General features: G+C 42.6%; 4 protein-coding genes and 1 long non-coding RNA gene across 6 annotated transcripts; 2 read left to right on the top strand and 3 right to left on the bottom strand.

Annotated features, from left to right (window-relative positions):
• The first annotated feature begins 7191 nt into the window (after positions 1–7191).
• CHAMP1 (chromosome alignment maintaining phosphoprotein 1) lies at positions 7192–18658 on the top strand. Its single transcript, XM_039549491.1, is given in 5 exon segments — positions 7192–7252; positions 14967–15705; positions 15707–15795; positions 15797–15887; positions 15889–18658. Coding segments are annotated over 4 exon segments (2838 nt in total). The 5' UTR covers positions 7192–7252; positions 14967–15027; the 3' UTR covers positions 17869–18658.
• A 39986-nt stretch (positions 18659–58644) lies between these two features.
• SOWAHC (sosondowah ankyrin repeat domain family member C) lies at positions 58645–63638 on the bottom strand. Its single transcript, XM_019282699.3, is given in 2 exon segments — positions 58645–63294; positions 63297–63638. Coding segments are annotated over 2 exon segments (1497 nt in total). The 5' UTR covers positions 63549–63638; the 3' UTR covers positions 58645–62049.
• Positions 63633–88492, top strand: SEPTIN10 (septin 10). Of its 2 annotated transcripts, XM_039549466.1 has the most exons (10): positions 63633–63919; positions 67591–67708; positions 68411–68606; positions 70049–70235; positions 73736–73897; positions 75320–75416; positions 75969–76131; positions 83708–83840; positions 86247–86435; positions 86664–88492. In XM_039549466.1, the coding sequence occupies exons 1-10, from the start codon at positions 63680–63682 to the stop codon at positions 86799–86801; spliced, it is 1623 nt and encodes a 540-aa protein (XP_039405400.1). In that variant the 5' UTR covers positions 63633–63679; the 3' UTR covers positions 86802–88492. The 2 variants fall into 2 exon arrangements, with proteins under 2 accessions (XP_039405400.1, XP_039405405.1); XM_039549471.1 differs by lacking the exons at positions 83708–83840; positions 86664–88492 and having other exon boundaries at positions 86247–86339.
• Positions 88493–115900: 27408 nt separating this feature from the next.
• On the bottom strand, positions 115901–235296 carry SH3RF3 (SH3 domain containing ring finger 3). The gene is made up of 10 exons (XM_039549452.1): positions 235193–235296; positions 207260–207535; positions 200115–200210; positions 177830–178198; positions 164269–164369; positions 160055–160225; positions 156575–156825; positions 152218–152519; positions 128945–129282; positions 115901–119147 (listed from the first exon to the last, which is right to left on the bottom strand). The coding sequence occupies exons 1-10, from the start codon at positions 235199–235201 to the stop codon at positions 118979–118981; spliced, it is 2082 nt and encodes a 693-aa protein (XP_039405386.1). The 5' UTR covers positions 235202–235296; the 3' UTR covers positions 115901–118978.
• Positions 196774–198849, bottom strand: LOC120409719. Its single transcript, XR_005601483.1, has 2 exons — positions 198686–198849; positions 196774–197051 (listed from the first exon to the last, which is right to left on the bottom strand). It is a non-coding gene; the product is annotated as an uncharacterized LOC120409719 (long non-coding RNA).
• Positions 235297–237003: the final 1707 nt, after the last annotated feature.

The raw sequence follows: 237003 nt of genomic DNA, 5'->3' as shown, positions 1-237003 counted from the left end.
CTCCTGCCAACGCCGTCGCTGAGCTTCCCCTGCCTGCGCTCATGGTCATCTTGGGCAGTGCCAGCAGGACAGCCTGTGCATGTGGAAACAGGGAGCAGGTTTGGGATGGGAGCTTGTGCAGTCATATCTGCAGGGAAGACTGCCCGTTGGAATTGAGCATGTATCTCGTGGGAATGCTGCAAAGCACAATGGCTAAAGCAGCAGAATACATCTCCAAGTCCATGCTCCAATGTCTCCTGCAAAGGAATTCAGCAGGGCCTGAGCTTGCTTCCCTTGCCGGGGCAGCCAGGCGGGAGGAGCTGCCACCTGCTCTGTGCTCACTTGTTCTTTTACGCTTCTCCCGATGACATCAAATAAATGCAGGCTTGCTGCCTGCCTTTGTGCAAACTCATCGAGAGCTTCATTGCCACAATAGTAACTTTGTTTTGCAAATTCAGCTTAGCTGAAAGTAGAGACAGCATCCCCACTGAATGGGAATTGTGTCTGGTTACATCACAGCTGACTTCAGTGCCATCTGTTTTCTTGCTTTTAAAATATAATGTTCTACATTTAATAAAAAACCCACTTGATAGCTTTACCAAATTTCTGTTGCCCTGTTTCTTATTGATTTCCAAGGTCATTGACATTTAGGAATATGGAAATCACTCTGTCAAATGGAGATTGGGCTCCATTGTGAGCTATTGTGTTACAGGAAACTGATGTGGAATGTAAATATTCAGTAAAAACCCCAGCATTTGTGCTTGTTGCAGCTTTAAAGAGAAGCTTATTTGTGGATACAAATATGCATCTAGCAAGAATTTCTCTTGCTTCTTTCCAGTCCCGTGAGATACTTTTCTCTCTCGCGGAAGATATTTGTGGAGTTCTATAAACGATGAACACCTGCGACCTTCCAAACCTGTGTTTATAGTACAGTAGAAAAATATTTTGACAATGGATGTTTTAGGATTTCTAGCCAATCACCCCAAGAGGTGGATGACCCTTTGACCAATTAGACTATGAAGAAAAAAGTCTATAAAAGAGTTGTAAAATAATTAAATAAATGAATCTTGCTGCACAGTTCCTGCCTGCTGGATCTCTCTTCTCCTCCCTACCACTGCGGGACACTGTGATACTTATTCAACTCCAAAACATTGTACTGACAACTTCACATTCAGTTTTTAAATACATTTTGTTGCTTCTTTTAATTTAAAACCAAATGGCTGAAAGTTGTTTTTGGAGAGTCTTTGGAGGTCCATCCATGGTTAAGCAAACACTCCTCTTCATGCTGACAGCAGTTTCTCTGCTAGCATTTATTTGCAGTATTAGTCCTGAACAGCCCAAACAAAAGCCTGAAATATGAACATTACAAAGCCCACTCACTGGGCACAAAATAATATTGAACATCAGAATAAAATATGCTTGAAAAGGAAAATGGAGTAGTACTTCCCTCCCCAAACCTGATGGAGTGTTGAAAATCAGTGGAAAATTACTTGTGAGTTGGTGGTGGTGCTGTTTGAGTCTTATACGATGAGAGGAGAGAGTTAAAATTCTCAGGTTACTTATTTATAACTGTTTCATTAGAGGGGAAAAAAAATCTGAAATAAATGGGAAACCAGAATCTTATCTGATAATTTCTAAGTGGTTTAAAGGCATTCACTCTGTCTTCTGTGCCTCCACTTGAGCTTTTCATGGAAGTTCTTGAAGACTGAAAATGTCATCTTCTTACCAAGTGCTGGTTTCTCTCTTAGCAGTTAAACCCTTTCCCAAACTTCTTCATTGCTACATAACTAAAAAACAAATATTTTCCAGATACATTTTGTGGTTTACATTGCACTAGCCCACACCTGGTCTCCTGAACATGCCTCATTTTCATACCCCATCTAGAATTAGGTGAATACTATCAGAGGCTCATTACTGTCACATAAATATTACAGTATTTTGTTTCAAATGGACACAAACATACAAGACATTGGACCACAGTGTTCTTTGCTCAATTCCAATTAACAGCCTTGATTAGAAAAAAACCCTATTCTCCAATGCTCTCCAAAGGTGTAATGATTAGCAAAAATGGCATATAGACTCATGGTCCATGCAAGGTCAATAAATGGCTCCCAGTATGTGCTGAAGGCAGGAGATACAAAAACATACAGAAATGGGAGATTCTTTTTTTCCCTTCTCTTTAAAAATGTTGATATATTCTGAAGCCAAATATAATACTCTGCGTAAAACTTGAAGGGGGAGGGGGGGGGGGGGCTGGATCTTTTGAGGTGTTGATGTTTTGGGTTTTTTTCTTCTGTCAGGCTCTCAGTTGCCAACTCTAGTGAATAGATTGAAAATTAATTCTGGAAGACTCCACCTGGCCAGACAGGGAGTTTGGCTTTAGGTTATCCACAGCATGGAGGGCTTGGCCTGTTACTACTGATCTGTGCCCAGGTGTGTGTGTGTTGTGCTGCTCCCTATCTCTGGCTATGCAGAAATGTGGATGGTTCTGCTGGATGAAACTGAAGGGAAACTCCACCTCACCTTGTTTCTTAACAGCGAACTTGAATATGGGCACTGATATCTGACATTACCTGTTGGAAGTTCTTGCATGGTTTTGACAGCTGTTGCAGGTCATCATTGTCCAGAAACAACAGTATGGGTACAATTATGTCCTCAGGCATTCAGACAAGAAAATCGGGATATCGAAGGAAAAAATGGAAACACTTGCACGGCGCTGAATAGGCTCAGTCTTGTTTCCTTAACTTTTAACAACATCCTGAAATACAAAGATAAAAGTTGGTTGTATATTGGAAACTTTTAAGTTCCTCAATTAAAGATCAAATAACAAGGAAGAAAACACTTGGGAAGATGTTACATAAGGTAAAAATGTATTCGGGGGTTATTTAGATGTGTCTCCAATGAATTGTGAGCTCTCCCTAGCTACGGTGTTAGGTAACAGATTCGTTGTTCTATTTCTTCCAGTTACTAACACACATAGTAAGAACTAAAAGGCCATTTCAGAAAGTAATTTAGAGGCCTAAGGGAATGAATTAAATGAAACAAGCTGTCTTGGATGATTAAACTCCATGCCTTCAAGAGCCTGATGTCATTTTCACTAAGAGACTTCACAGGTGAATATGGCAATTTTTTTACATTTTGCTTATGCAAAAAAAAAAAGATAGAACTGGAAGCTATAGTCAAGTGCCTTTCATAATAATATTAACTGAAAGGGGGAGACATGAAATTTTAGCATGATTTCATAAATTAAATAAAATCCCTAGATGTAAAGGAAAAAAAGTTCTTAACTAGTTAGAAAATAAAGTTTAACCATACAGTAAAAAAAAAGTCTATTAAAACCAAAAGTTATTCACTGGGGTTGAGATGTGTTCTTTATGTATTCTCTGTTTTCTAGTGCAATCCTTGGTCTCTAGTGGCTAATCCAGCAAAAAATCTGCGTGGGATTTCTTTATCTCCTTTGAGAAAACTTCTTGGCTAGGTTGAAAGGAAATCCTCCAAGTACTCTAAATCACCTATAGATAACAACAGCATGGAAAAATAAGAGAAGTTTACTTAGTCTGTCTAAGAAGAAATGTAATAAATAGGGTACACCTGGTTTATTTGGAATTTATTTAAGTGTTTGATTCCATGACCAATGGAAATTACTAGATTAACTACAGAAGCTGGAAATTAATTCAAAAAGTGTAAAATGGGGGAAAGCACTGGCAAACCAGAAAGAGATGAAAGCTCAGGATCAGGTGAGAATGACAGGTTATTAGCTGGCCTTGGGTTGAATTTACACACTATTTCCATGAATGAAAAAAGCAGGAGTCAGCATTTTGAGTAACAAAAACTAGATAAAATGCAAGTACAAGGTGGATGCGTAGCAAGAGCACTCTCGACTGAAGACTTGGATGGAAACAACCAGTTGGTTTTTAAGTAAGTCACGGGAAAAACACAATCCACAATGATGAATATATAACCTGTAGTCAAAGAGACATGAGCCTGAGACATGACTACACAGAGGACCAGGAGGGTATCGAGCCTGCAGTGCTAGATTTCTCCATGACACCGAGATGTGGAATAAAGAAAATAATTCCTCACCGGTCAGTAATTGTAGTTGATCACTACACTTCTGCTACACTTTCAGAGCATGTGTAGTTCTGATTTTCTCGAAAACTTAGATACAACTGGTGAAAAATACTGCTGCTATCCCAGCAGCCAGGGGATGCAACAGGTCACTGCTAAATGCTGCCTGACAGAGAAACCGCCCTCTTGGTAAGGAAATGCTGCCGAATGTCCAGCCCAAGCCTCCCCTGAAGGAGCTCTGAGCCATTCCCACATGTCCTCTCAGTGGGTACCAGGGAGAAAAGTTTAGCATCTCTCTCTCCACTTTCCCTCCTCAGAAAGCTGTAGAGAGTGGTGAGGACGTGTGAGAGACTGAACTATTAAGGGGACAATGACTCAAACATTCCCCCTTTTGTGGAGAGGCCAGGGCGCTTGGTTGAGATGGAGGAAGTGAACTTTTAGTTGTGTAATGGCTAAACCTCTGATCTGATAAGGCACAGGGTGAATGATGGGCTGTGAGTGAGACAGGAGATGGATCCTGTGGAGACAGGTTGTGCACCCTGTCATGTTAAGTTGTGCTTCCCTGCACAAACCACTGGGTTGTGGGGCTCCCCCTCCTCCCCACGGGAAGTACCGGGATATTCGCGTGTGACCTGAGCAAGTTCATCTCTGCTGCTGGGACATAATGGGGCACAACTGACTCAGCTGTGCTGGTGTGATGGGCAGCTGTGTCGTCTTAGAAGGTGTCGAGGACTCACGAAGCGTCCCATGATCTACATTCTGACATCAAGCTCCCTGCTCCTGAGGAGGTACCTGATTTATATTCACCTGAACCAGAGTGAATATAAACCCAAGAGATGATGTGTTCTGTCACTGTTGGGGCAGTCACAACACACACAGACAGTGCCTCTTTCAAGGGCCAAAAAGCCATTTATTGTTTATTAAACAAAGCAGCCTCTTTTATACACCTTTTGTATGTTATCATTCGTGTTACAGATTCATTGGTTGCTAAACTACTACAATAGACTCATTGGCTATTACTAAGTACAACATACTACCATTGGCTACCTATAGCCTAAGCATTCAAACATTCAGAAAAATAACAGGTGCAGATACGTTGCTGTTTTCTCCTTCTACTGTTTAACTTTCTTGCTTCTGTTGATACTACATTCTCATGGGTAAAAATGAATTGTTTTTCTTCTCACAGTCCTTCTCTAGCCAAAGTAACAGGCCTGAGCCATAATTTTACAAAGGCAACAAGGCTTTCATTTTATAAGGTTTTACTTAAATGCCACAGTGTTCCGCCAATTTCTCCTCACCACTTCTTCGGGACTTCCCTCACCGCTTCTCACCACCACTTCGACCGAGACTGTACAGCAATCAAGTGTTGTTGTGAGGCTTAGGGTGGTGAGATCCTCACACCTTTCCTTTCCTTTCCTTTCCTTTCCTTTCCTTTCCTTTCCTTTCCTTTCCTTTCCTTTCCTTTCCTTTCCTTTCCTTTCCTTTCCTTTCCTTTCCTTTCCTTTCCTTTCCTTTCCTTTCCTTTCCTTTCCTTTCCTTTCCTTTCCTTTCCTTTCCTTTCCTTTCCTTTCCTTTCCTTTCCTTTCCTTTCCTTTCCTTTCCTTTCCTTTCCTTTCCTTTCCTTTCCTTTCCTTTCCTTTCCTTTCCTTTCCTTTCCTTTCCTTTCCTTTCCTTTCCTTTCCTTTCCTTTCCTTTCCTTTCCTTTCCTTTCCTTTCCTTTCCTTTCCTTTCCTTTCCTTTCCTTTCCTTTCCTTTCCTTTCCTTTCCTTTCCTTTTCTTCTCTTGTCCTTTCTCTCTCTCTTTCTTTCCCCTTGTGTGTATCCTTTGATGATGTTGTTACACTTTCACATTGCAATGCTTTCATGTTTTATTACTATGGATAATAACCACCAAAATGGCTCCATACCTGTTTTCCTTTGCAATCAAATTGCAATAATAATAACAAAATATATAAAAATATATTTTAATAAATAAAAAATATATATTATTATTAAATAATAAAATATATAAAAATAATAAACCATACACTGTTTATTTACAAATACTGATCAGTCAGTGTCATTTCACACTAATCTGCCCCAAGGGACCTAGTAACAAGAATCTGGGTTACCCCCATGATCTGTCCTAACAAAATGCCCCTCGGACTCCAGAGAATCTTTCCTTAAACAACTCCAGGGAGTCACCGTCCCTGGAGATGTTTGAGGAAAAACTGGGCATGACACCTAGTGCTGTGGTCTGGTTGACATGGTGGTGTTCAGTAATAGGTTGAAGTTGATGATCTCAGAGGTCTTTTCCAACTTAATTGATCCTGTGATTCTGTGAGTCTGTCATTCTTTCCACACTGGACAAAAAGCACTGCAAAAACCAAAAGACAAAAAACAATTCCTGAATTGAGGGGTCCAGAACTGGACACAGTAGCTGAGGTGTGGCCTATTTGACACTGGTGAGGCCACACCTCGAATCCTGTGTCCATTTCTGGGCCCCTCAATTCAGGAAGGACATTAAAGGGCTGGAGCAGGTCCAGAGAAGAGCAGTAGAGCAGGTGTCCTATAATGGAGCATCTGAGCGAGCTGGGGTCTAGCCTGGAGAAGAGGAGGCTCAGGGGAGACCTTATCATTCTCTACAATCACCTGAAAGGAGGATGTAGCCTTATGGGGGTGAGGCTCTTCTCCCAGGCAACCAGTGCCAGGATGAGAGGACATAGTCTTAAACTGCATCAAGGGGTTTTTAGGTCAGACATTAGGAAGAATTTCTTCACTCAAAGGGTGATTGGTTATTGGAATGGGCTGCCCAGGGAGGTGGTGGAGTCAGTGTCCCTAGAGGTGTTTAAGGAAAGACTGGACATGACACCGAGGGCCATGGTCTTGTTGACATGGTGGTGTTCAGTCATAGTCGAGGATCTCAGAGGTCTTTTGCAGCCTAGTTTGCGACTTTGCGGCTCCGTGTTTCTGGGATTCTGGAATTCTCTCCGCACTGGACAAACCCTCTGTGGGTTCCCAGACAAGGCCGGGCCCCCCTGTGCGGCAGCGCCCCCTGCCGGCGGGCGCGGAGGGCGGGCGCGGTTCGGCCCCGCCCCCGTCCCCGCCGCCGCGGCCGCGGCACGTGACCCGGCCCCGCCTCCCGCCGCCGCCGCCGCCGCCATTGGCGGGGGGAGCCCGGCCCGGCCCCCCCGGCCCCGCGCCCGCCGTCCCGGAGGTGCCGAACGGTGAGTGCGGGCGCCGCGTCCCGCTCGCCCCCCGCTCCCGCCGGCCGGGCCCGGCGCGCTTCCCTCCCTCCCCCTGGCATCGGGCCTGGGCCTTCCCCTTGTCCAGCCCCCGCCGCGCGGGGGGCGGCGGCGGCTGCCGGTGCCGGCGCGGGGGGAACAAAACCGACGGGGCCGCGCACGGGAGGGAAGAGGGAGAGGGGAGGCGACGAGGGAGAGCGCCCGGAGGGGCGGGATGAATGGGCGGGCGGCGTGGCCCCCGGCCCGGGGGTGCGGCCCCGGGAGGGCCGGGCAGCGGCGAACCGGCGGCCCCGCGAAAGCCGAACCCGCAGGCACCCCCTCCCCGCAGGAAAGTTAAAGTGATGCCGGCGGAGCGAGGAGCAGGAGGAGCACGCCGCCGGTCTGCTGTCCTGGGATAGCGAGTTCGGCACGGGACGTGTCCCCGCCGGGACCGGGCCCTTCCCCGGTGACAGAAATAGCTGCCGGGAGCGGCTGCGTCGCACGTGGGAGCAGAGAAGCAGGTGCAGAACCACGGCTCACAGTAGTTCTGGAGAGCGTGTCCTGTGAGGAGCGGCTGAGGGAGCTAGGGTTGTTTAACCTGGAGAACAGGAGGCTCAGGGGGGACCTTGTGACTCTCCACAACCACCTGAAAGGGGATTGTAGCTGAGTGGGGGTCGGCCTCTTCTCCCAGTTAACAAGTGACAGGACGAGAGGACATAATCTTAAATTGCACCAAGGGACGTTTAGATTGGACATTAGGAAGAATTTCTTCGCTGTGGAGGTGATTAGACATTGGAATGGACTGCCCAGGATGGTGTTGGAGTCACTGTCCCTAGAGGTGTTTAAGGAAAGACTGGATGTGGCACTGAGTGCCATGGTCTATTTGACAAGGTGGTGTTCAGTCACAGGTTGGAGTCGATGGTCTCAGAGGTCTTTTCCAACCTCAATGATTCTATGAATTTTTTGCAAGTGAGGAACAGAGAAACTTTGGATTTCTTATTTCTCTTCCATAATCTTCCCTTGGACCCCATATTCTTTCAGAGTAGTGTAAATGGAATTCTTAGCCTGTTATCACCAAGTTTCACAACCTTAATTCACAGTTCTTGACTAGATTGTAATGTTCTAGTGAGTCTAGCGGCACTTCGTTAGCTCAGGTACAGCACTGCAGTAGTAAGGTTTTTGAGGCCATTTTTGGAAGCCAGCTAAGTGGAATTGTGAACTTGGAGTTAGAAAGCTGTGTCAGAAGTACATGGAATTAATTTTTTCCATCTTGAATCAGTCAAAGGTACATTGATTTTACTCTGCAATGTAGACTGTTGTTAGATCTTGTATTGAGAGCTAATGTTGTATAGACTTGTAATTCTCTTAACAAAGATTGAAATATTGCAAAATTGCTGCAGTTCTGGATGCTTTGTGTTTCTTAAGTCATGTGCATCAGGTATTGTCGCTTTGTAGATCTCCTGTGACTTGAACCTTTCCTGGAAATGTGGAACTTCATAATACAGCATTTCCTACCTGGATCTGGTGCCTCCCATGTTCTCAGCATATCTTAGTGTTTCAGTGGCTGGTTGGGTCCAAGTGTTTGTGCCTTGTGTAGTTGTGTAATTTTAAAGACCTGGTTCAGCAATTGTTGCTGATGGAACTTAGACTGGCTGGTAGCTGGGAGTTCAGATGTGAGGTTGTGGTCAGGTACCTGTGGACACTTCTGGGCTAGCAGAAGCATAGTTCTGCCTGTCTTGTTCGTGGTGCCTTGGAAGTGATGCCCTGACCTGCCTTCTGCATTGCGAAGTGTCTGCTCTGCCCCACTGTGGGATGTTTGTGTGCAGCTTCCTCTGGGAGCTAAACTTCTCTTTGTCAGTCACAACACAGGGATGTAGCTTCAAGAGAAGCATCATGCTGCCATCAGACTGCCATTTACTTTTTGGCACTGCAAGAACATGTAACTTTTCCTTTTGCTTAAACACAGCAATAGTCTGGATCTGTTCCTGCTAGCAGAGGCAATGATCCTGCTGCATCTAGCTTACCCAGCTTTCTTGTGCTGGGAACAAACCCAGCTTTCTTGTGCTGGAAACGTTGACCCTCTTCACTGACAGAGGTTATGACTGAACTGTTTGCCTGCAAGAAACTTCCAAGGCTGATGAGAATAAACAGTAATCCTTCCTGTGCAGGGAATCCTATGTGTGGTTGTAGGGCATTACAGAAAATCACAGGGCATTCTTCTGGAGCACTTTCCCAGCTGTGTTGGTGTCACTGAAGTATGTTGTGTGTCCTCTATCTGTTTGTGTCTCACCAGGATTGATTATCGAGAGGAAAATAGTTAGAGATTCTTCTGCCACTGACGGTCTGATTTTAAACAATGATATGGCCGACTACTTGTTGCTGTGCTCTGAATTCTTCATGTAATGTTAAAATTACATAAATTTTCTGTGCTCACAGACAGATCTTTAGCTTTGAGCCCTTTGTTGCTTCCCTCGGACAGTCACAGCTTATCTTCTGTAGAGGAAAAATGCAAGTATATATTAAATGTTGCAAAGCTAAGTGTAGAATGTGTTTATTAAAAATTACCAGTAATGATTGGAAGACTTGTAGCTATGAAATTGGAATGGAGTTGAGAAGTGGAGACATTTTGGTTTCTGCCAGAGTCATGTTGTGCCATCCCCTTCATGGATTCCTTCTTATATGTAGGTATCTCTTCTGCATTTTTCCACTCTTCTTCCACTGAGAGGTTTTTGAGAGGCTGTAGAAAGTATGGCTTAATCTTTAGTGGGATCCTCATGGAAGATGGGATGTGGAATCCGGGAACTGTCTCTGACATGCCTGGAAAGACATCAGGAGGTCTCTCCTCTCTTGTGCATTAGCTTAGGATGCTCCTATTGCTCAGTTTAACATGAGCTCAACAGAGATTTGTGATGCTGTTTGACTCCACTTTGTGGCTGCCTTGCAATACACATAACCAACTTTTGGTTGAATTTGTGGTTGTCTCGCTGCCTCTTACTTCCTGGATACTTCTTCTTTCTGCCAAATCATGACTTTAGTCTCTTGGGTGCTGAGAACCAAGCAAGAAAAGCAGTGGTGGTTGTTCATCTCTCAGTTAGATACATTCCCTCGTTACCAATCCTTTCCCCATGCTGTTTTTCTGTTCTTCCTGTGATAGAGGAGATTATGGCCAGAACTGCAATGTGGGGGACAGGAACTGGTGTAAGGATCTTCAGCATCTCTGTGGCGAGAGGAGAGAGCTGGTGGTAGGAACCTCTATATGTAGGTTCTAAACATGTGTGAAAGAAGAGGGGTTGGGAGAGGTGGCTGATAGAGCAGCAGTAGGGACTGGTGGTCCCAATGCTGAGATTTGTGTCTCTTCAGGCAGCTTTTAACCTAAGTGATGGACATTGATCTGTGTCACTTCAAGGCAGCTAAGACCTGAGTTGGTGCTGATGCTGTTACTGTGCTTGATACCTGAGGATACAGCGAGCTTTTAGACAGAAGCACTTACCTGTTCAGGTAGATTTCAGTGGGAAATGTCATGTCTTAGGAAGACTCTGAATGAGTCTTGGCTGCCTTAAGTTAAAATTTCGTATTGCAAGCTCCAGAATCTTAGTTGAATCACAGTACCTTGTCTTGAAGGCAGGATGTGGATGCAGGACAAGCATAAATGCTGGGCTTCAGGCTTCTGCTTCGGTTGTAATGTGTTCTCAGAACAGATAATTAGTTCGATTTGGCTGCATCTGTATTTGTTTTCTCAGTGTTGCAGCCATGGAAAGTGAGAAAAGTAGGAGGGAATGCAGAAAGAGCAATTAAGGAATGTGTTGTGCTTTGTAGTGTTACAGTGGTATGCAGCACAGCCTCAGTTATAGCCACTGCTGCACTGCACATCCTATTAACTGGGAGTTTGAATAGGGGCAATGCTCAAGTGTCCTTTTTACAAAACAGTTATGGCCAGGCAGAGTGTTCAACCAAACAAAGTGGCCTGGGGCCTGCACAGCAGTTATTTGTACTTGCAGAGGTGGCAGGTCCTTTGTTCTCCTAGGAGTATTCAAGAAGCCTTGAGAGATACTCTAGTGGCCATTTCCCCTCTGCTTTGTTTCATGGAGAAGCTGTTGCTCATGACAATTTGATCTTCACCCTGAAATTCATACTTTTCGTCAAAGAGCTTCAGAGGAATAGAATGATACTGGGATTTAGTACTTGATCCAGTTCTCTGCAGTGCACATGGAGCACCCTGACAGATTTATCACAGCAGTTCTTTTCCTGACCCTTTTCATGGGATTGAGTTGGAGCAGCACAGAGCTAGTTCCCTTTAATATCTGTAATAATGCATTTACACAGAGGGAGTGTGGTCTGTCTCTCTTAGTGTTGCCAAAAAGATGCTGCTGAGCACAGATTACATCACAGTTCATGCAGGACCCATCACAGTTCATGCAGGGCCGAGGCTGTGGAGACCTGGTTACTGGGCATATGGATTTTAGGCTGGCTGGGTCTGCTGGTGTGGGACTCTATAAGAAACAGTGACGTTGTTGCTTGCACTTTCACCCAACTAGGCAAGGCAGGATCCAGTGCAGAACAAGTTTTGATGTGGGAGATGATGGCAAAGAACAGTGTGATGCAGGTTTATCTGTGTGATAAACCTGAGTGTATAGGAGGGCAGCAACCAGAGCCATGTAGAGACAGTGGTATTGGAGCTCAATATGAGAAGGAATCTGGAGGGCTTGACAGGAAAATCTTTCAAACTAGCTGTTTAGATCTGTGTTAAGTGAACCAGCAACATCTCAGAGTTTATTCCTTCAGAAATGTCTCAACAAATTTAAATTGACAACATGACTGTTTTGTTACTGATCTCACAGTAGCTATTTTAAAACTAGGTTTACTATTCCATGGACTCAAGGTGCTGCACTAACAAAGAGTTGTCTTGCCTCAATTAAGTAGAGATTTCAGCAGAAGAGGCAGTTGCTTCAGTGACTGCCAGATACAGTGGGTTGAGTTACAAAACTAAAAATGGTGAGTGAAGGCAATGTGAGAGAAATAACAGCTCTTCAATGTTATTTCTTACGCTAAAGGCTTGAATATCCAGACTTTTGGATGTCTGGACTGTGCCTGTAACTTCTTTGGTTCCAAAATAATCTCATGGTCAACAAAGCTTAGCAGCAACTTGGACAATTTGTGGAAGGGAGGCACTGACTTTTTCTAACTGTTGTATTTGGAGAGAAAGTGGAAATTTTCATCATAAAGTAAGGTAGAACTGAATAAAAGAAGAGGATGGGAGGTGGGGTGAAGTGTAGTTCAGTGAATAACAAAAAACTGCAGCAAAGGCAACAGGGACATGGCAAGGGCAGGGAAATTCTGAAGAGGGTAGAAAAGGTTGTCTGGTAAACTTTGTTATAAACTGTGATAAATTCAAATTGGAAAAGCCTTTTTTGGTTTTCTAGTGAAAAGAATATGGATAATTCAGGATTACAACCAATTTTGGAATTGACAAATTCCCTTTCAAGTCTAAAAATGTGATTACTTGCAGTGTGTCTTTATTGTCCTAATTATGTTCTGCTGTGATATGACAAAAAACAACAAAGCCTTTTTATTTAGCTCATATCAGCAATTCAGAAATTTTTGCTTTCAAATTGAAATCTTCCCTTCCTCCCATTGTCCCGAGTCCTGCAAACAAAACATGCACTGTAATTCATAAAGATTTGAAGGTCTTTTGGAGTATTAAGACATGATGTACTATGGGTTTTTACAATTGGCAAGTTATTTGCTGTTGCAGAGATACAGACTGCTAAGCACTGCTGCCATCTTTCTGTTTTATTTTCATCTTTTACATGCATTAAACAATTGTTATGTTGGGAAGTGTTTTGTGGTCAAAACTGAATGTGGTGTGGACTACAATTTGGGGTGTCTTTTGTATGGATGCCAGCAGTGGTGGGAAACTGCAGCTTATACCCCAAAGGTCCTTCCACTTCAGTGTTTGTAGAGCAGAGAGTAATTACTTCTCATTTGTAGCTAGACTGTGGTTGGATGCTATTCATTTGCCTCATGGTTGTAAAGCAGGATCCTTCTTAAAGCTCCACCCGTGGTCCCACCACGCTTCCCAACTGGAAATCTACCTGTTCCTGTGACTTAATGTGAAGTGTGTATGCACAGTGCACGCAAAGGAGTTGTTCCATAAGCAGCTGAGCTAGTGAAACTCTATTAAGGATTTGTGCCCTCTTGCTCCTCAGCCAATCCTTCTTTCCTGGTTTTTTGTTGTATCCATCTCATCCTTTAGCAGCACTGCTAATTTGCTTTCATTCTGTCTCTGCCCCAAACCCAAAGCAGCTCACTGCTGTAGTATTTTTAATTCCTTCCCCTTTTCCTTAATTACAAGCTGAATCAGACACTGCTTGCTCTGAAAGTTTCAAGCCTATTTGTGTAGAGGCTAAACAGAAGCAGGCACTGCTAAGTGACGTATTCTGCCTCAGTGGAGGCATTGCTTGCATTCTCTGGTTCCTGATTTTCATGAAAGGTGTAGAAATGCAAAGTAAGGCTGGATTGCTTTGTCCGGTTTGATTGGCATTGACTGTAGGGCAATGTGTTTGTGTAAGCCTCATTTCCATAAGAAACCAGGGTAAAAATGCTTTAGGAATAAATTAAGAAAACTTGCTTTGAATGCATATTTTTAGACTTGTTAGTCTAATATATATTTAGACAGGTAAATTAATGTTAAAATGAAACAACAATTTTGAGTGTTTTGAAGCAGTGTGTTTTACAAGACCCCCAAAATTAGGTTGATAGCTTAGCATGATTAATCATGTAACAACTGTTTTAATTTCAACCTACAAGAAAAAAGTGTGTGCATTTCACTTGAATGTCCTTTTTGCCTTCCACTTTTATGACAATATAACTTGCAGAATATGACTAGACTTGGTTTTCTGCTTATTGTAGTAGCTAATCTGGGTAAATTCTGTTGGTAATAGTGGAATCCAGCCAAATAATTTAAAACTATTTGCATTTTGAGGGATTTTTGTTCAGTTTTTGGGGTACTTTTTTGTTTGTTTTTCTTAAATAGTATTGTTATTGTTATTGGGGCAGCACATGAAATAATGGAACAGGAAAAGTCCTTTTCATAATAGATAAAGCTTTTATGATCAGCATATTTTTTTTCCATGTAATTAGTGAAAGGATGTCAGTATTTGACAGATGAAAATAGGGCCTAGGTTTTAGGCTGCTGTTTTCTTGATTTTTTTTTTTTTGGTCTTTGTCAAAAACTGCTGATTTGTTTTGAAATTGAATGATGGAGATGCATTTTTGACATGGCTTTATCTCAGTGGCAGTGTTTCAAAGTACTTTTTGTTTTCAGTTTATGTGTATAATGTCAATAAAAGCACATCAAATATGGGAAGAGAAGACAATGGAGAAAGCAAGTCACATTTATCAAATGAAATTCAAACTTTGCTCTTCATCACCTGGGTTCTTTTTGTATCATTTGCTTCCAGTTTTTTTACATAGGTAGGAAGGCCTATTGTTAAATATAAACTTTGTTTTTTCAAGTTTTACTGATATAAAATGACTTTCAGAAGTTGGAGACACCTATGTTTGGATTTCTCTATGAAGGAGTTAGTACCTGTGCAAAAGTTACTCTTTCTAAAAAGGGGGTGGTGGGTGGGGAAAAGCCCATGCGGTTATTTAGGAATGACAGAGTTGAAATTAGCATGGACAGATAACTATACAGATTTTTTTTCCTTTATTGCAGGAACTGAAAATTAATCTTTAAAAGGTGCAGTGCTGTGAAAACTGTTACTGCCCATAGAAAAATGGACATGTTGCAGATACTACGTAAAACCACAGAGCGCTTGGAGTGTGACTACTGCAGCTTCAGAGGAACTGACTATGAAAACATACAAATTCATATGGGTACTGTTCACCCAGAGTATTGTGATGAAATGGATGCTGCTGGTTTGGGTAAACTTATATTTTATCAAAAAAGTGCAAAACTGTTTCACTGCCATAAATGTTTCTTTACCAGCAAGATGTATTGCAACGTTTATTACCACATCAAAGCACAGCATGCAGCACCTGAGAAGTGGAATGAAGAGCGGAAAGAGCAACAGGTTGAAGGAGATTCAGATTCATCCAAAAAAAGTGTCACATTGGAGCCACAGAAACCTACCCTTTCCCCTGAGTCACGCAAACCTGACCTTTCTCCTGAACTCCCCAAATCTGAACCTGTTGTTTCCCCCAAGCTTCAGAAATCTTCTGTGTCTCCAGAGCCCCAGAAGTCTGCTCAGGTGACTTCCTCAGAGCCAGAGAAGTCAGTCCAGACTGTGTCCCCAGATCCAGAAAAGTCAGCCCAGGCCATGTCTCCCGATCCAGAGAAGTTAGCCTCAGCTGTGTCCCCTGACCCACAGAAGCCATCTCCTGCCGTGTCCCCTGACCCACAGAAGCCATCTCCTGCCGTGTCCCCTGACCCACAGAAGCCGTCTCCTGCTGTGGTCCCCTGACCCACAGAAGCCAGCCCCAGCCGTGTCTCCAGAGCCCCGGCGGCACTCCCCAGCAACGTCTCCAGAGCCCCGGCGGCATTCCCCCTGCCGTATCACCAGAGCCCCGGCGCCATTCTCCCGCTGTGTCTCCAGAGCCCCGCAGATACTCCCCAGCTGTGTCACCAGAGCCAAAGAAAACCTGCTCCGGCAGTATCCCCCGAACCACGGAGGTATGCCCCAGCTGGGTCTCCTGAGCCACGAAGGCATCCCTCTCAAATGCGCAGGCCCGCTTCCGCTTCTTCTCCTGAAACCCGGCGGCCTGCTTCTGCAGTTTCGCCAGAGTCGTGGAGACCTGCTCCAACTGTTTCCCCTGAGCCCTGGAGGTCTTCACCTCACGAGGTGCAGAAGTCTTCTGCAGTTTCTCCCTGGGCTTCAAAGCCTGCCATGTCGGTGTCTGTAGAATCCCGGAGGTCTGCCCCTGAGTCCCGAAGGCCTGGTTCAGTTGTGTTGCCAGAACCTAGGAGGCTTGTTTCTGATTCGTGTAAGTCTACGTCCTTTTCTGAATCCCAGAAGTCTGCTCTTGTTTCTTCTGAGCCCTGGAAACCTATCTCATCTGTTTACCCTGAAGGCTGGAAACCTGTTCTGTCCCCTGACACATGGAAACATTCTCCCCCTGTTTCTCCTGAGCTTCGAAAGTCTAGTCACACTGTTTCCTCTGACTCTTGGAAGCCTTCTTTCTTTCCTGAGGTCCGTAAGCCTGGTGTTTCAGTATCTCCTGAATCTTGGAAACTCTCTGAGTCACGGAAATCTATGTATTTTTCTGAAACTCAGAAATCCACCTCTGCTGCTTCATCTGAGATTCAGAAACGGGCTCATTTCCCAGAACCTCGGAAAAGAGTGTTGTTCCCAGAGACTCGTAAATCTAATCCTACTGCTTCTACTGATGTCCAGAAACGTGCTGTCTTTTCTGAGCCCCAGAATCAGACGTCTACTTCTGCTGTTTCTACTGAAGGTCAAAAACAAGCCCTGTGTTCTGAAGCCCAGAAATCCGCTCTCGTTTCTTCTGAAGTCCAGAAGCATGCCCTATTTTCTGAAGCCCAAAAACTCACTTCCATTTCCTCTGAAGTTCAGGAGTCTGCTGCCTTTCTAGAGTCTCAGAAATCCACATCTCCTGAAGTTCAGAAACATGGCCTCTTTACTGAGTCTCAGAAACCTACTCCTGTTTCTCCTGAGACACTCAAGCAAGCTGTTTTCACAGACTGCCAGAAATCTGCTGTTTCCCCTGATGTTCAAAAGCATGCTGTATTTTCTGAGATGCAGAAGCCTGCTGCTACTCTATCCTCTGATGTCCAGAGACATGCTGAAACTACTTTACCTTCTGAAATCCAGAAGAACATCCTGTTTTCCGAGCCTCACAAGTCTGCATCGGGCTTTTTCTCCGAGCCCCAAACACCCAGTGAGTCTGGTGAGAGTGACTTTCTCTCTCACAATTTAGATGATCAGAAACCACTGGATGATTTATTCTCACAGGATGAACAATCAATATTAGCCAAAGAATCACCTGAACACATGTTATATTCATGCCCAAAAAAGAAGCCCAAGAAGGATAACCAGGAGAACTCAGATTCTGAACTAAATAGCAGTGAGTGTGGAAAAACAGAGGTGGACTCAATGGAGATAAAGGAGCAAGAATCCAACAGTGACCAAGAGCAGTATGATATGGAGTCATCTGATTACAGCAAAGAGAGCAAAATGGATGCAACTACTCCCACGCAGCCACAGTGTGTGCTTCAGTTTACTGAAGAGAAAGAGGCTTTCATCTCTGAGGAAGAAATAGCAAAATACATGAAGCGTGGCAAGGGAAAGTATTACTGCAAAATTTGTTGCTGTCGTGCAATGAAGAAAGGTGCTGTCTTGCACCATTTAGTTAACAAGCATAATGTTCAAAGCCCATACAAATGTAAAATATGTGGCAAAGCTTTTCTCTTGGAGTCTCTTCTTAAAAATCATGTTGCTGCTCATGGTCAAAGTTTGTTGAAGTGTCCCCGTTGTAATTTTGAATCAAATTTTCCCCGAGGCTTTAAGAAACATTTAACCCATTGCCAAAGCCGTCATAGTGATGATACACCTAAAAAACACTTAGACAGCCTTGAACCACTTGAAGAACAAATTTAATGTTTTTTTTTCCTTGTGCTAGAGAAGCTGAATTTACAAAGTGTTCAAAAGTGTTACTGTATGTTAACCGAGTAGTTTAGCTGATCTGACAAGTCAGAAGATGCATGGTTTATTGTACTATGTTTAACTTGTCTTATAGCTGTATTACTGAAAAGATTTACTTTTGAAAGTAATTTTAAATGCGTGTTCATGTCTTTGTATTACCCATCAGTAGAGTCATATTTTATTTTTCAGATGTACTATGTTTTTGAAACCAAAATGGATACAAATTAGTTTTGTAAAGATTTGTAAAACATATAGGCAATTAAGGACTGGAGTGGCAAGCAATCCATATTTTCCTGTGAAGACAACTTCTTTTTTCACATTTGTTAAATGTTGTATTTTTAAAAATGTTTTTATCAAGTTCTCAAATCAAAATTCTCACTAAATTGAATGTGAATGAGCCAGAATATGAGAAACTACCAATATTCCTGGAACAATTCTGCCCTGAGGTTGTAATTGAGTGTATAGACATTTGCTGGAAATTTATTGCACTCAGTTCTCTGACTTGTCTCAGATTTAGAAGCATCAAGGTACTTATTTTGTGATTCTGTATTTTGGCCATGTTTTAATCATGTACTAATATACATTAAATTGATAGATTAACGTCAGACTATGTATAGCTCAACACTTTCTCTTGATGATTCAGATGTTTGTAATGTCAAGACAACCCCTGAATTTCCTGTATTTGGTGAAATGTTATGCTTTAATGTTTTAACAATAAAAAGAACCCAACCTGGTGTTGGCCATATTTTTTTGTTGTTGTTCACATCAAGAATGGAACTTTTCATGTTCAACATAATGTCTTTTAAGTGTCTTTGGCAACAAGAGATACAAAATTACCCAGGAGGTCTGCTTTGAATGCTTCAACATCCCAATCATCAGCCTCAGTCATCACTAAGGAAGGTTAGTCTAAATTTCCTGTCTCTTTAAGAAAAGTATATGATGTAAATGTCAGATGTAAATGAAGGAAAACAGGAATTTATGCACTGTTATTTAGGATGCTGGCCTTTGTGTGATTTGAGTATTATATGTTAAAAACACGCAAGTACTTTATAATTCAGAAGGAATATAGATTTTAAGTGGAGGCAGGCCAAGGAAGGAGAAATTCCTCTCCAGCTGAATTATGCCTAGACAAGCTGTTTTAAATATGGGCTTAGGATATGAAGATGTTAGTGTTTAATAATAATAAAGTCTCCAAGTAAGCTCCAACCAAAGAGCTTCAGATTGGTTGGATTGAAGCCTGTACTTTTATCTCTTCTGTCTTCCAAGAGGATTTCTGGAAGGAAGGGCAAAGGTATTTAAAGCTCTACGCTCAGGTGACTTCTCAGTGCTGTTTATTAAGTGAAGGAGTTAACTTCCTACCATGTCTATATGAATAATTCAAATGCATTCTGTGACTTACTATGTATGTCCTATGGCTGCAGTTCGGTGTACAAAGAGTGGAGTTAACTAAAAGCCAGTAAAAGTGACTCATTCAGGACAGCACAGAATCATACAGTCATTCTTTACTTCCCAAGGGTTAGAAAATACTATTTCTTGCAATGGCAAATAATATGTATTAATGGAAGTCAGCATAGTGGAATAATGTCCCGACTTTGCAGCATGTCTTCAATATATACTTGGGTATAATACTCACAATATTCAACTTTCAGATTATCTAATTTTTAAAGGCTGTTACATTAATAGATCATACATATGATTGAGAAAATGCTTCTGTATGAGCTTCTGGCAGTTCCTTTTGTAAGATCCTTATCCTTGGAGAGGAATTTCTTCTGTGTACTCTTGGAAGGACACTGGTTTTAGTCCATTTTGTGAAGAATGCTTGAGGGAAAGTACAGAATGGAAACAATAGAGGAACACCAGAGGATATGTTATAGAGGGATGTTAGCTGTGGCCATATGTGCAATAGAAACTTACCTTCATCTTTTTATGGCAAAAAGTGGTTAGCTGTATGGAATGCCCAGTCATGTTTTTAAAGTACATTTTCGCCAGCATTCATTCAATCAAACTAAAAGTAGTCTTCTTAGAGAACTTGAAGGTGTTTTTCAGAAAAGGCCATTTTTGTCACAGGTTACAACTTCATTTCATTTGATATTTGGGGAGATATTCTTGCAAGAATTACCGGTTTCAGTAATTTTTGTTTTCAGCGTAGCTAAGAGTATCTAAGTAGCTGCCTTGGTATATCAGTATGTTACTTACCTCTAGATCAGAGAAATCGTATGGATTGTAACCATTAGAATATGAACACCTATAATGTTAATGGTAGTGATTGGTCTTACATTAATGAGTAAATTAATTGAAAAAAACCCCTGAAGACCATTTGGGATTCAGTGTTTATTAAAATAAGAATTGTGTGCTTCACAATTGTCAGAATAGAAAGATTTTGTAAAAGAAGTATTAAATGCTAGTTCATTTAGTAGAAGCCAAGTCAAATGAATTCTTGCTAATTTGTATTTTCTGACATACTTGGTATTTCTTCTGAGCTGTACAATCAAAAGAGCAGGTCTTTCCTTCTTTCCTTCTTCTTTCCTTCTTCTTTCCTTCCTGCCTTCCTTTCTTCCCCAAGAAATGTTACCATCTCCACTTCAGAAAGAACTGATCATGTCATTTCATGATCAGCTCAGGGCAGTATTAGCTGCAGCCTTTCTCTGGCTGGTCCTGTCCTCTCCCTTCCCTGGCAGTGTGTTCTGACCATTTTTCCTCTGCCCACTTGTTTTTCATAAAGCCTTGGGGTGACACAAATCAGGTTACAGATTCTGCTGGGAACTTGCTGGTTTTTCTTTGTGTTGTGGAGTTAGTCTATCACTCTGAATTGCCTTGCAGCTGCAAGTGCTGATGCAATGGAAATACGTCTGAGGGGGACACTTCTGAAGGTAGGGGGCCAAGGGCAAAAGGGACAGTGAGTTCAGATGGGCTTATGGTAACTCTGAAACTGCATCCTCAATCACAAATGTGCTGGTTAAGTTGCTCATCTATGATGTCCTGACAACTCAGTTGCATTATTTCCTCAGATCTGCCTCTTATCTGTCAGTTGTCTGCTGCTTTCACTGCTTCTTTTCACTGCCTCTCTACCTTTTTAGTCTGTCTTACTGAATGCTCAGGCAAGACTTTCCGTATACCTCATGAAAGAGTGCCAAAGCCGCAAGTGCTAACCCTCAACAAAATGGATAAACTATTTTTGTGCTTAGTGTTTCATTAGCTGAATTTAGCCTTGGTGTTGTAGTTGAGACTTGCTGTTCTGTCAAAGCTGCAGGGTAGCCCTCATTGTACCTAAACACTCCATGACTGCAACAGAGGTTTGTACAGGTATCAAAAACAGATGTTCTGATTCCCCGTCTCAAATGCTTATACTAATATTGACTCTTCAAAGTGTACAATCTTCTGAAACCCAAAACCTCAAACTCCAAAGTTGAAGTGAAACTCAGTGGAAAAGCAGGCATTTATTCCCAGAGGCTTCCTCCAGTGCTGCAAGAGAAAAAATTAAAAACAGTTGTTTTTGTACACTCAGCATTCAGTTTTATTCCTTATTCTCCCTCCATGCACAGCCTTAAAACTTGAAACATATTGAGGAAAAAAAACTCCTTTTAAGTTTCTCCCAAACCTGCATTTTAAAAGCAGAAAGAAAAATAAAAACTTTAAACCTAATGGGGAAAATTAAATGCTTACATTAAGAAAAAGGTATCTAACACAGGTACATGTCATCTTGACTTTGCATAAGACTAGAGGTTTTATCAGTTACATCAACCGTGCTATGCACTTCCAATTAGGAATAGTCAACTATTCACAGACACAAGAGGGTGAAGGTCCTGGCAGTTTCTCACAGAAGACTCCCCTCCCCATAGCCCCCCACTACCAAAGCCTGGCCATGCAAAGCCAATACTTACTGCTGCATTAGGGGGGAAAACCTAAGCAAAGAAAACATAGGACTGTAACTGGTTGGGGTGGGGTGGAGTGGATTGATGACACACAGAAGTCTGAGGTACCCAGTGCCACCTTTGTCATTCCCTCACCAGCAAGGTCTCCCAGGCTTCTCTGTTTAGTCAAAGGGTGGAAGTAGTGGAAGGGCTACTGTCAGAGAGGGTTGAGTCTGGAGTGACTCGAGAGAACTCAACTCATACACATTCGTGGGACCCTAGGGGTGGTGTCAGGGTGCTGAGAGAATTGGCTAGCATCCAAGGCTATTGTAAATCATCTTTGATGGAGTTTGGGAAAAGTTTCCTGTCATTGGAGAAGAACAAATGCTGCACCCCTGTTCATAAAAGCTCAGAAGGATGGTCCAGATTTCCCTGCTGACAAATACTTAATTTCTATAGTTCTGATAAAAAATGATAAAAACATGTTGAAGGTGAATACTTCAGTTATCAATGGCATTCTATAAATGTTAATACTTATGCTGACTCTAAAGACAGAATGTTTTTGAAAATTAAAGGAAAGCAGGCAGATGTGCATTAAAGAAATCTTAAAGCTACTTCTGTTCTCCCTCATTCTGCAGAGTTTCCAAATATGTAACATAAAGACTTGGCAATGCAGTTGCTGCAGTCCTGAATTGGATCATTGATACCCCGTGCTGTTTTATTTTAGAGAAGAGCAGAGCTGGTAATGACCAAATGAAGAGTTTGGAGAAAATCAACTCTGCAGTTGAAATGATGTCTCAGCATGTCATTAACACATATTGGTACTGCAACCTCACAGATGGGACAGAAGCTTTTTACATGAAGACCATATGTGCACTAAAGAGATAATGTAATGACCTTTCTGCTGTGGCTTTGGCTTAAGGGGTTACTGCTCTCAGCTGCCCGACTCCTTTTGTCTGTGCTCTGTTCCTTAGCCCCTGCTGGTTGAACTGTTCACCTGTGTGATTTCTAAAGCAGAAACTAGTCTCTTAAAATGTCTTAACTATAAATAATTTTTTCTCAAAACCAGAATGATTCCTAACTGACGACATTTATGGTTAAATGAAGCATCCCACTATGGTGCAAATGGGGTGTTAACATCTGAAAGGGGCAGAAAAAGTCACGTGGGAGTGAATGGTAGGTAGTAATTATATAGTTCTTAGAAAAAGAGCATGCACATAGTAGGAAAAATTTCTTCACCAAAAGGAGTGTCAAGCCAGACAGGCTAGAGCAGGCAGCTCAGGGAGTCACCATCCTGGAGGTATTTAAAAAACATGTAGATGTGGCACTTGGGGACATGGTTTAGTGGTGGACCTTGCAGTGCTACATTAACAGTTGGACTTGATGAACTTAGAGACCTTTCCAACCGAAACAGTTCTATGATTCTACATGTAACCTATGTGGACCAAAATATTCCTGTCTGAGTGAGTCCTTCGCTACGTGTTAGCTCAGGTTCCTTCCAAGACACTGCCACTGAGCACTCTGGGACTAGTATCAGCTGAGCCACAGACCTCCCTGTTAAATGAAATGCTTTCTACCTCACTGTGAGGCAAATCAATATGTATTAGAATGTTAAATGGTTTTCTTAAAGTATTTTGCTGCATAAATCAATTATTTATGTGGGAATTATACCCAATGAACTGTGAAATATTGTTTTCCTCTACTTTCCAAATGCTGTTCTGCTCTGTACCCAACCTATTGTGCATTAAGGCTCTTCCTCTGTACTCTGAAACCAGGGTCTTTTTTTCAAAGCATTAAAAGTAAGTGGCAGTATGGAATATTATCTTCTCCTAAAAAAAAAAATTGCTGTGGCTAAAGGCAGGTTGGAATTGACACAAACCCTTAGATAAACTAAATGTTCCTGGTATGCATATGAGAGAAATACGCATTGGACAGAAAGGGGTATGTGTGTGCAAATACAGCGTGGCTCTTGCTAGTATCACTTGTTCACCTGTAAGAGATTGTTTTGTTACAGCTTTCTCTCATATCTGACTGCCTGAAGATTTCACAACTAAAACAATTTTCAGAATTGGAAACTGAACAGACTTTACCCCCTTTGGACTATGCTGATCTCCAGAGTGTTCACAGTGACTACAGGAGTGCAAAATGTCAGAAAATACTAGCATGGAAATTCTCACTGCTGTGTTGTAAGATTTGATGTACATTTTAATCTGCACAAGAGGAATTGTGGCTTCTCATTGATTTGTAATATACAGACTTCCATAATTAATTTTTAATTAATTCATTATGGATGCTGTCATATTTTAAATGATCCTATGCTCTGACATTGCTCTTTGTGCATTGCTAGATCATGTCACTATTTTTTTAGTCTCCTTATTATAAGATTCTTTTAGTTTTCTCTGGGATCAGCAACATATTTCTTGATTAGGTAGTACCTCTGTTGTAGCTGCAAAGAAATCTGCCTGAGGATTGACTGTCTCAACCATTTTTTTATTTTTTGATCTCTTACCCAGAGAAGGCGTGGATGCCCCATCCCTGGGAGTGTTCAAGGCCAGTTGGATGGGGCTTTGAGCAACCGGGTCTAGTGGAAGGTGTCCCTGCCCACGGCAGAAAGGTTGGAACTAGAGGTTTTTTAAGGCCCCTTCCAACCCAAACCATTCAGTGATTGTATGATTTTGTGCTACATACATCAAGAACACAGAAATTGTATTGCTCTCTGCCTCCCGGAGCCCAGTTTTGGAAAAGTTGTCATTAGAGGGAGCTACAGAGCAATTTATGAGCAGATCAGCTTTAAGCGTGTTAAGTATACACACACAGTAATAATAATAATACACCAACGATTGGCTCAGAAATGGCTCCGGGCGTTTGTCCTTGCTCTGGTGAATTAATTTTGGCCCTCCTATGACTGGTTTCCTCGCCACTGTATCCCGAGTCTTTTGTTTTAAAGCACTTGTTTGTTTTCTTTGACACCCCTCCCTGCTGTGCAGTATTCCCATTCCCTTAGCACACACATCATTTACAAAGGTGCTCAAAGCATTTATGTAATCACCAAAAAATGACCTCTTTTGTTCTTTAGGCCACTACTCCTCTCATCTTGGTAAGAAAAAGCTCTAAGGGAGTTTCAGAGGGGGTCTGCCCTTCCCGTGGATGCATTGGAGCACCGGGCTGTACTCGAGGCCCCCCAGTGCCAGCCTGCTGTGCCGAGGACCCGCACTGGGCATGAGCTCTGGAAATGCAAAGAGGATTTCACCACAGTCCACAGCAGCTGGTGCACACAAGAGAGATACAGCCTGTGGTTGACAAGGGAGTTCAAAAATCTCAGACCTGTTGATTGCCAGAAGCTGAGGGGATGAAGCAGAGCCACGAGCACTCCCCTCCAGTCCTGCTCACAGCAGCTGAAGCTGGCTGAAGCTGGCTCCCACTTCCCGCTTTTGCGGAAGACTGCGGCAGAGTTTCTTACCCAAAGCTTACACTGAGAAGGACACACAGAAATCACACAGTGATTCACAGTCACACAGAAATGCACTGGAGGGAACTAGTGATTTGGAAAAGAGAAGAAATGTGAGAAACCACATTTAGATCCAGGTTAAACTCCCTGAGGTTTGTGCAGAGAGGGGACCGTCTCCAAATAAGAAATCTGAAAATATGAATCCAGGTGTAGCTGGTGCTGTCGTAGGATGTCTGCCTGCAAGGCAGTGGTAGCCCTGGCTGGGTTTAGTGTGTTTCCACTTCCAGCACTGACAGCACTTATTTGTTATTGATGCACAGCAAGACAGTGACTGTCTTGCTGTCACCGTCTTGGAGACATATTTATTTATTTTTTATATCTTATCTAATATTAAATTAGATATGAGGGAGAAGTTCTTTACTCTGAGGGTGGTGAGGCACTGGAACCTGTAGCCCAGAAAAGTTGTGGATGCCCCATCCCTGGATTTGTTCAAGGCCAGGTTGGATGGATCTTTGAGCAACCTGGTCTAGTGGAAGGGAAGGTGTCCAGGGCAGGGGGTTTGGCACTAGATCATCTTTGAGGTCCCTTCCAACTCAAACCATTCTGTGATTCTGTTACATCTTTGCTCTGAGACATTCCCTTCAGATGCAGCCTGCCCATCTGCACTCATATTTCCCCTTGAAATCCTAGGGAATTTTGACTGAGTGAGGCCGTGCACAACTTGACTTACAGAGGCAAAAGCAGTTTGCAGATACAAAATACAAGTGAGCCTTGAAATGTCTGTCCTTCATCATTTTGCATTGACTTGCTGTGGTCTGGGCCATCTCCAGCATTTTTTCTGTCTGCACTCAATACTCCAGGCAATAATGAAACTGAATAAGCCAAGTGACGAACTTGGCCTTGACACGGTCATAATGTTGTTGAAAATGGTGGAAAATACAAACATACTGCCTTGGCCATGGGAACCTTCCTGCTTCATTTACAGTTAAAAAAAATCAGAAATCCTTAATTCCCTCAATTCCATAGTCAGTTTCAGACTTCTCTGGCACAGATCCACTCTTAGGTATTGTAAAAAACGTCAGAGACCAAAAAGTCAGAAGACTTTCATAATTTGATCTTTCCATTCTGTCAGTGAGAAATTTTTTTTATTTTAACTTCCTATTAAAGCAACATGGGTAAAGTTGTAGGGATGTTTTATTTGTATTAAAATGATCACTAGGGATGGTCACATCACTTGGAAACAAATGCTCGTTTTGAGTGATGGTCTCCTGCTGCAAGATGAACCAACAAAATAAGATAAATGGTCTTAGGTAGGGTTGCTGGCATAGCCTTCATTGTGGTCTTGAAGCAGCAAGGAAAGATGTAAATACCTACGTGTCTACAACAGAATCAGAGTGATTTATCTAAACTGGTTTATGTCGGCACATTTATGTGTGAATAGCTGAAGCGAAGCTTCCAGGTTTGCTGATAAATAACAGAAAATTAACCCACCACTCCTGGCTTGCACAGCATAGTTCACATTGCTTTGCAGCAGCTGCAGCATGGGGTTTTTACATTTTGTGTAAACAAGCAGATTATGATCCCAGCACAGGGCAGGGCTCCTGCCAGGCTCCAGTGCAGCAGCTCCATGACCTCCTGGCCAAGAGAAAGCAGTCACTGAAGCCTTTGATGGCTATCCAGATTTCTTAAAACTGGCTATTTTATTGTTTGGCTACAAACTTGCTACTGATTAGTTGGAAGTGGGTTTGTTTAATTAAAAAAGAAAAAAAGAAAAAAAGAAAAAAAAAGGCCAGCTAATTGAGTTAAAACAATGTGGTTTATGGCAGAAAATGCCAAAGTTAATTATGGCTACCAAATGTTTGATCAAAATTCTTATTTGCTTTGGATACCTCTATTGTCAGGTCAGGGCTGGTTTTCATATCTTTCTCAAATTTATTCCAGTGAGGAGGTACTTTAAAATTAAATTACCTTACTCTCCATAACCCTGAGCAGAGTGGTGATGTCTGCAGTGACCTTATGGTGCTATTTCTTGTAAAGAAAATATTGCTGTGGCTTTAATCACTGCAAGCTTAGCTCTGCAAGTAGAGAGCTTGCATGGCTTTTTCCAGGGATTTATTAAAGGAAATCTGTGTGTTTCTGTATGAGGCATATTGCAAACTTGAATTGGCATTCTTTTCCCCAGTATCTCCTTTCCAGTACCTGACTATCATTTAATTTCTGATATATCAGTTCTCAAAAAATCCATGAAGAATTCACCTCTCCCCATGGTACTTCTGCACTCACCCTGTTGCTAAGGGCTATGTCACAATATATGAGTCAGCTACCTTGAGAGTCTTGCAATACACTTGTATGACAGAGTCTGGAGGAGCTGCGTGACTGGACATAGCATGAGCTTCTACCCCATGAACTTGATTGCAACATGAGGCCATTTATCACAGGCTCCTGCTGTACTGCTGGACTGCCTGCATTCCCTAGGGGATGCTAGCACTTACACCACATCTTGACTGGTTTCCAGGAGGCTTGTGAGGTATTTGAAATCAATGTTATGTATTAACTATCAGTAAATAGAAGAGGCCAGACTGTTGCTTAGGTGATAGAAGCAAGGCTGTGAAGCTGGCATCAGAAAAATGGCGAAGTACAATAACTTATTTTAACAGCACATCTCTTATTATATACACATTCACCAAAACATTCATTTCTCTGGCAAAGGTATCACTGACCAAATGTTTGTCATTTCCAAGACTCAAAGGAACACATGAACTCCTGTGTACTAAATCCTATGAATTCAAGGAAAATTCAATGGAGATTTGATCTGCTTCTGGAAGGAAAAAATCTTTACCCTGCTTCCTTCAAAGAGAAACAATAACATCCTTTATTATTCTTAGTGAGAGGACTGTGCTGCTGCTACCACTCAACATAGTGAAATGACAACTCCTTGAAAATCTTGCTGCTCTTACATCTTGAATAAATACTAACCTAATGGGAGTGATAGAGAATTAGGCAATAAGATTAGAAAGAGAGATTGTTCCTGAATCAGTCCATTAGGATTAACCAGGCTTTGTTCCATGGCAACTTAGCTAAGAATAATCATGACTGCAAATAGTGCTGTTCCAGTTTCTTGGGTGGAGCACAAAGTAAAATTGCCGGTCTCCAAACGCAATTGTTAATGTGTTTGCTGGTTCTTAAATGTCACTGTGGCTGTACTTCAGCAATTCAGTTAGAATTGGTTTTGCCATCACATGTGATGCATAAGGAATTCAAAGCCCTGCAGGCACGCTGAGTTCATAACGTCCTCGTATTTTCAGATTATTTCTGGTGGGACATGATTTCTGGCATTAGCAGTTGAGGCTGCCAGCATTGACTCTGCCACATGAGTCACTGGTTGTACACGAGGTATGAAAGGAGTGTGTGAGAGATGTGGGCTGGGGCAGTCCGGCTGGCACATTGGTGGGTCCTGATGATAAACCAGTTCTCAAGAATGTGGAGCTCAGGTGGAGGAGAAATTCAAAACACCTCTGTTCATTGATGCTGCAGGACATACATAGCCAAGCCCTGTTGTGGGAGCAGCTGAGCTGAACCCAAGGAAAGGCAGTGTCACCAGTGAACAGTTTGATTATGTTGATCATGTCCAGGAAGAATCTTGAGAATCTTTTAAGAATTGTACATCCTGTATTTCTTTATATTACTTGTTTTTATTATTATACTGTATATTCCCCTACCTCACATTGCAATATATTTTTATTTTAAATGCATCTGCCTGTCTCATTTGTGCTTGGAAACTATGGTGCTTTCTTAATACACCAATCTAAATTGGCATGAATCATTTCTACATGTTTGATTATGGTGTGACAATTATTTAAACAAAGATGATGAGAGTGAATTTAATCACTCCACTGCAGGCCATACCAAACTTACTCGGGGTTCAGGTAGCATTTATTTGTGTACTCAAAACCACTGCAAAATACTCTGGTAGGAAAAAACCTGCTGTATTTATTGGCTTATGGTTTAATATGTTTACAAACAATCACTTATTTTTCCTGAAACCAGCCAAGGCCCTAGAAGAAGGTGTGTGCAGGGACATCCCTGCTTCACAAGTGCCCCTGTTTAAGGGCACTCACTGGGGTAAATATGTGCCTTTGGGGCACTCTCCAGCCTCTCCTCCCCACAACCATTACCAGGTCTGTTGATCCAACAGTCTCAGCTCTTCTGGGCACCCCACAGCCTCTGTCTATGGGGAGTCTGGCTGATGCCAGGAGCAGATGACATCTCATTTAGCTTTAATTGTTTGGCTTGAGCCTGCTGCCCAGGTTCCTCCACCAGCTGGTGGCACGTGGTGAGTACCTCCAGGGAATGGCTCCGGGGCTCTTGTGGCAGCCTTGGGGATGGAGGAGCTGCCTCCTACCGCAGACTCTACCTCCCCTCTCCCGGCTGCAGACAGGGCACAGGGATCCAGTGAAGACCCAACCTAAATGTGTAAGAAAGGAAGGGAGATACTTGCCAGCCAAGTGATCCAAAGACAAATTCACTGAAATAGAACACTGTTTATTCATCTGAAGGGACGTGAAGAGCAGAAGAGGGGATAAAGAGAGTGAAGCCCGTGCATACATTTCCCCATTAACAGTAGGTTTTGTTTTGCCTGGTCTCACTCTTGAGTTCAAAGTCACCCTTTATTATGGGTGTTTCACCCAGGTGGTGTTGACAGTTCCCCTTACACACACAGAGATACACACACACAGATACACAAACCCTCCATCTGGCTTCTTTGGCAGATCAGCACCTTTCAGCTTTTGGTCTCCTCTTTTGTCCTAGCTCCAGATTTGGGTTCTCACCAGCCAGGCACTCACCAGGGTATTCCCCAGCTCACTGCTGTTTTGCAATGGGCTTGTGGTGTTGGCTGAACCCCGCCTTGCCTTGCCATCACTGCTTTTCCCAATTTTTTCCCCCTTCAATTACCTGCTCCTTATTTAACTCCTTACAACCAAGTGAATAATGGCAAACTCATAAAAATTACAGCATCTTTACAATATAATATTCATCCCAGTCACATTTACCACATGCTGCTCAAACTCTTCATCATAAAGTTTCATTGAAGGTAATTCTGGAGTCTGCTTACTTTTAAAATAGACAAAAGTATATATATGATTTATGCTTGTAGTTACGTACAGCCTTGTGTGCCTTTGGTAGAAAACACCTGCAAATCTTGTGGAGACATGACAGATAGCCTTGCTGGGGTATATAATTTGGAAACTCTTATGCAAGATTGCAGAAGATCCATCCCACTGATGGCAGTCTTCAGACTATAGGAGATTATCCACGCAATGCATTGGGCACAGACATAGTTTGCAACAAAGGACTCATCCCATCTGAGCCATTTCTTGGGCAGTGTGGTTTACTGGAAGAGTTGTGCATGTGTGGTCACGATACTGAAGTTCCCATCTGCCATCCAATTTTCTTGTCCTGGTAGAAGCCTTGTTGTGTGCCCTTTTTTTGCCATGAGGAGGAGTACACATTGCTTACCAGCTGTGTTTTGATTCCACTGGCTGCCCCTGCTCTGTGTCCTTGGGTATGTACACCTCTTAGGTTGTCTGTTAAATCATGCAGTTGAGGCTGAAATACTCTTCAAGATACTGGGTTAGGAAATATTTATGAAGGAACAACAAACAAGAGAATGTGGCCTCTGTGTTGTCCTTTGGCTTAGAGCTAAAATTAAGTTTGTCAGCAGGAGAGGGGAGCAGATGCTCTGCAGGCCAGTGCTGGTGCACAGGCTCCAGGGCCAGCTGAAGCCATGAGGAGAGGGCTGTGCCTTCAACACACAGCCCTGGGCAGCTCACACTCACAGCACTGGGGTAAAGCTGCAGTGTGTGTAACAAAGAACCCTCCATGCCCTTCATCTGCCCTGAGCAGGAGGTAGGACAGTCCTTGTGCCACTTACCAAGTGCATTTTTGATCTTTGATTCCATTTAAAAAGAGAAAAATTTAGTGAAAAATAACACACACCCCTCTTCTCTAAATTACAAGAATTTTTTCAGTGCTTCATGCTTTTCTGCCAAGTTCAGAAAGAACACCTCCTTTTTAATGCTTTGTAGGAAAACAGTGATATGTTTTCCAGAACTGATTTAATCTGTACAAAATGTTGTTTGATATCCTGTGGATGTTTGGCTAAATTCTAATAAAACAGTCAGAGTGCCCCACCATGGGAATAATATGAAAATCCTCCTGAGGAAAACAATATTCATCCCAAGGGATGTGTCATAGGTCAAAGAAAAGCTTTCATACCTCCTTATTTTGAAAGCACCCATCCTCTTAACTTTTATTTACAACCAATATAAAAAAGCTTTTTGTCAGCAATTTGTCTTTTTTTTATATGCTGGTGTGCTAACTAATTATTACAATTCCACACAGTGCTAATCTTGCCATAATGGTATTTCTAGTATGACAACTTTCATCTGCTGACTAAACAAGCACAGTCTTGCCTTTTCTCAGCATGGCCATGAGTCAAAAAGAAGTCACTGGGAATTAAGGATCTTAGGGCTCGCCTGTACATGGTTTTTGCATGAGTGCAGTTAGACAAGTTCAAGTCAAAGCAATGCATCCCCCAAGCATGGGTGAAACTGCATTCCTGTTAAAGTCAGCACAGCTTATCTGAATCAGCTCAGTGTAACAAGCAGTCCATGTTAAAACAACTGCTCTGGAGTTCATGGGCTGGCTGTCCTGCTCTGGCTGAGACAGTACCACAACATCCACCACCATGACAGTGTGTCCAGAGCATTTTTTTTCTGACAGTATAAGTGTGGGATTTTAGAAAGAGCTCTTAGGACAAGAAATTGGACATCATACTGTTCACCAAAAACGTGAGATTTTTTTTCCCTCTGCCTCCTTTCAGATCTGGGAATTGGGAGCCTGGACTCTGAGCCTACAATTGGTTACAGGGAACAACACAACACAGGGAACTTTTGTTAATCTCACACTAAATGACTGGGTGCAGGAAACACACCCTTTGCCACGCACCCTAGAGCAGCAAATGTTCTTCTGACGCAGGAGCTCATGCAAGGGGCTCACCATGCAGAAACCTCACCACGGGACCAGACTGAGGGTAGTTGTCCTTTACCACATGTTGTACTGTGCATGACACATCTTCTGTATCATGGGAGTTTTGTTTGCTCCTTTTTTTCTTTTTTTTCTTTTCTTTCTTTTTTAAAATCCTGACTACCATGTGCTGATGGTGCAGGTACACAGTGTGTTTTCTTTGGCAGTGAAAGCAGCTGAATAATTTCCCACTTCAACCCCCAGCCCAGCTGTTCACCCTGTTCCTCTTGGTTGTGCTGACTGTTTGCATATGGGTAGTACAAGCCAGGACAGAGAAATAACAATGTTAAAAAGTAACTTTCAACAAAAACCCCCAATATTCACAGTTGCAAGGAGGACATTGACTTGTGATTGGGACAGGAATGCACTGCAGAGTACATGCAATTTTTAAATACATCATTACAAAAGTAGTTCATACAGGACTCTGCAAAAGAAGTAAGAAGCAGCTTGTGTTAGGGAAAAGGATGTTAAAGCCACAAAACATGTGAAAAACAAGTGTTGAAATAAATAGACTAAACAACTAAGATGACATTTGGAATTACACAAATGTGTTGTCATCTACTGTGAGCATCATGTGTACTTCTTCAATCTGTCTAATCTAATATAAACACAGAGCAGCAGGTATATCTAAAAAAAGCCTCTTTGAAAACACCACAGATACCCATCTTGCCTTGGGGAGATGATACGGAAGACAGCAAACCAGGTATGAGAGCACCTGGAGGCATCATTTAATGCGTGGTTAGAAGGCATTCGAATTCCACTCTGATGAGAGCAGCAAAGAGGAGAGGAGAGGAGAGGGGAGAGGAGAGGGGAGGGAGAGGGGAGAGGAGAGGAGAGGAGAGGAGAGGAGAGGAGAGGAGAGGAGAGGAGAGGAGAGGAGAGGAGAGGAGAGGAGAGGAGAGGAGAGGAGAGGAGAGGAGAGGAGAGGAGAGGAGAGGAGAGGAGAGGAGAGGAGAGGAGAGGAGAGGAGAGGAGAGGAGAGGAGAGGAGAGGAGAGGAGAGGAGAGGAGAGGAGAGGAGAGGAGAGGAGAGGAGAGGAGAGGAGAGGAGGACTGTGCAAGTTCAGCATAAAAAAAAAGAGGTAGACTTAAATCTTTTGAATGCTAAATTTACTGGAGCAAATGGAATGGTTTTTATTGCCACTGACATATGTAAAAGCAAGTTTTCCTTCAATATTTTTTTTTCTTTTTTGTCTTATAGCAAGCTGTTATGATTAAAAAATCCCACCTGTTTCCAAACACACAGCATTAAGACAAAAGACTCTCTGCATGAATTCTGGCTTGAAGGAGTAACTTTGACTCAAAATGAATCTCTTTTGGGACATTCCTAGAGCTTGTGCTTTGTAGAACTTCAGGCTCACTAATTACAGAATTTTTCCTTGACTGGTAATTTATGAACCTACATTGGTTTGTTCTTCCACCCTAAAGTGTTACTGGCAAGCAAAGTGAGGTGTCAAGATTTGATGTGATTTACAGTGAGGATAGGAATGAAGCTGCCATTTGATTTTAATGGTAACTTTCTGTACCCTGGTTTGCCCACAGATAACCTTGCTCAAGAAAGAGGAGGGAGAACTTCAGGTTCTGCAGATGAGAAAACTGCCTTCTGAGAATAGAAACAACACTGCCTGATGTGTGACCCTTGAACGTCTTTTCCCTGTGACGTTAAATTAAGCTAACAGATACTTATTAAAACTTCTGCCATATTTTAAGTGCTGTTTGGATGTATGTACAGTAACAACATCCGAAATGCCTCTGCTCTAAACAGGAGAGGATTTAACATGCATTTTTATCTCATGCTAAGAAAAGATTTCTGAGCAGGATTAGTCAAGGAGACAGTGTTTGCATTTGAATTACTTTTCTGCCTTAAGTTTAAATTCTGCTACAATAACACTGTCTTTCTAAAAGCCTTTTTGGTGTGATTTTCCCTGACAATGCTGGCAATCCTGTGAAATCACCAGTGATCATATTTCATAGGTTTGTGGGTGAAATTTTGAAGGAGTTACTGAGATATTTTGGCTATGCATAGTCAGAAATCAGACAACCGTCCCTTCTTTCTTTGGTTTTGACGCAGAACTGCTCCTACCTTAGTGATACAGTTTTTGCTCCTGTCCATGGTGCTCTGGCAGGAACACCTGCACCAGCTGTTTCCTTCCCTTGCTGCTCTTCCCCCTCACTGCCACACTGCTCAGGTCCTCTTCCACCTGCAGAGCTGGGCTTTAATTACCCAACATGCTGTTCCCTTAAAAAGTTCTCACTTCAATCTATCTTGGCAACTTTTGTCTGTGGCCTGGAGGGAAATATTTTAAAACCCAGCAAAGAACAGATTTCAGCTGTTGACCTCAGCAGTTCTTGCAGCTACATCATTTCCCTGATACTTGTGATCTGGTAACCGGAGAGGGCGCAAGTTGGCTGGCTTTTGGCCAGGGAGCTGGTTGCTCTGCACGTTTCTGCAATCACTCCAGTCCATTGCCACAAGCACCACAGGAAGCTTAAAAAAAAAATACCCCAAAGATCTGTGCTTCAGTCTTTGCAGTTGTATATGAAAGAGAAGCTGACAGCCTGTCACTGCTTTGGGGACTTACAGTATTGGGATGTGAACGAGACCATCTTCTGATACTCATTTCTGCACAGGCACTGCTGAAAACAGTGCTAAAGTGGTGCTTTTTTCCTGAATTTCAGAACAACCCCCTATTCCTGGGAGGGCCCCATTCTTCCCCCATCAAGCACGTTGGCACTTACATGAACTGATGGTCACAGAGAATGAAAATTTAGGCAGAGTGAAATATCAGCTTACCCAGGCAGATGTGTGCTCCCCTGGCCATGTGAATGATGGGTATTTCTGTGGATCTTGTTCTCTTCCTCTTGTGTGTTTACTCACACGACAAACAATGTATTTACTCATATTTCAACCACATATATGCTGACAACTTTCTTTTACAATGTATCTCCCTGGTAGATCTAAGATAGATCTTTACATTGAATTTCAGCTATTGCAGCACAATTAGTACTAAACAGCTAGTCTTGCTGCTTTTGATGTTTTGGGGGTTAGTTTGGGTGGGTTTTCTCTGTTCTGTTCTGTTTTGGTTTTGTGTTAGGACAAGCACTTCTATCTCTTCACAAATAAATTCAGGCTCTTTCCACATTGCAGAGGTAGGCACTGGAATCATTGGGGATTTGTCACTGCTGTTCGGCAGGAGTATATCAAGGGTATGTTATCCCTGCAAGGTGCCTGATTCTCTTGCAGCCATCACTCCCAAGGGTCACCACTGGGACAGTCAGACCAGCTCCTGCTGCAGAGAAGGCCGAAACAGCTAAGGGAGCACACCTGGGCAGCGCTGTACGTGAGGCTGACACTTCCTAAGGCCATAACTTAAAACTACCAAAGCAAATGGTACTTAAACCCTTTGAAAAGTTTATCACCACTTCCTAGTCCAATATTTTGGATACTGGGCCAAAATCTGAGTTCTCTTGGATTTTTGGGGGGGCATTGTTCAGCACTTTTTCAAATCAAAAGCCAGTAACCCAAGGCAAGCCTGGTAGAAAGGGTTCATTCTCAAATTCTTCCTGGGACTGAATGCACAGAAGAGAAAGGCTTCCTAGTCTCAGCTCCTCTGTCTAGCCCCAGAACAGCCAGGACAGTAGAGGAACTGCATTTAACGAGAAGGGCATATGCAGCTCTAAACCTGACCATGTTTTCAGGAAATGTAAAAGTTGTTTACCATGTCTCTTCTGAGCATATGCAACACATATTTTTTCAGACAATTGTAAGCTGGACATAGGAAAAAACACATTTCATGCCAAACCGCAATTTTTTCCTCACGAGGATGGTGATATCGCAACCTTTACATGATTTTCTATGTGAAAAACCTCACTGGTGTTATTCTGCAGTGCCTTGTCTCCCACAGCTGACATGAAAAGAAACAAGCTTCCCCCTGCCCAAAGCCCTTGATTAAATCAAACTGAAGTCAGAGAATGGAAAATTTTAGACCATATGTTCAAAGTTATAAACACTTGAAACCAAGGTATTTTTCTAGCCAGAACTATCTAACCATATCTACAATGATTAATTCTAGTTATGTTTCTTTAAACAGAAAATCCTCTTCCTGAGAAGATGAACAGAAAGAAAATATAATTCAAGTCGGAAACAAGGGTACTGTTCACAGCAAAAAAAAAACACCAAAAAACCATAGCTGGATCTGCTTACAGAAATGGCTTACACTCAGAAGGCATGTGGGTTTGTTGCCACCCTTGGCAGCAAATGACTTTCATTCCCCATCCATAGCTTTTTGACATGACTGTCCATGGCTTTATCACAGTTTTCAATGAGTTAACTGCACACAGTCTCCAAACTTTCCTGAGAGGGGGAAAAAAAAGGTTGGATTTTTAATCCTTTGTGGTTTTTACATTTTTGACATATTTGTGGCTTTTGCTGCATAGCAGGTAACCTGCAGAGGAGTATGTACATTTAAATGTTTCTGTGGCCACCTACTCAGCAGCTTCACCCTCAGCAGTCAGCAAACCTCAAAACCCATTTCTATTTGAGAAAATCTGCCAGGGTGAGGATGATTCCCTAATTAGCCAAATCCTCTGTGTTTCACCATTAGATAACACAAGGAAATGTGTTCACGGCTTGCTGCTTCATCAAGCTGCTGTAGTGATTCATTCCACATCGACTAGCGCTGGGAGAGCAGAAAAGCCCAGGCTGACATTAGGGATGTGAAGGAGAGCACCGTTCCTGTATGACTTCAGACAGAGTCTCTCCCACTGTTTTTCCACAGATGAAGGTTTGCCCTGTGCTGCCCCAAGGACCTTGCCCTCCATTTACCTCCCAGAGTAGGAGACGTTTTTGTTTGGGTCAGTTGTTCAAAACGTGTGTCAAAAAGTGTGTTTCTTGAATGTGTGTTTGTTCTCACAGAGGTATCAGCTGGATGCCAGCGTCTCTTGGGAGCAAGAAAATATTCAGTTCCCATGAAATCATGCTCCTGGAGACAGGACGTCTCTTGAAGACATTCTTGTAGACACGGGACTATTTGCCTACAAGAAGAAATGGGGCACGATGCCCTGCTCTGAGCACTGTGCACACAACAGAATTAATCATTCTGTGTGGGATCCCCCATTCAGCTGTGGCTGTCTGAGCACGGGTGCATCCTCCCAGCGCAGGGCCTGGACTCCTTCTGCGGCCAGGGAACAGCAGCCACATGTATGCATCTCCAGCAGGTATTTAATCTGTCTTGTTTCAGACACTCACAACTGTGCAGGAAACCTAAGCAACCATTTTTGGATCGAGCTCTTAGAATGCTGTACTTTAGAAAGATGCTCGCAGCCCTCTATATGCAGTAATAGGCATCTCTGCATTTTCACTTGATTCCATCTGTCCCAGCATCATTCCTTGTCGCCCATATGTAACCTGCCTATGCTTATGATTGAATACTCTGGGTGTGTGTAGTCTCAGGGTCTATCATTAGCCTGTTAAGAAATGTGATGGGTGCAGGAATTACTGACTGTACAGCCTGGCGCTCTCAAGTATTTCAGGGCCTCAGAGTTATTTTTGAAGGGTGCACTGTATTTTATATTACATGTCTGCAACACTGTTTCTTACACCTGCAGAAAGTCATTAGCTTTTATTTCAAAGAACAGCCTCTTTCAGGTGTCTTCACCAGGCCTGTCATGTCTGCATGCACATTCCCTAAAGAGATGAAGAAACACTCAAATGTATCATGGACTCAATGACTACTCTCCCAGGAGTTATGCCAGCCTTCAGGATTAGACTCAGTTCATGGAAAAGTGCTGGGAGTTTTTCCCTCAGGAAGAAAACAGTCTGTTTTGTTCAGTGAGGGTTAGCATTCATCCCAGCAAGAAATAATAGTTTTATGGTTTAGCCCTGGTAGCAGCACACCAGTTAAGTCCATATTAAAACATGGCTCAAGTGTACTTTGTCAGTAGTTTGTGGCCAGATGGCAAGGCCTTATGCTGACCTGCATCAAGGGAAATACTGTGATTTAAACTCCAGTACTGCCTAGCCCAGGCTGCTGCCAAGCTCCTCACCCCCAGCCTCTTTACCTACCACTGAGCAGGCGGATCAGCTGGGCATTTGAATTCTCACTTCTGCTTTGTCTGTCCCCATTCACTTTCCCTCCAAAGGCTCCCTTTCCCTCCTGAAGGCGTCTCTTCTCATGCATTGGCATTGCAGCCCAATCTGCTCCAGAAACACACCTAAAGATGACTGATACCTGTCAAGCAAACAAAATGTTTAACATTATTCTAAGTGCTTTGATATTAACCATGTGTACAATGTAGGGAAGGTGGGTTTTGGTTGTAATTCTTGTCCCACCAAAAAAATCCCGAGTGCTTGTTCTACTGTTAATGACCTGCTACACACCCTATTTTCCTGTAGCATTTAATGTATTCATTTAGACTCTGCTGAGGACACAGACAAGGATGAGAAAGATGTGGCTAAAAGGAAAACATATCCTTAGGAAAATACCATCAACTGTTCTCTCCATCAAATGGGAAATGATCTATTACTTCTCATCAAAGGTGTTCAACTTCACTGAAAGGGGGGTTTCGCCTTTGTCAGTGTTGTAATCTCTAAAACGTACACACATCTTAAAAAGAGAGAGAAGTATTTTCTCATTGTGTCTGGTCAGTAAAACTAATATATGATTACTTTTGTAGCTTTGAAATGTTGTGGAAGCTCCTTACCTTGCATCAGCTTCTCAAGCAGGGCATTTGTCTAATGTTAAAGTAGTCTGGCATGCTAGCCTGACTTTTAAGAAGACAGTGTCCTTAGTATTAGTTGTATCTCTTTTGGGATGTCCTTTTATTCTTTATTTATGAATAAGTCTGTTAAATAATGTTCGTTATCAAACTTTCCATTCTTAGGAAAGGAGGGGCCTTTTTCCTCTTTAAGAGTGTTTGTTCTAGTGCTTCTGAGGATTACTCATTTCCAGTACATTGGCAGGTAGCATAGGCAGCAGGGTTTAGCAACAAATTTACTATACCTGAGTCACAGGATGTACTATGGAAAGAATATAATGTTATTTAGAAGGAATTACTGTCTCCAGTGTAGGGCATACACAGTTCAAAAACTAGCAAAATTAAAAGGTGGTGATGTGTCACCATTTTCTTCCCAAAGAAAATGTGGCCAAACCCACATGAATCAATGTGTTTAAGAAAACATATGAATCAATATGTTTAAGAAAACATATGAAGCCTCTAACATATTTGATTTCATCTCCTTTTTGCACTGTGATCTGTTTTGAAATAGTTCCTCCTAATTTCCATAACCTTAATCCTATTCTTTTTAATGCAAAGCAGTAAATAACTTGAGATGTAGCTCCCTGCTGCACAATTACTTGGAACAGAAAACTACTGTGAGTGGGGATTGGTTTGAACCATCACTGCCTAAATACTTTCTGTGTAAAAAGCCTGTCTCTTCTGCAAAGATTTCTGTCTTGGCCTGTTGCTATGCCAGTTACTTGTGGAGGTGCCCACTCCTGGGCTGTCGTTGGATCAAGCAGAGCTCCTCAGAACACATCATCTTCCTGCTCTTCGCCATCTCTGAGCTCTGTCCCTGTTGGCAGCAGCCCAGGCTGGCTGCCAGCTGCTCATGCTCATACCTGGGTAACAGCTCAACAACTACTTGAAGTACAATTGATTCGAAGTACAGTTGGCCACACTTTCAGCCACAAAGATAGGTAAAAATCAGTGTTCTGCAGTCTGTGATCACTCCATGAAACATGAGAGTGTGATCCAGGAAAAGGCTGCAGAATGTTATTTGTAAACAATTGCCCACACAGTCACTCACCTATACAAGTGAAGAACAACAAAGAGAAGTAGTAGTGAGGGACAAGCCTTTAGACTGTGGCCCTTTTTCGTGGTTGTAAGAGCAAATCTCTGTGACACTGCTGTACAAATGAACTCGTGTCCTTCTTCAACAAAAAATGTTGAGGAACACTGGAATCAACATCTCTCAGTTTCTCTGATTTTCTCCTATGCAAAGGGTAACTTAAACAGCATTTCACAAAGGTGGTTCTGTCTCTTCTGCAAATGTGACCTCCTTTAGCACCAAACAATGTAACAAGCCAGGGTGGCTGATGCCCCTGCCTGAGTAGCCTCTCTATGAAACCCCTTGAAGAGGAGCACCAAGACTTTTCCCATTTCACTGAAATAGCCATTCCCCACAGATGTTGGTGTAGTGATCCCCTGATCCTCCTTACAGCCCCGCCTTAAAATCCTTCTCTGATGTTCCACCAAACCTCACAGATACCCACCAGCAAGCAGTGGGCCAACTATTACAAATTGCACAGCCTTGCTTTGCCTCAGCACTTGATCACTATCTTGTCTTGTACTACAATCAAACTGTAAAAGTCTGGGGTGATGACTATCTCCTCCTTTTCTCTGGACCTCTTAGGCCAACAGGATCAGGCTCATGATAAGGATATCGAGGAGCTACAGCAAAAGAAGTAAAAAAAATTCCAAATAGTTAAAATAATAAAGATTTAAACAAAGGAAGTAATAAGCACCCATATTTAGCATATTATACATAATTTTAAACAGTGATGGAAAAGATCACCATAGGAATAATAATTGTTACTATTTTTGTCTTGTGTAGATCTTTTAATCTATGACTCTCTGAGCATCCTAATTAAAGATTTTGCACATATCCAAGTACAAATAATTCCTGTCTGGAAGGGATGTGATGTGAGAGTGAAACAATTTAATGGCAAGAATATCCTCATCTGACATTATTGCTGCAGAACTGGGGTTGAGATTCCATTTTTAATTAGCTAGCAATCTTAGTGTGACATAGATGGATTAAGTACATCCTCATTTACCGTTTGATGCATGGGCCAGTAGTCACCATCAGATTATGGATGTTTGCAATGGGCAGGTACCAGCAAATCTGTGACCTCTGAAGTGACTCGGTTATCGGCCAGAAATATTTGTGTGCCAGTCTGCAGCTGTAAAACTGGGACTCTGCTTCAGACCTGAAGGTGGCAACTTCCTTCTCATTTTACCACTCATTATGTGTGATAAAATAATTCCTAACTCCCATTTCTTACTGATGGCATTAAGATTTCAGCTTTTCCTTTGTGGGATGGCAACCACCTCTTTTCTGCAGTAAACAGCAGAGGTGTCACTATCAACCACAGACTTTTTCCTTGGAGCCAGGAAGCCACAGCCCTAGAAGACAGTCTGCTCAGTAGAAAGAAGCAAGTATTTAAACTTTCACCATACACTGATTTATTAAAACTTTTGCAGGTGGTTAGATGACTTTTCACTTTGCTCTGTGCCCATGGGGAGGGATAAAGGCAACCACTTTCTCCCCTAGCTGCCCTGTTTGACACCAAGGTGAGTGATTCCCATCTCTCTTTCAGAGGTCAGCTAGCCATTTGCAAAACTTGCAGGGTCCTACTCTCTTCCCTTTTCACAAACTAACAAATCCCCAGTATTTCTTGGAACAGCTCTGAGTCAGGTTTGGGTACGTGCCACAAACCCGTCACAAGGAGCCAGGCAGCCAAGTAGGCAAAAGGCACCACAGTTCCATTTAGCTGTATCTTTCAGTAGCTGTATCTTTCAGTAGTTGTAATTCCTCTTTTGTTCAGCCTGGAGCAGATGGTGAATCAGAGCACATTTGGGCAGGTGGAAAATCTTCCAGCAGCAATGTCTGGAGCTCTGAACTCGGCTCCTTGCATGTCATCCCCCCTGCCTGGCTGTGCTGGCCCGGGGTGCTGTGTCTGCTCAGATGGCTCCAGACAGAGAAGAGGGCTGGGGAGGAAAAGTGGCAGATGGCAGCTGAAGCTGGATCAAAGCAGGAGGCCTCACCTCCATATAACAAGCACTGATAGGAGATGGATTTTTTTCCAGCTGTGCTTTGGGTGGCTATGTTTAGAAAGTGTCCCTTTACAGAGAACTTTGAGGTTTTTGATTTTAAAAATCCACAACTTTTTGCTGCTTCCCCCATCTCACCCTGCCCATGGGCATGAAGTGACAGATCCAGACCTAAATGAAATTATCTGTAAGTGTGAAGCTCAGGTGGCAGGTCCCCATGGCCCAGTGTTTACCAGATGTAATGCTCCAGCTGTGGCAAATTTTTTCAAGGGGTGATCCATCTTTATTGCCATGTTTGCTGTGTGAACATGTCTCTGCAAGATGTGTAATAAAAGCAAGGCAGCTTTTACTATGGCCTTCCTGAGTTAGCAGAAAGCTGGTAAAGCTTTTATAGCCCTTCCCAGGTGCCCTTCTTGTGACCATGCCAACATGTTTTGCAAACACCAAATTGGCCAAAACAGCTGCTTTCACGTAACCTAAAATTTGTCCACACAAAGTGCTAGGAGGGGACGAGTAAGAGTGGTGAGCAGGCCTGTAGGAACTGGTATATGCCCCTGCAGTGCTGTTCTCTGTGCAGCTCAGGATACAATAATGCTCTTGTGCAGGTCTGGGGGTATTTAGCAGAGGTACTTGGTACCTGCTGCCAGCTGTCACTCTTTTTTTCACTTCTCCTGCTTTGACAAAAAAAAGGAAGAGATGGATTCTGCCACCAGGATGATGACAAGTCCTTGAACAAAGCAAGTATCAGACATTTATAATTTAATTTTGCAACCTCACGATATGGAAAAGCTAAAGAGAGACCAATACATGATAGGAAAACTTGCTAGCAGGACAAGAAAATGTGGCAGATGTATCAGGACAGCTCTAAGACTTAGGTCTTCACTACTTACACTGATTAGGCAGCGCTGCTGAGATCCATAAGCCTGTGTTTGCTGCTCCACCAGAAGTGCTGGTGTCAGTAACTGTAGTCTTGCCATAGGACTGAAGTGTCCCAGCCACTCTGCCATGAGACCCCCAAAGCAAAGGAGATCTAACTATGAAGTTTGCCAGGCTGGGGAAATTGAAACCCAAGCTAATCTGAATCACAGAATCACAGAACAATTTATATTGGAAAAGACCCTTGAGGTCATCCAGTCCAACCGTTAGTCCAGTTCTGCCAAGTCCACCACTAAACCATGTCCCCAGGTGCCACATCTACATGTCTTCTAAATACTTCCAGGGATGGTGACTCACCACTTCCCTGGGCACCCTGATCCAGTGCTTGACAACCCTTCAGTGAAGAAATGTTTCCTAGAATCCAATCTAAACCTCCCCTGGCATAACTTGAGGCCATTAATTATGTTAATACTAGACCGGGGACAATCTGTTCCTCCTGGTTTTCATCCTGATGATTAGGACCACTTCAAGCATTTCTTATCTTCTCAATCTATCTGGAGGAGGTTTCACAGAACATGCAATATCTCAAGGAGAGCAATACTCAAGTAAATTGAACTGTGTGACTTATTCCAAGCAGGAAGTGGTCTTGATAAGCATTCCTGATTCTCTGCTTACAGCTTCAAAAGCAATTTGCCAACCTAGGAGACACCTTGTTACATGACCAAGGAGAAGCTGTGCTGGCAAAGGTCCCTGGTCCACCAGCAGGAGGCCGGGCTGGAGCAACTGGACTCTACTTGCAAGTTGTGTCCTGCAGCGCTACGTGGTTCGTAAATGGTTATCCTCTGTGTCTTTCTTTTGAGCTGGGCTCCATCCCATCATCACCTGTAGATGGAAGGACTTACAGGGAATCCCCTGTCTGATTGCATGTGGTGTGATCTGCTTCCACGGAGGTAACTTTGCACTGCACAGGTACCCTCTAAAATAAGCTCAAGGAAAAGTGCTTTGGTCTATTTTAATGTCTGCACTAATTGGTTTTGTCATTTCACAGACATGAGGTGACATGACAAAGATTTCACCAGAAATTGTGGGGCATTGTCCTGCCCGTAACTGAAAGGAAAACATCTGGGTTTCTCAAGGCAGATTTGCAGGAAAAAAGCCAGGGACCTGCCAAAAGTTTGCTAAAATTTAAAATATTAACTAAGCCTTGGAGAAAAGTTTGAGGTGGTACTTCCCCAACTGCAGTTTTGAGTGAAGACCAGGGAGGAGGGCAACACCACCTCAAGACACATTCCTTGCAGAGGGGAAGGGGACCCACTTTCATTCAAAACAAGCCCTGCAGATTGGCAGGGGATCAGCCTGCAGCACTCAGCCCCTGGTGTGCTGGTGAAGGAGTCCATGGGCTCCATGGCTGAGGGGGTACTAAAGAGGGATAACACTCTTTCAAAGCATGTCTGGAAAACCTGGCAGTACCCAAAACACTTACCATAGTTCTGAAGGTCAATTGTGTTATTTTCCTTTTGTTCATGGCTGCCAGATTCTCCATGTTATTTGCAGAAATGGAAGAGCCAGAAATAATCTGAAAAAAAAGCTGTCTTCCAGCATGTAGATCTACATTATAGGCTCTTGCATCACCATGGCAATTAAGAAATCTCTGACATCTTAGATCTCACTGAGAAGGAAATAAAGTAGTAAAATGTCACAACACGGCAGGATGAAATCTGTCCTGCCTGGATACTTGGTGAGATAAACAGTTCTGGACCAGGGTCAGACAGAGCAGCTGAACTATAATAGGCTCCTGACAAAGGGCTCTACTGGCAGAGAGGAGTAATGTTTTGAGTGGTTAAAGTGCATTGAAAATTTCTATCCTGCCCCTTGGAAAAACATATTAGTTAAACATTATAGTGGTTCCTTTGCCAGTGGCACAGGTCACAGGACGAGGACAAGCACAGACAAATGACCACAAACTTGTTTCTCTCACCTTTCACAGATCCAGTGTTACATCCTGGTTTCAGGCTTCATAGGTCATATTTATCTTATAGTGCTCCTGACACAGTGATTTTAGGAAAAACTTTGCTGGTTAGCCAGCACAGGCTAAAGCCTGCTGAAGAAGGTGCTGCTGTGTCAGTGCCACCACTGCCTTGTTTCTCAGTCTCTCAAATATTTGCTACTGCCATGTCATTTGGCTGGATACTGGCGCTTCTCTGACCCTTCTCTGAGACGAGTTATTTCATTAAGATGGCAGAAAGCTAAGGAAAACTGAATCCCTGCTGGGTCTGTAGCAGGGAACTAGATCCATTCACTAAAGGGTCAGACAGCTGGAAAGGAAGGAATTATATATTGGGGAAGAGCAGGAGTTGGGAAGGCAAGGAGCATGTCTCCCTCCTTTGGAAACAAGGAGCTGTTGGAGCAGGTAAGCTGTATTGTCTGATTGTAGCCATATTGCTCATGGTGCAATGGCACCCTGGCAGCTGGGCTGGCCTTGGCCCCTGCTCCATCCTCCAGTGAGCAGGGCAAGTGAGACAGGACAGGCTGCAGGAGCCACTGCAAGATGGGTTTCACTGGGCCTCTGACTTGGGGGAAGCTACATGGCAGTCTAGGGCAGCAGAGATATGAAAAATATGGCCAAGGGAAGGGGGAACAGAGAAGGAGGCTTTCCCTGGCTCCAGCTGCAGCAGTCCCACATCCTGTTTTGGTTACTGCATTCCCTCCCCTATGCTGATTTGCTCCAAAACCTGCAGGGGAAGTGAAAGAATAACCAGAACAACACGTTTGCTACTGAAAGGCACTCAGCCTTGATCTGAACACATGCAGCAGAAAACAGGGTGTCAGAATCTGGTGCTGAACATGACAGGCCAGAGATAACACAGATCAGGCAAAGACACAAGGTCCCAGCCCCACGGGGTCAGGAAGAGTGTGACATGGGTTTTGTGCTGTCCCTAGGCTGGACGCAGGAGATGATGGGTGATCCAGCATAAAGCTTGAGCAGCACAAATAGATGATACTAAAGCTCCTGTGAAAAAACCCCCAACCCTGCCAGCACAACAGATTAACTGTGAAAACTTGACTCAGCAGCAAGGGTTTGGTGTAAGTCAGCACTTTACACTGTGTGGCCACAGTGATTTTGGCTTCGGAGCCCTAATGCTGGATTTATTGCACTGTGAAATCATGGGCACAGGAAGGGCAAATGACCAAGTGAGGCCAAAGCACCCAGCATCTCAGGGACAGAGGCTGGTAGGGCTAAGACTGCAAAACACTAGATCCGCTGGGTTTGGCAGTGTTCAGAGCTCTCGGCTCTACTGTAAGCACTCATCAGAGCAGGTTAACAGCTTGCCAAGTCCAGTGTCTGTATGAAAAGTTAGGAAGAAGAAATACGATAAATTATCTTTCCATATCCTGATTGCATCTAATTTGGTAACTGACCATCTGTCTACTTTTTTTTTTAGCCTCTTTTAAAGTCTGTGATGTGTACTTGTTTTCCAAATCACTTCCAGATATAAAATTCAGATAACAACCCCTTTTTAAGTCTTTCACATTAGACATTTGGGTGTAATGGGTATTGGTGAAATGATTTTTTTACCACTGCCTTGTTCATAAACTCTTCTTTTTTAAAGTGTGCCAAATTCCAGAATAAGAATGCTCTGCCAGTCCTCTTATGTAAGTAGTCCCAGTGCCTACAGTATACACACTGACATCCAAAGTTGCAGTTCTACAAAGCCCTCTGCACAAAAAAAGGTCCTTTAAACTAGCAGAGAACTGACCCAACTCCTGGGGTAGTGTGCTTAAAGTGGGGTCTGTAGGAAGGAACCTTATGAGAGAAAGGAACCATGTGAGGAAGGTACCAGTGTTGTCTAAATCTAACAGATTTTTTAAAAATAGCTGGAAGGACTGGCGTGTCAGACTTGCACAGTGACAAGGACTGAGTTCACAGAAAAAATTAAATAAGATAAACATTAAATCCATATGGAATGCCATGAATTTGAATGTCTAAAATTGGTCTCCCAAGGATTTCTGAACGACAAATTCCAATACTCTTTAACAGACAGTGAAAATGCTCTGAAGCCAGATCTGAAATGAATGCATTTCTCAAGATGCCTCATCTCCTCTCGTCTTTTTACTTTCTGGCTCAGCTTCAGATAACATGTGGGAACCATAGTCTCTACAGAACTTATCACAGGCACTATGTTCTGGCTACTGGCCTTCATATTATTATTAAGATGAGGGATCTCAAATATTTCCATTTCTTTTATGAGAAAGTTAAGAATTTCTGCATAAAATTATCAGTAAGGACAACACCTTCTCTGAAACTAGCTCCTGGTTATTCATGTTACCAGGAAATAGGATAATGAAGATAATGGATATTTTGAATCACAGATAGCTCAGAAAGAAATGACAGGGAAAAAGAATTTTGAGTTGCATCAAAACGGAAACCTTTCAGAAATGGCTGGTGAAATCAAAAGGTTTGAGAAAAATAATTTCAGGATAAATGAAATACTTGGTTTATTCTTTCTGCTTTGAGCATTGCCATACATATGAAACATAATAGAAAGTAAATTTCAAGGAACTACCAAGTCAGAAAGGTCAAAAGAAATCCATTTCATTTTGAAAAAAGCAGAAGTGAAACAACAAATTTTCTTAAAAAGAATTTTAATTTTTTTCTTAATAGACAATTATAGCCCAGCATCAAATCACAAAAACTCGCAGCATTATTGAAACTTCTCTGAGAAATAATCCCACATTTGTGCATGTAAGTTGCTTTTCAGGTGGAGAGAACAGGAGGGGGATGCAAATAGCCACAAGGAGACAGGAGTTACAGGCCCTGCTGCCCATCTCCTCTGGTGAGTGTCCTGAGGGGGCCCCAGTCCTGGTTTAGTGGCAGGACTCAGAGAAAATGAATCCACCTGGGACTCCCAGCTGTGCACAGATTGAGACGTCTTGAGCCAATGAAAGAAAATCAAAACTTCTTGTTCTGAAATGACTTTAATCTGGTGAGGGAGAGACCTCCATATGGATGTTAAAATAAGCAGAAATTCTTACTGACAGCGTAACCCATTTAGATTTCCTGTAAATGTGGATTTAAGGAATAGACACTGGAACACTGGTTTTTGTGACCCCCTTCCCTGTTTGTGTGTGGCACCTGAGATGCCATGCTGCCCTGACTCAGAGGAAATTCCAGAGGGAGAAGCCCTCCTGTCTCCCTCCCTCTGGGTCAGCTGTTGATGCACCAGCCTCTTGCTTCTAAGAGCAAAGGAACTGGGCACCTTGAGCCCATGCTTTGAGTGATTCTGCTGGGAAAACATGAGTATTGCCTTGGTATTGGTAGCCCAGGTGCAGCTCTGGTGTTTACCCTTCAATTTCACCCCAAGTTTTTAAACCACTTTCTGTTTGATTTTCAATCTTATGCTTCAGGTCACATCTCCTTCTTGATCTTCCTAAAAGTTGTATTTGCGAAGCTATTATCAAACAGCTATTTGTGGCTGCTAATACAGAGAAGGGAAAAAACATTTCTGCCAAAAACATGAGAGAGATTCCTACTCCTAAGGGCAGGATGTCTCAGCTCTAAAACCTTATCTGCACATGAGCTGTACTGCCTTGCAATGGGTTAACCACCTTGATGTGGAAGTGCTTATTTCTGGGAAGAAGAATCCATCTGCAGAGGCATCTTTATATTAATCTGATGGAAGATGGGACTGTATGGTGTGTGTTAGGCATAAGTGAACCTGTAAGGATAAAGCCTCATCTTCATATCTAACTCAGTGGAAACTTTCCAGTTGGAGTATTTTGGCAGTATGTCATTTTTTGAAAGGGCATATTGCTGCAATGTAGTGTTTGCTTGCTTTCTGCATACACTATGTACTCCATGGATTTAAAAAAAAAAAAAAAAAAAAAAGAAGTATTTTAGCATAGGACAAAGAAAAGACACAACAACTATAAAACGCAGCACAGAAACTCTGATGGCAATCACCCCACACAGTAGGGGGCTCGTATTCAGCTAAACCAGTCTTCTGGTACAGCAGGTTCTGGTTAGTGAGACTCCATTGTCATTTACAAGCAAGCATATTTAAGTGGTTAGGATATCTTCATTCCATTTTGTTCTGATTTGGCTGGTCTCCTTGTACTCATTCTCTCTGAGCACACTTAAGGGACCAACCCCTTCATTTGCATATTCAGTTACACAATAATTTTTTCATCAGGTCACTTTTCCATGAGTTGCCATTTGCCAAGTACTGCATTTGGAAGCACTTGCTGGTCTCAGGAGAGGTGATGCTTCACTTGTCTTGAGAAGAAGAAGACAGAAGTCCTCACAGGCAGGAAAAACCAGGCTAGATGAAAAATACATTAGCATAAGTAAGACAAAAATTTAAGGTGCAGAAACTGTAATTGCAAAATACATCTGTGTGAATTCTGGCATTAAGGGAACCCTGGAAACCACAAAGAAAATCACTGCCATTAGCCTGGGAATGACAGTAAAACACGTTTAAACTAAACTACATTAGGTGGTGATTAGGATGCACTGAGGACATGTGTAATCATTGGGGTGTACCCGTACAGCACATCTGAGGATTACCAGCAGTTTGCCACTGCCAGAAGGGGCAGCCCGGCCATTCTTCACTGGATTTAGCTTTGCCCAATCTCTGTCTCTCAGATGAGAATCTGTGAGCCAATTCTCACCTGGCAGAAACTGCTCACCTTTTATTTTTGGTAGGGTTATTTTTGGTCAGGACAAGCAGTTTCAGTTCATGCTTCATTCCAGCAGACAAGCACCATAGTCAGTGCTTGGAAGAGATCGAGGTCTCCCACCCAATGTGAGCAGGACAGAGCTCTGTTTGCAGTACCTGGGAGCTCAGGTACTTTACCTGTACTCTGGTTGTGTAACTCTAAGGAGTCTGCTCCTGGGCTATAAGAGTCCACCATCTTTCTGCAGGATTCGTAATGCTGCAATAGCTTTTTCTGTGTGTAGAGCTTCTGAGTTTAGATGAAGAACCAGTTTGTTTGGGGGCATGGTGTATATACACCTTACACTAAGAAGCACAGGCCTTGAGTAGTTGGTAGGCATGACCTAAACACAGTCAGAGAAAGCTATGGCTTTGGACTGAGGATTGCTCAAAATTTGTCTTTTTTCTCCCCTCTCAGTTCCTGTGAATTTACAGCATCATTGTTTCTCATAATGTCAACAAACCAGCCTCAAATATCCAGGGTTTGTCCCTACCAAGGAAGTCTGAAAAGATAAATAATGTGGAGACAGCTGAAAGTGTCATTTAGATGCAACCACATCCCTATGTGTTACTGCTGGCATAATTCATTTTTTTCTGTGTAAGTGTTCTGGTTTTGATTTGGTTTCAGTACACAGCCTATTCCTAAGGACTCTACAACACCAGTTGCAGTTCCTGCCTCTTGTGCTGCTATCCCAACATGACAGTCACTGCTGCTAAACAGCAGCAGAACTGAAATGCTGAGGAATGTGGATAGGAAGGGACTTTTTGGAGTCCAAGCAAAACTTGTAAGGAGAACAGCTTAAACTGCAAATGCAGTTGGGAGGTCGAGATTCCATAGAAAAGATTACTTTGAGACTTTTAGAACAGGAACGGAGATTTAGCCACATATCTTTCATTAAATAGTATGAGGAAATCCCCATGACCAGCTTGCAAAATTTTGATATAAATTATTTAATTGCAGAATGACAGAGTCTTCCTGAGCAGTACTAGCTCCAGCTCTGACCCTTTATAAGTACCAAAGTCATAGAATATAATGATAGAAAACAAACACAGAAAAACTGTTACACATACAAAAGTGCTTAAAAATTGAATACTTTCCACTGTGATTAAAAAAAAATAAAAATCAATCAAGTTCTTAAATTCAAGCCAGCATTCAGGGGATGCAACAATGTAGAAACCTTGGCGGGAAAAGGAGCATTGACTGAAGGTTATTGTTATTATTCTTTTTCTGGTAAAGCAGGAGCCAGTTGTGCTAGTTTATCCCACTAATTTTAAAGGGAGCTGTTATTTTGTTGTTCTCTTAAACTTCTGACTACTTCTGGTTTCTTTTTTTTTTTTTGTCAAACCCACAAAAATTTGTTAAGGAGGACTTGGTCAGTTCAGTGCAAATTTCCACTGATTGCTTTCTGACCATTGTTTCTTTTAAATCTTACATGAGCAGAGGTAGCTTGATGGGTTTGGAGCTTAAGTTCCCATTCTTTGACAATCCAAGCATGGGAGAACTGCAGCTTGATATAACACTCAGAATAAAAACTAGGGAGGTGTTAGGTTTCTTCTTAAGTCATCTCTTCTGTTTTCCAATGGTCCTTCCCCCCACCCCATCCTCCCCCCCCCATTAATGAGTGCTGAATAGTTTGCAAAGAATGCTGCAGACGACCAGTCTTGTGTGCTGCAAAGTGTTATATTCCTCTGCCCCTGGAAGCTCCTCAGTGTGAGCACCATTACCTATTTGTACAGAGAGCCTAACAGGTTACACTGCAATATGAGGTGAGGAAACAAATCTGTAGAACTATTGGAGGAGGAAAAAGGAATAGAACTGAAAAGAGAGCCAATAAGAATTACTGCAGAGTTACATAGAAAATTAATTTAGCTAGTCATACAAGATCCACCAGCCTGTTGGCCCCCCTGAAAGAACAGACTATATCCTTGCCTGCAATCTTCCCAATACCTTTTGAGGAAATGAGTGCAAACCAAGGCCCTTTGGGAAAACAAGTAAGAACCAACTCCCTTTCTAGCTTTTGGTTTTGAAATATTTCCCACTGTCCAAATCAAAAAGTTCTTTCATAAATTCCTTCCTCATCTAGTTTTGAGCCTGAGGTGGAACTAAACTCCCCAGGCACCAAAGTCCTCAGGGAGACCATAATTCATTCCAAAGGCAATGGCAGCTCAGCTTTCAGTTGAGATAGCAGGCTAAAGGACCCTCCACATCCCATGTAAGAGGCTGTGGGTGCATATATCTGGGAGTGGGATGGGGATGGAACAGGGGGAATCAATGTCTTTCCTGTGTAAGCCCAGGTGGGCCTGCATAGGTATAACATCATACCACAGTATAGAATCAAGAATCGCGCATAAAGTCACCTCCAAGTGCTGGTTTGCTACTTCAGAGCTTTTCTGATGGCCAGGATTCCAAAACTCCAAACCTTCTTCTTGACTATTTTCGTGTTTCCAAAACAAGGAAACACTTCTTACCCTGGAGCAGCAGTTCTTAAGGTTTGAGGGACAGAGCATTCTGTAGCAGAGCTCGGAGAAGCAGCTGGTTATTCACACAATGGTACAGGGCTTGTACATTAACATGGCTCTTTTGAAGGTAATTACCAGAACATAACAAAAGAAATAAAAGTTGGATGGAGTAACTTCTTGAATATACTCTGTAATCTGTGGACTAATAACTGGTCTGCAATGCCATAATTTGCTGTGACATAGTTTGTGGTATACAAATCATGGAGAACTCTGGCTCTCTATTGCATAATTACGGTAACACTTTATGTTGGCTTAAAAGTACTTATCCTCAGAAAGTCCTTGTTCCCTCCTTTGGCTTTAGAAAGATTAAAAAGAGTAACTGATACAGTAATTTAACTTCTTGATGACCATATTAGTCCTGTAGATCCTGCTCAATCAAGATGCTTATACTGCTGCTGATAAAATACAAGCTGTCTGACACATACCTGCACCAACTTTATTCCTGCACTTGACATGAAAAAAGCATAGTTAAGGTCAAACATAAGGAAGTTCTAGTTAATCATAGTTCTGGAGTGAAGTAGAAGCAATGGACATAAATTAGTGTAATACAGAGCAATTCTCAGAAAAAAAAACCCCTAAGATTTTATTATTATCTCCCTGTGAGACTGCAATTTGCAATTTGCACTACAATTCCATCAGCTGTCTTTTCTGCTTCTGTGCATAATCAGATATAACATCACATGTCATTAAAGAAACAATTATTCTAACAACAGACTAATAAATGCCTTCTGTTAGATGCAGGATTTAGCCAGCAAACATAAATAGACCTTTTACATCAATACCAGTGAGGATTAACAGTGACATTTTTATGTCACCCACTCATTCGTGAATTGCCACATTGTCACTGCAAGCCACAGGGTGGAGGGAAAAAAAAGGAGACAACCAGCAAATGCAAAGTTATCATTCATGGGAGTGAAGAAACTGTGACTATTTAAAGATGTTACTCAAAAATTCCAAAATTAGGAGATATTTGAATCCCACATAAATTCCATATTTAAGATTGTAGGATTGAATATTTAATGAGAATTTGGCTGAGCAGGTTTTGTGGGGTTTTTTTGGGTACAGTACTTCCTACTTATTCACAGTCTTACTGTGTTAACTTGGACAACTCATATACTATTTGTGTGCCTCATATTTCCTCAGGCTTATAATTTTTGGGATATATTTTAGGCAGTATTTCCCATTCTGATATGTGGATTGGAAGCAGTTTAGTAGTGTCTGCAGAGAATCTACAGGCTGCAAAGATCCTAGGGACTGTCGGTGAGGAGCTTCATCCTTTCTTGTATTTGAACAACATCTGAGATTATGGGATACTGACTGTACAATGCCATCAGCAGAAGTTTTGACAGCTTAATGCATTTCCTCCTCTCCCAAGCAATCAATTTCCACTTCTTCAGTATCATTTCCCTGTTGTTTCATTCAATCTCAAGTCAAACAAGCAGGCAAAACCTTCATGAGGCTGCAAATGACCATAAAAAGAAGCCACACTGGCAACATTGCCAACAACTCCATAGCCTACAGCAACAATTCCTTTCCAAGAACACTGGTGGAAAAGCAATATTCTGAGAGCAGTTAATTCTTCATTACTGACCCTCCACTGTAACAGGTCAGAGGGATTTAAACCAGGCACCAGAAAAGGACCCCTGAAGAGCACTAGTGTGGAATGAGGAACACTGAAATCATTCAGTGGTTACAAAGACAGGAGATGTTGCCCTGTACTGCTTTCTCACTGTGTGTACTGGCGTGTTTGAGATGGGTTGCTTTTTTTTTCCATTGTTTTCACAACAGGCATTTCAGTTTGAAGGGTGTGTAGGAAAGCGAACTTCCAAAATGTTAGTCATCTGTAAAGTTACAGTATTCTTACTTTCAACAGGATGTGAGGCAAAGTTTTCCAGAACTTGGATTCAGTTACACAGGGATCAAAAGGGGCTCATTTGTAAGATAATGATGTGGGCAATCCAGTTAGCCAGAAATCCCATTAAGGACCCACTGTAAAAGATACTACTTTTGACATGGTTAATGGAATAATCATTGGAAATTCTGTAAACTATATGCAGTGTTTCTTATTCAAAGCAGAGTATGATTCACAGTGTTGACTTTAAGGTACATAACACTAAAATCATGAAGGAGAAAGTGCGATCTTTTTCTACATTTACCCACCAATTTTAAGTTTTGCCTCTGTTGTAATTAAAATTATGTATGTGGAGACCTTTATTATCAACATAATTTTTGTTCTTTCCAGTCCTGAAATTTCAAGCAGAAAAGGAGAGCTTATGTTTAGTTTTTCCATTTCATTCTTAATAAAGAGATTTCTTTATTTGAAGCATCCCCATTTTCTGAGCCTTATAGATCTATTAATCAATATTTATGCAATTCAAGCTACTAAAAATAGAGAGAGGAAAAAAAAAGGGGGGACGTGTGAGAGGCAGCTAGGAAAGAAGAGGGTAAGTACAGAAGGGATGAAGATGCACAGCACTCCGCTCCCAAGAGCTCTGCACTTTGCCAAGCACCAGCAGCAGACTTTTTCATAGCAGGACTTTGCTACCAAGTGGAAAACCAGTTGCTTTGTTTTTAGCCAGGGTTCCAGTCTAGAAGGAATCACACTTTAATTTAGAATTCTCTGATTTGTTATCTGTTCTGAGCTCAATTGTAAACTTTGCAATGATGTAAAAAATAACAACTGCTATTCTGTACAACTGGTATATCAGAGAGAAAAAAACAGTCCCTCAGTGCATGCAGCAGAAGTCCCTGCTCAATGTTTGCCTGTTTGCAAACATTGCTTCAGATAAATTTACTCCAGATCCAGGAAAAGGTTTGGGTTCTCATTTTATTTAAGCCCCACAAATGTAAACACTGGATAGGCCACTACCACATTTCTCTTGCATACACAAGTTCAAGAACTGCCCAGCACTTTAGTTATCCCAGAAACAAAAATTTGGCTACAAGGAAGCTGAGATTACTGCAGGAACATGAAGCAGACTTTCAATGTCAAGAAAATTTCAAGTTAATACCCAAAAGCCTAATATTTCCTAGCATGCTGACAGCTGTCAGTGACCTACTATACAGCCCTTAAAAAACATACTGTGGCTGTAGCACTGCAAGCTCTTACCCATGACACAACTAACTCATTTTGTGAAGAAAAAACATCCTTAATGAGATATCTTTAAGAACAATGAAGTATTTTATGAACAGATACGATAATCTTGCAGCAACTCTTTTCAGTAGTTTCCTGTAGCTACTGTTCAGTGTTGATCCAACTGATTTCTGTCAGTAGCTGGAGATTAATAACAGACTGTTAACTAGCTATGTCAGCAATATGATATTAATTAGTTATGTCAGCTATATGAGGTACTTGGCACCATTTAACACCAAAAGTCTTCTCAGCCCTCCAGTTTCACCCGTAGTTCAGTTCACGTCATTTATTTACATGTGAAAGAGTGATACCTGTGTAAATGTCCCAGGCAGATGGAACGACGTAGCATCTCTGCTTCCATCCCCATCCAAGGAAGAACTGCCAGCAGCTTCAAAAGGCCTCAGACTTGCCAGTGCTGGAGCCCACACTGTGCAGCTGCAGACTGCAGGGGTGCAGCTACAACACCCATAGGCTGTTCCAGCCAGCCCTGCTGTGACAGAAGAGGGTGTTTCAAGAGGCAGAAGACAAGTGTGAGGTTGGTAGCTAATGGTCCTGCTGCAGGAAGCACCTGAACCAGCAGGATTTACCTGCATTCCTGTAATTATACTGTCCCAAACTGTCACGGTCATTTCCACAAGATGTATCCGTAGTAAGATACTATGCCACAGGTAACAAGGAAAAGACTAGGCAAATATAGATGTCCTTATATATTCAAGTGTTACAAACATGTTTTCTGGTACTTTGATGGTTTATATCATGCAAGTGTATGTCCAGTGAACAGAGACATCTTTATAGTCTGCACAGTTAATTTTGTCTTTCTGTATTTAAAGCAGTAAAAGGGACAGCACCTCTTTAGTACGAAATGTCCCAAGGGATTTCTGTGCCTCAACATATACTACAGGCATCCTTTATCTCTTTTTTAAAAGGAAAAAAAAAAAAACCAAACCAAACCCACTTCCAGAATAGCCAACAGCTCCACCCAACCAACCATCACTCCACCCAGCTTCAGAAAGAGACACCTCTTTTTTATGCCCACCCTACTACCAGTTTCTCAGGCACTCTTAAGGAACTGCAAAGTGAAATAACAGGGAGAGCTCAACAGCCAGCCAGCAAAAGTGAAAGGCTTCTGGCTCCAGCAGAGAAGTACTGAGGAAATGCCCAGATACAGCCCATGTGACTGAATTATTCTGGTTGTTAGTAGCATTTGAGATTAGGTTTACAATGTCTCTTTTCATGGCCAAGGGTTGATGCAAGGATACATTCTACAGGCTTTCTGCTTTAGCCTGATAGCAGTCAGCTGCAATCATTTACCTGCACTGATGCAGAGCCATGCAAGGACCTGGGTCTGTCCACTTCTGTCACTCTTGGCAGTCCCACTGCGGGTTTGCCAAATGCCTCTTAGTGAAATAAGGGCAGGTTAAAATAGATTCCTGTGACTTGCCCCCAGGAACCCAGGGGAGGGGACAGTTTACAGCTGTCTGTGCAGAAGGGTAGGTGCATGTAAACACACTACAATGGCTCGTTTGGCATGGCTGGTCTACCTGAAAGAACACAGAATGCTTTTGCACCTTGACCTATTACCTGCTCTAAGGGCATCTCATGTGCCACTAGCAGCTTCACTCCTGGTAAAAGTCTCAGAACATGGTTTCTTCAGGTTTTACCACGGGAGATGAACTACCTAACTTTTAACAGTTTTATTAAAAGCAAACACAAAACCTGCTGTGTTGGCTCAATTTTTCCAATAATGAGTGCACATTAGGACACATCAACACTAAATTTGGCTAAACCGAAAAATCATAGGAGATAAGTTCTGGAACATGTTCATCATTCATGATGTTTCATTATAACAAAACTAGGATTCAAAACCTTGTTTCATTTTTTTCTGTCAAACTGTTCACAGTTTAACACAGACTGAAAAGCTAGTTCCTCTCCTAAAACCTTCTATTAAACTCAGACTTCTTCCTTCTTTGCACACTCTGATGAGGATGTGAAGAAATGAAAGTATGTACCTTTTGTTTTTTCAATGCCAACAAGGAAATGAAATGCACAAATCAACTACTTTTAGTAGTTAGTTTAGTGTATTGCCTTCAGGTTCATATGCATTCCATATAACTCAAGGTGTATTAAGTCAGGCCTGTAATCTCCTTAGCCCTCCCTTCTAGCTAATGGAAAAATAAGCTAGCAATGCAATGCTGAAAGGCTTCTCTTCCACTGAGAAGCCTGAAGTTACACTGGGCTATTCTGATGTACCAGGACTGTGCTGCAACAGCTGTAGCTACACTCAACACAAGAGTTGTTTGTGCTTTTGCAAACAGTACTAGTCACACTAAGAAATGTTAGTAAGAGGGCCAACTAAAATACTTAGCATCAGACATTAATTTATGTTAGAGCTCTCAGCAAGCCATCTCTCTCAACTATTACTCTTGGAGAAGGGACATATGTTTTGATACAAATTTCTAAAGAACTAGTCAAGCCATCGCATGACCAGCAAGCTTCCTGTAGACTGCTTTCCTCCACTTCCCCCATAACCTCAGCTGCTTCCACATGCCTCAGTTCTCTCCTAAGTTTCCAAGAACACTTCCTCCTCCCTTCTTCTCTCACTTGTGTCACCATACTACTGATTTAGGGTTGCTCGGCTTGGAGCTGCATGCATCCTGATCCACCAGCATGGTAACAGCTGAGACTTTTTTCAGTTTAAGCACAAATCTGGATGTCTGCTAGGAGCTACTGGCCACATGATGTTTCAACATATCTTCTGGTAAGGCAACACCTTCAAAGAACTTTTAGATACACCAAAATCCCCTAGTCTAGCTTGGTAATGAAACTTCCCTTTACAGTAGCCACCAGCTGTAGTTAAGACACATTACAAAATACCTTAATCCTAAACCTTTTTTAATTAGGTGTTGACCTTTACACAGTGACTAAAACTAAGTATTAGTCTTTCCAGAGTCAGAGATATTAAGCTGCACAGAAGTAAGGTCAGGATGCTATTTTAAGTTAAGCAATGCCATTCTCCCAGGCCCTTATTTAGACATACTTGTCTACCATAAAAATTGTTGTGTCTTCATTTACTTTGACATGAGCTATTAGAAAGTAGATGCCAAAGAAAAATGTTACTGTCTTGCAAACAACTCTACCGTATTTTTTCCATGTCTTACTGCTTGAGTGCTAGACAGCAACAAACATCCTGATGATTAAAAAAAACCAACACAAAACAGTAGATAGTTTTAACAGCCAATACGCACCTAAGTATGTAGCATACAGGAGACAATTCAGAGCATTCATGGGCTCTTTTTATTTCGTAAAACTAAAGCTTACAGATTCTCAACTCATAACCATTCACAGAGACAACCACAAAAAGTGTATTAATAAAACCCAACAGGCTTCCAGGCCTCTAAAATTTTTCAAACATAAAGTACAAAAAAAGATACTACGTGTTTACATTACAGTCTTGCTGCCTTACACACCATCATAAAAAGTGAACAAACACATTCAGTAACTTCAGGCGTACCATTAAAAAGATACCAGGTTAGTGCTCTGGTTTTCTGTACCATACAACTTTATTTCAGTCACATCTTTCTAGGCAAAGTATCCAAAATATTTGACTCAAGCATACCTTTAGACTGCAAATATACTGAAATAGGGCATCGAGTCTTTCCTGTCTCAAAAAAACCCCAATAAGTTTTAGCTCATGTTATAAAAAGCAACCATGTGGAATGTAACAAGTCATAATGTGAAATCAAAGTGCTTTATTCCCATAGCGCAGACAGATATGAGTGGTTATCCAGCCATTCCTTAGTATATCTCAAACACCAAAAGAGGTATTTGCTCTGTTGCATCCCACCTTGCAAAGACCTTTGGACCACTACGGTGAAATTTCATTAACTGACAACTAAACAGTATCAGTGGACCAGCAATTTCACTTCGATACTTCAAATAATGAGTTATAATTAGGCATCTTTTTATTATTTTTCAAGTTCCCTTAATAATTTGCAAAGTTCTACTGTATTATGCAACATTATATTCCAGTTAGTCTCTTAAAATCCCAAGGTATGCTCTATTTGAAACCCTCAAATTATTTCCCCAGAACCCAATAGCTGTCTAAGACTCAGTATTTTTGTGCAATTCTTTGCTGTTTGCATGTGAAGAGAGAAACACTTCACCCAACAGCCTGTATGAAAGAACTACAAACTCTCAAAGCAGAGAACAACTTTAATAAGTTTTGGACATCAGTAGTTGCATGGAATATGTACTCAATTCAGACATGCCCATACTGAAGAGTACTCACGTTTTAAGTGTTCAGTCAGAAAACTTCCTTCCTACAGAAGTCTAAAAACCTATTTATCTTCCAGAGAGAAGGAAGTTTAAGACTTAGGAATTTAATTCTCTTTTCTGTTACAACAGAATTAGCTCTATGTTATAATGTGTATGATTTATCCCCCCCGTTTCAGACACCCCACTGTACATGTCTACAGTTTAAACGAGGAGGACTGAGGGAAAATTTCTGGTCCCGTCCCACAGACATAAAGACAAAGTGCTTTGCAAGACTGACTTTATCCATCGCATTTGTGGCAACCAACCCAAAATGAAGGCACATGAAATCTATAACACTATAGCTTATAAATTGTAAACTAAAGCTGAACCTCTCTATAATTTCTAGTCTTTTTGCACAAAAGTAATGACCAGCACCTATGCAGAGGTTCTACTTTTTTTTTAATGTAGCTTTTCCCAGAAATAGTTAAGTGTCACTTCCATGCCTGTGCAAACACTGTCATTTATTAGCATTTGACATGAAGTGCAGAAACTGGTTGTTTATCTGCATGGAAAGTCTGATGCCAATGCATCAGTAGCACTTCCTTCCCGTTGCTACAAGAAATGTAAGTCACTAGCAACAGCCACAGAGAGCTGTTACCTCAAAAGTGCACACTCCCAGCAGCAGTTTTCCTGTGAGGTGTTCTACAGCTTGTGCCATGCATTTAATCAGTGTCTCAAATTTGGATTTTAACATGTCAAAGCCTATCTACTTTTGGTTAGTTACAGGCCAGGCACGCACATGCATCTTAAGGAAGCCAACTAGAAACATGCTTTGACAGATGCTGCATTGAAACTGGCCATACCTTAACAACTAAACACAGATGAGCTGCTACACTGGGTAGCATTCAGGATCCAGGGTGAGCTCAGTACCTCTTACGGAAAGCCGAATATGGATATAAATCTGCCTCCTAGATTTCACTGGAACTGCTACCTTTAAAGCAGAGAAACAAGATTCAAGGTTTCCAACAGTTTTAGCAGACGGATAGGCTCATCAATCAGATTAAGACTTACTGGGTTGTCAAACAACAGTTCAAAGCCTTGGCTATCACTTCTCTACAAATACAGGTTTAAAAGAACTCAAACACCACTGCCATCACTTAACTAGAACATGCAATTATGCTGTTTCATTCAGAATGATAAACAGGGATATAGTTTTGGAATTCTACTTTTTCATCCTATGTGTGAATTCACACACCTGCTTTGTTTTTTCTTCCCCTCACTTTTATTTTTTCTCCATTTCCACGCAGTGTCAGTTGAAGGGATTGGCACACAAGTTACTAGAGAACACAGACCTGTAGCTACTACATTACAGAACCAAATTAGAGTTTCATGAAGATTTCATGCAATGGTGTCTGTGCTCTTTCATTCTAAAAGAGAACGACTTTCACAGGTAACACATACAACACAATTTTCTGATTTTAAATGCAGTATGCAGTGAGTTACACAAGGAACATTAACAAGAATTGACCAGACTTAATAACTGGAACTGCGCTAGGTCTGGCACCTGAGAATTCACAGTGATTAAAATAAAATTGCTTTGCCTAAGACAAAACAAAAGATACAAATATATATAAAAAGTCTATGCTTGTATTGTCTTGTATTAGTATTCCAACAGCGATAAGCAAGCTCAGTAGTACCTCAGACAGCAAAGACTTCTGCACATGGTTAACTTTATTCATTGCTTGCAGTGCAATGGAATTTAAAAAAAAAAATTAATAATATATTCATGATGTCAAATCAAGCAATTTTCAATGCATAAAGTCAACACAGGCTCAACTCTTTGATGGATTGAAGCTTGGATTCTGACAGGAAACCATTCTCTACCATCTCAGTTTGTGTACCCAACCCCACATTGTGCCAGGTGGTATTGCTGTTAAAGAGAAACTTAAGGTATACTTGTATATTGCTGAGGTGTTCTGACATACGAAGTTGTTTGCTAATAGTTTATAGTACCAGTTGATAACATAAGAGTAAAGCATTTGCACTTTTCTTTCCCCCACTCACCTCACTAATCCTAGTAGATCCACTAACACAGGTTTATGATCCCAAAGCCTGCTTTTAGACAGAAAGGACCACAGCTTTTAAACACCCCAGCGTTTCTCAACCCACCCACTGCCTCCCATTTCAGCACCGAGGGCCCAGCTGAAGCAGCTGCTCTCGGGAGCTGTGGGCTCCCAGAGCCCTGCTGACCTGCTGGGCTCACTGACACTGAACTGGGAGTTAAAGGAAGATACTCAGGACCCATCTGGCCGGAGTCCATGAGTGTAGATGAGCACCCACTCGTACCTGCCTCACCTTCTGCGCTACACCTGAGGGCACTTTGGTCCGTGCATTCACCTCCCAGACCTCATGCTCCCTGGCCTTATCCAAACACGTTGGACTTCGGCCTGAGCTTGAATGATGATTTCAGGGATTTCTCCTCATGCTCTTCCTCCTCAGTGTCACCACGAAAGGAGGGTGTGTTGTGGATGATCTGAGTCCTGAAGCGGATCTTATTAAGCCGAGGCTTCATCCGTCCGCTGCCAGAGGCTTTCCTGGTCATCTCCTTGCCTTTGCCTGGCACCGCTGCCCCATCGGTGCCTTCAGCTTCCTCCCCAGTGCCGTGGTGGTGGTGGGAGAGCCGGTAGTTCATGAGATTAGATGGCAACACCTTGGAGAGTCTCCAGCGCCCGCTCCCATTGCCAGCATTCCCTTCCTCCTCCTCCTCCTCCTCCAGGGCCCCCACGAGGTTCCGCATGTCCCCCGAGGTGCCCTGGTGCAGGTACTGCGCAGCCTTGCGCCCGCTGTAGTCGCGGATGTCCACGTCGGCGTCGTAGGCTCCCACCAGCAGCTTCACGACCTCGGCGTGGCCGTGCATGGCGGCGATGTGCAGCGCCGTGTGCCCGCCGCTCGTGCGGGCGTTGATGTCCACGGGCAGCCCGTGCCGCTGGGCGAAGTTGACCAGCGTAGCCAGCAGCTCCTGCCGCCCGTGCTTGGCGGCCCAGTGCAGCACTGTGAAGCCGGTGATAAAGTCCCGCTTGCAGAGCAGCGCCGGCTCGCAGCTCAGCAACCCCTCCAGGCTCTCCCACCGCCCGTCCGAGGCCGACAGCATCCAGGCGTGCTCCAGGGGGTCCAGTGCCACGGAGCCGGTGGTGCTCCCCTCCTCCTCGGCGGAGGACGAGGCCACCGAGGCACTGTCCGAGTCGCGGCCGCGGCCCCCGCCGGGGAGAGCGCCGCGCTTCAGCTGGGGAGAGCTACCCCGCGCCGCCTCCCGCAGGCTCCGGCGGCCGCCGCCCTGCGCCGCCGCCCCGGGGGCTCCCTCCGCCGCCCCCGTCTCGTCCACCGGCGGGGGCCGCCCCGGGCCCGCGGCTACCGCGGTCTCCTCACCGCCGCCGCCTCCGCTGCGCCCGGGCGGCGGCCCCCGCCGGGAGCCCCTCCGATGGCCTCCAGCCACCGCCGGGCTCGGCCGGGGCGGCTCGCCCCGCTGCCCTGCGGGCTGAGGGCGGCTGCCGGCATCATCGCCTGTTGCCGGCGGCGTCTCCTCAGCGCCTGCCCGTGGGGAGGGCGGCGAGTTCGGCTGCTCCGCGCTGTTCTCCGCCGCAGGCTCCTGCTCCCCGGGGTCAGGGGGGCTGCGGCGGCGGGGGGTTCCGGGGCACAGTACCGGCGGCGGAGGTGCACGTACTTGACGCCGGTGTCGGGCTCCTGGCGCACGGTGGCCACTGCGTTGACCAGCTCCTTGAAGCGGTGCCGGGCGGCGCCGCGGCGGGAGGGCTCCGCGGGGTTCAGCCAGTCCCGGAAATGCTCCAGCAGCTCCGCGTTGCGCGCCCGCCCGCCCCGCGCCGCCAGGAACCGCACCACTGACTCCTGCTGCAGCTCCGCCATCGCCGCCGCTACCCCATCGCGCCGCCGGCGCTCCTCCTGCTGCTACTGCCGCTGCTGGTGATGGTGGTGGCAGTGGGTGGTGCGGGCGCGGCAGAGCCGCCGCTGCCCGAGCCCCTCCTCCCGGCGGAGCCATGCCCGGCAATCACTGCCGCGGGCGGCGGCACCGCGCCGCCCTCCGGCCGGGAGGCGCCCACCAACAGCACCCGCCTCGGCGGCGGAGCCACAGCGCATCCCTCCTCGCGCTCCTCCCCGCCGCGTGGCTCTCCCCTTCGGTGGCAGCTTCGGCCGCGCCTTTGCCTCCCTGCTCTCCTCCCTCCTTCTCTGCCTCGCCTGGCGGGGTCATGGCTGCTCCCGATGCCGGTCGGCACGCGGTAAGTCCTCTCCGCGGTGGGGGGGGGGGGCGGCTGGTGAGCAAGCCCCTGCCCTGGGGGTGAGCCCGGCGCGGCTGAGGGGACGGAGGGGCCCGGCAGCGCCCGCACCAGGAGGGGAAGGAGGACGGCGGTCACACCGTGCGAAGAGGTGGAAGTGCCACCTGCATCTCGCTACGGGAACCGGGCGCTGCCCCGGCTCCGTGCTGGGCGCTGGTGAGGGTCGCGTCAGGTCGGGTTAGCGGCAGAGATGAAGGCTCCTTCCTCACGCCGTCTAGTTCCCAGAGCTGCCAGGCTTTTAGGACACTTGTTGTTAAAGGAACTTGTTTTCAGATGCCGCCCTTCTTAGCGCTCCCGTGGCGTATCGCGTATTCCAAGTAATAAGTTGAATCTTGGCTATTGAAGAATTACTTCTCCGTAATGGCAAAGCTGTCAACTTTATGTTCTGCAGACATTGAGCCCATCCACACGGCAGCACGTGCCCTTGGAATGTAGTTCCTGTGTCTGTTTGGGGCACAGGAAGAACCACATTTGGGCTGCCCATGGGCAGGAAGAACCACTTGGGGCTCGGAAGAACCACATTTGGGCTGCCCATGAGCACGTTAATGTGGTGATGTCCACCCTGGCGGCTGAGGGCATGGCATCCTTCCCAGGGCCTCCGCGTAGCTGCCTGGGGCTGGCGGGACCATCACCTTCTGCATAAGCACACATTGATTACGGTTTTCTTCAAGTTTTGGAGGGCAAATTTCAGTCACCTCTACAAGCCCAGTAGCAAGCTAGTTTCTTGCTTGGACTGCTGGTCTGGTTCTGCAGAGGCTTATGCAGAGTGGTAGTAGTCTGAGACCTAGCTTTTGCTTCGGAACGGCATGGTGTTGCGAGCTTTTAGCCAGAAATATGTGGCAATTTTAAAAGAAAATAATTTTTTTAGTTTCTTTCTGAAAGAAAGAATAATTTTTAAATGTTGCACTGTCTCAGGCTATGGGGTTTTTTTATGCTGTTTTTAATGGGCAAGACAACTTTATATAAACCAAATATTTGATTAAATCATAGAATTGTAGAATGGTTTGGGTTGGAAGTGATCTAAAAAAGATTGTCTGGTTCCAACCCCCCTGCTCGGGGCAGGGACAGTTTTTGCTGAACCGGGTTGCTCAGGGCCCCATCCAGTGTAATGAATCTGGAGAAATCCAGACAAATTAGCTCAACCTTTGAAAAAGAGGTTGAGGGAAGGAATGAGATGCGATTTAGATCAGTTAGGTGATCAATTAGGTGATATTTCTTTGGAAGCAGTAAGAATGCGGGTATCATGTGGTCAGTTTTGTGGACTTAATTTCTCTGCATATTTGTTAGACAATAGCAGAGTGAAGCTGTATGAGGTGCTGATGTTAGGGACAAACAGCCGATGTCCTTGGAAAATCTCAGAAGGAAAAATGTAGGCTACTTTTTTTCTATTAAGAGAATGCTTCAGTTGTGGTCAGGTGGAATAGGTTTACACAGTGATTCTTCCATAAGGAAGGGAGGTGGTGTGCTGAATAAGGGCTCGCTGCTTGGTAGGCAGCAACAATTTACACACTGAGACAAGGTACTTCTATTTCTTTATTCTAGTTTGTGCAAAGTAGGGTGCTAGGTGATAACCCACAAAGTGCTAGCTGCCCAGTCATCAAAACTACATTTACACATTTTAGCAAGCCGGGAGATCAAGGGTCATTGGCTACTAGTTGCATAGTTTTCTTAATTAGTGTTCTACCTTCTATTGGTTTGTGATTCTCTCGTTTGTCATGCTACTTAGGCCACACTTGGAATCTTTCTCTTCTTTTGAGTTGGTGGGTTTCTTGAGTTGGTGGTCCACGAGTTGGTCACAATCTCCTCCTGCCAAAATTGCCTTGGAGCTGAGTTAGTTGGAGCTGATTTCAGCATAGTTGCTGAGTTGGCTTTGTTAGTTTCTTCCTTATATTGGGAGTTCTGCCAAATGTCCTTGTGGCCTGTAAATTTTGCATTCTTTGTGTCCGGTATCATTAACACATCCTTCTCTCCAAGCTTTGTTAACCTCCCCCAGCTCTGAGATCACTGAGGCGTGTCAAGTCCTAACCTTAACAAGGCAATTCTACTGACAAAGTAATTTATCTTTCTAACACCTGGACATCAGAAGGAAATAAATTTATTCCTGCGACAGTTTTTTTGTTGGAGTGTTACGAATGGCAGTGCAGTGGTTTTGAGGGTAGCCCAGCACGGTTGGGATTTCACCTGGTGACATGAAGATGAAGGGCGTCCTTTCTGCACTCATGCTGAGCCTCTTGCACTGGTTTTTGGTGTGGAGACTGAATAGTTTGTGTTAGAGGAGCTGTCTTATATTAGTGGCAATAGAGGTGCTTTGAGGATCAGACTGAGTAGCTAGAGTTCTTAGATGTGCCGCCACTCTGTCTCAGATACACTTGTCTTTAAATGGACAGGATACTGACAGTTTTCAGTGTCTCTCTGCGCTTTTTAATAGTAATTGTTTTCTGGTAGAAGGCTTGAGAAATTTTGTTTTCAGACATGCTTTGAATGTACTTTTTTTAATATCCAGAGATGTCGTATTTTCTCTTTAAATTGTTCACTTTGCATATGCATTTTCCCTCATGTTAGTCTAAAATGGAATTATCTGATTATAGTAGTCAAAAATGAGAGTTGGTGCAGTTAGTGCAGTGTAGTCTGTAGTCCCATACAAGGAAGTCCTGTGCAAATCAAGAAGAGGATGGGTATTTGCTGTGAGGAATGTCCACATCCTTTTATCTACAATAATTCTGAGTCTTGCTATGCATACCTATTAGGAAAGGTGCTACTTTTATGGGCTTTAAGTGCTAAATTAAAAAATTTCCTGCTGTTAACTGTGTGCATGTTCACAGGAAACAGTAATGGTTTCCAATTCCATGTGGATTGGAAATAAAAGAGAAAGAATAGCATGGACCTGTCACCGTTTCTACTTCTGATATGTAATGTTTGTTTAAAAATACAGTTCATTTGTGTGAACCAAGATATTTTGTTTCGCCTTATGCATTTTTAGTATGCTCACTGCCTTGATGTCCTGGTTCTAGATTGCTAGCTGATGTTTGAAAAGGAATGTGCACGTTTAGATATTTCTAATGAAATCAATATAATGCTATCTCAGAGTTCTGGTGCATATAATGAGTGTGGATAATGTATTAGTTTACCTAAATAGCAATTTCAGTTCCAGCTCCTCAGAATGAGTTCCGTTTGATAACACGCACCTTCCTCTGATTAATTATGTTCTCTATTTTGAATTGTGATGTTTAGATTGTTTTTAATACTTTTTCCTAATTTCTAGGAGCAAACCAACTGTGATCTATTTTCTCCCTACATTTTTCAGTTTACATTTTCAGTTGGACTTGTCTACTTTATTTCATTCATGTTTCATAAGGTTGTTTGGTTGGGGGTTTTTTTGTTGGTTTTTTTTGGGTTTTTTGCAAAACCTGGACTTTATTTTAAGCCTGCAAATTGTCCTGTAAATTTTAATTTTTTCTCAAATCATGGAAAAAAGCTGATTTGACAGGTCTTTTTTTCCCCAGATTTTGGCTTTTCTTTGTTGCATGTGAAATCATAAGGAATGAGTTCTAGCTTTCTAGTAGAATTAATTTGTTGCCATGGTTAACTGATATTTTAAAATTATTTTTCTGTAGCAAAATGATGGCTGTCGAACTTTGTCCTTGTCTGCACATGTTGGGTTTGATAGCTTACCTGACCAACTGGTTAGGAAATCCATCAAGCATGGCTTCTGCTTCAACATTCTTTGCATTGGTGAGTAGTATCTGGGTGCTTTAAGGCTTTAGTGGTATACCCAAATTAGGAAGTGACTGAAATTTAAATCCAGTTGTGGTGTTAAACAGTTTCTTTAATGTTAAGCATGCACTATAATCCCACCCCTTGTCCCAGCTTTGTTTATTTATATTCATTCTTTGGGTTAGTATATAGCATTTTTGTAAACAATGCGAAGACCAAAAAATGTTGAAAATGGATGCCAGTTATTTATTCATTTATCAGCAGCCTTTTGGATTCTTTTGAGTAAACTGGGCTTACACTCGTAACAAAGAGCTTCAGATTAAAAAAATTCTAAAATTCCCAGGTGGTATTACTGTAGTGTTTTTATACTTATTAAATGCTTTGCTCTAGTATTTTACCCTTATTCTTAAAAACCCTTTGTTTAATCTCTGTTTTCACAGCTATCTACTTAACTTTTTTAAATCTATAGGAAGTTAATTCTCACTTTTAAAGAAATCAGTGTCAAGGTACTGTTCTGCTCACTACTCATTAGCTGGTAATTTACCCTTATATGTAGGATGAAAAAAAAAAAGAAAATATATTTTGTGCTCACTAAAAGAATGCACAAATACATTTTGCTCAGAGAAATCAGTTGAGAAGTTTTTGTGTACAATTTCTGTGCTTATTATGTGTTTATTTGATGTGCAAAATGTCTTCCCAAACCCTTCTGTTTACCTTCAGGGGAAACTGGAATTGGGAAATCAGCCTTGATGAGCAGTTTGTTTAACACCAATTTTGAGGATGCTCCATCAACACATTTTCTGTCAAGTGTACAACTTAGAGCCCAGACTTGTGAACTCCAGGAAAGTAATGTTCTTTTGAAGCTGACCATTGTAAAAACAGTGGGATTTGGTGACCAGATGAACAAAGCAGATAGGTAAGTGCCCTCTTGTCACTATGTTATGCTGAAGTTTTGGTCTCAATTGCCAGCTGATTTTTCTTTGGGCTTTGTAGTAAGTGGTTGTCTTACATGTGTTCCAAATAGATGGTTAACTTTCTCCCTGTGTGTCAAAGTAAACCTAGTTGTCTTTCATGTAGGAAGCTATTTTATAAATCAGATGAACTCTGCCCCTTTCTTTATGGATATAATCCTTTATAAATGTATGTACATGCAGTAGTATCTTTTGGGGTGGAGAAAAGCAGGGAGGTCAATAGGAGGGTTTTTAAACAGCCAAGCAGATTATAAAGTACTGTATATTATATAGATTAGATCTACAGGGTTTTTAACAATTTGACTGTAACATGTTGAAGACCTTAAACTGAAAGTAACATCATGTGGATTACCAAAGGCCTTTTTTTTTTTTTTTGGACAGCTGAGTTGGGAGATGCAGAGGCAGCACACTGGTGGCTTTCAGAACTTTTTTGAGTCTCTGCTTTTGTGAATTTAAGGTTTTACAGTACTGAACTGTCTCAGCAGATTTTGTTTCTTTCACCTTAATTGTAAAGAATTTATGCTATATGAGTACCTAAATGGAGGTACTCATATAATAAAAGAAGGTTAGTCGCATTTATCATGAGAGCTATGCCTTATGATATGACTCAATAATAGCTACTGCTAGTGAATTGGATGAAGGAGATGCAAGCAGGTACTAGTATAGGTATCAGAGGTTTTGGTGTGTGGTATAGGAGGTGCCTTTTCATTCTTTTAATTTTTTATGCAACACTTGCTTCTGGATTTTAATAGCATTTGATCTGGTTTATAAACTTTGTGTAGCAGAAGAAATGTAAGGGTGCACTGCTTCTACATCTAGCGAAACTTTCTTTTTGAAAGCACATTAGAATCTGGTTTTAAGTAGGATAAAGTATACTTAAACTGTACTTACTATAAATAAGATTTATTTTCTCTAACATTTCTCATTTTAGTTTTTGTCTGTTGTTTAAGAGCTCTCTCATGCACAGTACTTCAGAAGATAAAGTTCATCCTGTTTCTTGGTACTATTAGTTGCACATTCTTTCTTTTCTTCTACCTAAGAGGTTTTTGTGTCTTTCTTAAATATAAGAGTTTTTTATTTCGACAGCTCAATGGCAAAAGTTTAAAAACATCACTTGGGAAGTTCGATTATAATCATAATTAACTTTTTGTAGCTTTTTTCACTAATGGCAGCTAAGAAGTGTTTTGTCTGTATTAGATGCACAATTCTTTTTTGAGTAGCTTTTCAGAAATTAAGATTAGTCTGTACATGTAATTTTCTGCCCTACTTGAGCAGCCTTTTGACATGTAAAGCAAAAATCCATGGAACAATACAAGAGAATTCCCTTCTTAGTCTGTCTCTGTTTAGGAGTAGCTAATACCTGGTTGTTAAATTTTATTTCCTACAGCTATCAGCCTATAGTGGATTATATAGATGCACAGTTTGAAGCCTATCTCAAGGAGGAACTGAAAGTTATACGTTCTTTATTTAGCTACCATGATACTCGCATCCATGTCTGCCTCTATTTCATTTCACCTACAGGCCGTTGCCTAAAAACCATAGATTTGTTAACTATGAGAAGCCTAGACAGTAAGGTAAGACTTAGAAACAGTTCCAAGAATTTGTCTTACTTTCTAAAGCATCTTGTAGCTTTTAGGTCCACTACCACCTTTCAGTTCTATATTGATGTGTTTGGTTTTGTAATTTTTTTTGGCACTGGTATACTTCAAGTTCAGAATAAATGGGCTCTGCAAGTAGCTTGCAGTTCATCACTTGTTTATTTACAAGTCAAAAGGAGAGAGACATCCAGCAAGAACATTGAAAAAAGAAGCATAACAAAGTTTGAAAAAATAGTAAAAAAGGTAGAACCACAGCAACTTTACTTTTATTAAACTGTAAACATCGTAGTGAGATTGGATAGGGTACCTTCCATAAGTGCTGTAGTATTTCTAATTAAGCTTGTTTCTAGTTTTGGGGCTGCTGGAAAGTTGGCATATAAAAAGCTCTGCAGCACTGTGAAGATCTTAGTTATAGATAACTGAAGAGGCATGTGTCACGAACAGAGCACCCCGCCAGCGTGGCTTTGTCTAAGATAGGCTGCAGTAGTGTTTTAACATCTTGATTTGTTTAGAAAGCTTTAAAATAGCAGTTTCTAGTGAAATTACTTGCATTTTCTAAATCCTTAACTTTCTTCTGTAATAGGGCTGTGTGAACTGGATGAAGCTAAATGTTTAAACAATTTTAAGAAACTTTATATTATTTGGATTTAATTTGTTGAAATGTTGAGAAATTTGAAAACTTAAATGCATTTGCTGTGCCTTTAGCCATTTCCTTTGTGCTTTACTAGAGCCCCTCCTGCTAAATTTTCTTTCTGCATTTTCTTGTTTGTGAGAAGTTTCTCCAAGATAACAAGGATTAAATCAGCTGTCTAGTCCACATTTGTGGCTGATAAGCACATTTGGGATTTTTGTTATTTTGTTTGTGGATGTAGTTTGCATTTTGAGCTTCTCAATAGCAGAGAGCAAGCAGAGGGAAGATATGGTGGTACAAGGGTAGGGGAGTGCAGGGTCATTTCTATGTGCTATGTTGTTGGTTTCTAGGTTGTGCCCTCTCTTTACTGAACTTCTTTTAAAAGTGTTTCTTTCAAAAGAAAAGGATATAGATCCTCAAGTCCCAGTATCCTGAGAAAATACTTCCATGAGGATAAACCAAAAGTAATTCTGCTTTGGGGAATTTTGGCGTCTAGCCACCTACTGCAAATATTTTTAGTCCTGCTTTGGCACAGAGAGTGCATGAACCACATGTAAATCTGTTGTTTTATCCCTTTGCAATGGATTCTTCTTTCTGATCTTACTACAGAAATACCATGTACACACAGAAAAGAGTTATATGCTTTAGCTGTAGTTTAGTTTCCATCTCGTTGTGGAGCCATGTTTGTGGTGCTTTAGTACTGCGTTGTCCTAGTGGTAATGAAGAACTTGGAATTTCCTGGGATGTGGAAGTCCCTGGGTGCATTCACTGAGTACAGAATTCCGTACAAAGATGATACAGCCACATGCATCCATCAGATGTGTAAATCTGTGTCCAAAGATGTCTTGAGTTTCTTCCTAAATCCACTACAGTGTGCACTGTGTGCTTTTGTTATGGTCTGCTGCTACAAAACAATACCAGATTACACAGCTCAGAGGTCGAGAGGGTTCTTGGAATAGATTAGGTTCATCCTGTACTCTGTAGTCCTTGAAGAAAAAAAACAGAGTATCTATGGTCAATTTATTTTTCTCTATTATGAGTTGGATGACTAGCTAAGAATTTAGACCTTGGAAAATCCTGTAGTTTTGCTTAGGATGGCATCATCACAGACCAGCCAGATTTCATTTGCAGATAAAGGGAATCTTTCCCTGTACCCTTTCTTGCTGGGAATAGTGATTATTCATCTAAGAGCTCTGCAGTTCTAATTCATTCTTGCAGAATTGTATACAGGTTATGGTTAAGTCAGTATTGTGAGGACTTAGTTTGGGTTTTTTTCCCTCCAGAAAGGATCTTCAGAAATTTTTATATTGATTCACAGAGATACACTTAAATCAGCCTGCTCTTCCAACCAACAGTAATTTCAAATACGTGTATTTCTTTTCATTCTTTGTTGCTTATCTAAAACCAGAGTAAATATTATGCTTTTCAATTTTAATACAGTGGTGGTGATTTAATGTCAGTGTTGACAGCTGTAATCACAGTTTCTGATGATTTTGCTTTTTACTGTTCTCCTTGGTAGACTTCCTCTGCTATTTGTTTTCTAAGAAATTCTCTCCTAATTAATGAGTGCTTGAAAAAGTTTCATGTTGAAGAGACAGAGTAGAGGTTAATTTAATTCTGAGGACTTTGTGTTCCATCTATTTTTAGACCTATATTAGAGAAAACCTAAATTGATGTCCCCCAGCTAATTTGATTGAAGGTGTGAATTACTCCTAGCTGTAACAGATTGTTTATACAATTCTAAATTAGTTCAGTTATTAAAAAAATATATTCCATCATTTTATTTGATTTTAGATATTTTACCCCATATATGCTTAGATCGTGTATGCTACACAATTAAGGACTGTCATCATGTAACCTTAGAAGTCATACTTCAGAATTGGCTTGCTTCTTACTCTTTGGGACACTTTGCTTATGACAGAAGTCTTATTTGAAAAATATCCATTTTGAATCTGTTCTTGACATTTAGGTGTTTCCATTCAGACAGAATATTCAGAAGAATAGAAAGTGTATATGTGTTTTCCTTTTTTTTCCTCCCTCTCCTTCCTTTTTGCATCTGTGATCAAGGAGCTCTGTAAAACTCTTCATCTTCTGAAATCTGGAGGAGTTATTTATATTGTTCTTTCAAAATATTTGGATATTGGCATTCATTATTTGCATTTAGTTCTGAAAAATGTGTATTTTGGGAGTGGCAATAGGATTTGTAAGAAAAAATTGGCATTACAGCCTTCCAAGTTACTGCCATAATTATTTTAGGAAATAGGGCAGTTTAATAGAACTGAATTCTGTGTTCTGAATAATTAGTGTAAAGACTGGAAAAGCAAGATGTTTTAGCCTTTGTCATTCCTCTGCTCATGTCAGACACTTGAGAAACTGCTGCAGTGGTGAGGTGAAGAAGATGTAGCTGAAAGGAACCCAAGGAAGAGGCTCAGGGGTAGGCAGGATTTGGTAGCCAGCTTCTTTTTCTTTGTGTATTTAGACTGTCAGCTTTCATTTAACACCTGAGCCATGTCCCTTGCTGCTATGAACTAAACAATCTATTTTTTTAGCAGAGATATAAATACTTAATGGCATTTAGTTAATAAGTAGGCACTGCTTTCTTTTGAGTACTTCACTCTGTGAGACCTCCTTCCTTGTTCTTAGAATCAATTACTTTTAAGGGAGTATATTGAATAATTGGTTGCTAGTTTGTTAAATGATGCCTTTGAGAATATTTTTAATTGATGGAAAATTTTGGACTGTGGGGGAAGTTTTAAACAGCTTATTAGAAAATAATTCTATTTACAAAAGTTCCCACCTCAAAATTGAAGTCTCACACATTTTGTATAATTTATGTCATTAATAGGTAAACATTATACCAGTTATAGGCAAAGCAGACAGCATTTCTAAAGCTGAGCTAGAGGAGTTCAAGAAGAAAATAATGAGTGAATTAATTAGTAATGGCATCCAGATATACCAGTTTCCTACTGATGATGAGACTGTTTCTGAAATTAATACCATCATAAATGTAAGTAAATGACAAAAATATTGATACTTCAGTACTAAAGCATCATTCTCTGCTGATAAATGTCACTGCTTTCACCATTGTCTTTACGCTTATAAGTTTGCATGTCACAAGTTTGTTTGGTTTTTTTCTCTCTCCTTAAAAAGCTCTTATGTGTTGGGTTTTTTTTCCACTTGCAAATCTTCCTGTCCCTCTGGTGTTGATGTCTGTAACAGAAAAGAGATTCCCATGCCTAAATGGTTTTTCTAATATCTGGTTAATTAATATATAATTACTATTATAGATGGACAGATTGACTTTGCTCTTTTCCTCAACAAATAAAATTTTACATCTGGTAGAGAAGATATTTAGGCGCCTCATGTCTACAATTTTCTCTGGTGTTTATCACAGCAAGTCTTCCACCTGCTTTTTCTCTTTTGTTTAGTACTTTCTTTTGAAATTAGGACAGATTTTTCTCTTGGGATGAAGAAGTCAGATGTAACTCTAGCTTATTTTCTGTTGTCCTTTCTGATTGTCCCAGGGGTAGCTGCCAGCTTTCTGCAAGGCTGTGAAGCTAGATGGCTTTGCCTTGAGCACTCTGTATTTGCTGCTCTTGTGCCTGTGTTTGTAGGTGCACATGACCATGTTTGTGTGTACCAGGGTTTGAAAGTAGGGAAAAGGAGCCAGGATGCCAGACCCCATGGCTCTGCAGTCCCAGCCTCTGTTACCTGGCCAGGGAGTGAGAATGTGCAGCTGTCCATCAGTAACAGATCCTTTTGCTGTGGGGAAACGTGGTGGTTTGTTACTTACCACTTCCATGCTCTGCTAGTGATTTATTTTCCAGGTAATGGTGTTCCTTTATTTGGTCAGCTGTTCTGGGTCAGCAGGCAGGCAGTCAGTGCCCAGCCTGTCTTTGTGCCAAGCCCACAGCAGTAACCACACCACCACAGGTTCCAACCTGTGGTTGTCACATGAGTGTTACTGGGATACGATGAGCTCTGACTGAATGTGAGTCATATGTTCTGGACCAGTTTTCTGTTTGGGGCTGACACTTCCTAGTGCAGCTCAGGATGCAGTTGGTTGCCTTTGCCTTTGGGGCAGTCCTGCTGAATCAGGAACAACCTGCTGTTCACAAGATTGTTGCCCCCATGTCTTATTCTGCAAAGTGCTTTTCCAGACAGTCGGCCCTCAGCATATGCTGTGGTATGGGCTTACTCCTCCTGACATGCAGGACTTAGCACTGCTCTCATTCCCACTTCATGAGTTTCAGTTTTTTATCAATAGATACTGCCTAGCTACTGATCTCCTAAGAGTGGTTTCTGGTTTGAAACTTCCTGTTGGCTTTTCCTGAAATGGTGTTTTCCTCCCTAATTTTTTTCTGAAGTGTTTTTCTGTTTTAGCATAAAAATGCTGACAGATAAGACTTTATTGGTATGACTCTTACAGGGTCATTTGCCATTTGCTGTGGTAGGAAGTATGGAAAAGGTGAAAATTGGAAACAAAATGGTGAGAGCTCGTCAATACCCTTGGGGCATTGTAAAAGGTAAAGGAATTCTTAAAAGTATTTTTACAAGATTTTTGCTGTTGTTGAAGTATAAAATTCTCCAGTAATACAAGGGGCTGTTTCACTGATGCCAGGCTGACTGTATTTTGGATCAACAATTTAAGGAATTTAACAATTAATTTTTGAGGCGTGCACTAACCGGTAGTTTCATCCACACTGATGCATCCTTGGAATTAAGGTATGAGATGGTGTATGTAGTATTTGAGTAGGTTAGTATAGTGGCAGTGCCTCTAGCACTACCAAATTTCAAACATTTGTGATTGTCAGTAAAGAAGAGGGTTAAAAAAGAGAGAAATGTGGTGTTTGTTGTTCAGCTCAAACAGGAAATCAGGATGGGTTGAAATACGTTCACCAGTACTTACAGGTCTTCAGTATGTCAGTGTGTATATTAGAAATGATGAGGAAGTATAAGAGTTATAATAAACAACAAGATACCTTTTCCTAGAAGTATATTTAGTGAACAAAATAAGTGATGCTGTTTAAAATGTATTTTCTACTTCTGCGTAATAATAAAATCTTTTTACTGATTAGTGGAAAATGAGAGCCACTGTGACACTGTAAAGCTTCGCAGGATGCTTTGCACCAATATGGAAGACTTAAGAGAGAAGACTTGTGCATATTATGAGTTGTACAGACGCTGCAGACTGGAAAAGTTGGGTTGCAGAGACATTGGCCCTGAGAACAAGCCAATCAGGTAAAGGACTTCGTGTGCAGCACTTGCTTTCAGCATCCATTCACTTCACATCAGCCCAATGCAGAGCAGGGTTCATACATAAAATAGGTTTTCTAGGAAGGAAAGAATATTTTTTTTTAATTGAGGTTGTAGCTGTTCATTCAGTTGTCTTCATGGAGAAGTATATGGGTTTAAATGAGCATTGTTTTTGAAAACATGAAAGCCAGTTGTATTTCTGAAATCTTTCTCTTCTGTAATAAACCTGAGGATTTTAATTTTCTTAGGAAGGAAGTGTGTCTGTTTTCTTTTGGTACATGCACTTTATGAATTTTTAAATTATTTTCATTATATATTGGTATTATGTTTTACTTTCTCTCTTAAGGATGTCTGATTCTGAATAATGGTTTGATTGGACTCCAGGTTCGGAAGGAACTGAAGCAAAAACTTTTACAAAATAAGTGGTTACGCTGTTGACTTCCCAAATTATCTGCCATAATAACAAATGTCTTAGCATTTTCAGGTCAAGAAATCTCTTGCTAGACTATAGGGAGTTAAAAGAGGATTCTAAAGGAAAGTTAAGCAGAGGGTTATGGACACTCGGTTGTTTCATGTAGTAAAGCGGCTTTCTGCAGGAAGCATTTAAAATTTCTATATGCATTTTGTTTATAATCTTTTATTTCCAGTTCTCTCGTCTCCCTCTTCCAGCTTCCTTTTTTTGTTAATGCACGGGACCGTACTTTTAACTGGTCAGAATCCTGATGAGGAAGAGCGGTTGCTTCAGGAGTTGTTCAAGCCTTCATGGTTTGAAGCAAAGCACTGTTACTGCATAGTCGTGGTGGGAAATGCTGACTTAAAGCAGGCATGAGAACAGAATAAGACTTTGCATTAAAAACAGTTTCTCATTGTTTGAACAAAGGCACGTTTGCAGATTAGTTCATTTAGATGATCTTGAGCTGACCTTGAACCAGTGGTCTCTTGACTTACCAAAAAAGGAATACATCCATTTCATAAAAGAGAGCCAAAGGTGAAAGAGGTTTAAAACCAACTGAAATTAACTGTAGGTTTTAATTTGGTTTAGGTTTAAGAACCTGTGTTAACAGCCGATGTCTTGTTATCCTTGTCTAGAGAAGACTTTTTTTAGAGATTTGTTCAGGGCAATATTGACTCCACTACCTTTGGCTTTTCTTAAACTGGATTTCATGGTGTACAGCCATCTTAGGATAAGAGTTAAATTATAAAAACCATCATCCATAGAAGTGTTTTCTTCTACAAACACAGGAATTGTCTTTGTAAAACCCCTACACAGTTTGTATTTTGTTAACAGCCTAATAAAGTGGCAGGTTCACATCAGAATGTCCCAGTACTTTACACTTAAGAGCTCATTTAGAAGTTGTTTTTCTTTTTGGATATACAGAAGAGCTGAGTTCTCTTTGGTGTGTAGTTTTTATGTATGGCCCACTAGATGTCAGTTTTATTGAGAGATTTTGGCAAGACAGTACACTTAGTAATTAGTTTAAATAAATCCGATCTATTGAAAATGTCATTGTTTTGGAAGGATGAGAATAGATATTCCATAAGAATCTAGAAAAATGAATTTTTTCCAGATTTACTGCAACAGGAAGAGAAAAGTAAGACTAGGATGGATGTGGTTGTCCCTCCATAATGTGGCGTAGTGAAAGACACTGAGGTCTGAAAGAGAAGGTGTGTGGTGTTTTGGGAGAGACATTTGATGATAACATAAAAAAGGGAGAGAATTTAGAGGATGTGTATGCAGTGTAATTAGCAGACTAATGCAGCCTTACCCATAAGGTGTTTTATCAAGTTACTGAGGGAACAGTAGAAAGTGTCATCCTCAACAGTGTGATAGAAAATGTCTTTTTACTTAGAGGAAGTTCAGTGCTTCCCAGTTTGCTTGTACATTTAAATAACTTTTAGAATAGGGACTATCCAGTTGTTTTAGGCAAAAATGTATTATTAAATTGTCATCCTTTTTTTCCTTAAAGATGTTCACAACATATACATGTGGATTCTAAGAGCTGTAGTTTTAAAGTATAATTAATCTTGCATAGCAGTATATGCCTGAAGATTAAAATTTCATGCTACTTGAGTAAGTAATCATCAAAAGGCATGTTGAGAAGTCTTATTTTGTGCCTGTGATGTAGCTGTCTACATACTAAATTTGGTAATAATGTAAATTTAGACAACCTCAGCTAGACTTGAGTAATTGGCTGTTTGTAGCATTTGAACACTGACACTTGAGTAGCTAATGTGCGCTGCCTTTTGGCATATTGTGAAGAAGCTGCTTGTGAAGTTCCAGTACCATTCTTTCAGATTTAGAAGTAGGACAGCAGTTTATTAATCCAAAATTGTATGCCACTGCAAAGCAAAACCAGTAATTCCTGGATGTCCAGCTACCTTGTGAGATAGGTTTTGGGCAGACATCTGTAAAAGCTTTTGCTCCTACCTGTGTGTAAAACACATGTTGGCAAGTTTTACTTTTTTAATGGGAGATGTGGAAAGAGATGTTTTCAGCACACAATAGAAAAATATATTTGCATCTCATTGCTAGGGAAAATAAATGAGGTCTGAAGTGACTGTCTTGTGCACTTTCAAAAACACCTACTCCCTAATTCAGTATTTTTGGTGAAGCTCTTTCATAATAACTTTAATTTGTTAGTTTGCAGTTGCATTCTAAGAATGAAGTAATGAAGTCAATAGATAGCAGAGTATTTAGGGTGTGGATTATGCATCTTATGCAGTAGCTGTTGGATATAAAATTCAGGAAGTGGATTTTTTATAACTTTATAATTTTATATTTTTTTGCTACTTAAAATTGGCATTTGCATTTCTTTGTTGTTGAAAAGTAAAGATAAGCTTTTTCTGTGTGTGGGTACCTGGTCTGGTCCTGCCTTTTCAATGGTCCAATTATGTTCATTAGGAACACAAATTCCTAGTTTCAGGTTGTTCTCAGCGAGAGATATTTGCTGAGGTGTTTTAAATGGTAAAATTTGGAATAATTGAAAAGAGAAATCTAGACATGAAGAGTGCTTCCAGGAAAACAAACTTCTAAATATACACACACACCTAGTTAGCCTAGGTGTTTGCAAGGGAGGAGAGGATTGCTAGTGTTTTGAAATTGGACATTTTGTTAAGTTCATTTTTCAATTTAAGCCTATGGGCTTAACAATTTTTCAGTTGTTGCCTATGGGGACATTTTTCTTTTGAAAGAAGAAAACTGATAGACCATGCTCTGTTGAAAAAAGCTGAGGATTGATAATTCAGGCTCTCTGCTTGCATATTTAGATCTGCTGATGTTAGTCATTCTCTGGGTTAGTTGTTTTTCTGTCATCATAATTACAGTTTGTTCTTCATTATAATTGCAATTAAACATGGTTGTAACGTAAGCATCTTGGTTTCTCAGTATGTGGGGAATCATTCCATGCTTTATTCCTCCCTGCAACTGGGATATTCAGAACTTGCAGTTCTTGAACATGTTTATTTTTCAGTCTGTTTTGAAGATGATGACAGAAAACCAGGAAGGATTCACTGATATGAGTAAGTTTATATGTAGAGGAAGGTTGGCATAACTCTTGTTGTCACATCTAAGAAAAGAAACCTAACATTTGAAAGGCTATTAGACCTTTTTCTTAAGAAGTCACTTGGCAATGGAGTTCATCTGACCAGCTGCAGACCTTTGCATTTTAGCTAAATATTTTAACCATCGTAGAATGAGATCGGACCACACCCAAAATACTTGTTTTTCATGCCTCTACTGGAAAATTGCTAATTATTTAGATCTACCGCATCCTTATTATTGCTCAATAGCAACTGAGCCAGTCGACTGAGTCAAAGCACTGTGCTAGAAATACCTGCCACTAGTTAATCTTTGGTTTTTTTAGTTTTTCTGATATACCTTAATTGATAGTCAAATGCTATGGAAAAGTTACAGGTGTTCCTTTCAAATTTGAAAGCTTTTAAAAGTTGAATTGAACAAACTTTAAATACCTAAGTTGTTCAAAGTTCCACTGAGAATTGAATTCACTTCAGAATCTTTATTTATGAACATAATGTGTCTGGTTTGCAATTTTAGGCTTCCATTCTTTCAGTCTCATGCAGACAGAAAAACTGTATGTCACAGCTATGCTTCTGTAGAAAGGCAGGTGGTAGTGCTGGTATGTATGATTAGCTTAGACTTTTTTCACAATCCCTTACTCCAAAACCTCAATAAGAATACATTATTTAAATCATTAATTATAACATTTAAATTTTGTGTCTTTGTACAGAGTGTAACATTCTGGATGTCTAAGCCAGAAGAAGAGAACCTGTGAACTTGATTTTTATAATGTGCTAACTGAGAAGCAGTAAAACCAGTCTTCAGATAAACCAAAAAATGTTTTACTGTGAGCAGTGGATGTAGTAATGTTGAAAGGATTGGCTTAAGATTTGGTGAACCATTTTTCCTTCCTCCCCAAATCTCCAAAACCAAGGAGTGTTTGGGTTATTGTCTTGATGATATGCCAAACACAAAAGCAAATTTTGGGCTAGTTCTGTCTTGGTGATTGTACTAGTTTGATAGCAAACTAGTGAGAGACATGAAATCAGAACTACAGTTTAATAGGAGAATTTAAAATAAATGCAATAGTACAAAAACATTGACAGAGTCAGGATACAGCCTGACAGCCTGCCGGGCAGGGTGCTGGTAGCAGTCCGATTCAATGGTGGCTGCAGTCCTGGTGAAGTCATAAATGTGGTTCTGCTGAAGCGGTGATCCTGTAGAAGGGTCTGCTCTTCCTCTGAAGGTCCAGTGGTGGTTATGTAGCTCTTGTCCTCTGGGAATCCAGTAGGTAAAGGCTGACTGTGGTGTTCCTAACCTCAGATTATATCCAGGTAGGAATGCTGGGTTCCTCCCCCTGGGCGGAGCATCTCACAATGGGATGATGTAATTTTAGGAGTCATGCAGTGAGGCTGGATGTTCCATTAACAGAAGATATCCCGCTGGAGGGAGTTACCAGGGGTGAGTGATGGAAGAGAGAAAGAACACTGCCCCACCTGGTTTTAACAGCTGGTGATAGAATACATATTTCTGGTTACATTGTAACCTAAGACAGTGATGCCTAGAACAATTCAGTCCAGGAGGAGAGGATATTTCATGGGATCATAGAATGGTTGGGGTTGAAAGAGACCTCAAAGACCATCTAGTTCCAACCCACCTGCCATGGACAGGAGCACCTTCCACCAGACCAGATTGCTCCAAGCCCCATCCAGCCTGGCCTTGAACACTTCCACACTTCCACTTGAACGCTTACTGGCATTCACAACCACCCACACAGTAAATTTAAAAAATACACTTCTATTTCTCCTCTTCTTTCTATGTGTAATTTGATTACTTACTGAGTCCAGTGTCTTCAAAGTTAATCTTTTACTTATTTCAAGACAAAATTGCTTTTACCTGGTAAAGTAACCTAGTCTGGGTGTAAAGATGTCCACGTGAAGAAATGAAGGTGGGATTGCAGCATGTTAACTTAGTCTAGCAGCTTTATTGTACCCAAAGGCAGCATTTTATCTAGCAGAACTGACACTGGGTGCAGAAGTGTGTATAGTGTGAGATTGCTAGCACTTGAAAAACCTGTGCTGTAGCTTTTTTGTCTAAACTTAGAGATAGTGTGAATTAATACTGTGTGAAATTAATCTGTGTGAAAACCATGTCCCTGTTTCATGTGGATTTAGGGATTTAGAATTTCAGGGTGACACTTAAGTTACTTCATAGCTGATTAAAAACCCCCAAAACAAACCCAAACACAAAAAGGTAATTGTTCTGAATTTATTTTGTTGCCATGTAGTGATCAAATAAGATAGAATAGGAGGAGTGCTCTGACCTTGATATCTTACAAACATTGTCTGCCTGTGCAATTTCAAGATGTTTCTTCTGTCTCTTTAGATGATATTTTGAATACAAATAAGAAACTTTAGGACTGGGAAACTGCCCAGTCATCATAAATTTAAATACAGACGAGAGCTGTTTAAGTTTAGATTACTCTAAATAATTAACTCCTTAGATCTCTTTTTTTTTTTTTGTAAGTTTTTACATTTATAAATGGTTTAAATAGAAACAGTAAATGAACAAAAACTGGTACATAAGTATGTATGTGTATTAAAAGTATAAATCAAAATTAAATACTTGGTATACATACCTATTTATTTTACATCAGGGTGGAAGGCATGAGTTACCTGGCAAAGGACAGTAACTCATGTTAGCTGAGGAAGGCTGACCAGTCAGCACTCAGGAAGTGTTCTTACACTGGGGTGTAAGAGAACAGCCCCAGAAAAAAGCTAGAACATTATCCATGGTTTGATCTGTTTTTAAGCCCTATGTCATAGAAGACAATGCTTTTGAGTTTCCAATAACCATTAACACAGCTGTGATCCACCAGTTCTACTCTCTGGAATCATGTGACTTAGAGAAGTCTGTGGTAAATGTTTTGATGGAAGAACTTGTATCATTAAGGAGGTTTGTTTTCAAAGGCAGTTTGGTGTATGAGCTACATCTGTGTACAAGCTCCATTCATTTTTCCTTGAAAAGCAGAGCATTTCTTGCCAGCACTGCCTGACAGTGGTAGTATACACCCTGAAAATGTCAAACCTCTAGTAGTTTATTCATATGAATAAATTACTAGCATCTTTTAATTTGCCATGATATACTTTGACATGAAAGAAGTATCTCAATTTCAAGTACCTCTTGTTTGGAGGAAAAAAAAAAATTATCTTGTGTACTGAAAAGAGAAGGGAGGCATAGATTTAAAAGTAAAGAAATGTTTACTTGCTGACTTGTTCTTTTGCCAGATAGTTGCTCAATGATCTGAACTAATTTACTCCTCCTATATAATTTCAAATATAAGTATAGTATATAGGCAGTTTATTTGCTTCTGGAAGAGAGGGTTCAGGAAAAAACAAGCAGTCTTGAGGTTTTGGCTGTTGCATGTTGGAAAGTAACCCTGTGTTTTGGGTGTTGAACTACTTAGGAAATTGAATTTATTCTACATTAATGTAATTCTGCCATATTTAAATTTTGACATTACAAAAAGAGAGTGCAATATATTTTGAAGATCCTGTTATTTTCTTTCATTTTCATATAGGAACAATCAGTTCTTGTTATGTTAATGCTCCAGAATAATTGTTTTTATACAGTCCTACCTGAAGACTGAGGTTTCACAATGCAGAAATTTTGGGGGATTTTTCTGGCTATTTCAGTGTCTTAGTAGTAAGTAACTTAAGGAAGAAGCTTATGCATGTTGGAGTCAGAAAGGTATAAATCAAGTCTTTAGAACATGAGATGCCTAAAGTGCTGTATTCACTTTGAAATGTAAATTGCCCAGGAGCTGTTAGCATAAATAATTTTACTCAGGGTTGTTTACATAAATAAAAAAAATAGATAAGATGCTTGCTTCTGTTTAGGTTTCTTTATGAATTTCTATGTGGGAAGCTGTAGAAATTAATATTTCAGATGAGTATTAATTGTTTACATAGTTTTCTAGATTGTTGGTTTTCCACACTGAGTAAAGCAGCGTGCTGGAGAGTTGCTTACATTTTTGAACTTCAGTCTGCAGGAAGTCATTGAGGCAAAGAGGCTCAAGTTCTTCCTTGAAATGGAAAGAAAAGAAGAGGAGATTAAGCAACGATTTGTGCAGAGAGTGAACGAGAAAGCAGCAATGTTGGAAGAGGCAGAGCAACAGGCAAGCATGCCTGTCTGTCTTGAGTTTGTTTTCTGAGCTTTGGAACAGCTAAGTTCTTAACAAAATCACTGGTTGATATTTATAATTTCCTAATATTTTGAGGACAGTAACACTTTAAATCAAAAGCAGTTTGATTACACAGGTTGATTGGCTTAGCAGATTGATTAGACACCAGCAAACAAGAGAATATGTCTTAGGAGGAGCAGCTGAGGGAGCTGGGGTTGTTTTGACTGAAGAAGGCTCGGGGAAGACTTTATTGCTCTCTACAACTACCTGAAAGGAGTAGTGTAGTGAGTTTGGGGCTCATCTTTTCTCCTGAGTGATAAGGGACAAGATGAGAGGAAATGGACTTAAAGCTGTATTGTGGGAGGTTTAGACTGGATATTAGGAAAAATGTCTTCACTGAAAGGGTATGTTAGGCACTGGAGAACAAGCTGCCTAGGGAAGTGGTGAGTCACCATGCCTGAAGGTATTTAAAAGATGTGTAGATATGGCAGCTGGGGACATGGTTTAGTGGTGGACTTGGCAGTGCTGGGTTCATGGTTGGACTTGATGATCTTAAAGGACTTTGCCAGCTTAAATGATTCTGTCATTCTGTAAATGGTACTGGTTTTTTTGAAAGGCAGGATCTTACGGTCTAAAGGCTTTGGTGGATAGCTGGTACATGTCTATAGGGTAGGAGTTGATACGGTGAAGTAAGAGAGTGAATATAGTAGTTGTGTTTCTTTGTCTTCTCTAGCAGCATGCTAAGAAACATTGGTATGCCGTAACAACACAGTAGGTGCTTTTTGTGCATAGATTGCTCTGTAAAAAACAAGATTTTAGGAAAAAATGCCGTGGGTGGTTTTCCAGAGTGGGCCATGCATGTTTGCCTGACTTCCAGATTCAGTTAGTAAATCTAAGCTCAACCCTCATGCTGAGAGGTTTGAAGTGTCTGGTATTCTGTTGGTTTGTTTTGGTTCTGGTTTTAAAATCTCATCTATTCCCAGCTGCCTTAAGACTATTTGAAGATGTGGAATATTTCTTGGCTATGTTGTTGAAGATTTAGCCCTGTCAAGCTGGACTAGCAAGATAGGATCTTCTCATCTACTTTCTGCCAGTCACTTATCATGGTCTTGCGTATTTATATTTGAACACTGGTTTAATTGAAATTGGAAACCTGTGTATTTTTATTAATGTTCTTTTCTGTACCTCAGTCCCCCAGCAAAGCTGTAGCAGTTTTTGTGAGGTGTTCAGGTACGTGTTTTAAATAAGAAGGTGGCTTAATATTTGTTTTCTAAGTCTGTTAAGACCCCCATGCTACTTGTGGAGAAGAAAAAGATTCAGGCCTTCTCAGGATGAGGCTGTCCAACTGGAAGAACGCTTAGCCATGTTCAAAGCAGGTTCAGCAAGGTTTTATACAGTATCTGTGCTACCCTTTGATATTTTCCTTGTATGATTTATACCAAGTGGTTTGTGAGCTCTGCATATTGCAGCAGAATGGGTATTAGTTATCCAACTTCCTGATGTGGGAAAGTGATCATGCAATCTCACTCCTAAAGAACATTCGTCGTGTACTCTTGCTGCTGTATTGTATCTGGAAACTGAAGAAAACCAGGAGTTTCTGTTGTACTTCAGATTTCTTTCACATCCTTCATTTAGAGGAAACTTGTAGGTGCACCTGTACAACTTGTCAGCTCTGCTGTGCACAACAGGCATACTGTTACATTTATAGTCTTAGTTAATTCTTAGTTTCTTTGCAAAAGCAGGATTCTAGGAGAATTTGTGTGGGGGGAAATGAGAGACAAGGAGAGACAAAGTACCCTTTTGTTGTCACACACAACTTCACAGTAGGTTTAAACTGGTTGAAATACATCTGGAAACTGAAATTCATTAATATGTCAAAAAACCCCAATCAGAGAACTATTACTGTAGAAAGTAGTTAGCTTCTTGCAGGCCACCAGTAACTCTCCAACCGGACCTACTCTGTGTACTTACTAATATTTAAATCTGATCAATATACACTTTGCCAGTTGGTTTTAGGGAACTGTATTCTACTTGACACATCTTGATTTAATCTATCTGTTGATAATTGGTTCATCTCTAAAGGCTTCCTTATTTTTGATATAATAAAGGTGCAGTAAAACGTAGTAGGAAATCTGGTATTCACTTAGTGCCTCCCATGTTTTCCACCTGTACTTTGAGTGTAATAGCATGGATCATGAGAACAGTCTGATAAAAGTTATTATTTTTCTGTATTGCTGTTTTTTAGTCTTAACAGTTTGGGGAAATAACTGCAATTTCTAACAACTATTAACACAAATTGAGATGGGCTTTACTGTTAATTTGCAGAGGGTTTTTATATTGTGATATCACCACCTTCTGTTGCTAGTTGGAAATGCTGTTTTTTCTGCTTTCTTTAAATAGGTACTGACTAAATCTGAACATCTTGCACTAATACATCAAGAAGAGGAGCTGAAATTAGGGGAAAAGAAAAAACTTCTGGAAGATGAAATAGCTCAGTTTATGGAGATGAAAGCTATCACTGAATTGATTCAGTCAAAAGTGTCTGTCTCTACCCCTGTTGTTAGTTTGAAGACACAAGGACTGCAAAAAGTAAGTGCTGATGCTAGTCATCAGAGGCAGCAATAAAAAAATTCTTCACATTCACTTCTATAACTCAAATTTCAGTACTCTTTTAGAAAAGACAGAAGCATGCTCCTATTCAGTGATAAGAAGACAGAAGTGTATAAAATACCGTCATGCTTGGATTTACTTTTAGAGTAATTGCTGTATGTTCAACGAGCATTGTTTTGTCTTTCTTTTCTTTTTTTCCATGAAAAGAAACAAGATTTTCAACTTGAAGTCCAATGCTTTCATGTCAGAGATGAAGGAACTATGAATATTGGAGAACAGAGGGAGAGTGAGAAGGAGGAGTTAGAGAGAGAAATTCACCCAGGGATTTCCAGGCATAGTATTTGATTGCAGCACTCAGGTTTTGAATGTAGGATATGTTAGTAGTTTTATGAAGAGGTCCAACTGCTGTTGTCCCATATTAGATGTGTCTTCCTAGTACAGATTTTTGAGAGATGAGATTGATAAAATTGGCTGTAAAAATACACTAAGTGCAGAATATAACCCAATAAAGATTTCACTTTTTTCCCACCCAATCACTGCTTTCTTTCACCACTCTCAAAAGAAAAACTTGAATAATGTGAAAATTCAGAAATACATTCAAAAATAGTCTCCAGAATAACATGCCCAACTGATTCATATAAAAAACATGGAATTAAATACTCATATATTAAATTGACTTAAATGTTTTTCTCCTCCAAAACCAGAAGTCAATTAACTTACTCATTTTCTTTCCTGATAGCTTACAAATTTGCTGCAGGTAACATTTTGTTAATTAATAACTTCCTGCAGTTGAAAATGGATTTCTTGGTTCTGAATTTATTTATAACTGCCAGATTCTGAAGATCTCCAGAAGCTAGATTGGTGCACGTATTTCCACGGATACCATCAAGCTTTGACATTTTTGGGGTGTATGCTAGAAGCCTAATTTTGCCAAAATTTATTGCATTTCAACTAATGTTACCAAATTCCTTTTCCTTGATTCCTTTTTTCCTGGATTTACATATGAAAGTAGAATTCTTGGTAACAGAAGTCATTATCATTACTATTACTATTACTATCATCACTACTATGAGTAACTGTCAACTTCAGAAAATTTTTAGATTTATTTCTTCTGGTTTAGTTTCATTTTTTCAGAATATGTTAAGTTTATATGCTTGCTGTGGTTTTTCAGTTCCAGCTTTATGTAACACTGATGACAGAAGACACAATATTGATAATTTCTCTTGAGGAAGCAATGATTCATGGTGTGCTTTTGAAGGTATAGGAGTTGCAATTTCTTACTAAAATGTTTGGCAAATATCTCTTACTGCTACAAAAGAATAATTTTTAAGAACGATCTGTACACACAGGTGTGGTGATTACTGTCATTGTCATCACAGGCTTTCTGTTACAGCTCTGCCTTGATACATGTTTGCCTTACATAAGTGTGGTCAGCTTGCTTTAATTTTAAATGAATTGTGCCAAAGAAGGTGTCCCTGCCATAAACAGTTTGATTCAGACTATGAATGATGTAGTGCAAAAGTATTCAGTGAATATATTCACTACAAGCTTCCTAAAGAGTTATTTTCAAATGGTATTGTTTATTAGTCCACTAAGTGTTGTTTAATACAACTGTTAACATATTTGAACCATTTACTGATTTTGCTGACAGATTTTTGTTTATAGGCTTTTATGTACAAGCAGTATTCTAATTTTCAGATACAGTCTTTCCAATCAAAATTTACTGAGATATTTTTGTAATGCTGTACTTTTGCAGGATAGTTTATCTGCTGTTACTAACTCAGTATGGAAAGTACCTGTATTTGATGTTTGTGAGTGTGGTATTCAGTTACAGTTGAAGATTTACAAAAACAACTAACTGTGAAAGCTTCAGGTTGGTTAAAACAAGTTCTGAGTGCTTTATATGTTTTTAGTAGCCATGATAAATAATGGGAAACTGTAAGAGGTACAGTTCTCTGGAGTTGTATTGTGTGACTGTTTAAAAATGAAATACTAACTTGACAGAAATAAAATAGATTGGCTTTGCTTAAGTGTTACTCTTGTTCTGCTTCCTCTCCCTCATGTGTTATTAAAAAGGAGTAAGATTTCATATTTAACTGAAAAATAGAAAAGTTCTACATCTGTTTTAAATATCTTCAGTCATTTATTGATTGGAAAAACTAGGTGATTTGTGTGAACTGTACCAGAAGGGCAGTGTGACTTGTGATATGCTTGTCATATACCACTGTACTTACCATTTAGTCATGGAATATCTCAGATTGGAAGAAAACCATAAGGAGCTGGAAGAGACCCTTAAGGTTCATTGACTCCAGCTCTCTGCTCCTTGCAGGACTACCATAAAATCCAAACTTTCTTGGCTTATCTTTGTAGGGTAAGTGCTCCAGTCCCCTTATGAACTTTGTGGCCTGTTGGAACCCTGGGTTCTGAGAATTTCAGCCTTTCAGTGCTGAGAGGCAGTGATCCTCAGAAACACACTGTATTCGATCCAAAACCCTGGGAAAAGCTTCCTAAATTGTGTGATAACACTGAGGTTATTGCTGTGTAATTAAAAGTTATATCACTGGGTGGCATATGTAGAAACATAGAAAATTAGGTTTAGGGGATATAGGTAATAATATGTTACAATATGGAGAATTTTGGGTGTGGATTTATGTCTTCTTCTTTCTCCTTCTTCTTCACAAATCTAGGGGTTTTGTCATTGGGTCAAAAGTTCCTCACTGCAGAACATGAGAAGTTAGTAATTGGGTTGTAAGTAAAAACATGTTACTTAGCATTTCATAATTGGTTAGACTTTAAAAAGCCTTGAAAATTAAAACTCACAGCCATTTTCCACCTTGCCAACTAAAAGGCACACACTGTGCAGCTGTATTACTGATAAGATATAGTAAACAACTAAGTCCAAACAAGAATTCTCAATCTCCTGCATCTCCATTCAAACTCTGAGTAAAAGAACTTGAAATACAAAACCAGAAGAAAACTAATAGTGGCCCTCCTCTGGACTTGCCCCAACAGTTCCATGTTTCATCCAGAGCTGGATGCAGGACTCCAGGTGGGGTCTCACAAGAACAGAGTAGAGGGGCAGAATCCCCTCCCTCACCCTGCTTGGGATGCAGCCCAGGACATTGTTGGCTTTCTGAACTGCAAGTGCACATTGCCTGCTTATTTTGAGTTTCTCATGAACCATCAACCCCAAGTCCTCTGGAGGGCTGCTCTTAATCAATTCTCTGCTCAACATGTACATAAAAGATTGTTTTCCTTCAGTAGCAGTGAGAAGAAGATGCTGAGACATAAACCCTTCATTGACCAGGAAAGGGTCAAGCTGCTAATTCAGTCATCTCTACAGGCAGAACAGGCTGTAACATGGGAGGAAAGGGTTAGGAGGGGACACTCACTTAGCCCACACACTCAGCCAATGTATGACTTTGCTCAAGAGAAGAAAATGGGGCAGGGCCATGCCCTGTCATTGCTCGTTCCTGAGCAAAATGTAGCTTGATGAAAGACTATTTTTTGTTTGACTTCGTACCATTGACTGGGCCATTTGCATCTGTTGGATTAGAAAGAAAGGGATATGCCTTCCTTAAAGGAGGTAACAGCCAAAGGAAAAGAAAGAGATTTTTTTAAAGTGATTAGGAAGTTTTATCAAGCGATCTTGAACAGAATGTAATAATAATTGAGTGATGTGTATTGTCAGCACTCAGTTACCTCTGAGTGTGCTATCCCAGCTGCTGATGTGAGTTAGCTCAAGCACAGCTCTTCATGAGTGTTACAAAACTGCATCAAAAGACAGATTTAGCTGTCTATAGTCTGGCCACTTCGCTGAGGACAAAGACTGAGAATAGTTAAGTACTGTTCGACCTAGATAGCTCTGTGCTTGGCCAGTGCTAGAGGATGTGCTGTGCTTTGGCAGCTGGAAACCATGAGTCGGGCTGTATGGTACCACGTGTCTTGGTCAGATGGGTTTCTGTGCACTGGCACATGCTGGCCCTGCAAGACTCGGCAGCAAAACAAAACTGGTGCAGGTCTTTAGAACAGGTGACAATCCAAGGGGGGTTGTTCAATTGTAGCACAAAAAACACTTAGCACAAACTGAGAGAGCTGGTGGGTTTTCCTTTTTGTTTCCTTATATTCATTTAAACAGTGGAGAATCATCAGTAAGTGGGGGCCAATTCAACTGTTACTTTATTTAAGTTTGTCTAAAGATGAGAGACCTGGTGTAGGTTACAGGACGGCCGGACGTAGACGGCGACGAGAGATCTCTATAGGCAGGTCTTGGGACACAGGCGGTTTATTGCAAAGGGCGTGGGTATTGGGGCACTGCTCAGAGCTGCCAGACTCAGCTCTGAGCAGGCCCAAGAGAGCAAGAGAGTAAACGGGTGAGAGAGAGAGAGAGAGAGTGTAAGAGCGAGAGTGGAAGTAAGAACAAGAGAATAGAATGGAAGTGTCTGAAGTCCTGGTTACAATACAATAAATCATCTTCTGTACTGAATATTCTAATTGTCACTAACCAATCTAATACAAGATACAAATCCTATAGCATTTACATACAGCCTATAAGAGTTCTTCTATTACCATAGAGTGTTACATCTTAACTTCTAAAAACTACTCTTTGGACCCCTTCTGCTGAGCTAGTAGGGTCTGCTCTGACCCTTGGACCTGCTTGCAAGCAGAGGGTATTGTTCCATCAAGAGGGGATTACCTTCAGTCGGCCATACCATTGTTTTCCAGTTGTTCAGTAACTAAGACTTGGTATTTCAAAAGTGGCTTTCATTTCGATGTTGCCTGTAGTTTTCATATTCCCAAAATCTTTTGTCAGGCAATCATATTTATAACGCTTTCCTGTTTCATCTTCCCCAACATCTCCCCCTTTCCGATGAACAATTAAGATATTAGACATAGTCCTACTCGTCATTTTTTGCACACACTGAAGTATACAAGGTACTGCTACTAAAACTATAATTATTACTACTAGAATAATCAAGCCTATTTTACAGAGTTCCCTTAGCCAAGGTGCAAAGCTTCAACCATCAAACAAACTGTCTAGCCAAGACAGGTCATCTGTTGTAATTTGGTTAGCTAGGTCCCTTAGGTTTTGTAACTGTTTGTGAATGGAAACAGAATGATCGGATAAGTTCATACAGCATAATCCTTCAAAATCTTCACAGCCATGCCCATGTGCTAATAAAAGATAATCAATGGCAGCTCTATTTTGTAAAGTGGCACGTCTGACTGCCTCTTCATCGGTTAACAAGTCACTGATCATAGTAGAGGTGGCATTTACTTCCTTGCTGAGCCAACATCCCAACTTGTTTAACTGTTTTAATGCAATTGAGGAACTTAACTGAGGAAGAAAAATGCTCGCAACAATTGATTTTTCAGAGTTCCAAGGGTGAAAGTCACTATCACAGTCGCTCTCATACTGATGTCCCCAGGAAGATCCAATCTTTCTGTTTTTCTTTTTGATTACTTCTTTGACACTGGGAGCAATAATTGTAAGTTGTCCCAGAGCACAAGGGCCACCATCTATTTTTGAAGGTATACCTTGCCAGGCTCTGTCTCCACAGATGAGCCAAATTCCTCTAGGGAATCGAATAGGAAGTTTGTTAAAACGATCTGCATGAGGTTCGTCATATATAAGAAGCTTAGCTTGGTTGCCACTAAGAAGTTACATTGCTATAAGCTGGGTGATATGGGGTAACGTTTAAATGAGGACCGTTTTCTCCTAGAAAGTGAAAGAAATAGCAGGTATCCATAGTTAACGAGCCTAGGATTTTCTAGCTCTTGAAGGTCAGATTTATCAATTTTAGAATTATCAATATAAGTTTGGTGTCTATGGCTGGGAGTTGGAGATACATGATGATCGTCATATGGCCAGTACTTATCAAGAGTAACATTATCAAAACCTTCTGGAAAAGGTATTCCAACTAAACAGGTTGAAAAAGGTTTGTCAGGGCTTGTGTCAGATAGACAGATGGTATCGGAGCCTGCAGATTTGGCTAAAGCAACCCAAACATTTGTCTTTGGTTGATTTACAGGTAAAGCTTCGCTACAAAAACTAAAACATAAGAATAAAAGCAACATGCACGCGCGCAGATGAGAAAACTCCATTATTTTCTTGAGCTGTTTTTGGCAGATCACTTTCTTCTGGTGATTCTGCGCACTTCAGGTTTGGGTGCTTGCTTCCTGGCTTCCACTTGCAGGGTCACTGGCTGGTGTGGAGGCGTCGGCAGGTTTTGATGTGTGGTATGGCTTCACGTTTTTTGCTGGAACCCACTTGAGCTCTCCACCTGTGGAAACACACGCAAACCCCTTCCCCCATGTTATAAGGTTGTATGGTCCTTCTATTTTTCCTGATTCTAGATTCTTAATTAAAACTAGGGGGTGCTCCTTCAGTTTTGCTTTTTTGTTGTTTAAGAAATGTCTGACTTCATGCCAGTCTGTAAGTTGAAAATTATTGAAACATTTTTGGGAGTTTTCTACTTTTGGGATTAATGCAGGCGAATCTTCAGGGTTTAGTGTCTCTTTCTGAGTTGAGAAGTCTGTCCCAGACACTGGGGGGACGCCAGAGCTGTTTGGGAACAGACTTAGTTCTTTTTCGGAATTGTTTTGTATTGGGATTAAGGGGTTGGCATTTGCAGGGGCAGAATAGTTCTCAGTCTGTCCTGTATTTATAAAAGCAGGTGTCATATTCCACCCTCCCCCTCCTTGTTGCACGGCTTGTGTGCCTGGGTGTGGCTGTGCGATGGATTGGTGATACAAAGTAGTCCCATTCGGTGTCAGGAGCGCAGAAGGCGATAGCGCGGGTGGGTGTTCGAGGGAGTGCGGGCGTGATTCGGTGCTGCTTGGGTTGGCTCCAGGATGCGGCGGCGAATTCAGAGAGGCAGGCAGCGGAGTCGCGGGAAGATGTGCAGCTGGTCCCGGGAGCGGTGCTGTGGTTGGAGGAGTGTGAGCGGAGTGATATGGCTGATCCGGGAGTTGCAGCAATTGCGCATGCGTGTGTTGCAGCAATTGCACATGCGTGGGTTGCGGCAATTGCGCATGCGTGGGTTGCGTCATCAGGTCGACGCGGCAGGCTGTGATGGCAGCAGTTTGCGTGGCGGATGGTTTGGGCAGAGCGGGAGATGGCAGGGCTGCCGTATGGGCAGGAGATGACATCGGGGTGGCGGGAGGCAGGAGGGCCGGTGGCTGGAATCGCGGCGTGCTGCTGCTGGGAGCTTGTAGGCTGGGCTGGGGTGGGTGGTGGTGCGGCGGGCAGAAACGGCGCTGCTGGAGGCGGCGGTGCCGGGATCGGGGGAATTGCACAGGAACGGTGGCAGGGACGGGAGTAGACATTAGGCGTCTGTGGTGCCGCGGGGCCGGGGGACCGCTCGGGGCGTGCTGTGTGCGCTGAACGGCAGGGGTGGGGGGTAGGGTTCCTGCGGTAACGTGCACAGGGGGTGCCGGGGACACCAGCGCGGCCGTGACCGGCGCTGTAGGCACCGGTGGTTCGGGAGCGGCAGGAGACTGTGAAGACGCAGCAGGATGGAGCGGATGGAACATTGGCTACCACGGGCGCCGTGTCGGGGGGGGGGACCTGGGGGCTGGAAGAAGGTCGCGAACTTGGCTTTGGGGGGGGCCGGCTATAATGGCAGCCATGGCCATAACCGGCACGGCTGGGGGAGGGGTAACACCCGTAGGTAGCAGGGGGGTAGGCGCCGGCCCCGCAGGGGTACCGCCGGGGGGCGGGGCACCATGATGGCAGCAGCGGGGGGTGGGGTAAGAATGAGACAGCGGGGGGGGTGGAGCCGCGGTGACGGGGAACGGGGGGGGGGGCACCGGGGGGGCAGGGGCAAGGGGCGGGGCCGCGGAGACGCTGGAACCGGAGGGCGGGGACCACGGGGGATGGGGCAGCGGGGACGAGCGGGATGGCGGGAGCGGCGGGAGGGGCCGTAGGGTCCGGTGGGGGTGGCTGGGCCGGGGTAACGGGTGCGGGACAGCGAGGCGCGGGGGGCGGGGCAGCGCGAGTCAGCTGGACCGCGGGTACGCGGAGCCGCGGGGGTCCGGCGGAGGGGCGGGGGGCCGTGCTCCGCTGCAGCTCGCGGCAGCAAGGGGCGGGCTCGCAGCAGGAGCCGGGCTCAGCGGGTGACTGCTGCGGGCGGCGCCATCGCAGCAAACAGCTCTAACCAGCGCTCTGCAAGCTGGAGCAGCTGCGCGGACAGCCATATCCCGGTAGGAGATATTATTAAAGAGCTTAACCCCAACTGTGTCCCAAAAGTCTCTTGTAAAGACGGCTGAACGGTCAGCATTTGGGAAATTAAGTCGGGTCCATTCTAAAGATTTTTTAGCTCGTGTTTAGGTAACTGACTTGGACCAGAGCTTATAAGTAAATGTTTAAGTTGCTTATAGAGATCTCTGTCATGGGCAGAGTGGGTTTGTCCCATTTTTTAGACCAGTATGATACTCACTTAGATGATGTCGCAGGAGCAGCGTCCTTAGTCAGATGTCTGTCATGCGGGGCTGGCCAGGCGCTCCACTCGGCAGTCAGGACGCCGCTTTTCGGTCCTTTCCCAGAGCTTGGGTTTCAGGCGTCGCTTGGCAACGGCTTTCCGTGCTCAGGACCTCACGGGTGGGTCCGCACTGAGCTCCAGCGCAGGCGGTGCTCAGCACTACTCGCCTGTGCTCGGGGCGTGCGGCAGGTTTCCCTCCGCAGAGCTCCAGTCAGCACTGCTTAGCAGCGTGTCTGTGCTCGAGGGGTGATACGGCAGACTTCCTCAAGAGCTCCAGGGAGCCGCTGCACAGAAGTGGCCGCCCGTGCTCGAGACTGCCAGGCAATTCCCTCCAAGAGCTCCAGGTAATCCCCGTGCTCGAAGGCTGCCTCAGCAGAATTATAGAGCTCCAGCCACTTACGATGCGCAGCAACGGTATGCCGTGCCTCACGACACGTTCTAGTGGTATAACTGGTCTTTAGTTACCGTCCATGGAGAAGTCTCCCACAGATGGAGAAAGCTGAACCGGGCGTTCACTCACGTTGTGCGCCAGACTGCAGGTGCTGGGTGTGGGTTCGGCAATCACGATGGGCGCCAGACTGTAGGTTACTGGACGGCTGGACGTAGACGGCGACGAGAGATCTCTATAGGCAGGTCTTGGGACACAGGCGGTTTATTGCAAAGGGCGTGGGTATTGGGGCACTGCTCAGAGCTGCCAGACTCAGCTCTGAGCAGGCCCAAGAGAGCAAGAGAGTAAACGGGTGAGAGAGAGAGAGAGAGAGAGTGTAAGAGCGAGAGTGGAAGTAAGAACAAGAGAATAGAATGGAAGTGTCTGAAGTCCTGGTTACAATACAATAAATCATCTTCTGTACTGAATATTCTAATTGTCACTAACCAATCTAATACAAGATACAAATCCTATAGCATTTACATACAGCCTATAAGAGTTCTTCTATTACCATAGAGTGTTACATCTTAACTTCTAAAAACTACTCTTTGGACCCCTTCTGCTGAGCTAGTAGGGTCTGCTCTGACCCTTGGACCTGCTTGCAAGCAGAGGGTATTGTTCCATCAAGAGGGGATTACCTTCAGTCGGCCATACCATTGTTTTCCAGTTGTTCAGTAACTAAGACTTGGTATTTCAAAAGTGGCTTTCATTTCGATGTTGCCTGTAGTTTTCATATTCCCAAAATCTTTTGTCAGGCAATCATATTTATAAGGCTTTCCTGTTTCATCTTCCCCAACACCTGGTAAGTGCACAAGGGCACATCAGAGCCTAACAGTCAAATGCAATTCAAAGAATTACAAAGGAGCAACTAACAATATTGTCTGAAAGTGAAGAATTAACAGTGGTGGTAAATAAAAACATATATGTCTCCTTGTGGTTTATCTTAGCCATGTACTTTCCAATTAAACACTTCAGAGAGGTTTATCCTGCATGTAAAATGGTTTCAGGACCACATATTATGGTCTCTTTATTGTTACGGTGCCTTCTGCAAGTGGCTGCTGCAAGATTATTTAGACCCTTTACAAATCTGAAGGCTTTGTTTTTTTGGATCCTTTTCTTAGGTTATTTTCCATATATATTTTGTATAAGTATTCACAACTATATCTTTAAAGTTACTTTGCCAGTAACAAGACAGAGCCAGTAAGTAGTTTTATCTTAAATCTCACTGCCAGGTTGGGCTCAAAGAATTACAGTAAATGGGTATACATCAAGCTGGCAGCCAGTCACCCCAAGGCTCAGTTTTAGGGTCAGTGCTCTTTAATGTTTTTACAAATGAACTGTACATAGGAGTTGAATGTGCATTAAGGAAGTTTACTGATGATACTAAATTGGGGAAGCTGTGGACTCCCTCTAGGATAGAGGCCTTTCAGAGACATCTGGATAGGCTACAGAGCTGTGCAGTCCCCAGCTGATAGAAATTTAACAGGAGCAAGTGCCAGAAATTAAGAAGTTCAGATTGAACATCAGGAAAAGACTTTTCACTGGGAGGATGGTTGGAACAGGCTCCCCAGGACAGTGGTTACAGCACCAAGTCTCTCAGAGTTCAAGGAGCATCTGGAATATGCTCTTAGTCATATGGTTTAGTTTTAGGTAGTCCTGCAAGGAGCAGAGTTGAGCTCAATCCTTATGGGTCCCTTCCAACTTGAGATATTCTGTGATTCTATGATTTTAACTTATGGAAACACAAGTCTCTTGTAACAGCAGCAACATAATATTTATATGGAAAGGAAAATACTCAAAAATTGAGTAATTTTTCAAGACCTCTGTGAAGACTTCTGTAATTCACATTCAGTGAATCACTGCAAAAAGTAATGTAGTGTAATTCATAGATGGGTAAAATACCCAACTGGATTTTTATGAAGTACTGAGGCATTTACTTCTCCACGTTTTCTTTAATAAATGTATTTTTAAAAATTCAGACCCTAGCCTCAAGGCAGCAAAGCACTGATAGCTAAATATAGATACTTGCAGGATTTTAAATCAGAAAGAAAAAGCTTCAACAGGATGTTCGCTAGGGTGCGCTCGAAGCACATGGCTTTTGCTTTTGGGGACAGGACTGTGGCACTGAGCAGCTGTGTCACTGGCCCTGAACAGCCCCTCTAGTTAAACCTGCTTTTGTCGGAGGCTTAGAGTAAATGGACAACATCAGCAATTCTGTAATTCTGCAGCTCATTTATCATGAATATTTTTTTTTTCTTCAAATATTAAGAAAATAGTAACTTATTTTCTGTAGAAACAAAGGTGTAAGCACAGAAGGCAACATAAAAGTAAGTGATGTGAGAAATCTGAGCTGATGTGGTTGATGTGCTAGGGCATAAAAATGCTGGAATCAGTCTTAATAGTTTGAAAACCTAAGAGTACAATTGCACCTCATTCTGAGCCAAAATGTTTTCAAATGGCTTCCTAGAAAGGTGTGAGAAAATAGCATGTTTTTCTTGTTGAGAAGTATGAGTGAAATGTGTCAGGATGGTTTCTGGGTGACTATGCTGTGGGCTTTAGACTTCCTGAAAAAGTATTTATGGAGGTACATAAATGTCTTTTGGCAACAGATCTCTAAGTATCTCTTTATTTTTAGGGTACCTGTATTTGTGGTCATTAAGGGATAATCTCTCTGGGCACTTTAGTGTATCACAGTTTATAAGTGCAATTTTCATGAACAAGAAACCCACCAAACCAATGATTTCAAAACTAAATTCTGGCTTCCGACAGAAATTTGCCTTTTTCTGATTTTCATCCAAGTATGAAGGATTTTGATGTATTCCTATTCACATATACAAATCCATACGTTTTTTCTAAGTGCATATAGAGAGATGTATCTCACGCCTGCTGGTGCCTATGGATATATAGACCACTCACAGCGAGTGACAGAGTTAGCTAAGAGTGGTCCTCGGGCTGTGTGATTCCTGATCAGTTCAAGAGACTGTTTCAGTGCTTAACACGTGCTCTGGGTGCCTGCCTGCCGTTTCTGCATTCCCTTGTGCTGGCAGTCAGAAATCTTTACTGCCCCATTAGTCCACATACTTCTGGGGGGCTGATCGTTCCCACTGAGAAGAGACGGCAAGGCAGAGCTCTCTGCAGATTTTATACCTCTGTCCTCACAGAGTGGAAATGTGGACCTACTCCCTCCTCTGGAAGATATTAACTCCTTCACCCAAGGCTTAGAAGAAGCAGACTGGTAGTTGTCACCCCTTTGGAGAGAAGAGAAAATAAATGGTATGTTTAGAAAGACGATGAGAAGGTGCTGGTGTTTGCACAGCTGTTTTTCATGGCTTCTACTTTGGTTTCATTGGTAAGTTTGGGGAAATCCAGAGACTGAGTTCCGTTCCCACTTGTGCTGGCAGTGTGAAGATGCTCAGTCCTTTTAGCTTCTGGGGAAATGACAGTCCCAGTGCATTTTGGCCTGTCCAGCCGACCAGGTGTGTGGGCAGCCAGGCAGACAGGACACGCAGAACTCTGTCACAGCCTTTCCTCAAGCATTTGTTACCCCATCACATCATGGGGTGTGACAGGACTCATTTGACTTGCAGGCTCCAGTGAAAAATTCATATGAGGTACCATCTAGAAACACAGCAGGCAGTACTGAAGCACTGTGCAGAGGAATGCAAAATACCAGTGCTGGTGTATGGCTGTGTTCACAGTAGATGAATGACATCCAAGCTTTGCCCCAAGGTCAAATCAATATATACCCCTAATAATTTAAAATGTACAAATGTGCAGTGTGAATACCTACATGTGGGAAATAATTCCACTGCCTGTCCTGGTGGGGTTTGAGATTGGCACCTGCATTTTGTCTCCAAAGTTACAGAAGTTCTTTTTGCCTATGCTAACTTCTCAAGGGAAAAAATCTCTTAGGCAAGTTTGAGTATCTTCTGACTGCTTCTTGATCTTCATTGTATTTATTCTCACAAAATACACTAAGAAGTTAAAAGATACTGCATTGGAAAATGAGATCCACAGTGGGTAGGGCTCAGATTTTTAAGCATATTTAGATTTTTTTTTTAAATTTGCACCCAGTCAGTGAAAATGAGCCATGGAAGTAAATACATCATCGTTTTTAATGTGTAGTTACTGTCCCACAGGAAATCTGTGACCGACTAGGTACTTGGGCTAACATGCTTTGCTGGTACAAAGCACAGGTCTCTGCTCCCTGAACTTGTACATAGATCTCAATTCTACTGCTGTTTTGACTGATAAATAGAAGAGCTTTTGTGAAGAGCGATCTATGTAAGGAGGCGAACACATTCTGAATTCTGACTACTTTGGGCAAGGTTTATTTGAGACCTTGGTTTCCCTATATACAAAATTTCAATGCTTTATGCTGTTGCATCTCGATTTCCCATCCACTTGGGTTTTAGAGAGGAACTCACATACATGTTTAACATCTCTAAAACCATACTGGGTTTCCTGAAGGAGTATGGGTGGACCGGAAGTGTCTGAGTGTGTCCTCATAAGAGGACAGGCTTCCCTGATACATAATTTATCCAGAGTTGTCAGTCCATCTTGCTGGCCCTTTCCAGCTTTATTTAGATGGTAAAGTATGCATTGATCATAAAAGAAAAAAAAAATTCCCAGTTTATGTCAGATTTTGCTCATTTTATGAATAGAGTTTCTCAAAAATTCCTTAGCCTGGTGGACAAGTTCATTGTCTGAAATGTGAGAAAGCTCATTTCAAATCCCTCCTCCAAGTTTGGCAAAGCAAGGTATCGCTAGCCCGGGCTCCGTGGCTTCTGTGCCAGCGTGCGAGGTGCTGCGATCTTCCCAAAGTGTCTCGTAAGCAGCTCGGCAGGGCCAGCACGCACTCACACGCGTGTGCACGCACACACGCATGGATAGCTTCACTAATATGAGTTAATGGCAAAGAGGCAGGAAGGGTCTCTGCTTAGAGTTCCACAGAAGCAGTTTATTATCTGCACCGTGAGGGAGTCAAGATGCAAACACAAACAATGCAGGGTCCAGGTTCAAGTACAAGAGGGGGGTGAGCAGCAGGGACTAAAGATCTGAGGGCATGGGGGGTGGTACAAAGGCGGGACAGGGGAATGGGAGCCAGTGGGGAAACTGGGGGAGTGGTGAGGGGCAAAGGCCAGTGGGGAACCTGGAATGGAGAACTTTCTAGGGCATGGGACGTAGGAGGTAACAAGGGGGCGGGGCGGCCAACAGCCAACCAGGAATGCAGAACTGGGGTCCATTAACATAGCAACTGTTACAATGCTGTTTAAACCCAGAAAAACAAAGCAAGCTACATCTCTGTGCATAAACCGGAAAGAATTTAGAAGGTTTAAAATATTCCCAGAAACGAGATTAAAACCAAACGAGGTTAGATGTTGATGCCAAAAAATGGATGTATTTTATTGAATAGTAGAGAAACAAAGAGAATGAAAGAGAAAAGAAAGAAAGAAAGAAAGAAAGAAAGAAAGAAAGAAAGAAAGAAAAGAAAGAAAGAAAGAAAGAAAGAAAGAAAGAAAGAAAAAGAAAGAAAGAAAGAAAGAAAGAAAGAAAGAAAGAAAGAAAAGAAAGAAAGAAAGAAAGAAAGAAAGAAGAAAGAAAGAAAGAAGAAAGAAAGAAAGAAAGAAAGAAAGAAAGAAAGAAAGAAAGAAAGAAAGAAAGAAAGAAAGAAAGAAAGAAGTCTGTGTGGGGGGCTGGGGGGGCAGGGAGAGGTGACAGGGGTTAGGTGGAAGCAGATCACCCATCTGAGGGTCCCAACGATGTCTCGTTGCTCCCCTCCATCTGGTCTGCTCGTGGTGAGGGTCCCCTGTCGCCACCGTGGCCATGCCACCACACGCCGCCACACTCCACCACACGCTGTGCCATGGTGCCACACGCTGCCACACTCCACCACATGCCACCACACACTGTCACACGCTGCGCCATGGTGCCACACACTGTGCCATGGTGCCACACGCTGCCACACGCTGCCACGCCACCACATGCCAGAGAGTACAGAATCCCGTGGATTAATATAGGCTTTGGGCCAGGTGGGAACACCCACATCTCTCTTGCAGGGGCCAGCTTGACACACTGTCCCTTGCAACACTGAGGGTCTGTTGCATCATCTCTGGTGTTCTGGTGCAGGGTCTGGGGACCCCTTTGAGGGCAGCCCTGTGGTGGGCCATGTCACCCCTTCTGCTGTGGATAAGCTTCTCCCCCCGCAGTGAGGACCCCTCAGCTGGGCTCCTCTGCACAGTGCAGGATGGGCGGTCACTGCGCCTCTGACCAGAGGCGTTTCCAACACACACCCAAAGCCTCTCGCCCCCCACCCTTTGGTGGAGGGTCTGTGCAAGCCTGGCAGCTGATAGCTCTGGGGCTGTGGTCTCCACCTTGGAGGTGTTAAGCTTTCGCTCCGTGACTGTCCCCAGCCCTGAGTTGTTACTTTATCTTATCTTCATCAGTGAGTGGTGTAAGGCCTCAGTCAGGGCCCCATTCAGGGTTCGGTAGTCCTCTCTGCAGCTTTTGTAATACAGTTTTAAAAGTCCTTCATGGAAATATTTAGGTCATAAACTATAATATTTCAGTCTCTGACAGCACACAAAGCATTCTGGGAGATGCTTCTTTTCTCACCCTAACCTAGACGGAAGTCTCTGCTACTAGGGGCTGTCTTACCTGAGAACTCTCTTTGTTTTTTGTACCACAGGCTAACCAGCTACAGCAAGGGGCTGGGTTTAAAACTCTTCACACTCTGAAGTCATTTGTGAATATATTTCATGTAGTTTCCTACAGGGCAGGGCTTTCTCTGGTTGCTGAGTGACAGTGATCTTTGGGAAGGCAGTTGTTTTATGTGTGACTTCTTGGAGGCTCTGGAGTCATCAGAAGGTAAAAAAAAAATAGAAAAACCACTCTTAACAAACTCCATCCCAAACTTCTCTTACTGGGAAGGCAGCACTCTGGCCCTGGGAGCTGGTGCTTGTCAGGAAGCCCTTTGTAGCCCCCTGTCTTGATCAGACCTCAGGTTCATCCCTGGCCTCACTGGTTCCGGCTTTGGTGGGGCTACAAATAGTTCAGGTTATGAATCCAGCCATTGAAAATATGATCACAGAAACTAAAGATCACAATAACCTGAGGGCACTGCTAATAATATTCTTGGTAAGTGAAATGTAATTATGGTGGGTGGCACAGCAGATTGCCTCAGTAAGGGCTCGCATGGCAGTTGTGTGCTTTGAGTGTGCTGTTCTGTGCCTGCGAGGTCAGGGGTGTTACTCGAGAGTTTTATGGGATGATATAATGGAGTTTGTATATTGGCAGAACTAACTGGATCAGTAAGTAAAGATATTGCATTGCAAGTTGTGAATTAACAATTGCTGCAAAGAGTTGGCTGAGGTTGCTGTCACTTCAAGTAGGCAAATAAAGGAATTACAGCCTAACATGCCTGTTGCTAAAAGCCGTGTTTGGAAATTTGCCTGGATAGGATGTTTAAAAAAACCCCATACAATCCTTATGTACTTCTCAAAGATTATTTACATTAAAATTTTTATAAGGTGCACTAATACAAATGTCATATCTCAGAACATAATACCTGAAGCAGTAAATTCTCTGCCCTCTAAAAGAAAGACAAAATGCCCATGCTGAAGCTTCTGGGCCCTGCCTTGTGCAGCCTAGAGGCTGCAGGTGCACTGGTGAGTTTAACTGGATAGGAAAAAGAAAGTATTTCCTGTTTGATATGAAATGAACTTGAAATGTACTAAAAATGGCAAGCAGCCCATCCAAAACTGCAGAGGAATTTACAGATGTGTGTGATTTCAAATAAATTAATTTTACTCTGGCCAGCATTCAGTCAAGACTACACAAATACTACAAAATTATCCCTAATCTTGTAACTATGGCAAATGTAAGAGAGACACCAACTGAAGTGTCCTCTGGATGTGTATTTTTGCATCATCCTTAATCTGCTCACCTTCAATAGTTGTAACCCAATTAATAACTTGCTAAAAGGATTCTTCAAATAAAATGTTTTCATGTAGCTGCACAAGAAAAAAAAATAGATACAAGACTCAGGACTTCTGTTTTTTGAAAAACCAGATCTGTTTACAGGAAAGACTGGTTTTTAAAAATATTACAATTGTATTGGAAATGTAATTTCTTTGAAATTAGGAGGGAAAGGTATATTGTGGTTGCTGTCAGTCTGGGTTTCTCTGGATCTTCTATTTGGTACATTTTTGGGTTAATTTCTTCTTTTTGTATTTTAAAGACCATTTTGTGGAAGCTGCCTGTGAGGGGTGCTATGTGATCACCCCAGAGGATGGAGCTCCTGAATCTGTGTCCTGCTGCCAGCCAAAAACTGTGTTTAAGCATAAAAACAAACCCCCAAGCAAAGGAAAGCTGTGAAAACCTCACTTTATAAAGCGAAAATTAAAGGATTGTCCGGATTTTACTCCCCAGGAGCAGCCAGAATGGAAATTCTCAGGCAGTTTGTACTCTGTGAGAGTGGAGTGGCAGGAGGGATTCAGCAGCGTGGGATGTAAAAAGCTGGCTGGCAGGGATGAAGTTTTCGGCATGAGCAACCCGGGGGCAGAGAGGAGAGCGGCGGGGGTGGGCGTGGCGTGATAGTCGGGGGAATCCTGACCTTCCCAGGGTGGGGAGTTTGATACAGTATATTCTAATGCTTGGATGTGGAAGGCTCTTGAGATTTTTCTGCCTCATCTTAGTCGTCAAATGCACCATAGATTATTTTGATTTAAACCAGTTTAACAGTATATTTTATCATTGCACGTTTTATTTTCTTTTAATTCTAGACATAACAGCATATCCTTCCTCTTTCATCTCAGCCTTAAAGCTGAAAATACGCATTACCTAGGTTCAAAAGAATGCTCTTTGGTAATATACTCAGCAGTTTACATCCAAAAAATACCCTTCAAAGTAAAAACTGCACAGCTGATGTCCCTGTCCTGCTGTGTTGACACTGGAGCTGGAAGGCACCTTGGCTCTGTCAGGCACCGTGCAGATGCTCACTGCTTCCTGTGGTGTCTGAGGATGGGTTTGGAAGTAGATCAAAGTAGAGATTAAAAGTGCAGCTATAACCAGGTAAGACAACAGAAAACTCCCTATTTAGAAGAAAGAACTTCCATCTTGGATTTCTGACATGACTTCTTTTGGAAGCTGGAGTGAGTGATGTCTGATCCTCTTACAGAGAGGCAGTAGGACAGGAGTAGTTCTGTTGCAGCGAATGTCAGAGACAATGGAAGAAAAAAGTTCACCAGCTGAGATTCAGCAATGGCAGGAGCAGTATTTTCTCTTTCTGTCAAAGTCAATGCTTGAGTCCTGGCTCCTATAGAACCCTGAAGAGAAAGCTTTTTCTTCTCCTTTCTGAACAATGAAATAAAACATGTAATTTCATTTCATTCTGGACAAACTGCTCCTCTGGACACAATGAAACATTTTTTTCTCTGGCTCGAGAGGTTCAGTGTGGTCTCAACACTCATCTGCCATGTGAAGTTTATCCTTCAAACTGGCAGAGAGGATTTGTTCTGGGCTTGTGTGTTAATGCCTTGGGCATCCTGACGATGCTCTGGGGTGAACAGGATCTGGGCTAGGCAGCAAGGGACACTGCTCATGCCAGGTGCTCTGCAGGATGGCTGAGCCTCAGCCTTGCTTGGTGGCTGGAGGAACATCCTCAGAGCTTGACGGAACAGGTCCATCCTCACTTGGGAAGAAATGAAGGCTGTCACTACCTTTCTGCCCTTCAGATAAATGCCCCAATTGCTCAGCTGGTTGCAGGGAAGAGTCTGATGTTCAAAGGATATGTTTACCTTGGGGCTAATTTTCAAAAAATTTGGGGATTAAACCCGAGCCTTTTAGCAAAGAGAAAAATAATCTGTGTTTTTTTCTCTGTTGGTTCCCATTCCAGCACCAGCTTGCTTTTTCTTTCCACGCCTTTGTGTGATTTCATTTGTAGGTCATAAGGGTCTTATCCCCTTGCCTTAGTGTCTGCAGCCTGCCAGGGAGCCGCTGGCAGCAGGGCTGATGCAGCTGTACAATCTGCCCTGGAGGGATGGGACTCTTCCCTGGGAATGCAGTGCAGGCACATGATGATTATTTGCAAGCTTTTGGTTCATGTAATGCAAATGCAGCATGGACAAGAAGTAACATTTACCATCCTTTTGCAAAAGTTTTGAACCTAAGAGCTTGCTGAGTCCTGCTTGGGAGGGTTCGCTCATTGTTTATCAAATACTGTTTTTTAGGCACTGCTGCACAGTCTGTCACCTCTGAAGCACAGGACTGTGTGCCATGGCACCCAAAGGAAAGCAGCAGGAGGGAGGAAGCTCTGCAGTGCTGGTGGCACCTTTCTGGGGGCACCTGGATGCAATGGAGTTGCCTGTGGCCCCCTGCACCATGGTTCTCAGCAAGGCAGAGGCTCTTGCCTGGGGGCAGGGAGGGATTTCTGCATCCTTCCCCGCAGACAGTGCTATGGCAGGATCCACTGTGCAGAAATTAAATATGGATCTCAATGTCCTTAAAACTACAATATGACCCCCCGCTTTTAGTGCTGTGTAATTCCCACTGAGAAAAGCTCTTCCAGGCTGCTGTTTGCTCTCTTTCACACATGCACATGCTCATTCTTCATCTCTTGCTTTGCAGGCATATATTAACCCTTGCTTTCTGAGTGTCTCCTCCATGAAATGTCTCTGGGTTTGATTATTTTCTCCAGGAATATTGGCTTGCACCTTCTCCAGGTTATCCCTCAGTTACTCTTTTTCTGTGCAGGGTTTGTAAACCTTTCAGGCCCCGTTGTATCCTTTCTCTGTGCTCACTTGTGGCTGTAACACCTCCTGGCTCCATACTGGCTCCAAATGCAGCATGCTATTTCCGATAAAGACTAATGAGAAGACATCAGCTTGACACCAGCTCGGATGTGTGCCAGGACACGTGCTCCCCACTAGGCTGCTCCTCTGCTGTGTGCCCTGAAGGAATGAAGCAGTGACAAGCTGGCGGGTGCTCGCCTGCCAGCCAAGGGTGTGAGGCTGTGCCTTGTGCTCCTGCTGATGAGCGTGGCACAGCTGGCTCAGCTCCGAGCAGCTGGGTGGGCACTCAGGCTGGGCCATCTGCATGCCACTGGTGTGAAAAGCTGGATTAGCCCTGATGGACCCCTGAGGAGTGGGGGTTCTCCAACCCCTCCTGACCCAGCCTGAAACCCTGATGCAATGGGTAGACAGCTCTACTGGAACTGTTGGTATCAGAGAGAGCTTTTAGCCTTTGCTGGTGCTTGGAGATTCCAGACTAGCTGTATGAGAGTGTATTTATTTAGTGGCATGGCATCAGCCTGGCCAGGGACACTAATCATTATCACTCAGTGTTTAAAACTTTAAAGTGGAAGAAGTTGTAGTATGGAGAGGGGATAAACTTGGGATTTAAACCTTCTTCCCTGCTCTTCCCTGGCTAAGGTCACTTTGGTTTGTTCAGCCTACAGAAGAGGAGACTGAGGGGAGACCTCATAGCTTCCTGTAGCTTCTTCACAAGGGGAAGCAGAGGGGCAGGCACTGATCTCTTCTCTCTGGTGACCAGTGACAGGGCCTGAGGGAATGGCCTGAAATTGTGTCAGGGAAGGTTTAGGTTGGATATCAGGAAAAGGTTCTTCACCCAGAGGGTGGTTGGGCACTGGAACAGGCTGCCCAGGGAAGTGGTCACAGCACCAAGTCTGACAGAGTTCAAGAAGCATTTGGACAGCACTTGCAGGCACATGGTGTCATTCTTGAGCTGTCCTATGTGGGGCCAGGAGGTGGATTTGATGATCCCTATGGGTCTCTTCCAACTCAGTATTTTATGATTCTGTGATCCACATGGGCCCTGGGATCTCTCTGTTCATGTTTAGCTCTGAAACAAGGACATTTCCCTGTGGCCAAGAGTGCTGGAAAATAATCTTTCTGGGCCTAATGTGAGAACCTATCAAAGACTTAATTTCTGTCATTTTGTAAGACAAGGGGTAAGTATGGTAATTGCTGTCTCAGGGCTGGAGCTCCCTTTAGGCTTGCACAAAAATTGAGTAGGTGATAAGAACCAGGGCTGTGGGCAATTTTACATGGGTGAGTCTGTGCATACATATCCATTGCTTCAGAGATGAAGCACTTTTTACTGGATGCGTAAAATATGATAATTCCCCAAACGGCAGATTAGAGCAGGAAGAACACTTATTTAATGTTTTTCTACCCTTATATTTTCACAAGAGCTGGATAAAAACATTGCAGCCAGGAGCTGTTTTGTGCTTGTTGCTGGTGGACGTGCTAGCCTGCTTTGTGTCTGTACAGGCTTCACAGGTCCCACGGTCTTGGATAAGGGTTGGAGTTGCAGTAGCTTTGGGGCCACAAGGGATGGAGGACAGAAATGGGCTGAACAGGAGGAAGGAAAAAGCCACGGGTGCAGAAGCAGAACACAGCAGGACCCACCAGCAGGTGAAGAACAACCATGGGCTTACTTGCAGACCTTGCTGGGGCTGTGGGTCTGGTGGCAGAGGGGTGCCCTCCGCGCTGCCCCACTGCCGGCACTCACGGCTCTGTGTGTCGGCCACTGGCAGCCATGTCGCCCTTGGGCCAGAGCTGCACTCTCACTGGGCACCCTCCAGGTGCTGAAACAGCCCTGCCAGCCACTCCACTTCCCCCCGTGTGCCTCAGCTCCTGCTGAGCCCAGAGCAAACCCAAGAAAAGCTTGCAAAAGCATGGAGTGGGCTCAGCCAGGGTCAGGCGTGGCAGTGGCAGAGGCTGATCTGAGCTTACATCTCTCTCCCTGTGTTGAAAAGACTTTATAAACATCTGGAAAAAGAAAAACAGAAGGAGAAGAAATAAATTTGACACACTTAAAAAAATGAACTATTTAGAAATAGGTTGCAAAATGTATTCATTTAAAAACATAAGAAATACTTTAATAAATGCAAGGCAGTATTGTAACCGATTAACTTCTGAAAACCTGAGGTAAAAACTGAGCTATACTTATGAGAGTACGATGGAGATTTAAGTGAGACATGAAATAGATGTGTTCTGACTAATATATTGGATTTGCTGTAATTTTATTAAGTCTGGGGCATACCTGGCACCATGCCTTCCTTCACTTTACTGCTGCATCATATGAGCACTTGATGCTGTCAGCAGAAGGAAAGGAGCAGGCACCAAGAGTGGATTTTTAAATTCATATTATCACAATTTGGCCCAAGGTAAAGTGATGGCTTAAAGGAGCTAAAATCAAGGCCAAAGCCCATTTTGTTGTAAAGGTCTGTTCTGCAGTCCTCTTAAAAACATCCTTTTAGAGTCTCCTCAACTCATTTCTGGTTGTGCTCAAGCCATTAGAAAAGCCTGTACTGCCACGCTACCTCCCTATGATGACAGAGGGACTCGGTGAGAAAACAAAGAAAAAACTCTAATCGGCATCAAGCTGTAATGAAACTAAATTTTGCCTTAACTGCGTTCAGTTCTTGTGCCGCTGCTGTCACATGCCAGAGGCTTTTTTTCCTAATTGAAAAGGATAGCTCCCCGGGTGCTGGGGAGGCATGTGGCAGCCTTTTATTGCCGTGTGGATTATGTGCCCGCTATATTTCACACACTGCCTGGAGAAATGAGGCAGATTTTATTGATAGGAGGGACCGTCCCTCATCACGTTTTTTTCTGCCTCTCTTGCATTCTTGGTGCAGCTCATTTCCAATTTTATTAACATCTGGGATGTGGTAGGAAGGCTTCAGTACAAAAATTAGCAGAGGCCTCAGGAAAAAAAATCCCCAATGCTTGGATTACAGAGATGCACACAAGTATAATTCAGATATTTCAGTGAAGTATAATTGAGGGAAAAAATTCCCCTGAATTTGTTTGACCACAAAAAAGTTAAAGAAATTTCATTTGTCCTCAAAAAGGTTAATTTAGTCTATCAAACCAAGGAGATTAATGGAAGTGCAAAAATGAATATAGTTTAGAAACTAAGTCAGCTTTAGAAAGCAAGATAAGGCTAATGACAAAATAAATCACTTTATAACCATCTACCAAGAGTGGTTCATGACTAATGAGGTACTGGGTGGGTGTCCCTTCCTGAGTTCTGGCCGTGCCCCAGCAAGGGTGGACCAGCAGCTCTCTTGTCCTACCATCACCCACCGAGACTGCATCCTTGCATCCCGCCAGGGCTGCACTGAGCAGAGGGGATGCAGTGCTGGGCATCATCACGGGCTGCAGGGCTGTGAGACCAGCCTGCACTGCTGCCAGCCTCACCAGCACTGATATCAGCAGGACGCTTCAGTAGAGGGGTTCCAGAGTGCAGCTTCCTCTGCTCATTGCTGAGAAGAGCAGCCTTTTCTGAATGATAGAAGTTTCTCTGCATCTGTGTGAACCTGAAGTAGTTGGTGAAGAAGTTGGAGAAAGTTGGCTGACCTGGGGAGCTCCTCCTCAAGCTGCAGCCATGCTGGCAGCGGCCCTTGCCCACACCCCACCCTACAGCCCAGAGAGGGCTTGGATGCCCACATTTTGCAGTCCTAATTTTGGACTGAGCCCCCCCAGGGGACACGTGGTTCAGCAGCAGTGACGGCTGTGTCTGGGCTGGTGGGTGCCAGCAGGCTGGTGTCTGAGCCAGCACTGCCCAGGGGCCTCAAACACTGACCTGACCTGACCTGACCTGCACCCTGCCGCTGCCTGAGTTGGCACAGGGAGGGGACGACAGGGAAGGAGCCATGTTATTGATAGATGAGCCCCATCCCAGCACTCCTGGGGCTGGGCCAAAGTGCTGTGGGCTGCTTCATTCCTTCATGGTCATGCTGAACCTCGGGAGTTGCCTGGCAGTGCTGAAGGGGCAGTGGGAGATGCTGGCCCACCAGCTGCTGGAGTATCCAGCCATGTCTAGGGTGGTTTTGCTTCAGGCACCAGCCAGTATTGAGGCAGTGATGTGATGCTCCATATCCTTAGGACAACATCCTGAGCTGCTGGCTCCCCTCCCAGCAGAGTGTCTGACCCCTGGGATGGGGAATGCGGAGGCTGGGAGGTGCCTCGGGGCGTTCACTGGCTCTCTGCTTCATATAAATAACCAGACACCACCATACCTGATCCTCCCTACCTCAGAGACTCTCCCTGGCTTCTTATGCTCCCCTCTCTCAGCTAATGAGTATTTAGACAAAGCAAAACAGTGCTTTTAACAAACTGTCTTGGGCAAAATCTAGCATTAATTCGGTATGCGTTTACAGAGCAATTTACTGTCCTATGGTCAGGGTAAATGGATGGAGGTACAATATGGCAACTGCTCTTCATATTAAGCCATGGGAAATGCTCAATAATACATTTTACTGCCTTTAAATCTGAATGAGTGCTGCTCTGTTTAATTAAGAGCTCTTCTGTGAGGACTGGAGAATTGAAGGAAGGAGGACTTCATTTCTTGCTTCACTTTCCTTGTCAAGTACCTGTTTCAGAGTCCTCTGACATTATTAGAAAGTTTGGGCATTGGATGATATCTTAAATGGATCCTAATGTGGGAGGTCACCAGAGGAAATTCAGAAGCTGCCAGAATGGCCATGCCCTTCAGACAAGGGAGTCACTCACAGCTCAGACCTTGGGATGGTTTTCCTCAAGTTCCTGGTGTTGCTTTACAGCTGACATCTGAAACTCTTTCAGTGCACCCCGTGCTCTAGTTGCAAACACAGGGAGCCCTGGACCAGCTTAAATGACATCAATCAAGATGGTCTGCAGCTCAGCAAGAACTCCTGGCCTTTTTCTGGCACTAAAGGAGCAATGGTGGTGTGCATACGTAGATGTGTATGTAAATGCACATACACATGTGTGTGGTTTATGTTTTATATATATGTATTTACCACAGTAGTGGAGGCAGAGCCTGTCATATGCTCACAGAATGTTCACAAAATAAGCTGAGTTGGAAGGGACCCATAAGGATCATCGAGTCCAACTCCAGGCCCTGCACAGGACACCCCAAGAGCCACACCCTGGGTTCAACTTGTGGAGCAATGACCACTGTCTGTCCCTCATCTTGGCTGCTCCCAAGAGCTGCAGGTTGTCAGCCACGTCTCCAAAGCCTTTGGAAAATGACCTGCTGTGTTTTCTAACAGCAGTAAGTTAAACAAGTGTTCTAAAATCGGTCGAATTTGTGAAACTCCCCACAGTCCTTCTTCTCCCGTGGTTCAGTGAGTCCCTTTCAAGGGATGCCCTGGCTGGTCCCTAAAGGTCTCTGTCACAGTGACAGTGGGTGAAACTAAATTCTGGCTATCCCCTCCTGAATGGGGCTACAGTCACTACTCATTGATTTCCCTTTCTACAAATCCAGCTTATTGTGGCCTTTCCTGTTGTATCCACTTACACTCAAATGTCCTTTTATTCACAGATTTGTGTGTGTTATTTGGCTGGTCTACACCAAGTGGTCTACAGGCCCAGCAATTTATACACACACAGCTTGTGTCACTTTCACAGATCTATTGCTTTTTTCCTGTCTTGCAGAATTTCATGCTCATTTTTCTGTATGAGACATATTTAAATTGGAAAATAAAAGTGACACATTAATCCTTTCCTTCCTTTGCCTCCCTGATGAGCAAAACTCTTGGAGTAAACTCAAGCCTGTTTCTTAATTTATGGAGAAATGCAGAAGTCTAAATCAAGCTCCGAGAAGATTAGATTACAAACTTGGAGTGGAAAAACTTGAGGGAGACCAATTCTGCAAGCTGCTGAGGGCTTCGAGTTATTGAACCCCCTGAGCTGCTATGGACAGCTCTTCCCTCCCAGGACAAGACAAAAGAAAACTCTTTCCCTGTGGAAAATGCCACATGGTGCAGACTCCAGCACGGGCCCTGCTGTGGATGCCAGCCCGGCACGCTGCCCGTGTGGTGCAGTGCCCGGATAGTGCGGAGCGTTGTGCAGGAGCGCTGTGCTGGGCAGGTCTGAAAGTTTTGACTTTTGCAGTGACTTTTTTTCACAACCAACTGGCACAAAAGCTGCTGCACATCCAGCGTGGGGTATCCAGCATGAGAGGTAACCCCAGCACACGGTGGTGTCTCAGGAAGCAGCTGGTTGTGGCTTCATTTTACTTTTTCAGCTGGGTCCTGTAACCGTTCCTGAGAGATTGGAGATACCTGAGCAGTGCTGGCGTGTATAAACCTGGTAATCTAACAAGAGAAATAGGCCACGAGTTCAGCAAATGCTTTTCTGCCTCTTCGAGGCACAGCAGTGTGTTTCATCAGAGGAGAACAAGCTGGGAGCAATAGACATAACAGGATTAAAACGATGGCTGCTCTGTCATTTTCCATGCTAACCTGGGTGCCTGAGAATTGCTGAAATATGGTTGAAATGCCGCCGCACTGCATCTTATTTAAAAAAGTGATTTGTTAAAAGAAAATCCACACCAAATAACTGAATCTGCTCCATTAAAATAGTATGTAAACATTGGCCCCACGGTTTAACCATCACACATTTTGATAGCCTTTAGCAACTGAAAGGCAATTCTCTCCCCCCTCTGCATTATTATATAACCTCATCAGAAGATAAACAGCCTCCCTACCCCCAAACATTTTGTAATTTGCATTTAGATTGTTTGGTGCCAATGTTCAGGATAAGATACTTCCTAGCTCTGTCAAACAAAACCTGATTGTCATTTAGCAGAGTGGCAGTCAATTTATGTTTCCATTAACGCAGATCCCAGACAATTATCTGGGGAGGGGAGAGGTAGAAACCTTAACAAATTGCCCTCCTGCCTTCAAGGCTGATTTTCCGGTGGGCAGCTGTAGGGCAAATTCGACATACCCATGAGGGAGAGAAAGGGAATGCCTTTCTGCTATTTCTGGGGAGAGAAGTGTGGGGGCAGCTCCCAGACCTCTGGGCTGTGCGGCATCACACGAGAGCCAAGTGCCTCGTGGAGGCAGCAGTGATGTGGGGCAGGGTCATCGCCCCCTGGCCAGGGATGTGTCAGATTTTGACTCCCAGCCTGATTCAGTGGCAGAGACAGGGATCTCAGTGGGTTTCCTTGGGCGTGTGTCCACTCAGCAGCTGGAGATGCACTGTCAGGCACTGCCCTGTCTCCAGTCCCCTGGGCTGTGCCCGTGCCATCTGTGGGGACCCTGGCCCTTAAGCACTCATTGTAGTCCTCCTTGGCCAGGTGGGATGGCAGAGGACATGCCCTGCTGGCAATGGGATTTCCCTCCACACCTGCCACGCACACCCCACAGCTGCGCTCCTGGGGCCGGCCAGGGGGTTGCACACACTGACAGGACTGACAGGAGCTCTACCAAGCCCTTGTGCAGAGGCAGAACACAAATGTAATATGCTTTCCTTCTCTGACAGTAAGTTGAAGACACTTCTCCCTTCCCTCCTGTCTTAATGACTGCATTTTTCCTGTGCCCCCTTACTTAGCTGTGCTCCCCATCACTCCTGTGCTCCCCATGAGGACTCCATGCATGACAGCAGCCTCTCCACCAAAGGCAGCTCCCCTGTCACTCACCCCTGTCGTTTTCTGGAGAACAGCACTGATGGCATTGACCAACCCAAGGTTTCCCTAGGCAAGGCATTTCCCCCAAGGACACTTGCCCTTAACTAAAAAGCCAGTGCTCTCCTCTCCAGTGCCCTCTCTGAGAGGGGTGGGCAGTAGCACCAGTGCAGCCCTGCTCCCCAGCAGCGCTCCTTGCTCATGGGCTTTTCTGCACGCACGTATGTGTGTCACACAGGAGGTCACAAAGCTCATAATCCTGTGTGCAAGACCGTTCCTGTTGCCTTTGCAAAAACACTGTGTTGCATCTTGGCTGGTGCAAAAGAGCCATTTGTGTTGGAAACAGCTTTGAGTGACTCCCTGGCCAAGTCAGCAGGATGCTGGCTGCTTTTGCCTGGGGCTGCTGGGGTCTCCTTAGGGAGCAAAGAAGAGACCCAAGTAGAGGTGGGCTGACCTGCAGCTGAGCTGTACTGTAAACGTGGGGGACTCACACAGGCTGTCTGGCACGTGCTGCAAAGGAACCACCCTGGTACAAGCTCTTTGGTGTCCTGGCTTGTGGCCCCTTTGCGGCACCTTGGGGCAGGTGGTGCTGCTTGGTGACTGAGAAAAATCGAGTGGTTTTCTGAAGGGAGGGGAGACATCCATGCCCCAGTGATTGGAAATACATCTGTGGCCACGTGGAAAGTTATTTTTGCTACACGAAAGGCTGGGGCGCGAAGACACGGCCTTCTCCCGACTGTATCACCTCTTGGCTTCCCTTCCAGTACAGCTCATTTATTTGGTTTGGCATCAACTAACCAAGCCATGGAGCTGCCAGGTTCACCATGTACAAGGAGCTGCTGATGTCAGGAAGAGCTTTTGGCTGCAGGAAAGCCCTGCAGATGTTGTCCAGGTGGTTCTGCTCTCCACGAGCATTTAGGAACAATTTTACGATGATTATTTTTCTTTCAAAACATGGCCTAAATTCCTATCAGGCACTGGAGCAGAAGCATGGGGCAACATGCGGTACGAAGGCTGGGTGAGGTGTGTGGTATGTGCTGGCAGCAGGGGACTGAGAAATGCCAGAGGAACAGGACCTGGCAAAGTGTGGAGGGGACTGGCACTCCAGACCAGCTTGGAAGTAGCTGGCAGGCTCCTCTGTGCAGCGTTTGGCACCACACTGCTTGCCAGGCAGGGCCGCCAGCAAGGCCTAGCCAAGGGAGAGTTGTTGCCTGCCCACATTTAAATTCTAGTTGTTCCCATGTTTCAGAATTTTGAGTCAGGATCCAGCTGTGGCAAAGAGAGACTCATGTCACCTGCCATGCAGATGACCTGGTGCGTTAGCTGTGCCTCGCTCCTCCCTGCCCTATGTGCTCCCAACTGTGCAAAGAATCACCACCCATGGGTGCCTCTCCCAGAGGTGCCTCCCAGCCAAATCAAGGCAAACACAACCAGACTCACTCATGGACTCACATTCCTTCTCCAGATGCTCTGCACTGTGCTGCTGAATGGGAATCTCAGGCCTTGTCCAAAAATGAGCTCACACCCCTCACCTGAGTTAAGGGGCATTCAGTTGCCCAGGGTACAACCTGCTCCTTCCTGTCTCCCAGTTCCTTGGCTGTGCATTGCCTGGAGGACACATGGACCCTGCTGGCACCACACCCAAGCCTACCCAGGGCAGGAGGAAAGGGGTCTTCCTCTGCCTACAAACCTGCTCAACCCTGTGACCTCAGAGCACCCCTGAAGCCCATTAACACTATTAGAGGCTGCTCTTTTCCTTGCAAATTTTCTGCTTCCACATCCCCTCCTAGCCTCTCTGCCACAGCCTTACCCTTGCCACCTTGCTCCCTCTTCCTGGCCTGTCCCCACTCCCTTTCTCTGGACCTATGCACCTCTTCTCCACAGGTAAGTTGTTAACTTCTCAAGATTTTGAAGAAATCCCGGATGTGCCAAAAGAAGAATCAAAGATTCTGACTCCTGTTCAGACATCTCTTACCCCTAACAGGTTTTTATTTATGTGGGAATAACTAACTACAGGGTTTGCAGAGGAGTCTTCCCTATTTTCTTTGCAAACCTCAGAGCCACTTATGCTGCTTGTTCACCTCGTTGTCTAATAGAGAGCGAAACCTCAGTCATGTTGCCTTAATACTTATTTTATTTAAAGAATCAGAAACACAGTCATTGTAGTTCATTTGTACTCATATCTGCCAACATTTCCTAAACCACGTTAACATTAATGTATAACAAAAACATTTTCTGAGCTGTGCAAAGTTCAAAGGAATTGTTCAATTACTTGAACCCATTTCTAGAAGAACAAACCTGGCATTTTACAAACTGAGGCCACCAGAAGGAATCTTTTCCCCGCCCTGTTGCAGGAGATGGAGATGCCCTCTCCTCCCCCTTTTCCTGGCATGACAGGTAAAAACTAGACCACAGTATGAGTCGAACCTCTCTCAGTCCAGGACTTTCTGACTGGCACTGGGTCATGTTTTTGTATCACTGGGCTGTATCAAGTTCACCTTAATACTTGTGCTCCTGGCATGGAAGTGATTTGTCCAAGAAGATTACTCAGTAACCCAAACTGTGATGATAAGCAATAAAGAGGGCCCAGAAACAGCTGCTATCAAAATAGAACACCTCCCCACCCCCTCCCCCCCATATTTTTCCTAGCAGAAGGTATGACTGGAAGGGTTGTCGACCATTTAAAAAACCATCATCCTCCTTGCAAAATATATTTTAAAGCACTGATTTAATGATATGACATCTGGACATTTTCCTTGATACTCTCACACACCAACTTTTGTCCTCTTAGAGTTAAGCATAAAAAGGTGGAAATCTGGAACCATTTTAGATCTGGCTAAATAGAATAGGCAGCATGCAAGCTGTCATCCTGTTTCGTTTTTCTGACTGTAGTAAATACACCATGGAACAGAATTTTAAGAGCGTTTTAACCACTGTAAGTTGTCAGAAAAAATCTCATCTCTGACAGATCTAACCCAGAAGTTTTATTGGAATCAATAACACACATTTTGGCATTGCTGACTGCCTAACTGTGCGGTTTACTGTTTGAGGTGCAGTGACACCAGTTCTGACCTGGACCAAATAAGTGGAACAGATATGGCTCTAATCTCAAGCAAGTCTTTCCAGAAGACGTTTTTTCGGTCTCTTATTGGTTATAAAAAGGCAATTTCCTCTCAACAGTAACTAAATTTTTAGTGACTGACTCATTACAATCTGGAATATCAACAAATGCGGCAACATCAAGTATAAAAAGAAACACCCTGAAAGTGATGCCTCCTGGTTTGAAAGTGCTATACTTGGCCATGAACTGTGTTTCTGGAATTGGTTTGTTAACATGTGACAGCAAGAAGAACTTATTTTACAAAGTCACAGAGCTGAACTTAAATAGGAATGCTCACTTACATGGGTTTTGATATGTACTAGTACACACGGCTTGAATGAAAACAAAACTTACACCTTCGCATATGAAATACTGGTAACGCAGTGATGATGTTCACCCACCGGGCCTCTTCGTTTTAATAAGATCATCTCCAGGTTACAGTGCCTCCGACACGCTTTCAAACACCCACCACATGTGGGCTTTGGCAAACAGCCAGCTGCTGTCAGAGGCAAGGTATGGATACAGCTATGAAAAGCCTTTCAACACGATTCACTCCTCAAGAGCCGACATCTTTTTAAATACTCTCAACAATTGCATTAGGACTTTTTTTTCTCATTCTTTTTCATACAAATAACTGGCTAAACTCACATTTATTGCACCTTTAAGTCCCTGGTAGATGGAAGCTTATATTGCCTGATACAGTTTGTATTGTAGCTTGACGATGTTAAGAAATCCAACAGTCTCCAGAACTGTACATTTCTACAGTAAGAAATCACATTTCTGTAACACTAATTACTGCTGTCGCAGACCAGCTCTCATCTCCGTCATGCAACGACAGAGGAAAACTCCATGGTCCCTGTGTGCGATAGAACCTGCAGTGTTCTTCTTATTGCCATGAAAAAGTCAATTAAAATGACTCCTCTGGGAATTACTTCCAATTCTGGAGTCATTATCACTCTCCAGACAGAACGCTGTGCTTCAGCATGGATCTTCAGCCACTCTAAATATGCAGGAGAGAGCAAGCATGTGTGTGTTGCACAGGCAGCTCCCTCAGGTGTATTTATCGGTGACCATGCAGCTTTTTCTCTTTTCCTCTATGAAGCAAGAACAAGCAGTCTGATCTCAATCTTCAGGTACGTTTCTAATTTTGTATGTTGAATGCAAATCTTGTTGCAGCCTCTCTGTTTAACCAAATCTTTAACGATTAAAAAAAATAGCACCAGATGTATGAAAAAGAGGAAATGTCTGATCTAGTAGGAATATATATAAAGTAGAGCAATTCTTACAGTAAAAAGGTACGTTGTACAAAAAAGCAATGGAAAGTGATACCGAAGGACAAAAAATCCATGCTGCATATAATACGGGCAGAAGACAGGCAAAAGGGATTCTGCTCAAATAACCACAGTTTAATGGTGGAGCCGTACTTCCTCCAGGACCTCCCTGGCAGCAGTGCCAGGACACGGGGTGGTGTGGGACTCTGAGTACTAACACACTCACTGACAAACCTGCGCAGCATATCTTTGAGGTATATAGAAAGCATGACATTAACATTTTGGACTCCTCATTCTTACTTGCACAATGATGCACTGGTCTTTAGCTGAGGTTTTCTCCACCCTCCCCTCTTCTTCCCTTGGTAAAAACAAAATCCCAGTTTAAGAGCTTCCTAGCACACCTCCTTGAACTCTCAAATCCATCTTGCATAGGCCAGTAATAAGAACACTGCAGCTCTGACAAATAAGTTACAGCAATATAACAGCTTTCCTCTTAATTTTTTTTAAAGATATCTTCTCTATAATTTACACAAAAGGTTAACAGCCAGAGTTTCGGTTACTACAGTCCAGATGGGCATCCTTTCAGTCTGTGATTCCAGGTGGAAGGCACTACTTCAACATACCACTGTATGCACTGCACACGGTCTCGGGAGCACAGCGGGGCACTATGTCTCCAGAGCTGCAGACTGAAGGGCCTGGGGGAAGTCTTTGGAAATAAAAATGGCAGTGGTTATCAGTCCAGTTTCTCTTTGCTGTCTCTTCTTGTGCTATGTGGTTTCCCCTGAAAGCTCCTCAGTTGAGAGAGCGGCGATTCGTCCTCAGAAGCTCTCGACAAAGCTCCCTGGGAAGAGGCCCGTCCTGCCGTTCCTCTGCAATGTCCCTTTGTACCAGCCGTCCTCCCGCTTCTTGTGCACAAACACAATGTCACCTTCCTTCAGTTCGATCTCCGCCTCGCTCTGCGGGGGGTATGGGACCACAACGCGGTACCTTTGGAGAAAGAAGTGCAAAGACTTGGTTAGTCTGCACTCGATGGGAGCTGCGGGGCACCAGTACCAGAGATCTTGGGGAAAAAAACTTTTGGAAATATCAGTAAGTTACATTTTCACACACAGTTGTATGCAATGCAGCTACATTTTCTACTACAACTGAGTAAGGTGGAAATTTCTGGACAGCTTGGCTGGAGAATTGACCAGGACGTACTCTGGAGCCAGTCCATGAAAGCAGGAGTGTGTTTTCAAATGGATGGACCACTCATGGTGTCCCTGCTCCCAGCTGTGTGCTGAGCCTGTGCCAGGACTTGGCTGCTTTATCCTATCCTACATCTCTGCTGCAACATGTCTTATTCAGCTCTGCATCTGCTCCATCTGAACATCATAGCATCATACAATGATAGAGCAGTTTGGGCTGGAAGGGACTTTAAATGGTAATCTAGTTCAACCCCTCTGCCAGGGACAGGGACATTTTCAACTCAAGCATGTTGCTCAGAGCCTGTGTGTCAACGGCGTAAGTCAGCTGGGTGTCATATGCAAACTTCTTGAGGGTGCCACCTACCCGTCTATCTCATTGATGAAGATATTGAACAGTACTGGTCCCAGTGTGGACACCTGAGGGACACCACTTGTCACTGATGTCCACTGAGACATTGAGCCATTGACCACTACCCTCTGGATGCAACCATTCAACCAATTCCTTATTGTCCAAATAGTCCACCCACGAAATCCATCCTTCTCCAATTTAGAGAGAGATGTTGTGAAGGACCATGTCAAAGACCTTACAGAAGTCCAGATATATGATACGCTCTCTTCCCTTGTCCACTCATGATGAAAAATGGGGTTTGAAGTGCTCCCACTGCCTGTGACACCAGCAGATGTTAGCTAAAGCAGTTCACATTTTTCTTCGTATAATGTTTCCTGAGAATGTACTTTGGGTCCCTCAAACCTGGAAGGGAAGCTAAAATGGAAAGATATCAAGTGACTTTCAAAGCACTCTCCAAACCAGTGGGGAGCCCCAGTCCTGAACCATTCACAGGGCTCTCTGGGAACTTAGTTTTCAAGTGTCACTTCATTTCAATGAAGTAATGATGTGTATGAGCCTGATACAGCTATTCTGCACTCAGAGCTTATCAGCAGGCATCCTTCTGAGAGAGCACAGACTGGGCCATTTTATATCAACGCACTTGTGTGCAGAGCAGGGAATATATTTCTACTGCACGATTGTTTTTTACCTTCAGCACTTTTGCAGTCATCTGGTGTTTGGTTAACAGTCAATAACTGTCTTGCTAATTGCAAAGTAATGAATATAGTAAGATAGTTAAAAGTTGCCAATTGATTACCTAAAGCTCATCTCCTGAGAATTAATATATCCACAACTGCTGCCTGGCCACCAATGCCTGAGTCCTGTCTGTAACAAGGTGAGTATTTATTTAACATAATATCCTGCCCCTGGGGACTTTGGCATACCCTGGAGGCTGTGGACCACTCCCTGAGGCCATCCCCAGTGAGACAGTACCAAAGCAAGGGGCTCTCCAGTGGCAGTCACCCATTTTCCTTGCAGACTTTGCTCAGGTGCCTAGTGACTGCAGTTCTGAAACTCGGCACTCCACTTTGACCTGACACTGGAAATATCAGCTTTGATGCTATGTCTGGACACCTCTACAGCCAAACAACCCATTACTTGGAAAAGCATTAAACTCCCTTTGGAGCAGGGGCTCTGTTCTAACACCTTACTATGGCCTTTTTATCTTGACACAGCAACACGGTCGTGGAAAATATATATGTTCAAGTGCCATCAAAAATTTGCAGATCCTCTCTGTACCTTGGTTAATAAATCTAGTTGTCACTTCCCTCCTCTGTGGAAAAGCAAATAACAGGGGTTGAAACGTGTGCTGCTGGCTGGCTGCAGGAAAATGGTCTATCAAGCTATCATCTGTGGAACTGCTACACTTATATTATGAAGCTTTGCCAATTACACTCATTATGCAAATGAATGCACACATTATTTCAAACACTCTGCTGCAGTGTTGATTAATTAAATTATCAGAGTGGAACAATTTCAGCTAGGATGATGCCAAGTTTCAGATCTCACTACTCTTATGCACAATCACAGCACATCGGAGCTCTGCATCAGGAACTCAAGAGGCCTTGAGAAAGAAAAAAGGTTGGACCTCAATATGAGTTGAGTGCTGTGGAGGTACTCACAGACCATTTTGGCAGGTCAGGAAACAGAAACTCAGAAAAAGGTGGTGTCTTGAGCAGGGTCACTCTAAAGACCCAGCTGGGACTGGCAGCACCTCGCGTCATACCAAAAGCACAGAGCCTTCCTTTTAAAGCCAAACTTCGTCCTCAGAGTGATGAGCTGCTAGTCCCTAAATGGTTCACATGAGGAGGCAGGTGACCACACTCAACAGGAATGCATCCACCATCATAAAAGGGGTTCTACACAGCATCTTCTTAGCAATTTAGAAAAATAAATCTCAGTCACTGCATTATAAAATGAGGCACTTTTTCCCATTCAGGAAACCCTAAATGCTACGGTTTAAATTTAATTAACTACAGTACCTCACAAGATAGCACCGATGAGGTTTTTGATAGAACAACAAAATAACAGCTCCGAAAGACCTTGCAAATCAGTTAAGAGCTCCTCTGTGAGAGATGGAAAAAGATGCGATGCCTTTCCCCACGAGAGGTTTGAAGCAGGGCCTGGGAGAGGCAGCCCGGTGGGGGCTGCAGGGGCAGCAAGCGGGCAGTGTGCTGGCACAGGGAGCTGTGCCGCCCCTCCGCACCTCCAGGTGGCACCTCAGCCTCGCTTATCCGCCGGAACGGAATTGCAAGGACAGCTATTAGCCATATTTTTTTGGCAGAAAAGGTCTCTTCTCCCAGACATCCTCCCTCACTCCGAAAAAGGCAGTCCGGGATACTTCTATTTATAGCTCCCATTTTTATTTCCCTTTCTGTCCCCTTTTCAAGAATATGCTATAAAATTGTAGGTTTTCTTATACCAAACTGTCGCTTGGCATTTTAGATGGATCTCAGTCTTCTCAATTTTGTCTGTGCCACATTACACCTCTAAATTACCAAAATGCTAATTAGCTGGGCAACAATTATGATGACAAATGTGGCAACCACCTCTGACTACTATTAATAATATTTGGTATTTTCTGTTGTAAGTGGTGTAAATCTGCCTTATATAGTTACAATTCTGCCAAATGTTAATCATTTTGGCCCAAATTCTCCACAGTAGTTGGCTGTATCAGGCCAAGGGTCCAACATACAGCCCAGTAGCCTCATCACTTCCAAGAATAACATGAGGGGTTTTGCAGCACGAGCAGGACCCATATGAGCACTTCCACAAACTGCTCTCAGGTCCCATACTTGGGAGCAAAGACTTATCCTGTGGTCTCACTGGTCTGTCAGGGATAGTGTTCCTTCAGAAAATCACCCACTCTCAGCCAGGTTAAATGCATTCAAACCACCCCAAAATGGCACATGTTTAGGCTTGTATGAGCACTGAAAGTAAAATCTCTGCTGATTCATGCTCCAAGCTGTCCTAGCTCTGTGGGACCTCAGAGGTTGCATTTCTCTTCCTTTCTTAGCACTGGGCCCCTCTTTTGTTTTTCTCTTACGGGACAGACTTGATGTTGGACATGCTCAGGGCTGGCTGCCATGGCATCCTTGGATTGAGCACTTCATCCCTGGAGGCCACTGTCCAGGATGCGCAGTGGCCTGGGAAGGGTCTTTGGTGCCCAAGAGATAATACATGAAGAGAGGCTGCAAGTAGTATCAGCAAGGACAGGGGATGGGTTTTGCCCAGACAGGGAAACCCCAAGGAGCTGGAGAGTGGGGTAGAGAAAGGGACGAGGTGGAGGAAGAGGGAGGTGGATGGGAGAAAAACTGGGAGCAGAAGAAGAAATGCGACTGTGTGACTGTGATGAAAACTGGAAGCCCTGATAGAAAGTGTGGGTATGGCTGCTGAGGGGGGAAGCTCTGCTGAGCTGAGTCTGGGAGAGCAAAAAGCCTTGGTGGGAGGGAGCGTGGGGCAGGGACATGGCATCCCAAGAAATAGGAGACTGCATCAGTAGGGGCTGGCACTGGGGCTGAGGGTGGGATGGGCACCCTGGCAGCAATTACCTCACTGAGCTGGGAATAGGTCCATCCTCTGCTGCCAGCGAAGACCTTGCAATCCCACTGTCCCCTGTCTTCATAGCACTTGTTTTCACAGTCAAAAGAAACACCTCTCCCACCCAGCCCTCCATTTGCTACTCCTACTGAAATCTGGAAGGTGCAAATAAGACTCCTAACCTCAAACAAATGTCACATGATTTGAGTTCTGGTTTTGTTTCTTTTAAAGAAGCAAAATGATTAAAAATATCATGTGTGTAGATACATAAAGACATCTACAACCTTGAAAGAACCTGAGTGTTTCACACTCATGCATCTGAGATGAAGAAACAGGCAAATAAAACTGCCCATGACTTTACTTCTGCTGCCTTGCAATATAATCTTTCATTATATGACTGCATACTATTTTTCCCATAGGATGCCTGCTTCATTTAGTGCACAAGATGCTACTCTGGATGTGAGTCAAAGTTTTGACATGGGACCCACCCCACCTTTTGCAGAGGTTGGAATATCTCTAGCAAGTGACCATGATGAAATTCACTGAGTAGTGCAGATGTGGGGAAAGTGGCTTCTTTTACTCCTCCAGCTGCAAAGCCTCGTGCCACACTTTCCACAGAGAAAGAGACTCATCTCATGCACACTGGCTGCGTAGGAGTCTTGTCTGGTCTAAATGACTCATACAGGCCCTCTGTCAGCGTGCAGGCAGGCACTGAACAGTATTGATCAGAACTGATCAGTAATTAAGGGCTGAACTCAGGCCTGGACACTGTAAAAAAAACCCCAAACCACTCATTGAGTAAATATGTGTATCCAGGACACTGATGGAACTAGAGCAACTTAAGAAAATGTGCAGTAAGGCAAATTAGGTCTTCAGGGCTAACCTCCAATCTGATCCCATTTACAGTGCTTGAATTTGGATGCTTACTGCAAGTTCTGTTTCTCAAAGTATTGTGCACTATAGATGCGTGAATCCAGTCCTGTGACTCCAACAGGTCTCTTACGCGTTAGGGGTACACAAATAGTTTTGGAGGGAATGGATAATCAGTGCCAATGGAGCATCTAGCCCAGTTGGCCATTGCTCTTGTTTACCAGTGGAGCTGTGTTTTTTCATCCTTTCACTGGTAAATTGCAGAACCTGCAAAGTACCTCTGCACACTACAAGCCAAAATCTGCTTCTCCATAGTAGGGTGTCTGAATCAGCAGCCTTTGAAGAACAAGTCTCAGTTGGGTCTTTTACCTTTCTGCTGGAAATATCTCAGGATTCAATTTCTGAGATGGTTGATTCTAGTTTCCCAGTCCTAAGGCAGGCATCCCTACTCAGAGAAGCACTTAACCATGTGCATGCATGTCACTGTTCAGTCAGAAATTACTCCTTGGGTCATTTCTCTAGTATCACTTTCCAGGAATGAAAAGAACCCTTCTTCTGCTTTCTTTTTTGGCAAAGAAGACATACGAGCACAGCAAATTGAAGTCAATGGGTGTTAAGCACATGCTTGAATGCTTCCTTGAATTGGGATCTCAATCTCTAATGTGGCAGTGATTTGTAGAAAGATACATGGAAACATGGAAGGATCTATTTTAAGGGTCAAACTTACTGTTCCTATCTTATTCTGCAGCACTGTTGTGGCTATGACTTGGTTGAAGGCTGCACAAAAACCATAGAAACACAGTACAGATATGCCAGTCAGGACAGTAAGTCTGGCCACAGCTGCTTTATCACAATATAACATGGCAGAGTTAGTGCCAGTTACTATAAAAGAGTCAACAACGCGTGACATGTTTTACTCAGGTTTGCCTCTGGGAACAGTGCCAGGCAGCGAGGGGAACATGACTCACGCACACACACATACACACTCAACTCTCCTGTTTTGCTTAACGTACAGTCACATTTTCTTGAAGGGGGTGGCAAGGAAAGTATTTTGTTTTGGTGCTGCCAGGCACACAGCACACCCCTCCTGTGAGCTGACACCGTCAGTGGGATGTGGGCAAGGCTCTGGCACAGTGCCTGCCTCACCACAGTGTGTCCCTGTACTGGTCCCGTTTCTCGCACCAGCAGAAACTGGATGGAGCAGTAGGTGGAAAAGAGTGTGTGGGGCACACACAGCCTGACAGGGTATTCACTTGGCAGTCAATCACTGCCACGTGAAGTGACAAGGACACCACCTGGGAAATTTCTCTGCCCTGCTGCTTGGACTGCTGGATGCTTTATGGCAGAGAGCAGCTGAAGGAATGTGGTTTTATAAACTGATAGTGGGAACTACACCCAGAAGGCAGAGATGGGCTCTGACTATCCCAGCAAACCAGACAAATATGAAGGCTAAATGACAGGAGAGCTAGGAGTAATTTCCTTCCTAATCCAGTCATCTATAGCCAGGCTTTGGAATATCAAGAAGAATAAAATTGTTTTCCTCTCTATGTACAAAAAAAAAAAAAAAGAAGACAGACTATAATCATTAATAGCACCTCCAAGAGGGTGAAGCTTGCTTGCTTCACCTTTCTGCCTACTGGCTGCAACACCCAGAAAGGTCTGCACTCTCAGGCAGCAGAATAGGCAATTCATCCCTTAAACAGTGAGTGAGCTGCAAGCAATCAGTGCCCTTTAATGCACCTCTTGGTGCACTGGGTTTGATCAGTAACCTGGATGTGGCGAGTGCTGGAGCTGCAAGCCAACCTCTATAGGAAAAGTAGCGGTGCTCTGCTGCCTGCATGAGCCTCATTTTGAATGCCGTAAATATTAAGGAATGTGCTACTTCTTCCAACCTTTCAGTGCTCTGTTCCTATGTGCACAGATGGGCGTTGGGAGACAGAAAGCCAAGTACAGCTAAGTGTACTGAAATGCTTTGCAGCTTTTTAAAATTTCATCCAGCATCTGAATCTGTTTATCTAACCTTTTTTTCCCTCTCCTCCCTTTTCTTTCTCAGAGAATTGCTCCTACTGTGCGGATGAAATGCATCAAAATGCAAACAAGCAAAATATGGAGCTGAGTGACGTTGAATGCAAGTTGCTCCATTGCCAGATGTGAAAAGAACAAGTGGTTTGAAAACCGTAATTTGTTTTAAAAAAAATATAATTTGGTACTTCTGAGAAATTTGATGATTTAATGAGCACAGATGGATGTGGGATGAATTTCTAGCAGACAAGTGTTTAATGTATCTGCTCAGATTATTCCAGGACTAAGCATTATCCTTCCTAGTGCATGAAGGTAATTAATATTTCCCATTATGGACATGAAAAAACCCATATGATCAGTTAAGGAATGCAGATACACCAATGATATGGAAGTTAATTCATAAATCAATTAAAGAATCTTGCCTGCTGTGTATAATTATGGTTACTTCAATTATAGCTTATTTTCAGATATAAGACTCAGGAATCAAAATACATAAAATCAGAGTAAGTTCCTTATCACCATATACTGCAGCTGGAAGTATTTACTCAGTTTTAGCACTCTAAATCTATTTGCTCCTGAATCCAGCACAGCTAAGAGAATGCAGGTAACCTTTGTCTCTCTGGTTCTATTCTGCCACTTAAAATAGTCATCAGTTAAATGTTTCCCTACCTGGACCACCCTCAGGTGGACTGAGAAATTTGTAGGGTATGGGACTAGCCCTGGCATATTAAATAATGTGTCTAGAGTTCTCTATAGTAAAGCTTTGAGAGCAGTGTATTAACACCCAGCTCTGGAGACATCAGAGGCTGTACTCCCCAGCTTCTTTTCACGGTTACATTTAACTAAAGGTGCAGCAGCCCACTGATGTAGTTACACTGGTGCTAAATCTGGTTTATATTGATTTAACTTTTCTTATAGCATTAATCTGAACTGATGTAGACCAAATTAAGTGTGCCTAAATAGGGATTGGTTTTTCACTCCTTTTACTAAATTGCTTTTTCATGGATTTTAAGGGCAAGAGACTACTGCGGTAGTCTGCTCTCACTGCCTTCATTACGATGCTGAAGGACTTGCCTGTATTTATTTCTGCTTCAAGTCTAACAGCTGCACCTGAACAAAAGCATCTCTTTTGGAAAAAAGGCCAAATCTAGTGTAAAAATATTCCCATGTCTGTCCTGACTGCAGTCTCCTACAGACTGTTACCATGCCATTCCTACACTCTTTACCAGGTCTGCCAGAGCTCACTGTGTCTCTCATTGCAAGTATATAGTTTAAAATCTTCCATTTTTCTTATGATGGTTCTCTGAGTCCACTTTGCATCAGATTATCCTCTTCTGAAATATACTGTTACTCTGCATTCACATCACCAGAATTAGTGATTGAATTAGTTCTGTAGCAACAGACCTGCCCTACCCATCACCCACATCCCACTTCACTCCTCATTCTGCAACAGGAAAGGTTTTATGTTGACAGTGCAGGTTCAGGACCCCACTCTTGTTGGGCTACACTACATACATTAATAACCATTTTCTAGTGATTTCTGATGTAGAATTAGATTTGATGCCAGTGAATTAATTTTCAATCCACTTAGTATCTGCTGGGTTGGTTGTGTACAGTTTGCTCAGCAAGAAGTTTTATGGTAACAAACCAGAAGCCTTAGGAAAGTTTAAATGTATTATGGTGTCGCTGTCAGCTTCTCAACCAAATTCCAGCCTTCATTCAGGAAAACACTGTATAAGTTATGGATTGTCCTGTAATCTCCCTTATTATGCATCATCTACTTCATGATCCCAACTGGATTCAGGGTCAGGTGGCTTGCCCAGTCCATTTCCTTCAGTCTCTTTCATACACTCAGACAAAACTAGTTTCTTTCCAACTTCTGTGATTTTAATGTTATTTCAAAATTGCTTTAAATACCAACTCAAGAGTGTTCCCTGAACGGCTCTTTGAAAATTCTTCAATGCTTTTGTGAAAAACATGTTTTCCTCAATCACCTTTTGAATGTAAAGTATTTCAACAGCACTGTAGCTGTGTATTATCTATTCCCTTCCCAGTTCTCAAACGGCAGTCTTGTAGAAAACATTTATCTGAGCCCAGTGTGACTCTGCACGTGGATTTGAATTGTCTCTTTTCTGCATCCCCCTACCTCTTTTCTGGTCAGTTACCTCTCTCTCCACCTGCTTTTGTGTTTTGGTGTTCCTATTCTTTTCTTTTCAGGTTTGCAAAGTCAGTTACTCCAAGGTACCAAGGTGCAGAGCAGGCTGCTGAAATGAACTCCAGAATCACCAGCACATCCCTCTCTAGAAATGAGCTAAATTTTTGGTAACAGGTCACTGAAGATGGCCATATCTGTAAGTATTCTAAACAAGAAGAATTTGAAACAGTCTTTGGTATTGCAGAACAGGACATGTCCAGATGAGACATACTATATCAAGTCCTTAAGCGAAAATACAGGAATCCCATTTAGAATGTGGCATTTGCCAACAGCATTTACACCATTTGGGCTGAGAAAGCACTGCTGTCCTCCACATTTAGACCAGGGCTCTACAGTGTCATGGACAGGTGCTCTTAAACACTTCTTTAAACCTGCATGGTGTATCAACTGATTTTCAATGGGACAGGGCATGTAAGCCCTGTCTTCCTAAAAGACAGCTGAGCCACCTACAGTCAATCCATAGAACCTCAAAACTGCAACAACCCTTGACCAAGTTAAACTTTCATCCCTCCTCCAAATGCTCCCCGTGGATGCAGACAACCTCAGGAGAAAAACAGCTTACCTTTCCCGGGGCAAAGGCTTGGGCTCTGGCCGAATAGCTGCCATGGAAGAGAGGGGTGGCCTGGCAGGTGAAGGGATGGAAAAATTCAAATCCAAGGAGCCTGTTTTCCTGTGCAGAGGCTCCAGCCCCATGGCTCCTTGCATTTCACTCTCGATAGGGCATGAGCCAGCTCTGCCGTGACTGGAGAGGGAGGACAGCTCAGGCCCCACTGCCCCTTGCAGAACTCCTTCAATGGCTGTCTGGGGGTCATGTGTGGGGGACACAGATGGTGGGGAGCGTGACTTCTTTTTTGTTGATGCTCCTGCTAGAAGTTTCAACAGCCCGCTCTTCTTCTCCTTCTGCAAAGGAACCAAACAAAACATGGGCAGTGAGGAGACATACCAACTCCCTTTGCTTTTGTTTTGGAAAACCTCAGTGTCGAGAGGCAGGAAACCTCTCAATACGGCCATAGAAATGGATCCAGGTAGAACTTGAGCTTCCTGTAATAAAGATCCTATGAAAATCCCTCCCCATCAAAAAAGGCTTCAACTCAGTAGAGCAAGGACCAAACATACTGCAAAGATTACCCCCATTTTCAAATCTATCCAGGCAGTGATCATGTGCCTTTTGAAAGAAGGAGTGCAGCTACAGTGGTACAGCAAAGCTACAAACTTCCCATGCAGAGAAAATAGCAAGGAGAGCACTGCCTCTCTCTTCAAGGAGAATCCTGTTCCTCAATAGAGATATATCCCACAAGTGAAAAATCAGGACCCATGGCTAAAAACCTCTGCTGGGAAGCACAATGGGCTGAGGAGAGATTTCAGATCCCAGCCCACTGCAAGAGAAGCATTCATTACTGCCTTTTACTACCTGATGCAGATTTACAGTAGGGAGAATGGAGGCACAAGAGTCGGGTTTAATGCCTCTTTCCAGAATGTGCTCCCCTTTACATCCTGCATCACACAGCAATAACTATTCGTGTCTCCCTCCTAGAAGTGGGTCACTTCCCCTCATGTGTTAAGGTAAAGGTATCACCTTGATGTTTGAAGATAGACCACAAAATTCACAATTGGCAATTGCAGTGGCAGTGCATGGGAGGTTTCAAAGTTCTACAAGGGTTTCTGACACAGAGAAATGAAAAGATGATAACAGCACCCTTTCAATTAATGGGGGAAAAAAAAGTTTAGCCTGCATTACTGAGGAAACACATCTGACCTTTTGGATTTTATAACAGTGTACGAAATCCTGCTGCACATTTACCTCAAGCACACACAAATACCCAATACTGTCTTTGATCTTGAAAGTATTTTGGCTAGAGGTTTGTATGTAGAAGCTGGCTATCCTCTGGTACATGCTCTACAATGCTAGGTTAGAGTTGCAACCAGCAATGCTGTGCAGTAAATTTTCCATTTTTAAAAATGATACAAGAAGTTCTGAAAAGGCCTATTAGATTTCTTACTCTTTTGTCAGAAGCACAAGCCATTACTCAAACTATCTTCAGAGACTCAAAGCTGTGAGGTTTAGCTGGATTTGATAATTTGCTCAATAATAGGATCCCAGGGGATAAAATCAAACCCAGAAATGGCAAGACTTATGGAAAAGAAACTATCTCTCTATATTTAAGCAGGAACACTCATTGGAAATATAAGCCAGTAATTTATTTATTCTCTGTAGACAAAATGTCCCATGCAAGGTTTAAAATCATGCTCTTTTATGTTCTGACTGCTGAAGTAATTTCTCAAACCAGCTTTAAAGAATAGAAAGGATACAATAAAATAAATAGAAGCTTTTAAAAGATGCTTGGATTTACTACAGTAAATGTACTAGGAGTATCTGGTATCTCTGCTTCCAAAGTTCTTGTTTGCACTCTTTAACTGCCATGGACCGGTAAGAAAACAGAAATACCTTAGATGTCAAGATACAGAAGAGATAAAAGGAAGCACAGTTGTCACAGATCCAAAGTCCACTGATTTTTGAAGAGCAGAGTCTGAAATGTGCATCCAGATCCTGGTCTCCTGCATACCACTGGTTATGTCTTAAAAGAGTGTTTTGCACTTACAGGATGAAAGGATCCATCCTGTGAAGATGTTCACCCAGGCAGAATCCATGGTGGCTAAGGGAGCCTGGCCATATGGCACCAGCAGGTTAAAAAAAATTAAATAAATTCCCCTGGAAACAACAGGAAAGCAGACCAAATGCCCCTGATAAATATCTTCTTTCCCTGATGGGAAGGGACTGTATGGAAATTGTGCATTCTGCAATTCACCTGAAACACCAGAAAAAATGCTTCAGTTTTTCTCTTGTTGTCTAATTAAGAAATATTGTTGTTGTCATCATTATATAAAATTTTTGCAAAACTCTTCTTTCCCTGTGGCACACTGAAACAACAGCTCTAATGATCCCAGCATCCTGTGTCAATATGTATTTGAAGGTGTCCAAAGGTCAGTGACAGAATACAATAGCCATTGTGGGGCTCTGGAGAAACGGCTATTGTGCAGCAGTGAGCACTTTGAGCCTCTTTAATTGGCAGCCTTGCAAATGCAAAGTAACCATGTGAACTAAAGCCCTGTATAACGAACAATTAATATTCCTATGTGGTAGCAGCTTTTCTAATTTTTGCTTCTAATTTAAATACCTTGGCAAGCTTTCATTAGAAAAGCCTTGTGCAACTTACACCATTTAAGGCACAGAAGCAAAAATATTTGGAATAAAGGAGGTGCATACACTCACACCCGCCTACACATTAAAAAGCAGATGAGTCTGACAGCCATTCAATTTTGTTTACAAGAACGGCTTCCACTCTTCAGGGTTAGCCCTGGCATAAATTTCTACTCTTAAGCTACTATCACTTAGATAACAGGAAGCTATAATGAACTTGCTGATCTACCCTTTGTTCTACTTTAATAAAAGGAAAAATAAAGAATTGATTTTTAGCCCCCACTGAGCAATTTACTAGACTTCTGAAACTAAGATCTGTGGTCTTGGAAGAGAGAAGATGACTTAATTCAATTGCTAAGCCTAGTCAAAACCTGAGCAGTACCATCCTTCCAGTCATGGCCTTGGGCAAGATTTAAGAGGTGACCTGATACCAACCACTTTGTGTGCGTGCAGATTAGACAATATGTCCAGCTCTTTCTCCCTTTGAGTCTGGCTCTCAGCCTTCTGCTATCGCTTGGCCAGATCCTCTGCTGATGCGATCGGAGCATTTCAAGCAAAAGAAGGACTGTCAGGAAGTGATAATTTACTGTGATGTCTCTCATGAGAAACAGATCGGGTTTGAACCTTCTGTGATCAGCAGTTCAACCTAAACCACTTCATGCCTCCTCCCTCTATCTGTAAAGTGGGACTAAGTTGAAACTCCTCCTTGTGCTGTGGGAATTTGTTAATGATTCCAGTGTTACAAAACTCTATATTTCTTTGGGAGCAACCAGCTCTTTTTCAGGGCTTTAATATTAAAAAAAAAAAAAAAAAAAAGGGAATGGGGTGTTAGTATGCAGTCCCAGTAGTGATTTATTGCAAATGTCCAAGTATTATGAATTCATTTAATATTTAGTGTAATAGCAGCCATCCTTCACAAGAAATTAATATTTATATGTCTATTCAAGACAGTCCTTCAGCAGTTTCACTGTAAATCAATGAAGCATTAACGGGCATAAATGCTGTAGAGAAATCTACACTGATTGGTTACAGACTCCATTGCTTTTGAAAAGAGATAATAAGTTTACAGGGGACATATCTGATGACTTTCAGAAATTAAGTTTTTGAATTAAAAGAAAGATAGTTCACTTTTTTTCCATTCACAGATGGTTGTTTTATTGTTTTCTAGGAAATCTGTAATCTACTGAAACAGCTGTGTAATTATTGAGTTTTCTTTGTCTAGTAGCTACATTTCCAACTGACTGCAAACTGTGTTTGACATCCCTACCTCCTGAATCTGCCAAGGTCAGACCTTCACATCTGTGTTGATGGATGGATTCACAGTGTGGACAGCACTTCTCCCATCTCCTGGTTACTGCCCACATGTTTAACTGAATTTAAATCATCACCTTTGTGTTGCCCAGGTTTTATTCTAGGACATTCAGTGTCAAAACTTCCAAACCATTAATTTCAAAAGGATTCAAAGAAAAGCAAAAGAACAAGATTAGCCCTTACAAATAAATTCCAGGCTGCTTCTAGTTAAGAAAAAAAAATGGACTGGGAATGCAGACAGTATAGACAACTCAGAATTTTTTCTCTGGCAAAGCTTACAGTGGAGGCTCTGTTCCTATGGTGTAGCATGAAGGAATCTCAAAGGAAATCAGTCTCTAGCAGCACAAGGATGGGATGGGCAGCACTTCTGTGACCCTGAAGCATACCCTTAGGGAAGCCAGCACTTGGACAGGTGTAAGTTCCTCTCGTTATGCCACTGCGAGAATGTTTGGAAAAGTGAATACCGTCTGAGCTTAAGAACTCACGAAGGATTAGATCAAAATTAAAGTCTGAGATATGTAAATGTTGAAATATTTTGCTTCACAGTAATTGGGGATGATTTTTCCCCTCATTAATAACTCACTTGAAGATAATAACTAGCTCTTCTTTCAGCTTCAGAGATGAGATGAGCACAGAATGCAGCTACTTCATTGATGACTGAGTGATAATGGAGTCCCCAGTCTGCAAAGCAATAATCATGCCATAATCTAAATACCAATTTCATGTACTGGCTATATTAATATAGATATATTTTTTTAAACCATCCAAATGCACAGAACATTCTGGTTTAGTTTTCTTCCTCTGCAGCTCCTAATACTTAATTTTCTACCTCTCCAGGTTCATTAAACAAATGAGGAAACCTTACTGCAGCTGATAGAAAAGCTGTCTCCAGTCACTGAAATGAGGTAATTTCTCATGCAACACCAGTTACATCAATAGATAAGAGAGCCAGAGAGAGAAGAAGAGGTTTCATTTAAAAATGAAGAAAAAAGAAACAAAACTGCTTAAATGCCGCCCTGAGCCCTACGAGGGCTCAAATGCCCTCACAAATCAGGAACTCGTCTATCAGTCAGTACCCCCAAACCACCACTTTTTATTGCTTGTTTTACTTGGTCAGTGCTTGTTTGAGTAAATTTAAGTTAATGGCTGGAAAACAGTGCATTTTTATTCTCATTCCATTGTGGCTACTGGTGATTGATGCTTGCATTGTAACAGTAGGTTGTATTTTGGGTTATGTCTCAGGAAAAAAGCTATCTGGGTTTTTTAAATCTGTAAAATTATTTGACTTCAGATTTTAATCTTTCAAAAAGCCCTGCCAACCCCCCCCCAACCCAATATTGTCTCAAAGGAAAGCTTAAGGTCTGAAATGTCTTTGGATATGTATTTATCATTTGCAACTTGCCACTATTTCTCATGAGAAATCGATGACATGCTGAACAAGACAACAGCAATTACTTACTACACAATTTCTTCTGATTTTAGGGAAAGACTAGTTTAGTATCATATACTGTACGGAAATACTTGCCAAAGATTTAGTTTTCAATGGAGACAACTGTTCCTGGCCACAAGTCTATTATTATAATCTCAGTATACATGTTACATGCCAAGAAATAAAAAGGATTTTAGGATGACAGTATCTTTAGCTTTTAAATTCCAGTGACAGTAACATGCATACAGATGTGCACAAAAATATTAGACTTATTTATTATTAATTTGAAGATAGATACTATTAAAAACAGGGGAAAATAAGTAAAATGTCTTGCTAGACCTGACTGGGAATTTTAAATGTTTTGAGAACAAAACTGAGAATAAGAAATTAGCGTTCAGGTCCCAATACAGCAAAGCACATAGGCACTTCATCATGTGCTCTTGTTGAACTAAGGCAGATGCAAGGCTCTAGAGACTACAAAAAGAGATAAAGAGGGAATCCAAAAATATATTTCAATATTCAATTTAGATGGAATATTAGATCTTTCAAACACTGGAGCAAAGTTAAAGGCTAGCTCAAAGGGAAAAAAAAAAGCAACTGGAGAGGAAGCAGAGAGTCTCAGCTATCATCAAGCTTCCCGGAGGCTGCCAAATTCAGAAAAGGTAGAAGGTAAAAGGGACTCTAACACGGTTAATGGTGAATGAGGGACAGATGACTTGCTACACTGACACTGTAGCAGTTTTAGTGCTACTTTTTCATGGGAACAGCTGAAACACAGCACAGTGGAAATGAGAACTACTGCTGTGATGAAGTAACTCAAAATCGTGTACAGATAAACTGAAATGCAAGAACACCACCAAAGAAGTGATGAAATCATGGTTCTCATGAAGACTGTGTGACATTTCCACTTATTTCTAAGCACCCACCCTCTCTAGAACTAAGATCAGATGGATGTGTTTTAGTCCTAATTTTAGTTCACCTCTTCCTTCTAAGTGTGAGCAACCTCTTTGGTACTCAAAAGGAAGCAGCAGGCGTGGTATCCTGGTACATTTCACATTCAGCTTCTTTCTTTGCTCAGCACTTCGCTGCATTTTGATTATCCTACAACAGGTAAGGGAAGTTCGGCTCAAAGCACTGAGATCTCCCCTCTGCTCCCCTCTCCTGCCCACCACACTCCCTACATAGAGAGGCATCAAGTATACTTTCGGGATGCTCGGAAAGCAGAAAACTGACAGGAAATACTGACCTACAGAATCCCTTCCTGCAGAGAAGGTACTTGGGAAATGGATCAGTTATCTCCCACAGTACAAGAATTAGGGGGAACCTAAATGAGATTATCAGGCAAATGGTTGAAACTAAAAAATAGGAAGCACTTTTTCACACAACACATAATTAAATGGGGACTTCATGCACATAGTATTGTGGAAGCCAAAAGTATGAAGAGGTTCAAAGGGGATTAGACAAATTAATGGAGAACAGACCTAGCAAGGGCTATTAAAATAGTGGTATGAATCCAAACCTTCAGTGCTTCAGTAAATCCCAACAGATAAATGAAACAGTACTTAGAGCATAGACAGGGTAACTCCACCTCACTATAAAGAGATCGTAAAAACAGTAACATTCTCAGAATTATTGCTATGGTAAAAAATTTAGGTATTTTGGCAAAAGCTTAGGAAACAGGACTAAACCGGGAATGAGCCCTCCCCTGTGCCCTCTCAGCTTTGGGAAATCAGCTGTTCAGAGACTTCCTCAGCTGCAAGGGTCTGAGAGAGGGCAAAAGGCAGCCATCAGGATGCAGTGTCAGCCAGGGAAGAGACACAAAGGGTTGGGAACTGCAATCCCAGAGCACTTTCACAGCCCTGCAACTGCTGTTTGGATTCCTCAACTCCATCTCTGCTGTGCAAACCACAGATTGAGGGCTGCTGCACTCACATTGAACCAAGGAGCCTCACAAGTACCGGTGGCAGGGCTGACAAGGCCCTGTTCTTTCTTGGATACCAGTTTGCTTCCTAACCTGACGTTGCACTGCCTTTGTACATGCCAAGGGCTTCCTTGCAGCAACCACGGGGGTCTCCTACATTATGATACACCATGTCTTGAAGACCTAACCTAATCTGAAGCCTAGAAATGTTACACCTTTGTTTTAATACAAATCAAGGTGCCTAAATGATTTAGGCAACTATGGAAGACTAACTGTACTTTCTAGAGAATTTATACAAAACATCTGGACAGACCATGAGCGTTCTTGTGAAATTCTAGGTTCATTTATTCAAACTAGAGGATAATCTATCACAGCTTGACCGACAGCACAGGATTCTGAAATGAGAAAAAGATGTACAAATAAATTAACTGCTAGACAAACTGCTTAAGATTAATGTTTCTAAACAAGATGATTTAGACTGACTGGTTAGCTTGCTGTTCCTTGTCTCTCATAAGGAAGTGAAAACGATTTATTGGTCCTGGGAAGCACTGGGAGCAACACTCTCATTTTGCAGAAAGCCAGAGCAAGCTCACTCACTGAACACCTGAGTGAAAGAGAATCAATGGCAGAAGTCACAATGTGCTTCGACATACTTCAGTCTTATACGTAGTTGGCTCTGGCTCTACCCATTCACAAGGGATAGATTTTGTTTCAGAAGCAAACAGTTAAAGTTGCTTGGCCTTGCTTTGTAATCTTGTTAAATGACAGGCAAATGACACTTGTACTTTTATGGAAAGCAGAAACATGAGGGTAAATGGTTTGGATTAGTGGCCATCTTGTGCCTTATCCCTGATGTATCTATCTATTCCTGCTTGGCTGATCTTGTTCCAGCAGCTGTGCCACCTCAGGCTGTAATTTCAGCACTTCCAACAAACTACATGGTATTGCGCTGGTCTGCACTCAGAGGGAAGATTGCTTGTGGAAAAATTAGGTATCACATGAGATATTCTTCTCTCAAAATCAATTCCCCATTGGAAGAGAAAAAAGGTCTGTCTGTGGACAGTGCAAAATTGCCAGAATTTGTGTGTACTAGACACTGGAAGACATTACAGTGAAATAATTCCTTCCAAGGATTAAACAGTTCCTAAAAGATGCATTTAGCTGGAGACTGAGGAGTCAGTTGAGACTGGCAGAATACATCATACCTGCATGGACTGCAGCCTAGAGGCGATCAAAGCAGAAGCTCCTCTTGCTTGTATTTCTGAAAATTATATGGGTTTTGCACTGCTGCTGGGTCAGCCTGGACTGAGTGAGGGACAGGAATGAGAGAGGCCCTGATGGTCCTCAGATGGTCTGACATTTTAGAAGCAGGTCCCTCACACAATCAAAGCCACAAGCATGAAGATTTTGCTCTCTCTGAAGGCTGACCTCCAGTTTTGGCAGCTATCACAGCATCAAATCTGAGTGAGCATCCCCCAAAAATTTCTGATTTATTTCATGCATTAAAAACATCAGGCCTTGTCCCTACTCCCTCTTACCATCATGACAGTGTATCTCAAACAAAGCAAGTGATACTACTAACATGCTCAAGCTGATGGCTTCTTTTCTAGGCTTAAGAGAAGCTCAGCCTCTCAGCACACAGGGGTGTGCAGGGAGTCACAGCTGCTATTTTTCCACGGGCATCACAGGCCCCGCTGGGATGTCTCTTGCATAGGGACAGAACTGTTGTCCTGCACATTGATGTGTAATCACTGAATATAATCACAAATAATTACTGAAGTGCGTAAGCTTTGCAGGCAAAGCAGCTGAGGTTTCTGCAACCTTCCCTGTCAGCTGTGTGACAGGCATTTTCACTCCTACTATGTTTCCAAGCAGCCCCGTGAATTACTCCTAGGACACACTAAGATGACTGAAATAGTTTTCTCTCATGAAGATCAATTGATCAAGTATACTCTCTAAAAAAATGAAGAAAGAATCCCAGAATAATTTTAAATTATTGCCAAGAAAGTGGCTTTCAGTGTCACAGGAATGACCAGGCATGTAAATGACAATTTCTTTGATAAAGTCACCAAGGAACTGTCACTTTCCAAATGCCACAACACTTGGGTTAAAATTACTAGTGAGCTTTGCAAGCAAAAAGCTTGCTTTCTCAAGTCTTGGCAGCACATGTCATAAGAGCATCCTCTCTTCAGCAAAAACTAATATTTCATCTTTTTTCCTAGTTTTATCTTTTTGCTGCTTAAAAGAATACCCCCTCCCACATTTGCTAAAAATACCTATCTTGGTTTGAAAGACAGGTGTCTGCTAAGGAAGGCAGAAGCCTGCCTTGGAATGGCAGATGCAACCCCTTTCCCTCCTAATTATTATAATTTTGAAATCAAGGGGCTTTTAGGCAAAGATGTGGGAAATAGGAATAACAGTTCTTTACTATTATATATCTATATGTGTATAACCAGTCAAACAAACAACAGTAACTATGGCAGTACCAGCAAACAATCACAAACCCAGTCCCAGCCTTCTCGGCTGTCAGGCCCTTTCCCCTCGGGTGCAGTTCCGCTCGCAGCCGGCAGGGGCGCTGGCGGCTCCCGGTGAGCAGGGCAGGTGCGATGGTTCCCCCGCGGCTTGCAGGGGGCGCTCCGGAGCGAGCTCGGGGAGCACGCGGCACCGGTGCCCTGGGATCCCGGGAGGGATGGAACAAAGGCTTCACAAACCGCTGGGCAGCTGATCCTGGTGTCCGGCCGGACCCTCGGGAACAGCAGGCTGGAACGGCAGAGACGAGCACAAATCCCGGGTGGCAGATGCGATGTATCCAAGCGGGGAACCCCCCGGAGGTCTGGGCAGGCTGGGAGAGCACGGCTACAACACAGCAAAGGCTTGAAGCAACAGCGGGGGCAGGGTGGCCACAGCCCGGCTCCTAGCGGGGCAGGGAAGGCAGGCTTTGCGATCCCGGGGCTTCTCTAGCAGAAGGAAAAGCAGCCGAAGAAAGCAGCCTCCCTCTCTGTCCGAAGGCTGAGACCTACTGCCCACACACCCAGGTGAAACAAAAAAAGTAGCCAGCTCTTTTGTTTTTCTGAAGTATCTGGCCGTTTGTTCCCATAGCAACACATATGGGGGAAATTCCTTTAACATGGGGAAAAAAAAAAAAAAAAAGAGAGCTCCTAAAACCCCAACATTATCCTATACTAAAGACGGGTCTTTAGGAATATAAAATTCCTCTTTGTTAAATTAAAGTGCAGAGCAAGAAGGATCAGCAATGAAAAACAGAGCTAACCAAAAAGAACGACTAGGGCATAAGCAGGGAAGGGGAGTCAATAGGACTGTGGGGTTTCATTCGTTTTGTACTAACCCTGGTTTTACTTTGCTATCCTGTCCCTCCATTCTACCTTCCCTTCATTTGTCTGTTTAGTCCTCTTCTTTTTCCCTGACACATGACCTGCAGGTATGACCATATAATGAAATGCAACTGAGTTACACCGATTTAACTAATTACCGCTTGTCATGTGTGCCACCTAAGCCAATGTTCTCCATTGCCTCATCCTACCCCAACTATGAGACAAAACATGTTAGCTCAACTGTCAGGCTTAAAGTGATTTGGGTAACCCAAGACGTCTGAGGATATTCTTTATGCCAGAGCTGACAGTAGGGTAATATCAGTGATGCAGCCACTGAGAAGCATCTCATATAGGCTACACACAGAGTCACATCTGTAACCTCAAGTGCTCTCCGAACACAAATTTGTTGCATGTCTGGATTGTGCTATGCAATAAGGCAGTGACATCTGGTTGGTGTTTTCATTTGCAACTACTGCAGAAATAATTACCAATGACAGCACATATACAGCATATTCCTCTTCACTCTGCTAGCTAGTTGACTGATGAAGAAGAGGCCAGTGTGACCTGAAATAAATGGTGAATCCTGACAATCATTGGAAAGAAATGGTCAATTTTAACACGTAAGTTAAAAATGCTTCTGTGGAGATGTTGGGCAAATACATCTCACATCTGAAAATGATGGAAACTATATAAAGATAAAATCACTACTGCACTGGAGCAGAAATGACAGCTTTGTCATTCCATCTCTGAGCCTGCCTACCACAGTTGAAGATGAAAAACCCTTTACACAAGTCAGATAATGGTGCAAGACTGCAGGGGTTGATTGACAGACTGGCAGACTTTCTTATTTTTCATTTTAGCAAAACAGAATAGGCAAACACTAACTTAGAATTGTCCCAACCTCAATTTGATCCTGGTTGATTGGAATGTCTCTGACTATAAAGATAACAGAATTAATAGCCCATTAGTTAAGCAATCACAACTTCTCTTCAAGGTCCTCTACTATGATTACTTTGCTGTATCTGACAATCTTCCCAGAGCAGAGTAGGCAATACGATGAGTATCTTGCACAGGTTTGTTTCTTTCAACTTCTTCCTGCTAGAACAGCAACATGTGTGTTTGAGGAGCCCCTTCCAGTCTCCTTCTTTTTAACTCAGCAGTATTCATGCAAGAATTCCAGCTATAGATAACCAGATGCTACCAGTTGCTTTGCAATGTCTTCCAGTTAATGATTTTCTGTCAAACCAAGAGGACATTTCAAGTATGTGCCATCAGGGCTTGTCTCAGTCCCAGTGCTAGTCAATCTTTCCATTAATTACTTGCTGAGCGAGCTACTGAGTGTACTTCTAAAACCAGCAGTGGGTACTGAGCTGATTGAGTCCACAAGCAGTGTTCTGGTTTTACCTGGGATAGAGTTAATTTTCTTCATAGTAGCTTGTATGGTGCTATATTTTGGATCTGTGACCACACAAGGGTAATAACACACCCTGTTTTAGTTAGCAAGCAGCCCTTGCACACTGTTAAGGCCTTTTCTGCCTCTTGCCCACCCTACCAATAAAGGGGCTGGGGGTGCACAAGGAGCTGGGAAGGGACACAGTGGGGACAGCTGACCCTTAGTGACCAAAGGGATATACCAGACCGTATGGTGTCATGCTCAGCAACTGAAAGCCTGGGGAAGAATTAGGAAGTGGGGCACATTCACAGTGATAGTGTGACGGAGCCTGGCTGTCCGAAAGACGGCTGAAGATCTGCCTGTTGATGGGAAATGGTGAGTGAATTCCTTGTTTTGCTTTGCTTGTGTACACAGTTTTTGCTGTAACCATTGAAGTGTCTTTATCTCATTCCATGAATTTTTTCACTTTCATGGATTCTTTCTCCCTTCCCACTGTGGCAGGGAGCAAGTGAGTGGCTGTGTGAGTCTAAGCTGCCTGCCAGGGTTAATCCACAACAGTAGGATTAACCAGGTAAGAATTCAGAAGAATTTTCCTAAAATGGAGAAATTATCCCAAATCACCATAATGAAATCTGCAAAGATAAGCATGATATGCAACTTTTAGGAATGAGAAATCAAATGCACAGATACAAAATGAGGAGTGACTGGCCAGCCAGCAGCTCTCCAAAGGGACATAGAAGTTACACTGGATCACAAACTGGGAGTGAGTCAAGATGCTGCGGTGAAAAAGAAAAACTTCATCTGTGAACTTACATATAAGTCATAGAAAGTGCTTATTCCATCCTAATTGGCACTAACAAGATCTCAGCACTACTCCACTCTGGGACACTGCTTTTAAGACTCCGTCAAGCTGAAGACTGCCCAGAGGAGAGCTGCAAGTGTAATCAGAGGCCTCGAAAACATTACTGTGAAGAAAGGCTGGGAACTGGGCTCAGTGAGGTTGAAAGAAGAGAATTCTCAAGGACTAAACACATTATTAGTTCTCTAACATGTGAAAGGCTGTCAAGAGAAAGCTGATCAGCAGTTCCATCTGGAGCAATATATGAAGAAGCAAGACTGAGTTATAACCATAAAAGATTCGTGAGGGATAATGGAATTTTCTGGCCCGAGGAATATGAAAGGACAGGAATGGATCATTCAGTGAAGTTGCAGAATGGTCTTAGTGGAACAATTTCAAGAAAAGTCAGACATCTGTGGTGGGTAGTTGGCATCCACCTGACTTTCTCATGGCTAATGAATGGAAATCCACCCCAGGCTTCAGGGCCACCATCCTTACTACCTCCCCTGTGCCACTGTCTCTGCTGGCCAGTTGTATCTCTCAGCCAGGTTCACTCTAAGTCTGCCAGCCAGGAGTATCTGGCTTAGACATAAAACCTGTCCAGAAAAAATTTTAAAAGTTGGAAAATCAGTTTCCTCTTTTATGTCCTGATCAAAGCCTAGCTTATGCATTTCCCTTGCCACAGCAGGCACCATTGCGTGGATAGGATCTGCCTGCCTGACCTCCTCCCTCTTCTGTCTCAAAACTAAAGATATGAAAAATAACATGATGTTGTACAGGAGGGAATAGAGATCTCTGAGGTCATAAAAAAAGCCAGCTAGTTCCATTTTAAAATATACTAGTTCTGGACTGATCATGAATTGGGACAAAAAACTATAGCACAGGAAATCTACTTTACTGCAAAATAAGTTGGCAATGGACTCATATTAAATTACTTCTTCTCTCCCTGAGGCATCTGGTGATGAAGCCCAACGACAGTCTGCTTCTAGTGTGCTGAATACAGTGAGCTAGGACTAAAGTATAGTATTACAGATTCTGCTGTCTTAACTTACAGTAGCATGTCAGTGAATATGAACCAAACAAAATATATGCAAAAAAAGGGAAAGCAACACGTTGAGTTCTGCCTTTATAATAAATTGCTTTTTAGAAGGTTGACTGCTTGACAGACTGTATTAATTGATTACAGGCAGCCTGCAGTTGTAGTGTCAGAGAAGTGACTTTTGCATGGTATACTTTTTGAATTCCTGAGACTGATCTTTTCTCCAGAGGGCAAAATAACAACATTTTTTTTCAGTCCTTCAGAGACGAGTACTGACTCCATGTCTTCACTAGGTCCAAAGGGAATTACTAGATGCTTGAGACATTCAGTCGAAAAAAATAACAACCCAGACTGACTCTAAAGTGGCTTTACCATTTGGCAAAGGAAAGGCCGAGGGCTTGTGAATCTTTATGCTGCTTCTGCAATAAGAATAATAAACAAAAGTGTACAAAATATGATAAATATCCCTTTGCTGTAACTTGGTTATGCCCTCAAGTTACATAACAAAAATAGAAACATGCCACAGATATTTGTTGATTGTTGTAACATGCTATTCCTACAGTATTGATGTTTGTCAGAAACTGCAATTTCATTTAGTTTACGTAATTCTTGTAGCAGAGCTTGCTGAAAGATTTCTGCACTGATTGTAGATATTTTAAACCACCTAGGAAAAATACCAGTACCCATGTGATGAGAAAAAGAAACACGGGCACTGAAAAGTTGATTAGAGACAATTTTCACAGGAAAGTTCAGGCTTTGTCTCCATAAAAAACCTGCATTGGCACTTGAAATTCTTGTATCTCAGTGAGTAATCTCTGTTGCATCTTGGTGGTTTAAGACTTACTGCCTTGTGAATTCACAGTTGGAAAACCACTGAAGAAAACAAACGAGTCCTGAATGTGTGGGATGCCAAGATGCCACCAACTCTGACACACTGCAAGTTGTTTCACTATTTTCAAGGCATCCAGCTTCCTACTCTCTTTTTCTGCTGGAATGGTTTCATCCTGCATGCCTTCCTTCCTGGGAGTGGTGGGGTAGCATCAGCTCATGCCAGCTCTGTGTGTTACTGCTTCAGGCAGAAAGGAAAACTACAGGGACAGGAACGAACAGAATTCACACTCTGGGTTTTTTAACCCATGCATGGGAATTGGGAACTTAATGTCATGAGGGAATGAGAGATCAAAACATGTTCTTCAGGAACAGGGCAGGGAGAGGGCAGAAGCCATGAGGGGATGCTCAGCTGCAGAGATGTGTGGTCTGGGGTGGGATTGGCCCCTATGATCCTGCAACAGGCGGAATGTGTCAATGTCTCTCACTGATAGCACAAGAGCACTTACATTTCACCCGACTAATCCAAGGACGTACTTGCCATCCCCACCCACAGCCTGGCCCCATCCAGCCATCTGGTCCTGCATGATTTCTTCTGCAGGCAGGGGAATGCCATGGGAACGCCAGTGCTGGGATGCTCACACGCAGACACACACTCGCACACACATACGCCTCCAGCCTTCTGCTTCCAGTGCTCCCTTGCATGCTCTTTCTTTTGTCAGTTCTACTTTCCTCCTCAAGCCTACTAAGGATTTAGCAAAAGCTCATGGGACCTCTGTGCTATAAAATTAGGTCTCTACAGGTGCCAGGAGAATGCCGTGCCTTGGCATCCAAACAGCTTCATCTCCAGTTAGTAGATAAACTGAGTTTCCTCTTGAAGTTAAAGCACTCTCCATCTTCTCTTCCCCTGGATCCGCTTCCCCTTAAGGCCGCAGAGTGCAGCACAGAACCACTCAAAAGAGTGTTAGAGAAATCCACTGTGGACACTTGAGAAATCCTGTGACAGCACTGTGAGGCAGATAAGCAGAAGCGGGGGGAGAGGAGAGAAAAAAGGAATAGCTTTCGGAGACTGCTTGGCAGCAAAGTCAGCGCTTGAAATATCTGTGGGGAGTTTGAAAGCATTTCCTAACATCAAAAATGTGAAGAAGAAAAAGAAATTTTGATCAATGACTTATTGCCCTTGATCTAAGCAAAAAAATCCCAGCCAGTCAGAAATAACAGAAATCTGTTTTATTGTAAAGCTTAAGTTTTCTATGTTTTGACAGCTGGGGCTCATGCTTTTGGCTGGGTTATTTGCCAGCCTTAAAATATTCATCACTGAGTTGCCAGGTTTTTGTCCTTTCAAAATTAGCTCTAACGATGAAGGAGAAGGTGCTGGAGAGATTTTAAGCAGGAGTTTTCTGCCCTAAAACCGAACTTTGTGGCCTGAATTCACATGACCAGAAGAAGAGCTTTCCACTCCCTGGCCAAGTTTCTGGTGAATCACTTGCTGGTCACTGAGCCAAGATTCACTTTCTGGAGCATGGGAAGTAGTGGCTCATTTGTGATGAAGACAGCCCCCTTGCCTTTGTTGAGAGGAAATGGATTAACAGTATGTATTCTGTGCACAAATCTTGAGAGAACTGAGCTAAAATATTCCAGACTAAAGCATCCTTACCAAGAAACAAACTGGAACACATTACATGGAAAAGTCAAAGCTGATTCTGAAAATGATCAGTGAAATGCTGGTGTTGGTGGCTCCAGGATCAACTCAGATGTCTTACAGAGTACTCAGGAAAATAAGTGTCACAGAACTTATTATTTTTGATGCAAACCTTCAGATTACTGTTCCAGTGTTGCTTCCTCTTAATGCATCCTACACTTATTCTAAGAATTCAAGTCAGGCTCTTCTGGTCTCGTGCAATTTTTTTATTGTTATGTCTTGCACTGTTTTCATTTAATCACTTGGTTGTTATCATTCCATTTCATACCTGTGCAACTTAGTGGGCTTTCTTAGGTGAACATAAGGGAAATATTTTTCCCCAAATTGAAAAATGTTAAATAATTTCATATCTGCTAGGAAGACTAAATTCCTCTTCCAGAAACTCAGGGTCTGTCCTATTGACTTTTTATCTGAAAAGCCTGCTTGCATCAACTCTGTCCTTAGCTTCCTCTACTCATCCCAGGTGACCACCATTTTTGTCACATCATTTTATATCTACAAAGTCCTTGCAAGTGCTCAACACTTCACTTTTGAGACTGATCTTTCATTTTCTGGATAAGGAATTAAAATGTCTTTGGGGATATGAAGTGATAACAAATCCTTTTCACTCAGGGACAAGTTAATATGAGAAGTTGCAATGCAGAGACTAACAGTAAGTAAAAACTGAAATTGCATAACTGTGTAGGATCTGGTTCTTCAGGCAGTTTCAGGTCTACCAAGTGATAGCTTAATCGGACAGCTGTAATACAAACTAAGGTCAAAGAGCATCTCGGAGTTCATGAAGCCAAATTTCTAAAGGGCCTTAGATCTAGTCTTCAACTCTACATAAAGCCAGGGTGGGTGACTAAGTGTGCAGGCAGGAGGCCTGCACTGAGGGATGCTGCCAGGTAGGACTGAGCTGCAATTTAGGAGAAAGTAGAGGAAGGCACTGACAGGAAGAGGGAGTGGTGGAGAGGGAAGTCTCTCTGGTTATGTCTATTCTGGCACAAAGGACAAGGTCAGGATTTAGCAACAAACCTATGTCTGCATCCAGTAACCTTTGTGGTTTGGCTTATATCAATTTCCTGCTCTGCTCTGCACTGGTGCAGCCTCACCTCAAGTCCTGTGGGCAGTTTTGAGCCCACAATATAAGAAACATAGAAAGCTATTAGAGAGCATCCAAAGAAGGGCTATGAAGATGGTGAAGAGCCTTGAGGGGAAGTCATGTGAGGAGCTTCTGAGGTAACTTATCTCATCCTGGAGAATGAGAGGAGACCTCACGCGAGTCTACAACTTCCTCATGAGGGGCAGTGCTCTCATGATCTCTTCTTTCTGATGACCAGGGACAGGACCCGAGGGAACGGCCTGAAGCTGTGCCAGGGAAGGTTTAGGTTGGATATCAGGAAAAGGTTCTTCACCTAGATTGTGGCTGGGCATTTTAACAGGCTGCCCAGGGAAGTGGTCACAGCACCAAGCCTGACAGAGTTCAAGAAGCATTTGGACAATGCTCCCAAGCAAACGGTGTACTTCTTGGAGCTGTCCTGTGCAGGACCAGGAGCCGAACCTGATGACCCTTGTGGGCCCCTTCCAACTCAGGATATTCTATGATTCTATGAACTAGCACTCTCCCAGGACAATGCAGGAGCATGGTTTGGGCCACACCACTTATCAGGACTGTTCTTGATGAGCAGTCTGGATGTAGCCACCCTATTTTGGGCAGAGAAAAAAGCTTAGAAGCACGGATGCAAGTCATGAAGGGACATTTGCAGTGCCAGAAAACAGGCCTTGGCTTGTTCTGTTTTGCCATGTAGTTCTCACACCGGCCTCATGCCAAACATACTGTATCATTTGAGGAATGCATTTATTTTGAGCAGTACTGATACTTGAGAAAGTGAGTGACACTGGTGAAAACAGACAGATGTTTACTCATTCAGTCTTCACATGCAAAACTGTTGGTGTGTGTTCAAAGTAATTTTCTAAAGATGTATCTCTTCTTATCTTAACATCAGGAAACAGCAGCCTAGTGTATGTTCCATTTGTTGTGACTTCTTAATCTAGATCCTCTATATATTCCAGGTTCCTAAATTTAAAGCTGCAAACAGACTTGTTCTCTCAGCACACTTATAAGAAATGTTTAATTTTACATTGCCAATTTTCAAATATTTCAATATACTCTCGCTAGGTAAAACAGTAAGGAATTACTGTAACTCAGTGATGAATTAATGACTTACTTGATAGTGCAAGCTCTTATTTGCCTCTCTGTCAGCTCTTGGGCCAGACATTTTGGAAGGGTTTAATCAAAAGCCTCATCAAAAGCCAAATGAGTGGATTTTAAAGAAAGTTTAATTACAGTGGTCAAGCCACCCAGCATGATTTGCTTGATTTGATTAACATAATGAGGAGCTCATTTAATGAGAAATGCATTAATTCATTCAAACAAGTGGTTTTATCAGTGGTATTAAGCACCAACCCAGATTATGTACAGCAGAAACTATTATAGCAAAAATTGAGCAAGGTCAAAGCAGTAGTCATACTATAATTATAAGCTCTCAGCTGTAATCTACCAGTTGAACTTGAGTAGTATTCACCCTGCCCAAAAAAGCTGCATCCCTATTTTAAACAGCCCCCAAACCATGCAGTTTTGCTCCAATTCCACAGCTGAGATCTCCATCTCCTTCTTTCAGATATTCAGAAGGTTTGGGGACTGGGACTGAATTTTCTGAGTTTCAGATGGCTACATGTGCAGATACTAGTAACAAATGACAAAGAGCTCAAAGGAACCCTGCTATGACTACATGCCCTTAAAGGAAACGGATGTTGTCCATTTGCTCTTTGTTTTATCTCTCTCCTGACCCTGTGATGTCTTAGGGATGCTCCCATTCCTAACCTGGCATAGAGTGACTCTGGGGAAAAATTAGTATTTTACTGCTGGGGAAAGAAACTTCTTTCTTGCAAAAAGAAGAAAAATTTGCCTCAAGTGGGAAGTTTTTGAGAAAAAGAAGAAAGAGTCTCCTTCACACTTTCCTTTCTTCAACTGCCTTCTTTAGATACATTTCACATCCTATATTTCAACTTCCTCATTTCAGGACCCTTTCCTGTGGGCTTTGCACAGCACCCTTCACCTGCATGCCCCACTGGCACCCCTTCTCTGGTGCTCCCTGCTCTATCTCCCAGCAGCTGCCAATGCTCTTCTCTCCTCCGCTGCCCTGACCACCGTTACCTCTTCGACTTCTGCCGTGCTCCCTTACCTGTACTCAGGCCACTTGTTATTCCTGCAGCGTTGGCGCTACCCCTGCGGGAGCCTCCTTTCCTGCTGCTTCCTACTGTGCCCGTACAGCACTGAAATTTCTTTGATTTTCAAGTGCTCTACTTCTCAGCCTGCTTGGCTGCCAGAGTACTTTCCAAGTACTGTTGCACAGTGGACTTAGGCACTATCTATGGCACAGTTTTTCATTAGCTACCATCAGCAGCCGGTAAAGGAGACGGTACTCAAAACTGTTCCCTAAACAGGCAGGAGGCTGGTCACGGAGCTGAGATGTGGAGCACAAGCCCAGTTGCAGATGGGATCCTCCGGGCATAGATGCATACCACCAAGCGAAGACTGGCATGGAGGTGGAATTTTACCTCCTGATTAAGTCAGCAGGAATATGATAGGAAGACACTATTATTAGGGTACCTAAATGAATGTAAGTACCAAGGTTAACATGCAGCTTTCGAAGTTTGGATCAAGATCTTCAAGAAATAAGCTGAAGCAGAGAACTAAAGATGTCAAAAAAAAGACCTAAGGATTTATTTGCTATATTAATAGAAAATGAGCAAGAAAATCATTCATGCTGATCTGAAACCATACTCCTTGGGATTATTTCTGCCAGGAAATGTGGATTATTTCCACAAGGAAATGAGTAAAAGTCGGAATTGGAGTCCTTTGATTTTAGAGAAATCTTGGGATCTGCCTATATGTGACTGCTGCACACCAAGAGGAACCCGTGATATTGGCATACAAACATTCGCACAGAGGAAAGCATTAACAGTGATGGCTGCACCAAGCACTCAGCAAGACTATTTCCACAGTGAAATTGATTCCATCTTGGAACAAGCAACACAAACAACCTACATGGACTCACTGCAGAAGCTGCCCCTTGGTGTCATATTTAGTATCCCTAAGTGGAATCTATGTGGGAAATCATAAAACATAAATTCTTAGAAGATCATATCTTAAAACACTTTTCCTCACTATCTCCCAGCCCAGCCTTCAAGCAGACAATCAACATTGCTAAAGTTATAATCTGAAGAAAATTCCCCAAGGACCAATATATCTCACTATACTAGAGTGATAAATGCAAAAATTGCAGTTTATCTCCACAGCCCTCAAAAGAATCATGAAAACCAATGGATCCTCATCATGTCCATCCCTGAATGCAAACTACTTATGTACTGTGTGCCCTCTGTACCAAAGTGAACTCACACTGACAATTCCTGCATGAAAGAAAACCATGGTTAATAACATGAAAATGTCTCCTAAACCAGTTATTCTCTGATCATTCAGCCTTTATCCTCAAGCATATCCTACAAAAGACACTGGAAAGACTAAGCCAGGATTAAAGTTAACAATTTCATGGGACACCAAAAATTGTTGATTCTAACAACAGTGCGAATTTTATGGCACATTACAATTTACATCACATATGACTTGCTAATCTCAGTTTCTCAGGAGATAATTACCTTCCATCCTGTGTTCAGTAGAGCTGAAGATCTTATTACCTCTCCTCTTACTAACTTCCCCTCTGTTCCTTTCATCTCAAAATACCTGACTGATTAATATAATGAAACTGAACTCAGAAAAATTGTTTCTGATCTTTGCTTACCTGGCAGCTTGCTAGCTATGTCCCTCCTTCTGTTTTTTGCTCCTTGATCTTGTCTGATTTTTTCCTAATATGTGTACTGATAACAGATACTGCCTTTCTCCACAGATACTCCCTCTGAGTGTTATGACACTTTCCAATTTACCAAAAAACTGCCCAACCAGCCTTCACTTTGAAAATATCAAGCACTGTTACAGATATGGTCCCAGTTCCAACTCACAGATGCCTTTCTGAATAGTTATATGGTTTTCAGTCTGACATTATCCAAGCTCTCAGTTGCTGCAAAGAAATATTTGGGCTTAGCAAAGAGTAAGAACACAACTTATCTGGCCAAACATCAGTCACTATTTCTAAAAGGAAAGGAAACACTGCTACTTCAGATCTTTCTAAAAGAAAGTGAACTATAACATGGACAAGATTCAGGAATATGTTTTTCAGCTGGGGCAGTTATGTATTACCCAGTCAAGTCATAAATGAAAATTTTTATTGTCACTTCTCTCTGGTACTTCCCAGATAGTGAACTGGTCTTTGGTAATGCCCATTGCAATGATGTTGTATATCATTTGCTTCTCCCCTTCATCCATGGAGTTCAAAAAACTTAATTTTATTTCTTTGCATCCAAATTCAGTAACTTTAAGCTGTAACAGCTTGGGAAAGGTTAACCAGTATCTTAGGACTGCACTTGATATAATTTTGCCTATGGACTTTCAGTATGCAGTATCACATGAATTAAAACACATGGACCTGTCACTTAATGTGTTTTAGGAAGTATTAAATAAGCTAGTACACAAAGCTCTGAGGTAATGTGCAGATCTACCACCTCCTGCCAAATGCTATTCTCTTCCTTGGACTTGCAGAAGTAGCAGGTGTTGCTCTGCTTCCACCACATGCAGTCCTTGATGCACACCTAGGAGTTGTTCTTTGTAGGCAGGCACCTAAATGTCACATCCAGGGCAGAATTTCTACACCCTTCTTCTTTCACCAAAATGCACTAAGAGAAAATCCAAGCCAGGATTAAGGAAAGGATTTTAAAACTTGTATTCCTCATTTTATGGAACTAGGGGTTATCTGTGACCCTGATGACACATGAGACCTGCCACCTCAGTATTACCATGTACAAAGAAGCTGCTTACTCTGTATGTGTCTGTCACCATGGAAAAACTCAGGGAACATATGGAAAGGATTTTTTTCACGTTCAAAGGAAAAGCAGGCCCCCACATGTCTTCCTCCTACTCAGATACAAACCAGGATCTTGCTCTGCTAGCCAGTACAGAGATAATCTTCAGCATTGATATATGGGAACTGCTGACACAATGTAAACATTTGGTAAAAGCAAAATATTTGGCAAGAACCTAAAAGGCTGGGTGCTTTAAGCAGCTCTCCACACCGGCTTTTCTTAGCAAGGTGTGCCAGGGAACATGTACCCAGCTATCGACCCCACTACTGGCTCTTAAGAGATTTGCCCTGCAGTGCCACATCCCAACGAGCACTATCCAACTCCGTTCTCTTTTGGCTGTGCCACTGCAATGAAAGTTTCTTGAAGAAGTGGAGATGTTTCTGGAAGTGCAAAACAGCTCTTACCACTCACAAGCCGATGTTTTACTGTGCCTGAGGCACCTGCTGTGCGGCTGGTGCCACCATCAGCCTCTTCGATGTAGGGAGGCGGATGGATTCTGACTTGGCTATCCTCTTCTGACGGCCAAGAGCCCGCTACAACATCTCACTGCACCACTGCAAATTTGCAGGTCTCAGCGCTGATCATTGGAAGAAACATACAAATTCAGCCCATTCAACCTTATTTCCCATCCGCGAGCAGGTAACGTTGAGAGCAGTGTTGAGGATGGTGGGGGGGGAAAGGATGAAGTGTGGAAATAGCGTGAGATGAGGATGCCCAAGCTGTCTGGCGATGGAAACCAGTTTCCGCAGGGCGCCTCCTCAACAGCCCCGTGGGAGGGAGATGTGTCAGGAGCACGGCGCACAGCAGAGGCACGGCGGCCCTTACCTTCTCATTCTTCCTCTCCTCGGGTTTGCCGGCAGGCCCGGGCGTGGCGGGGCCCAGGGGCCCGCCGCTCACGTCCCCGTTGAGGTGCGCGGCGCTGACGTTGGGCGGGGTGATGGCGGCGGCGGCGGAGGTGAGCGGGATGAGGGGCCGGGCCCCCGGGGCGGGCGGCTGGTGGCCGTGCTGCGGGGACACGGCGGGGTGAGGCCGAATGGCTGCGGCGGGCAGGCGGGAGGGCGAGCTGGGCGTCCGCAGAGGCGAGACCGTGGCCGTGGGTCGCTCCGGGGCCGGCACTGCCGGGTGCGCTGCGGGAGGGGGACAGAGCACGGTTAAATTCCCCTCTCACTGCCCTGATAGGCCCTTCAATGGCCACAGCTCAGCTGGTCAGTAACACCAAGCTTGTGGGTTCGATCCCCTTAGGGGCCATTCCTTTGAAGACTTGGCGTCGATGATCCTTGTGGGTCCCTTCCAACTCAGAAAATTCTGTGATTCTGTCTGTGAAGGTGCCAAGGGCCCGATGGAGACAAAAGCTCTGAGCCTTAGCCCCAGGATATCTCACGCTGCGTTTTTGGCTAATGCCCCTCCTGGCTGCAAAAGGCCTGTCCGAAGTCACCAAAATTGGTTTGTTCCCCCCAGTGATGCCACTGGGAAATGGCATTCACTATCCCTGCCCATGCCTGGAAATAAATACCTATCCTGATGTCTTTTTAAAATACATTATCTCATTCCAACTGAGCTGTTTTCCGCACCCTCCCCAGGCTCCCCTCCTAACGTGATAGGTTTTGGAGCAATGCAACATGGGACCTAAGGGGTTAGCCCAGATGATCCATGCTGACCCTGCAGACAGCAATTACAAAGGGAGGTCTCTTGTTTCAGCTCTAACAAAATGATCAACATCACATCACTGTGCTGCAGAGGATAAATTAAGCAGAAATCCACCGGAGGATTTCTGAGCTCAGCCTCCTCTCTGCCAGCAAAGTCCCTAAGGGACTATGCAGTGCCTTTTAGTCTGGCTGCTCCTGCTAAGCAAACCCTGCCTGCAAGCAGTGGGAACCAGGAATTAGAGCTTGTCCATTTAACTGTGACTGTGACACACTGATGAGGTCAGCCCTCCAGGGATTCCGGAGCCTGTTGCATGCTTCAGGTTGCAAAAAAATGTGATAAAGTTCTGGGTCCATTTCCACAATGATGTTGTCTGTGACTTTGTTACCTAAATACAGCTCCACTTCAAGTATGTACAGCCCAGAAGCCGAGTCCATACTCAGACATTCCCTCACATAAATGATTCAATAATAGAACTGGCTGGAAAGTGCCCATTTCATAAATGATTTCAAGGTTTCATAATCTTGTTTAGTTCTGTCTCAGTGCAAAATTTGAACCTCTGAACATTTTTCTGAGCACATCATGCTCACTCACCCCACAATAGCCTCTATTTTGGTCAGGTTACTCATCCGGGATGTGAAAACATAGAATGTGATCATTGCACTGTTCTCTTATGCGAAGAACAGCTCTGGAAAGCCATCAATTCCCTGAGGCAGTACAGCTTCATGGTTGGTCTGGTTGAACTATATCCATTCCTGACAAAAAATTTGAGTCCAGCAAATCAGCTTTTCTTTGACCAAGATGCATTTTACTGGAAAATTTCTGATCCACTTTGATCTGTGATTTTCTTACAAATTTGTCTGAAGGACAAACTTTTATGTAGCTGGAGTTCACTCAATCTATAACTACACAAAAGTTCTAGAACAACTTAAAGCACTAGTTTTTATTCCTATGGTTATCAGTGGCAGCCATTAAGCGGGATTAGATTGATAAACTGCCATTAATCATACTCACGACACCACCTGAGCACTCATGCCAGGAGGGAATTTAATCTTCCAGTCTTAGGCCCTATGATCTGACATGATACTGAACATGATGGGCCAGTCATCATCAGATTAGCATCTCCAAAGTTGATACGATTCTCCCTCACAGGAGCTCCTTGACTCTGTAACATCTTTTTTTACTTGCTTGTATATAGCAAATTAGCTAAACTATCCTTAGCCAGCCTGTAACTTGATACAACTTAACGATGTTGCATGAGGAAGGCCCTAAAAGTTATTATTACTGACACCTTCAAGACTATTTTTACTATTAGTTATCATCTTCCCCTCCTAGGACTACCGAAAACATGCAGTGAAAGTGCAGTTCATTTCCAGAAAGCCAGGCAGGGTACCACTGGTTATCTTGAAGTGATTCCCTCCTCATTTTCCCATTTGGAACCTGAGTGATGAGCAACTGTTGCTATCAGAAATCTAATTTTTTTGGGACGGTTAAGCTTGCAGGATCTAGGTTTTGAACTACTGTTTGTAGGGAGCAATGGCTTTCCTAAATTTAGAGGAAAAGCATACTAATAGAATTGCACTGCATGTACCTGGATGCAGAACCCTGGTTTGATAATCATATTAGGTACATCAACTCTTTCATGTAGGACTTGGTGTTTCCATACACAAGGGAACATGAGAAACAGTAAAAGAAATGGCCTGAGAAAAATCCGCTCTGAGCGGAGCTCTCACATTCTGTTCTGTAGTTTCATCTGCTTGCTGTTACAATGTATGCCTTTGCTCTGGGATCGCTGGATCTGGACTGTGCTGCATCAAACATGCTATTAATTAGCAATGCTCACTGAAGGCTATTTTTGTTCTACACCACTCATATTTCATTTTGGATGTATTCCTACATTAGTGGCCTTGTAGAAAATTGATTTGTTACTCATGTATATTGCAAGCCAACAGAAATGTGATTTGAATACTGTGCCAGCTTGCCTCTCTTGGAAAGCTTTTCCAAAAGTCAGTGCATTGACCTGTCCTGCAGGGGCTCTGGTCCACAGGACACTGGTGAGGACAGCCATTACGGAGACAATTACTGATAATCATGAAAACTTCCTTTATTTATCCTGGCAAAGGTTTATTGAATTAAAACAACAATCTCATTGATCTTCTGGAAAGGTTGGAAAACTCTCTGCTTAGGAGGCTTTGGAACAGCTCTGTGGTCCCTGGATCACCCTGCCTGCCAACACTTTGGCACTTTAGAGATGTCAGAGTGACCTAGAGGAGCAATCTTAAATCAGGGAAGCTGCTGGAGGTGTAGCACAGTAGCACTGTGGAAAGAAGGCATGGGGCATGCCAGGCCTGTGGGGCAAAGCAATCTGTCACCTTGGTTTCAGGAGAGTCACCTGCCTGTTGACATGGGCACAGGAGGCACCAGGAGCCCCTGAACACTTCCTGAGCACTTCACCCAAAAGGGGACATTTTTGCCTTTGCACTGTGGGAGCAGGTGACCTTTTGGAAGGGTGTGACTTGAGGGTAAAGCAGCACTTTCTGAAGCAGACAAAAAGAATCGATTATTCCCTAGTATGACATGTAAAGCCCTGCACTGTTTGTTGAGCAGAGGAGTCACCACTGTTTGACACTGAGATTCACAGGTATGTGATTATGTTTTCTTCCCTCTGGTCTGCACTGTGTAGGAGGTGAGATTAGATGGTCATAATGGAGCCTTCTGGCTTCAAAAGGTATGAATTCATGACTTAACTCTGCAGGGTATTTCTCATTTGTGTTTGCTCTGTTTTGTATCTAAGACCACAGTTTTCAGCAGTCACAGTTCTTACTGATCTGCCTTTGTAAATACAATGGCTCACATCCCTATAAAATATCAGAAATAAAATGTTTTAAATTTTGCTATAAAGTTCCACCACAGGATTTACTTCTACTTTATGCAACATCAGAAGCTGTTTAACATCAGGGAAAGGGGAATAAATTGTACTCTAGAAAATTGTGCGGTACATCAGAAAGGGAACCTAGAAAGAACAGAGGCCCCCTGGTGCAAGAAGCTCTTATTCTCACTTCAAAAAGGTGGCAGCATTTTTCAGATCTTTTGCTTTATCACTAACACGGGGTCCCGTTCTGCCTTATAAATACCTTTCATCCCTGTAGCCCAATGAAATGCTTCTTAATTTCAAGGCATGTACTACTTGCTCTGCAATAAGGGCAGTATTTTTTTATCAGCAAGCCAACCGGACTCAGAACTGTTCATCTCCTCAGTATACAGAGTGCTTGCTTTCACTCAGATAAATTGTATAAATATTTGTAAACACTACAATCTATTTCAGCTGTAGCAACAGAACGATCTGATAAACACAACGTGGTTCCCAGAGATCAATAGAAACCCATAAATATTACAAGCAAAGAAAACACCAGTGGACAAACTCCACATTGACTGGGCTGTGACTAAAGCGAGTCAAAGCTGTGGGGACAAGCACATTGTAGAGGATGCCACATCAATCCTGCCAGTGCAGGGCAGGAGGCACGGGGTGAGCACTTACCCATCTGCATGGCGCTGCGGGGCTGGCTGGCTGGCTGCTGAGCCGAGTACCTCAGGCAGTTGTTCAGCTGCGGAGAGGCCGCCTGCAGCTGCGGATGCGTCTGGGGAGCAGTGATGGGAACAACTGGTCTGACAGCCGTGGTGGCATTGCTGTGACCAGCCACAATGGGGTGGATGGCTCCTGGGGCTACTTTTGTTGTTGGAGCTCCTCCAGCTCCACTGTTCCTGGGCTGCCCAGCTCCCACTGGCACCCTGCATGGAGACAAGTGCACAGTGTAAGCACGCTGCAGAGACCCCAATACCCAACCACCGTGCTGATAAGTACCCCCAGTTACCAAGGGGGTTTAACATGATACCCTATCAGCTGTTAAAGTAAACTGAAGTATTGATATAGATTTATCTTTATAGGATCCATTTATAAGCATGCTGGGGGATATTTTCACCTCTTTATCCTACAGGAAGAAGTGCAGAGTAAAAACAGAAAAGATAACTTTTCTCATCATGTCTTGTATTATGCTACATTTCTGTCTGAATAGTTTCTAGTAAAATCACAAATCTTAATTCAGAGGAAATGAGTATGTCCCAAATGTCATTTTGTGTGCCAAAGGCTATTTCACATGGGGTGATAATTAAAAGAGACTCAGAGATCTTTTCTTTGGACCAAACTTGCATACAGCCCAACAGGGAGAAACAAAGATGAGTAACACCAAATCTGTGTGTGGCTGTTGAAGGGGACGGGGAAGCAGCAGACTTGACTGGGCTTGGCTTGGCTGAACATTCACCCTGTTCATGTAACCAGCCCTAGCTTAGATTTGCTAAGGGAATGCAACAGGGACAGGAATGCAGCTGACCCAAATGCAAAGGAAATCCAAACAGTCATTGACGCCTCTCCCACTTCTCACTTCAACTGCCTGCATAATTTGTATTTCACCTGAGTGGCCAAGTAGACCTCAGAGGGAACGGACAAGGCTTCTTCTCCTATGAATTGAGTTCAGACTACAGCATGTCTTGATCCTCTTACCACTGAGCTAAAAACTCTGACCAGGACAAAAGGACACTGAGGACAGAAGGACATCAATGCACAAACTCTGCTGCTGCTCAGCAGCTCTTTCTCTGAGTTTCTTACTCAAGTTCCTGAATAATTTCCTTCCCCAGCTGTAGATGCCATGAAACAGATGGATCATTTTGTGCTGTTCTCTTCTCCTGGGCTGCTTCTGGGGCCAAGGTCCTCTTCCAGGGAAAGGACAGCACAGGGAATAGGAGGCAGAACAAAGTAAGGTGAAGGAAATTGAAATGAGACAGTGCAAGGGTTTAGAAAGAGAGGAGAGAATAACACAAAAAGTGAAAGAGTCAACTATGGGGTATGGAACTGGGAGAACCTCTGGGTCCCCAAGATTGTGTAGGAACACAGAGAGGAGAAGAGCAGAAAGGAGCATGTTGAACAATCTGGTCTGATTCAGAGGACATGGGTGACAGAAGAAATAACCCTAAGAAAAGAGTGAAAAACCAAAAGAGTGAAATTCGGATGGAAAAAGACCAAAGCACAGGCTGGAGGATATGGTCCAGAAGTGCAAAAGATAGCTATCCCTTCTGCCCAATCCACTCCTTGCTGAAGTCACAGGAGGAAAGACAACACTGTGGTGTCATTCACTTATCTCATGGTGGAAGGTTTGCCTGGATTACATTTTGCTAAATAAATCTGATTTTTTCTTTTCTTCTATTTTTTTTTGATAAGCCTCCAGGTTGGAAAAAGCTGGGAATCCCACCAGATGGAAATCTTGACTGTCTGTCATCTGCTGTGAAGAGCTGGCAGGGTGGCAGGAAGGTTCAGCTGGAGCTGGCTTGGCCATCTGCACTAGATTGAGTTTGCCAGAAAAGCACATCTAATGGTTCACTGAGAGCTGTGTTCAGACAAACATGCACACCAACATGTACAGAAACTATCTGTGACTCCAACAGAGGTAGATAGATGTTGGATGTGGGAAATTTTCTCTGCTGTCCTGTGCCTGTCTGTCCATCTAAAGAGTTCTGTTCTGTTCTTTTTCCGTAATACTACACTCACACACGTTTTGGCAGCTTATAAATCTAGTTCAGTGTTACTAAATTCACAACTTCTTTTCCTTGGGTTTTGTAGGGAGTGGCAGAAAAACATGTATGAATCCAATCCTCTGCTTTGCTGTCAAAGGGGAACAAAGTATGTTGAAAGTAGTGCAAATAGGAGATTTTGTTGCTATCAGATTTTTCTTGCTGTTCTCACTGAGGGTGATTTATACAGAAACTTAATTAGCCCACAGGATCATAAATATAATCATAAAGCTGCTTTCAGGTTTTGTGGAAAACACTTTTGCCCTTTAGCACTTCTCTGTCTTGTTCTAGCTGTGACATGCTGCATTTAATAAAGTCTTGCTGATTCAGATAACCAACCCTTCAGCACAAACTTCCTTACTAATTAAGAGCTGAAGAGGCAAGGAGTGAAGGCAGCCAAGGGGCTCTATAAAATAAGGTAAATACATTTAGGTTGATGAACAGTTAAGAACCAGTGAATTAATGTTTGGGGTTTTCTTACTGAAATGCAATATTAGGACTTTCAGCAGTCTTAGTTACTGCCTTCTGATCTGTTCTTAACTTTTGGTGTTACTCAGAACACATGCTACACACTTGACATAAACTGTAGATGCAACAAAGCTGGATCAATTTTTCAAGATCAACAGTGTCTGAGCTGTGAGGTGCTCTTCTCTGTAGAGGAGTCAAAGATGGTGGAGACAGTGTTCATGTGGGAGGAGAGACTGAGAGCACAGGAGAAGGAATGAGTTCAGTTTGCAAATCCACAGTTGCTCTAAAGGAGATAGGGGCATACAAATCCCAGCATTCACCTGCAAGGAACATGTGGGGCAAACAGTCTGTGACACAGAGATGGACTTTCTTCTCAGCTTCTCAGCTTTGATTTGGTGTTGTCCAATACTGAACTCTGACAAATGGCATTCCTCCCCCAAAAATGCCATTCTTTCCTTTTCTCATCTTCTGCAACCGAGGCAGGGGTAGGTAAAATCAGACAATTTACTTAACTCTCCTACCACGTTGGAATTTTAACTGTTCAACCATTAGTCCAGAACCAAACCATTCCAGATCTTTGCTTTAAGAAGAACAAAATCAACATGAGGAGCTACTGAAAAGCAAGACACAAGCATTCCTTATTTTGTTACACGTCCAGTGGTTTTATAACAACAAAATCATTAGCAAACAGATTCTTTACAATAGTAAAACCTGGGCCTATCAGAGGTTATAAATGCCATCATCTAATACAGCTAGTGCAATCTCCTGAGGACATGGATAACTCCAATGCTACAACCTGCAAGTCTCATTACTGAAGTCTGCAGTGCCACCAGAGAATTTCTGGAAGGGGAATGTGATAGCAGAGCTGCATTGCTTTCAGCATCATCCAGAATCCCTCTCAGCCCCAGTACAGGCTGGTGGTCCTCACCTTGAAACAGGTGTCACGTAGTTGCCTGGGAAGACACCAGACATGCCACTCCTCAGAGACGTGCCCTTGAACCAGCCGTCCTGACACTTCTCAATGACCCGGTACATCTCCCCTTTGCGGAGCTCCAGCTCGTCGTTCTTCTGAGGCTTGTAGGCATACAGGGCTAGGTAGCTGTGGGGAGAGGTCACAGAGGGAGAAAGCACAGAGATGGCATCAACCACCACCTGTCCTGCTCCAACTACAGCCCCACAGAGCAGAAAGTGAGCAGAAGCACTGTTCAGAAGTCGTAGTTAAAAAGGTACATCATTACAGGCTGCTTCACAAACAAGGAAGGGCAGAGACTGAATTCTAAGACAATAAAGATAACTAATCAGAGTAAAAGGTAATTTAGAAGTTGATGAGACATACTTCTCACTCAGGGCACAACCAAAGCCAAACAGTGCCACAAAGCAACACCAAAGTTAAGGACTTAGCAACAGTTTCAGAAAAACATGACAATTACAGAGAGCCAGAGTAACAAGGGCTCGAGTAAGAGGACTTTGCAAATCCTGACATCTGGAAGAAGTATATATTCATATACTTCAGGGTGGGATCCACCTCTGTTGTGGAGTTTAAGAGGAAATTTTTCTTACAGGTAGGCTGCTTTTCTTGCAGCTTTCTCAATGCTATTTATGCTGGCCAAGTTTAGAAACAACACACAACACACAACAAACTATTCTGATCTGGTAGTGTAATTCTTACACTATATTGGTAAAACAAAAGTGAGAAAGGGCCACATTCTGCAACGGGTTTTTTACTTAAGTAAGTGAAGTGGTAGAATTTGGTTTTGGATGTTTTGCATGCAAGTATGGTAATAAATCTTTAATATAGGGTCCAATATGTAGAACTTTCTATTTATTTAATTACAGTTTTTATTTATTCCCTTTGTTTAGAATCTTTCTATTTATCTCTCTTTTGTTCTTCTGTTACTATTTCAGGGATGTGTCTAGTGTTGTGAAATGACTACAGCTTAAAATCCCTACAGATACTCTCTCTGTTTAGAGAGATTCTTGTTGAAAATTAAGAATGATTGCTTGCACTTTGGGAAATAATGGAAAGTCAGGATAGAATAGCAAGAATGCACACAGAACGACACTTTCTTTGTAAAATACCAGATTTTTTTGGTACTGTCACTTTTCTACAGATGCAAAAAGGGATTTCTGGTAATTTTTGATCAAGGTTGTGCCTTGAGTTTTTATTTATTTGTGATTTACAGGCAGTGAAGATAGATTAAGAGAAATGGGAAAACAGAGAGTGCATTTACACTACAAAGTGCAGCAGAATGCTCTTAGGCTTAGGGGTGGGTGAGAGGAGGCTTGCTGCCCACCTTATAGCAATGAACCAGAGGAAAAAATGAAAACTATAACAGCTCTGATTGTATATTTTTAGCCAATAAAAATGATACATGACTTTTTACTTCTGCTCTCCAGGAAATATAATTGAGGAATAAATCCTGTTATTTTTCTTGATTCAGCTGCGTTATTGCACCGTAGATTTCCTAATTTTTGTTCTGAAGGTAGTAAATAAACAGCAGTAATGAGCAGAATATGAAATATTTGGTAACAGCTCCTTGGGGAATCTTAGGCTGATGTGCCTGGCTCTATTTACCATATGCATGGGGTACAAAGACCTAATCAGAAAGTGTATTTCATTAGTCAACAGATGGGAGAATCCACCCTGCACATCCTTTTTTTAGCCTATATAATCAGGTAGTCTTGAGCAGGTCTGTAGCTGTTCACCTGATGGAAAACATGAGGCTACATATGATCTGAAGAACATTAAAATGCGTCACCCTGACAAGAAATAAGGTTGCATGCTTCAATGCTAATCCTTCAGCACTGTGCTCTGCAAGGACGTAACAGAAAGTGCCAGACTGCACTCACTCGAGGGAGCAGAAAGTGTGGCTTTGACTGTCCCTTTTGAAATTGCTGCTTACACAGGGCTCAGATTCAGAAGCTATGGGTAAAGCAGAGGATCAGGAACAGAGCATTTTAGATAGACTTAGGCTTTTCCCCCGAGGGGCTACATGTAATAATGTAATTTACAGGTGGAGATGCTGGAAGAAGGTGCAAGGAAAATTACCCTAAGTGGATCACAGGCTCTTGTGCCTTGCAGCTATCTCCAGCTCTCCTATTAGTTTCTTTCTGTTCTCTCCTACTAGCTTCACCCAGCAAATTCCCCCACATCAGCCACCTCTAAGTCTGAATATCCAATATCCCAATGAGCCTAAATATCCTCTAGATAGAGTATCAAAATCCTTGCAGAGACTAAAAGAAGGTGTACAACAGCCCAGCATGGACACCATACCAAAACAGACCAATCTCTGTATGGCTAAAGTGATGAAAGCTTGTGTGCAACAACCATATGGGGTGACCCTGGGACAACACAAGTGATCAGCACTTTCTTTGTGGACTGGTGGTCCCACCACCCGTGTGGGGTAGTGAGGATATCCATCCCTGGGGGTCTCCTCTTTAGCTGCAGAGGCACAGGGTTCTCCAAACCCAGCTACAGGCTCAGCCTGGGTCTGCAGCCCACCCTGTGGCCAGGCATAAGCTCCATTCCTGGCGGAGAGGGGGCTGTGGGAGAGCTGGGGGGGATGCCTTATCCATGGCTGGAAACAATTTGATTGCAGGCAGCTTCCCTCCCCAGAAACTGTTTCTGGGTTTTTCCTCTGCCAGGAAGTCAGGTCTAGTGGTCCCATTTGCTGAGGATGATTTTGCCTTGAGCCAAAATCTTTGGATTTGGACACATTTCACTGTTCTCTAGATGTTAAGTGTGAAACTTCACCAGATAACTCTGTACAGCCTAGAAGAAAGTGTTAAAACAACAATCTGAAATCTTGCAAAACGTAGTATCTGGGCTATGTGAAACAGTGAGGCTAAGGGTTAGGGTGTGGGACCTAGAAGAACCCAAAATGTTTATTAGAAGTTCCCTAAAAAACAGTCTTAAGTGTGGAGGTGGCTTATGTTCTTGGCCTTGGGTAGCTGCCTGTGACTCTGCTCTTAACATAGAAGCCCCAGGGCTCTGTCTAGAGTTACACCTCCCCACTACTGCTACAGCTTTCAAATAATGCATCCTCTTTGACTGGAACTTGGCTCGCAAATGCAAAATGACAGACCAGATTACAAGGCTGCTTCACAAGGGAGATAACAGGAGAAGCATGGGAGAGAGAAGGGGAGGCTTGCTGAGGCATGGAGTCAGGGACATTGCCAGAGAGCTGGAAAATGTCCTGATTCAACAACTAGGTACATCAAATATTTCCAGTTACTACTTCCTAGTCAGGGCAAAGCTTGAAATAAATATGTGCCCCACTATGTGCCACACAGGCTGCACAGGGTGACCACAGGGTAATGATGAGACCTCTCCATGGGGCATTCAGGGATGTGTGGCATCCCTCAGGTATAAAGATCTCAAATAAGTAGCCAAAAAGAAATTTGTTTGGTTCTATTCCGACACTCGTATTGTTCTTAAAGAGGAACTTCTCTATTATTTTTAGGATTTTGTGAATTCAGACCTTATTTTAGCCATATCATAAAACCCAAAAATATGGATGTGCATATGTGTGTGTGTGTATAGTTGTCCTGCTTTTAAAAGGTCTATGTGTTGAGAGGAAAGGGTTCAGTAGTTTAACTAGACAAGTATCAGATAAACCAACCAGGCTAGAAGAGGCTTGCTATAATGAAGTCCACTCTTTTTGTTCTGTAAACCTTCTGTTATTCTATGGACTATTCAATAAGACCATATGCCAAAGATGTGAAGTTCATTCATTGCCTTTGTTCATTTGTTGTTGATGGCACAAAAATGCAACTGGGTCATTTTTTCTGGTTAATGATGAATATATCAGGTGTTTGATTCTGTGGGACTACACCTTTGTAAGAGCTTTAAATGAAGGAAGATTTTCTCTAGCTCAGAGGTATTCAGTTTGCTTCACAGTGATCCATACAGCTGTAATAAATAAAGTCTAAAAGGGCTCACACAGAAAGGGGGAAGTCTTGCCCTCCTCTATTAATTTTTGAATTTCAGCAGGGGCTGCCTCATGTTTGAAATTTCAGTCTCTCTCTTCTCAGAATGCACGTGAGCTGAGATTTGGGCATTCAGGTTTCAAGCACACACACGCACGCACGCACACACAATTGGAAACAAAGAGTACACAGTGACTGAGAGGAGCTGCTTACATATTGAGGGGGAGCTGGACCTTCGGTGGTGTTCCCTGATCTCCAATTATTGCACTTGTCCTGGGACCAGCCACTGTGGCTGTTCCAATCAAAGAGGAATCCTGAAAATACACAAAGAAGAACACACAAGGATTTAAGATGAAGCCCTTCATTTCCTAAATTTCTATGGGGTGAAGGCACAGAGGAAAAAACCACATATTTTATAAATTCCTAGATTTTCTAACTTCATGATACTGCATTAAAAAAGACGTATTCTAACCTTACACATTCCAAAAATACATTTCTGACACAAAGGATTAGCAGAATTTCCATGTACCTGTCAAAAGAAATTTTAGTTGTATGTTGTATGGAGATCTTAAAAGTTTTACAATGTAAAACTACTTAACTGCTTTGTAAAGTCAGCTCAGCATGTGCATCTCTGCAGTAGTACCTTCTCTGATAAAAGTAACCTTTTTCCCTCAAAAACTTGTTTTTAAATTGGTACTCTTTTGGTTAATGGCTGTGGATCTCTGGAGGAGAAGATACTATTCAATTTCCAAAATGCAGTGTCATTTCTATATATTCTTTTTATCATCGGGAATATTCTTCTCCTTCAAAAAAAGGTGACTACCCAACCCAAAACTTTCTCTGGATGGAGAAAGTAGTTCACTCCACTTTTACCTCAGAAAATAAATCTCCACTCTCATATAGACAGCTGGACAGGTCTTCTCCAGCTATTAATGTGAAAGGCAATTCTAAATGTAATCATTCATTTCTCAAAGCCTAATGCTCAGCCAATTTATGTAGGGCAATCTCTTTTTGAGTTGTTTCACCAAAGTCCTCATTCATCTATGTCAAAAATGAATCCTGACTAGAAGTGTCTCCTGAACTAATGCCAAGGCCTGTAGCAACAGATCTTCACTGCAGACAGGGCAGAGCTGGGCTGATGGGACTTGCAGTGGTTTACTTGAGCAAAAAGCTTCTTTAGTAAGTCTAACCATATGCTGTATGCACGTCCATATGCAGAATGGCTCCACAAAGTAGGAACCAATACGCAGAAATTGCAGGTTCAGGCAGAGTGTGTTACACACAGCAAAGATTCTGAGCAGTTCACAGGCCTCCACTACAGCTTTCCTGTTTCAAAATTCTATCTAACAAACAGTAAATACTGATTTTTGGAACACAAACATAGGGACAATTTTTGAACTTAGAAATGACACTGAATTAAACCACGACATGGAGTTAAACCAAGACACACATTGCTACTTAATTACTGGATTTCAAGGTTGCCTCATTCCAAAGAAGCCACATAATTACTAGTGTTCTGTCTTGACAGCGCATTGCTGAGCTATATTGCTTTACTGTGTATGAACACAGTATGATTAGGAAATCGTGCAGCAAAACATGGAGACACTGCACTGTGATTCCATAGCTTTTGGCAAAAAGCAGCAAGATGTCTCATCTCTCACCAACATCTACACTCAATCATGAAGTTGTATTGACAAGTACATCTCCTTTTTCTCATTATTTCCTCTAACTTTCTGGCTGCTTGCTGAAACAAAGAAGGATCCAGGCAGCTCTTGGTCCTATGTGTAAAAAGCATTCTTTCCAGCTCTGTGACTAAGGCTTTATTAATACTGCCTGTCACGTCAGTGAGCTAGTATCAACTTACAGAAAAACACACCAACCCGCTGAAAAATTTAGTGATAGCTGGAGAATGATCCCTCATTTGTTGTGTTGAGCTGGTTAATGGGGTTAGGGATTGCAGAAGATGTTGGGCTGAGACACCTGGCAGCTGCCTCATCCAAGAGGTAAGTGAGAAATCAACCGGTTCAAACTTCTTCATGTTGTGCTACCACTGTATGCCTGCTCTGGACTAGAGAAGCTGTCTCTAAGAAAACAGAAAATGCATCAGTCCCCACCCTTCCTTGCTAGGAAAGAAAATTTTGATTTTACCTCATGAAAAAACCAGACCTGAATGAACAGCCTCAGGATGCAACTATAAAGGCAGAGAAGATCACAGCAGGAAAGGATAGGATAGGATAGGACAGAATGGAATATAGTAGAATAGAATATTTATGTTGGAAGTGACCTGCAACAAGTATCTAGTCTAACTGCCTGACCACTTCAAGGCTGACCAATTAAGGGCATTGTCCAAATGCATCTTAAACACTGACAGGTTAGGGGCATCAACCACTTTTCTAAGAACCCTGTTCCAGAGTTTGACCACCCTCTCAGTAAAGAAATGCTTCCTAATGTCCAGTCTGAATGTCCTGTGGGGCAGCTTGGAACCATTCCCATGCATCCTCTCAGTGGACACGAGTGAGAAGAGCTCTGCACCTCCCTCTCTGCTTCCTCTCCTCAGGAAGCTGTGGAGAGCAGTAAGGGAACCCCTCAGCCTCCTTCTCTCCAAACTAGCCAAACACAGTCAGATGACCACCTTCACCAAGTGTCAGTCCAATATTTTCTTTACACCTCATCTGAAAAAAAAGCCCTTTTTGTTATTTGAAACAGCACTGCCCAGTTTCAACTCTAACTGAGCTTTGGTCTTTCATGTCTTCTCCCCGTGCAAATGAACCACAGCTCTGTACTCAGGTTTCCGAGAAACCTGACCTGGCTTCCAGGGGTCATACAGTTTCTGTTTCCTCCCGACCTACACAAGGAGTTCCCCTGTTCAGCCAAGCTGGTCTTCTGCTCTGCTTGCTTGACTTACAACAGGGTGAAGTTGGCTGCTCCTGTGCTTCTGAAAGGTGAATCTTAAAGACTGACCAGCACATGTGGACTCTGAAGTCCTTAAAAGCAGATTCCCAGGGCACTCTGCTAAATAACTCCCCAAACAGCATAAAGTTTGCTCTCAGAAGTCCAGGGTAGCAACTCTGCCATCCTTTTTTGTCTTTACCGTGCAGATCTTAAACTCAGCCATTTCATGAACGCTGTAGCCAAGACAGCCACCTACTGTCACATCCCTCATGAGTCCTTCTCTATTCACAAATGGCAAGTCCAGGAGGGCATCTTTCCTAGTTGGCTCACTACGTATGAATGACAAGCAGTTTTTTCCTGTAAACCTCAAGAATTTCCAAGACTTGTCACAGAAGTATGATATTTCCAGTTGACATCTGGGAAGTTGAAGTCTCCCATAAGGACAAGAGCTACTGATCCAGAGAGTTCTCCTAATTGCTTATAGAATGATTCACTGGTGCTTACATCCCAGCTGGGCAGTCAGTAGTAAAACACCCTCTACAATATCTGCTTTGTTTTCCTTTCCTCTAATCTTCACCCAGAAGCTCTTCACCACATTGTCACTAACTCTAAGGGCTGTGCAATCAAACATCTCCCTTACTTATAGTGCCACACCTCCCCCTCACCTGCCCTGCCTGCTTCTGAAGCCTGTAGCCCCTGGTGCCAGCACTCCAAGTCACGGGACTCATTCCACTGCTAGCAATGATACCGAGCTCTGGGAGCTGACCAATGCTTCATCTTTTTGTAAGACACATGCTAACCTTTCCTTAGCTCCTATGATCCTCCCTCTGCACACTGCAGCAAAGTCAGTCTGCAGAGATGCAGCTACCCCAGCCTGGAGTGACCACTGCAGGCACCCTGGGCTAAGCCTGGCTGACTCTGCAGAGAGATGAGTTCAAGCCCAGACAGCAGAGCAGCTGTCAAAGCATCATCTATTTACCTGTTTGCACTGACAATGGGGCCTTCTGTGTCTTCTATATTACTGAAGCATGATCTCAAGTGCTTTCTATCATGCTTGTACTAACATACAGTCCAAGGGATTAAGAAATCATGTAACTGCCATTCACTGTTGCTGGATGACAACTTTGCTTTCTTCCCTTGAATAATCCCAAAGATACCTCCATAGTTCTGGATATATCTATCTACCTGACATTCAGTTGCTCGCTTACATCTGGTGCCAGCCTGGCACCTACAAACCATTAATTTTTGCCACTTTGCACAGCCTAGTATCCTATACATCCAAACTCTAAATCAGTGCCTGCTTCTTGATTGTGCTCTGGTTTTTCTTTAGCTGTTCTCCCCGCAGGCTTTGACATGACTGTGTACTTTCCAGTCTGTCTATGACCCTGCTTTTCATAATCAAGTTTTACTCCACAGGACCTGCTGGCCTTCCATACATTGAATTCAGCTTCTCCGTTCACATCTTGACGTTTACTGTCACACAGGTATTCTGCTCTGCAGCTTCATGTGTCTCTGTGCTCCTTGCTAGATTCTCTTGGTGGCTGCTTGATTGCTACTATGCATCTGAATGTTCACCAGCTTTGCATTTAAGCTACAGTCCATGACTGGTGAAGTTGGTGAAGGCTTTCTAAGCTGACTCTTTCAAGGTCCTGTTGTTTCTTGTATGTATCACTAATTAGCTCATATTATAAAATACAATATTGCTAGATTATTTTGCAAGATAGTATTTGCAATAAGATTTTGAAGAGACTGTTTTTTGCAAAAGAATAATCTATTTCTTTATTCTTTTGATTATCTGTGTTGGAAGTTTACCTTTCCTACTCTTCATTCACACAATTTTATGTGCATCTCTCCAGTTACCAGTAATACCAATAATCCTCCTGGAGAACACAGCAGGCCTTTCTCCATCACAGCTGGTAGCAGGACTTAGTTTGTTTTCCTTCTTTATTTAGCCCTAGAGCCAGGTTGTACTTTTGCTACTGTGATCTAAGAAAGAAGGTACTAAACATGTCCTCCTTTCCTCTTCATCTGTTCAGGGGAATGGGAATCCAAGACAATGCTCTGATTTTCTTGTTCTCTGCTTTGATACCTTTTAGGAAGTCTGTGTGCCACATCCTTGCTTTCTGATGGCATGTCCCCACATAATCCATCTTCCTGTGGCACCAGACACACAAATAGAGCCATGCACAGATATTACACAGGGAGGGCTCAAACACTGCAGCATTTGTGTCTTAATCCTTCCATCTCTGCTACTCAGCATTGCTAAAGCCCTATGGGTAGGAGATGTCTCTGACAGCCAGGATTTTAAGAGGCACATAGGCACGTACTGATAAAAACAAGCACCTTGCAGAGTTTTCTCAGGGAGGCATTAAGTACTTCACTGCCTGATTCCCATAGATTTTATTGCAATTTAAGTAACAGGAGTCACTTCTGAAAATACCATTTGGTGCTCCTCTCTATCCTTATGAGCCTCTAATACCTTTAAACACTTGGCCTTTGAATTTCCAGATGTGACCTGCTGGGTGATCACATGTAGCACACCTCCTGATTAGGAGGCCGTTTACTCTAATGGTGGCATGCAGTTTTCTGAACTAGACACTGCCAACTCTGATCCCATTTAGGCCACTGAACAGCCAAATCCAACTTCTTCATGCTCCTACTTCAATCTGTCATCCTCCAAGCACCACTTACCACTGTTTCAGCTCAACAGCAGCAGCTCTTCTCTTCCTCTGGGCACTACAGACCCAGATGCCAGCCAGCAGGGAAAAGCGGTTGCACAAAGGCATGCTGAAAGCCACCTCCGGATCCTTCTGCACTAATTTCTGCTTCTTTGTGACCATTGGTAACACAGCAGCACCACCTGTACTGTGCAAGGCTAAATCTTGAGTAAAACTTCCAGACTACACACACAGGCACGATGGTGCTGCATGACAGGTATTTCACTCCCAGCTCACGTGTGCCCTCTGTTTTTACCACCAGCTACTCTGGTGTAGTAGGTGATTATGTACCTGTGAACTGGAGAATAATATGAAGGGACTTTTTGCTTTTTTTCCCCCTGTAAACGCAACAGGTTCCTTGTGACCAGTGAAACACAACTCCCCCCCACAGCTCATCTGGGCTGAAACATCTTAAATTCATTCCCTTTCTCTTTTCCCATCCACACCTTTATGGAAGCATAAGAATTACTAGTTCGGGTTTCCAGCATAAATTATATTTTTTTTCCCTTGCAGATTTACTTCAGATTTTCACCAGTACTTTAAGGCCACATTTGTGGTTTAATTTGAAAAGACATGGTGCCTGTAGGGGTTAGTGAAGTGCCTTGCAAAAGCAAGGGACTCAGTCTTTGAGTGGAATAGAAGTCAAGAAGACAGTGATAAAACTAGGAACAGAGTACAATGATATTGCAGGTTGCAGTAGCCTTCACTGAGAAATAATTGTTGCTATCAGACGAATGTTCTTATCATCTAGAAAATCACCAACCAGAATTCTCAGTTTTGACTTCAAAGAAAATCCAACCCTCTCTCACCACAGGGCACTTATCACATTCATTAATTCTCAGGAAAAATTCTTTTAATGTCTCAAATGCATATTTACAGCTTACTTTAAATTTCTCTTTAATATTACTTTAAAATAAGAGAAAAACACCCATTCAACTTGCATAAGTTGACATACCATCCTCTGGAAATATCATGAAAACAGGGTAATGGTCTTTAAGACTCCTGTGACTTGTTTCTCTAATTTGCTGACTCCATAAAACAATGACTGTGGCAATCACTCTGGACCTTAATGTTCCTAGAGATAATGTATTAGCACTTAATGCATGGCAGTGCCACCAAGTATTGATGAAAAGTGTTACATGCAAGATCAAGCAGCCTCATCAAATGCTAATTATCGCAGTGGGGGCTGAAATGGACTTCTCAATTCTAGAGGAAGAATTTTTTTTTTCCTTAACAGTGTGTGTGAAAAACAAACAAATGTGCAGGATAACAGCTGCAGCTGCATAAATAGCTGCATAAATACCCAGTTCCTTCCTGCAAAAACTGGAGCTAAATTTATATGATTTACTGAGGGGTTCTTACAACCTGTAAGTATCTGCTGCTGTGGATGAAGGTGAGGCAGAATATTATGCAGGCTTGTTCTGGCACCAGGTTGGCCCTGATTATTTTTGGTTTGTAATAGACCAAAAACTCTAGACCATGTCTTCTCTCAGTAGCTCATAGAGCTATGCAGAGAGCTGGAGAAGTCAACTAAATTAATTTCCCAAGCTTCCATTTCCACTATCCTGCAGGATAACGATGTCTGAAAGTTAGAAGAAAAAAACCCCGTAACTTCTTGTCATTTTCTTCCGAAGATTCATCTGACATTACCATCCATAAAAGCACTGATTATTCTGGCTCGCAGCTTCTCAGTTCCCCCAAATGAGGACTAATTAGGCATCGTGTGGATGAGCATCATGAGAATTATATTTTATTCAGCCTTGTTTCTCTCAGACTAACCCCTTCAGCACTGAGCACCAGGGTATAGCTCTCCACCACAAGATTTTAAATAGGTTTATAGTAAATAGTTTCTTGCAATTCTGGGATCAAAGAACATGAAAAATCAAATGCAGAGACACAGGAAAGCTTCAAGTGAAAGCCTGACCTCCAAATGATGTTCACTTAATCCCACACTCTTAATTGTCCTTTTGATAACTGTACAACAAACTCATCAGGATCCTGTGCAATGCCTCCTGTAGGAAGTCCCCCTCCAGGGAGAAAATAGCGATAAACAAATAAGCAAAAAAAAAGAGGAAAATACACACTTTCGTAATTTCTGCTCAAATGTCATACATGTACACATAGCATGTACTGGATGAAGAGGATTTATGGTATGGGGTAAATACCAAGACAGTGTCTCACTTGCTCTTGAGACTTCCAAACCAGTAGTTGACTGGCAGGTACCATAAAGCCTCAAGATTAGCTGTGTGCAAAAATTATTTCAGTAGCAAAATATTACCCTGAGGAGCATGTGGAAAAAAACAGATTGTTTTTCTTTTACAGGCAATGGGATTTTATGCACACTTGACTAACCCTTCTAAAGCACAAATTTCTCTTCCTAGTTCCTGTAAAAAATTAGGTTTTTTGTGGTTCTTGAAAAATCTTTAAAAATGTATTTGTGATAAGGCATATTAAAGGAAAAAGAGAAGACACTGTCTCTAACCTGGTAGTTCCCTAATGACAATTTTGCTTTGACCTGGATTCCTGGTAGCTTATGTAATCAATCCATAGACTGAGTCAGCTCATGAGTCTCATTTGCAACAGTTTTGACAAATGTAATATATCCCAATATGCACAGAGTATATTCAGAGATCTATTGGTAGCAAAAAAAAAAAAAAGCTGCTTACATTCCTGCCTAAAACTTTCTGTTTAAAAGAAGTTAACTCCTTCCCACCTACAATGCCACCCAACAAGATAAAAGTTATTTAGAACAGGCAATGTCTGGAAGCAATTATAAATAACTATGAGTAGAATTGAAAATGTACAAAGACAATTAATTAGTTTATGTTAGACCTCAGCAAAGGCTCTTATGCATTTTTCATGACATATTTTGATCTAAATGACAGAAAGACAGGTTGGACCAATATTTCTTCTCTTTTGCCACTTTGACTGGTGCAGCCTCCTGAAGTAGCTGCCCTTGGTTTCACCTGTCTCACTCTCATGTCCAGTCAGTTGTCATTCACAGCCAGCAACACAGCAGGTTGGACAGAATTTGGACTCCTAGCCAAAGCTGAAAAATACCTGAATTTGACTTATTTTCTCAGAGCTTGTTGTGCACTTGAAAATTCAAGGTTCATTTTTAGTCTCTGGATTTTAGGTATAATCTGTATGCCTCTCATGGTCAGCACATTTAGGTTATCAGTCAAGGCTCAACCAGAGTTCTGCTATTACATTTTCTCAGCTAAAATTCAGCATTTCTAAATAACTGATAAGGACACACTTCCAAATGATTTATATAGCAAGACACTTCAAGGAACATTTTTCATTTCAAATACTGTCACTCTTTGGGATTGGGAGCGTGCAAGACATTGTTCTCAGCTTTTCCTGAACATGTGTCCTCTGGTTAGGAGCTTGTACTAATACTTGCAGATACAAATTGACTTCTTGTGCATGGTGATGAGTTGTTCAAAACACACACAGAAGTTCCTTCTGTGGGGAGGATCCTTTCCTCCTCACTCAGCTGTTACCCTGGTGTGCACAAAGCCATGCTTCATTATTCATGAGATGCTTTTTCTGTCAAAATCCAGGGGATTTGGAGCAGTACTGACCCATGACCTTTTCAACTAGCAGGGACGAATAATTCATAAGGGGTGAAAATGGAAGCAAGACAAGCCATCTGAGGCCTAGACATGATTACTTTCCAGGGGGACCTTCCCCACTCCCCAAGGAGTCTCAGTTACTGCTCCTCTGCACCCGTAACCTAATTCAGCTTCAGCTCCATCGCAGGCCTGCAGCACTACTTACATCTTCAATAAAAATCTATTTTGCCAGTATGATAGGACATTCTGCATGATGGACAGGCACTATTACCTTTCAGATGGAGATCTTACATTTAATGAGTGATGCTCAGCATGCAGCAAAAAGCATACAAGCAAATTTAGTTGCAGGCAAAATTAAGATTCCAGCATTGCCTCTTTTAAATGAAATGCTTTATATCCTGGCTGTTGTGGAATTCCAGTCACTATTTTATCCAGCTGAGGTGACTTGAAGTTGATTATTCTACCTTTCAAGCATCCCTAAGTTTTCAGTCAGTTAAGATGTTTTTTAAAACCATTATTCATTTCAAAATACATCTTGGCTTTTGGAAAACAGCTGAGGTGGTTCTGCTTAAAGAACAATGAACACATTATGGAAGGCCTGCAGTCTTAGATTATTAAATTAATGATATGCAGAACTGCTTTCAAGACATGTGATTTCATAGTCTGGTCTGCATGTCAGTGCACAATATGTAGAAATCTGTGCCCTCCTGGAGGCTTATAATAATCTGACGACTTATAAAAACATAAAACATGTCAGCTCAGTGTGGAAGTCTGGTTTCAATTCACAAGAATTGACAAAAACCACAAGAATAAAGTACTATGCATGAAATAACTTCTAAGGGGTGAAATATATGCTACATTTACTGAAACATGTAAAATTTGCACCTAAATTTTAAGTTCCTGCAGTAACTTAGGCAGAAAGCCCTAGATATCTCTGTTTCTTCTCCTGTCAGCAGAGAGGAAGCAGGTGCTCCAGATGTAGGTGCCTCAGGTCTACAAGGAAAACGGATGCTTGTTTTGAGGAGACTCTTTTGCTGGGCACCAGCCGGTTGCCTTGAGGTAGGGGACTGGATGCCATTCAAGAACTCCCATAATTGAATTCTGCTTGTTCAAAGGACAGGCTATAAGAAAACTGTGTTGAACTTTTTCAAAATCCCCCTGCAAGCTAAATACCAATCCTGATATGTTCCAGAGAAACTCATACCTACTAAACTGAACAAAATTCCTTTATTTCTTTTTATGAAGAGATCTATTAAATAAACAATGAAAAAGTGCCTGGAAATGTAAAGGATGTGATATAATGACACAATAAACCAAATTGACATTCTAAAAAAAAGGCATTAATTTGCTAGATACTGAAACTGTAAATTTGTTGTTTCCCCTATAAGGAATAAGCTTTGGCTGAATTTGGTGTTGCAAACCAGCAAGGGCCTGAGATGGTTACAGAGAGAACCACTCGAGGGATGTGACAATGACATGCAGGACAGAGAGGTTCCTCTTCAAGCGAGGAAAGGAAAGGTGAGACATCTTCCTGTACCAGAGCTCACTGGTAAGTTTGGCAGCTACATGCACAGCCTTCCTACCAACCTGCCCATGCTCTCAGCAATGCCCCTGAGCACTTCTGAAGCAGAAGTAGAATCAGTTTGCAGATTTGTCAAGATGTCAAACCCTGAGCAAGACATACAGGGCATTTACCTTAGAAATGCCAAATGCATTTTAGAGCAAAAAATCTGAAGACAAGATTCTCACTGCCCTGAATGTCTTGATGTAAGAACTCATGGGGCCAATTGTTTATGCTACTCTGGCTGGCGTTCAGCCACGTGAATAAAAGAAAAGTGCTGAACTGATGTTCTGTCTAAGGCTGAAGCATCATTAATTGCTTCAGAGCCATGTCATGTCTTAGCAGATGGCAGAGAAGGGACTGAATTTCTGACATTTTTAATTAAAATGTAACCTCTATTATTATGGGATTAATAGTAATATAAATATAGCTGCACTTTACATTTGGTAAGAGACAAATTCTGTATTTTTTGTAGACCTAGCTAAGAAGGCTTAAAAGATGGTGAATTCATGTTGGTAGCTCTTGTGATTTTATTGCTACTCTTACAAGCATTTTTCTGAAGGCTGCTCTTACAGTCAAGAGAACACAGTGAAAACTTCAGCCCCATTTTTTTCCCCTATAGATCCACATTCATTGCAAAGTTTTCAAAGCAAAATGTTTAAATCCCTCAAATTAGAAAGCAAAGTTCCCAAAAGCAGAGATATGTATTCATACATGTAAATGCCACTCTTGAGGTGACAAGGTGCAATGATATTTTTGACAAAGGGAAGCCTCTTTTTGCTAAGGTTGATCTGAGCCACCAAGACTCTTCTTCCCCTGTCTGGATTTTGGGAAAGACAGTTTTGACCAGCAGTGATAGAGGCATGTGCTCAGCTGCCTTGTCTGCAAACTGGCTCTATGCCCTGAGGCAGAACCACTCCCCAAACCTCTTCCCACCGTGGGCTTCATTAAAACCCAGCCTTAGATGAGCTTTTGACCATGGCACCAATTACATGTCTTCCCATCTGCTGCAAAGGACCCAACCAACCTTCCTGTGAGCTGGATTTCGATAATCATAACTTGTCACCGGGAACACCAGGCCCTTCTTGTCCTCTACCACTTGTGTGCAAATGACAAAATTGTTTGAGTAATCAGTGAGGTTTTGCATACCAGTTGTTCTGTTAAAACAGGGGAGAATAATCACAGCACTTTTCGTTTCATGGTCTAACTTTTGTGGTTTACTAGCTCAGAATGAGTTTTCACATGACTCTAACAAAAAAGGGTGTGTGTTGTGTTTCTCTTGACTAGCACAGGAAAAGAAAACCCACTGTCTATCACATCTCTGTAAAGTCCAAATGAGTCACTCTCAGTGCCAAAAACCCGGGTGTCATTTACTTGACAAGTTTGGGACCCTCCCTCATGTGTAGTGCTTGTGCTGCTTCACAGATGTCCCAGTACATCTTGACACCCATGCTGCTTTGTGTGGGGGCCACATCCTCACCTCCACTCTTCTGCTGGGGGCTGAAAGGGGGAAGAGCTTACACCACAGAAACCCTTCCTGGAAAAGGCATGTGGAACACTCAAGGAATCAGTGCTATTACAGTTGGACTGAACTGCCTCTCTGGCCCCTATATGTGGATGGGCAGTGGAGGGAGCTGAGCAGCTGAGGCAGGAGCAGGGGGTACTGCTCCACTGTGGCAGCGTCCCCTCAGTATAGTTTTGGCTGCCCTGCAGCACACATAGCATGCATGCAGCCACCCTGCCTCCCCCAGTGTCCTCGCAAACCTGTGCTGCAGGGGCCTGGGGCTCATGATACGGGTCACTAACGCAGTTCTTGTGCTCGAGGCACGAGCTCTGGTGAGCCCTCGGTCAGAGAGAGTCCAACTGCGTTACTTCTGTGCGTCGCTGAACCGACTTCGGCATCAGGAAGGGAGCTGCTGGCTGGGCTGGCTCGCTGGCTTCTTTGCAGAGGGAACACGGCAGGAGCCGATGGGATCGGCTCACGTTAGCTCGGAGACAAAGGAAGAGAGAGGCTGCTCTGGTCTGACTCCTAACAGGTTTATTGTTAGAAGTTTTGCAACCCGAACAAGCTGCAGGGATGGCTTTTTTCATCAGGGAAATGATGCATGGGAAGACCCTGCCTTGCTTAGGTTATCTTGGCACTAACAAGCAGCACAGAATATGAGTTACTGGTCTACAAAACACCTGTGGGTGCTAATCTGCACACACAGTGTGTAGATGACTGGGCAAGAAAGCTTAGGTAGAAGAGTTTCGGGACTGTGACTATTCTCCCTTCTCTTCTACACCTTCTAACTGCAAATTGCCAGTTGGATTTCCTTATCCATAGAAACAGCGGGCAATTGCAAAGGGTTTCAGTGCTCCTCTGGTGAGTTTTGCTCCTGTTTGTGCCAGGCCCTCAGAAGCAGCCACTTAGAAGCTCTTTTTGGGACCTGTGGGGATGTCTGGGAGGATGCTCTTCTGCATCCTCCTTTGAGAGGGGCAAAGATGGAGAGGGCTGCACCCTCAGCATGTGTGATGGTTTAAAAACTCCTTGGGTTTTTCTGAACAGCAGCTACCTGTTGGGTACAACACTTGTCAAAGTATAGCACATTTGCCCATCCTCCAGTGATCTGTACAGAAATAATTATTCCAAAAATCTTTTTTTATCCCCAGTCTGTGAATTTCATACTGACATTGCTACCCTGCAGAGTACCTTGCAGAGTAACAGATATGTTCAGGGTAATGGGATCACTCAAAATTACTCCTTTCTACAACAGAAACTGGTGTTACTTCTAACAAATTGTAGGATTACTTTTTGTTTTCTAAAATGTTGCAGTATTGTGAATCCAATTTGGCCTTATCCTCCGGCTTCTCTCGCCTGCCCACTGATGAATGCAAGAATGGGAATGGCAGATGCCAAGTACTGTGACATCAGGATGACAGCACTGTGCGACCACTTCATGCGAGGGTGAGCCATTTTGGAAGAGGTGACACAAGGGAGTGCCACCTGCTAAGGATGCCCAAACCCCACCTCCACCCCACCTTACCTGGGCTGGGGCGCTGGAGGAGAGGTGGGTCAGGTCCCCAATCCTGGCAGCTGCCCGTGGGTCGCTGGAGCTGATGAGGACGGGGGCACTGATCTCCATGGAGTGCCGGTTGCTGGCGGCCTGGGAGGACTTGTGTGTCATGCTGAGGGCGGTGAAGGAGTGGCGCTTCTTGGCGTTCTTCTTGCCTTCCACCTGCCGCTGGGCCGCTCCGGCCACCCCCGCGCCGGCCAGCGTGGAGCACGGTGCCAGACCCACCGCCGCTGCTGCTGCCACTGCCACCGTCTCCGTCGCCAGCGGCATGTCACAGCCAGAGGCGGCAGCCGAGCACGTCTTGTCCATCTCCATGAGCTGCTTGGCGGATTCATTCAGCTGCGTGGGGAGGAAAAGGGAAAGATAAAAAAGGAGTTGTAGAGAGTGATAAGGTTCCCTCCACTGCAGAAAAGGAGGCTCAGTGAGGACCTTATCTCTGTCTACAACCACCTGAAAGGATGTTGTAGCACAGTGAGGGTTGGCCTTTTGTCCCAGGTAACAATTGACAGGACAAGAGGGAATGGCCTCATGTTGTGCCAGGGGAGATTTAGATAGGATATTAGGAAAAATTTCTTCACTGAAGGGGTTGTCAAGCACCGGCCCAGGCTGCCCAGGAATGTGGTGGAATCACTGTCCCTGGAAGTATTTCCAAGATTTAAAAGACATGGCACTTCAAGGCCATGATTTAGTGGTGGGCTTGGCAGTGCTGAATTAACAGTTGGACTGGATGGCCTTAGAGGTCTTTTCCAACCTAAATGATTCTATGATTCTATGAATTTATTTGATTTATGAGGTCAGGTGAATTATTTCCATCCACTTGTTAATGCTAGGAAGATCAAAAGAGGCAGAGTAAGCATCCAGAAGAGTTAGGCTAGAACCAGGCACCATAAATTGGTCCACATCAAGCTACAACATTTAAAAACATCATTCCCCAAAATAGCTTGTCCCAGGCTGCTGAGTCAGAGCCTGGGGAAGGAGGCAGGAGCCTCTTCATCAATGTTTTGCTATTTGCTATTGCCTGTGCTTGATGTTTGCCACACATGGTTTTGATCCAAGGGTACAGCTTCCAAATCTTTCCAGTTTCATCTCCCTTCCTCCCACCTAACACAGGTTATCCAAATGCAGATGTAAACTGAAGGCGTTTTCCCCAGCTGTTTCACCTAAACTTTGGAAGAGCTTGATGGCCACTGGAAGACTTGCTCAGGTCCAGCTTGAAAAAGTGGTACCATCACTTCTCTTGAAAGGTTTAACACTTGACCTACAGCCCATGAACACCACACTAGGAGGCTCAGGCCAGCTTTCAGCCTGCTGTTCCTCATCCAATCCACACTCACAGATAACCTCGTGTCTACGCAGGCCAGAGGCATGCTGGGTGGCACAACCCTGTCACTGAAGTCTCTTACCTCCCAGCCTTCATAACTCATCCAGGAAAGCTACACCGTACACAGCTGGAGAGATTTTAGGTGCACAGGGATGCTACAGTCACTAATGATACATGAAGTGCACTCTGAATTCAGCAGTGCTTTCTGCACAGCACTCATTGCCAATACATCTTCCCTCGAGGGGTGTTAACAGCTGATGGAAAGTGCCACATTTTGCCAACAGACCTTTATATTAAACTAGGATGTACTGCAATATGTTTGCATTTAATGAATAAAAACAACATATGAAAAAGGGAGCCACAGCTAATGTACACGTGCTTTTGCATTCACTGCTGTTCTGAGACCCACATAAACCAGAGGTGTATGTAATACTATTCTGGACCAAAACTAGGCCATTTTTTTTCTATAACCAACAGAATTTCTTTTATGAATTATGGCAGTATCCAAGAAACAGTTGAGGACAAGGTCTTGCAAGGCTTTAAAAAAATTTTTTAAAAAATTGCTGCTCTAAGCCAAGCCAATTTAGAAACCTAACACAAGTGAAAATAAAAGGGAAAAAGAGAGGGAAGGGAAAGATAACAACAGAAACACGCAGTTAAACAAATGTGTAATTGCATAGTTTTTATAACTCCCAACCACTGTGGCCATGCTGTAAATAAAAGAATGGATATTGCTAGCCTTAAGCCAGTCCTCCTGAGTTTGAAAGCACTTCTGACTCCACAAGGACTCATTCTGTGTAACAGGCAAAAAGCACACTAACACCTAGAAAGTAAACATCAACTTGCAGGATCCTTCTTTCTGTGACAGCTTCCACCAAGTCAACCAAGAGCTTCCAATTAATGATGCTCCACTACTTTTAGAGCTGCTGGGAGTCCTGCAACCATTCAATTAGCAAGTCATTTTCCCAGCTGCACTCTCCAACTTGAGACCACGCTTACAGTCAGTGTAGTGCACTGCACCTGCCAATTTTTGCCGATAACGGCTGATCCTATTTCAGATTCTTCAGAAATGTCCATTATTTCCCACTTCATCATGCTCTAAATTGGTACAACCTAATATTTGCCAGCAGGCTCCAAGTTTCAAGGAAACCAGATGGCTCCCCTCCCTTAAGTAGGTGTTACAGCTCCGCTTACCCCATTGATGGAGATAGTCTAGCTGAATTACTTGAAATATTAAGGAGAAAAGGATAAAGCTATTAAATATGTATTACTCTTCTACAGCAGAGGGTGAGGAAATTTTTGCTAAACAACAGCAAAAAGAAAAAGAATATATTTTTACTCTTCAAGATAGAAAAAAAGAGAGTTTAAAAAAAGAAATTTAGAACTTCTGATTTTACAACATGCTACATGTGGACAATAAAGTGCTCCAGCTCATGATATCAAGCTCTGAATCTCTTGTAAGAATTAGATTATAAATCTCACTGTCTGGAATCCAGTTTAACACTGAAGCTGTTCTTTTTAAAACAACAGAATCCCTTACTTTTTTGTTCAAAGCAGCACCTAGTTAAAATGTCAATAAGAGAGCAAGCATCTAAACATGAAGAGATAAAAAATAGCCCTGTATTGATATAAACAAAAGTTAATCTCAATATCAGTAGAAGATTAAAGACAGAAAAACACTCCTCCCCAAACAGTCAAGCTAATGAACTTTTGAGAATGTCAGAGGCTTCCTGAAATGCTGGGAAAAAAATATTTTGGTCTGCCAAGATAAAAAATGCTTTATAGCCTTACAACTTTATTTTTGTAGTGAACTGTTTTTAAACAGCTTTGCCCACAGATGCTGGAAAGTACTTCCCAAATAGGCTATGAATACCAGAGAAAAGTCTGCTTACTACTTCATAAAAGCAAACAGTTCTGCCTCTTCACAAAAAAACTTTGAGAAACCCTTTTTTAAACATAAACACGATTGCAAATTTCTTATTTTAAACTCTGAATATGTAAACAAGCATTGCTTTCTGGTGTCTATCATTTGATCTTCAGGCAGATTTGCTTCCAGATGAGAAACTTAATGGAAAGTTCTGACCCACAGATGGTGTCAGGAATTTGACATTTCTGGATGTCTGTAGCTCTTATGACAATCTCTAATACCGGAACTCAACTTTCTTGCTCAGTTTTGATCCCTTTTCTAGAAAGAACCTATATTGAAATTCTGGTCCTGCTAAGCCCGAAGTGACTTGAGACTTACGCCTTTGAGACTGCAGCAAGACTGATTTTACCTGAAATCCGTTCTTTGTAATGGGGATGTCCTAGAAAACTTGACATAGGATTTAGAGGGATAAGACTTGGATTTGAATGCCAAACCAGTCAAACATTTCCAGCAGCTCTGCAGTCCTGTCTAGAAATGCAAAATCTTGCAACAGCAAGCCTTATATTATCTGAGGGACCTTATAATGCAAGAGATGTGATGAGACAGGGTTGTGTTCACAGGGTCTCAGTGACTATGGGCTGTGAGTCCTGCATGCTGAGATAAGGATGCACCAGTCTCAGTTCATGGAACTACTGTGCCTATTTCTCAGGAAGACCTTCCCCAGCTGTGAGGAATTGTACTGGAGACAGCTCCAGTTCATCTGGTTTTGGGAGTGAAGAAAGGTGCGAGTGGAATACCTGTGTGCACAGAGCCTTGTTCACCTCCAAACAACACTTTCCTACAATGGGAGCAGTAATGATGTTCTGTTCATTAAAAATTTGGTGGCCTGGATCAGGAAGCCATACTCCCCGCCCTGCCATAATGCAAGCTGTCCTGACTTTAGTATCCAGGCAGAGAGCCCATGCAATATGAACTAAGGGAGAGGTTTTTTCTTTCTTCTGGCTTTTAGATATGACTATTTTAGATACTCTACTCGAGACTTTACCACATAGGTGACAAATATTAAGCTACGTCACTCAGGACGTCTCCACTGCCGAAATTATTTTTTATTAATCTCTAGATAAATCTCACTTTTTCTGCAGAATGTAATATGGTGACTTTCTCTCAGTCTCTGTTGCACGTGCTTGGACGCACACATATACATGCACACTTATAATTTCTAATACACATGGGTTTAAAAGGGACCACCTGTAAAGGGTTTCAACATATTTCTCTTTTAAGGATGAGTGGGTACAGGAGAGAAACTGTTGTCTGCACTGGCTATCCCCACGTGGGAGCAAATATGTTCTTTATATTCCAATGTGACTTAATGAACTACAGTTTCAATGAACAACATTATGCACCTACTTACATACCCCAGATGGGATGAAGAGTAAAGAAAATCTACTTCTTGTCCAATGTGGGTGATAACTAACTCTATGTTTAGTCCAAATATAAAATTATTACTTTGGAATTTATTGTTGTTATTATTATGGAACAAGAGAGAAACATGGGAAATTTAGGTCAGATTTAAATAATTAATCTTTACGATACCTCCCTTGACAAATACGACAGTGCATTTACTAATCCATGTTAGTAGCAAAATTATTCTATCCCAGTTTAAACTTCCAAGGGACACTGTGATACACCATGGTCACAACAGCAGCTCCTGGGTTGTGGTGTTTCACTGATAGTGGTGTCTTCTGTAAGATGGAGGACAATTGTGCTATTGAATACTCTTTCTAGTAATTTAGATCTGGGAAAGGGATTAATTTCTAACTGACATCTGCTTTACCAAAGAGAGGACCCTACTATGTGGCTTACAAATATACTTCAGCATGTTCTTGATACTGTGCAGACCAAAGTGTTACTAATGTGTAACTAGAATGTCATTCTTTTCTAAATAAGAAAGGATTGCTTAAATCTCAGTTTTACACACGGGATTCAGTATTTTGATAAACTGAAGCCAATCTGGACCAGAAAGTACACTTTATTAAGAATTTAATTTGCTACAAAATCTCTTTTTTTTCTATCTTTATGGAAACTATTAGCTAAAGAATGTTGCTGTTCAAATACAGGTGTAAGATCAGAAGATATAGAGAAGAAATACAGGTATAAGATGTGAACCAGTTTTGAAAGCAAAAAGTTACAAATTCCTACAAACCTCTGCATACCTAACACAAAAGAAAAAATTGGAAAGAAAAAATATCATGCTCAAGTTTTTAGAAAGGAACCACTGAGCAGAACAGAAATTAAAATTAAAATTATTAATAAAACATCTTCACAATGTCCCCCTGAAAGATTGAAAATACTTGCACCTAGGGACTGCTGATTTTTATACTTTACAGTTCATAAATATTGAGACGATCATGCACATCCCTATTTTATGCCTTGCAGAGACTTTGGCAACTTGCAGTTCCATATCTGATTTTGTGATTAAAATAATCAGTCTGAATTTATTACTGCGTTTTCACTTCAGAGTAGGTACTTTCAGGAAATACCAAGTTCATATGCCCTCATTAGAATAGTTTGCTATTATTATAATTTATGTTCTGAAGCACAGTGAGGTTATTAAGTAACTAAGGGCATACCTATACAAGATTTTTCTGTCTCTGCTGGGTTCCTGAGAGGACTCCATCTGTAAAAGCATTTTCAGACCCAAAAAGTAGTCTTTCAGAAAGATAAAACAGCTTTTCCTTACTATTATCCCTCCTGGCAAATGCAGCATACAATCTTTCTTCTGCAGTAGCCAAGTAACAAAACAGCCTTTGACTCAAATGGACACTAGGAGGAAGTACATAGTACTTTACCTAATGCTTTACATGTTCTTCGGAAGGTTAATACAGAGGACACACAGCCATTCCAAGAGCTTACTAATGGGATATTACCAGACAAATTTGTGACAAAGACTCTTTGACCAAGTCATACTGAATGCATCTATAATTTTAATCTTTTATATGTTTTGTTAATTCAGATTTAAAAGTGTTTAGAGAAAGCCTCCAAAGTTCTCCATGGACAGTTTAAATTAATTTGGCAAAACCTACAAAATCCGACCTCAATTATTCATTTAGGCCCCATCTTATGAAGAGTAATTAGCAAGGCACATTTTAAGAGAAAATATTATAGCTAAACCAAAGCATTATTTAATGGTTTTGTGTTAATCTTTAACAATCTACTATTGCCTTTTCTAATTTATTGCCAGGGAGGAACAAGCAAATGCGGAACAGATTTTCTGCAAGTGGTTTATCCATCATGGAAGATAGATTTCTGAAACCCACACTGTGATTGAGAGCAGAGTTATTCCATGCACCCAGAAAATATAAGAAGCACAGTATATGTTTTTGCTTGAACAGATTCAAATGAAATGATAGCTGCAGAAATACTTTCCTAGGACACATCTCAAACTTCAAGTGTGCTATTCCTCCAGTCATAGGTTGAGGCATACATCTCATTCTCTTTTCCAAAAGCCTGCTAAATATGTCAGCATGTTCTCAAGGAACGAAGTCCCTAAAACCCTACAGCAGACAGCCTTCCTAACCAGGGTCATACACATACACAACAATGTATAGTCCGGACAAAGCAAGACAATAATTTTTGTCTACAACAAGGGTCTTTGAAAGGCAGCAGTACTTAGCAATCTATTTGCCTATCCTACAAGATCTTTCTCATTTAGCAGCAATGTCACTTCTAACGCACTGAGGGGTTGAAGGAATGCAGCATATTAGAACAGCGTGTGCTTGGACGAGCGTGTCATCATGATCTTGCAGAATGAAAATAAATGATGTGTGCAGCAGAAGTAAACACTAAGCCCTGGGTGGTGAACTGGGAATTTTTTTTCTTTCTCCTTTTTTCCAAATAGTTTTAAGAAGGAAAATGGTCTGCAGTGGTGGAGACCAAGTTTGCTGTATCCCAGAGACATGTGCAGTGTGCTGCAAAGTCTGTTCAGGAGCTAAGCACAGCAAGAAACCTTATGAAAACTAATGTCGAAAGAACTGAGAATAAAGAAAATAAAACTAAATGCAATATCATTAAAAATAGATGAACTCACCAAAAGAAGTATGCTTTCTAGATCCCCCTCCACTTCCTGAAACAATGCTAGCTATTTAGCCTTCAGCTCCAAGTATGAGGACTCTCTTGCTCTGATCTGTCATCTCTGAATCTCTGATACGCTGTGTGCCTTCGATATGCCTAAGGATTTCCTTTTTCTTTCTATCTGTCCCCTATGGACACCCTTTTCCATAATGAGACGCTCATGACTGCACCAAAGCTCCTTTGAAAGCAAGAAATGTAACCAAATACAGCTTTACTCAACATCAGAAAGAGTGGGAGAACACAGCCTATTTTTACTTATAAATTATTCAGAAAGCTAAATAAAAAGTGCAGTCATGAATTCATGGGCTTGATCCTAATTCCTTTGAAGTCAGTGGCAAAACTCCAGCTGCCTTCAACGGTGGAAGGACTGGTGCCCATCTGGCACCAATTTCAGTACCAGAAGAGTCCCTGTTGAAGCTTGTGTGGATTTTACTGACAAACTATTTTTTCATCAAAAAATGAAACTCATTGGAACTTGAGTACTTCCCAGGAACTTGCTTGTTTTGACAAGATGTCCATCAGGAAATTGTTTCTCAGATGATGTTTCTCAGCTAAGACAAGAAATTACCAAAGCCACAGTGCTTTAGGAGTTCAACAGGGTACTTGGACTCCTGGCTGAAAGTCCCTGTGTGGGGGAACAGCCATGGGAGACCTGAAGCAACACTGACACTTTCCAAATAGAAAGCCACCAGCTTTCTGGGTATACTGAGTATCCTTCACTCTTATTCTTGTAAACTGGAAAACCTTAGGGACTCCTGCCCTGAGTCCAGGCACCATGAGGGAAGAGGTTGGTGCTGCAGAAGTGTGAGCAGCCTTATGCTGGGCAGCAACCTCGGCAGGGGACCTGGATGAATCAGGAGGCTTTCAGAAGCAGTTCAGATGATGTCCTCATGCCTCACTGCAACCTGGCAGCTATATGAGCCCTGTATCATTACAGCCAGTTAGTGCAAGGAAGGGAAGCCCTCTGAAGCACCTTTGTGCTGAATCTAGAAACCCCTTCACTTGTGAAAACTTTCAGTGTGCCAGCTGTACCAACAAACTTCAGCAGAGACTAGGAAAGATAGTTGAGATCGTGGAGCAGAGCTGTGTGGATCACAAGTAAACTCTAAGAATATCTTTAAAAAGAGGCAAGTTTTGTGTTTTCAGAGTTTTCAGGCAACTTTCTACCTCCTTCCTTCCTTAATGTTTAACAAGGCTTCTGGTGCTATTGCGTACTCAAGTGATCAACAATCCCCATAAAATTATGAATTAACTGAAAATTGCCAAGTAAATACCATGAACTAGGGGCACACGATGTCTTCAGAGTTAATGCATACATCAAGCCTGGGAATCTTAAAGCAAATGGCTTCCAAATTATGGTGTGAGACCCCAAGTAATTATAAATGGGATTGTGAACCAGGAACATCATGCTCATGTTGGTGCAGAGACCCTTCTCTTCCTGATAGCTGCACCGTGCACACATGCTACCAGACATGGCATTGAGCCCTTTTGCTCATTCTCTCAGATTTGTTCCTGGAAATACAGTTCTTGAAAAAGCTGGTTTTGGAATGATCAGGATTGTGTGAAAGAAGCAACTATACCATGTCTTTTTTTAAGGAAAACACTTGCTCCCAGATTAACGGGACAAAAGATGAGGATGAAAGAAAAAAACAAACATATATTTGTTGAAGTCCTTTAAAAATTCGATAAAAAAGTGTTCTCGCGGGTAATGAGAAAAATACCTACACCATCACCTCACATCATCAATGTTACCTGCAGAAAGCATGAAGTTGGATAAATCTTTGAAGCTCTTGGAAGCTCTTGGAATTGCAGCACAAGGAGCACATGGGAAAACCAAAGCAATTTTTCGAGTACTGCAAGGCTTTGACTACCCTGAGCAAGCAAGGAGTCTTTGTTGCAGTGATTTACAACTTTGTGTAGAATAAGAAATCTTGTGCAATCGGGGAAAATTAAGTTTTATCAGCTGCAACGGAAGATTACCTGTGGGGAATCATATACAAATAAATGCACTGTACTCTGTCTCTGATAAAGCAGAAATGAAGAATGAAAGCAAATGCCAAGAATACGTTTTGGTTCAATTGCTTGTAAAAGGAACCAAGGTATACACAATTCAAGCAGACATTAGCACTAAAGGGTTGTGATAAACAGCCTTTGCCCTACTATATTTATAGACTTTTTTTACTACATAGAGTTCTGGCTTCTGCTTCCCAGATACAAGACAGAAAAGGACTGCTGGATGTGGTACAGGGCATTTGCAATAGTGTGACGTCCCATGGGTCTGTATAGTTAGATTCTGAGTGCATGGAGCTCCTGCTACAGCTGGCTATAAAGCAGGGTTGCTGGTTGGGTGGAGAGTTCCTGCACCAGCTCCAGAGTCACACTGTGTGTTTCACTGGAAGCAGCCTACACCAATGGATGTCAGCTATCTGTCACAAAACTGCTGTGTCTTTGGAGAGATGCATCCAGCCTTTGGGTTTACTATTTGCCAGCTGGGGTGAAAATATGAGTCAGGACATATTGTGCTGCTGTTTCACCAAACCGTTGGATGACTCCCTAGAGGGGGAGTTCTGAGATGTTTCTCTGAAATGGGAGATGAACTATGTGTGTTTGAAATGGGCAGCAGCAAGAGGATACACGAATCATCTGTGTGACAGGGAGACTGGTCTTCTTATCTATGCACATAGATGAAAAAAAAGGAATTGTGCTGAGAGAGACATGACTTGACAGCCTGAGTTTGTGTCTCATAGTTGCCCTATCCCATGGTTATTACAGTGCAAACTCTGCTTGGAATTGCCTGCAATTTAAAGCACCTTCTTCCCACATAGATGTGCTGATGCCTGGTACAGCAGCATGGCTCTTTTTCCTCAGTGGGAGCATTAATTTGCATCCTTTTTTACTCTATGCAGAGACCAGCTATTTTAAAATTATTTTTACACAACCTTCTATTACCTTGGAGACCTCTATACTTCTGTCATACTGCTAAAAGGAGGACAATGGATTGGGATGGCATTACAGGGCAGGCTCTGTGGCATGTGACATTGCACACTTCACAACAGGCACATCTCAGTTTTTTTGGAAGCCTGAACAGTAAGTGAAAGCTAGTCTGTAAAATATGAAAATATGTTTTCTGTGCTATATAATGATGCAATTGGGTTCACAACCCCCTCCCCCCCCACCTTGTGGAAGAAAAATCTGTCAAGAGTGAACTGTGATGAATTCCCTAAACTCTGCAAATTCTTAACTGAAAATGGCAGCATTCAGCTTCACACTCATGGCATGACTCACTGCCCCTCACCTCAAAGAACCATTTATAGACCTCTTTGGAGAACCCAAGATGTTAAAATATGACTGGGGACAAGGCTGAGGTCTGAGTCAGAGGTCTCTTCATTGACTTGCCAACAGCTGCAGTCAAAAGTACATTGAACTCTCTGGCTATCAAACTAGAAAATGTTATTTGTTCAACTTTTTGAGTTTAATTTCTGGATTAGGGTAAAGGGCGCGTACCCAGTGCAGTGGAATCATGCAGTGAAGCAGCTAGTGCCCTTGTCTCTTGTACACTCATCTAGAGCTGGATCAATGTTCTGGTTTCTGTCCAAGCCTGCTCTGCCACAGGTGTCACTGCTAGATAAGAAGTGTGCCATTTCTTCAGCACCAATGAGCCTGGAGCAGATCTTTTAGGATGCTCAGGCACATGTGTCACATTACTGCAATAAAGTACAATGATTGCCAGCATTAGTCACTTTTATGACATCCATATGCAAATGCTGTTTATGTTAGTATGCTACAAGTGGAAGGAATTTGGAAAACCACTGCTCTAGGCCATGCTGTTTGAGCTCTGAGATAGCAAAATGAATGGGCTAGCAAAAAATCTGCACAGTAGGAAATCTTTCTGAAAGTGCAGAACACTGGAGGTTTTTTTCCTATTTGCGGAATTACTCAAGCTCAAATATTTTCCTAACACATTCCTTTCTGAAAACAGACTGCCCTGCATTGCACCTACATTCCATAGGCAGAGAGACAACTTGTCCCAAGGAAACGGAAGTTTTACAAACTGACCATGTCATGTGATGCAGTCACACAGAGACATTTGTTCATACTTTTATTATTTTTGCCATTAAATGCTGAAAAGCTCCCCCTACACATCAGAATTCCATTGTGAGAAGCATTATGTAAACATAGAGTAACAAGACAGCTCTTGGCCCAAAGAAAGTACAATTTAGGATGAGGACAAGAGACAATGTATAGTTATAGACAAAATATACAATGCAACACTCTTATCCGCAAGATGGACAGAGGATTTTGCACAACATACATCTTATCTAGCCATCCCAGCCAAGAACAATTTTAGAGAAGAATCTGGAGGAGCAATGCTCATGCAGATGTTTGAAGTATTCATCACAACAGTGAAGAACAGAGCACTATGGAAGAAAATTGGGATTTAAAAAACTGACAAAGTGATTGCCATAGCTGGCATTCAGTAGTAAAATAAAAGACAGGAGGCAGAAAGAGCAATGAGTAAGCAAAGGCTTGAAATTAAGGGTGAGTTGTATGGGCTCTAGAGGACAGAAAAATGCTCCAGAGAGAAAGAAAGAAGTAGCAGCAGATGACCACATCAGACTGTCATGAATGAGGCACATCTGCATTTGCTAAGGATGCAAAAAGGATATAGCCATAATCAGGGTATGACCTGGTAAGAGTTTGATCTTTGTGAATGCTCAGCAATCAGACTGGACAAAGACTGGCAGAACTGCCAGCCACATGGATGAATGGAACCATGCATGAGGATGTGATTCCCAATGGCAGTGTCTTTATTACTTGCCATGAAAGTACATTGATCCCTCTTTTACCAGTGACCAAACAGAAAGTAACACACCTGTGTACAGTGTGCACTGAAAATTCAGGTATGTGCTTAGTGACAATTGCTCCATGCAGAGGCAGACCTATGTGTCCCTGTGGTGTGGAGCTGCCTTTGCTTTGACCTTAAACTCAGCCCTCAGAAGTGCTTTTGTGCCTTCAAGGACCCCCATATGACAAAACCTTGTGGTTGAGACAGAGAATGACCCTAAGCAGTAACCAGTGTGGGTTAAACCATGACAGCCCCCCAGGTGCTGTAGGGCAGAGAAGTTCAGTGCCAGTACCAAGAGCTCCCAGATCTTGTCTGGCCCGGGCGATTGCCAGGAATTCAGTATCAATCATCTCTCTAGCTCTTCTTCCACTCCCATAGTTCATATATTGAGGGATAGTAAAACCATGCATCCACCAAATCAATATAACCACACACATCTCTTCCCTGAGCAATGCACCTATGGAAGCAAAAGGCTTTGGCTGGGAACAGGCAAGTCTAAGCACTAGACTGGAGCAAGGAGGGAAGATGCTGGGGACATTATTTCTCAAAGGTAAGACTCGTAGTCCTTCCTCCTGGGCTAGGAAAAGAAAAGAAAAAGGATACAAGAGGAAGTAATGACTGTAAATTCTTCACTATGTTGTTGAGGCTGAAGCAGATCAGAGAAAAGGGATCAAGGAGATGACCATCAGAGAGTGCTCTCCCTCCTTCTGCATGGTTACTTTCTTCTTGAGAAACAGAGCTGCCTCTTCCCTCAGTGCCATCCCTCTAGCCATGTGGTAAGAGGAGAATATCTCCAGCATGAGTCTATCACTGTCTGAATGCTCTGGCACCTCTCCTGCTTTGTCCCAAGGTTTCCAGAAAAATTCTGTTACAGAAAAATTCTATTATAGAAAGCTCTCTCATGAAATTTCCTGTCAATTTGATTCAATTGTGTCTAAACAGATCGGAAGACTTCAAAGTCAGATTTAGAGCAGGACACTCCCTCCAGCCTCACTTAAGCAAAAACTAATATTATTAACATGGTTTATGGAGTATCTAGTATGCTTTGTCATAAAATTATAACTTAATAAAATAATTAGGTAAGTAGAGGGACAGCCAGGAGGTAGAAGAGGTTGCTTGCACAAAGTCCCACATTCCTCATCTCACCATTTTGGCGTGATGGCTTAGAGCACAGTGCAATGGCAGCAATCACTGCAGGATAACTGTGGGTGGGGGTTGCTGCCCCTCACAGATGTGTTTTTCTGCAGTGTGAGATGCCACATGGCCTCTTTTTCCATTTTCCCTCTTTCTGCCCTGCATCAGCATGGATATTCATGTGACTAAGCAGCAAATGCCATGATGAAACAGGTATGACTGGAAATTAAAACAATGACTCCAACTTAAATGAATAGCTTTCAACAGGGTGACTTCCCTGATTCATCTCAGCACGCAGAGATATCTGGTAGTCCTGGAACATGGAGAGCAGAAGGAAAGAATTGTCACACATGAGGTAAAAGCAGGACAACCCCTTTGGCAGCAACCCTTGCTTTTGTCAGATTAAAATAATGCCAGTATTACACTCAAAAATGGTGCAGCAGGAGATAAAATAAACAGTGGCTGGTCTGCTTTGCAAAGAAATAAAGTAAGCAAAACCAATGCAATTTCTTCTACAGGATAGACTAAACACAAAAGGATCAGCCTTCAGGAGTCCTGTGTGTTCTAGAGAAAATCTGGAAAAGATAGAGGTTCCCAAATTAATTCCAACTATCTTCCCCTGTTTCTGATTTTTGTTTTTAATTTGCAGATTCTTCCTCTAGTCTTTTGAATTTAGTTCTTTCAATGTTCAGCTCTAACACCTAACAAAATGTCAGAGGATTTCAGACTCAAACATCTGGTTTTGGCACCGTTAATGACATTTTTAGGCTAAAAATCAACTTCATCTGTTATTTTTATTATTTGAAGCATGCATTCAGCATACACACACACTCCCAGATCTCTTTGTGCCTAGAATAAAAATAGTTTGACCATTCCAGCATCTGTGACAATAAGAAGTAGAGAAAGAGGTAAAAACGATTTATCACTACATTCTACCAGGAACCTGTTATTCTTGAAACTACTCTTCTTTAAAAGTTCAAAAGGTCAATCTCAGACACATTTATGACTATTTACCATGGTAGAACAATCATAAAATCACTGAATGGTTTGGATTGGAAAGGACCTTAAAGATCATCTAGTTCCAGCCCCCCTGCCACAGGAGAGGTGCTCCAGCCCTCTGATCAATTTTGTGGCCCTTCTCTGGACTTGTTCCAACAGGTTCACATCTTCCTTATGCTGGGGTCCCTGGAGGGGGGGTCTTGTGAGAGCAGAGGGGGAGGATCACCTTCCTCGCTCCACTGGCCACGCTGCTTTTGATGCAGCCCAGGGTGCGGCTGGATTTCTGGGCTGTGATTGTGCACTGCCGAGTCATGTTGAGCTTCTCACCCACCAGCACTTCCAAGGCTTTTTTTCTCAGGGCTGCTCTCAATCCATTCTCCATGCACCCTGCACCTGTGCTTGGGATTGCCCTGACCCAGGTGCAGGATCTTGCATTTGGCCTTGTTGAACTTCCTGTCCAGGTCCCTCTGGATGGCATTCCTTCCCTCCAGCGTGTTGACCACACTACACAACTTGGTGTCACCGGCAAACTTGCTGAGGGTGCACTTGATCCCACTGTCCATGTCACCGACAAAGGTGTTAAACAGCAGCTGTCCCAATACTGACCTCTAAGGAACACCACTCATCACTGCTCTCCACTTGGACATCAAGATGTTGACTGCCACTCTTTGAATGTGACCGCCCAGACCATTCCTTATCCACTGAGTGCTTTATCTGTCAAATCCATGTCTTTCCATAGTACTTATGCAACATGCTATCCTCTGAAAACAGAGATCAGAGAGGGCTCTAACAAGCACTCCCTGGCAATTCCTTTTTGGTGTCACTCTCATCAGCTGTCCCTCCTGTCCCTCTGATGGAGGGCATCTTACCCACCACTGGCACAGCGAAAGATAACATGTGCTTCCACCTCTTCCAGGTCCTTTCACAGTCTGGGCTTTTAATATTGGGCTGACTTTTCTTCATTGCTCCCAGCATCAGTGCTGTGGTAGACACATGGAAACATTCTGCTCTTTGCTCATGGGGCTGTGGCCACCAGCAAAGGGGCAGAGAAGGCAGCCAGTTTGCCAGGGGCATCTCCCAGAACCCTCCTACTGACTCTCCATGTCTATATTTGAAGATCTCCACTCAGAGTTTTAAGGCACCAGGAAAGCTTCCCAAGAAGGAAGCTAATTAAGATGTGCAACATGCACTAACAAGGACACTAGGAAACAAAATGAAGAATGCCTGTGTGAGAAATAATGAAATCCGGATCCGGAGGTGAAGGGAAGGGCTTCCACAGGGAAGGGGCAGCAGATGCAAAACACAGTAGGCCAGACCCCAGTCAATTTGCACCAGGAAGGATGACAAACAGGATTTTGCAGGGGAAGTTCTGGAAGTTCTTCAGTGGATTGTGGCTAGAGACCAAAGTCTTGTTATCAGATCAAGAGCAGAACACAGTCCATCTTGCTTAGATACCGAGGTACCTAATTTTTGGCATCTAGGAAGTAGCACTTCAGAAATGCCCTGTACAGATACAGAATTGATATAGATAACTTTGAAAGACTCAGGAAATGGGCTTATTTGCAAAGGTTGTGTGCTTAAGTTGGTTGTGCTGGAAACCTTTTTTTGCTATAAATTGCTCCAGAGTTATTTTTAAAAAATACGGTCTAGGAACTTCAGATGTTACTCATAATTAGGAGGGGTGGGCGGGAAAGATATTTTTGGATATGACAGCTGGCAAATTTCTGGTTTAACAGGCTCTGAAACAATAAGAGGTGATAACAACTCAGATCTGGTTTTGATGAATAGAAATATTGGTCATAACATATAAATCTGAATAATTTTATTATGAGTTCATTCAAGTGAAAGTAGGCAAGAGTAAAATCAAGAGAAGACCTGTAACTAAAACTGTTAGTTCTCAAAAGGCAAATTTTCACAACCTACAGCTATGTCTAAATTTACATGCTGGCTCTCACCACAGCTCACACAGATCTCATAATTGTCTGGGCTGGAGGATGACTCAAATATGATAGTACTCCTACCTAACTCTGTATGCAGGCTTCCCCTCTGTGGCACCCACCTGAGATGAACTTCAGTGTAAACGTGGTGTTCCCTGATGATGAAAACAGAAAGCAGCCCTGCTTTGACTTGTCCAGACACAGCCTAAAGGGAGTGAGTGACTCGAAAAGGTCTACAGAGATGAGTTGCTCAGCTAGTCCAGGGGAAACCTGACATTTATGTCAAAAGGAACAGTGCAGCTCAGTTTTGTATCCTGAAGATGGAGGAAAGTGTAAGAGAATCTGTATGAATGATCACTTTGTGAAGGGTGCTAGAAATAAACAAAGAACTTAAAAGAAATCAGTCAAATTTAAAAAACCAAATTTTCTGCCCAAAGTCATGCTAATTTACATGTTACATAGGAAATTAAATCAAAGAGCATAAGGTTCTTTATTTATAGAAGCAAAAGGGAACATAAGAAATCAAGCTGTTATGCAGAAAAGATGGGCCACAGATTAAAAATAATGTGTATATATAAATAATATATACCTAATAGACAAATAGGTATTTATATATTGTAATATGTTGTATATTTAATTTTCTTCTCACCTTTGACAGCTAATACTCTTAGTTTTCCTGACTAACATCATATTTATTTGAACTTCCATGGATTATTTTACTTTGTATGCATGTAAGAGTACTTTAAATCAATGAGTTTTATTCATGGATTGATATGAAAGTAGTAGGTGGGTAGGTTCTTACTGAGGTCCCTCTTGCAGCCCACAACACAAATTCTGCATGTTTTTGTTTGAATATGAAACATGAGAACTGTATTTTGTACTCCATTCACATAGAAATCTGATACTGAGAAGTATCTTGGAATATTCTACAATATTCTATGCAGGATAAAAACAAGTGGGACCAACTTTTTAGAAGCTATGAAGGTGCAGGAATTAAATTCTTAAAACAATATATCTACAAAACTTGAAAATGCATATCAATAAAGCTTTTCAACAGAAATTGGCTGAACATCTCTTAGAGCTTACATTATTGTCAGCTTACAAGGTTCTTATTCCATTTTATCTGACGTACAAAAGGAGAGAGAACAGAAAAAAATCAATTGTGATGTTAATGGGTATAATTCTTAACTCATTAGTGTTACACCTACTACTACTGGGATGAATTTGCTCCTCTGAGGTTTAGTAAGTCAGCTTTTCTAAAATCATCTACATTAGTTTCCATCTACCCACTTTTCAAAAACTTCCATTTTTATTCGCATTAAATGACACTAGCAAGGCTAAAATGAACCATTTTGACAGTCCTTAAAAAAAGAGATTGCATGTTCTTTTTGAAGAGGACACCGAACAAACATTATTATTTAATGAATGTCTAATGCTTCAGGTGTTTTAGATGGCTCTCATAAAAGATACTGAAAGATTAAGAGCATGCTGCCACCAAGACCACACAAACATAAATGATGGGTCAAACATCAAGGTTGAATTCATTATGAGAGTCCCATACAGACCCATCTGTCCTGCAGCTGAAGGGAGAAACCAAACAGACCAGGGAGAGAGAAAACATAGACAAGAAGTGGACAGGGCAACAATTATTTGTTGAAAATGGTTAAAATAGCTATTAGAGCTAGTACCACACACACTCACGCATCTGAGTTTTCAAGAATATTACTGTGATGACTGCCACTGAGGACACCAGCACAGTGGGAAATGGCTGATGGGAATCTGCATATAGAGAAATAAAGGACAGAATCTGCCATCCAGACTGGAACTGTAAACCATCTGCATTCATCTGCAAGCTAACTAAAGGCGACCCTCAGCAAAGTACACAGTTATACAGCTAAGGGCCTCCTTCTGCTGGGAAGATGGGTCTCTGTGACACTACTCAGCAACCACAGCTGGGATCCTGGTAAATGTGCTCGGGTTCCCCTGTACGGGTTAGGCTGTTTTAGGATGACTGTGAGATCCTGTGGTACAGCACAAGACTTAAATGTGATGGTCTGCTCTGCAAAGATAATTTTGGAACAAAAAATCATTGTTTTCTTTAAGAAATGCATTTGGCTTCGGATTTTGATTTATTTTCAATTCTGGTTGAACTCTTTTTAAACAGTGACTTGCAAGAATTATTTTCCCTGGGGAGTCTTCTGGACCTATGCCGCAGGGCACTGAAACCATCGGCTCTGCCCATTCTCCTCCTCCCTCTTTTTCCTAGACCTTCTTTCTACTTTTTTCTTTCTTTTTTGGCTGTGAAGAACAGGAGAAGATCCTCATTACCCTGCTTCACTGCTCTGTAAAAAGAATTTTAAAGCTCCTAATATTACTTAATCACAGCTTTCAGTGCTCCTGCTGCCATAAAACATTATAACAATGGGTTGGCACTTCATCAGTTGTAATTTGCTGATATTACAGTCACAGTAGCACCCAACATAATTGCCTTGCTCTACCACTGACTCATAAGGCTTCTTGATCTTGGTCAATACTTCTTTGCTCTGGGGGCTGCATGCAGAAATTTTGCTCTAACAGCTCTGATTTTTGAATTTCCAGTTCCTGCCCATCTGAGCAGGATGCATCCCTCTAAATATTCAGCACACCATTGCCCTCAAATTTCACTCCCAGACACTTAAATCTATTAGGACACACTTTATTCTTCATTATTCTCAATTTTACACATTGCAGCAGAACACAACTTTCAAACAGAGGTAATAACAGAAGTTATTAAGAATGAAGGGTTAGCTTGAAGATAGTAAAATAAGAGAAATTTTGTCAGGGCTTGGAATTCCTTGCTGGTCCAAAACTCCTCCTAGCAATGATATGACTTCAAACCATACAGATTATTAACAAGATGTTTATTTCAGGTCAGAAGGCACCTTGAGGATCAATTTGATTATGTTGTGGGTGTTTTTCTGTAGACAAATTAGAACACAAATTATTAGCCCATGATGAAGGACAGCAACAAGGTAAGAAGAAACAATAGTTCAAACTCTTCCTGACAGAACATATTGTTTGTGACTCATGCTGTAAAAGTGATCATTGTGAGCTGTGAATATTTGTTCCTTATCCAACTGTAGCTTTTCTGAGGTTGGGATAGGGATGACACTACAGAGGCAGGAAAAAGCCTCTCTGCAAAAATGCAAGCACCCTTGCAAAACACTTGTAAGGAATAAAGAGTAAGATCCATGCCATGTTACACTCATATGGCTGTACAGACAACCAAACATAATGCTAAGATAGAGACTTTCTAAAACACTGCAGGGACAGTGTTTTAGGCATATTTTGATGTCTGCTGGTTTTTTGTGCCTCTGCCACCACAGTCTGGCTCTAAAAGCTGTCTTCCTGGGCTTCCTTTACAGCAGTAGTGATCCTGGTGAAGAATTTGCTAACCACCCCTCCTATCACCCATTGCAAAACCTTTTTAAGCACCTGCAAAAGCCTTTAGTGCAAGCACCTGTGTGAAGGGTATGGCAGCACATTGCCAGGACAGTGTTACCAAAGGGGGCCGCAACAAGGATTATATCCACTGTTTGTAGGCCAGGCATGCTAAACCCTGAGATGCTCAAAGTGACCGGCTTGTTTTCTAATGCCCTGGCTTGCATAGCAAGGGTAAGAGCTCTTGTCTGGGCCGTGGGAGCAACTGGGGACATCAGAGCCTGCCAAGCTGGAATAGACTCTATCCAGAGTGCAAGGCTTAGGATGCCATGTGAAATCCCACACACTTCAGCCAATCAACTGACACAAGTGGAAGGCTACTGTGAGAATTAAACTTTGCTTATTCCACACATTTTGCCAAGATTTTGAAAACCACTTAATGGACTTGGACAGATTTGAGGAGTGTTTTTAGATTCAAGTACTACTTCTTTAATGGATTTATTTTATAAACATCAGCACTGAGATTTTCAAAACTTCTTTGGGACTTGACCTGCTGATTCCTTTTAATTTTTAATGCAAAGTAACATCTGAAGCTGGCAACAGCAACGTAACTGTGGAACTCGAATACTTGCATAAGCTCATCTCATATTCAGAACAAGGCCTTCATCCATCATGTGGATGAAATAGGTGGCCGATATTGTAGTCTGGAGGATCACTTCCCTTTGGCTTTACAAACCACTGCACAAATGTTACGTCCATGGCACCCAAGTATCTCATATGAATAGGCCTTTCAAATCTCCAGATTTCAAATTTATACAGATAAAACATATGTGTGTGTGTATACACACGAATATACACATAAGTGTATATAATTGCACTTATTTTACCTACTCTGTGTGTGTCTGGTACGAATGTATATGCACACAGACATTCCTGCTACTTGTGTTCTTGTCCCCTGGTGCTGGCTACCTGGCTGTTTGCACCTCTTTAGAATCTGCTAGCATCGCTGTTCTGATTCCACACAGTGCTACCTCCTGCTCCTCCATGGCCACCAAGCATGTCCTAGTGCTTGGAGAACTTCAGCAAGACATTTCTCATGTTCCCTACAGCTGTTCTTCTAAGGTTGTGAGCCCTTCACCCTTCTAGAGCAGTAATTATGGAGAACAGATACCTAGGAGTGGGAGAAGGATCAGGATACTGCACAGTGCATAGGCAGTGCCAGCCTCCACACGAAACTAGAGCTGGGGAAAGATGGTGAGGCGCAATGGTGGCTGGCTGTGCAGAGGTCCCTAGTTCACTCCTTCTGCAGCAAAATTCAGGACAGTAACACTGCACTTTCCTGGGACAAGAAAAAGAAGGGGAAAAGGATGAAATCTGGGAGAAACCCAGCTTTCTCATTTAATCACAATAAACTGAAAATGTCTCACACACTCAGAACAGAAGAAAACTAGTCATTAACTTATGCAAGGCAGCTGGTTTCCCAATAATGGCTCCTACACATTCTTGTTTTAATATTGTTGTTCTTGTCAACTGTGGGAATGCAATGTATATTAATGACAGTTTATTCCAAATTGGTCATTGTTGGAGTTAATAATTAGGTAGTCAGGCACTAATTATGTCTGTTTTGTCTCCAATCACTGACTAAGAAATCTGGAGAAGTAATTTTGGAGGCAGGCACCAGAGCCACACACAGTAGAGCAGGCTCTGCTGTGGGCACAAGAGATGCTTCACTACAGAGCAACACCAGACAACATCTAGGAGCAGAGTCAGGGTGATACTGCTCCGAGTACTGGGTGCAGAGTGGCAGCACCTCAGAAAAATACACATGCATGTGGTGCTCATCTGCTCTTTGCACCCCTGGTTCACCCATGAAGGAGGAAGGCTCCTCGAAGGCACTGCCTGGCACCTGGACAACAGAGCTGCACCAGCAGGGCCACCACGGGCCACCACTGCTGGCTGCAGCCCTGGTCCCAAGCAGCATCTGGCTGCAAGGGCACCACCAGCAGGAGGATGGGCAGCAGTGGGAAAAGGTGGCACCACAGGTCTGCTCAGAGGAAGTGAAGTCTCAGCATTTACTCTGAAATAAGACTCCTGTGGAAATTACAACAGAAAATGCTTGCGACAAAGATGGGTCTGGCACACATGGAATGAGAGCTCTTGGGCACATGCGTGGAGGTGTCTGAGCCCCTGCTGGGGCAGGGAACACCCACAGCACCCTCTGAAGGTCTGTGCATTCTGATCACAGCTGAAGCTGCACTGCTGCACTCCACCAGCCCAGAACTCACATCTCTCCTCAGATACGTGCAAGGTATCCCAACTGCAATCATGCCCCGCTATGTTCCCTATGCATTGTGGAAATTACACCAAAGGGGAAGCCTTTAGAAGTAGTTCATGGAACATACTTTGCTGATCACTTTAAATTGAATTGGGTGTACTCCCACAGTGCCTTAGCAGACAGCAACCAAAAAATTCCCTTTTTAGTAATTCTGTTTTAATTTATCCTTCTCATATAAGAATACTTGAGGTTATCCTGCCCTCTGAGGCACAAAACCCCGCAAGATGTCAAGACCAGCATCTACCACCATGTGTTCTAAACTTACCTCAACATAGAGGATAGGGAAAATGCCAATCTTGTCACCCAGCATTCCTTCTGCCCAGTTGTCATCCACCCTCCTGATGACTGTCAAAATTTCATCCTAAAATCAGAGATACACAAAATACATAATCAGATATTTTCAGTAGAAAGATGCCAGTTTTTAGTTACCCACATGATAGCTGACAGAGTGAGTACACAGAGGAGGTCATAAGCCAGGTAAAAGCGTTTCCTGAATCCTGGGCTAGCAGCATCCCTGGCCCAGCATCTTATCCCAGGCATCCTATTCAAAGTGCACTGAAGCACCCTGCAGACTGATGCAGCTCATGCTGGCTGTCAGCAGCTCCAAGGGTCTGGCCACAGCAGGTGGGAATAACTAATAACTAATAATAGGTAACTCCTGGCTTCATTAAGGGGAGAGAAGAATGTCTGACCCAAGAGGTCACCTATAAATCATAGGTGAAAACTCCTTAGCATGAAGTTGCCCCTGTGCATCCAAGAGTCAATTTGTGATGCTTGTCTGCTCCAGAAGACAATTCAAAGGGAAGCACCAGTACAGCAAAGGTAGTCCTGGAAACACTTCCAGCAAGGAGCATAAGGAATAGTACAAGGTGCTCAGCAACAAGCCTACACTGCTGACACACTGAATGTCAGCTTTTCTTTACAAAAAAATATTATAAGGTAAAATTGCAAAGCAGATAAAAAGCCAAAGATAACATAGTAAAAACCAAATTGCATCCACCTGTTGGATCAGCTTCAGTTCAGATACTAGTTCATTTCCTAAAACCAATGGCATTTCAATATTATATTTAATCTAGAGGACCTTACAAAAATTTCAGCAGATGATGAACTTCTTTGTGATTATAAAACAAGAGATAAAGCAAAGTACAAACCAAATTCATACTGCTCAAATTTTCTCTAGGTATAGTTCCAACCTAGAACGTACAAGTCATTAGGAAAACTCAAGTGTCTAGAACAAAATCCTGAATTTTCCCAGTTTGAACTACTCAGTTTGTCAAAGGATTTCTGCCACCATCCCTGTCTTCTGGGGTCATCATACTAAACTCAGGCTTGAACTAGCACTGCTTTCTAGAGCAGCTGTGGAAAGCAGCCCTCTCAATGGGGCTCTGCCTGGATGCTCAAATCTCCTATGAGAAAAGGAAGGAGTGGGCTGAGAGAAGCTGGGAAGTCAGCTTTGTTCCCTCACAGCATCCAATCTTCCTCTGCTCCTGTGCAGAAATTTACAAAAAAGAAAAAAATCTCTTCCTCCAGAAAGCTGAGACAGGGTTCCCTGCCAATCTCACTTTATTTACACTAGTCACTCTGTGAAAATAAGAGCTACAAATGGTCTACCATACTCCAGGTAACAAGATACTGATGTCCAATGGCCAGGCAAGGGCAACTGTTTTTTTGCAGATACTTCTCACATAGAAAAAACCCCACAAATTCCTGATCCAGGATGTTCAGACCATGGATTTGCATTGATAGAAAAATGACCAGAACAGAGATGTGATGTGATGTACTTTGTAGTTTTTGAACATGTGCATTTCGAACACGTGCACTCTGAAATAGTTTAAATGTTTCCTTTGAATTATTCATCTGAATGATCCATTAGGGGAAAGCTCATAGAAACGGCTACAAACTGAGTCCTTCAGCTATTTATTACAGCTGGAAGGATGCAAAAAGAATTTGTGCATTTAATTTCCTGAAGAAACAGATAGTGTTCCCTTCCAAAGCCCTGTCTGCACAGACCATTTTTGATCTGTTTAAAGAACTGACAGTAATGCATCTCTGCAAAGCTTCCACACGCTCTTACAAAAGACCAATTAGCATAAATTTAGAATCTAGGTAAAGGGTGTAAACGAGGAAAAAAAATGACTACCTCACTTCAGGGACCTGCTATGAGTGTTCTTATTTTTATATTTGCTCATTTCTTTCCTTAAAAGAGTTTTTTAAAAACACAAAATGTGATGGGTCTACACTACATGCACATATATAACCTTACATGTGTGTAAGTGCATACATATGGGTATGAATAGAATCATAGATTTTTCAGGTTACAAAGGACCTCTAAGATCATTGAGTCCAACCATTAACCCAGCACTGTATATAAATGTGTATATATATATGTATGTATTTGCATACACACATAAGAAATTAAGAGAAAAAATTTTAAACTGTAAAACCCCAGAAGCTTTCGACCAGATTTTGTTAGAGGCACTGTGCAATCCCATCCCTGGAGCAGGCTGTACAGACACCTGGCAGGAAAGGTTTATCCTGTGTTTACTTTGCTCAAGGATGGGGTGGGGAATGGCTGACCTTTGAAGATCCCTTTCAACTTCACCTTGTATGGATGCATGAAATCTGGAAGCACTTCCATGCACTGAACTTAGTTCGGCTCAGCCACGTCTGGTTGCTGAATATGGTCATATACGAGAAAAGCATCCTGAGATATGCTGACATTCAAAATGAGTATCTTTGTGGGAGAGCAAAGTGCAAATTCCTGAGAATTCCATTACATAATTAGTTTTAAGAAGGGTGTTGAAAATCTCCAGAATTACAGCAAATCCCAAAAAATCTTTTGAAATTTTTTATTATTAGAAAGTTTCTTTGAATTCGCAGCCAACGACATCATTCTATACAGTAAGCTGGTGAAAGCTTCAACATGAACTGTTTTAGAACCTTATATTAGCTGGATAGCCGTGCTACTTATAAATTCCTAGAAAGGTTCCCAAAAGGATCATGAATAGCAAAACGCCACAGATCTCTTGGCATACCACTTCAGCTTTCTGAACTTCACTATTTCACATTGACTAAATTGATTTCCAGGCAGCATAAAGGAATCCAAGCCTCAAATCTCATTTCAAAAGCCAATGGTATCCACTGTAGTTTGGACAAAGATATGTCATGCTCCTTTTATGCCTGTTGCTAGAGCCTTTAATTATTTGCTCTCTCCTTTCTCGAGTTTCTCTCTATTCATCAGGGCTGGATCAGCCTTGTGACAGGCATGTGGGACCTGCAGTTCCAGTTTATAATCATTATCAGAAAAGAAGTCAAAGATAGATCACTTAAAAAGCAATCTGATTGACAGAGAAATGAATCCTCTTCCTGAGAAAGCAGCACAAAATTGTGTCCAATAACAGTCATGATTCACAGCCTGATTTTTATTCTAGTCATTAATGGCCATTAACGATGCAATACAGAGCAGCTGTGCCTGCTATTCTGCAGAGATAACTACTCCATCTAGAGCACTGGGGAGATCTCAGCAATGGCAGGATGGCACCACGTGGTGCTTGGTGAGTCCAGCAACGGCACTTGCCAGCTGACACGAGAATCCCTGTCACCAGCTATTGCCAGGATGGTCCCTCTGTGAACAGCAAATGCTGCTGGAACTGAGTGCTAAGGGGCTGCTCCAGAGCTAGTTACAAGTATTGGATGTTGTTGCAGTGGGGATCCTGCAACACGCATATACCGAACCAGGAATCCCGTGGAAAGGAAATATATATGGACAGACAGATTCTTGATAGCTGTTTCAGAGAGATGTTTATTTCTCCAGCCGCATGGCCGGAGCTCTGCCCAGGAACTGTTCCAGTCACCGGACCAAGGGTCCTTCTGCCCGTGCAGGGAACACAAACCAACCCATGGGAATGAGGCTGAGCAGGGGCAGGGAAACCCCGTGTCTGTGCCCTCAGGGCCCCTCTGCCAGGGCTACACGGCAGGGGAGGGACCCCAACAGGATGTGCTGGTTCTAAGATTGGAATGGCTCTTGTTAGACACCACTGTGGGCTAGGAACAAAAGTGTTGGAAAATGAAGGAAACACTTGATGTTACTAAAAATGTGATCAGCAATGAAGCATGATGAACAGTTGATGTTACCTGGACAGGTTTGAGACTCATCTACCAGCATCACTCAGCCTTCTGATGGCCATGGGAAGATGCATGCAAAGGGTGGTCGAACACCAAAACAAACTCGTGGGCTGAAACTGGACTCAGTGTAAGGCTGGAGTAACTACACAGACAACTACACAACTACTTCAGATTTGCACTGCTATACCTGAGAGCAGAATCCTCTTGCACATGGTTTGTACCAGCGTTCATAGCCCAGAGGAGGACAGATTATTTTTTAAAACAGCAACAGCAGGATCCCAGGTCCATAGTGTGGTACCACGTTAGGAGAGATTAGAAAGCTAAGCCAATAAATATATCCCAAGGGCATGCAATTAGGCTCTGTAGGCCACAGCATGATTGCAACCACACTAGGGAACATCATGAGTAAAACTTCTGAAGCTACTGGAGTTAAACTGGTGCAAAGTTGACACAAGGCTGGAACCAGTTGTTACAGAGAAAAAATAACTGCCTGGTTTGGCTAATCACTGCTGAATGCTGAGGGAAAACATCAAATCTAGGTTGTTCTATCATCTTACAGACAATGCAGAGGAGAGAACAGAGGTGAGACCCTATGCCTGTAAGTATGGTTTATTTGGGAGGAGGACTTGAGGGAGCACAAATGGTGTACAAGAATGACAGATGGGAGCTTTGGTTGTTGCACTGGATACTCAAGACAGATTTTTCTCTGCCCCTCCTGATTTTATTCTTACACATACAAAATTATTACATTTGATCTATCTTTGGCCTTTTATTTGGAGAGTGTTGTATCTACAGGAGATGAAAATGGGTAAATGGCAGAAGTACCCTGCAGCACTGCTCATGAAGATCTGTGTAAAGTAGACTTCATTTCCTTGCAACACACCTCTGGAACAACGGAAAATTTTAATTTTAAAAAACATAGCAAAACAAATTAGTAAGAGGAAACACCAAATATCCTTCCTTTGTTTTCTTTTACTGTACCAATAGATATTCTGAGTGCATAGTAACAAGGGGGATGGGAAAAAGCAAAGCCCAGCAAAAAAGCAACAAAACTTAATGATACAGAAGATCCCTGTGTTTGAGTTTCCTTCTTATAGCTTCTCTTTAGAGGAAAACTCTTCTTTATTATATGTTTATAAGTAAAATCCAATCACAAGTGTCTGATAGCCTTAAATGAGTTGCAGGACACAAATAGGTTATATTAGTTTGAATAAAAAGTATGCCAAGGTAACCCCTCTGCCAGAGGAAGGAACAAATAGCATAAATGAGACTGAGACCTGGTCCAGCATCTTCAGATGCAAACTGAGACATTCAAGTGATGCATATTGCTCAAAGTGACAAATCACATCTACAGCACTGCAGTGCTCAGGGCTCTGTGCAGAGGAACTGACTGCATCAGCAGATAATCTATAATCTGGGCTAAACATGAACCTTCATCAGCACAGGTGACAGCTAAAATTAGCATTGAGAAAACTGATGAAAACATGATGGTAAAGTCCCAAGATGAAAAATAGATTATTCACTGTCGGGGAGAACAATAGGCAGGACATAAAAATTGTTACAAGGTGACAGCGTGTGTAGTGGAAGGAGCTAAAGTAGAAAACAGCAGCAGAAGAGAAACCAACCCCCCTTGGGGAAAACACAGTCATCAGGGATAAAAGGATGCCGACAGTAACACAAGGGGTGAAAACAAGGAAAATTGAGAGATTAAGAGTAGAGCTATACGACAGAAAGAAATGCACCATGTGAGAATGACACTGGACAGCCGAGAAAATGAGAACTATCACTATACAAAGGCAGTTATTGTAAAGGAGGTTTTCTAATCTATGGCACCAAATATATCAAATACAAAAGTGTCTAGGAAAGGACCCGCTCTAACAAAAAAGACCACAACTGCCTGCCATACCTATTAAATTTCTTAAGACTGAGCGAGCAAGGAATATTTTAAGTGGACAAAGAAGATTGCATCTCAGAGAAGACACCAGTGTACCTCTGGGCAGGCAGCGATAAAAACAAGGCACCAGAAAATATATATTTACTGATAAGGTCTCAGAGGTAACTTCTGGCTAACTTTCTGTTAGTGCATGGCTGTTACTTCTCACTAAGCAGCCCACTTTCTCGCAGAGATTCACAGCTCCAGGGAGGCTGGCTAGTCGCAGGGTTTGCAGTGTTTGCAATCAAACACTTCACTTGCTATGGAACAAAAGTGCTTACAAATCCTTTGTTAAATAAATATGAGAAAGTATACAGTCTGGGAAATTGCATTCTGCTGAGAAACACTGCATGAGTGAAAAAGATGTTACATTCGGTGAGAAAATTATATGCTGCAAATAATTCATTCAGCTATAATAAGTAGCTTCAAAAGAGGAGGTCAGTAAAATACTGGTGAAGGATATTTTTATCATCTATTTCATATTCATTTTCAGCATAACTGTTATTACTTTATGTGATACTATAACAGCCGCAGACAGCTGAAATAAAACAGAAAATGGTAATTAACAGGTTCTCCATGGCATTCGCTGCCATAAATTAACAATAGGGGATATACTTTATTTTACTGTGGGTTTCTTGATATCCATGAAACCCATCTAAGGTCAACACAAATTGCTAGGGAAGGGAGGGGGAGGCAAAAAGCAGGTGGGGAGGTGGGGGTGAAAGGGAAAACATGACATTTTAAATCCAAAGGAAATTACTCAGTTTTCAGAAATATCTCAGTTTTCTCTCATTCCAATGGGAATTTATTAAACATTTTGGTTTAAAAAAAACAAAGACTGTTTTTTAAATGTCTGCTTTTTACTGTCTTTATGTTCTTAAAATAGGAAATACTGTGATGTATTATGATGATAGTGTATTTCAACTGCTAATTGGTGTATGGTATGATGCAATATACATTGTGAAGCTGAATGTAATTTTAGAACACTGGAACATCTGATTCAATAAGGAACATTAAAAGACACATTTCCAATAGGTTTTTTTTCTGAAATTTGAGTCATTCTTGAGGAACATTTCAATGCAGACGAAATGCATGCTTTTTAGAAAAATGTTCTCAGAAAGCGTGCAGCCAGTTCTACTTGTTGAGCTTCACCAGCTTTATACCAGCCTTGCTACTCATGGCTCAAGCTATCTCACAGAGTAGGGTAGGCCAGGCAGGCCCGGAAGACCAGGAAGGTGTCCCACCAGTCCCAACACCCCTGTGCTCCTGACTCAGCTGCCAGCACCACATGTGCCCCATCACTCCCTACAGATGCAGCTTTCTGAACATTTTTTAAAAACCCATTCCCCTACCTTGGTGAAGGTCAGGCAATCCTTGTCTTGATCTTTATCCTTTATTTCAAAGTCATAAAGTGCTTTGCCCTGAGGTGGAGCTTGTGGGAGGGGCTTGATACACTGGATGTAGCTGGCAGGGAAGAAGCCGTGGTTGCCATTGAGCTCCCCATGGTACCAATTCTCGTCCACCTTGCGCCGCAGAATGATGATGTCCCCCTTGTTAAACTTGAGGTCACCGGGCTCTTTTCCCTCATACGTGTAGAGGGCTTTGCCGTAGGGAAGCTGAGAAACACTCTGGGGAAACAAAATAAACATCTTTAAGCAAACTCCAGCCAGCATGAATATCTTCCTTAGAGTAATTTTTTAGCTAGAAGCAAACTGATCAGCCATGATCATTTACCAAATTACCCCAATGACTGCAGCTGACTGCCACATAGTGCTGTCCACTGGATCTCAGGAAAACTAGGATGTATGTGATGATAAGCCTGAGAAGGCAGGTGTGTTACATCAGAGCAGGCACTGTCCATCTCATGTAGCTCAGCTGAAACCTGCAGTACCTCTTACACCACCATGCGGCATCACTTAATTTGCAAAATATCCTACATAAGCAGAACTATATGTTTAAACAAGTAAACTTGGACATGTCTAAAGGTAAAATATTAGATATTTTGACCTTCAGGGTTGCTTTGGTTTCTGGAGCTCAGAAGAGAGAAAAAACAATACAAGCTTGATGATTCACAGGGTTATAAAAGCTGGCAAATTGATAATTTTTCATTGCATTTGTTTGAGCAACTCAAAACACTTTTGAGTTTGAAGCTTTTTGTTTAGCTTTTGATTCTGTAACCAAATACTCTTATTTCTGTCAAAATCCCCAAGTCTTATGCTACTCACTACAGGCTACTGTAAACAGTTACAATATTCTTTGTTGATTATGAATTAATGTCCTTGTGGAAAAGTAGAATAGGCAGTTCTTTTAGAACTAAAAAGAGCTCTGAGGCTTTCACTCATTAAAAGAATTAAACAAGCTTACTAAAAAATCATGGCCCATGAGAAAAAAAAAAGCCTAAAAAGTTCATAGTTTGGTATGATAGAAAAGAGAAACCTATTTGATGGAAGCCACTTGAGTGTGAAGAATTCTTCCCAGAGTTCATTTTGTCCCAGTGAAAGATAGATTAGCTCACCCAGGCTGCAACTGCATGGACGTTTTGGTGGAAGTACTGGTTTATGCAGTCCTTGCCCTCCCTGTCTACTTGCTCCTCTTCTTGCTGAATCCCACAGAGCAGAGGCTAAGTAACTGTGTTGGACACAGCTTCCTGCTGCTTTGGTCTTATAACAGCTCTTTAACCCATACTAGAGTAGAAAAGGTGTATTGCTGCATTATCCTATTCCAGTTTTCATTTTATTTAATTCAAACTAAGAGTCAGCTTGCAAAGATGTAGCAGCATGTAACATGGGTATGTTAGAGGGGTCCTGTAAAGTCAACCTTCCATAAGAGCCTTTTTTTTTTTTTCAGAGCTGTATTTACAAAAATGACACAGTTTTCTTTGCATACACATGCCTTTAAGTAGTCTGTTCCCTGCTGTGCATCATGCTTGTCAGTGGGGTGTCCTATAGGGACAATGAAAAAGTAAAGCTATATTTAATAAAACACCCTGGTATTCCCCCAGGTGTTTCTTATGCCTGTACTTCTGGATGACATTCCTGTGCCTAAAATAACACTCAGATGCTTTCCCTGGGGGAAGGTGGAGTGGCCTGACAGCAACACTGCATTTCCAGAAAATGAGATGCTGGGATGACTTTTCACGGTATTTGTTAAAGCCAAGGGTGGAGGCGTTTTTCAATCCCCATGGGTGCAGTAAATGGACTGCTCTGGCGGGGTGGGTTTTATGCTCCTACACCTGCATCTTTCAGCAGGAGGAGGAGAAGCACAGCCTGCTGCCGGCACCTCCGCCCGCTTCTGGGCGCCAGATGGTCACTGAGGCAGGCAGACACCACACTTATCAAAGAGTAACTTTCTTGAACGCACCTTCACAAGCAGGCACTAACCTACTCATTTTTATTTATTAGGAAACGCTTTAGTAGCTGCGCAGGTCTTGGAAAAAAGATCTGTGCGACAGATCTTTCTGCCTACAGGCCACAGTGAAGGAGACAGGCAAACAGGCACAGCTCTTCAGAGCACTGTCCATGCTGTCTGGAGGGGCATTTAATTTCATTCAGACGTGTCCTCAGTTCTAACTTTTCTCATTAGCAATTTGCAGTTCCTCTTTTTCCTCTGTATTCTTCTGCATTTTGCTGTATCTGAATGGAGCTACCCACTTAAAGACCAGGTATTTTGGAAGCACCTTCAAACATAACTAAAATAGCATAAAATCAACAGCCAGCTAACAAAGCATCAAACAGTTTCTGCCAAATCAGTGGCAGCATCCTACTGATATTTTTCTCTCTGCCAGGATGGTTACTTTCCCTGAAAGCAAAGCTTTGCCCCCCCTACCCAGCATTTTAAAGATTAAGCATACAATACCATCAAACTCCTTAGGTAAGGCATAGATTGCATTACTGATTTGAAACTAGAAGAAAAACTCCACATTAAGCTGAAAGACTACAGAGCCTTGTAGTAATTTAGAAATAAAAGGTTCATTACTCTAATTCATGCTGGGAGAAGACAATTTATCAAAGTAAGAGTAAGACTTCTGCCAGGTGCACAGTGCTGATCCAGATACACGCCTGGCAAACACACTCTGTATCACTTATCCTAGATGGGACCTTCCTATTCCCAAGATCTTTGAAGCAATTCAAGGTCAGATCAATTTCTTTACTTTTTAGCCACTTTCTCTTCCCAAGCCTCATTTTACTGTGTAAAAAGGCAACAGCCCTCAGTGCTACAGAAAAAGAAAGTGGATTTTACTCCACTGCACACTTCACCAATGAAATTCTTATGCAATACATGCTGGGCTTTTATTGGTAATTAATCGATCTGGCTAGAAGATGATTCAGGTCTCTCTTTTTACCTTCACCTGATGCAAATGAAGACTTTTAAGAAAAACAAACAAACTGCCAGATATAAATTTGAAATCTGGCATTGTTTTATTTGGAGACCTTAATGTGGGAATTTGCAGTTTAGGTGCTTGTGTTCTTCTCCTCTTTCATGGGCTTATCTGTGGACCATGTCACCCAGGAACTGTCCTACACAGAGCAGATCTGGGCAACTGACAGTGGGAAGGACTTCCAAAACAAATTGCTCCAATTGTCAGCTACTGCTTTTCTAATTCTGAATCACAGCTTTTCAACTAAAAACTCTGTAGAGGCACTTCTTAAGGTGAACACATTATTTAGTGGAAAAGATACCCTTCTACTGAAAAATTGCTGTGATTGAGACACTTCCCAGCCTTTCTGTAAGGTTCTATGTACCCATTTTGATTTGAGCATCCCAGGTAAGCCTTGCATTAACTGTGGCCCAGGTACCAGTGTCCTCTAATCCTTTTCAAATAAAGCTACTTGTCCTGTTCTAAAGCTTTAAATGCCTGCTCAAATTGAACAAAGAGAGAAATCTAATAACACAATTACAAAAAAAAACCCCAAAAACAAACCAAAACCCCACAAAAAACCGAAATACCACCAACCAACCAAAAATCCCTAAACACCCAAAATAAACTCTTGAAGCTTCTTTGATTATATATTCTGGCCAAAAGATCTAGCTTTCAGTGGACTTTTCAGGGTCAGATTATATTAATGGTCCCTAAGAAGCATATTTTTCTAAGTTTCCCTTTATTATTCCTACTTTTGGTTAATTCATAAGTGAGAAGCAAATCAGATTCAGAAAGTTCCTCTGAACTACACCTGAAAGGAGGGAGCATTAAGCATCTTTCAGAAACAGAATAAAAACAATCTCTGCTGCTGTTTGCTAGTTGTAATGTCGCTCCTCGTGAACGGTTATGTGATTCTTAAAAACCTTCCTCTGATCTTGATTACCTTCCTCATTGCCAAATCTTTGTGCAGGCAATTCTGGCTTACCCACCCCCCTCTTCTTCACTTGACTTTCCCTATGCAAAGGAAAAGTGGTCAGTCAGAACTGACATCCGACTGACGTGCAAACTCCCCAAGCCCTGCTGGTGAGCATGTCCTTCCCATTCTATGTTCAAAATCTTGGCTCATGCCCTGTCCTATTTCCCCTCAGGTCTTTGTTCCATGCAGCAGCATTTCAGTCAGAAATCATCACCTTCAGAATGCCCAGGTGGTCTTTCCTATAAAACCTTCTAATCTAAAACAGGATATAAAGTATCATCTAAGAGATCAGACAAAAGCAAAGCAGACAGGCAAGGTTTAGGGGAGACAAAGCACATAGATTCTCCAGCAACTGCAGGAGGGCTCACACCTTCTTCTTGCTCCCTGCTTCAGCAGAGCAAAACCTCCTTACCCTTCCTCTGCCCACTCCATGCATGAGCACTGCCACACAACAGCTGGTGGACAACACTGAGACACTGCACTACACCCCCAGCATGCACTTCATCCCCCTGCTCCACTGCCTAAGTCCCTGCTCATCCATGGGGCCCCATCTTGGCATCTTCTGCCTCACTATGTCCACGGAGGGGAACTTCCTTTCCAAGCCTGGCCCCAGCAGCATCATGCTGCTCCTCTTCTCATGGCACCCAGCTCCACCATGGCCACTCCTGCATCCAGGGACCAGTGTGGTGGCAACCTGGCTGTCCTGTGGGGAGCTCAGCAGAGACCACCACCCCACTGCCTTCCTCCAAGCCAGCTCTTGACCTGTGCTTCACTGTGAGGAACCCCTGCCATCATCCCCTCCCCAGCTGCCATGAAATCTGATCGGGCATAATGCAGGTGGCTGCAAAACTAAACAGCCTCGACAACTGACTGCCTCAAGTAGTTGATTTGCCCTGCTGGTTTATTGTGAAGCTAACTGGCATTTGGCTATGATGTGTATTAAATTTCAAAATGCTGTGTGGGTGTGTATAGAAATAAAAAATGAAAGAAAGGAAGAAAGGAAGGGATGAAGTCACAGTCAACGGCAGCAGCCAGTTTCTTTTTCCTGCCACTAAATCCATGCTGGCACGATGCTGAATACTGCCAAAGGTTTCTTTTCTATTTCAGCAATCAATACTGACGTAAAAGCCTGAAGCGTTAATATGCTGAAAATCCCCCTTGCAGAAGACTCAATGATATGTTGGCAACTCAATCATTCTGCATTTGTGTTTCAGCAATGTCAAATGGCAGCAGTTAAGCAGAAACCTGCTGGCAAATTGACAAACAACAGCCATGAAGCAATTAACTGGCAAAGCTGGAGCATTCTTCATTATGTATCCTGAAGAACAAAAGGAATGGGAAAAAACCCAAACATGCTTGCTTCCAATAAATTCTCCCAGTAGAAAGCTTAGTAGAATGTGAGCTGCACAGATAGAGTAGGTCTTCAGTTTTCAAAAGTTACAGAAAATAAACACTTTCCCAATGTTCTCAAAAGCAAGGCAGGCTCCCACGCCTGCCAAATTCTGTGTGCAGGACTCGATGGAGGAGGTCACTACTTAAAAAAACACATCTAATGCTTGCCCAAAATACCATGCAAGTGCCTATAAAACAAGAAATCAAAAATAAAATAAACTTGGTCAAGGCTACTAAACCCAGGCAGAAATGCTATGATCCAACCCTTCTATCAAACCAAGTTTGTGTTTAGATCCCTGAAACCCAAGAAACCTCTTGAGCCTCCAGCTACATCTGCTCTCTACAACAGCAAAGCAGAAGATTGTTTTTCTGCAGTGTGAAAACCATGTTAATGCTGAAGGGTAATTTCTCTTGCCCAAGGTCTTGCCTTGTGCAGCTCAAGCTGTGCAAAGAATGGAAACCTCAACCTCTTGGCTTCAAGGGCTTCCCTTGCACATGGGGATCCCCCACAAGAGGCAGGTGTGATGCTGCCAGCCCCATGGGGCAGCAGCATCACCTGACCACTGTTTCAGGAGGATGAAAGAATCCAACAATTGAAGAAAAGCAAAAGGTGGAGGAGTATTTAACTCCTCCTTCCCTCTGCTCCATGGATCTTGATCACAGTCAGAGCTAAAGCAGGAATGGATAAAGCCAAACAACCTTAGAACACGCTGCTGGAACAGCCTGATAAGAACACTGCTAGGGACAATATTTTTTTTTTTTTTAAACCTGTACATAAGCCACTTTAGCAAAACACACTGGCACGCTGCTTGTTGCAGTCCTTCAAAATTCTTCAACATCTATCTCCATATCCCCCATCCTCCAAATATATTTCTGAAGAATCTGTTCCTCTACATGAATGTTTATACATTTATCTCTTTCATCAAGAACTATCAAGTGTAAACATCCAAAGTAAATTAAAAGTGGATAAAGAAGAAAAGACACAGAAAGGAAAAAGTAATGAAAAGTAATTGAAAGCATGCACATCTCAGTGGTAAAATACAGTTAAACACAAGCTATTACTATAGAGCATAAATAATAATTAAAACACATACTGCTAATTTTTTGCTTCATTACTTTGAAGCATCACACATTACTCTGAATCTCCCAGTCTACACAAGCAAAGATTCAGTGGCAATGGTTTGGACTGAATTTACATTTTCCAACTGGTAGGAAACTCCCCACGAGCAGGCTGCGTAACACTTCAGCATATGGTTTCCTGACACCCGTAAGAGCTCTGCAGAAATCCCAGCAGCTGTGCTGGAGAGGACAGGGGTTGCGTGATGGAGCATCCATCAGCAGGACTGCTGAGGAGGAGACGGGCTACTCCCTATTACTGCCCTATTACTGGGATCTTGGCATCCAAAACACCCATTCAAATCAGCTGAGAGCAATTTAAATCATGAGCATGAAACGCCCGCTTGGATCCCTTTAGGACAGAAAAGTGGAAGGCAGTCTGGCACAGCAAGCAGCTCCATTGTGGTGGCAGTGACAGCCGTGTCTGCCGGACTTGGCAGGGGCAGCAAGGGCTGTGCACTGCCCGCTTGCTCCTCGCCATCCTGCCCGCTGCACTTACTCTCAGTTTAACGTTTTTCCAGAGCAAGGCCTTTCACTTAAATTAAAACACGTCACTTAGCCCTGGGAGGCAGGAGAGAGCACTTGTGCGTGCAACGAGCTGAAGAAACAAGGGATTGAGGCAAACTTCAGCCAGTGCAGTTAAAACAAAAAATGTATACTACCACCAGATCTCTGACCTGCAGAGTTTCTGGCTTTTGTCCTCAAGAGGAACTTTCAGGGTGACAGATCATAAATCATCATCATATCTCACAGCAAAAACTCTCAGAAGTGCTTTGTCTTCTGTATAAGATGGTTTGTCTTACGTACAGCCATTCAGAAGCACAGGTCACCTGTCCACCACATCTCAACAGTGACACTGCAGCATTTGCTTTCACAGAAAGCTAATAACAGGAAAATTAATCAAAGAGAATCTAATTTTGCACAAAGAAGCAAAGACAAAAACTGGTTATGTGCTATTAGTCAGCTCTGTGTGACATCAGTAAAAGCCTGAAAAATCACACTTTGCACGTACAACCTTTTTGAAATCAACTTTGAGAATAAAAGTAGTTAAGATGACAATAGAAACAGCACCATGGAGAATGAAAACTGAATGTAATCACTTATATACTCTGGAAAGTGGCATGTTTATTGATAGTGCCATATAGTTATTAATTAATCATAATAAAAATAAACTTCTTAACTAAAGCTTTACTGTATAATTTGGTTAAATGAAATGGTTAACTAATGGTTAACTAATAGTTAGGCCCTGATCCAGGCCGATGGTGCTGCAGATGGGCTGCAGTCCTTGTGACACCTGAAGACTCATGCAGACAACATGCACTTGAGCTGTGCATGGCTCCCACCTGGAACAGAAGGTAAAATGCTTTTCCAAAACTAAAAGGTCTTGGGAATGTCTCTACACATTTGCAAGAGGTAGCCTTTATACATGGACAGGAAGTGTCCAAACAGATTAGGACCCTATCTGCCATTTCCAGAAATGACTTCTGCAATTAGCATGAAGATAGCAGGGGAATTGCTCAACAGATGGAGCACGAAGGCAGGCAGGTACAGCACATGGGCACTGCTCTCCAACGAACAGGGAACAGCAGCGCTCACCACCCCAGAACAGTACGGGATGGTGTTCATCTTCTTCAGCAATGGGCCACTGGAGCACAAGCTGATCTTCCAAGACAACAGTGTCTGCTGAGGTTATTTTGTAGTTTATCTGGCAAACAGGCACAACTTGTGTTTCACTTTGTAATATCCATCTTTGTACACAGCAAGATAAAAGAATGTTTCCAAGTTTCCTTTAGCAAATGCAGCTGATGCATGCAGCACAACTGAGAAAATACCAGAGGGCTTTCCACTGCACAGCTTGTCACAAAGGTCTGTCTGGGATTCTCTGCTTTACCAATATCAGAGCTGAGGTTTACAGTCCAATGCCATTTCTCTTAGAAAGATTCACAACTTGAATGCAAGAGTGCATCTGATCTCATAACCATGGCTAATAGCTTCACGTCCTCTGCACATCTCACATTGCTTCAGCCCCTCACTCATGTCCACCAATATTTACACATTCAAAGATCCCTCTTTCTTAGTAACCCATTGTATAAGTGAAGTCTTTTCAAACTACATGCTCTCCTATTAAACAGCACATGATATTCAGGGTCAGGTTGGATTTCCAGCAGTGAATTCACAGCCATTGCTGCCCAGGGAATCGGTGGGTAGTACCAGCCAGCTGTTTAACAGTGTCAGTGCAAAGTCCCTCACGTTCTGCAAAACCTGAATGCTTCCAAACTCTCTGCTCTTTAATAATTGGTACCATGAACACTTATGGTACATGCTGGCACATGCTGGCATTGTGGGTCAATTTCTGGTTTCAGTTGAACCACTTTAATTCCGTTGATCTGATGAAACGGTGTGGATGTATAGAAAATTCCTACCTGGTCTAAAGCTTTATCTTACAAGTAATCTTCGCTGAAACAAAGCTGAATGTCTGGCAGCCTCTACTGAGGAAAATATCTAGTGATGTCTCGTGCTGGCCATAGCCTTTACAAAACCTAGGTATGTTCTAAGATATCTGTCCTTCACCTTTCAGGCAGAAACCATTCACTGGGTCCTAAAGACCAAATTTGACCCTTATAATCCTGTGCAGGGATCTCATTGAAAGGATTGGCTGCTGTGCACAGACACTTCAGAGCAGAAGCTGGTCAACGAAATCCCAGCCAACAGCCGAGACAACTTCTAACCCAAGTATGCAGTGTGGCTTCCTGAGAAACCATCAGACAAAATATGCCTCAGCTCACTGCCTCACAAGGTCAAGAGCCACCAAACATTTCCTGAGCCAGGGCTTCAAGAACTGGTGGTGGGTTAACACAGAAAGAACCCACAAATAATAGAAAAAAACATTTTCCAGTGCAACTATACTAAGCAAACTGACAGCCATGTTCTATTTGAACAGTTCAAGGAGAAAAGACAGCAGAGTTGGCTACATTTAGCTGCCAGAGCCACCAATACAGACATGCTACAAATCAAATAGGAGCTCCCTTGATGATGCAGAGAAACACAAAAAAACCTCTCCTTATATTCAAGGCATTACAACATTATGTATTTAAGGCTGCCTTGTGTTCTCAATTCAAAGTGTGTCTTAAAACCTTTAAATAAACATGAAATCTCTCATTGATTACTCCCCAGATGACACTACTTTGGGCAGAACCATGGCTCAGTTTTCCCAGCCACCTGACAGAACCAGTCCTTGCTTGCTTTTTAATAAAATAGATGAGTTAAAAGTCAGTTCCCTGTGCAATTTTAGAGCCTTAAGTTATTTCAGGCTTTTTCACCTCCACAATGGCAGCATTTACAGCCCTGGAATTTTCCACAATTCCTTATGCTGTAGGTCACAGCAAGAAAAAAAAGAACATTTTGGGGAAAATATGAGAAGCATTGCATAAAAGCCCATAACATGAATCTCTGCTGTAACTGCTTCATTTGATCTTTCCTGGTGGAAGCTGACGAAGCACGGGATTGCTTACATTTTCCAGCAATGTCTTTGTAACTCTGCTATCCAGCCCAATACCTCTGGTTTACTTTCCAGCCTTTCCACATCTTTCTTTTTGGCTCCTTGCCTTGTGACTCAAGCGTTTCCTAAGCAGAAACCCTCTCCCACCCCAGAAAGGACTTCACAGTCCAGTCCTGCTACAACTCATCAGAGCTGGGTTTCCTCCTGACAGAGACCAGGCAGGTCACAGCTCAGAGGTCCTACTCCCAGACCCTGCTTTTTTGGGACTTTTCTGTTGCAATTTTTTCTTTCTCATCTGGACTACAGGGAGAGGAGAGGGGTAAGGAAGGGCCTGGAGATGAAGCTGCCCCAAAAAATGGAGTGGGCAGCTGTATTTAGCATCTGGCAAAGCTCCCAGAGCTCAACAGAGGGAGCCCCACTCCAGTGAATCTTGCTGGGATTGCTACCAGTAGAGAGGAGACTTCATTCTTTCTTTTTTTTCTTTTATTTTTTTTAACATAAATAAATGCACACCAGGAAAATCTTTCTCCTCTCTTTCTCCCTCCCTCCCTTCACAAAAACATTAACTTAAAGGTTACACAAAAGCTTCTCCCATCATTTCAATCACTGAGAATCAAGAAAATTGGCGCCTGAAACAACACAAGCCACTTTGGCAGCCTCAGCTCACAGGCTGCAGCACTCAAAGAAAACAATCTAGAGAATTTTAAAAATTAAGAATTTTTTAAAATTAGTCTTTCTGAGGTGACACAGGTGGGGATCATTCCTCCATACTGACACTTGCCTTTACTGAGGAGCTGAGGAGTCTCTGGAGCTGTCAGAGTACTGCAAGGCCTGAAGGGTGAAACAGGGATGGTTTTTTACAGGGGAGGGAGCTAGGTCACTGCCAGGGTTTCCAAGGAGTATGGGAGAGGAAGTATTAGACAAAAGATCATGAAGACGCTCTGAGATGGGAATGAGATGAAAAAGTGCCCACCCAAAGAACCTGCCTGTGGTGTCAGGGTGGCCGGTAAACTGAAACAGCTAAATGGATGAAGGATGAGAAGCCAGCCTTGATTTTTATTTCTGATGAAGAGGAGGATCTGAAATACCTATTTAAACACCAAACTTCTGCCAAAAATCGCATTTGATTTACTCATGCAGCTTTTACTTTACGCTTTATGATAAATAAATGTGGTGCCTAGGAAGCAGTTCTTTCTGTTGTGTCTTTTTCACTGCATGTGACCACAGAGCAGATTCCTGCACTATAAAACTGAAAATATATCCTCTGCTTTCCACTTGTCCAAAGTTTTCATAAGACAGCTTTAAAAAATGTACTCTTAAGAGAACTTTTTGAGGTGGTATTCACAGTTTCATAAATACTGTAATATCTGAACTGTGCCTTCCCTAAACTGACAGGGCGTTTGATAAATGCACCGTGGACTGCGTGCACAGTGGAGCTGAAGAACATGTTTCCTCGGTAGCTCAGTTGTAAACTTCAATAGCTGGATAAATTCCCATGTCACTAGAGAATATTTACAACTGAACCTTATTTATCAGCAGCGCGCCCTTACCAACAGCCCACACAAATCCTGTTACACAAAAACAGCTATGGCGCTTTTCTCATAGTTACATGAAAATCACAGAGGTTTCTTTTGCACCAGGACAGGTTTTACAGCCAGTGAGATGAAACTGCATTAAGAGATGCTAATGTTGAAATATTCTTGGCTCAAAGTGTCAGCGTGAGAGGAGCTAGCTCATCCACATCTGCACTGTGTGAGCAGCCTCCTCGTCCCTTTGCTGTTGGAGACCTTCTCAGGTGAGAGCCCATCGGGGGTGTCCATGCTCACATTGTCTGAGGAAACATACATGACTACCCTCTTGCCAGGAATTTAGAGAGATTATTTCCCCTCTGTTTGCTGCAATTAGCAATAAGAAAATATCTGCTATCCATTAAAAATGAAAAATCTGCTTTTTAAATCACAGCATTTCAGCCCTGTTTATCAGACGTATCCCTGTGGTTGTTATTTACCCTCAAAGAGGACCTTATTTTTCAGAATCCCTGCCCACTCCTTGGTGGGACTGCAGGCTTCCTGACATCCCACATCCTGCCTCCACTTTGTTCTCCCATCCAGGTCCCTTGCCCCAAAATGATTCATTAGCTGCAATTTAATGACACACGCTTTCTTCATGAAGATGATTAGGAATTGCTTTCAGGCCTCAGTTCTGATGACAGGACAGGCTGGCACCTTCCTGCATGTCAGCCAGCTGACTGCCAGGAGGGCTTTATTCAGCTCTGGCTTTGACGTGTGCCAGGCACTCAGGACAGGGGTGCCCCACTGTGCTGAAGAGGTCAAAGAGCATCTCGCACTCCAGTGCCACCAGTCCACACCTCCTCCGGGGTGGGAAAGGCCCCTCCACTGCTGCACCGGGCTCCCATTAGGAGCAGTTCAGCTTCTCCCCTGGATGGAGCAAACCTTTGTGCAGTTTGATGTTTGGAAGCACCCATAGTTGGAGCAGACAAGGAAAACATCAAGGAAGATACAAGGCTTCTTAATGCAAATCATGCTTTTATACGATTCTTCCAAATCCCCTTTGGGGAGAGGAAAGTTGATTATCTACAGAATATGGGTCAAATTTATGCCTTAAGGATCTTTCAGTGCTTTGGCTGCTTGCTGACATAGTACGGGGCTGCTTGGTGCCTTTTCAGGTTAATGCTTTCAAAGTGCTGTCCCTGGGCATCATCATCATCATCAATTTCATAGTATTACTAAAAAAATTAATTTCCTGCACCCACTCCCAGGAGTTTCTCTCATGCTGAACTTAATTGATGCTTCCTCCTGCACTCTGAGGAATGATTAAAATGAATGCTGCACATGTTAGGAAGCACCTTGGATTTCAAACTCTGCATGGTTTCTAATTAAAGAGACACACAGAGGATGCTTGTGCTACATTTCACTCCTCTCTAAGGCTATTATTATTACATACATTTCAGCAGTAGTCAAAAGAGTCTCCTCTACCTCATATAATAGGATCCTGATTTAGACTGGATAATCACCCATCACTGATCTGGGTGGAAAATGTCTTTAGGAAAGGGAAAAGAAAAGGCTTGTGCTGTAACCAGCCCTCTGGCAGAGAAATTGATACTAATGACTGAAGTGTTTGAATTTCTGGATAACCTGGAGTATGTAGTATCCAATGTTCAGCACTGATGCTAATGAAGAACAGTAAAAGAGAAAAACCAGCTAGAAAACCCCCATCATAACCAGGGGTGCCTGATGCTCAGATATTTTGGAGGAAAAGGCACAGGTACATGAGTGTCAGCACTACTCCCACACTTCCCTACCCACCATCTCCCTCCCAGCTTTCTCGTTTCTCTGTGCCTTGGTGATAAACACTTGATTCCTGGATAAAACTGCCTGACTTCTGGTACAATTTCTGAGATGTTGGTCACCTTTATCTACCTCAAGAAATTTCAGGACCCAAGTGGCCGGGGGGAAACAACCATCACTGAAATCTCACTCCAGTTAGTTAGACATCTGCATCACCAACACCTGCATTTGACATCAACAAAGCTGCACAACAAAGATAATACCCCTGCTTTTCTGTGAGAAAATATGGGGCTGTAAACCTCAGAGGGGAAAATATTTCACATAGATGTGTTATTAATAAAAAGTCAGCTCATAAACCCTATCTTGCCAAGCTGTGCAGTCATTTTGAAAACTAGCAGGTATACCTTGCTAGATGCAATGACCTTACTGTTTTCCAAGGCCAACTTCTGACTTTGCTTACATGAATGTAAATAAATCAAGTGCTCTCCCACTGCCCGTAATGACAGTATTCCTGACTGTCACTGCTGTGGCAGCACACTCAAGTTCTGTGGCAAATGATACCAGGGAAAGTGCTATGATCGCAATCTCATACTGCATTGCACGCACCTTTTACCACCAAGTAATATTTAAAATAGGGGATCCATTTGCTTTTCCAATGTCTTGTAAAATGCTACAGGTTATAAATAATTCAAACCAATAATAACAGGATATCTGGGTATTTCTTTTTCAGGTTTGAGAAGGTAACTGTCTAACTTGGTGAAATAAACTGCTTTTACTGAAATAGTTTGCTGGTAAGGCAATGGTTATCAATTAGATACACTGCATATTAGCAATAGAAAAAGACTTGACAAACTTAACAACAAAGCAAAACAGTGCTGGTGTATACATTTTTATTACTTATTCATCTCTGTATGGTTTCAAATCCCTTCAGAACAGAACTGAACTCCCGTGCCTCTACCTTGGGTTAATGCTATAATCATGGGGATGCTGTATAAAACAGGCTTCTCTGTTCATGTAATGAAACTGAAAAGTATTTTGCTTTTGAAAGGCAGATTTTAGACACAACTTCAGGAAAGGATTAGGGTATATCTCATGAAAGGAAGAAGAGACTTTGGCCCCTGAGAGGGGCAGAAGTAAGACATACAATCCTCAACACTTCCCTAGCAGCTAAATCAGCACACTAGCTTTACCTCTCCCCTCCTTCAGCTAACACCTCAGGCTCCCAGCCTGCCCTAACCCTTCTCACTGGGATTAGGTCCCTATTTCAGGACAGTGACTAAGGTATGGAAACAAGACATCTGCAAAACACAGGCAAAGAATGGAGTTCAGTGTTGCTTGGAAAAAACATAAAGATACCCTGAAAAAGACTACATCTTGTATTTCCATGACATCAAAACCAATTCAGCTTTGTTTCTGTTCCCATTACACATAATTATTCCATCATACTGCCTTCAGAAAGCTATTCATATTACGTGTGTCATGTGACCTCAGCACATCTTAAGACTAAAGGTCTGGAAGAGCATTTTGTGAAATAGCAGAGAGTGCTCTGTGGTCAGGTGGTCTCCCTGAGCTGCTGGAGAAAGCTGCAACTCCCTGGACTCTTTCAGAAATGGGACCTAGAGGAAGGACTTTGAGAAAGAAGTGGCCAAGGGTGCGATTTTTTGATCTGTGAGCCCATCTTCAGGCAAATCTTTGCTGGTTAATGTGTCTGTGGGTTTAGCTCCCCGAGCTGCCTCCTCAGGCTGCGAGATGAGGGCAATGCTCTGCACAAGGAACGCAGTGGGACTTCACACCTCATGGGAGGGCTCAAAAGGGAACCAGAAAGTCCTTTTAGAGCAGCAGCCCCCAAATGGGCTCCATAGGCTTATCCCTATCCTAAACACACAGTTTCAGTATGACAGTGACAGTTCCAAGTCTGAGAAAGCTCACTGGGCCTTTCACTTGAGCAGATGGGAATTACTATGCTGTATTTCTAAGGAAGGGAATTTAATTTCCATGTCAGGCCAGTGCTTTCTTTACACCACCTCATCCCCCTGCCCACCAGAATCCCAACTAAAGAGTTGTCCATATCCTCATTTAAATGTTTCTATGGATTTATAACTTGAAAGATTATGTCTGTGCTCAGAAATTATACGTAAGTCCATTACAGCACAACAATAATTCAGCTGTAATTGCCTAGCAGTGCAGGTTGGAACAAAGTGAGTATGAGCAAATCCAGAATGTGAGCAAGTATGAGAAAAGTCAAGAAATAATGGACAGACACCCCTTTGAGACCACAAGACTCCCACATGACCTCTGAGTCTAGTCCTCTGCAATCAACAAGAAATGTCGCAATAGATTCATTTCTCAGGTTCTCAGCCTTTTTTTTCTACATGCTCCACTTCACCACAGGCACCAAAGCACCTTCAAATCCCTCTCATGAGCTTAAAGAACTTAACACCAAGCAGGAATGACCAGAAACTGCAACTTTCACATGGTAAATGAAGACAGCAGGAAAGAGCAGAAGTAATGCCGATGTCCGGCTCCTGATGAAGAAGGGAGCTCAATGAAGTTTGACAAGAGGCCTGGCTTGCCACATGAGATGATAAGTACCAAGAAAAATTGAAAAACATATCACCAAGGTACCTTGTACCCTGAGCAGAAGAGAAAGCTTCTTTTGGACCACAGATGAAAAGAATGATGCAGGCCTGAGCAGACACCTGCTATTACTCTGTGCCCCAGTGCACCCTGACCTGTGTCCTGGCTCCGGATATGGCCAATACCCAAATCCTTGCAAGAATGCCAACACCAATTAAGCTTTTTCACGCAATCTGCAAAAGTTCTGCAACATGAGATGAAGGCAATGTAAGCATGATGCAGTGTGACAGTAGCTTTAAAATCCTTTTGGCCATATCACTGTAGCAAATACCTAGTGATTCATACTTCTAGAGCACTAAACATGCTGTTACCTCTGCAAGAACCTGATAAGTGTAAAATCCCCAGACATATAGAAGGACTGTTCAGCCAGTGAGATCCTGTAGCTACTAGATCAATGTCTTCTCACACAGGTAGGAAATGAGAAATTATGTGTTCAATAGTTCAAAACCACAAATTTCTTTGTAGAACAAAAAGGGGGAAAAAAATCAAACCCAGTTCCAAAACATTGTACTGAGAATCTGTCATCCCCTCAATTTGGTCTCCTTTATAACAATTGTTGGCTATTTTAACACAAAAAAATTGCACGGAACTTTGCAAACTTGCTGTCACACAAGGTTATTTCAGCAGAAGTTGAGAAGTGCTGATGGCAGTAGAAAGATCCTGTAGACCAAACTCTAAAAAACAATTGATCTGCACTAACAGTGTCCAGCAGAAGTGACAGAAAATGCTGCTTAAGGGGGATCATGCCCATTTTACCTTTGAGTAGATACTACATGAAAGCACAACAGAAGTTTAAGGTTTTCCCTTCCATGTTTGCCAGTATCAACCTTGTTCAGCCAAATTATCAATCTGCATCTCCTCTGAACTTCCATTATTATGAGTGCACACACACCCTCAGTGTCTGATGTGCATACATTATCTATATGAAGTAAACCAATTTGCATTTGTACGCTGAGCAGCTGGTCTGAAATTTACTCCAGAATAAATTTTTTTTTTAAAGTCCAAAAACCATATATGCAGCTGGGATTGCTTATGAGTGAAAAAATGTGGTATCTCTATAGCCAACAGCATATGTATTCAGTACGCAGATCTACAAATATTGGATTCACTGCCAAAAATCATTGTTAAGCAAATTGGCTGATTCTCTTCATTTTCCTGATGAACCAGAAGGAACTCGCTGAAGAGAGGTAGAGTCCTTGCAAAAATTTCAGATCATGGATTTATGGTGTGCACAATGCAGTGCCATCCAGCTAGTCCCAGAGGAGAGGGTATGTCCCTGCAGCACAGCACATTTCTGACTGGGATATGAGCTTGGATCCTTGGGAAGTGCCAGCACCACTACGATGATCCCTGATAGTGTGGCCATATTGCTGCAAACTAACCTGCTTGGAGCAAGTTCAGGGGCCTCTGCACATAGCTGAGGTGAGTGTTGTTGACCCACCTAACAGCACCCACAAGTGACACTGGAACAAGATCTTGTTTTCAAAGGGATTCAGTGGCCTCTTGAGGTGCAGAAGATGATACATGCAACAACCTCTTCCTTTGCAACACTTAACCAGAACAGCTATATTGCTTAGTTTGTAAAAATAAAAGTAAATAATTAAAAAAAAAAATCAGTCTTCACTTATGTCTCTCTTCAGAACATTAACAAATGCTAAATTCCCCCCTAATTATTTCAGATAATGGAATCTACATAATGAGAATCATTTTTAACAGACCTTCTCTGTGTTTCTACCATGGGCATATTTTTACCCACTGTGTGGAGCTGACTTTGCACATATTCATTCTGCTATTTTAGCAGTAGGAGACTAGGTTAACACACCAGTCATTCACTCCTGGAGATCTGGATTCAGTTCCTGGCCTACATGACAAGTGATAATGAGTTTGGTTATTGAATCTCCAGGGGATATTTGTTCGCATTACTAAGCAACCGCATAATTTGGCAAGATGTGTTAAGTATGTGCTAAGGATAAGACCGGGGCCAATTGCTCAAATGACTGACACAATGCAGCCTCCCGCACATCATTGCACCAAACCCCTCCTTTGTGCAGTTCTGCTGGAGGTCAGGAGCACCGTGCAGGCTTTTCAGCCTGTCCATTTTGCTGTCTGCCTGTACTGACACAGCCCAGTGCACAGCCACGCAGGTACGGTCTGAACCTGCAGATACACAAAGAAACACGACTATGTCCCTGCTATCAAACTCAGCACATAATTCAAGGTTACTTTAATCAGCTATGCATACTTTTTCAGCACTTGCTGTACCCAAGAAATAATAAAACACAATTAAAGCTGGGGGGAAAAAAAAAAGGATGTGAAAAATAATTACATAATAGTAATTTTTGTTTGCCTATTGACATGGAACTCTGCAGGGTTTGCATCGCTGGGGCTTTCTCTGCAAACACAATGCTTACAGAAGTTCATTTAAACAAAATGAGAACTGAAATTTGTATGTTCACAAAACTCCATTAAAAAAATTATGTTGGCCATTGCAAGTACCAGTAACACTGCTATGTCACACTGGCTAAGAATTTCAGGCTTGAATTTCATTGCAATGGGCAGATTTGGCAAAAGTAGTCACCTACCCTAAGGTTACTTCCACTTGATCTTCTTTTGACCCTAGTCTAGCTGACTGTGCCTCAGATTCAACAGGAGGCACATGCAAGCTTTTATAGATGTCCTCTAGACTGGTGGCACAGCCACCTGGAGAGCACATTGGGTCTTTCGTGAATGATAGCTGTGGATGGGTATATATATTTTTAACAAGTTTGGCAATCTCCTCTCCCTGGGCCTCAGTTTAACAGATCTGTGAACACAAGGTCCATCCCAGGATTTGGGAAGAGAAAAGCAGACTTTGCCTTGTCTCTGCATTAGAATAGCACATGTGTGGGTGCTACGTACCCAGAGCCCAAGCAGGCAGGATTGTCTGTGTGCTCCTGTACCTGTGGATCTTGGAAACTCTGGAGCCAAACACTGAGGTGCATCAGGAGATTTAGATACTTAAGGACCAAACGTGTTCTTCATTATTTTCTGGACTGTAGTGTCCACATCATTTAGGTAAGGGATAAAAAACATTCTGGATCCTTTCCTTGACATACTGCAGTAGAAATAAACCTGATTCATGGGCCAGAGCCATCTGCTACAGCTTAAAGTTTGAAAGGGGTTAACACTTACAGGAAATAGGAGATCCAGATGTCACATCATCACCCAGTTGTATGACAAAAGTCAGAATTCATTGATAGCTTTTGCAAGAATTAAGGTTCAGCACCTGGCAGATTTAAACCCATAGAAGAGAAGGAAAAAAGAACCACAACAGGAATAAGTCTGCTGCCATTCCAACAGGAACAATTCTCATCATGGGGGTGGCTGGTAGCTGAGTAAACCTGGAATGGCTGCAAAACAGGAAATTACTTGTCAGCCAATTCCAAGTCTTTTTTTGGCACACAAGCCTCTTGGGGGGGATAGTGGCAGGAATGAGGCATTTCTGTGTTATCATTTGGGAATTTTATGAATAAAAAGATAAAGTTCACTTGCTAAGAATCACAGAAAACCAGAAAGCTCTCCCTGCCATGACCAAGAAAGTGCATGAATAGAACTTAATTGAAGAGAAGCCATGGTAGAGCGTGATGTTACTCATAACAAACGCCAGTCAGCTTATGTTCACCATGCCCTGGGACACACAGCCAACAACTGAAGAGCTCCCATTTACATTGGAAATAATGTAATGGCACTGTTCCAGCTTTCAGTGAAGGTCTGGACAGTGGCAACATCCGGGCCATCATTGAAGGTGGATGTGAGAGATGTTTCATCTCTTGCTGGTGAGGACATGGGGCTCCCCCCACGCCACCCCCACCTTCTGGCAGTGCCTCTGAAACACAGGCAACCGCCACACTAGCAGGAACCTCAAATACAGCACCGTGGGTGAGAAAAATGGTTACAGCCTACCTGATTTGCCAGCCCATCCAAGGAAACATTGAGTCATGTCAGAAACGACAGATAAAACATTTGCTTTGATTTAGAGTGCCTGCTTTCTATTTAGGGGATGCCAGAGACTCCCAAAGTGTGAACAAGCAGCAAAGAGAGGAAGGCATCTAATCTAGTGCTTGAATTTATTTTATATTTATTTTTTCTCTCTTCTCTCATAACACTCCACCTTGCCCAGATTTCCTCTAAATCAAGTTCTGCTCCAGTCTGATGCAGTTCTTCATAGTTGTATAAACCTGTCTGCTCAAATGTTCCACCTGCAGAAAAGCTGTGCCAGCTTTAACTTCATCAAACCAGCCATAAATCCCATACGTGCCAGAAAATGCTGCTGAAATGCCAAAGCAAGCCACATTTTCCAGGTCTCCTGCTGGGAAAATGAAGCCCCTTTAACCCCAAATGAAGGATTGTAAAATCAAGGAAAACGATGATTGCTTTTTGCTAATTGGAAGACTGTTAATATAAACACCACTTTACTCAGGCATAAAGCTGTGCTTCCTCCTGCCAGATTTTAAGGATAGTATCTTCATTTATTAGAGCATTAAGGTGCATTAATCTCCTGCTAAAATCCCCAAAACGATAATGATGGGAGAAATGTGAATATTCATCTGAGATGGGGGGCTGTGAGGCCACTTTGGCCCATATGTCCTCCTGGGCACTGGGAGTTAAGGTATCACAGGAAGAATCCTTCAGCCGTGCCAGAGCCTCAGGCAAGTGTCCCCAGAAAAAGCATGTTGGCCACTAGAGTGTCAACCACAGACACTTGACCAAGAACAGAGCTGGCAACTGTCTCCAAAAATAACAGTGCCCTGAAAATCCCAGGTAGATGGGCCTTGTGATCCACTGACAATACTGTAAATCAAGATTAAGCCATTGCTGAAAAGGAAGGTCAGATGAAATAGTGTCGAGAGCCACTTTACTTTTGGCACGTCAGATACTGAGAAATGCAGGAATGTGTTAACAAAGGCCCTCTTGACTAAAAATCTGCCTCTGTGTCATGAGAAACATGAGCCGTGGCAAATTCAGATAATTATGGCCTGATCTTATTTATGGCATGATTTGGTGTAATGCTGGTGGTGTCACTAGAGCTGGGGTAACTAACACCAGCAAAGAAAGCGGCCCTATATGTTGAATATGCCGTGCCTGGACATCTCTGACTCCTGGAAGCTGCTGAGGCAGCATCTGCTGCAGGTCAGCTTTCAGCTGGAGGGCTTAAGCAGCTCAGGAGCTTGGTAACAGGATATGGGCACTTCCATCCCCACTCCTGGCTGCAGTTCAGCCCAGGTTTACACTGATGTTTGTGAATGAATGGCTGTGCCAAGAGGGGGACCCGGCCGATGTGCTCTCCTTGTGCTCCCAGCAGATGTGCTTTGAACCATGGAAGGAAAGCCCGGCACAGCTTGGTTATCTTACCAGGGAGAAACTGTTGGGAATGCAGTGAAATGGTCTCATCTGTCCCTCAGAATGAGGTCAAGGCATACTGGTGGGACAGGCATGGGGTTCTTCTAACTAGGCAAGGCTGTAAAGATTATTTATGAATATTAGTAGTTCAGCGAATTCCATCCAAATGAAAGTTGGCATTTTCAAGAAATTCCCAAAAAACAGAAATCTTCGGAAATATTTTATTCTGACAGTAAAGTGAAATTAATTTTGTTTAAACAACAGTTTAGTTCTTCTAAGCTGCAGATTTCCAAGGTAAAACCTGTTTATACTGTCTCTGAATGTCAAAATCGACCTGGTTAATTCAAGAGAAAAAGCAATCTCCTAACTTTCCCTCCAAAATCAAGAAAAATTTAGCAGGAAAACACACCAAATATTAGGGATCAGTAGACTGCTTTGGGTGCAGGTTGTCTCACTGCATCAGTAGTGCCACCTTAATGGGTCCAGGTTCCCCCTGCACCGAGAGCCAAGGACCAGCCATGTCCCCACCACTCCTCTTCCCTCTAGGGCTTCCATAGATGCTGAAGAGTGGCACTGCTGCTGCCCCCATGATGCTCCTCGCCCTGTGGGCTGTGCAGGCTCCCAGGGAGGGCAGCTGGAGTCTCCCAGGGCAGCTGGCAGAGACCCTCTGCAGCTGCAGAAGCAGGACTTGCCCCAACAGGGTGAGGTAATGGCACAGTTGTGGTCTGTTGAGTTGTGTAGCTGGAACAGGAATTTCTCTGGAATCGCTTGCTGCCTATAAATGTAAAAAAGTAGTGTGCTTATACAATGCTGAGACTGAAGGCTTGAGCAGTGGGACAGATAATATAATACTCCTTCTGTGGCAGTGTCATTAAATAGAACTTTGCATAGAAGCCAAAGCACAGCACTACAAATCTCTCTCCCTGGCAAAATCCTCACTGCCTGCATTTTTCTGTATTGCTCATTACCACCAGGAGAATGATTTATTTTGAAATAGGAGGGAGAGGAGACACTTGGCACCACAGCTTTGAAGAGTTCCAGTCTTCTGTTCTGCAAAAAGTATTCCAGCAAAAATACTATTAAGGAAAAAAAAAAAAAAGAAAGGACTGCACATTGCAAGGAAGAAAAAGAAAATATTTTGTGCAGTGTGAATTCCTAGATGATTCACATCCTTTCCCCCCTTCCTCAACATACATTCTTACAGTAGTGTGACCTCTTCTGCAAAGAGTCTTTCCTTGATGGGGACATCCTCCGAGGAAGGTCAGCACAAAGTGGTTATGCAAAAGAAAAGCTCCCCCAACCCTGGTGTTAATAGTGCTAATGGGAACGACTGGTAATAGGAGGCAGCAAATAACAATGGCCTATCACACGGAAAAAGGATGGAGGCACTCAATGAGATGGCAAATGTTGACATAAATTCTGAGTACATGACACATACGACATCTGCAGAGGGGAGGGCATGAGACAGCTGGATACTCTGTGTTTGAGAAATGAGAAACTCTAATTAATTAAGCTGTAGTGACCCCTTGCCATGGCAGAAAATACTCTACCTTCTTGCAATGTCTTGTCTCTATTTTACTGCAGTTCCCTGAGGGGATTTTAAGCACATGGGGCACTTATCAGTTTCCCAGTCTTTTAAAAAAGGTTCAAAAGAAGTATAATTCTTTGGCTGGCCCAACACAGTAATGATTTTTTCCTCCTGAAAAAATAAATACATAATGATATTAAAACTCCTCTTTGCATTTAGTTTTAATTTATTGTGAATTCCTCAAGAATGAGAGGAAATGGCCTCAAGCTGTGCCAAGGGAGGTTTAGATTAGATATTAGGGAAAATTTATTCACTGAAAGGGTGGTCAAATATTGGAATTAGCTGCCCAGGGAAACACCACACCTGGAAGTGTTCAAAAGCATGTGGGTGTGGCACTGGGTGAATATGGTTTAGTGGTGAACACAGTGGTACTACGAAAATGGTTAGACCTGATGACCTTAGAGGTCTTTTCCAACCTGAACGATTCTGTGATTCTGTCATCATCTAGTCATAAGCCAGAGGTGTCTTTGACAGCAAACTCCCTAAAAATGCAGTAACTCAGGGTAACCTGCTCCAGATCTCTGATGGCTACAAAATTATTCCCAACTTCCATAGTTACAGCTTCACCTTCCCTCTTTTTTAAATGTCCGAGGCAGCCAAGTCTGGAAGATGATTTGAAAAGTGCATTGGAGATGCTGAAGATGAGCAAGTTTATGTTCTCGTCCTCCACAATGTGGTTACCAATGCTCAGTTATGCAGGAGGTCTTTGCTGTTTCTTGGACTACCTGACCAACCCCTCATCTCAGCTGTACAACTTTGCCTACCCCTCCCAGTCAGCATTTCTACCATCATTAGCTGCACAAGTTTCCACTGAGTTTTTCCCAAAACTGTTATCTGTGTGATGGGCAGTTGTCATTTTGCTGCTACCCCTTCTCTGGCTAAGCAGCCCTGGAAGGCAGCTGAATTGGGTAAGCTGGACAGCGGGGCCGTGGTGTCTGATTTGTCAGGAATCAATCACTGGCTGCACAGTTCACTGTCTATTAGAAGGATGCTGTCATTTGATCATGTACATGTAGGACTGCCAGTTAAGTCACACTGACAACCCATTGCCAGCTCAGTACAAGGGAAAATACCAGTGCTGCCAATATGACAGCTTTCAGTGAGGCACCTGTGGGAATGGGACATTGTGACAGGGAACAGGCTGTTAGAGTATGCCATGTCACAGCCCCAGAAAATCCCAGAGCAGAGCAGTTTAACTACTACAGACTCGTTACCTACTTGTCTTCCTTCATTAGATCTTGTCCAATCTCATTAAGCTAACAACCTAACCAACAGTAATAAACCCCTCCCTCAGCAAACACTGTGTAGCTCTAATTGGCATTAAGAGGAGATACCTGCTGGTCCCTCTGTGTGTCAGAAAGGTGCTGTCCTCCAGCACTGGCTCCCCTGTGGCAGCCAGCACTGCCCATACCTGCTCCCTTTGAGGCCAGGCAGCTCCCACCTCCTCCAGGAGCAAAGCCAGAGGGAGATGCACTCATGCAAGCAACAGCTCTTCCATAGGGCTGGGAAAGGGAATTTAGGTACAATTTTCTTATGCCCTGCTAATGCTGAATGCTGTTCTCCAGCAGCAGAGTGTAGACCACTGCATGCCCTGTGAGACTCTGCCTGGAGGACCAGCACTGTCAAGGATGCTCCTACAACTAGGAGAGCACTGGCCCTCTTGTACAGAGCTTTTACATTCTTTAAGTACTGCACAAAATTATATTTCTACATCCAAGTATGATGAAAATTGGCAATACACAGCAGATTTACTCAACTCAGATTTATTCTTGTACCAGCAGCAGCGAAAATCTGCCTCCTTGGTTTACTCCATGTAGCTCCATTTGTGGAATTATTCATTAGCACTTCATTTATAAATCAGACCTTAGAAAAATTATTGGCAGTATCTCCCTCTTTCAAATTCCAAACTTTAATAAAAATAGATTTCCTTTTCAGTGTTCTGTGTATACAGTATCTAGCAATAATTTTTTAATGATGTTTGTAAAATTCAGTCATAAATCTTTACCACCGTCTTTTGTTTATGCCACGGGTGTGCCATTGAGCACAAGTGTTATTTAAAAGGGAAGATGCACAGAGGACAAGTCCTTTTAGTCCCCCATTGCTTCCCTAAATTGTTGCCCCAAGGAAGAAGGACTATTTTGCTTCATCTTTCATAACTGGTTAGACACAGCTTTCTGACTTGCTTCAGAGAATTTGCTGCTCTTGGCTCCTTGAGGTACAGCCATAGGACTGGTCCAGGTTCTGCTGGGGGCTGGTGCTGAAGAGCTAACTGGGGTTGGTGAAGCCTCCCTGGTCCTCCCTGCCAGCTCCCAGCCCACACAGTCATGGAGTTAAGGCACCATTTGACATCTCAAGGAAGGGCAATCACTTGCTGGGATGATGTGACTTGACCACATGCCAAGTCCCCATGCCTCCTTATCCACTTAGAAACAGATTAGCACAGTGTGCATTTTGCTCAGAAACATCTGAAAAGATTAATAAATGACGAGATCGATAGTGCGAACTGTTCCTCCCATGCATGCTACCCTCCTCCCAGCTAGTGCCAAGTCTCATAAATCCATCAGGAGCCTCCAGGTTTTCAACTTCCATAAAAGACTGAGCTCTTGGAGGCTAGTGGAGCCTTCTGGTCCTTCTCTGGTGAAGAGGGAAATCCATTGTAGGCCACAACAAAGGCATATCCATTGGCCATTTCTTCTCCACAGGGACAGGCAAAAGCCAGTGGCAAATTCCCTCTTGAATCAAATTTGGTGTTGTAAGTGTATCTTTTAAAATACAAATATAGTTTTACAAATAAAGAAGGTTTTAACTCCCATCTTTAGGGATATGAGTGGATAATGCTTGTCTGCTTTAGGGGTTAAACCCCACCAGATGATTTTCCTATCTAAAAAGGAGAAGGCAAATTTTGCTGGAAAACAAATTATCTTGCAGTGCATGTATTAATTGTAAAAATTTATTTGGTTAACAGAAATAGTTAAAAACCCCAGCTACTCATCTTATGCTCTAATCAAGAAAATACAATTGCCTGGGAGATAAATATTTCTGTTTACTATTTATAAGTGTTAGTAAGCCTCATCCCATGAAGTAAACAATTTTCATTTCCAGTCCAAGAGATTCTCTTTACTGAAAGAAAAAAGCACAATCTGATTTTTCAAAGCACACCAAAACTGGTCAGAATTAGAGAGGCCAGTATTTACTTACAGAATTTCCTGCTCTTGTGATAATCCCCATCATTTCTCACCCTATATGACACTCATGCATATTTCAATTTACATGGCACATTTGCTCCGACGATTTATTAAATTAAATGGCAAAAGAGGAGGATGGGGAAGAAAGCCCTTAAGTGGGAAGAGAGGTTTAGAATAGATCCGAAAGACAGCACATTGTGAGACAGATGATAATCATAACTGGGGCACTTCTGTAATATGTTTTTGAAGTAACATGAATTTAAAATTTAGACTTTTCCCCCCTTTGATCTAGCTAGTCTGTGGTGATGGTTTTTTGTTTGTTTTGTGCACCTTTTTTTTGTTTTTGTTTATTGGTGGGGGGATGTTTTGTATTGGTGTTTTTTAAGGAACACTTAAAGCACAACAGCAGTGAACAAAAATGTGGTGGATGTAAGGAGCACTTGATACCAGGGCTTCAGCACTTCACGGAGGGAACACTGAGGGCAAGGTCTCTGGTTTACAGATCAACACCTCCTATCAGTGGTGCTTTTCAGGAAGCCTCTTCATGCTGTAAAAATGGTCTAAAATTATCAGGCTTGGCTCTGCGTTTCTTTGAAAGTAAAACAAGATTTTGTACCAAGTGAAGAAATGTTATCCACCTTCTGCTTCCACATACTAAATGCCCTGTTTTACTATTCATCTGTGGTTGTTTTACCAGCAGGAAGGTGGAAAGGAAAATGTACAAATTCAAAAATGTCTCCGTAGACGGAATGGAGTCATGTACCTATTGCATTACTGACTCTGTCATCTGCTGTGATAACAAATATGTATGGCAGCAAGAAACCCGAGAAACCCTGCAGACCCCTGAGCAGATCACCCTGTGCATGCAATATGATCGGGCTATTGTTTAAGACCTGTTTTAGGGGATGAAAATATTTCTATGTCAACGCTGTGAAGGTAAAACCAGCTCAAATTATCTGCTGTGTAAGCACCATTCACATGAATGAAATATGCCCAGGGACTATGAATCTTGCGACAGACCTTTCCTGGCTGTATTATCCATAGCACACTCTACGTTTCCAGATAGGAAACACATTTCTTTACTCCTTTGTGTTTGTTTACCTTGGTCTTCTCATTTCTACCTCACATTACTCATATCTGCAAGGCAACTGGCTCTGTTGGGGTGATAAAACTGACAGTTTCAGAGCTGTCATATCCTTGCTCTGAAAAGAAAGCAGTTTGCCTGTACTGCTCACAAGAAATTCAAGCATGAAGGCTCACCCATGAACAATGGTCAAACCCCTTTCTGGGAAGCACTGAGGACAGGCATTGTCAGTTGCTGGTTGGAATTGTCCATTGCAAGGGCTCTCAGAAGAGTCCACCTGAGGGGATGTGCTGATGCCCAGCCAGAGCCTTGTGAGATGCTACTTGTGACATGGAGAGGCTGTGGTGCTTTTTAACAACACTGGCAACAATGCTGGGCTTTCTGTAGTGCACATCACCACTTCTCCTAAACACAAGACCAGCAGCAGTGACAAAAAGGAAGAGCTATCAGATACAAGCAGGAACAATTTAAGAATTTGGTATGCATACAGAACATCACAAAACCAAATTAACCACTTTAGAACCCCCAAATTACATAGAACTGTCTGAAAAATAGTTAAGATTACTACAGCAAAAAACACTCTCACTAAAATTCTTTAAACTTAGAATGTAAAGAATTTTAAAATTCCAATTTGTCCAGACTTTTCCCTCTTCTAAAATTAATTTCAACATTTAACCTGATGCATTGAAGGCACTTACAAATAAAGCAGCCATCAATAAGTACTTAAACTGCTACTTCTCTATGGAGATTTGCTGGCTTACCTTTGCCATCACTACATGCAAGCTGAAAGAGTAGGATCATCCCAGGGAGGACAACAGGCTGGCTTCTGCTTTGGCTGCAGCTGGTGCTCCCCTGTCCTGCCAGTCCTGCACTACCATAGGCACAGCACGTCCCACGAGCAGCAGCAAGAAAAAAAAAATTCCAAATGCAAAGAGGCAGCAGAAAAAATACAAATAGCTGAACAAAGGAGCACTCTGCAGACAAGTAAAAAGAAACTCAAGTCCTTGTTCCTTTCCTAGAAATATTGTTTGTACCAGTCTAAGATGATAGTACAGACATTTTCCCAGGGAATAAAATTATCTTGTTTTTCTGAAGATAACAGTACAAGCCTAAAACAAAAAGGATATGGAGTTATTGTATCCATTCCAAGAATTTAATCTACTGAATATACTTGTGCACAAAACCAACACACTAATATGAAGTCAACTTCTCTTTATCCATCTGATTTGTTCTTATGAGTCATATTAAAAGAATAGCAAATTTTTTTCAGATTCAAAATCTAAAAATTTTCAAGATATCTCAAAGCATAAACTTTTGAATGGTTCAGAACCACATGACATACTAAACCAAGCATATTATTCCAGTTTAACATCAAATTCCAAACTCTCCTGGCAGATCCTACGTCGAGGATCTTTGCCCTGCTAAGTCTCATTTCTGCTAATCATCTGCTGAAAGCTGAATAAATATGCTTTCAGGGCAGCCAATGTGCTTTGAGGGCTTTGGCTGTCTCTTGACACAAAGGATCCAAATTTTCCTCGTTCCTGGTTCTTTTGGTTGTTGTTGTAGTTTTGAGAAAGATTATGTTAATTCCTTGAAAGTATTCCAAGCTTTTTTTTTTCCTTCAGTAATTATTTCCACATCTTTGAGTGCTTCCAGCTTTGGAAATATTTCCAGGATTCCTCCTGGTGGTCACTTTCCCCATCACATAAAAGGTGGTAAGCATGCCACATTTGCTTTTCAGTAACTGGAAGGCATATAGCTGGCTGCGGAATAAAATTACTCCAAAGCTAGCCTTGGCTCTGTTTCAGTTTCAAAGTTACTTCTTACTTCCACACAGCATTAATTTGGGGATACAGCAAACACATTTGTCCTAATTTTGAAATCAGACTCAAGGGTTTTAAGTGTTGTTTTCACTCACACTGCAGTAGATCTCTCCACTTTAAGGAAACATTTGCTACATATTTTCAACCGGTGAGGTTTAAAATCTCCTTAAGGTGATGACCTTCACAATGATCCATTTCCATCACAGCTGAATTTAAAATACTTCTCTGAGAGTACACTCTACCTAATTTTCCCTGCTGAATGAGACTTGGTTTAGAAAGCCTCTCTTTTGGACAGGATGGATTTCCAACTTAAGTTTTGAAGCATATCACGAAAGTTAGAGAGAGGTAGGAAAAATCAAAACAGGAAATTGACCTTCAGAGTGATGGGCATCCCCTGGCAAAGGACTAGCTGGTGAGCAGCTCATCACAGCAGGGTTGACTTGGCTGTCCTCATTCATGGAAGTAGGCCAAGGCATTAGAAAGGAGCTTTTCTGAGGAAGTGAGGTGAAGCTCAGTGTGAGGGTGACAAGAATTAGCTTGTCAGCTGGTCAAAAAAGCCAATCTCTCTTGCTTAGTCCTCTCCTAAAAACTGGGACTTAACCCATACAACCACATTTTGGGTTTTTTTGCATTTCCACTTGGAAGTCTGAAAGACAGGGTGATCTAGGGCTCTGTGATGCTTTAATTGATTCACTTGGGAGCCACCCAGATTTGAATTCCTGATTTATGTTAATCACAGGCTGAAAATT

This window comes from Corvus cornix, chromosome 1 (assembly GCF_000738735.6).
Source record: "Corvus cornix cornix isolate S_Up_H32 chromosome 1, ASM73873v5, whole genome shotgun sequence".
NCBI lineage: Eukaryota > Metazoa > Chordata > Aves > Passeriformes > Corvidae > Corvus > Corvus cornix.
This window is presented reverse-complemented; position numbering and strand designations above follow the sequence as displayed.

What these genes read in the sequence shown, in the direction of transcription:
- SH3RF3 (XM_039549452.1), bottom strand. An exon ending in CCTCCAGCGCCCCAGCCCAG is followed by an intron (nt 164,370 to 177,829) that starts GTAAGGTGGGGT and finishes GTGTATTTTCAG; the next exon opens with GATTCCTCTTTGATTGGAAC. An exon ending in GTCCAGCTCCCCCTCAATAT is followed by an intron (nt 160,226 to 164,268) that starts GTAAGCAGCTCC and finishes CTCTCCCCACAG; the next exon opens with CTACCTAGCCCTGTATGCCT.
- SEPTIN10 (XM_039549466.1), top strand. Translation starts at nt 63,680, where the DNA reads ATGCCCGGCAATCACTGCCGCGGGCGGCGGCACCGCGCCGCCCTCCGG. An exon ending in CCGATGCCGGTCGGCACGCG is followed by an intron (nt 63,920 to 67,590) that starts GTAAGTCCTCTC and finishes ATTTTTCTGTAG; the next exon opens with CAAAATGATGGCTGTCGAAC. An exon ending in CCCTTGGGGCATTGTAAAAG is followed by an intron (nt 75,417 to 75,968) that starts GTAAAGGAATTC and finishes TTTACTGATTAG; the next exon opens with TGGAAAATGAGAGCCACTGT.